We start from the raw sequence: 279,441 nt of genomic DNA on the forward strand, positions 1-279,441 counted from the left end.
AGTCCCTAACTTATCTATTACCTCCTTTATTCCTAAGTAACTATACCTTATATTAAAGGGTAATAATCTCGCGTATTATATCCTAAGGTAATATAGTAGCTTTAGAGTTAGTTAATCTAGTTTACTATATAGGTATATTAATAGTTACGATATTACTTAGAGTAACGCGGTATTATACTAAATAAGAGCTTTTAACGTATAACGATTAGTATTATTCTTAAGGGATAAACCTATTAAGGGGTTTATATTAATAGATATAATAAGGCGTGGTCTAAGTAATAATAAGTATATTACGTTAGTAATAAGTTAAAGGTTATAGACTATAGACTATAACTAAGTAATTAAAATTAAATATAGAATCGTAATAAAGATCTATATTAAAAGCTAGAGAGCTACCTATTTAAAGGAGTAAAAGTAGGTAGCTATATATACTTATAGAGACTATCCTTAGATTATAGTCCTAGCCGTAATCCCTTTCGTAGCTTACTATAGCTTACTTATAAGCTATGCTCTTAAGTAGTAATCTATCTATATAAGGCTTACTTAGCTTATATACGCTCTAGGTAAGCTAAGCCTAAGTAACTTCTCGTCCTAATTATTATTCCGAGCCGCCTTATTATATAAACGTACCTAGCTCTCCTATAGTCCGCTAACTATAGTCGTAATAATAAAACGATTTACTACCTTAAATATTATAAATAGAGCTAACTTCTATAAATAGATATTAAAGCTCCGCTAAAAAGTAAAAGTAGTACTATACTTAGAAGAGTACTATACTATACTAGTCTATTAATAACTAAACGTATTACTATAAGAATTATTCCGCCGACCTCTTAGTTTAGAATTATTTAATACTTAGATTAATAACTATAAGTAACTTATCCTATAGTTAGAAACTAAGCTAATAATTAGGTCGTAGGGGAAGATAAGTAATATAGTAAAAGAACGCGTATAAAGCGGGTTACGTAAAACTAAGAACGAGACTATAGTAAACTCTACCCTATCTATAGCTAAACTAACTAGCTAGAAACTAATAAGGAAAATTCTAATAGAAAGGAAATATAATAACTATATTAGGATAAAATAATCTATACTAAGTAGATATAAGCTTAGTACTAAACTAGTTAACTAGTCCTTAAACTAAACTATAGCCTTAGGATTTAAAACTAAAGGAAGGCTCTTAGGAAAACCTAATCGTTATTAACCTCGCTTATTAGCTTTAAGCGGCACTAACCGATACCTAAGGCGGGATCTATCTTTCCTAAGAAATATAAAACTAGATCCTATTTACCTAGGATAAAGGGCTAGAAGATAGTAATACTACTGCTAATATAAAAGAAGAAACTATAGAAATAGAAAATAAGATCCTATTTATTCCTAATATAATAAAAGTAGAACTTATAGGACCGAGCCGTTTGCTTAGAATACTAAGGAACTAGCTAACTATAAGAGCGGCGCTATAAACTAAAATATCGGATCTATTAAAGCCGTCCCGGTTTATATACGCCTAGATATTTATCTTTAAAACTAAAGGCCTAAACTAGCTATTAAACGTATATATAGACTTTAGTATAGCCCGCTTTATAATTAAGGAAGACTAGCTTAACTACTTTAATAACGTAACCCTTAATATAACCTAATAGGTCCTACTATCTAGTATAAGGAAAAGCTAAACTAAGGGTTAAGCGACCTTAATAATAAATATCCTAGGGAAATAAGGAATAGGATTTAAGGTTAAATAATTTACTATTAGCGCTTAAGTAGTCTAGACCCTATCTATAGGATTATTACTTAGATAAGATTTCTTAGTACTAAATAAAGTCGATATCTTAAATTCTAAGGGAATAATATTTATTAGCTTATATAGTAACCTTATAATTATAGCTTACTTAACTTAATAGGGCTATATAATCTATTATTAAGTTATATACTAAGCTAACGTCGATATCCTTATATATAGGATAAAACGCTTACTAGTATAGATTAAGGACGTACTAAGGGATTATAACCTAGTATTCTTTCTAAGAGACCTATTATTAGCCTATAACTTAATCTAAGGTATAACTCTAGTTATAGCGGTTAATACTACCGCTCGCTATATTAGATTTAAGAAAGGATAGTACTTAGGAATACTAATAGACCTTAGCGATAAAGTATAGTTTTTATAGATCTACCTACTTAAGGAAACCCTAGCTAGGGTAACTCTAACTAAAGAGCTAGCTATATAGAAAACTATAGAATATAGCGACCTATACTAAGTTACTTACTTATTAGTAGAAACCCTAGAAGAAAGGAGCCTTAAGTCCGTTAAAGGAGAACTCCCTTTATAGATATATAAATAGACTCCGAACTATAAGATTAGGAATTTATAAGACTATAGCCTCTTAGAAATAACTACTTTAAAGGACGTTAAAATCTATAATTAAGACCCTATATTTATAGAAAAGATCTAATATACGGTCGCTTCCTTCTTAACCTTATAAAAGGACTAGGGTACTATTAAGGTTTACCTAGACTACTATATATATATTCCGCTAATAGAAAATTAGTACTTATATAAACTAGCGTTTAGGGCTTACCCGCTTAGCTAAAAGGATAAGGTATTAATTAACTAGACCTACGAGGACCTATACTAAAAGGGGCGTATAGAATAAGCTATAGAGGTAACCCTATTCGCTTACCCTATATTTATAGTCTAGAAAACTATATATAGCAACGAAAAGGGCTAAATAGTAGTAGACTTATACGCTCTTAATAGTATAGCTATCCTAGACGCTTACTTAATACTACTTTAAGGAGATATAATTTAAAAGCTATAAAGGAAACGCTTCATTTCCGCTATAGACGCTCGGTCTTTCTTTTATTAGTTCCTTATTTATAAAAAGTATTAAGAAAGGTTTATAGTAATTAGCTATAAAGGCTTAAAACGACTAACGGTAGCCCTAATAAGATATAAAAACTTACCTATATATATTTAAAGATTTATAAACTAAATCCTATAGGAATATATAGAATATTCCTTTAAGTATATTAATAATATCGTAATATACTTAGATATAAAAGATAACTATATTTATTACTTTTAAGCTATCTTTTAACTCTTTATAGATTATAACCTAGCCTTAGCTAAAACGAAATTATTCCTAAGCTACTTATTTATAGAACTATTAAGATTTAAGTTAATAGTATCGGCCTAATAAATACTAAAGAATAAGTATAGGTATTATAAGATATAGAGTTTTTAAATACCCTATAAGTACTAAAAAAGTAGCTTAGCTTAGTTAACTAGCTATAGTACTTAGTAGCTTACTTTTCTTAGAAGGTAGAGGCGCTCTAGGTTTAGAAAACAGCGATACTTAAGAAAGTATAGGATAGTTAAGCACTACTTAAAGGATCGGTAAGGGATAGATATACCTTTAAGGCAACGTACTAACCTTCCTTAGTAAAGGAATAAGTCTTCTAAGATATTACGAACGCTCTTATAAAACTAACGCGGCTATACTATTTCGACCTATAACGGCTATTATTCCTATAAATTAATACTAGCCGCGAGCTAAGCTTTATAGTAGTAGCCTTCTACCTTATACTAAGGGTAGACTAGAACCTAGGAAAGACCCTACCTTAGATAAGTATCTAGCTAATCCTTTACCTTAGTAAATACTTAACTAATAAAGAACCTAGATACTAGCCTACTAAACTTAAAGTTACTTATCTTTCTAAGGTATATTAAAAGCTTTAGTTATATATTATCTCTACCTTACTACTAAAGGTTATTATATTAACTAACTACGCCGCTATAAGCGTAATCTTAAAGTAAATATCGCTATTTACTACTAGTATAAAAACTAATAATCGGCTTATACTTACTTTATAGTACCTTAGCTAGTTTCTTTTAAAGGTCTATTATATTCTTAGAACTATAAATATCCTTACTAATATACTATCTTAACTACTATCTATAATACCTAGAAAATATAAACCTAGGGAATTAGACCCCGTTTAAGAAGATAAAGCGCTAGTTAAATATATATATATAGTTATAGAATCCTTTATCTAACCTAACCTATACTAAAAGATCTAAGGAGTATATATAGAAGAACCTAAGTAGGCTAGTATACTAAAGTAGCTTAGAAATAATAAGTCTTAGGTCGGTCTCTTATTTATTTAGTAGAATAGGTTACTCTACTTAGTTAAGTTTAAAGGTTATTATTAGCTTTATATCCCTACTATCTACGCTAAGGAAATTATCGCTAATAACTATATATATAAATTTTACCTTAAATAGCGAAGGATATAAGAGGAGTTATCTTTTATATTTACTATTACTAGCCTTAAGAAACTTATCGATAGCTTTATTAATAAGTACGATACTTACTATAAGAAGTAAACTAACTAGTTAAAGGCCTTTAGCGAGTTAGTTCTAATTACGTTCCTAGCCTTACCTTTTTATATAATCGCTATAGATTTTATTATAAGACTCTTAAACGTCCTTATAAACTAAACTCTATAAATATTACCTATTAAGGTCTACTATAATATACTATTAACGGTAACTAATAAGTTCTTAAAAATAAAGCTCTTTATCTTAAGCTATAACTAGTTTACCGCGAAAGACTAAGCTAAGGTACTACTTACTAAGTTAATATACTATAATTAAGGGATTCCTACTTAGATTATCTCTAACTAAGACCTTAAGTTCTTTTCGGCGTTCTAGAAAGGACTATAGATAGCGTATAAGTCTAAGTTATTAATATCTATAGCTTAGTATCCCTAGACTAACGGCTTATTAAAACGATATAACTAAGTAGTTAAAACCGCGCTTTAGTTCTTTACGACTAACTTCTTATCCTATTAATAGGTCGACGTATTACTACTACTTTAATTTACCTTTAATAACTCTTACTCCTTAGTAATTAATACCTCTCTAAGTAAGCTACTAACTAAGATATTATAATAACTAGTATTATTCCTAAGGGATAAACCTATCGAGGGGTTTATATTAATAGATATAATAGGGCGTAGTTTAAGTAATAATAAGTATATTACGTTAGTAATAAGTCGGAGGTTATAAACTATAGACTATAACTAAGTAATTAAAATTAAAGATAGAATCGTAATAAAGATCTATATTAAAAGCTAGAGAGCTACCTATTTAAAGGAGTAAAAGTAGGTAGCTATATATACCTATAGAGACTATCCTTAGATTATAGGCCTAGCTATAATCCCTAACGTTAGATCGTATAAAGCGTAGTAATCCTATTAATCTTAGATTACTTAGATCTCTACGATCCCCTCGATCCTATATCTATTAAATAGTCGTGCTAACTATTTATCTATTAGACTATATTATATACTTAATACGGTCGACTATTAGCGGCCTAGTAGCCGTGGTCGTAATATAATATCTCCCTTCCTTTTAGTCTTATTTATAAGACCTATTATAGCTACCTTAGCCGCTATATATAAATATACCTTTATCGCGTTATACGTAAGTATATCGTTCCTTAGTTTTTTATCTTTTTAGGATATACTACTAATAGTATATTTAGTTATATACTAAAAAATCGTTCCTAAAAAGCCTTTAAGCGCGCTACTCTTACCGAATATATCGACTTAAGTAAAGATCCTATTAATATACCGTGCACTTAATACTTTAAGGCAAAGAAGATAAATTAATAGATAGCTAAAAATTCTTTACACTATAATAATTATATTACTAGTAGTCGTCCCTATTATAATAGTGTTTTAATAGCCTCTTCTTATAAGTGTCTTTTAATTCTTTCTATATATAGTAGCTAACGTATTTCTTTTAGTAACTAAATTATTAGCGGAGTAGCATAGGCTATATTCTAAAGAGGAGGAAGCTAGGGAAGCCTTATTAAAGCTTTAAGCATAGCTTACGAACCTTTAGTCGTAAATATCTATCGCCGTTAATCGTTTAGCTTATATCTAAAAGATTTAGAATTATATAAAGGAAAAGAGTTCTAAGTTATTTCGTTATAGTATCTAAGAAGTAAATACTAAGGATAGCGTTTTGCCTATACTTAATATATATAAGTATTAGGTAGTAAATAATTTATAATCGTTAGGCGTTCTTAATAAGGCAAATTAGTCTTTATTTAGTATTAGTAAAGAGTTTATAGATCTTAGTCCTTTAATCCCTCTTAAACCTTCTAGTAAAATTATCGAAGTAGAGAGCCATAGTAGGTTAAGTGCTTAAGTAGTTCCTAAGTATTTTCCTTTAGTCTATATCCCTTCTACTTAATAAGGTATTCTTATTACTAACCTTATTTTCTTATATTTAGTATTTATTCTACTTTATATTCTTAATCGTCGTCGACTTTAATTTTTTCCTATAGTTTAGCGTTTTATAGCGCTAGTTCTAATAATAAGATATAAAATATTAGGTATATCTATATTATTATTAGTAGCGAAAGTTTATAGTTAACTTTTAAAATAGCTTTCTTAACCTTAAATAGTTTAAGTTTCTTAAAATCTAATTTATTACTTAGTTATTTTATTTTAATATTTCGTTATATAAGGTAAACTATATCTCCCTCTTAAAAGATTAGTCCTTATAATCTTTTCCGATTATAGTAAGTAAATATTCGTTCTCTAATAAATTAAAGTTCTTATTATATTTCTTTATAGAATTTTTATAGCTAATCTATTTATAGTATTACTCGTTTTACTTATAGTCCTTATTAAGTAATATTAAATACTTCTAGGTTATATCCGTAATTAGCGTATACTAGTAAGAGCTTAGTTATTTCTATAACTAAGCTATTATAAGCTAGTTACGCTATTAATAGCTATTTAACTTAATCGTTTTATTCGTAGTTAATATAGTATCGTAAATATTATTTAAGCGTTTAGTTAAGTCGTTCTATTTATCTATTTATTTATAGGTAATAAGCTATACTAAGCTTATATTTCGTCCTTAATTATACTATAAGAGCTTACTAAAACTTAGCTATAAATATACTTCCTTTATTAGAGATAATCTTATTTAGTAGTCTATAATTACTAATAATAGTTTATAGGAATATATATACTAGCTCTTCTATATTACTTACTTCTTTATATAGTAAGAAGTATCTATACTTTATTAATCTATTAGTAATAACGAATATACTATTATAATTAATATTAGTTATAGGTTCTTTTAACGGTAGTAGCTTTATAATATAGTCGAAAGCTATTAAATCCTATAGTTTCTCTAGTACTAGTAGCGGTTATAATTCTCTATATAGTTTATATCGTTTAGCTTTACTTTATATATAAAGTTTATATTCTTTAATAACTTATTATATTACTTCTTTAAGCTATAAGAAGTTATATTATCGTTTAATCTATTTTATTATTTTTTAGATTCCTTAGTATCTATATATTAGATATTTATATATATTTTATATAACTTTATCTTATAATTCTAGTAGTATCTAGATTTTATTCTTATATATTAAAACTTCTAAATATTCTATATTATATCTATTTAGTGCTTTATATTCTTTTATTTATTTTAGGATCTTTTAGTAAGTCGAGTTATTAGGTTATACTTTAAATATTATATTTAGCTATCGTTGCTAGTAGTTCCTATTTTCGTTGATTTCTAGGAGCTATCCTTTCGCTATAAGTACTCCTATATTATAGTTACTTCGTCGACTAAGGGTATTAGCTTAACTATTTTCTATTCCTTTTTTATAGATTATTTTATAGTCGAATTCTAATAAGTATTTAGCTTATCGGATCTATTATCCGTTTAACTATTACGTCGTTATAAAATATAAGATATTCTTATAATCTATATAAACCTTAACTTTATATTTACTTTTAAGAAAGTAGTATTAAAATTCCTTAAAAGCTTAAATAATTATATAGAATTCTTTATCGTAGATAAGGTAATTAAGTTCTATACTATATAGCTTTTTTAAGTAGAATATGATTAGTTATAGTCTTTCTTTATTATCTTTCTATCTAATTTATACTCTTAGAGTAAAGTCTAATATATTAGTTTTAAGTTCGATTTATTATTTTAGATTAAAGGTAGTTAAGACTAGTTCTTATATAATTATAGTTTTAATATATTCGAAAGCTTTATTAGCTTTATCGTCCTATATAAATTCTTTTTCCTTCTTTATTAAGTCGTATAGTAATACTACGATCTTTCTAAAATCTTTAATAAATCGTTAGTAGTAATTTATAAATCCTAGGAAACTTTATATATCCTTAACGTTCTTTAGCGTTAGCTATTCTTTAACTATATTAATTTTATCTTATTATATTTATATCTCTCTTAGTAAGATTATATATCTAAGGAAGTCTACTTCTTATATATAGAACTTACTTTTCTTTAGTTTAACTAGTAACTTTATATTCTAAAGTACGTAGAGTACCTTATAGACGTATTCCTTATATTCTTCTTAGGTATCTAAGAAGATTAAGATATTATCTAGGTATACTACTATAAAGATATTTAAGTATTTATATAGGATATTATTAATTATCTATTAAAAGGTAGCTAGTATATTTATAAGTTTAAATAGTATTACTAGATATTTAAATAGTCCGAATTTCGTTTTAAAGGCTATTATTTATTTATATCCCTTTTTTATATATATTAAGTTATAGGCGCCTTTAAGGTTAAGGGCTATAAACTATTTTTTACTATATAGTTGATCTTATAGTTTTAATATAAGCGGTAATAGTATTTAGTCCTTTATTATAATATCGTTTAAGCGTTTATAGTTAATAACTAGTTATAGCTTACCGTTTTTTTTTAAAATAAATATAACTAGATAGCTTACTTTAGATATTAATATTCGTATATATCCTTTTTATAGATTCTTATTAAGGTAGTCGCGTAGCGTTTATAGTTACTTTTCGTTTAAGTTATAGATTTTATAGAACGTTAGCGTTATTCTATCCTTAAGATAAATTTTATAGTCTTATTAGCTATATTTAAGTAACCCTATCTTAAGTTCTTCTTTAAAGAGTTTATTATATTTCTAGTATTCCTAGGGGATATTCTTTATTCTATCTTATAAGCTTTATTCTTTCTCTTAAGAGCTAGTTTCTCTTAACTTAAGCTCTTTATTAATTTATTTAAGGTCTTTCCTTAAAGTAGTAATAACTCTTTAGACCTTTATATTATATCCTTTATTTTATTTATATTAGATGCTAGATTATATAGCTATATTAGTTAGTATATAGGCCTTATTAGTCGATTTTATTATATCCGCTAGTTCGGTTACTATTTTTATTTATATCGCTAAAGCCTATAATAATTTACTTAAACGGTTATCCCTTTTATCTTCTTTAATAGCTAGATTATTATAAAATTTTACTTTCTCCTAAATCTACTAGTCCTAGAAACTTATATCTTCGTTCTAATATAGCTAGCTAGTTTTCTAGTTAATTAATAGGTTGCTCTCCTATAGCTATAGAAGTCTTAATATAAGGTTATATTCTTTAATATCTATAATATCGAAGTTAACTTATTCGTTATAGCCTTAGATATTAATATTAAGGTAATTAATCTCTATATTAATAATTCTATTATTATAGTTAAAAGCCTCTCCTTCGATATTTATAAGTTTATATAGATCTATCTTATATCTTTATATAAGTCGGTAACGATTAATAACTTTAAGTAAAACGTAATTACTTATCGCGCTATAGTTTAAAAGTATATATATATAATATCCCGCGATTTAAATATCTAATACTATTTAGTCGCTATAGCTTACTATTACTATATATAAGGTCCTTAGATCTTATTATATCGTGCTAGTTTATAGCCCTTTTATAGATAGTATACCTTATTTTTTACTTAGTCCTTATTTATTTTATTTAGGTATTCTTCTTTAATTTATTATTAGTATTATTTCTTTATATTTTTATCGCGTAGTATTATATTAAGGCTTAATAGACTAATTTCTTATAGCTAATTAAAGATTTCTTATTTCTTAATACTATATTATTTATATTACGCTACTTTATAGTTAATTACGTACTATACTTTATAATTTTATTTATTTTCGTACTAAAGGTTAAGTTTTCGTTTAGCGTCTTTCTCTTTTTTATATAGTATTTCTATATTAATTTTTCCTTAGTCGAATATAGCTTATAGCCTTTATACGTATTACTAATAATCTTTTAGTATACCGTTATATTATTTATACTATACTTATACTTTTTTATATTTATAAACTCTATAGTTTAAGTATACGTATTTATTATAATCTTCTTTATTATATTTAATTTATTATATAAGTCTTTAAAAGATTAATAGTTTAGATACCTTAAAGTAAGTAGCGTTATATTATTCTTTTATTTTAGCGTATTTATAGATTTTATATATCTTTAAAAGATATCTCGTTAATAAACTATAATTATCGCGGTATTTAAGTAGCGTGCTATAATTAGGTTCTAATAATATAACTTAGTTATTTAGGTAGCGTTAATCGATTTTCTAGTAGTTTAGTTTTATACTTAAGTAGGGTTTCGAAAGTACTTATCCTTTAAACTTAACTAAGAAAGCGTTATATTATACTTTTATCTAAAAGTATATTATATAATTTAGGTAGACGTATAATATCTATAAAATATATTTATAGTACTTATAAGTAAGTAGTATTTATAGATTATCTTTAAATTCTCCTTATAGTTACTATTCTTATTATAGAGCTATAAAGGTATCGACTATAGTAATAGCTATAGCGTAGTCTCCTCCGCGTAGTACTAGTTAATATCGAATTAATATAGCTTATTAGTTTTCTATAAGAATTTAAGGTACTTATTAGGTTCTAATTTTAAGTATTTCTTTAAATTCTTTAAAATATAAAGCGTGTTCTCTAATCGTAGTATTCTCCCTTAGTAGCGAGGGTAGTAGTATAAGTTCGTTCTTATCTTCTATTTCTCTAGGTATTTCTTATTCTTTAAAGCTTATATCGTCGATACTTTATTATTCCTCTTTAAGTAGTTATCTAAGTTTTATAAGTATAAGGGCTATATCTATATCTTCTTTATTATATTACTTATAGACTACCTATTATTATTATTAATCTTTATTTTATATATCTTCCTAGAATTATTTACCGTTCTTCTTAATTTAGTCTTAGGAGACTGTTTTAAGATAAGGGTATTTTAGTCCTATAAATTTAACTTATTTCTATATTTTAAGATCCCTTTATTATATTATTATAAGGGTCTTTTTTAGTAGCTTTAGGAACTATCTAGTACTATTCTTATCGCTTAAGTATACTATATATTCGTCGTTATAGTATATAGTTTAACTAAGGAGTTTATACTTTAGTTCCTATTTATTAGTAGCGTTTAAGTATTTCTTACCTTTTAGGGCTAGTACTTAATAGGTTTTCTTCTCCTTCTAAGGTTATCTATATTCTTTAAAGTAATATCTAAGTTTCCTATAATTAAAATACTTTCCTTTGCTTTTCTATATTATATCTAGATCTATCCTACTTAGGTTAGTTATATAGTTATAGGTAATAGGAGTTTCGCGCTTCTTTTTATAGTTAGTATATCGGTTAAAGTTATTCTTATAAGAAGGGTTTTAGTTTCCTCTTCCTTATTTCTTTTCTTAGCGTCGCGCGTACTATCTATCGTCGATTTATATTACTATAGAAATATAGTCTAAGAGGTTATTAAGTCGATTTTCCTTATAAAGTTCGTCCTTAACTTCTTCTTTAAGCCTATTATAAAATCGTAATATAAGAGGTTCGTTATCTTAATTAAGCTTTAAGGTAACTTATTAGAACTTTATAGTATAATCTAATACTAAGATCCTTTATCGGAGTTCTTAAAGTTTTTATTTAGCTTCTTATTCCTTATTTGTTATTCTAAATACCTTTATAATAGCTTCTTTAAATCCTTAGAAACTAGTAAAGACTTTATCTATCTTATTATCTTATTACGCTAGTTAGTTATTAAGAAAGTCCCTTATAATAGGTCTAAACTAAGTAAGTACTATTCTAGATAAATAATTTCCTACGTAGAGTACCTTTTCGACTAGGTCTAAGAGTTTAGTAAGGTAAAACTAGTAGTAGGCCTTAAGTTAGGTAAGAAAGTCTTAAAGCGTGCTATAAGTACCGTTAAATAGTCCTAGCTATTTTAGTTTAACTACTTTTCTAAGGTCCCTAACTTATCTATTACCTCCTTTATTCCTAAGTAACTATACCTTATATCGAAGGGTAATAATCTCGCGTATTATATCCTAAGGCGATATAGTAGCTCTAAAGTTAGTTAATCTAGTTTACTATATAGGTATATTAATAGTTATAATATTACTTAAAGTAATATAGTATTATATTAAATAAGAGCTTTTAATATATAACGACCGGTATTATTCTTAAAGGATAAACCTATTAAGGGGTTTATATTAGTAGATATAATAGGGCGTAGTCTAAGTAATAATAAGTATATTATATTAGTAATAAGTCGGAGGTTATAGACTATAGACTATAACTAAGTAATTAGAATTAGAGATAAAATCGTAATAAAGATCTATATTAAAAGCTAGAGAGCTATCTATTTAAAAGAGTAAAAGTAAGTAGCTATATATACCTATAGAGACTATTCTTAGATTATAGGCCTAGCTATAATCCCTAACGTTAGATTATATAGAGCGTAGTAATCCTATTAATCCTAGATTACTTAGATCTTTGTAATCCCCTCGATCCTATATCTATTAGATAGTTGTACTAACTATTTATCCGTTAGACTATATTACGTGCTTAACGCGGTCGACCGTTAGCGGCCTAGTAGCCGTGGTCGTAATAGATATAGGTAGACGATAGTAGGCGATACCTTAAAGAAGGCCCCTTATAAATAGATAAAGAGATACTTTAAGACTAGGCTAGGATCTTAATTACTCTAGCTTAAGTAGAAATAAAAAAGTAGTATAATATAAAGTACTAAGTACTAGAGTTTAAGCCTAGAGACTAAGTATAGCTTTAGCTAAGGAAAGGATATAGCGTAGCTAATAAATAGGTAGTAAAGTTAAAGGAACGCTATATAAGACCGTTTAAAGTCCTTAAGTAGATCGGCTATCTAGCTTACTACCTTAACCTAGCTAGATCCTTAAATATCTATAACGTTATTTCTATCGCGTAGCTATAGCTAGCTAAATAACTAGACGCCCGACCTAGCCTAGAACCTAATACTAACTACTAAGAAGTTAAAAGAATCCTTAACTTTAAAACTTATAGATATAGCTAAGGGACCGCTTATATAAAATACCTTATTAGCTAGAAAGGCTAGCTAAGTAGCTATAATTCCTAGGTAGCCGCTAAGGATATTATCGCCGAAGACCTTATTAAAGAATTTACTATATAGTAAGGAGTATTATAAGGTTATATTACCTATACTTAGAAGCTCCGCGCGCGCGCTATATAATAGTACGAGCTACTATAGCTAAGGGAGAAATAATAGTATATAGTACGCGCCGTTACTATTTATTCTCTTAGAAGTCTAAGGCTAAGTTAACTAGCTAATAAGTATTAATAGGCTGCCCGCGGCGAATAGTAACCTAATTCTATGTTTTAGTACCTATATTTATTTTTATTTTAGGAACCCGATTTCCCTATCTTTTTACGCTCCCTTTTCTATATTAAACCGCGCCCCTTTTATACCTATATTTACGGTTCCCGCTATCTAAGGCTATAAGTATTATAGTAAGGGCCTAGTATTTCGCTAGTATTTATCTAACTAAATCTACCGCCGACCGCCGCGCCTAAGCCTTAAGGGATTCCGCTAAGTAGTCTAATTATATAGGAATAAGGTAGAGCTCCTTTATAACCTTAAGTCTAATACGGCCGTATTTACTAAGTAGAAATAGGATAATTATAATACGTATACTAACTACTACGACCTCCTTACTAAAGAAGGGTATAATCTCGATATAGGCTTAGTAGAAAACGGTATATACTACGCCCTTTTATTTCTTTTCCTAGCTAAAGCCTATAATCTATATAAATATAACTAGCTATACTTTTCTATACTTTATAGTATTGCTACTTATTATATTACTATTATAACTCTTATAACTACTTAAACTAATAGAAACGCGATATTAACTATCTAACTATAGTAGGTTAACGCTTTCTATCGCTTTATTCCTAGTACTTTATTATGCGTTTACTTTAATAACTATACCCTATTACTATTAAGCTTTAGTAATTTATTTAGCGACTCGCTGCCCTTAGTTTTAGGTATTATAGGGAAAACCCCTAGTACCCCCTAAAACGCTTATAGGTAGTTTACCTTATCGTTTAATAAGGACGAGCTTCTTCCCTTATCGCTACGCGACCTAAATAGAGCTATCTTCCTTAATAAAACTAAGATAATAACTAGCGCCCTTAGAACTATATAGATCGCTACTATCTTAGCTAACGTCGTTAATAAGCTCTTATCTAGATAGGTAGTATCTATAAACGCTAAGATACTTAAGATCGTCGCTACTATTACTAGTATAAAGTGCCTCCTTACTTATTTAAAGATATTTAAGGCCGCCGCTATAAAAGAGTATAAGGCCTTTAGTATACTAAGAACTTATAAGTTTAGAGAGACCCTTAAGTATACCCTAGCTAGGACTAAAGGATTTAGTATAGTAGACCTTATATTCGACGAGCTATTAAGGAACCCGTTTACTAAACGCTTACTTACTACTACCGCGGCCCTACCTTTTACTCCCTTTAAGCGGGCTAACCTATTCGCTAAGGAATAGGCCCTAATACTAGTCTAATAAAAGCTTAACCTCTTTTAGTTCCTAAGCTATAGAAAGCCTAGACTATTCCCTATTATACCTTTTATAGTATACTATAATAACCTAGGTAATATAAACGGCTATATAGGTATTATTTACTCTAGGTTAGAAGCGCTAGTTTATAGAGCCCTAAATATAGCCGTAATCTAAGTAAATCTATTTACCGCTATCTATAAGAAGGCCGACGCTAACCTCTTAGTTAGCTAGTACGCCGCCCTTACTAGAGTGCTTACTAGCTTTATTTATTAGTTCGCTTTCGCCGCTTACCTCTTAAACGACTTACTTAAGCTCGCTATAGTATATTAAAGAGCCGCCCGCGTTAGCCCCTTATATACGCTAGCTACGGCCCGCCCTTATATTGCTAATATAATAGCTTATTTTAACTTATTAAACTAGAAGTTTACCGATATATACTTAGGCGGATTCTAGAACCTAGGCCTAACTATATAGGTATTAGTAATAGTAATCTATAACTAAATTCTAGCCTCTTATAATAAACTAGCTATAATACTCTTAGTAAAACTAGCTTTAAATAACGCTTATAGCGTGCCTATTTATAGAGCCTCCGATATATAGGATACCCCGGCCGACGTACTAGTAGGCCCTAAGGAACTAATAGAGGACGAAGCTAAGGAGGAGATCCCCCGCCTTACCCTTACCCCCGCGGTATAAGATAGTCGGTTACTAGGTTAGCTTTATAGTATCCCTAGCCCTATTCGTTTTATTACTAGCTTAGCTATAGAGCGCCCCCGGTTATAATTAGTTTTCCCTAGCTTAGCTATACTATGCCCTTAGCCTTACTCGTTTATTACCTTAGTTTAGCTACTTAGTGCCCCTAGTCTTAGTAGTATTTTACTCTTAGCTTAGCCGCCTCGCGCCCTTAGTATTAGTTATACTAGGTTATATTCTAGATAAGAGATAAGTTATTCTTTATACTAACCTTAGAAATCTATATAACTTTACTATAATCCCTTATTAGCGCGACTCCTACTTAAATACCGTGGGAAACTAATAAGGACGTTAGTTAATTCTTTTACCCTAGGTATTTATTATAGGATACCCTATAGTCGATAATCTAGGTACCTAGAACGATATCTACTTCTTTTAAGGAAGTTACCCTTAACTCCTTAAGGCTCCCCGCGAAAGAAAGAACCTAGAAGCTACTAAGTAAACTCTAGGAAATTACCTAGAAATCCTAGAAATAATAACTAAGCGGATTATATAGATATTTTACGGAGATTTCCCTTAAGGATATATTATATAAGGAATATACTATAATTTCCTAAGTATTAATAGCTCCTTAGGGACTATATTAATATTTCCTTAAGAAGTTACTATAAGAATATAGCGGGGAAATTATAAAGAAATACCTATACCTACTTAGGGAAAATACTAGGAAATACCGTAAATATACTATACTACTATTATATAATTATAAGGTTAAGATATTACTTAGTTAAGGCCCTAAGTAAGGTCTTACGCTCGCTATAGTATATATAAAGGATAGAGAACCTATTAGATCTTAGGCGGGTAGAGAAGAATATAGATAGTTATTACTACTCTTACTTTAACTTATAAACTAGTAGCTAGTCCGTATTTAACGCGCGTAATAACGTATAGTAGCTAGTTTATATAATACGTTTAATTATATACGGTAGCTAGTCTATTTAATTACCTATTAAACCTATACTAAATCTAGGTAGATAGTAAGGTTAATATACTAGCCCTATACTAAGGGACTAGTGCTTAATACTTAGTATAGAGCTATACTTATCTAAAACTATAAAAGGTATAAGATAGTACTTAAGGCGCTTATTTAGTAAGGCCTAAGAGGTTTTAAGAGTACTAAATAGTAGAGGTAAGGCCTTAAGCTAAGGGAGGGGTAGAGGCTATACTAGCTAAAAGGCTAGTAAAGAGGTAGGGAGCTATAACTATAGCCCTAAAGAAAAAGAAAGAGAGGGAGGAGAGGCTAGGGCGGCTATTTAAGCTTAAGAAAGCTAGGGCCGCTCTAAGGTAGAAATAACTTAAGATATATTCCCTTAAGGAAATCCGTTAATAAGCTTAAGCGATAATAACTAGCGCCTTTAGCCTAGCTAAAAAAGAAGATATTTAAAAGGACTACTAGCACGCTTAACTTAATCTCTAACTAGCTTATATTTATAGCTAAATAGGTAGGTATTAATAGTCTAAGTTAAAGTTTAAGGATATAGTAAGATACTATACTATTTAGTAAGATAATCTACCTTATTAGTTATTAAGTACTAAGTTAAATATAAACTTAAAGAGGAAGAATAATAAGCGGTTAGTTTTTACTTAAGTAGAATAAGCTATAGTTTCTAGCTACTAAGAATAAGTAGCTTTCTTCGATACCTTTAATAGGTCCCTTAGTATAAATTAATAATAATAATACTATACTTATAAGGGCCTTTACCTTATATAGGTTTAAACTAAGGTTTAAGCTAAGCTTATATATAAGCGGCCTTTATACTTATATAGGCTAAGCTTATACTTCTCTTTCTTTTCCCTTTTATAGATTATTAGCCTTCTTCTTATAAATTATATTTATACTTATACCCTTACTTACTTTATAATTATATAATCTACTTTTTATTTAATCCTTTTTATATCGCTATATATAGAATAGCTACTATAGCTATACTTAAAGCTAACGTTTAATTATATAGTCTAATTAAGCCGCTCCTATACTTATATAAATATCGTAGATAACGTTTACTAGAGCTAGCGTTATAAAGCCCTTAGCTATATAGAGACTAACCTTAGTAACCCTCGCCGCCTCCCTTATAGGCCCGTTATACCCGCGCCTATATAAATAGCGTAGATAACGTTTACTAGAGCCGGCGTTATAAAGCCCTAAGCTATATAGAGACTAACCTTAGTAATACTTACTACTTTCCTTATAAGCCCGTTATATATATATTTTTTATCTTCTCCTATAGCTTAAAAAGAGGATATCTTTATCTCTACCTTAAGGACTAAGGATAGGAAGAGGTAGCGGTAGGAGGGCCGCTATATAGGCTATAGTAGTAAATCCTATTAGTTTTTAAAGTACCCGCACTAAAGGGCGTAGGTAAATATACTCTAAGTAGTAAAGGGGTATACGCGCTAAGATAGAAAGGAGGTTAAGTTTAATAATAGCGACTTTAGTAATAAGTAATCTTAGTAATACCTCTATAAGCTCTATAAGCGGTCCCTTATATATAGTAGTAGCTATATAGATAAAACGTATACTTATAGTAACTAAAAGGGCGGCTAAGATATAAAAAGGCCGCTAATATAATATAACTATAGCGAAAGAGAGTATTTATATAGCCCTATATAAAAGGGAGCGGAGCTTTATATACTAAAGTACTATCCTTTATATTATAGTACTAAGAGCTACTACTATATACTAATATAAGGGGGGTAGGATACTATAACCTACTAAAGCTAGCTATATACTATTTTATATACCTTTACTCCTTAACTATAAGTACTTAAGTCTAGCTCTTAGGGCGCGGTCCCTACTAATAATATAGTCTATCTAAGAAGCTTACGTAGGAGGGTATTATATATTATTTACTAATATCTTTTTCTACGACTAAGCGTATATAGTTTATAAAAGGGTTCTATCCCTATAGGTATAGTATTAAGTATTATTTAAAGTCGCGCCTCTTTAAAGCTAGGTAGGGGTATAATATAAGGGCTTTTGCCTTATATAGGCCTAGACTAAGGTCTAGGCTAAGCTTATACTTCTCTTCCTTTTCCCCTTTATAGGTTATTAACCTTTTTCTTATAAACTATATTTATGCCTATACCTCTACTTACTCTATAATAATACTAAGGCTAAGAGGTATATAAATATAAAGCTAGCTTTTAATATACTAAGCTTAATTAAAGTATATAATATAAAGAGATACTACTTAAATTTATATACTTTAATAAAGTAAGCTAATAAACCTAAAGTAGTAATATAATACTTACTTAAGCCCTAAGTAACTTTATAGAAAAAGTAGCTTATAATAAACTTATAAGCTTTATCCTAAGTATATAGTTTAGTAAGATATAAGTAGTAGTTAAATAGCTATTTAAGGTAAAGAGTTATACTTATAGCGCGTTATTAGTAGTACTTTATATAAATAAAAGCTTTAAAATAATAATCTAAGATATAATTAAAGATCTATTTATTAAGATAAGAGAGAGGCTTATATAGGTATAGTAACTATAAATAGCTAGCTAAAAGAGGGCATTAAGATATTCCTATACCTAAGTTAGGCCTATATTATATCTTTAGGCTAGGGGAGTTATATTAGTTAGGCAGGCTCCCTAATATATAACTATTAGGTCTATAGGGCACTGTTCTAGTCTCTTAAGCCTACTCTCCTTAATAGTATTTTACTTTTGCTTGCATGGCGCGATGGTCTTTACGATAGAATCCTAAAGCTTCCTCCACCCGAATTATCAGCGGTATTAATATTCCGAGATAGCTAGACTTGTTATAAAGATTCCTGCGCAAATTGGAGCCATTCTTTGTCTTGTCCCAGGCGCTTAATAACATCCTTCTCAAGGGCTATCAGCAGCTCTAGATCATCTCCCTTTTTTTGAGGCAACACATTGACCCAGCCATCCTTGACTGGCGCGTACGCAAAGCGTATAGCCTTCACCTTCCCCAGCCGACATCCCCAGTCAAGTTCGAGAACATCTCCAATCGTCGCGGTGTTGCTGACCTCCAGATCTGGGCCTTGAAAGTTATCCATGTCGGGCTCTATTTTGCTGATCATTGCACTAGACTCAATTGCTCCAATCAGCTCCCAAATCCGCTCCGACGTCCACCACTCGATTGCATGGGTGATTTGTCTTGCCAACATGTACAGCGTTCCAGGCTCTGCCGACACCACATCAGAGACTGCTGCAGAAGTCTTGGCGTGCACGAGTGCGTTGCCTGCATATTCCAGCGGAAGCGGGGGGTCCATTCGCCTCCTGACATTGACAGTGCTGATGAAGGAATTTGTCGTGATGCCCAAAGAGGATAACTGTCGCGCTCGGGATATATGACGCCACAGCGCCGCGCATAATATTGCGTGGTTTGTCAAGACGGTCGAGCCTTCTGTTTCATGTAGCGGCGATGCAGCCTCTCTCAATGCGAGCAGCGACTTGCCCGAGACAACCCAATGTGAAAGTTGGAGTTTCTGTAGCAGCTGGAGTTGCTCGTCCCGAGCGACAATAGCCTCAAGTAGCGAGTTCTCTCGAGCGAATCGGTAATTTTCGCTCACTCGATAGTTCGGAATATCGCAGAGCTGTTTACGTCCGCCACCTCTAAAGATGTTTGATCGGTCAAGTGCTTCCTCCGGAAATACATCCTCTGACGAAACGAAACGGCCTTCCGACAAGGCCGCAAGATGCTTTGCAAAGGTCTTGATAAAAGGTTTCATTCCAGTACCGTCAGTCACAGAGTGGTGATTGTTCAACGCCAGCAGCAGTCCGCCGGTGATGAATGTCGCTAGCACGGTGAGGACAGGAGTTCGTTGCGAGCGGTGAAGCCGTGGCTCTGGTACCACCGATGATAGGAACGGAAATGCCGAACATGGAAATCTTCGGCGCTCGAGTGCGTGATAATCGATTTCTGGCAGTTCCTGGGAGTGGAACCATACTCCGGCGCCGTCCGAGATTTCCAGTTGAATTGATCCCTGCTCCTCGCAGTCTGGCACAACGTCTGCCGCCAAAAACGACAATTCCCCAATCGTGTTCGCAAGACTGGTTTTCAAGTCTCGCAATAGCGGCTGCCGAAGAGCAGGCAAGGGCATTTGGAAGATCAGCACCGCGGGGATTATGACCCGATTCTCGACTTGGTCCAGAGCAGGCAGCTTCACCCATTCGGGGGTTAATGGGACGCTCGGGGTAACAAAGGTACTTTGGCAGTTCTTAGACAAAAGAGTCGGTGAGAGCAAGTCCGTGGGATACATGCAGTCGTCCTTGCGGTCATAAAGTGGCATGCCGTCCCCATTGGCAGCCGCATGCTGAGAAGGTTGGACAAGCATTGTAGTCGGTTGAGGGTCGTGCGTTTGGGCGGCCATGTAGGGAAGTGTAAAGACACTCGACTACCTTTCGTTGCTAGACTTAGATCTTGGGAGGCCAGTGGAGGATAGGTTCAGGTAATCGGAAGAGGTTACCGCAGACAAACTAAAGATTAATTCAGCCAAACCTGGACAGAAAGCCTATATATAACTGTGATCTTATTCTTTTGCCCGGCGTGATATGCGACTTCACTGCCGGCACGAAGTTTCAAGGCAAGAGCTTACGCGATACATTAGGGAAAACACGTTGATACGTGGTCGATAAGTAAGGGAGGGTAAATGATGATTTACATTTGGCCGAGACAGGAATCTGACCTGTTGGCCGAGACATGACACATTAATCAACGGAACCACACCCTCCTTTGCCCTAATTTCTCTCCTTGCGCTAGACCAGGATATGCATCACTAATTTCACCGATTTGAGCCACCTGTTTCTTCCAGCCATGGAGACGCGGCCGGCCGTGGAGACCGCCTATTTCTTCCACCGCGCTCTTGAGCCAATGCTTGAGACATAGACTGGGCCACTTGCATCAGGCACTGGTCTCAACACCATGTTCGGAGGTGACCTCCTGCACTTTGGGCCGCTGGTACGGAGGCATGCTTCAATGTCTGGCTTGATAACTTTAGCGCCCTTTTTATAGTCAGTCTCTTTATCTAGGGCTCAATAGCGTTAAGATTAAGTGAATTCTCGCATTAAAGGAGACGCCGGACTTGATAGGTATCATAACGTTATAATTCACGCCCGGGTCGCGATATCAAGGTTTTTATTTCGTATAGTTATTATATAAAAGGAGAGGAATACCGAGGTAAGATATAGTAGAAACTTATATACGGAGTACGGGGTTACTATCCCAGCTTTGCCCTTTTCTTTTTCCTAATAGGGGTCGGCTTTAGCGTGGGCAAAGATTTTTGAAGACTGCTTCCGATTAACTAGCACTCGTCTAATTTGGGTGAAGGCATCCGAAAGATGAAAACTCAAGTCGCCAAAAGTCACCAGCTGAACGCAAATAGAGTTCAGCGTCTCGCCTTCTTCCGTCCGCTATTTAAGTTGCACCTCCGCCAGCCTTCGTATACGTGGTCGATCATAACCTGATCAACTCTCCAATTGAGGTTTGTGAAGTACCATTCCCATCTTTTTCGTCCGCCACATTAGCAAATCGGGTCTCCTTGCCCGCGTCACCGGTCATCGCTCGTGCACGAACCGCCTGTCATCGGTCGGACTTGACAATAGGCAGGCATTCCCTTTCCTGCCGTCCATCATGGCCGCCTCAGATGGAACCGGCCAAATGCCTATAGCCGTTGTGGGAATGTCATGCCGTCTCTCAGGCATTGCCACCAGCCCGGAAGGCTTGTGGCAGATGCTATCAAGGGGCCTGACAGGCTGGTCACGTAATGGGGGCAACCGCTTTCACATGGACGCTTTCTGGCACCCGCAGGCTGAATCCAATGGCTCGGTGAGCAACCAACCCGTCGGCTATGGTTCTTCGTCCTCCCAATGTACTGACAAGGGTAATGCTTAGTTCAACACTCGTGGGTTCCATTTGATCAAAGAAGATCCCGCATTATTCGACACACTGTTCTTTGGGGTCAGCCATGTGGAGGCATCCGCGATCGATCCACAGCAAAGAATGCTGCTTGAAGTTGCGTACGAGGCGTTTGAAAACGCGGGAATGGCTTTGAAGAGGCTTGACGGCTCAGACACAGGTGTATACTGCGGAATCTCAAATTCCGACTACGACAAGATCTTGGGCATGGATCCCGAGTTATCCCCAATGTGAGATGCCAGTCGGTTGGATGGTTCCTTGAAGTCGCTAACGATATGTAAGCTACCGGTTCACCGGCACCGGAAATGCACTCGTTTCCAATCGTATTTCGTACATCTTTAATTTGCATGGGCCTAGCATCACTCTCGACACCGCTTGCTCCAGTGGACTCGTCGGGATCAATGAAGCTTGCAAAGCCATCCAGGCTGGAGAGGTGACGCAGGCATTAGTTGGTGGCACCAACTTGATCCTTGATCCAGACAAGGTCACAGTCATGTCTTCTATGCAGCAAGTACTCTCGAACAAATTGAAGAAACACAGCTGACCATTTAACCTCGCGACAGATTCCTTTCCCCCCACGGTCGCTGCTATGCTTTCGACTCTCGTGCCAATGGTTTCGGGAGAGGTGAAGGCGTGGCTGCCGTTGTGCTGAAGAGATTAGACATGGCTCTGGCTGACGGTGATCCGATACGAGCCGTCATCCGTGGCAGCAACGTGTGCTCGGACGGTCGCACACCTGGCGTGACGATGCCATCATGTGATATTCAGACGAGGATGGTTCAGAGGGCTTACGAGCTGGCAGGCCTCAGCCCCAATGACACAATTTACGTGGAAGCGCATGGTATGTTTCCGGTCACGGCGACTCGATGCAGAGGGCGCTCACACCTGGAACAGGAACCGGGACCATCGTGGGAGACAGGATAGAAGCCACCGCTTTACACGACTCCCTCTGCAAGGGAAGGCAGAGGGCCAAAAGATTGTTTATTGGGAGCGTCAAGGCGAACGTGGGGCACACCGAGAGCGCGGCCGGATTGGTCGGCCTAATCAAAATCGTCTTGATGCTCGAGAAGAAGATGATACCCCCAAATGCCATGCTTGCAAAACCGAGCAACAACATTCCGCTCGAAGACTGGGGCATGGAGGTGCGTTTTCTAGATTATTGTGGAAGCTGAGACTGACGCGTGTCGTGTAGGTGCCCCGAAGGATGCTCAGGTGGCCTGAAGATGCTCTTCGCCGCGCGTCGGTAAACAGCTTTGGATATGGAGGCACAAACGCTCACGTCATCCTGGAGGCGGCAGATGATTATCTCGACATTGCGAAACCTGCACACCCACCGGATCCTCGAGCGAGCATGGGTGAGCACTTGACCCTCGGACCTTCATCAACGGCTAACGTTGCGAAACAACGTCTTTTTCCGTTCTCGCACCATCATGATGGGGGGGTCGGGGCACTGGCGGCCAACATCAAACGTTTCATTGCCGACACCCTGGATGATACCAACGACGCTCTGGACAGCCTTGCTTACACGCTCTCAACTAGGCGATCTTCCCTCAAGGTCCGTTTTTGTGTGGCCGCTTCCACTTGTGATGAGCTTGTGGACGGGCTTACGAACATTACCACGGGCTCGGAGCGGGCGACGAATCACGCCGAAGACCTGAAACTATGCTTCATCTTCACAGGTATGTCAGTCCCGAAGACAGGCAACATAATGTGCATGATGGGCTTATCAGAATTCAGGTCAGGGTGCCCAATGGGCAGGCATGGGCCGCGAATTGTTGGGCACGTACCCCGTCTTCGCCGACTCATTGAAGCGATCTGAGGATTATCTTGTCAACCTCGGGAGCGGTTGGCGTCTTATCACCGAGCTGGAAAGGTCCGGTGATACTTCTCGTATCCACGAAGCCATCTTGTCCCAGCCTTGCTGCACAGCTATCCAGATTGCACTCATCGACCTGCTCAAGTCTTGGGGCATTCGGCCGACCGTGGCGTGCGGGCACTCGAGCGGAGAAATTGCCGCGGCAAACGCAGCGGGTATTCTCTCAGCCGAAGATTGCTTGAAAGTCGCATATTTTCGCGGACGCTCCATGAAGTTGTTCAAAGAGCAGAATCCAAATCTTCGCGGGTGCATGCTCGCCGTCGGACTTTCGGCACGCGAAGCCCGAGAATACATCGACGAGGATTCCACCTCCGGCAGAGTCGTGATAGCTTGTGTCAACAGTCCGCACAGCGTCACTCTGTCAGGAGACGCGCTGGCGTTGGACAACCTTCAGGAAAGACTAGCTGCTGGAGAAGTCTTCCATCGCAAGCTGGCTGTTGACGTGGCTTATCACTCTCACCACATGGAAATGGTTCTTGAAGAATACCTTGGCGCCATACAAGACATAAAACCCTCTCCATGCGAGCAGCATATCCAGATGGTCTCCTCCGTCACAGGGGAGACTGTTCGAGGCGAAGAGCTGGATGCGGCCTACTGGGGTACGAATCTGACGTCTCCCGTCCTCTTCAGCGATGCTTTTGCAGAAGTCCTTCGCACACTGCGAACGGATCAAAAGCAAAGCAGTCCACTCGCCGTCGTCGAGATTGGTCCTCACGCTGCGCTTTCAGGTCCGGTGAAGCAGATTTTCAAAACATCCAAACTCTCGGGATCAACCACCTATCACTCTATGCTTTCTCGAAATCAAGACGCCACTAGGACCGCGATACTTCTAGCACGCGACCTCTTTGTCAAGGGAGCTTCCATAGATTTCAGTCAGGTAAACGATCCGCACGGCAATGCGAAGAGGGACGTCTTGACAAATTTGCCACCGTACAATTGGCACCACATCACAGCTCACTGGTGCGAGTCCCGCCGCAGCGCTCAATATCGACATCGGAAATTCCCTAAGCATGATCTCTTCGGGGTAGCCAGCATGGACAGTATCCCGACTGAACCCACCTGGCGTAACTATCTCCGTCTTGCAGAACTGCCTTGGCTCAGGGGACACTGCATTGGAGGTCAAGTCGTGTTCCCAGGTGCTGGTTTTGTTGCCATGGTCTTGGAAGCTTTGAAGCAACAGATCCTCAGTGAAGGTAATGCCTGGAAAAACATGCGTATCAAATTTCGGCAAGTCTTTTTCAGTCGAGCCCTGGTTGTTCCCGATAACGCTGTCGGCGTGGAGACGTTGATGACTATCCGACCTTACACGTACACAGCACGAGAATCATCGACTTCGTGGAAAGAGTTCCGAATTTTCTCGCTGTCCGCCACTGGAGAATCAACAGAGCATAGCAGGGGTCTAGTAACTGCTATCAGTCATTCGGCTAATGGGCAGCACCTGGAGCTGACGGATTCTGAATCTCTCGAGTTCGTCGAGGAAGCTGTGAAGAACAGCCGCGTTCGGCTCACTGCAAAAGAGCTATACAAGGAGCTTAGTGGCATCGGGATGGAGTACACCGGTCCGTTCGAAGGCCAAGAAGACATGCGAGCATCCGAATCTTCATCGATCCGTCCAATCAAGATCCCAGACGTTCAGGCCATTATGCCTTCGAATCACCAGCAACCCCATTGTGTCCATCCGGCAACATTGGACCTCTGCTTCCAAGCGTCCTTCGCCTCCATGAAAGTCAGAGACAAACTTCGGGGTACCTTCGTCCTCACTGGAATTGATAACCTTGAAATCTCGAATGAGGTTCCGTCCCAACCCGGGGAGGGAATGTCAGTCGCGACGTGTCTCAGGAATCGTGGCGTCTCCAATTACGCAACAGATCAAATCGTCTCAAGCCCCGAGGGCGCGACAGCGGAGGTTTTCATGAAGATGCAGGGGGTCAACTTCGCTAGGACAAGTCGATTGTCTCAGCAGAATCCGGTCGGAGAATTGCGGTGCCATCGTTTGGAATGGTCCATTGATTTGACTTGCGCCGAGCCTCGGAGAATTATCGAGCGTTGCGTTCCCGACTCTCCGAACGCGTTGGAAGCAGGAAAACTGGCCCTATACGACCAATTTGCCAGGGCTGTCATTCAACGGGCACTGGAAGAAGCCTCTCCTGACGAAGCAAATATCACGGGCCCGGCTTCTCATCTGCATCAATGGATGAAGTTGATGAGCGCTGGTAGCCACGAGCCACTTCAGGTCGACGATGCGCTTCAAGACAAGATCAAGTCTTTGGGAATCTATGGCGAGGTTTTGGTTGACATAGCCCCTCAGCTGCCAGGTGTCCTCCGCGGACAAGTTGATCCTTTGGCACTTTTTCTTGAGAAGGATCGTCTGAGCCGACTTTACAAGAACGAAAACACCGACAGATGTCACGAGCGGTTGGCCAAGTATGTCAAACTTCTGCAATTTAAGAACCCGAATTTCCGGATCCTTGAGATCGGGGCTGGAACGGCAGCCACTTCGATGGCTGTTCTGGAAACTCTTCATGACGACAAGGTTGCTTCAGGAAAGGCCAGGTTGGAGTCTTACACTTTCACTGACATATCGACGGGGTTCTTCAACAGTGCAGCACAGAAACTGAATAGGTTTCAAGAGTCTTTAGAGTTTAGGAGGCTTGACATCGAAGTATCGCCAGAACAGCAGGGGTTTGAACCTGGTTCGTATGACTTGGTCATTGCCTCGAATGTTTTGCATGCGACTCATGAGCTCGACAACACGCTGAAAAACGTGAAGAGCTTACTCAAGCCCGATGGTCAGCTTGCTCTTATGGAGATTACCGTGCCAAAAGCCCACCTCGGAATCATATTTGGCATGCTCCCTGGATGGTGGCATGGTGTCAATGATGGTCGGGTAAACTCACCCCTTCTCGATCCATCTGGCTGGCGTCATAGGCTCAGCCGCTGCGGCTTCTCCGGAATCGATCTCGAGCTGCCCGACTATGACTCTGCCGAGGACCACTATCTAAGTGTCATGATTTCTACAGCAACCGGCCACCTAGAGCCGTTTTCTCCGGCTGCACTGACCATGACGAGAAGCAAGTCGAGTGCTTCGGAACCTTTTGATTCAGAGTCCGCTTCTGTCGAACTTGAGTCACTCCCAACAACCCCGGAGGACCCGGGAAGAGGCCCTCTGCGGACTGTATCGGTGATTAGTGGCAGCGAGGGGCACAGCGTTGCAGACCACGTCGTCGACCTATTGACCTCGGCCCAATTCGGCATAAACGCCAAGAGGACCCGGCTCGCTGACGCGGAAGTTCTTGATGGACAGCTTGTCGTGGTACTGCTAGAGGCAGTAAACCCATTCCTGGCGACATGCTCCAAGAGTGAGTGGGACAAGGTTCAGCATATACTGTCCAATGCTGGTGGCGCCTTATGGGTCAGCTGTGGGGGTGCTGTCGAGGCCAGGAATCCTCTGCACTCGCTCATCACTGGCCTGACGCGCTGCCTGCGAACGGAAAACCAGGCCAGCAGCGTCGTTACGCTGGATCTCGAGCCAAATCATGCATCAGGGAACGATGCTGCTGAGCAAGTTGTCCGAGTGTTCGACCATACGTTCGGTCTATACGCACCGCGAACGTCTGCACTGCTGGAATTCGAATACGCAGTCCGAGATGGCGAGATCTTGATTCCTCGCTTGATGGGCGACAGTCAAACGGATGAGTACGTCATGGACAGCGTGTCGACCTACCATCCTCGGAACGAAAGGGCGATCAAAGCAGGCCGTGCTCTGAGCCTCCAGATTCACGAACCTGGACTTCTCGACACGTTCTACTGGGCGGACTCGCAGCGGCACTCGCGACGGGTTGAAGCAGATGAGGTTCGGGTAGAGCTCCAATATGTCTCGCTCAACTTCAAGGACATCATGATAGCCATGGGCGAGCTCGAGGGGCACACGGCCTTGCTGCTAGAAGGCAGCGGAAAGGTTGTTGAGGTTGGTGAGCAACTTCGCCATCAGTACGCTGTTGGTGATTTGGTCCATGTCTCGGATAGAGATGGCCTCGCAACCACCAGTGTCGTCGACCAGTGGAATCTCAATCACATACCCAAGAAGATATCGATGGAAGTCGCCACGGCCGTTCCCCTGGTCTACGCCACAGCTTTGTATTCACTGAGGAATGCTGCCAATCTCCAAGAGGGCGAGTCCATCTTGATTCATTGCGGAGCTGGAGCGGTTGGTCAAGCTGCCATTTCCCTGTCGCAGTATCTCAAGGCCGGCGCGATTTACGTCACGGTAGGCAGCGAGGAGAAAAGAGCACTCGTGAGAGAGAAATTCCAGATTCCGGACGAGAACATATTCTCCAGTCGCCGTCTCGATTTCAGCCGTCATATTCTTCGCAAGACCAACGGACACGGCGTCGATGTTGTTCTCAACTCACTCAGCGGTGAGGCTTTGCAAAAGAGTTGCTCTCTCCTTGCGCCATTCGGACGGTTTGTTGAGATTGGTAAGAAGGATTTGATCTCCAATGCGAGGCTCGAAATGAGTTCTTTGGAAAAGAACATCACTTTTACCGCCGTTGACTTGGCGTTGCTTGCCAAGGCAAAGCCGGCCGTCTATCAACAACTCGTCCACACCGTCTTCAGTCTCATAAGTCAAGATAAGATCAAGGTTCTGAGTCCTATATCGGTCAATCCTGTCTCAGAGCTGGAGGGCTCTTTCAGGCTGGTGCAGGCTGGGAAACACGTCGGTAAATTGCTGCTCAAGTTGGACCACGGGATGACCATTCTTGTACGAACCAGTTTGTTACCCAAGGTCGTGAAATCTCTCACTGACTCTGGCTTGCAGGTCCAACCCCAACAGTCACCGGCTCCTAAGCTGCGAGAAGATTGCTCCTATTTGCTGGTGGGGGGAGCTGGCGGCCTAGGTAGGGCTGCTATCAAACATTTTGCGAGTCTCGGAGCAAAGCACATCATCACCCTGTCTCGATCTGGCCCCGATAGTCAGGCTATGAGAGAACTGGTGGAAGAGATGCGGATAGCCGGAGTTAGCGTCGTTGTCTGGAAGGGCAGTGTTACGGACTCTGCCACTATTGAGTCGATCAAAGACTATGCCAAGGGATTACCAATCAGAGGTGTCGTCCAAGGAGCAATGGTGCTCCAGGTATGTCACAACCGTGCTCGAAAACAAGAATAGATTCTAACGGAAACAGGATTCTCGTGTGGACAGCATGAGCTACGAGCAGTGGCGGGCCGCAATGGAACCGAAGGTTATAGGAACGATGTGTTTGCATCAAGCGTTCGGAGACTCTGTAGATTTCTTCATCCTTCTTTCGAGCATTGCTGGAATCTTTGGCTCCTATGCCCAAGGCAATTACTCTGCCGGGAGCACCTTCCAAGATTCTCTCGCGCGCCATCGAGCCTCGCTTGGCCTGCCTGCGCGGTCCATCGATGTTGGCTCTGTGGAGGGAGAAGGTTACACAGCAGAGAACCCGACTGCCGAGGATTTTGTCGCTCGCCAAGGACAGCGCAAATACCAGGTCAAGGAGTTTTTGGCCACCATCAACGAGGCGATACGAAATCCCTTTGCATCCGACCACTCGGCGGCGCAGCTGATCTGCGGCATTACCAGAGACCATCCTAATTCCCAAGCTCGAGAAGCATCGTTGCAGCGTCCAGATCTCAAGTTCTCTCACATGTGGACGATGCCGGATCAACAACCAACTGCAAGGGCTGAATCGAAACAGCTGGACATCCAAGCAATGCTACGATCGGCAACGACTGCGGTTGAGGCTGAGGAAGCAACGCAATCAGCGACCCTGATGAAGCTGTCCTGTCTGCTAGCTTTGCCTGAGGACGAGATCCGCACAGATCGGTCCATGGCGAGCTATGGAATGGATTCCCTCATCGCGGTAGAACTTCGCAATTGGATCTTGAGACAACTGGAGTCCCACATCCAGATGTTTGAGTTGATGAGTTCGATGAAGTTCGCCGAACTATCGCGCATAATTGCTAGGAGGTCTCGACTGGTAGCGACCGGTCTTTTCAACGATGATAAATAGGCCATGGTAATTTTGGAGATCAACCACCATCGTTTCGAGCCCAGTCTCTTTTGCCGTATGAGTGTCGAAGTGTTTGAGCCAGCGTAGGCTGTGATGGTCGTTCGAGTACCCTGTGTTACGGGGTCAGCACTGTTGGCACAGGTGCTGGGCGTAATTGATGTAAATTGAGCTACTAGTGTAAAAGGGAGACGTGTCCGTGGCGCTCGCACGTGACTAGTCTGGCTATGCCATAACGTCAGCCACCTAGCTTACAGCATACCCCCCTTCCAGCACATCCCTACCACCCTCGCGCCGACGTTAATATTATATCGCAACCGCGTTTTCTCGTGCACTATCCATCTAATAATTATAAATGATATGCTATTGGAATTATAATACCTCGAGCTTTTAAATATACCGAAGATTAGCTCTAGGAAGTACTTTTTAATATTAGAAATAGGATACTATAGATATATACTAGTCGCAAGTAGGGTATTCTAAGAGGCACGCTTTAAACGCGTCTTAAGGGCGCCCTACTAATAAGAGAGGTATAAGAGTTATATTAGCAGCTTAGTTAAGAGTAAGGGGAATACCTTAAGGACTAGATTCTTACTTAAGCTGCTCTTAGGCTACCCCTTATTCTCGTAAAGAAAGATATAAGAAGTATATATAAAATATATATAGGTAAAAGTAAAAGTAAGGGGTCGGATAGGTAGGGTAAAGTTATTTAATTCTTACGGGGGTATTAATTACGGTAAGGGAGTAACTATTATATTACTTTAATTATCTTTCTTTCTTCTATTTAACGCCCCTCTTTATATCCCTTTAGCATCCTAATTAATAAAGAAGATCCTACTTAAAGAAGCTATTAATATCCTTTTAACTACCGAACTTTTTACTAGTTTTTCCTCTTTATTCTAGCCGTTACTAGTATATCTATCTTATCTCTTACTACCTCTATAAGAAGCTATCGCTACTTTTACTTCCCCTCTTACCCTTACCTATAAGGGCTTTTGCCTTATATAGGATTAGACTAGGGTCTAAGCTATATCTATATATAAGCGGCCTCTATGCTTATATAGGCTACGCCTATACTTCTCTTCCTTTTCCTCCTTATAGATTATTAACCTTCTTTTAATAGACCGCACCTAAGCCTATACCTCTACCTACTCTATAATAGTATAATCTATCCTTTATTTTACCCTCTCTATATCCCTATATATAGAATAGCTGTTTTTAGCTACCTTTAAAGCTAACGTTTAATTACCTAGTTTAGTTAAACCGCCCGCGCTAGTATATACGCACGTAAAAATATCTATACTCCTATAGTTATAAAATTAAAGTAAATATAATACTTAGTTCGCCTAGGTAATTATTACGACTATAGTTACTTAGCCGCTAACGGTCGTCTACGTTAAGTATATAATATAGTCTAATAGATAAATAGTCGCTATAACTATCTAATAGATATAAGATCGAAGGGATCGTAGAGATCTAAGTAATCTAGGAATAACGAGATTACTACGCTTTATATAATCTAACGTTAGGGATTATAGCTAGGCCTATAATCTAAGGATAGTCTTTATAGGTATATAGAGCTACCTACTTTTACTCCTTTAAATAGATAGCTCTTTAGCTTTTAATATTAATCCTTATTATAATTCTATCTTTAATTTTAATTACTTAGTTATAGTCTATAGTCTACGACCTCTAACTTATTACTAACGTAATATACTTATTATTACTTAGACTATGCCTTATTATATCTACTAATATAAACCCCTTAATAGGTTTATCCCTTAAGAATAATACTAGTCGTTATATATTAAAAGCTCTTATTTAGTATAATACTATATTAAGCTAAGTAATATTATAACTCTTAATATACTTATATAGTAAGCTAGATTAACTAACTCTAAAGCTACTATATTACCTTAGGATATAATACGCGAGATTATTACCCTTTAATATAAGGTATAGTTACTTAAGAATAAAGGAGGTAATAGATAAGTTAAGGTCTCGCGAAGAGAGATACGAGAAGTATATAAAAATATACGAAGGTGAAATTAGAAGTAAGGGGTCGGATAGGTAGGGCAGAGAGATTTAATTCTTATAGGAGCAGTAATTACGGTAAGGGAGTAATTATTATATTGCCTTAATTATCCTTCTTTCCTCTATCTAACGCCCCTCTTTATACCTATCTAGCATTATAATTAATAAAGAAGATCTTACTTAAAGAAGCTATTAATGTCCTTTTAACTACTAAGCTTTTTACCGGTTTTTTCCCCTCCTTTCTAGCCGTTGCCGGCATATCCGTCTTATCTCTCGCTACCTCTATAGGAAGCTATCGCTACTTCTGCTTCCCCTCTTACCCCTACCCTCCTCTCTGCACCTCCTTTTAGCTCCTTCCTTAAAACCTGTTTTTAGCTTCCTAGGTCCCTCGTGCTAAGGGATATCTCCGAGAACTACGAAATCAGGCTTAGCTATAGACGTCTCCTTCCTCCTACGTGCTATTAGCTCCTCTCGTAGATTCTTAAGGCGGGCTTCTAAGGATAGCTTCTCTCGAACGTCTTCTAGCCTAATTTACTATAAAAAGATAGTTAGCTTCTACTTCGGTAGGGGCTTCGTAAGACTATCGGCTTTTATCGATGCCGTTAGAACCTAACGAACGGAAATAAGTCCCCTTTAGACCTCTTAGCGTAACTAATACTAGTAGATATCGATATACCGTAGCCGGGTTAATAGCTTACTATTTTCCTCTATAAGAATTCGTATAGTCTATGTGTTATTGCATTCTATAGCTAACGGGGTCGGAATTTATAGTTATAGAGATATTAGTAGCCGGCTAAGGAAAATCGCTTCTTTTAACGCTTCTAAGAGAGCTAGTAGCTCTGCCTCCGTACTAAAAGTTATAACGGTAGCTTGCTTCGAAGCTCTCTAAGTAATAGTTCCTCTAAAAAGGGATATAATATACCCTTATAAGCTCTTTCTATCTAAGGAATTGTCCGTAAAGGACGAATCGCTCGAATAAAGGAAGATTTCGGCAGCTTATTTCCTTCCCTGCCCTCCTAGGCGTAGACTATATAATCTCGTTAAATAAAAAAAGCAGGGAGCCTACCTTTTATTAATATTAGTGTTTCTCTTACTCCCTAGCTTAAAAGAACGGATTAGGTAAAAGCTCTTCGTTTAATATAGGCGTAGAGGGAAGCTTCTTATCGAGGGAATTAAGGAGGAATTTATACGCGACCTTATCGATATAGGCGTCTTAAGTAAGCTAGATAGTCCGTTAGGACCTATTCTAAAGGATTCGTATCCCTAGGAACTACTTTAGCTCCCTAAGCCTAGTTATCTTATACCTTTATTATAGGCCTCGTATAGCCTCCCTAGTAGTAGCTTCTTCCTCTTTTAGGTAGGCCTAGATAATATCGTTAACGTAGAAGAAGACCGTGATTTTACCCTTTTATATTATATACGGTTCCTAAGGGACTTTTATAAAGCCTAGGGCTTTAAGGGAACCTATTAAATGCTATTACTAAAGAAGGGGTAATCTTCGTAGTCCGTATAGAGCTTTCCTAAGCCGTAGAACCTTTCTTAGTTATTAGAAACTAAGAGGAAGTCGTATATAGATAACTTCTTCTTCCTTAAGAGGGCAGTTAACGAAGGCGTTAACTATATCTATCTAATCGAGCTCGAGGTCGAATTCTACTACTATAGCTATAAGGGTCCGAAAAGACATCCCTACTAGGGTGGTTGCCTTAGTAGGTAGATCCCCCTTTTCCTATTAATTCCTATAGATAACTAGCTAGGCTTTATACTTTTAAAGGAAGCTGTGTTTATTAGTCTTATAGATAAAGACCTACTTATAGCTAAGGACCTATTTTCCTCTTACTTTTTCCTTAAGGACCTCTTCGAAAGACCCTATCTCTTTATATAAGGATAGGTAGTCTTTCTAGGCCTAGAAAAACTAGTCTTTAATAGGGTGTTTTTCTAGCTACTTTTAGTTTGCTAGTAGGTCTAGGAGGTCTCTTTTATATACCTTCCTTGCTAATAGCTATAGCTTAAAGAGCCGGCCTGCTATAAATGCTCCGTAGGAACCGTCTTCTATAGGCGTTAGATAGAAGTCGGAAAAACAATCGAAATAGGGGAGAGGATAGTCTTCTTTAATATCGGGCCCTATACCTTCCTTTGCTTCTCGAAGCAGGGATAAAAAGGCAGCCGGGTAATCCTTTAAGAGAGGTGCCTTTCCTACCCCCTTAAGGGTCGAGACGGGAAGACTAACTAAAAAAGCTGCTTCTAGATCTTCTTCTTATATAGGAGGAGGCGTAGGTAGGTAGGCGTATTCTAGCTCTACCGCTTTCTTATAGTCTCCTTCTTTGTCTAGATTATCTAATCTAGCAGCTTCCTCTTCGAAGTCGGCGTTATCCTCGACTACTTCGACGTCGGTTTCTTCTTCCGTTTCTTTATCTAGGACCTCTTCTTAAGACTATTAGGAAGGGGGGATTTAAATCTTCTAAATTAGCTAACGTTAAGAGAGTAAGAGGGGCTATTAATCCCTCTTTCCGTCGAAGAAGCTAGATTTATCGAAAATTATATCCCTAGTCGAGATAACCTTCTATAGAAGAGGAATCTAGATCTAGAAGATATTCGTAGAATTATAACTAACGAGGTAACTAATAAAGGCTCTCGGATTAAGCTTTCTTTTCTTCTTCCTTTTTAGCTATATATCGGCAGTTATTACGTATGCCTTATAGCTATAGGCACGAAGGTAGGCTAGCGAGGCCCTCTTCTTCGTAAAGAGCTTAAGGGGGGATTTCTAGTCTATTCCTTAGGTAGTCCCTCTAGGGGTCCGGTTCTAAAGGTAATAGGCAGTCTTAACGACTTCCCTTTAAAGGTCGTATAGAAGCCTTATAGTAAGTCTTATCGTACGGGCCCTTTCTATTATAGCACCCCTTAATCTTTCTGCCCCTCCGTTCTAGGCCTAGGTATTCGGTGCTAATAGGAGGGGTAGAATGCCCCTTTTTCGAAGCTAATTTAAGATATCCTTTATAAATAGCTCTCCGTTAGACCGTATCTTCTTTACCTCGTAGCTAAAGTAGGATTTTATTTAGTTAATAATATCCTAGAGGGCAAACTAGTTATACTTACTTAGGTAGGTTTATAAGAAATAGGGGAAAACTATCCCTAAAAAGGCGTCTATAAAAAATATTACTCTAATAAAGCTTTCCTAATCCTTAGAGACGTTAGTCTAGTCGACCTAAATTTCCTTATACGGCTAGTCCGGCCGTAAAGGCGTTCGTCTAGAAATTCGTCTCTTAGTCTTCCCTTAGCCGTAGTATTTATATTCGACGGTTTTTAGGCCCCTTATTCGTACGCCCTATTATTATCCTAGCTTATATAAAGCTAGGGGGCCCGGGTAACTAAGTCGTGCGTGCTAAAGAAGACCGTCTCCTTAGGCTGCTAGAAGAGGGTCCTTTAAACCTACCCTCCTTCGAGTAGGGAAAGCTAACTTCTTAAGAGATTCCTTTTTAAGGATAGGTCGGAATTCGAGAATAAATTAACCGAATTTTTCCTCGATAAGCCTAATAGTCTAATTCTTCTAGACTAGCCTCGTAGGCTTATACGTCGTATCCTAGAAGATCCCTTCCTTTCGAAGAAAGCGGAAGGAAATTAGGCTCGTTAAAAATTAAGGGTAAAAAGCTACCCTTTTTCGTCGAAGAATTTATATAGACCCGTTAGGTAATTTCATCGTGAAATTTACCCTTCTATACCCCTCTATCTATATAGTTAATTCCCCGGCAATAAGGTATTCCCTCCGTGCCTTCTTAAAGGACCGGAATTATAAGAGTATATTATAGATATCGAGGGAAGCACCGGAGTTAAGGATAGCTAATCTTTATAGGGGATAGTTAGAGGGTCTTAACGGTTAGTCTTACTAATCTATAGGGAAGACGAATGCCGGATTTACTATACTAACGATTTTTCCTCGAATTTACGGCTTAAATAAGGGCAGCGGCGTTAGTTACTATTTCTTAGTAACCCGAATCTCGTCTATCTTCTTCTATAGCGAGGGGTCCTCCTTAAGAGACTATTATATCGTTTCTTATAGCCTCTTTAAAGGGTTAAATCCTTTAGGTCGGTTTTCCTTAAAGACCTATTAGTATTATAATAATCGATAGCCTAGGGATTTATAAGCTAGGCAGCTGTTTCGCTTAGTCTTTTATTTCTTTAAGGAATCCTTGTCCCGATTTAGAAGGTTTACTTAAAAACCTCCTCTTTTTACCCCTTATTGCTAATTTTAACGAAGAGGTTCGATTTCGACTAGTTCCCTAATTTTTCGACTAACGGACTAAAAAGTCTATTAGGGGACTAGTCGGGCCGGTCTAACTAACGGGACCGGGGCCGGGCCTAGAGTAAGAGGCGGAGCCGGGACCGGGGCAGCCGTTAAAGACGGGGTTAAGGCTCTCGAGGGAGGAGGAGCCGAAGGAGTAACAGCCGTAGCAGCAGTAGCGGGAGCCGTAGCAATAGGGGCTGCAGCAGCTATAGGGGCAGCAGGTCGAGCCGTCTAGGTCGAGTGCTAGCTACGAAGGAATAAGACTGCTTACTATTATACTCTAGCAGCCTCTTTATCTAGTTCCTAGCTAGCTTCTCGAAAGATAGTCGAGTAACCGTTACTAATAGGCTTTATTAGTAGAGATATATCCTATAGCTACTAGCCGGAAAGAGCTTTTATAAGGAAGTATTAGTTAGCTTCCTTAAGGATTTCTTCCTACTTAGCTAGCTACGAAGAGGCTAGTAGGTTCCTAGTAGAAAAAGCTCCTAGGTAGGCCGTATAGGTCTTCCTAATATAGTTAGTTATATAGCCCCTCGAGGGAGCTATTAAGGTCTCGAGCTTTAAAAGCTACTGCCTAGGAGTCTTTTCCTCTTAAAGAGATATTAGCTTTATAGTACTAACGGATTCCGTTATTGCCGTACGTATAGTAGTTAGTAGCTTTATCTCGTAAAGGTATTCCTTACGGTAACTCTCGTAGTTACCTAAGGCAGTAGAAAAAGCTCTTTATTATACGGAGGTTAGCTCGGAGAAGAGAGAAGCTCCTTCTATAAATTCCGTTGCCCTAGGACGAAGAGGGGGCTCGAGAGGGTCCTACTTATTAGAGAAGACTAAATTATAGATAGTTCTATCTATACGAGCCCGTAGCTCCTTTACCTACTTATCTTAATCTTAGGGCTCTATAAGAATCGTCCTATAGACCGTAGGGGCGGTAGAGGAGTCGTTTTTCGATATTATTATAGGGAAGGGTAGAAAAGTCGGTTAAAAATCGGCTTTTTTTTCTAGTAAGAGGGGTAATAGGAAGCTACGAGGGATATAAGAATAGTGCCTTTTATAGCAGCTAGAAGGTATAGGAATTCTATTCCTCCTAGGCTTATAACTCTTATAAAGAGAGATACGAGAAGTATATAAAAATGCACGAAGGTAAAATTAAAAGTAAGGGGTCGGATAGGTAGTATAGAGAGATTTAATTCTTACGGGAGCAGTAATTATGGTAGGGGAGTAATTATTATATTGCCTTAATTATCCTTCTTTCCTCTATCTAACGCCCCTCTTTATACCTATCTAGCATTTTAATTAATAAAGAAGATCCTACTTAAAGAAGCTACTAATATCCTTTCGACTACCGAGCTTTTTACCGGTTTTTTCCCCTCCTTTCTAGCCGTTGCCGGCATATCCGTCTTATCTCTCGCTACCTCTATAGGAAGCTATCGCTACTTTTACTTCCCCTCTTACCCCTACCCTCCTCTCTATACCTCCTTTTAGCTCCTTCCTTAAAACCTATTTTTTAGCTTCCTAGGTCCCTTATACCTAGGGAAATCTCTAAGAACTATAAAATTAAGCTATACTTTACGATATAAGGACCTTAGAAAAGTAATTAAACTAAAATAGCTAGGACTATTTAATAGTACTTATAGCACGCTTTAAGACTTTCTTACTTAACTTAAGGCCTACTACCGGTTTTACCTTACTAAACTCTTAGACCTAGTTAAAAAGGTACTTTATATAGGAAATTATTTATTTAAAATAATACTTACTTAGTTTAAACGTATTATAAGGGACTTTCTTTATAATTAACTAGCGTAATAAGATAATAAGATAAATAAAGTCTTTATTAGTTTTTAAGGATTTAAAGAAGCTATTATAAAGGTATTTAAAATAACTAATAAGGAATAAAAAGCTAAATAAAAGCTTTAATAACTTTAATAAAGGATCTTAGTATTAGATTATACTATAAAGTTCTATTAAGCTACCTTAAAGCTTAATTAAGATAATAAACCTTTTATATTACGATTTTACAATAAGCTTAAAAAAGTAGTCAAGGATAAGCTTTATAAGGAAAATTAACTTAATAACCTCTTAAACTATATTACTATAGTAGTATAAATCGACGATAAATTATATATATAATACTAAGAAAAGAAATAAGGAAGAGGAAACTAAAACCCTTCTTATAAGAATAACTTTAACTAATACGTTAACTATAAAAAGAAGCGTAAAACTCTTATTACCTATACCTATATAACTAATTTAATAGGGATAAGAGTATATATGTAAAGTATATATAGTACGCGGCTAAGGATTAATAGAGTAATTAACTATATAATTATCTAATTATCGGTCTTATATACTCTCGTAAAGAGAAATATAAGAAGTATATATAAAATATATAAAGGTAAAAGTAAAAGTAAAAGGCCGGATAGGTAGGGCAGAGATATTTAAATCTTATAAGGGCAGTAACTATAGTAAGGGAGTAATTATTATATTACCTTAATCCTCTTTCTTTCCTCTTTCTAATGCCCCTCTTTATACCTGTTTAGTATCTTAATTAATAAAGAAGATCCTACTTAAAGAAGCTACTAATATCCTTTTAACTACTAAGCTTTTTACCGGTTTTTACCCTCCTTTCTAGCCGTTGCCGGTATATCTATCTTATCTTTCGCTACCTCTATAGGAAGCTATCGCTACTTATACTTCCCCTTATACCCCTACCCTCCTTTCTATACCTCTTTTTAGCTCCTTCTTTAAAACCTGTTTTTTAGCTTCCTAGGTCCCTCGTACTAAGGGATATCTCCGAGAACTATAAAATTAAGCTACGCTTCGCGATATACCCCCTTAGCTATAGCCTGCCCTTTAAGGGCATAGCTAATATAGCTTTAGGCTAGTAAGCGTATAAAGGAGGTTCTTAGCTCTATACTTCTCCCTTTACTTAAGGAAAGTAGGGGCCCTTTTAGGTCCCTAGGCTCTTTTAGACCTACTTAAGGAATAGGGGCCTAAAGAGGGGAAAGTCCTATAAGAAAGGGGGCCTTCTTAGAAGGGAAAAACCTAATTAAATAGGGGGCCCTTTAAAGGGAAAAACCTCTTCCTTTTCTTTAGCTATAGACGTTACCTTTTTATACGGGCTATTAGCTCCTCTTATAGACTCTTAAGGCGGGCCTTTAAGGATAGCTTTTCTCGAACGTCTTTTAGCCTAATTTACTATAAAAAAATAGCTAGCTTCTACTTTAGTAAGGGCTTTATAAGACTATTAGCTTTTATCGATACTATTAAAACCTAACGGATAGAAATAAGTCCCCTTTAGACCTCTTAGTATAACTAATACTAATAGATATCGATATACTATAGCTAGGTTAATAGCTTACTATTTTCCTTTATAAGAATTTATATAGTCTATATATTATTATATTCTATAGCTAATAGGGACGGAATTTATAGTTATAAAGATATAAGTAGCTAGCTAAGGAAAATCGCTTCTTTTAACGCTTTTAAAAGAGCTAGTAGCTCTACCTTTATACTTAAAGTTATAATAGTAGCTTACTTCGAAGCTCTCTAAGTAATAGTTCCTTTAAAAAGGGATATAATATACCCCTATAAGCTCTTTCTATTTAATAAATTATCTATAAAAGATAAATCGCTTAAATAAAAGAAGATTTCGGTAGCTAATTTCTTTCTTTCCTACCTTCTTAAGTATAGACTATATAATCTTATTAAATAGAGATAAAGGATAGCTCTATCTACTACTTCTTAATACTTAGGGCTAGGATTCTAGTTATTCCTAGCTAGCTAAGAGACCGTAAAAGAGATATCCGGTCTAGTAGAAATAGCTAAAAAAAGTAAGGAGCCTACCTTTTATTAATATTAGTATTTCTCTTACTCCCTAGCTTAAACGGATGGATTAGGTAAGAGCTCTTTATTTAATATAGGCGTAAAGGGAAGCTTCTTATCGAGGGATTTAGGAAGGAATTTATAAGCGACCTTATTAATATAGGCGTCCTAGGTAAGCTAGATAGTCTATTAGGACTTATTCTAAAGGATTTATATCCCTAGGAACTACTTTAGCTCCCTTAGCTTAGTTATCTTATACTTTTATTATAGGCCTCGTATAGCCTCCTTAGTAATAGCCTCTTCCTCTTTTAGGTAGGCCTAGATAATATCGTCGATATAGAAAAAGACCGTGGTTTTACTATTCTATATTATATACGGTTCTTTAAGGGACTTTCTTAAAGCCTAGAGCTTTAAGGGAACTAGTTAAATACTATTACTAAAGAAAGGGTAATCTTTATAGTTTATATAAAGCTTTCCTAAGCTATAGAACCTTTCCTAGCTATTAGAAGCTTAGTAAAAGGCGTATATAAATAACTTCTTCTTCCTTAAGTAGGTAGTTAATAAAAGCGTTAACTATATCTATCTAATTAAGCTCGAGGTTAAATTTTACTACTATAGCTATAAGGGTCTAAAAAGATATCCCTACTAAGGTAGTTACCTTAGTAGGTAAATCCCCTTTTTCCTATTAATTCCTATAGATAACTAGCTAGGCTTTATACTTTTAAAGGAAGCTATATTTATTAGTCTTATAGATAAAGACCTACTTATAGCTAATGACCTAATTTCCTCTTACCTTTTCCTTAAGGACCTTTTTAAAAGACCTTATCTTCTTATATAAGGCTAGGTAGTCTTTCTAGGCCTAGAAAAACTAGTCTTTAAAGGGGTGTTTTTCTAGCTACTTTTAGTTTACTAGTAGGTCTAGGAGGTCTCTTTTATATACCTTTCTTACTAATAGCTATAGCTTAAAGAGCTAGCTTACTATAAATACTCCGTAGGAACCGTCTTTTATAAGCGTTAGATTAAAGTTAGAAAAACAATTAAAATAAAGGAGTAGTTAGTCTTCTTTTATATTAGGCCCTATACCTTCCTTTACTTTTAGAAGTAAGGATAAAAAGGCAGCTAGGTAATCTTTTAAGAGAGGTGCCTTTCCTACCCCCTTAAGGGTTAAGACTATTAAAAAATAATATTATATCTTCTTAGCTAACTTTTTAAAACTAAGCTTAAAATATAGAAAAAGTATACGCCTAGAACTATCGCGAATAGCATATTACGCCCCCCTAAGTATAGCCTTATATAGATATTAGCGGGTGCGTAATATACTACTAAAGATTACGAATTAAGCGAGGTTCTCCTTTATATAGGTAGAAAACTCTTCCCCGCCCTCGCTAACTAAGGGTATATGCCCCCCCCCGCTAACGGGACTAAGCCTAGACCTAACTTAGGACCCCGGCCTAGATATAAGGAGGGCCCCTTTAACCTTAACCCCCCCCCCCCTTAACTTAAGGGTTAAAATAAGTACCTTAGAAGCTAGGGCCTACTTAGAAGAAGCTTTAGAAGGCTAACGCTTTCTAAGGACCCTAAAAGAAAGGCCTAGGACCTAAGACTAAGACCTAAAGGATATTAAGATAAAAGATAATACCTAGCCTATACTAAAGACTAGCCTTTTTTAGGCTTAGCCTAGCCCTACCTTAGGCTAGCTACTTTTAGCCTAACTAGCCCTTAAAGTAGGTAAAAGGGCAAAAGAGAGCTATACTTAGTAGCCCTATTAGCCTTACGCCTATCTAACCTACGCTTTAACGCTCGTAGTAGACCTAGCCCTAGCCCTAGCACCCCTTTCTTAGGGACCGGGCCTAGGGCTTCCTTTAGTAGGCCCTCTAGGCCCTTAAGGAAGCCTAAAAAATCGAACCCTTCTATAAGACCCTTATAAAAGGACTTAAGAAGGCAGCTATAAGGACCCTAGACCGCTAATAGCCCCCGTAACAGCCCTTATATTAGCCTAAGGCCGCTTAGTAGCCTAGGGATACCTAAGGAAACCTTAAAGTAAGCTCGTAGGCTAAGGTTACTATAAAGAAGGCGCCTAAGGCCTTAGCTAAGGCCCCGGCTAAGGCTCCGGTAAAAGCCCTAGCTAAAACCCTAGCTAAGGCCTTAGCTAAGAAGAACGTAAAAGAGGACTTTTAACTTATCCTAAAGCTAAAAAAGGAATAGCTAACGCTAACTATTAACCCTATTACGCTTTATAATAAGCTTAATAAGGCTATAGGGGAACTAGCTATATTAGCTCTATCGACCTTAAATAGAGGTAATATAGTTATAACGATAAAGGCCCTATATATAGTAAAAAAGCTTTTAGAGTAGCGGGAGAAGTAGTCCTTATACCTTAAGGAGCTACCTATCGAATCGGCCGACCTTCCTACTAGCTAGACTAAGCTAGTAGCCCGGAGCGTCCCTAACCTCCTAGAAACCCCTATCCTCGATATCTTCGCTATAAAAGCTAAAACCTTTAGCGGGATCGATATCCTAGGGCAGCCTAGGTAGCTAGGCACCCTAGGCCTAATATAGAAGGTAGGATCGGTTGTCTTCGTAGTCCCTTTAAAGGCTATAAGGGCCGAATACCGAAAAAAAAGCCTTTATATAGTAGGGCTATAGATTTAAGTTAAGGTATATAAGGAATATACTATATATACGTAGTGCTATAGGTGCCTTTCCTTTAGTTATAACCCTTAGACCTACTAGTAACCTATTAAGTATGCCTTTTACCTAGAAAAGTACCTAACTAAGGACTATAACTACCCTAGCTATAAGGCTAGCTAAGGCTACTCTTACTTTAAGGTCTAATATTATAACTATAAGGGAGAGTACTTTACGACTAATAAAGTATAATATAGAGTCTATAAGAGAATAACTAATACTTAATAGCCTTAGCCCCTTTTTACTATTAGGGCCCTTAAAGCCCCCTAGGCCTCCTAGGCCTAACTATAACCCTATTAATATTATATAGTATAATACTAATAAGTAGGAAATAGCTAACCTATCGATCTTAAAGTAGGCCCTAAAAATAAGAGCGGACCTTATCTTATTATAAGAGCCTTACCTTTATAAGATCGATAATAGCTATATCCTTATATAGTATCCGGCCTATAACGTTATAACCCCTATCTCTTCTACCGACTTTCCTAAGCTCGCTAGAAGGCCTAGGGTTATAGCTTATAAGAGGAAGGAAGCTTAGATAGAAGCTAGCCCTAGCTTTAACCTCTTTTACGATCCTAATATATAGGCTATAAGGGTAGAAGGCGCCGAGCTATTTACCTTTATTAACCTATATAACGAAAAAGAAGTTAAAGGGGCCCTAGCTAGCTAAGGCTAGTAAGGGCCCTTTATAATAAAAAGGCTGCTACTAATAGCCTAGCTCCTATAGTAGCCCTTCCTATTAGTAAGGGACTTTAACTTATACTACTTTTATTAGAACCCTTCTACGGAACCCTTTAAGGCCTATAAGGTAGAAGCCTTTATTAGCTAGCTCGACTACTATAAGGCTTCCTTACTAACGGATCTTAAGGTAGCTATAAAGGGCACCTATTAAAGGAAAGGCTTAAAAGGGGCCTTAGTTATAGACCTTACTTTCTATAGCCCTTTTAAATAGCTAACCTAGGCTAACTTCCGCTTCTTAAAGGCTATAGGCTTAGATTATAGGCCTATAGCCTTTAAAGCTAGCTTAGGGGGCCTTAATAGGCTACTACTAGCTAGGCCTACTACCTATAATTATAGGAAAGTAAACTAAAAGGTATTCTTAGAATACCTAGCTAAGAAGGAATAGGACCTCCTTATAGCTATAGAGAGGGCTATAAAAAGAGATAACTTAGAAGGGATAGCTTCCCTTTTAATAAGAACCCTTATAGAGGCCTCGAACGTAGTAATACCGAAAAAGAGGCCCTATAAGGGATCTAAGCCCTAGTAGACCGACGAGCTAATATACCTTTAAAAAGCCCTAAGCTAAGCCTAATAAGCTTATAGGCTAGCCTAGGATAAAGAGAGCTAAAAGAGCTTTATAAAGGCCCGAAATAGCTTTAAGTATACTATTAAGGCTATTAAAAAGCAATACTAAGAGAGCTTCTTAATAAAAGTAATAAGAAAGGACGTCTTTATAGCCTTTTCCTATACTAAGGCTAAAGCTAACCCTACCCTTCTTAGTATCTCGTATATAAAAAAAGGGATAGAGGTAAAAGCTAATATCTTTATAGAAAAATATAAGGCCTTCCTAATAACCCTTTTTCTAACCCTAGACCCTAGCCCTAGCCCTCCCCTTAGCCCCCCTTAGAACCTAGAAAAAGAAGAGCCCCTAGGCTATATAGGTAGTAAGGGTATAGTTAAGTAAGACTAGCTAAAGCTAAAGGACCCTAAGATTAAAAGGGCTATTTTTAGCTCTTTTAATAAGAAAGCCCTTAGCCCGGACTCCCTTAGCTTCCTCCCTATCTAATATATATATAAGGCTATCCCTATAGTCTTTAATAGGGCCTATAAAGCCTTATTTAACTAAGGATACTACCTTAAGGCGTAGAAGGAAGCTATAAGAATTATACTCTCTAAGTAAAATAAGTAAGACTATACTATCCCTAAGTCCTATAGGGTTATAAGTCTACTTAACTACTTAGGAAAAGTCCTTAAAAAGCTATACGCTACCTAGCTAAGCTATCTAGCTAATATAGCTAGGCTTCTAAACCCTATATAGCTAAGGGGATAAAAGCAATAGTTAGCTATAAATATAGCCCTCCTCCTCCTATACTATATCTAAAAGAAGCGGGAGTCTAATAAGAAGGCTATTACTAGTACCCTCTTATTAGATATAAAGGGCGCCTTTAATTTTATATCGAAGGAATAGCTTATAAGGGTCCTAAAGAAATTAAACCTCCCTAAGGCCCTTATAAGCTAGGTAAACTACTTCCTTACTAAAAGGAAGATCTAGCTAGCCTTCGAGGGGTAAGTTTAGCCTTTTATAGACCTAGTAATAGGAGTGCCCTAAGGGTCCCCTATTAGCCTTATTTTATTCCTCTTATACGTAAGGGGGATACTAGCGGCTAAGGGATACTAGCTATCTTATATAGATAACTTTAGTATCTTTATAATATCGACCTCGGCTAAGAAAAACGTTCGGTAGCTAAAAGTAATAGCTACTAACCTATTTAAATAAGCTAAAGACTAAGGGGTCTACTTTAACCCTTTAAAGATAGAACTTATCTACTTTAATAGGCAACGATAGCCTATTTTAGAGGGTATAATAGTAGGAGGCTTATTTTTCGAGGTAAAGCCCTTAGTACGCTAGCTAGGGGTCTTCTTTAATTCTAGGCTCCTATTTAAATAATATATTAAGAAGAAGGTGGCATCCGTATAAGCTGCCTTTAAAGGACTATCTTACTTAACCTCTATATAAAAAGGCCTATTATTTAAAACCTATAAGAATATACCCTTATATTCCTATTTTACTATTATAAAGAAATAATAGGCATAGGGAGGCTTTATAGAATAAGCTAGTAAAAAGAGGCTCTATAATATAGTCTAAGGGAATAACCCTTAAAAGACAAAGACCTCTACTAGATAACTATACCTTCCTCTAGGAAAAGCGGGTTAGGATAAGCCTATCCCTATAAATAGAAATATATATAAAATGCATAAGTCAATTACGAGTAGAACGGATACCCTATTGCCTATTTTGGCTTAGCGGTTCCGAAGATATCCGCGATACGAGAATAGGTAGGGCATAGAATATTCTAGTTAAATCTACTACTTATGCTAGAACCTATAGTCTTACGTTAACCATTACGCTATAATTAGACCACCTACTAAGTTAGGAAGATATACTATAGATAGAACTTTTTAAGCACTATAGAATATACTAGAAAGCTAACTAATTAGTCTACTAGTAGGCGAGCAATGGTCTATAAAGGACGAAGGATTTCCCTAGGAGTAGTAGATAGAAGTAGTAAGTTCGTAAGTATCTTTTACAACGCTATTCTTTTAATATATTATTTAGCCCCTTATATACTCGTTATAAATTCCGGACCAAATCCTACCCTATACTCCTTCGACCGATCTTTCCGCTTACGTTATTAATTACCCGATTCTGCGCTTATTGCTTATACCTTCTTATAGGTTATAAGCCCGGCTTCTTTATAAGTCGGGTAATAACTTCGAAAAGTCTTCGAAATTCTAATACTAACTATACGACCTCGAATTATCTAAAATAGGCTCTAAGGATAAGTTCGAATTTACTAAACTTAAGGGTCGTTCTAACTATACCTTCTAGGCTATTTAAATATAGGCTCTTTTAGTTAGAGAGAAGCTTTCTACTACTATATAGCAAGAAAATTACTTAAAAATAGAAGAAGCACTTACTTTGATTTTTCTTCGTATTAAAGATAGTCCTTTAACCTAAATAAAGTATATAACAAATGCTAAAGAGGCGTAGGATAGGTTAAAAAACCTATATAACCCTATTTCCTTTACCTCGAATTACCTACTTATAAAGGAGCTTTTTAATACTTCGGTAGGGGATTTCGAATCTAGCTATATAACTAATATAACGTAAGCTCTTCGAAATAACTTAGAAGCTTTTAATCTAGAGTCTCTCTCTAGTAGTCTTATAGACGAATTTAAGAGGACTAAGTTTCTAGAAAATCCTCCTAAGTAGGCTTTCTTTACTAAGATGCCCTAGAAAAAGATAAAAATTATATTATAATGCACTTACTATAAGAAGAAAGGGTATCTAGTTAAAGATTACTACTATCTTTACCTAGAAAAGGCCCTTAAAGGCTTTTCTAAAAATTTAAAAAATTAAAAGAAAGGAATACCTTCTAAGAGGCCTAGAAAACCTTCTATAGAAGGAAATCCTATCGAATTAGACTCTTACGTCGATAAGAAGACGAAAAACCCTCTTCTCTATATATATCGGAAGTAGAAAAAATAGAAATCGATAATTAAACGGATAAAGAACCGGAAATCGATTTTTCTATTCCTCCTCCTACCCCTAGAGGCTATAAAAGCTCCGAAGAAGAAGCAGAGGTATATATCTCTTCGAATATCCTAAAAAAAGCCGTATTTAATGATAGGTAAATAGGACCTTTAAATTCTTCTCGAATTAAAGACCTTATATATAAGGTAAAAGAGAAGGAAATCCCTTATAAAACCTTAGAGAATAGAAATTTCTATAATTTTATATATAATACCGGTGCTACTAGGTATATAGTATCAGAAAAGAAATTCCTTATTAATTTTCGAACTATCTCTACTAAGGTTAATTAGGGAAAGGCATCCTATATAATTATTAAAGGCTACGGAGATCTCCTTTTTAGATTTCCGAAAAATAAAAGGCTATTTATCTTAAGAAACTACCTTTTTATACCTAAATTAGGGGTAAATATTATAAGCCAATCGTATTTTAAAAATACTTATGCCTTTATTAATAGCAAGGAAATTTTCCTACTAAATAACTAGGCTAATATTATATCTAAAGGAAAACAGTAAGATAACCTTTATATCTTCTCTTTAGAAATTCCTTTCTTAAAGAAGAAGACATTCCTATATAATATTAATAATATAAGGAATAATATAAAGGACCTTAACTTTTATTTATAGCATTTAAGGCTAGGATATATAAGTCTTAAAGCCTTACTAGAAACCTTTAAAAGATATAATAAAGATATAACTATCCCTAAGAAGGATATTATAAAAATTAAAGAATGCGAGGCTTATATTAAAGTAAAGGCAACTAATAAGAGGAATAAATCCCTATCTAATAAGGTATATAATTACCTTAATAGAGTTACTATTAATATTTAAGGACCTATAAAGACCCTTACTTATAATAAATATACCTCCTTTATATCCTTTTTAGATATAGGGATAAGATATTTAGAAATATCTTTAATAAAATCTAAGGTAGAAGCCCTAGATAAATTCTTAGAATATAAAGCCTTAGTTAAAAATAACTAGGATAATATTACTATAAAGGAAGTCTTTTTAGATAACGTAAAAGAATTCCTATATAAAATAAAACCCTACTACTTAGGAAAGGGAATAAAATATTATACTAGCCCTCCTAGGACTCCCGAATTAAACAGAGCAATAGAGAGGATTAATAGGACTATTTTAAATAAAGTCTAAGCTATTTTATTTACGGCAAAACTGCCTAAATATCTATAGGGAGAAGCTATTCTAATAGCAGCCTATTTATATAATAGGACCCCTTACTTACGAATAGGCTTCTAAACTCCTATAAAGAAGAAGGAAAATAAATCTCTAGCCTTAGAAGACTTAGAGAAAATTAAGACCTTTAGAAGTACTATTTATTATAAAAATAAAGACCCCTTAGATAAGCTAGAGATAAGAGCTTATAAGGGTATTATTATAGGCTATACTAAAAATGCTTATAAAATATATAACTTTTCGAAAAGAAAGGTAATAATTTCTAGAGATATTATTATCCTAGAAAATAAATTTATAGAAAATTAAAAGTAAGAAGCCCTTAGGACTTTAACTTTAATACCTTACCTTCTATAAATAAGGTCCCGGATAATTATTTATAAAGGGAACCTATATATAAAGAAGGCAATAACTCTTCTTTAAAAGAAGAGAAAAATAACCCTCCTATAGAGAAGGAAGATAACCCTCCTATAGAGAAGGAAGATAAACCTCCTATAGAGAAGGAAGATAACCCTCCTATAAAGAAGGAAGATAACCCTTTTATAAAAAAGGGAAATAATCCTCTTTTAAAAAAGGGATTAAATAAGGATCTAAAAATCCGTATTAATATACCTAAGAAGCTAAACGGATTTTATAAAGACTATATCGTATACCCCGAAATAAATACTATATTAAATAGTAAAAGTAAAGAGATTATTCTATCTTTACTAGAAAATAAGGATCCTATAGAGCCTAAAACATTTAAATAGGCTATAAATAGCTTAGAAGCTATAGAATAGAAAAGGGCTATATTTCTAGAAATAGAAGAGCTCTTAAACTAAAATACCTAGGAATTAAAGCCTCTTCCTAGCGATAGGGAGGCCCTAAGCGGCCGTTAGGTCTATAAAATAAAGCGGGATATTAATAATAATATTATTAAATATAAAGCCCGCTATATAGTATAAGGATTTAATTAGGTCTATAGCCTAGATTATTTAGAAACCTTTTCTACGATAGTAAGACCCGAATCTATTAGAATACTACTTATAATAGCTATTTCTAATAATTATACTTTACTATAATACGATATAAAAAATGCCTTTATATATACTAAAATAGATATAGATATTTATATAAAAATCCTTATAGGCTACGAAGAGCTAATACTTAAAGACTAGTTTAATAAAACTAGTATAAGTATAATATTAGCTATTTATAGTTTCTAGAGCTATATAAAAGAAAAAGCTAGTAGTAAAATTAAAGAAAGCATTATACGGCCTTAAATAAAGCCTAAAGTTTAGTATAACTATCTTAGCTCTATATTAGCTAAGATAGGATTTTCAGCCTTCCTATAGATAAAGGGTATTTATAAATACGCAATATAAAATTACGATAGTAATCTACGTAGATAACCTCCTAATAATAGGCCTAATAAAGGTATAATAAATAGTCTACTTAAAAAGTAGTAGATTATATAAAGGTTTAGCCTCTAGGCGAACTAAAAGACTTCTTAGGAATATATATAATTATAAACTAGAGTAGAAAGGAGATATTTATATCCTAGAAAAATATACTGTAATAAAATACGAGAATATAATAAAGAAGACTTAGGGACTTTTAATACGCTTACTATAGTAGGAGTAAAGCTTAAAAAGGCTACTATAACGCCTTCGTAAAAAGAAATCCTTATTTACTAAAGGGAAATAGGGGCTCTATTATATCTAGCTATAATAAGCAGGCTAGACATTTTATATGCTATTATTTCCTACGCTAGATTTGCTTCTAAACTAGATAATACGCATTTTAAAGCGTTAAATACTATCTAGAAATATTTAAATAAATATCCTAACCTAGGGATAATTTATTATTATAATATCCCTTATACTTATAATTTTATAAAAGGTTATTCTAACGCTAGCTAGGCGTCTAACCTTATAGATAGAAAATCCGTTTCCGGATACTATTTCTATATTTATAAAAATATTATAAGTTAGGCCTACTAGAAGTAAAAATCTATAGCCCTATTAACCTACGAAGCTAAATTTATTGCCCTTAGGGAGGCTAATAAAAAAGCTTTATATCTAAATCAGCTATTTTATACGATAAATAATAGCTTATCTATTAGAATTCCTAATACTATACCTCCTATCTTAATAGATAACGAGGCAGCTATTAAATTAGCTGAAAATCCGGAATTCTATAAAAAGACAAAGTATATAGATATTGCTTACTTCTATACCTAAGAAAATATTAGGGAAAAGAAGATTCGGATTTTCTATATTAAATCCGAAGATAATATTGCCGATATATTTACTAAGGAACTAAGAAGAGAAAAATTCTTTAAGTTCTAAGAGCTTCTTCCCTTAGGGAATTAAAAGAGCCTTAAAAAGAAAAGCTTATATCCCCTTAATAGAGGTTTTTTAGCTATCTTTTACTTTCTTAGCTTTTCCTCTATATATAACTAATAGGTTTTTTCCTTTAAAAAGGTTTCCTATTAGTAAAAAACAACTTATAAAAATAGGGTTTTTCCTTATTAAAAGGTTTCCTATAATAATAACTCTATAAGGCTTTTCCCTTATAAAGGTTTGCTTAAAAAGAGGAGAAATAATTATAACTAGGATTTTTCCTACCTAAGGTTTTTCCTAGAAAGGGTTTTAAAATTTTTCCCTTATATTCCTATTATATACCTTATTCTTAATAAGGATAATTCTACTATAAAAGAAATAACTAGTAAAGAGTACTATTTACTTAGTACTCTTTAAGGGAGGCTATAAGAATATACCCTTATATTCCTATTTTACTATTATAAAGAAATAATAGGCATAGGGAGGCTTTATAGAATAAGCTAGTAAAAGAGGCTCTATAATACAGTCTAAGGGAATAACCCTTAAAAGACAAAGACCTCTACTAGATAACTATACCTTCCTCTAGGAAAAGCGGGTTAGGATAAGCCTATCCCTATAAATAAAAATATATATAAAATGCATAAGTTAATTATAAGTAGAACGGATACCCTATTGCCTATTTTAGCCTAGCGGTTCCGAAGATATCCGCGATATAAGAATAGGTAGGGCATAGAACATTCTAGTTAAATCTACTACTTATACTAGAACCTATAGTCTTACGTTAACTATTACGCTATAATTAGACCACCTACTAAGTTAGGAAGATATACTATAGATAGAGCTTTTTAAGCACTATAGAATATACTAGAAAGCTAACTAATTAGTCTACTAGTAGGCGAGCAATAGTCTATAAAGGACGAAGGATTTCCCTAGGAGTAGTAGATAGAAGTAGTAAGTTCGTAAGTATCTTTTATAACGCTATTCTTTTAATATATTATTTAGCTCCTTATATACTCGTTATAAATTCCGGACGAAATCCTACCTTATACTCCTTCGACCGATCTTTCCGCTTACGTTATCGATTACCCGATTCTACGCTTATTACTTATACCTTCTTATAGAACCTCTAAATAGCTCTACTAGGCCTACGTAACCTCTATAGTAGACTATAGGGCCTAACTTTAGTATAGGGGGCCTAAGACCCCTAAGAACCTTATAAAGCCTTTTTAAAGGCTATAAAACTAAGCTTTTCTAAAGGTCTTAAGGGCCTTTAAAGGATCCCTTATTGGGGCCTTAAAAGCTAAAGCGGCCCTACCGCTACTAGAGGTACGATTTAAAAGGGTATACCTCTCCTATACCCTCCGGACCCTATACTTCTTACCTAGTTACCTTATAAGGTAAGCTTATAACCTAGCTATATAGGATAACCTCGCTAACTTAAGCTTTAACCTAGGGGCCTTAAGCTATATTAGGCTATATATATAGCTCTTCCGCCTCCTTAAAGGCCTAGTAGCCCTTATAGGACCTAACTATAACTTAGAAAGAAGGAAAGCTAGCTAGGAGCCCTTCTAGGCCCTAGAGCTTAAGGCCTTTATTATAATAATAAAGGCCCTTAAGCCCTTAGCTAAGAAGTAATACTAACGCCTCTTAGCTAGCCTAGCTAGCTTAGAAGACTTTAGGTTATAGCCCCTAGCCTTTTATACTAACGGCTTTAAGGGGTACCTTAAGGGGTCCCTTATAGAGACTAACGCTTACTCCTTCTACGAAATAAGCTTAGAGAATAGGCCTATTAAGGCGTACTATAAGAACCTAGGGCCCTTAATCGAAGTAGCTAACGTAGAGCTATTCGCGATACTAAGGGTCTTAAAAGACCTAGCTAAGAGGCCTCGGCCCTTAAAGCTTAGCCCTCCTAACCCCCTTATAAATACCTATATCTTTATAAATAGCTAAGCCGCTATAAAGAAGGTTATAGGTTTCTTAGACCTAGCTATATATATTAAAAGGCTCTTATTTAACTTAGAAGCCTTTTATAATATATAGCTATACTAGTGCCCTAGCTACCTAAGGATCTTTAGTAACGAGCTAGCTAACTAACTAGCTAAAAGAGGCTTAGGGGCCCCTACCTAAGGGACCCCCTTAGTCTTTATTAGCTACCTATAAAGAAAGGTCCGGTAAGCTACTAAGGACTATTAAAAGGGACTCTAGGCTATTAAGGCAGCTAAAGGCCCTAGGGCTAAGGGCCTAGGTAAGTACTATATATTTATTCGAAAGACCCCCTGCCTAGCCCTTAGCTTAGAAAAGGACCTTATAGGGAGGCCTAGGCCGACCCTCTTAGCCTTTTACTAGCTCTTCTTTAAGGCCGGCTTTTTATTTTCCTTCTTAAAAAGGACTAATAAAGTAGACTAAGATAACTACCGCTATAGCTAAGGAAGGTATACGGCTAGGCACCTTATCCTAAGGTGCCCGAACTATAAGAGGGAAAGAGAGGTCCTTTATTAGACCTCTAAGAGACGGAAGGGGGCCCTTAGCCTACCTATTCTCTATAGCTCTAAGGAAGGAAGGGAAGCCCTTTTAACCTTCTTAGCTAAAATAGAGATAGGGATAGCTAAGTAGCTCGAAAAGGAGTAACCTAGGGGCCCTAGGGCTTATAAGGGGGAAAATTACCGCGTAGGAGGAACTAAACTAACCTTTCCTTTATTATTACTTTTATAGCTACCCTTTCCTTAATTAGTTATAAGCCCCTAGGCTCTATAGCTAGCTAGGACTACTAATAAGGGCCTAGGCCCTTACTAGGCTCGCTATAGCCTTAGAGGCTATATATAAGTAATAATATAAAAAAAAAAAGGGTCGAGATAAGAAGACTAACTAAAAAAGCTACTTTTAGATCTTCTTCTTATTTTATAAGAGGAGGCGTAAGAAGGTAGGCGTATTCTAGCTCTACCCCTTTCCTATAGTCTCCTTCTTCGTTTAGATTATTTAATCTAGTAGCTTCCTCTTTTCCTTTAAAGTTAGCGTTATCCTTAACTACTTTAACGTTAGTTTCTTCTTTTATTTCCTTATCTAGGACCTCTTTTTAAGACTATTAAGAAGGGGGGATTTAAATCTTCTAAATTAGCTAACGTTATAAGAGTAAGAGGGGCTATTAATCCCTCTTTCCGTCGAAGAAGCTAGATTCGTCGAAAATTATATCCCTAGTTAAAATAATCTTTTATAGAAGAGGAATCTAAACTTAGAAGATATTTATAAAATTATAACTAATAAGGTAATTAATAAAGGCTCTAAGATTAAGCTTTCTTTTCTTCTTCCGTTTATAAGAGTCTTTAACTATTATAGGTAATAGGCTTAGGCCGCGGCCTAAGCTATATAGTTACGTATAGAGGGCCGGATCCTATAAGTATAGGGGCGGGCTAGCCGCGTATAGAAGAGCTCTATATAGCTTATTAATATTATCCTATAGACGGCACCTATATATACGCCTCTACCTACTCCGTAATAGTATAAGCTATTAACTAATAGATTTAATAGATATCTCCCCGGAAAGGGTGCCGCTTCCCTAAGGGAGCACCCCGCTACCCCCTAGGCGGATAGGAAGTATTATAGCTATCCTAGAAGCGATTAAAAGCGCGACGGCTAGCGAGAAGAACGAGGTTCTCGCTATACTAAGGGAGCCGTCTACGAGACTAGCGTTAACCCCTACGACCTTAGTAATACCGGTTATAGCGGCGGCACTATTAATATAGAAGCCGCTTCCTTAGCCGACTTAGGACGGTAAGCCTAAGTCCTTCTACTTCTTCCTTAGCCGGCTATAGATAAAGTTTATAATAGACGAGAAATAGGGCCTAAATAGCTATCATAATATAGCGTGGTATTCGCTCTTCTATACGCTACTAGAGCCTTAGATATAGCGGATCTCTAGATTCTAAGATAAGGGCGGCCCTAGAGGCAGACGCGACCTATAGGACTTCTTCTAATACCTTATATATATATTTAGCAACGTATAAGAGCGGGAGAAGGCGTAGGATAGGCTATAGACCCTTAAGTAGAGGGATAGGTAGACCTTTAGCGAATTCCTCCCTAACTTCGAAGAGACGCTCTTACGAGTAGCGGGAACTATAGTATAGGAAGATAGCGCGAAGCTTATATAGTTACGGAACTCGATTACGCTGGCCCTATAAGAGCTACTTATCCCCGTAATTATACCTACTAACTACGGCGAGTATATAAGCCGGTTAATAAAGGTAGTATAGGGCTATAAGTAGACGCTGCGTTTCTAAAAGCTTTATAAGCGCACGCCGTATAGTAGTAACGGGATTACCGCCCCTTTATAAGAGGAATAGCCGACTATTAATACTAACGGAGATACCTTAATATCGGCTACCTATATAGACCGAGCTAAACGCGGTAGGAAGTCGTCTTTAAATATCCCCTATACTATCCCGCTCTCTAAGTAGCGGGCAAAGTAGGTAATAAGCGAGGAAATCGGGAAAAGGAAGGCTAATAGCCGCTACCTACGTTATAGCGCGTCTACATACTTTATATTAAAATGCCCCTTCTTTTTAGCTAAGCGGCCTATAGTAGTTCGAGTAGCGAAGATAGAACCGCTCTTTACCTTAGACGACGAAGAGGACTCCGCTCCCTTAGGCCTAGAGGAAAAAGAGTAGCTCTAAAGTAAAGACGGGCTCTAGAGCCTTAATTACTAGCACTAGTAAAGGAGAAGGAGGAATTATCCGCTTATATAGAAGAGGAGCCTACTTTAATATAGGTTATAGTTAATAACTCCTTACCCGTCGCCGCCCTTATAGATAAGGGCTACTAGTACTACGCTATAGTTAATAAGGCGCTTATACGAGAGATATAAGTGCTAGTAGAAAAGATCGCCTTAAGGCGAGTAAAGGGCGCCTTAGGCGCGATAAAGGGTATAGTAATTAGGGGTATTATATAGCTAGCTATAGAGGTCGACGGTTGCTATAAGCTTATCGTAGCCTATATAATCCCCTAACTAAAGTTTCCCTTAATCCTTAGGAAACCCTAGTTATTATATACGGAGTTATACTTAGTTCTATACTAAAAGAAGCTATAGTTTAGGCCTACGTAATAGTAGGTCCGCTATAACGATAGTTCTATAGGCATAGAACTAAGCGTATAAGCTTTATGCTCGGTATAAGAAGTCCTTGCTTTTATCTTTATAGGAACTATATAATAGTTAGAGCGGGAGGAAGGCTAGGTAGCGGCTAATATAGCGGTCTACGTAGTTAGCTTAGCGGATATCGATAAGGCCCTTTAAGCGAAGAAGCTAAAGTCGCCCTTTAAGCTACGGTAGTAGATACCGGAGCGCTTTTACGACCTCCTACCGCTATTTAAGTCCTAGGAAGCGGATAAGCTTAACTTATATAAGCCGGGGGTAGACTATAAGATCGTACTCTATACCGATAAGAAGGGGTAGGAACTACCCGCACCGTTCGGACCGCTATATAGTATATTATACGCGGAACTACTAGTACTAAAGAAGACGCTAAGGGACCTCCTAAATAAGGGTTTTATTTAAGTAAGTAGCTCCGAAGTAGGAGCGCTAGTCCTATTTATACGTAAACTAAGGGGCGGGATACGGTTCTATTACGACTATAGGGCTCTAAACGTAATTATAAGGCTAGACCGCTACCCCTTGCCCTTAATCTTAGATACGCTCCGTAACCTTTCGAAGGCGAAGTAGTTTACGAAGCTAGATATAAAATAGGCGTTCTATAAGGTATAGATCTCGGAGGGTAATAAGTAGAAGACGGCGTTCTATATACGCTATAGCTTATTTAAGTAGCTTATAACGCCCTTCGGCCTCTTAGGAGCGCCCGCTACCTTCTAGCGTTATATTAATAATATACTTTAGGACTTCCTTAATAAGTTCGCCTCTATATATATAGATAATATCCTTATCTATACGAGCGGCTCTTATAAGGACTATATATAGAAAGTATAGAGGGTCTTAGAGCGCCTCTAACTTTATAGGCTTTACCTCGACCTAGATAAGTATAAATTTAGGGTTAAAAGGGTTAAGTACCTAGGCTTTATTATCTACGCCGGTATAGGTATATAGGCGGATCCTATAAAGATCTAGGCGATTCGGGACTAGGCTGCCCTAACTACGTAGATAGGCGTATAGAGCTTCCTTAGGTTCGCGAACTATTATAGGATATTTATTAGGGGCTTCTCCTATACTATAATGCCCTTAAATAAGATTACCGGGAAGCGGACCGCCTTTTACTAGGGGCCCGTATAAGAAGGAGCGTTCTATACGCTTAAGGACCTATTCTCTTAAGCCCCGGTACTACTCTAGTAGGACTTCGACCGGTCTATATTAGTTAAAGTAGACTATAGCGGCTAGGCACTTAAAGGAACGCTCTCCTAGGAGGTAAATAGGCGGAAGTAACCGGTAGCGTTTTACTCCTATAAGCTAACCCTAGTAGAGCGGAATTACGCTATTTATAATAAAGAGATATTAGCGATTATTAGCTACCTTAAGTAATAGTAAGTAGAGCTCTAGAGCTATAAGAGCTTTAAGGTTCTTATAGACTATAGGAACCTCGAGTACTTTATAACTCGCTAGTACCTCTCGGAGCGGTAAGCCCGCTAAGCGGAGTATCTCTTATACTTTAACTTCTTAATTAAGTACTAGCTAAGGCGGGACTCCGTAGTCCTAGATATACTTTCTTAGAGGGATTAGGACCGGCCGACGGGAGCGGATATCGAGGCCTAGGATCTATAGCTTATCCTATAAGAAGCGCTATAGACTTATATAGGAGCTTCCCTAGTAAAGGAAGGCATAGCGCTAACGGATAAGCCTTCCCTTATACCTTTACCTCGGCCCGGCGAGGAGGGATAGACCGGCCTAGGGGCGCGTGCGGCGCGGGTATTCTAAGATAAGGTCCTTTAGCGCTTATAGGATAGGATATCGTCTCTAGACCGTACCTACGAGAGTATACGCCGCGCCGTTAAGTCTAGCGCTCGACGCCTCGATCTAAAGCTAAAGCTAAAGGTATAAGTAGCCGACTATTATATCGACCTATAGGGGCACCTACGTTAGTAGGGGAGACTATAGGTGCCGGGCGCACTATATACTATAGAAGCTAGGGAGAAGGATAGACCGCCGGAGCTAAATAAATAGAACGAGCTTTAAGGGAAGCTAGTTTAGCTCGTCTATAACTCTAGTATCGTAGGCTACCTAAGTAAGTAGGGCATAGTAGTAGGCCTCGCGAGGGATTTCTACTAGCCCCTCCTATAGTACTATATTCGCCGCTTCCTTTATAACTATAATATCTATAGCTATACTAAGATTTAGAGGGCGTAGCTTAAGAGGCTACTTAAGTAGCTTTTAGTACCTAACCGGTTCTATATATATATATAAATAGACTTTATAACGGACCTCTTACTTATAAAGGGCGGTAACCGCTATATATAGGTAATTAAGGACCGACTTAATAAGTCTATAGTATTAAAGCTAATACTATTTATAGATATAGAGTCTTATATAGAGCGCTTCCTATAGTACTAGGCCCGCTTATATAGCTAGCTAGCCTCTATTATAAGCGATAGGGGATCGAATTAAACTAGCCGCTTTTAGTAGTACCTATACTAGCTACTTTAGATTATATAGCTACTTAGTATAGTATATTACTTATAGACCGACGGAGGGCCTAAGAGGGTTAATTAAGAGGTATAGGCTTACCTACGGGCCGTCGTAGCTTATAACTAAGTAGACTAAGACTATTAGCTCCCCGGGGCCTAACTTATATTAAATAGTAGACTATATACCTCTATTAAGATAGCCCCTTTCTTTATAACGTATAGCTTCGAACTACCTTTATTAGTTCCCTTTACCGTAGATATAGTAGCGGAGTAGTATAGTAATTTATTACTAGAGGGCCACGCTTTTATATTCGTACGAAAGCTATAAGAGACTATAAATTATTATTAATCCGCGATAGCCGCCGCGGCATAAGATTAAGAGCAGCACGCTAATAAGACTAGGGCCCTAGTAGATAGGTTTACGGTAGGAGATAAGGTATAGCTAGACCTCCGTAACTATAGGTCGGTATAGCTAAAGAAGAAGCTTAACTAACTATACGCGAAGTTTATAGTATAAAGGGTTATTAGCCTATAGGTTATAGAGCTCGATAGTCTCTTAATAGGGGTCTATAATAAGATTAACGTAGACCTCCTTTATAAAGCCTCCTCTAACCCGCTGCCTAGATAAGAAGTAGCGGACGCTTAACCGCCTATAATTAAGGTAGAGAGAGAGGATAAGTTTAAGGTTAAAGAGATATAGGCCGCGCGCTAGAAAAAGGTTAGTAAAGGGAAACGCTAAGAGGTCCTCGTTAAGTAGCGCGGGTATCTTAACCCTATATAAGAACCTATATATAAGTTTATAGGAACTATAGCCCTTAATAAGTTTAAAGCCTTATTTAGAACGGTAGATAAGAACGATAGATTAATAGACTACTAATAGTAGCCTAGGCTAGAACTACGAAGTAAGTATAGTAGAGGGGGTAGTTATAGTAATATAAGTAATATAAGTATAATAGTATAAGCGGAGATAAAAATAGCGTTTATTATAAGGTAGAGCCCTTAGACTACTTAGGCCTATTCTTTATCGTTATTATTATTATTATCTTCGTTATCGTCGTCCTCGTCGGCCTCCTTCTTTTTATTAGCGGCGGCGGCGGTCTTTAGGGCGCTAAGGCGGCCCTCTAAGCCCGTAAGCTAGTTAGCGGCGGCGGCGGCTCCGGGGGTAGAGGGGCGGCGGCTAGCGGCGGCGGTAGGGGCAGCGGCGGCTAGCGGCGGCGGTAGGGGCAGCGGCGGTAGCGGAGGCAGGCACGGCTAAGGGGACCGCCGATAGGGCAACAGAGGTAGTATCCTTAGCGCCGGGTACGTTAGAGGCGGAAATAAGGGAGCGGAGGAGTAGGACTTACTTAAGTATAAGGCCCTATCGCTTAAGGGCGCGGAGGTTATAGTAGGCGGCGGCGGCGGCGGTAAGGCGCTTCTTAGTAGCCCCCCGCGCTTACCCGTATAAGCCGGCCTTCTAAGCTAACGCCGTAGCGAGTAAGATAGGAGGCGCCGCCTTATAGGCGCGGCCGGCTTACGCGCACTAATAGTAGCTACCGCCGCGGCGGCGCCTAGCCTAGTCGGAGCAGTCGAGCTCCTACGACGTATAATATATATAGGGGGCCGAGCGGGCGGCGCCGGCCTATACTTAGCGCTTATACTATAGGAGGTTAGTAGATAATATCTATTACGCTTGCCTAATTACGGACTTATAGGGGTAGCAGAGATAGAGGCGGGGGCCGAGGGGCCGGGCGTTATAGGTAGCGGCGGGGACGGCGTCGTTACCCTAAGGGGCGATATAAGAGCGAATAGCGTAGTAGAGGCGGCGGCGGCGGCGGTAGGAGCGGTAGTAGCGGCGCGGGCAGGAGCGGCGGCAGCGGCGGAGTCGTCGTCGGCCGCGGCTAGCACGGCGTCGACGAACGACTCCGTATACTCTAAGAAAGAGAAGGTAGGAGAGGGAGAGGCTGATATATCTATCGCGGAAGTTAGTATAATAGAATATAGCCTCCCGCTCTATAAGGCGCGGAACTTACTAGTTAGAGTTATTATTATTATTAGGGCTATTATTACTACTACCGCTACTACTATAAGTATACGTTAATAGAGCGGCCTATATAGCTAAGAATAGACTAACGCCTTAGGTAGAGCGGAACTTACCTATTAATACTACTACTATAGTTAAAGAAGGGAGAGAAGGAAAGAAAAAGGGAAGGGGGGGATGCCGCTTTATATACCCCTTAGTAGAGGATACTGCCTAAGGTAGAGGGGACGGGTAACCTAAGGCTTACGTAGGTCTAGACTAGCCGCCGGCTACCTAAGGGCGTATATAATAGGTTACGCCTTTATTTAAACGGCTAGCCGGCCGATGAGTATAGAGCTAGGTCCCGGCTGCTTAGGCTAACGGGCGCGGGGATAATAAGGCTAGTAAGGCTAGCCCTATTAACGGGAAAGGGTAGGGAAGAGCCCGCGGTATAGGCTTAATTATATAGGAGCCGTTAATAGGGCAGCGCTATACCGCGCTTAAGGGAGGGTATTATATAAGAGTCTTTAACTATTATAGGTAATAGGCTTAGGCCGCGGCTTAAGCTATATAGTTACGTATAAAGGGCCGGATCCTATAAGTATAGGGGCGGGCTAGCCGCGTATAGAAGAGCTCTATATAGCTTATTAATATTATCCTATAGATAGCACCTATATATACGCCTCTACCTACTCCGTAATACCGTTTTAGCTATATATTAGTAGTTATTATATATACCTTATAGCTATAAGTATAAAGGTAGGCTAGTAAGGCCCTCTTCTTTATAAAGAGCTTAAGGGGTAATTTCTAGTTTATTCCTTAGGTCTTAATAAGGGTCTCTAGGTCCTTATAGTCCCTTAGGCCCCTAAGGTCCCTTAGGGTCTAGTTCTAAAAGTAATAAGCGGTCTTAACGACTTCCCTTTAAAGGTTATATAGAAGCTTTATAGTAAGTCTTATTATATAGGCCCTTTTTATTATAGTACCCCTTAATCTTTCTACCCCTCCGTTCTAGGCCTAGGTATTCGGTGCTAATAAGAGGGGTAAAATACCCCTTTTTTAAAGCTACTTTAAGATATCCTTTATAAATAGCTCTCTATTAAACCGTATCTTCTTTACCTTATAGCTAAAGTAGGATTTTATTTAGTTAATAAAGTCTTAGAGGGTAAACTAGTTATACTTACTTAGGTAGGTCTATAAGAAATAAGGGAAAACTATCCCTAAAAAAGCGTTTATAAAAAACATTACCCTAACGAAGCTTTCCTAGTCCTTAGAGACGTTAGTTTAGTCGACTTAAATTTCCTTATATAGCTAGTCTAGCTATAAAAGCATTCGTTTAAAAATTCGTCTCTTAGTCTTTCCTTAGCCGTAGTATTTATATTTAACGGTCTTTAGGCCCTTTATTCGTACGACTTATTATTAGCCTAGCTTATATAAAGCTAGGGGGCCTAGGTAACTAAGTCGTGCGTACTAAAGAAGGCCGTCTCCTTAGGCTACTAAACGAGGATCCTTTATAGTAGACCTATTCCTCTTAGTAGGGAAAGCTAACTTCTTAAGTAATTCCTTCTTAAGGATAGGTCGGAATTTAAGAATAAATTAACTAAATTTTTCCTTAATAAGCCTAATAGTCTAATTCTTCTAAACTAGCCTTATAGGCTTAGATATTATATCCTAGAAGTATTACGAAAAAGATATAGCCGCCTATTAAATATAAGTAATAGCGTTAATTAATATATATAGTATACGCAATATACCTATTTAGGGATACTAGGTTAATTTATCTTAGGATACCTAAATATCCTAGACTATAGAGGGAATTTTTATATAGGTAGGCCCTATATTAAAACCGCGCTTAATTACGCTAGCGGGACTTAAACTATAGGCCTTTAAGTAATACGCGCTAAGCTAGCTAAAAGAAGTATATATATAGTTACTAAGAAGTTCTTAAAGGGGTAACCCCTCCGCCTAGGCTTATAACTATTACGAAAAAGATATAGCCGCCTATTAAATATAAGCGATAGCGTTAATTAACGTATATAATACCATGCCCCACCCCCCTTTCGGTAACACCCACCTTTCGGTAGCGCATTAGAAAATATCCCCACCAAAAACCATCAATTTCACTTACACCGATTCCAGCCAGCTTTGAAGATATTCACAAGCCGTCACTTGGAGTAGATAGAGGATTGATTGAATTCTACTTTTCGATGGTTGAATGTTTGTACAGGGTTCAGGCCTGTGCGTGCCTTGCACGCGAAATTACCATCCAACCCCCTAATCTCCTTCCGCCTCCTGACGATGATTCTTCTCGTTATTCCTCCACCACATGACCAAAATGACCTTAAAGCGGCCTCGGAGTATTTATACGGAGGATATTATGGCTAATGCGATAATTGATGTCACAAAAAACGGCTTGTCGCAGTACCGCGCCGCCCAAAAGTATGACATACCTCAGCAGTCTATTTCCGACAGACTCAAAGGCCAGGTAGCCCTGGCTGATCAGATCCAGCCTCGTCAACTCTTGAGTAAGTCTCAGGAAGCTCGCTTGGTTTCTTGGATCCTCCGCCAAGAGTCTCTCGGCTATGCTCCCTCCCACAGTCAGATCCGCGCATGTGTGGAGGCTCTTATGAAGCAACTGAACAACGAGCGGACAGTGGGGCGCAACTGGGTCTCTAAATTCATCAATCGCCATCCGGACATCAAGAACAAGCGTGGGAGACGTCAGGAAGCAAACCGATTTAATGCTTTTACGCCTCGGGCGGTTCACTGGTTCTTCGATATCAGGGAAAGGAGTATGGATGGATTAAACCAGAAAATACCGTGAATGTTGACGAAGGCGGTATTATGTCTGGCTTTGGTGAGTATTTGGCTTGTCTTTCATTACTTTTACTAACCAGACTCTTTTTGCCAGGTTTGGATAGTCTTGTGGTTGGGAGTGCAGACCCAAAACGGAAGGCCCTTCTGAAAGGGCCACAGTCCCGCAACTGGACCTCATTTATTGAAGCTATCACCGCGAACGGCCATGTCCTTACCCCTGGCATTATCTTTAAGGGCAAAGAGCTTCAGAAACAGTGGTTCTTGACGGAATTCGGCAAAATAGCCGACTGGCATTACATAACGTCGCCCAACGGATGGACGGACAACCATGTCGCTATTGAGTGGCTTGAGAGGGTCTATTTGCCCCAGACGCGACCAGCCGATGCCTCAGATGCTAGACTGATCATATTAGATGGACATGGAAGTCATGCAACGGTGCGTTTCTTTATCCACCTCTGTAGGAATTACTGTTAACCGGGACCAGGATGCATGGATGGCCACATGCTTTTTGAACAACGTTTATTGCTGTTACCTTCCTGCCCACTGCTGTCATGGCCTCCAGCCGTTAGATAACGGTGTATTCAATGCCCCCAAGGCAGCTTACCGGAAAGAACTTCAGAAATTGACCTGTTTGACCGATTCTGCGCCTGTTCATAAGGTCAATTTTATACGGGCATATGCTAAAGCGCGCGAGGTTGGAATGACGGCAAAGAATATATTGTCCGGCTGGAGGGTCACTGGGAATTGGCCGATCTCACGATCCAAGGCATTGCGGCATCCAGAAATTCACGCAGACATTGTAGAGACGTCTCCAAAGTCCGCGCCATTTTTGGGTTCTGATGATACACCAAGAAACAGCCGCCAGATTCGCGATTTCGGAAAGAACAAGACTCCTGGGACCCGGAGACGATACGCCGTGATAGCTAGAGGCTTTGAAGCCCAAGAACAGACGCTTGCCGAGCACAGCAACAGAATCGCGAAGCTAGAGGAAGAAGTGGCCCGGCTGCAGAGAGGCAAGAAGAGGAGAGCAATTCCGAACCCGAACAGACGGTTCATGACTCTCAGTGAAGCTTTGGTGGCTGAGGAAGCCATTCCCAAATTAAAAGCCAAGAGATAGCCGTTGTGCTGAATTCTGACACAGAGGAGGAGGCGGTCTCAGAGGTGGAGACAGCTTCAGTGATCGAAGTCAAGGTGGCACCTGAAGCCCTTCCAGTCACCACCAGATCCGGGCGAATGGTAAAAAGCGCCGGTACATATAAGAGCGTCCATTTCTCTACGGAATGATATATTTTTTGTGTTTATAATGTTAAGTTCTGATCATATTTCATGTAGTTCAAATGGTAGACTTTTGGTGGAGAATTTCTCAATTGCGCTACCGAAAGGTGGGTGTTACCGAAAGGGGGGTGGGGCATGGTATACGCGATAAGAAAATTCCTTCCTTTTAAAGAAAGCGGAAGGAAATTAGGCTTATTAAAAATTAAGGGTAAAAAGCTACTCTTTTTCGTCGAAGAATTTATATAGACCTATTAGGTAATTTTATCGTAAAATTTACCCTTCTATATCCCTTTATCCGTATAGTTAATTCCCTAGTAATAAGGTATTCCCTTTATACCTTTTTAAAGGACTAGAATTATAAGAGTATATTATAGATATTAAGGGAAGTACTAAAGTTAAGGATAGCTAATTTTTATAAGGGATAGTTAGAGGGTCCTAATAGTTAGTCTTAGCCTTATTAATCTATAAGGAAGATAAATACTAGATTTACTATACTAACGATTTTTCCTTAAATCTATAGCTTAAATAAAGGTAGTAGCGTTAGTTACTATTTCTTAGTAACCTAAATCTTATTTATCTTCTTTTATAATAAGGGGTCCTCCTTAAGAGACTATTATACTATTTCTTATAGCCTCTTTAAAGGGTTAATTCCTTTAGGTCGGTTTTCCTTAAAGACCTACTAGTAGTCTTTTAGCTAATAAGGCTTTTTATATACTTAGTAGGTAGGTCGATTCCTCCTTATACGTTATTTCTTTAAGGAATCCTTATTCTTTTTTAGAAGGTCTACTTAAAAACCCCCCCTTTTTACCCCTTATTATTAATTTTAATAAAGAAGTTCGATTTCGACTAGTTCCTTAATTTTTTAACTAATAGACTAAAAGGTCTATTAAGGGACTAGTTAGGCTGGTCTAACTAATAGGACTAGGGCCGGACCTAGAATAAGATATATAGCTAGGGCTAGGCCTAGGGCAGCCGTTAAAGACGGTGTTAATACTCTTAAGGGAGGTAGAGCTAAAGGAGCAATAGCTATAGTAGTAGTAGCGGGGGCCGTAGTAATAAGGGCTATAGTAGCTATAGGGGTAGTAGGTCGAGCTATCTAGGTCGAGTACTAGCTATAAAGGAATAAGACTACTTACTATTATACTTTAGTAGCCTCTTTATTTAGTTCCTAGCTAGATTCTCGAAAGATAGTTAAGTAACTATTACTAATAGGCTTTATTAGTAGAGATATATCTTATAGCTACTAGCTAGAAAGAGCTTTTATAAGGAAGTATTAGTTAGCTTCCTTAAGGATTTCTTCCTACTTAGCTAGCTATAAAGAAGCTAGTAAGTTCCTAGTAAAAAAAGCTCTTAGGTATACTATATAGGTCTTCTTAATATAGTTAGTTATATAGCCCTTTAAGGAAGCTATCGAGGTCTTAAGCTTTAAAAGCTACTACCTAGGAGTCTCTTCCTCTTAAAGAGAGATTAGCTTTATAGTACTAACGGATTCCGTTATTACTATATATATAGTAGTTAGTAGCTTTATCTTATAAAGGTACTTCTTATAGTAACTCTCGTAGTTACCTAAGGTAGTAGAAACGGCTCTCTATTATACGGAGGTTAGCTTAGAGAAGAGGGAAGCTCCCTTTATAAATTCCGTTGCCCTAGGATAAACTAAGGGCTCGAGAGGGTCCTACTTACTATAGAAGACTAGATTATAGATAGTTCTATCTATACGAGCCTATAGCTCCTTTACCTACTTATCTTAATCTTAGGGCTTTACTAGAATCGTTTAATAGACTATAGGGATAGTAAAAAAGTCGGTTTTCGTTATTATTATAGGGAAGGGTAGAAAAGTTAAGTAAAAATCAGCTTTTTTAATAAGAGGGGTAAAAGGAAGCTATAAGGGATATAAAAAAGGTGCCTTTTATAGTAGCTAGAAAGTATAGGAATACTATTCCTCCTAGGCTTATAACTCTTATAAAGAGAGATATAAGAAGTATATATAAAATATATAAAGGTAAAAGTAAAAGTAAGGGGCTAGATAGGTAGGGCAGAGATATTTAAATCTTATAGGGGTAGTAATTATAGTAAGGGAGTAATTATTATATTGCCTTAATCCTCCTTCTTTCCTCTATCTAACGCCCCTCTTTATACCTATTTAGTATCTTAATTAATAAAGAAGATCCTACTTAAAGAAGCTACTAATATCCTTTTAACTACCGAGCTTTTTACCGGTTTTTCCCCTCCTTTCTAGCTATTACCGGTATATCCGTTTTATCTTTTACTACCTCTATAAGAAGCTATCGCTACTTTTACTTCCCTTTATACCCCTACCTTCCTTTTTATACCTCTTTTTAGCTTATAAGAATATACCCTTATATTCTTATTTTACTATTATAAAGAGATAATAGGTATAGGGAGGCCTTATAGAATAAGCTAGTAAAAAGAGGCTCTATAATATAGTTTAAGGGAATAGCCCTTAAAGATAAAGACCTCTATTAAATATCTATACCTTCCTTTAGGAAAAGTAAGTTTAGATAAGCCTATCCTAATAAAATAAAATATATATAAGATATATAAGTTAATTACGAGTAGAATAAATACCCTATTACCTATTTTAGCTTAGTAGTTCCGAAGATATCCGCGATATAAGAATAGGTAGAGCATAGAATATTCTAGTTAAATCTACTACTTATACTAAAACCTATAGTCTTATATTAACTATTACGCTATAATTAGACTACCTATTAAGTTAGGAAGATATACCATAGATAGAGCTTTTTAAGTACTATAGAATATACTAGAAAGCTAACTAATTAGTCTATTAGTAGGCGAGCAATAGTCTATAAAAGACAAAGGATTTCCCTAGGAATAGTAGATAGAATAAGTAAGTTTAAAAGCATCCTTTATAACGCTATTCTTTTAATATATTATTTAGCCCCTTATATACTCGTTATAAATTCTAGACGAAATCCTACCCTATACTCCTTCGACTAATATTTCCGCTTACGTTATCGATTACCTAATTCTACGCTTATTACTTATACCTTCTTATATAGCTCCTTCTTTAAAACCTATTTTTTAGCTTCCTAGGTCCCTTATACTAAGGGATATCTCTAAGAACTACGAAATTAAGCTATACTTTATAATATATATAGCTCTAAGGGTCTTAGGTTATTAATATAAGTCTTAGAGATTTCTTTACTTTATACCTTTTTATCTTTACTAAAGTCGCGTAACTAACGGCTTTTACTTTAAAAGGGGAAAAATAAAAATTAAATTAACTATAATTAAGGAAGATACCTTATTAGATAAATAAGGTCTTTATAAAGCCTTTAAGTATACTTAGAAGTAAGTTAGATAAGGAGTACTAAGGGTCTTATCCCTTTAATAAGCTAATATTTATAAGGGTATAATCTTACTTATTAAACTCCTCCTTAGCGACTTTTTAACCTAAAATACTAATAGAAAGAGCGTAATAATAATAGGTAAGGCTCTCTTTTTAAGTATATAAGTAAGTAAATAAACTATTAATAGAACTTTTCTTCTTTACTATAATCCCTTCCCTTTATATTATTTATTCCTCCCTTTACCTATAAGCTACTTATTTAGCTCTTTCCTATCTTTACTCGCGTACTTCCTTTTTTAGATAATTATCTACTACCCCTTATATATACTCCTAAGTATTTACGCTTATTATTCCTAGGGGCGTTAGGAAAATAAAGTAGTTAGTATCTTTACTAGTCTATAGCTTTAAGTATAGCTAGATTAAATAAGCTATAGAGTCTTATAAACTAGTTATTATTATATTATTAGTAGTCCTATATAAATATATAGAGTTATAGTTATTAATATCTTAGTAGTAGTTTTAATATATTCCTAGGTTTTTAACTCCTTTAACTTAAGAGGGTTTAAAGCTTAGTATAAACCTTATAGGGACTATAGCTAGAAAGGCTATTACTATACTTTATTTCTAAGGAGTAATAAAGCGCGCTATAAGCGTTACTAAAGTATTTAGCCTTAAGGTAATTAACTAAGCGCTTAGTAATTTTAGAGTCCTAAGGTAAGTTAGTAGCCGCGCTATCTACCTTTCTTCCTTACTAGCTTCTTATTAAGCTATTAGTAGGGGTATAGTTATAAGTCTTTTACTCCTCTATATATTTAATAGGGTCGTTAGTAATAGGTAAGGAGTAAGCTTAATTAGCTATATATTTAAAGGGGAAAATAAAAGCGTTATTTTTATATAGATAAAAGGACTAGTAAGGGCGCTTAGCTCTTTCTTTTATAGATTCTAAGATAGGGATCCTATCTTAAGGTTACTTAAGGAAAGGCTACTTAGTTTAGATAAAGAGCTTAATTTAGTTAATACTTAAGGTAATAAAGGTCTAGGCTTATTCTTAATTCTTATTAGCGCGATTAAATAGTTAGGGGTCTTTTTAAGGAGGAGTTTTATAAAGAAACCGCGTATAGCTTAAGCGATTAAGTTAGGTTACTTTATAAAGGTAGCTAGTATAGTTAGCTCTTTTCTCGCTCTCTTTACTATATAAGTTAGTTCTATATCTCTTTAAAGCGGTAGTTTCTATCTATTAAGCCTATCTTAAAAGTTAACTACTTCTAAGACTTCTTAAAGGTCTTATTCTTTTTAATCTCCTAGAATAATATAGTTATATTAGTAAATCTATTTATACCTAGGAATCCTTATAAGAAAGACTCTATTAAAAGTTATAAACCCTTAATTAAATAGTATCCTTTATAGTTATCTAACCCTACTATTAAACTACTAGGAAACTCTACTACCTTATAATATCGCTTATATATAATTAAGTTTATTTACTATAATAGCTTAGATTCTATATATTAGCCTATTAATATAGCTTTTTATACTTATCCTTTTATCTAGCTTAAAAAAATACTAGTCTTAGTATAAGATTTTATTTATTTATAGGGCTTCTTATATTACCCTATACCTTTACTTTAAAATTACTTTAACCTTTAAGTATCGTTACTTAATTATCTTAAAGTATAGCTTAACTATATATTTAACTTAGTATTAAATTATTATTAAAGCTAAGTAGCTATATTCCTACCTTTCTTACTAAGCGGTATAAGGGACTAGTATATAAGTAAAGTTATAAGGAACTTAAAGGATATAAGGAAACTACCGCTATACTTATAAGAATATATAAAGTCTAGTATACTATCTTTCTTTCTAAGTATTAAAAATAACTAAGTTTCCTTCCTTATAGTCTTAAAGGAATACTCCTTAGTAGAGTCCCCTTTTATTTAATCTTACTAAAAAGTTAATAACTTTAGTTATATACCTTTATTTATATATAAAGTAACTAAGGTTAAAGGTAGGAGTAGTAAACTTAATTAAATACTCCCTATCGTTTAGGTATTTATAGTACTTTATATATCTATCTTTTATATCTTTAATAGGTTCCCTTTAATAGTTAGTATAAACTAATAGTAGGTAAAGTAAAGGGTATACTATATTCTTAATACCTTTTATTAAGATCTTAATTATTACGCTAAGGCTAAAGCTTATAGCCTATTATTTATCGATAGCTTTATAAAGAAAGTTATATATATTAACGATATACTCTTCTTAGCGGGCCTTATTCTTAGTAAATCTATTTATCTTTTTAACGCCCTTATATATTATCTAAGCGTCTTTAAGGGTAATATCCTATTATTTAATAGGGCCTATTAATATTAAGTACTAACGATCTTTATAAATATATTAAAGAGGTTACCTTTACTTATAAACGTCTTATTAGTCTTAGTTTATAAACTTTTCCTTATCTTTAATATAAAAGCACCCTTTACTACCTTTTACTTTAACTTTACTATAGTAAGTAAGTAAAATAAAGCTCTTACTCCTAAATAGTAATACGCTAAAAAAGATAGTAGTATTCTTAAGGAGGTCTATAGCTAGGCCTAAGATACTATTTAAGTTCGCTGCTATATCTTAGGAAAGGGTAGAGTAAGTAAAAGAAAGGGAATAAATAAGATTAAATAGTTAAGGTAAGTAGTTTTAAGTTATAACGCTAAGAGACTAAGAGGGTTATATATATATATATATAAGAGTTATATTAGTAAAGGGGATCGTTATAAGTAGGGAAGCGTATAAAGTATATATATATATATATATATAGAAGGAGGAAGAAGGAAGGAAGAAAGAGGGTATAGTAAGAGGAATAAATAGTTATTAAAGCGCGTAGTTATTACGGAGTAAGTAAAGGTATAGGCTTAGGTATAGTCCGTTAAAAGAAGGTTAATAATCTATAAGAGGGAAAAGGAAGAGAAGTATAAGCCTAGCCTATATAAGCGTAGAGGCCGCTTATATATAGACTTAGCCTAGACCCTAGTCTAGGCCTATATAGGGCAAAAGCCCTTATATTATACCCCTACTTAGCTTTTAAAGAGGCGCGCCTTTAAATAATACCTAATACCGCGCTTAGGGGGATAGAACCCTCGCGCGGACTACGTACGCCTAGTCGCGGAAAAAACGTTAGTAAATAACGTATAATACCCTTCTAAGTAAGCTTCTCGGATAGACTATATTATTAGTAGGGGCCGCGCCCTAAGAGTCGGGCTTTAGTACTTCTAGCTAAGGAGTAGAGGCACGTAAAACGGCGCGTAGCTAGCTTCGGTAAGCTTATAGTATCCCGCCCCCCCTATATCGGCGTATAGTAATAGCTCCTAGTACCGTAATATAAGGGACGGTACTCTAGTATATAAGGCTCCGCTCCCTCTTATATAGGGCTATATAGGCACTCCCTTTCGCTATAGTTATATTATATTAGCGGCCTTCCTATATCTTAGCCGCCCTTTTAGTCGCTATAGGCATACGTCCCGTCTATATAGTAGCTACTGCCGTACGCGAGGGGACGCCGATAAAGCCCGTAGAGGCGTTACTAAGATTACTTATTGCTAGAGTCGCTATCGTCGAACCTAACCTCCTTTCCGTCTTAGCGCGTGCGCCCCTCTACTACTTAAAGTGCGTTTACCCGCGCCTCCTAGCGCGGGCACTTTAAAAACTAATAGGATTTACTACCGTAGCCTATATAGCGACCCTCCTATCGCTACCTCTTTCTATCCTCGGTCCTCGAGGCAGAGATAGAGATATCTATAGTATTACTAGCGTTATCCTCTTCTTATATTATAAAAGAAGACGAAAAAAGAAACTTATTGCTACTAAGCTCGCGAAGAAGGTAGACGAGATCGGTATATATATCTAATAGTATAGACCTTTTACTTAAATAGGTACGCTAATTTAAATTTAAGCTTATAACGAGGTAATTATACTTTACTACGTTAGGCTAGCTATATACGTTTGCTTAATAAAGCACCTCTTCGAACTATATAAGGTAGGCCGGAATAGCTTTACTCCGCTTTTAATAGAGCGTTATAAGCTCTTAGCCTACTAACTTAGCTATATTAGGTTCGCCGTAATTAGTATAGAGCTTCGCGAGGAGGTCGGCTAGTCCGTTTATACTAGTACGCGTAAACGGTAAGAGATACCTTTATAGGTATAAGGATAGGCTCGCGTAAAGATAGTTAAATTAAGCGCGGATATCCCTTATTATAGCGCTATCGGTATAGAGCTTCGCTTTTATATAAAGTAGCTATAGCTTAAGCTTTATAGAGGAGCCGTCGAACTTACTAAGGTATAGTAGTACCGCTCTTAGTCGTGCGGAGCCCTACTATTATAAGAGGCTCTTAATTACCTAGGCAAACTAAGTATTACGTTTACTTTAATTTTACGACTATAGGAGTATAGATATTTCGCGTATATATATACTAGCGCGGGCGGTTTAACTAAACTAGGTAATTAAACGTTAGCTTTAAAGGCAGCTAAAAATAGCTATTCTATATATAGGGATATAGAGAGGGTAAAATAAAGGGTAGATTATATTATTATAGAGTAGGTAGAGGCGTAGGCTTAGGTACGGTCTATTAAAAGAAGGTTAATAATCTACGAGGGGGAAAAGGAAGAAAAGTATAGGCCTAGCCTATATAAGCGTAGAGGCCGCTTATATATAAACTTAGCCTAGACCCTAGTCTAGGCCTATATAAGGTAAAAGCCCTTATAGTAGTTATTAGTTACTTTAGCTAGCCTTTATAGTAGTAAGGTCTTAGGTATATTTAAGGGTTACGCTTAAATAGCTTCTTTTACTAGTTATTAATTAAGGAGCTATTTAATCTCTACTCTTTTCTTTCCTTCTTTACTCTTTTTATTCCTTTTCTTCTTATTTTCTTTTCTATCTTTTTTATTTTTCTAGACCGTTACCTCTTATCTTTTCTTTTTATAACTACCTCTTCTTCCTTATTATATCTTATAAGACCGCTAAACCTAAAACTAAAGAGCTATTAAATATCGTTAACCTTTTTTTAACTACTTTTTTATAACCTTCTTTTATTACTACTACTTTTCTTACTTAAAATTATTATACTAAGGTCTTTCCTTTTTATATAAAGTACTTTTAAGTAATAACTATTTAACTTATTTAATCTTACTTAGCTCGTTTTAACCGTTTTCTTTTATAGATCTATAGTTACTTTAAGACCTAGGTTTATAATAGAAATAATATTAGTTACTAAAGGTTTTTAATTTATATAGAAATTGCTTTTTAGTTATAGGTTTTATTAAAAGCTCTTAATATTATTAAGATTAAAGTATATAGTCGCTCTCTTTTCTCTTACTTTCTTAAGAGTATACTAGGTCGGTATAATTAAATTGTTTTTTATACCCTTTATTATAGACGTTAGCTAATAACCTATATCTTTATAGAAATCGCTTATTTATATAGATACCTCTTTTCTTAGCTTAGTTTAAAGCGGTAAGAATACTCTTAAGTAGTTTTAATTACCTTTTATAGAACTTATAACCCTTACCTTTATTAAAGGTATATTTAAACTTATTAAATAACTATAACTTCCGCTTATAAGTATATTATATTTCCTTTTTATAATTATATCTCTCTTTTAAGTACTACTAACGGCTCTTATACTAACTATATTTAGGATTTAACTAAGGCGCTTATTTATAAATAGTAGTACTTCCTTAAATACTATAAGGCTACTTATAACCTTAATAGATTTACTAACTATATATATAGTTATAATTTCTATACTAACCTTAAGACTAATAAATTTTATAATAAGTATATTAATAACGAGACCGCCTTTTATTTTCTTTATAATATCCTTAATCCTTTTAATCTTACTAGGGATTTAAAAGAAAAGAAGGAAATTAACCTTATATCTATATAAGGGAATATATATTATAGTACGATTAGTTAGGTAGTAAAGATAGCTAGAGGTACTACGCTATATATATTATATTCTCCTTATCGCAAGACTAAAGCTTATAAGAAGAGGGATTTTTCCTCTTTAGTCGGAGTAGTAAGAGGTCTATAATATATAAGCGGGGTAGGTATAATTCCCTACTAATACCCTACTAATATATTAGTACTACGTACCTAAGTACTTTATTAGCCTATACCTCTTAGTAGCGCTCTTATAATTATCTCCCTTCCTATATAGACGTCTTAGCTATATCTTTAATATATATTACTTTCGCTATACTATATATATTCGGTTAAAAAGAGAGGTAGTTTCGGTTATATATTACGCGTATATACCTATATAAGTATACGTTAGTCTATGCTTTATAACGTTAATAGTTATTATACTAGTAGTAGCCGCTAAGTAACTATTACGGTATCGCTTATATATCGGCCGCGTAACTATAATATAAAGAGCGTATATATATATCTCTTACTTCTTTTATTTTCTTTTCTTCTTTAACTCTTCTACTTATAATTACTATAAAGTTTTACGCCCTTTTTTATTAATCCCTTATACCTTTTTATATTACTTTTTATCGACGATTTATTAACGATAATACTTTTTACGCTAAAGAAGATAAAGAACTATAACGCTGATTTCCTACGCTATATATAAGAGTAGGTAGCGGCGGGTTTACCCTTAAAGTATAAGCGATCGGCTTAGAAGTCTTATAGTAATACTAGTTCCCTTTTAGCGAAGAAAGCTAAGAAAGGTATAAGGGAATCTTAGTCTTAGGAGACTTTTAGTCCGGGACCTAACGTTAGTAAGGGTCGTGCCCCTATTACCTCGCTAAATACCCTAACTCCGACTACCGATAAGCTTACCTCTATAAGCTAGGAAACTTATAAGTTTATTACCCCTATTAGCGATATTAATACTAGCGAGGAGATTATACCTAAGCGCTCCTAGGTAAGTACTAATAACCTAGCTACTCCGTTTTAATAGGGCGGCTCTAGCTAATAAGAGGTCGTCGCCTAAGCCGCTCCTTAAAATAAGTAGGCCGATATTAATAACGAGGCCTAGCTAAACGAGGGCTAAAACGATCCCGATACCTAGCTAAATAAGGGCTAAGATAATAATAACGGTAATAATAAAGACGGCCGCGATTTAACTCCTCTTACTAATAAACCTAAGAATAGCGGTGCTAAAGATAAGGGCACCTAAGCGGCGGTATAAAGCGGTCGCGTTCCTATAAAAAAGCGTACCCGATCTAAGGCTAAAGCCCGCCCGGTTAAAGCCTATAGGGTTATCCCTTATAAGCTCTAGTATATATATTATTTTAGGACGGTTATTAAAGAGTATAGTATAACTAAGCCTAAACTTATTAAGGTGCTCTCGATTAGCTATATTTTCTTAAAGGTTTCCTCGATACGCTATAAGTAGTACTATAGATATACCGCGACCTATAACTAAGTAAGTTTCCCCTTAACTTTAAATATTACGATTAATAAGCTAATCTTTCTTAAGGCCGCTACTCTTATATTTAGTAACCGGGCCGATATAGTCGCTATCGTTAAGTACCTATATAAGCTTAATAAGCTAAAGACCGGTAATAAGAATACCGAGGATAATAGCTTAGATATAGGCGTGCTTATTTTTAAGGAGGCTAATTAGCGCTATCTTACTATTATAGTATAGTATTTAGCTAAGGCTTTCGACGCCGCTAAGATAGCTTATCGTAAGTCCTTTAGGACTATAGGTATATAGAAGTCTACTATTATAAGTTTTATCCGACCTTTTTATTAGCGACCGCCTAACGATATACTAGGTCGAGCATACTAACTACTATACGCTAATTAATAAGCGCCGCGAGCTTATTATTCGCCTTAACCCCGCGCCTTTATTTAATATTACCTATATAAGCCTAAAGTACTAGGCCTAGGAATCCTAGTTAAAACTCTACTTTATTAACGGCGATATAGGCTATACTTTATAGTAATACGCCTTACTATTTACTAAGGCCGAGGTAAGTGCTATACTAATAGAGATAGGTCTCGACGTAGAAGATAAGGAAGGAGCGGAGGATAAGGTAGTTTTAGTATTTCTAAAGGTATTTAGTATAGTAAAGGGGGCGCCTTAGTTAGTTCCTACTATACTAGTAAAGAAGAGGGGTAGTTAAAAGTAATAAATAGGTCTTATCTTTCTTTTATTTAGCTATAACTATCCTTCTCTCCTTTATTATTAAGGCTTTAATAAAGTTATAGTTTAGTTTTATTTTCCTTAATAATACTTAATAGGTAGTATAGATAGTTTTCCTTATTCTCTTATTTTACTATTTTATATATAGTTATAAGACGTTTAGGTATACCGATACGTTAATAAGTTAATAGCGATTTAGTAGGGATTTATTACTAATTTAGTAGCGTCTCCTTACGCTAGTAGGTTTCTCTACCTTACTTAGTCTTACGCCTCTTTTTCCCGGTTAAGTAAGTAGTATATTCTTTAATAAGGTCTTAGCTATTCGCTATATCTTTAGTATCGACCTATTAATTATACTTAGCTAGCTATCCTTTCTATTTAATAAGGAAAAAGGTATTACCTTTAGATCTCTTTTAGTCTTTAATCTCTTAAACTTCCTATTTACCTTTATCGTCCTTTAAGTTTAGTATTAGTAGGGTTTCGCTATCTTTACGGGTGCCTTTACGCTCCTTCTAAGGCTCTAAGAGACTAATATAGAAAACGTTATAAAGGTATAAGTACTTCTTAGGGAGTATAAGATAATATACTTACTTTTTAATAGCTTATAGGACCTAAAACGGTTTAATATACTTAGGTAAAAGTTTTCTTTTTTTATCTTTAAGGCGTAAATTCTTTATCGATAATACTATAAGGTCTTTTACTTTTAGTATAAGCGGTTAGTACCTTAAATTATAGTATTTTACTTACGATTTAATAGCTTTTCTTTAGTATTCCTTAAGCCTCTTTTATAGCTTTTATAGCCTAGTAACTCTTACTCTTACTTTAGGTACCCCCCTTTAAATAATATCGTCCTTGGTATTAATATAAAAGTTTAGTTAGTAACCTATTAATACTTCGTTAGGTAATAACCTAGTTATCGCGTTCTTTATATTATTATATATAAATTAAGTAATACGTAAGAGTAACGCTTAGTTAGTTTATTTTAAGTTAGTAAAGTATCTTAAGTAGTACTATATAGCTTAGTTTATTCGTTCCGTTTACTTATTAGTTTATAAGTAAAATACTATTAATAGCCTATATTTTACTTATAAGATAAAATAGAGATCTAACTAAAACTTACTTATAAATAAGGACCCTCTATCTAAGATAATACCTTTTAGAGGTCTATATACTAATTTAACTTAGTAATAGAATAATTCTACTAGCTCTAGGGCTATTATTATCTTAAAGATAGGAAAGAAAAGGTAATACTTAGTATATCGGTCTACGATTACTAAGATTATATTAATATCTTATTTATTATACTATACTTTAGGTAGACCTATAATAAAGTCTATTAATAATTCTTCTTATAGTTATATAGGATATAGTAATAATTATATAGTACTATAAGGGCGATACCTCCTAGATATTATACTTTAATATATTAGGTATAACTAGACGTATTTATTTATATCTTTTATTATTTTATCTTAGTAGAAGTTCCTTATTAGTAGTTCGCTAGTATATTAAGAGCTAAAGTATCTTACTAATAAATTATTATAAAAGAGCTATATTAGCTCTTACCGTAAAGCTGCCTTTAAAGGCACTATAATATAACCTTTTTATAGTAGTAGTCTATCTAAGCGCACTAACTAGAAACCCTTCCCTTTTAAGAAGTCTTTAGTTTCCTTTAGCCTACTAATCGCTACGTTAACCGACTAAGTACGTTTTAATAACTCTAGTAACGGTTCTAGAACTTTTACTATATAAACCTTTATATAGTAGGCCGCTTCTTTAGCGGTCTTCCTTATAAGTAACTATTTATAACTAGCTCTCTCTTTAGCTTAATCGGCTAATCGTTTAGGTCTTACGCTTAAATTATTATAGTTTCGCTGTAGATAAGCTTATATATTTTCCTTATATAAAAGCACTTTACTACGCTTATATTAACTTAAGGTTAAGTATCTCCTTACTTATAAAAATGCCTTATTATTTCTTTATATAGATACGGTATTAATAGTAGCTAGTTTCGCTTATAGCTTTAGTAATAGTTTTATAGATAAGGGCTTCTCGCCCTTATATCTAGGTATTCTCGATAGCGCGTCTACTAGGTTAGATTTACCTATATAATACTTAATCGTAAAGTTAAATAGTACTAAATATATATACTATTTTACTTACCTCTTATTTAAGGGGGTCTAGTATATAAACGTCTAGAGGTTATAGTAGTCTAATAATACCTTTACTTTATACGCTACCCCTTTAACGTAATATTACTAGTATTTAAATAACTTAACGATAGCGAAGAGTTCTTAGTCTAGAATACTATAATTAAGTTTAGCTCTAGTAAACTTCCTTAACTAAAATACGATCGGATAGTAACGCCCTTTATTATTAAGTTAAGAGATAATCCTTACTATCGCGAATTATAATATATCTATTTCGATATAAATACGTCTTTCTAAATCGTAATATTAAAGAAGTAGGGCTCCTTAAAAAGTATCTTTAAGAGCCTAAAACGCTGCCCTTTTAGTAAGGTTTAGCTCTATACTCCCTAGCTTCTTTTTATTCTTACTCCCCTTTAGTAATATAGTTAAGGGCGCTATAACTCCTAAGTACTTATATATAAATTATTAGTAAAAATTATAGAACCTAAGGAAAACCTAAATATTATAGTAGGTTATAAGTTTAGGCTATTAAGCTATTACCTTTACCTGTCGAAGGTCTATCGATACCCTATCGATAGATAATATAAACCTAAGGAACTCGACTAACTATTAATAGAAGATATACTTTAATAGTTTTATATAAAGCTCTATAGCCCTTAGCCTTTTTATTACTTATCCTAAGTATTTAGTATATTCTTCTTTTATTTTAAAGTATATAAGGATATCGTTAAGGTAGACTATATAGATTATATCTATAAGCCCCTTAAGCGCTTAATAGATATAGCTCTAAAATATAGCTAGTATATTAGTAAGTCTAAAGGGTATTACTAGGTATTTGAAATATCTATAATATATTTAGAAAGCAGTCTTTTATTTATCTCCTTCTTAAATTTAAATATATTAGTATATATTCTATATATTAATCTTAGAAAAATACTTAGCTCTTTAATAGCAGTTAATAATCTCCGAAATAAGAGGTAAAGGGTACCGATTCTTTTATATAACCTAGTTAAGTCCTTAGTAGTCTATATATAGCTATAAGGTACTATTCTTTTTTAGAATAAAAAGGATAAGCGCCCTAGCTAGGCTCTTTAACTCTTAGATTATTTTCCTTTTTATCGCGTCTTAGATCTAGTCGCGTAATACTTAGAGTTCCCTTTATAATAGAGGGTAAATTAGTTTATAAGGAGGTTCTATATTAAGGATTAAATTAATTAAGTAATCCGTTCCTTTTCTAGCTAGTAATAAATCGGATTTATTAGCTAAGAAGGTATCTTTAAACTAATAGAGAGTTAGTAGGATTTCGGCCTATTCTTCTTATAAAATCCCTTTATCCTTATCTTTATCTAATAGCGGGATTAGCTTAAGATTAAGCGCTATTATATATACCCTTACCTCGTTCCTATATTCTTAAAGGAATCTATAGGGATTTTATAAGGTTTCGCTACTTAGTTAATACTTAAACTACTACTATTATTTCTATAAGATAATATAGATATATTTATCCTCTAAGGTAGTAACTAATAAAAGGATTAGTACTTAATCGTTTAGCGTTAACTTATTAGTACTAATATAGAAATAAGTAATTATCTTTTCGGTGCCCCTTATATCTATTATTTAGAGCGGTATTAACTATACTCTATACTCCCTTACCCTACTATTATTAAGCCCTAATAACTTAGGGTATAATAGCGCTACTTATAGTAATCCCTATTATTAGGTAAAGTATATGTTTATAAGGTTAACGGCACCGTAAGTATCTAGGTATATAGGGACTTTAATAAGGTTTCGCCTTAATATCGTTATAAGAGTTTTAAGTAACTATCCTATAAGTATTAAGTTTACTAAGGGAGAGGCGTTTACCTTAATATCTTACCTTTTCCTTATTTTACGGTATTAAGTCTAAGAGTCTTTACTAGGGTTTCTACCTTTAAAGAATTAGTATATTTTATAAATAGGTGTCCCGGCTTATTATATTAGAAATATATAATTCCCGATTAAGTAGAAGATCCTCTTCCTTAATAACGTCCCTTAGTTCGGCTCTTAGTAGGTATATCGCTAGCTTATTAGTTATCGGTCGAATTAATAGTATTTCCTTAACGATTTAGCCTAGCTTATCGACCTCTTTAATTCCTTCCCCTATATATACTACCTTAGGGTATAGTACTATTTCTATTCCCGGTTCCTTTAAGGGTAGAAGTAGTATTAGTACGTCGCCTCTTATTAATAGTAGTATCTTAATATCGTTAGGCGACTTATATAAGCTCTTCCTATTAGTAGGTATAAATAGGTATCGAATAGAGGTTAATTTAGTCTTAAAGTTATAGCTCTAGCTTAGCGAAAAACGTAAGAGCACGCGCCTTTTCCGATAAGCGTTCGAAATACCTCTTTAAGGAGTTAAGGTATAAGCTAAACTCTAAAGGGGACTAGCCTTCTTATTAGCGAGCCTCCTTTAATTATATCGCTAATAGTATCTCCTTATTTATAGTATCCTTAATTAAGATAAATATCTATTCTTTAAAGTATACCTAATCTATACTATATTTAGTTCGGTTAATTAATATCTATTCTTTAAGGTATCGGCGCTATCTTACTTTATAGTCGCTATATATATAATCTACTATATAAAGGATCTTTATTTTATTATAATAAAAGCGTCTAAGCGCTACCTTAAAGGCGTCCTTTAGATTATAAGTCTAGTCTAGACGTTTCTATATATTAGTAGGTTAAGATAATTAAGCGATATTTTTAATCTTAACCTCGCTACTACGACTATTATCTAATTTAAGGGAGTAGGACCGTCGACGCTTTTATAAACGGATAGCGATAGCGCCGGTATATTTAGTAATTTCCTCCTTTAATTATATAACGCGGTCTTATAAGCGTTTCGTCTCCTTTAGCTCCTTAATACGCGCTTATAAGGCCGTAAGCTTTTCTTTATAAGTCGACGGTCTTACGCTTATAGGTAGCGATATCTTCGATATAGTTAGAATATCGTCTATAATAGGGGTCTATTCTAAAGATATATCTTCCGGTTCTTTATCTCCTAAGTAAATACTTAATATATATAATAAAGAGGCCTCGACTAGTTAATTAATACGTCGCGCTATAGGAGCGTTATATAGTCTTCTCTAAGTAGCTATCTTTACTAGGTAACTAAAAAGGAAGCTTTCGAAATTATAAGGGAATATATATTACGGTACGATTAGTTAGGTAGTAGAGATAGCTAGAGGTACTACGCTATATATATTATATTCTCCTTATTATAAGACTAAAGCTTATAGGAAGAGGGACTTTTCCTCTTTAGTCGGAGTAGCGAGAGGTCTATAATATATAAGCGGGGTAGGTATAATTCCCTACTAATACCCTACCGATATATTAATACTATATACCTAAGTACTTTATTAGCCTATACCTCTTAGTAGCGTTCTTATAAAAGACTATTACGCTATATAAGTAAAAGTAAAACGCGCGCTTTAATAGGTACGCTATAATTAATATATATAACTAATAACCGCGTTTTTTAATTTACCCTTTTAAGGATCGCGGCTCTACTAGGATTCCTAGACCTTAGTAGCCTATAACGTAGGAGTTAAATACTAAGTACCGCGCCTATTACCTAGGGAAATCTAAGAGAAGGAGGGGTATATAGCTATCTATAGGTATTACCCTATAATTTATAAGAATTTAAGGTATTTATTAAGTTTTAATTTTAAGTATTTCTTTAAATTCTTTAAAGTATAAAGCGTGTTCTTTAATTATAGTATTTTCCTTTAATAGTAAAGGTAGTAGTATAAGTTTATTCTTATCTTCTATTTCTCTAAGTATTTCTTATTCTTTAAAGCTTATATCGTTAATACTTTATTATTCCTCCTTAAGTTATTATCTAAGTTTTATAAGTATAAGGGTTATATCTATATCTTCTTTATTATATTATTTATAGACTACCTATTATTATTATCGATTTTTATTTTATATATCTTCCTAGAATTATTTACTATTCTTCCTAATTTAGTCTTAAAAGACTTTTTTAAGATAAAGGTATTTTAGTTCTATAAATTTAACTTATTTCTATATTTTAAGATCCCTTTATTATATTATTATAAAGGTCTTCTTTAATAGCTTTAAGAACTATCTAATATTATTCTTATCGCTTAAGTATACTATATATTTATTATTATAGTATATAGTTTAACTAAGGAGTTTATACTTTAGTTCCTATCTATTAATAGCGTTTAGGTATTTCTTACCTTTTAGGGCTAGTACCTAGTAGGTTTTCTTCTCCTTATAAGGTTATCTATATTCTTTAAAGTAATATCTAGGTTTCCTATAATTAAAATACTTTCCTTTACTTTTCTATATTATATCTAGATCTATCTTACTTAGGTTAGTTATATAAGTATAGGTAATAGGAGTTTCGCGCTTCTTCTTATAGTTAGCGCGTTAGTTAAAGTTATTTTTATAGGAAGGGTTTTAGTTTCCTTTTCCTTATTTCTTTTCTTAGCGTTATATATACTATCTATCGTCGATTCGTATTATTATAGTAATATAGTCCGAGAGGTTATTAAGTCGATTTTCCTTATAGAGCTCGTCCTTAATTTCTTTTCTAAGCCTATTATAAAATCGTAATATAAGGGGTTCGTTGTCTTACTTAAGCTTTAAGGTAATTTAATAGAACTTTATAGTATAATTTAATACTAAGATCTTTTATTAAAGTTCTTAGAGTTTTTATTTAGCTTCTCGTTCCTTATTAGTTATTCTAAATACCTTTATAATAGCTTCTTTAAATCCTTAGAAACTAATAAAGACTTTATCTATCTTATTATCTTATCGCGCTAGTTAGTTATCGAGAAAGTCCCTTATAATAGGTCTAAACTAAGCGAGTACCGTTTTAGATAAATAATTTCCTATATAGAATACCTTTTTAACTAGGTCTAAGAGTTTAATAAAGTAAAACTAATAATAGGCCTTAAGTTAAGTAAGAAAGTCTTAAAGTATACTATAAGTACCGTTAAATAGTCTTAGCTATTTTAGTTTAACTACTTCTCTAAAGTCCCTAGCTTATCTATTACCTACTTTATTCCTAAGTAACTATACCTTATATTAAAGGGTAATAATCTCGCGTATTATATCCTAAGGCGATATAATAGCTTTAAAGTTAATTAATTTAGTTTACTATATAGGTATATTAATAGTTATAATATTACTTAAAGTAACGCGGTATTATACTAAATAAAAGCTTTTAACGTATAACGACTAATATTATTCTTAAGGGATAAACCTATTAAGGGGTTTATATTAATAGATATAATAGGGCGTAGTCTAAGTAATAATATATATATTATATTAGTAATAAGTTAAAGGTTATAGACTATAAACTATAACTAAGTAATTAAGTAATCGGAATTAAAAATAAGATTATAATAAAGATTATAATAATTATAATATTAAAAGCTATCGAGCTATCTATTTAAAGGAGTATTCCGTTCCTTCCTTATATATCTCGAGAGCTTCCCTAGATCGCCGAGAGCGCTAGGTAATCCCGTTATCTAGGAGCGCTAGAGCGCTAGAGCGATCCTACGATCCTAGCTATAGAGCGTTAGAGCGCTAGAGTAACCCGTTGCTCTAAACTTAATTAGCCTATCGGTCTGTCTAATATTCCTTGCTCCCTACGTTACGTGACCTCGTGATATATATTAGTCCCCGCGGTTTGCTAGACCGTAGTCGTAATAGTTAGATAGAGGAAAGAAGGATAATTAAGGCAATATAATAATTACTCCCTTACTATAATTACTGCCCCCGTAAGAATTAAATATCTTTGCCTAGCTTATTTAACCCCTTACTTTTAATTTTACCTTTATATATTTTATATATACTTCTCGTATCTCTCTTCGCGAGAACTAATCTAATAGCTTATATCTAGATCTATTAAGTAAATTCCTTAGTATCCTTAAGGTTAACTATATATTTAATGCCTCTAGATATAATAATAATATCGTCTCCGCTTATAAGGATAAGGGGCGCGCCTATTAATATATATAGGCGTAAGCTTAACCTTTAATAGCTATATATTAGTCTATAGCTTACTAGGACCCTTATTAGGTCTTTAAGACCCTTATTAGGTTATAATAGTAGGTAAGGTAAGCAGGGTTTAATTCGACGAAATACCGTATATTTAAGCCTCGAGCCTAAATGTATAGAAATTACGTAAGTAGCCTACGCTTGCCTCGGTGCTCGTAGGTGCGAATAGCTTTACTTTACGATATATGCGATATGCGATAAAGAGTCTGCTAGGTAGGTGCGGGGAATATACGCACCTAATTATACGGTATTAGCGCTGCGCCTTAACTAGGATTACTAGCCCACTACTTTTTGATTGCTAGTTAGCCAAATATGATTGCTGGTTAACATAGGCCTTTATAAACAGGTAGATTCGCCCCTCGAATGGCTGGCAAGGTCGTTTCGAGAAAATAGCGACGAAGTCACATTCATTTCGAGAAAGGAAGAGCATAATCATTATATGAGGAATTTCCCTCAGCCCTCGATGAGCAGATTCAATTCGCCTCATTCCACGGAGGCAGGACAGTTAACCCCCATGTCTGGCTCGACGACCTGAAGGCCATCAATGCTCATGTCTGTCGAACGCAGCGGAAACGTTGGAAAGTTACTAAACCGATCCGGGTAGCAATCCTGGATACGGGGTACAACCGCGCCATGTCGTACTTCCAGGACTCTGAAAAGCTCAGCCGCGTAACGCTTTGGAAAGACTTCACCGACCACCCAGAATCTGAAGTCGATTCTTACGGTCACGGTACCTTTATGACGATCCTTGTCATAGAAGCCACGCCTGTCGCCGAGGTGCATGTAGCAAGAGTTGCAGAGGACAACCACCACCTTATGCAGAGCCAAAGCAATGTCGCGGAGGTACGCTGCCTCCCCCCCGACTATGGGCTTGTTCGAACACTGATTTCGGCCACGCTATCCGCTGGGCAGGCATCGAATGCGAAGCCGATGTAATCTCCATGTCATTCGGATTTCCAAAGGACGACGAGGGCATATCTCAAGCAATTCAGGCAGTCTAACTGCAGCGAAAAGGCTGGGTCATCTTCCTCGCTAGCGCTGGCAACTTCGGCACCTATCAGGACGAGACTTTTCCTGCACGCCACAGGGGAGTCATCTCCATCCGGGCAACTGATTGTATAGGAAACTTCGCCTCGACCAACCCCACTCACCAGCGAGATGGACCCCAAAATTAGGGCGAGTCTTTGGCTGGACTGGTTTGCCGAGACCAATCTCGAGAAGTAATATTGCCAAAGAGAGAATTCGAGGGTATCGATAGATAAGGGACAACGCGGTAGAGTGCTCTTCGAGCTCATAATCCGTCCTCTCGAGGTGAAATGAAATATAAGCCTTGCAAGGCAGCCGCTCGTCTCCGTCATCGGTGTCTTCGGGCATGAACCAGATATTGTTGCTAGTCCACTTCGCAAGCATCAGCTCCGAGTCGTAAAACTGCCAACATGCTCGAGCAATCCTCTGCGAGAGCGTGATTTTCTCTTTCACACTGAGATTGTAATCCAGCAGGACGTGTGCAAGTGCTATCCCACGTCCGGGTGAGGTGCGGTGTTTTAATTCTTTACCGTCAGGGAGCCGGAAAATCCGTCCATCGTCCAACTCCAGCCAGGGATATGCGAGCAAAGCTCCTCTCGCTCAAGATATTGCAGAAGTAAGGCAGCTCCGATCTCTGGTGAGATGGATTATCGTCAATTGCGTTCTCGTCCGCGAATGTTACTTGCCGGCCACCGGATTGTCTGGAGATGTGTTAGTTTTGTGTGAGATTGGGACGGCCGACTCATACAAGGGAACACCGAGACCTAAATCCTGCCAAAAATAGCCCGGTGTGGAAGAAACGATGACGTCAAAGACCGCAAGATTATCCCGAGTCTCCAATGTGCTCTTCAGATACAGCCTCGTTGGGTGCCAAGAGCTCCGTCCATTGGCTCTTGTCTCATCAGGACACAACAAACAAGTAGCATGTCGTCGAAGTGCCGGGAAAAGTTTCTTGTTAAGATGTTCCGGGGAATCGTCTTGGCCCACAGTCAGGGCATGACTCTCAGAGTCGCCACTCTGAAGCTTGCTCAGAAGTTTTTCACATTTTCCACTCAAGGATGCGGTAACGAAGTCAGGCTCCTTCAAATACGCCACGAGGCCTCGGCGTGCGACGTCCCTCTTCCGCCATAGCAGAGTATGTAGACTTTGTCTGGCTTGATGTTCTGACTTCCGCCTTAGTAAATTGAAGCTGGCTGACCACTGGACGTTATACGTTCTGAGCTTCGTTATCTGTGAGCACGGCTAGAGGTAACGCCTTCCGTACAAATCCTCTCCGAGTCGATGAGGAGATCTCGCGACTGCTGCTGAATATCAGAGTCAAATATGGCGTCTGGGTTGGAATCGAGGCATGTTGGCATCAGGCAAAGCCTCGTCCTGATGTCCATACCGGATCAGCGCCCAACCTCGGCTGCACCTGTAGCACCCACGGCGAATTCCATCATGAGTCCACCAACGACCAAAGCGGATGACGCCAGATACGTGACAGAATCCTCGTCTTCCATGGATGGGTTGTTGATGGCATATGTCTTCAACATGCCGGGATTTACTCTCAAGTGGCGCTGAAATGGGGTAAAATCATGGGTGATCAAACACGGGTGATTAACGCCTCCAGCACGTGATCCTTCCCGTGACCACCGCGCATTAGATCTGTCGGGTTCATCTCGTCATCACGTCACCGGCATTGTGCGCGTCGGCGGGCGCAGAGCCAAAACCAGACTACCGAAACGCTGCGGGAGCCCCGCGTCTGCTCTGCTGGTGGCGCAGAAGAGGACAGATGGGCTTCTTCTGGTGAAGCTGCAAACATTGGAACCGGGGCGCAAGCAGCAGTGCATCAGATGCATAGTCGTGGCCAGGTACATAAGGCAAAGGCGGCGATCCAGATCAGCGGGCTCGCGTGATTCGGTGCAGATGACGGAGCCGCCTGTGCCTGGCATAGCGATTGGCCTCTGGCAATGCATCGCCATAAGCTTCACTCTTCATGCAATGGCGGTCGTGATGGATTTCTGCGGGCCAAACAAGCAAGCCTGAGGCGGCGGGACAGCCCACTGTAGCCCACTGTAGCCCACCGTAGCCCACTGTAGCCCACCGTAGCCCACTGTAGCGCCGAGGCTGCTAGCGTTCTTGACACCTGTAAACATTGCCCAGGGGGGTGTTTGATGCCTGACAGCCTCAGGGAAACGGCCCGCGTCCTGATTGGCCCACAATTGCTGCAACGGCACCCGCAGCCGCAGTGCACACAGCACACAACATCTCAACACACAAGCTCCCGCCGAGTCGGACACCGAGGCCCTCTACGAATACCCGTCGCGTCGCTCACAGAGCCCCCCCTTTCAGCATCTCGCACCTTGTCCATCAGCCGAGGCCCGCGTCGCCGCCCCTCGGGAGCTCCCTCCTCGCCGGCGTGGCCTCTCCATGACCTCGTCCCCAGCGATCGAGGCGCGCCGCGATGGGCCCAAATGCTGCCAGCGGCATGGGGGGCATGGACATGGGCATGGGCATGGGCGTCCACGGTAACGGCACCAACCAGCCCCAGGCCACCGAGTACACCCTCCAGGGCGTCATGCGCTTTCTGCAGACGGAATGGCACCGCCACGAGCGCGACCGAAACGCCTGGGAGATTGAGCGCCAGGAGATGAGGGGGAGGATAGCAAGCCTCGAGGGCCAGGCCCGAAGGGCCGACGCCACCCAAAAGGCCCTCAAGAAATACGTCTCCATCCTGGAGCGCAAGGTCAAGGACCAGGCCGCCCACCTCAAGGGCGCCCCGACACCAGACGGCGCCAAGGATGACCGCGCCGCCAGGATTCACGAGAGGCTCCAAAGTCAGCTGGCCCTCCATCACCATGCCCGCCGCCGAGATGCTGACTTGGCGTCCCCAGTGTCCTCGGACAAGCCAGGCAAGCCCGCCGACGACGACGCCCAGCGCAACGAGCTCAAGTCTTTTCTCGACCAGTGCCAGGCCGAGTTCACCTATCTCATGGTGACGCCCGCCAACCCGCAGCCGCCGCGCGACTCTCCGCCGCTACCCATGATGGAGGACCTGCGCGACGTCGAGGCCTTTGGCATGCCCGGCCCGCAGCACATGGATCGGCAGTATCAACACCAGCGAGCGGCGCCCACCCACGCCGCCGACATCAAGTCCATCAACGCCAGGCAACACCAGGCCTCCAACGCCGGCCCGCCGATGCAGCCACCGCCTTCGGCCTTTTCCCAAGCCCCGCCTGACTTTCACTCACAGCCCATGGTCCGCTCGGCCGGCGAGCCCCAGCCTCCCGTCTATGCAAGCTCCAACGACTGGTCGGGGCCGGTGGCGGTCACGACGCGCGCCGTCGATGAGGGCATGCCGGGGCCCAACCACGCGGCCGAGTCCCTGGCGGGCGTGGAACAGACGGCTGAGATGCGGGACCGGCCGCCTGCAGGCCCGGAGCCCGACGGCTGGGAGTTCCCAGAAGGCGCATTCGCCGACCACGGGCCGTCTCAACAGCACCCGCTGGCCTCGGCACCCAACCGGCCGGACACGGACGTGTTTCCAAACGCCGAGTACCTGCCCAAGTCGCCGAATAGTCGGGTGCCCAGCGGCCACCGGAGGAAGAGCTCCATGTCGAGGCGGCGTAGCGGGGAACATGAGCTAGCGATGAGTGCCAACCAGAGGGTCGAGGGCGGCCACTTTAAGCTTCGGTTCGGTCTGCGGGGCCATCTCGACACGGTGCGCACAGTCATCTTCTCCGGAGGCGGCAGCCCGGGAGAGCCCGAGATTTGCACGGCGGGCGACGACGGCATGATCAAGCGCTTCCACATTCCCCGGCTCGACAGCCATGCAGGGTCTCTGGGCAATGCGGCCTCGGACCTCGACGTCATTGCCAACTTTACTCATCGCGGCCACTCGGGCTCCGTCCTGTCGCTGACATCGTGGTCGCCGTCTCCCAGCTTTTCCACGGGCGGGCGGGCGCAGGGCGATGGCTGGATCTTCTCGGGCGGCCAGGACGCGACAATACAGGTGTGGGAACGCGGGCGGGTTGACCCCAAGGCCACGCTAGAGGGCCACACGGACGCTGTCTGGGCTCTCTGCGTCCTCCCCACGACTCTGGGGGCCGTGTTTGGCAGCTCCAGCCCCTACGGCAGCACGGATCGGATCCTGCTGGTGTCGGGCGCTGCCGACGGCACCGTGCGGCTCTGGTCCGTCAGCGCCCCGCCTCAGATGAGCTCGCCGCAGCCCGGGACCAACCGGAACATGACGGGCCGCGGCGGGCGGGTTCGCGGCAACTCGATGAGCTCCGGAAGCGGCTTCTCCAACTCCCCTCAGCCGACCATTGCGTCTAGCTCTCCCTTCCACCACACGCTGGTGCACGTCATTTCGCGCGCGGACGGCTCCAAGGCTAGCCCGACGTGCATCACGTCCCTGGGGGGGCTAGGCGAGTCCTACGTGGTCGCTTACTCGGACGCGGCCGTGGTCGTCTACGACACGAGAAGCGGAGAGCCGGTCGGGCAGATGGACAGCATGGAGACGTACGACGGGTCCATGAAGACGAGCGTCAACGCCGTCGTGGCCACGACGAGTGGCCTGGACCAGGGCGGGCAGCATCACGGCAACAGCAGCATGGGCGGGGAGGACGAGGCGAGCGGCGGGGGACCGACCGGGGGCCGGTCGATGGCAGGGTCGGGCGTCGAAGGGACCATCATCTCGGGGCACGAGGATCGGTTTGTGCGATTCTTCGACGCCAACAGCGGTAAGTCGAGGGCCTGAGTCTTTTCCCCTTGGTTGGCCGTCATCTAACTCGGAAGGCGCGTGGCAGGGCAATGTACGTACAACATGCTGGCCCACCCCGACGCCATCTCGAGCCTGTCGCTCAGCCCGGACGGGCGCGAGCTCTTGAGCGCGGGCCACGACGCGTCGCTCCGGTTCTGGAGCCTGGAGAAGCGTTCTTGCACGCAGGAGATTACCAGCCATCGGGTCATGCGGGGCGAGGGCGTGTGCTCGTGCGTCTGGAGCCAGGACGGCAAGTGGGTGGTGAGCGGCGGGGGGGACGGGTTGGTCAAGGTGTTTGCACGATGACGCACCGATGGCGGGAAGGGATGAGGGGAAGGGGCTTGCTGGTTGCTTGGCGAGGTAATGATCCGGGCTGTATGACCAGCAGCTGTGTGATAGTATGTGTCGAGGCCGGTCTGCCGCGCTGCTACGTCGATACCCGGCGCAAATGTTGTTGACTTGACGGACGTGTGCTGTGACGCGACTCTAGATGTGTCTGTTGTTGTACGACGGTGCAGTGCGACTGGAGGACTGAGGTTTCCGGGCCATGGGGCGGACCCTCAACCAAGTATGGGTCGCCGGGTTTCAACGAGTTGGTTAGGATACGACCATGGAAGAACCGGCGGCACTTCACTCAAGGGTATATATACATGAATAGGGCACCGCTTCTGTAAGTTGAGCTACGATGACTGTTAACAGTCATACATCTTCCGTAGTATAGTGGTCAGTATGCAAGCTTGTCACGCTTGAGACCCGGGTTCAATTCCCGGCGGGAGAGATCCGCCACCCGGATACATTTTTGCCATTTGCCCTTATTTATGAACGTGCTCCGGTGCTCATTGATGTGTCCGTTCAGAATACTCTTTGCCGCCCCTTGGTGGCTCAAGCTCCCTTTGTACGGAGGACCGGCGAAGATGGTGTCTTGGACCCTCGGTGATGTGCGTAGATAGACACGCGACACGTAGCCAATAACGGATGGAACCATTAGTATTGTGCTCAGATGCACATTCGCAGCTTCGTCGGATCAAGCTTTGCGGCCGCCTGTTGGCCCACGAGCAGGGCCGAAGGTGCTGGGGCGCCGTGTTGCCGTGCTTGCAAGCCACACCGGCAGTCCGGCGCCGCGGGTGCCGTCTCATCCGAACAGATGAGGTGAACCGGCACTCTTTTTGTTTTATAAAAAGGTGCGCATAGACTACTGGACCCGCCCCCCCGCCTCCTCCCCCTTTCCCACACACAGTACGGGAGCGCGGAAGCTGACGTGTGTCAATCATTGTCCCTGGTCCCGGTATCTATCTACCTATCTACAGTACATGCTCTAATTATGTACAGTACGGTACTGCACAATACCTCGAGCGACGGGGGAGCTATGCCGGAAGAGGAGAGGAGCTGCGTATGCGCGTTGCGCGGCGGCATTGTGCGAGACGCGACTGCGGGTTTGACTCTTGGCGATCAGGTGCCCAAAGGGGGCGGCGCGGGAACCATTTCCGTTCCATAGCCGTTGACAGCTGGGGGTTATTGTCGATGCTCATTGTGCCACGAGGGGCCGCGGGTTCGCACCACTGCGGAGTTTCCATGTTGCACGGGGTATGTAGAGTGACGATTGTTCCAAGGGGGGAGGGAGGCGAGTCGATACAGTCAGGTTGCGGGTAACAGGCTCCTCCATGACCATGTGTGAGTAAGTAGTACAGTAGGTGGAAAGCGCATAGGGCCGCCCTCCTCCCGTATCGGCAAACTCGACCATGAGGTGGCTGGTGCTAATAAGGTGCGAGGCAGCCGGAGCAGAGCAGAGGGTGGCTGGCCGGCGGCGGTGAGTGGCGGGTGAGTAGGGCCGAGGAGAGACTTGCATGTGCGCGGACAAGAGGAGAAGCGCGCGCGTATCGCCAGCTGTGTTGGTAGTGGCCGCGGGGGTTTGGGGGGGGGGAAGAGCTGTCTCTCTCTACTAGAACGTACCTACCTTGGTAGGTAGGAGGTACTGTATCTTAGTCAGTCTCTACAGTGCAATGTATATGCAGTACAGTGCAGTACACAAGTACTCGGTGGGAGCGGAGTGTGGTGCTTTTTACAGTACCTAGTGCATGTTGCTTGGCACGGTAGACCACGGCGGTGTGGACGTGTGAATCAGGGAATGGAAGAAGGCGAATGGATGAATGGATGAAATGAATGGAGGGAGGAGGATGCAGCGAAAACGGACCGGCCGGCTTGGCAGGCGTGTTGGGTTTCAATTCGGCTCTGCACCAACTACTCTGTACTGTACCGGACTGTACCACGGCCGTACAGTGCACAGGCCGCACTGTGGCCGCATCTGCACCCCATCATGACAATACAGATGCAAGATTGCTTCCAGGTATCATCGGATAGGCACCTGCCGCCTCGATGACGACACGAGGTGCCGGGATAGGCGAGAGGTCGCATGTCCAGCGCGCATGTCCGGCGCGCCATTGGCCGCCACAGCCGGGTGGCAACAGGGCGCCGTCCCGCACTATTGTCCCCCCCCGGCGTCTTGGCAAGCAACAGCTGGCGCATCGGGCACTAACTCCCAAGACAAGCCAAGAAACGACTCCGCTGCCCAGCTTGTCTTCCCCGGCCGCCGATCTTGCTTGACACCCGCGAACGACACCGACCAGCCCGGCCGGAGCCGCACTCAGGAATCCGCATCCGTAGCCTGGGTATTCCGTAGCCTGGGTATTATTTATTATACGCACGCACGCAACGCACAAGTCCCATTTCGCACCAACAATCGCCCCCCCAAAAAAAAGGAGCATACGGTGCATACCTAATACCTACCTGGCTTAACCTCCTCCTCCTGCCCCCTCAGTCAAGCCCTTTCTTTTCTCAGGCGTGCGCACTACCGCCGCGCTCCGTTTTCTTTTCCGGCCTGCATGTGTGCGTTCGTGCATGCATGCATGCATACCTCGTGGGCTCCATCTCCTTTGCTCGGCTTTCTTTTTCCCCCTTGCCCTCTTTTTTTAGCTTCCTTTCCCCTTGGTTCTGTGGCAATCGGCTCATTCACCTACAGTACTGTACCATAGGGAAAGGGAGGGGGGGGGGCCGTCACACAGAGAAGAGGGCCAGGGTTCGTGCCGCAGACTGCCCACGTCTTGGAAGATTGGGCGTGCAAGTAGTTTTTTTTTTCCTCCTCCCTCCCTGGCTGATTTCCCCTGTTTGTCGCCCACGCTACCTCTGTGCATGAGACTTTGTGAAGAAGACGCAGAAGAAAATAACACGACGACGAGGGCCCGGCATTCCTCACCACCCGGCCCCTTGCGGTCCATGATTCACCCCCCCAACGCGCCTCGATATCCTCTCGGCACTGGCGTCAGGAAGCCAGAAAAGCCAATTAAGGGGCAAGGACGCGTAGAGGAGGCTAAAAGAGGGAAAAGAAAACGCACGAGCCACGCCTCCCCCCTCTCCTCCTCCACCCCAGCGCTACTTCTTGCGGCTTGCTTGCTTGCTTGCTTGCTTGCTTGGCATGACGACAGTCTCAGCTCTCGCTCTCCCCCTTTCCTTTTACCCCCCCCCCCCCCGACTTGTTAGTTAACTTGGCTGCTCCATTCAAAGATGCCGCGCCCGTGCTTTTGTTTGCTCCTCCTGCTCCTCCTGCTCCTCCTCCAACATCGTGCTTGACCTCGGCCTCTCCCCCTCTCTCTCTCTCTCGTGTCTCCTCCTGCTATACTGCTCTGCTCGTGCCTCTTCTTCCTCCTCCTCCATGTATGTGCCGTTGCCGGGCCATTGAGCCGCCGCCGCCTTGATTCACACACACACACTTTCCATCTGTGCATTCCTTTTGCATGTCATAGCTTCCTCCTTGCACCAACAACGGGCCTCTGCTCTCTCTCGCCCGGTCTTGGTAACGCCTGCCATTGTTCCTCTCGCCACGCTCAACGCCTACACCCCTTGACACCTGCTGCTCGCCCGCCCCCTGCTCGGGTCCCCGGCGGCCCTTCGGCAGCTCGCGATGCCTTCTCTCAGAACCCTGCTCGTGGCCGGGCTGGCCGCCATGACCGCCGCCGCCGCACCCGGCCGAGCCGCCGCCGCCGCCCTCGACGACAAGCCGTCGCTGGCCCCGCGAAGCCCGTACGACGCCGACGCAAGCGGCAGCGGCAGCGGCAGCGGCAGCACCGTCGTCGCCAGAGACGAGCCCGGGCACACGCCCCTGACGCCAAAGTACTTCCACGAGCCCGGCGGCAGCCTGTCGCGCGGCCACTACGACCAGCGCTACTTCCAGCGCGAGGTCGAGTATGCCGAGCACCGCGTCGTCCTGCGCGACCTCGTCCGCAGCTACCTCGCCACCATGCACGCCCACGGCGTCGAGACGTGGCTCGCCCACGGCACCCTGCTCGGCTGGTGGTGGAACGGCCGCGTCATGCCGTGGGACTACGACCTCGACGTCCAGGTCTCCAACGACACCCTGCAGTGGCTGGCCGACCACCTCAACCGCACCGAGCACCCCTATCGCGCCGACGCCCACGCCCCGGCCAAGACGTATCTGCTCGACGTCAACCCGCACCACGTCGACGTCACCCGCGGCGACGGCATGAACATCATCGACGCCCGCTGGATCGACATGGCAAACGGCATGTTCATCGACATCACCGGCCTCCGCGAGCGCGACCCCGCCCTCCCCGGCTACTGGAGCTGCAAGAACGCCCACCGCTATGCCAGCCAGGACCTGTGGCCCATGCGCCTCACCGACTTCGAGGGCGCCCGCGCCCGCATCCCCTACAGCTTCGAGAAGATCCTGTCGGTCGAGTACGGGCCAAAGAGCCTCGTCACCGAGGAGCACGCCGGGTGAGTCGCCGTCGAGACATGAAACTGAGTCGCGGGATGCTGACGCGTCTGTTGCAGCCACCGCTGGGACCGCGCCACCAAGGAATGGGTCATCATGACCCCCGAGGAGAAGGAGAAGCGCCAGAGCGAGGCGAGGGAGCGCAAAAGGCTGCAGATGGTTCGCGACGGCCGCCTGCCCGCTCCCTGACGATCCACTCTTGTCGCCATGCTCCATCTCCTAACGCCCTCACGACCACATCTCTCGGAATCCTCAGCATCGAGTACCAAACAGCATAGCCTGGCGTTGTTTTCCGTCTCTCGAGACCCTCCCGTCTCCCGAGGCGTGTTTTTATATATAAGGTTGCATTTTCGGCCTCAGTCGCAGAAACAGGGCCTCGCGGCCTATCAGCTGATTCCCAGCCCATGCCATCACCCTTGCTTGGGTCGAGTTGGCAAGCTGGAATCGGAATAATTCATCCAATTCCTCGTGGAGCGACGACGTACCCATGCCCTTCTGCAGTCGCTTCATGTCTTGAGTCTTCTGGTTTACCTCTCTTGGTGTACATATGGCACGGCATGACGGGTAGACTTAACAAGTGACAACATCATCTCGGCTTGGATGAGCTGCAGATCTCATCAGCCTGTGTGCAAAATGTATCAAACTAGGCATCACTCGCGTGATATCTCATTACCTACCCATCATGGGCCGGCCGGCCGAGTCGCCAAGCGCATGCAGTGACAGGAACTCGCCTCTCAGCCATCGTCCTCCATCCATCTCTTCCACCCCTGTACTCCAACCGACGGCCCGTCGCGCCAGATGCGCCCGGCTCCCGACCCCAAATCGGCAAGTGGCACCATGCTGGGCCGCCCGTGCGCGCACTGAAACGGGAACGCGCAGCGGGACAGTCTTAGCACCAGTCGTGCGCACTCGTCCCGCGATAGCTCGTCGTTGAACATGATGGCGCCTGTGCGAGGGGAGAATAGTCGTCAGCGGATTCAGCATAGATGAGGCCATCCTCGAAACGGCATGCTTACTGCGACATGATCGGGAGTAGAGGAGCTTGAGGATGCCAGACGGGCAGCCGCGGAACCTCGACGTCCACGACTTGTCCGTGCCGTGGCACACACCTCGCGGCCGAGAGACGACCTTGTCATCGGCGAGCGCCCACGCCTCCTTGCGCACAAGGTCGATGAGCACACGGGGCTCACTGCGGCACCTCTCGAGGATGCTGGGCGGGAGGCCAGTGACCTGGACTTGACAGGCCGAGCCTATCCGCGGTCCTCTTTGGACCTTGTACATGACCCCCCAGGCCTCAAAGTGCTCTCCGTATTGTTGGAGCAGCTCCCCCTCTCGTCCAGACGCCTCAAACACCACGGGCCGGTCCAGAGCCTCGACGACGGGTTGGACACGACCCGTGTTATGCTGATCTTCAAAGTAGTCTTCCAGCAATTCCTCTAACCGGCATCGCTCGTCGGCGGCATGCTGGTCTATCATGACCAGGCCCGCAGACGAGAGGCCCTGGTCCGTCTTCAAGGCAGACTCCAATGGCAGCCTGACGAGAATGAATTTGCGATCGACCTGTGCGATGACTTGGGCATCACCCAGCGCCGATCTAGATAGGCGTCCGGCAAGGCTCATCGACCCCGTATCGAATCTGACATGTCCCTTTCCGCGGCATGCATGAGCAGCATCCGCGGTGGGTCCGGTTTCGTAAAGACTGGGAATGGCCTTCTGTGCCGCCTCAAACACGGGGTTCTCCCAGGATTGTAGAACTCCCTGGAGCCACTTGCTGGGCTGGGGTTTGGTCCTGTTTTCAAGGGCCCGAACTTTTTTGCGCTGCCGCCTTGTGGTGGAGTCGTCCGGAAGCTGGCCGTTCGTGTTTGAGAAGAGTTGGGAGCTCTCCTCCTCTGCCTCGCTCATAGGACCAGGCCGGGGTACGTCATTCTGCTTTGCCTCTCTTTCGAGCGTCGCGGTATCCTGGAAAGGCATGCTAAGCAGTTTTCCGCCCTCGCCAATCAGGCGGCGTTTGTCCGTCTGAAGCTCCACCAGTCGGCGCTTCTGGCCCCCTGCGACGCCTCGCTCCTTTGATCGCGGCGCTGCCCATCCAACCTTTACGCGATTCCAATCGTTAAAGGGACTCCCAGATCGAGTTTCCGAATTGGTGAGCGGACTTTGCGCAGTGGGCCTGACTACCTTGGGCTCCGTTGAGAAGTGAGAGCGCCTCATGGACGATTCCGCGTGGCCTACCGGCGGCCTTGATGCCGAGAGTCCCGCCACTTCTGTCGACCTGACGATCGCGCGGGGGCGCAGACTTTGTTTCTTCAGGAACTCGTAGCTCACTGCTCTTAGCAGGTCTAAGATATTTCCCAAGGTTTTGTGAGAGTCGTTGAGAATGTCGTCGACGGCAATCATGTCGGCGCTGGGCAGTGTAATCTGCAGGTAGAACATGGGCCACCGCTCGAGGCCTTTCCGTGGCTTGGCACTGAACCCTGAGTGTCTTGGAGCATCCACCCCGTCATCCTCGACGACGCCGAAACTCGAGGTTCTAAAGACGTCGTTGACTGCTTCGTAGAGGGCATTGTTGTCTTGGTTGTTCAAGATGGGTTGGATCCCGAGACTCATCGTCTGCGAGCGGCGTGTCGCTGCCGGGGTCGTTGAAATACAGCCCTTGATGCGAATGTGGCGGGCTGAAGCCGAAACTGATCTCCAGGAGTTGGCATCGTCCGAGTCGGCCAAAGACGCCTGGGTAAAGAGTCTCGAGGTGCGTAGGAGAATGTCGATGTTTGCCGTGGACTTTAGGCGCAGTTCTAGGCGAGCCGCGGTTTCGGTCAGGGAGACGGACACCTCTGATGGCCAAGCGAGAAGCAAGGCGACCATCTCCCGGGCAAGAAGTCCCCATTGCTTGTCGACGCCGGAGCGTCCAGAGAAGACAGTAGCTTGATGCTTGACTCTGACGGGCATGGAGCCGAACAAGGCATGGACAGATACGCGGGTGCCATGGCTAAAGGTCTCCAGCCTCTGCTCAGGAGATGCAGGCAGCTGTCTGGTGAGTACTTTGGAGTTGTGTATCGAGAGGAAGCTCTGAGACAGGTGGCGGTGGTGGTGAGAAGTGACCGAGAGCAACGACAGGTTTGCTACGGACACGAGAAAGTCACCGCGGCAGCCATGGAAACGCGGGCTTGGGGGACACCTGGACGTATCTGAGGCTCTAGTCAGCTCGACGCCCTCGAGTTCAGATGCTGGAGCCTGCTAACGGTGACATTTCCCCAGGCCCCCATCGGGTCTGAACTCGCGTGGCTCTATCCCCAGCCCATCGTCTTCAACGATGCAGTTGCCCCGGGCGTAGTCGAGGCGGACGTGGATCTTGTTGGCGCCGGCGTCGAGCGAATTCTTCAGCAAGCCCGAGACAACGTGGTTCAGCGAGGTGATGGCGGCCGAGGACCTGATCTTCGCGGCCACGTCCTCTGGGAGCTGCCTGATGGACATGACAAGCGCCGGCTCATCGTGTGCGGCAATTGTTGGGCGTGGCTGGCGGCGGGGACGACGTTGGCGGTGATGACGTACCCTTCGGGGTCTAGCAAGCGCCGACCCGAGGAGGCCCGCAGGGCTGTTGGGGCGGCACCCACAGTGGGCAGGTGCTGGAGCCAATGGGTGCCCGCCATCCAACAGGCGGGCTAGTTGGGCCTTTGATACCATGCAGTCGAATCGGATCACGGCGTGCCAAAACCAAATCCCGTCCGCATCCCAGGCAAACTCGTTCCGTCGACCATGGCACTTCTCCTCCGCAGCTTCCGACTCTTTCCTGCCGCGTCGGCGACCGGGTGAGGCGCGGGTGTTGTAGGTGCATCACGTGATACTGTTCAGGGAGTCCAGATCAGCATCAGCCCGTCCGTTGCCGCCAATCCAACTGCCAAACCACCACCACCACCAACCTGTGCCATCCGAGAGCCTGAACGCCTGGCTGCCTTGTCCGCTCCTTTCCCGACCCCGCTTCCCCAGTCTCCATTGCACTCTTTCTTTTTCAGCCATCCTCGCGGCGAAGCACCTACTCTGCCAGCACGCCCGTCCTCCATCATTCCAAGCTGCGATAGCTGTCCTCATGACGACAACAGACACCGTCCAGGAGCCGCCGCTTGGTGAGTTCCACGTTCCTCCAAAACCTTGCTGCACGCGGTGCCTGAGCACTACGCAGCCCTTGCTGCGAGCACTTCCGCACATGACGGCATGGAAGCTAACTCCCGTCCAGACCGGCAGGCGCATCGACGAAGGCCATTTTCGACATGGGTCAAGAGGCTCACCAACTTTAAATCTTCTTCAGACGGGGAGCGCCCGAAACGACACATCAAGATGAGGAGGGGGTCCAAGCTGAACAACCCGTATCCCCAGTCAGGCCACGTCAGCGCCAATCATGCCAATCATGGCAACACGACAAACGGCAACGGCCGCAGCAATGTCGACGGCGCAAGCTCCGCCTCCTTCGCTACGGCGCCATCCGCCAGCAACGTCTCGACAGACGCCACGCGGTACTCAGCCGACGGGCGTGCGCCACCGACGGCCGGGGGGAGGAGCATGGCCGGCACCGTGTCGACGGAGAATGAGGGGCAGCGGTCCATTATTGCGCCCAGCCACGGGGCCAGCTCTCTCGCGGGCACGAGCCGTACTGTTGGCGGAGGCATGGAATCGAGGAGAGGCGGCGACAGCACATTTTCGAGCCCGGCGCCGTCGGTCCGGTCGCTGACGACGACGCTGACGACAATTCAGTCAATGGCTCCGCACGCAAACCACATGCCTGCGCCGTCGCAAGCTAACACGCAGTCGATTCACTTTAGCCAACCGTTCCCGACGACGTCTCCCGCGTCTGCGATCCCGGCTCACCTTGCGCCCACGGGCCACCCGACGACGTATACCGCGGCGACCGCCAACAACATCCTGACGGACAATGCCTCCATCCTGACGCTCGCCTCGTCGAGCAAGCGGCGTCGTCGCCGTTCCATGGACACGGACGCTTCGGTCCGCGCACTGGCGCCGTCGTCTCTATGGGGCGGTAGCCGCGAAAGCCTCCCTCTCAGCGTCCTGAGTGGCAACATCGAGTCACCGGGCAACCCCGCGACGCCCGGGATCCACGGCGCCGGCTCGCGCCTCGGTGCTGAGCGCAACAGCATCTACTCGACGGCAGGCGTGGCGCCGACCCTGGCTAGCGAGCGTAACAGCCTCTATGCTAAGCAGGGCGACGGGGCAAGCGTCCGGAGCGGCCTGCTGGGCCAGGGGAGGCCCGACAGCGTCAGCGGGAGCAACGCGGTAGCCATGAGCCCCCTGGCCAGCCCTAGAGAGGTGCCCGGCGAGAAGGCTGCGGCCGAGGACAAGGAGGCGAGCCGGGCGGCGGCCCAGAGAGAGGAATAGCGCCGGGGCGGCTCACGAGTAACGAAATTGTCATGAAGAATCCCTACCGAGGTATCCAGCGTCGATGAGAATTGCTTTTTGTAAGTTGGACTAGCAGATGGGAGTGGGAGGAATAATGAAGCGGTGTACGAGATACCCTTAGGCCGACGCTATGGTAAACATAGGTTCGATTATTTCTTTGACCTTTCTGCTTGTCATGTGTTTGCGCGCCGCCATGCTTACTCTGCTTTGCAGTCGCAGCGGACGATGGAGCCCATCTTCGAGTCAGATGGGCAAGAAGTTTGTGGGCTTGAAGATGACGGAGGCGGGACTGTTTACTCCAGTCAAATTTCTTGCTACCATGTCCCTCGAAACAAAGAATCACATACTACGTCTCTACGATCAAAAGGCGCCATTGAAATATTAGGCAGTCTAAGGCAAAACAAGGTCACTGGGAAAACTTGTTGTTGTTGTTGTTGTGTATTTTGCGTCCAGCGGCTCAGGCCGCTCAGGTCTCCGCGAGGGAGCACAGGACGTGCTGAGCTAGTTACAGAGAAGTGTCCCGAATGAGTTCCCTCGAAAAAACCACTGTCCATCTAAATGCACCCAGCGCTCGTAGTTCGCTACCCGTGAACAACCCCTTCTGTCCCTATCCAGCATTTCATCGGCTCGATGGCGCTCGTGTCAAGCCTCGTACCCGTCAGCGGGATGTCAAGGCAAAGTGTCGGGTGGTCGCAGCCACAAAGAATTGGTCAACCCTTGGTTTTGTCCGGTCAGAATTCTCTCGCTCGCAGCCAAAACTGCTGCCGCAGTCCACGCTCCAGTAACCAAGCCGTGGAAATGACTGGGGAGCGGCGGCAGGGAAAAACTCTTGGAGGGGATCAGAGGCTGGCTTTGCAGCTTGCCCTCAGGGAGAAAAACCTCCGCAACCGGCCACCGTTGTTTAGAAGGGCGGGCCTTCCAATACCCATAGCTCCTTGGTTCCGAAGAGAGCCATGAGGTCCGAGTGGACATGTTGTCGAGACCGGCTTCGCAGAGGAATATGAACTCTCCTAAGGTCTTCCTCTGTGCTGTTAGGGTCACGATGGACCCCGCAGCAAAAGCGCGGTCGGGTGGCCTGTAGATCCTGTCCCGGCTAACGAGCCACTAACAGCTCCGCGGGGTGAAGAATTTTTACAGGGGAGAGTTCAGGTCACTGGGAAAACTCGCTACAAACTCCCTGGGTATAGGGTAGGTCGTGGATCATGGCTCGGCCCTGGACTGTCCCAACTGTAGTCTTGAATTTCGTCATTTCATTTTCCACTACTTTTTGATCCTCCCTCCCTCGAAAGGACGCGTTCCGGCTAAATCGAAACAGAAAACATGGGTATCGGTGCAGCTGTCGATTACAGTTGACGGCCCCTCGCCGGAGCCCGCCACTGGCCATTCCCTTCAACCATCCGCTCAATGTCGGGTCATACGGCACCGCTCCGGGGCGCGTTTCTCGTGCAAGCCACTGGCCGCCCAGCCGTCCGCTGCGCCCAATCCGTGGCCTCTGTTGCGCAAACGCTGCGCTGTCGTAAGAAATTCGTATCTGCTTCATGGCACGTTGATCAATCCCGCCTACACAACAACGCCGGTGCGAGCCTCTTCCGCTTGACGCTGAGAAGCCCCGACTCGTCGTCGGTCCCCTCCTCGAAGCTTCCGTTAAAAACCTCGGATAGGGCCCCGCGCTTCCGTTTGCCGTTCTTGTGAGCCTCCTTTTCCGCTTCGTCGTCGTACCAGGTTTCCATAATGGTCGGGTCAAAGGGGCCGACAATGTCCTCGCCGAGCGCCTTGCCTAGCCGCTCTCGCAGGCCCAGAATGGGCCATATTGGTATCCTCGTGTACTCTATCTTGAGGCCGGGAACGCTGCCGTCGTCGTCGAGGGGAGCCTTGAATGGGTCGTGGAACCTTTCGAGGAACTTGGCCGTCACGTGCCCCGTGTACAGTATAAAGTCGGCAGTGTCGGTTTCGTGTGTCAGTATCCTCAATTTCATGTCGTGAAAGTCGGGGCGCGGCGGAGGACCCTCTGCAGTCCACCATCGGGTGTCTCTCTGAACTGCGGGCCCGGGTGGCTTGTAAAAGTGCCGCTGCGCCATGGCGAGGAATATGGCCATGAATTGAGCATCGTGGTCCGAATTCGCTGGCAAGAGAGCCTTTGATCTGGCTTGCTGTAGGCGGCGAACAGATTCGTTGCTAGTCTGGCCAGGACCCGGCACGACTCGGAAGATGTTTTGCCGCATGTGGAGGAGCGAATCCCGGTTGATGTAGCACATCATGGGCAGATTGGCGGGGTTGTGGCCAGCGGGGGTCGAGGAGCCAGTTGATACCGAGCCAACAGAGCTGTGAATTGATGGAGAGTTGCTCGCTGGATAGCTCCACATGACGTGCGCTCGGGCGGCGTCGCGATACACTCGATCTCCGAAGAACATGGGCAGCTCGGGTGACCTGTAGGACTTGCCGGAGAAGGCGGCGGGCCACAAGGTCGACATGAGGTCCGTGACTGCCTCCGCGTTCACGGGAAACATGGAAACCGGAAGCAGCATCTCACTAAGAGAATGGCTCAACGTTTTGATGGCGGGTGACGGCCGCACGTGTCCTCTTGAAGGCGGTGATCCAGGCACGTTATTCGGGAGGGGGGTGTCGCAACGAGGCAGCTCGCAGAACCGTGCGCCGAGGAGCGTGGTGTGTTGGTCAGTCCAGAGAAAAGGCCGCACAAAGAGCGAGGTGCCGGGGTGCTGATGAAGAATGTCGTAGATGGAGTCCTTGGAGGGACGTATGATGGGCGCCACCGAGCGACGCCTGCGACAGAGCGGCGGAGAGATGCTCGTTTTAGGGAAAAGCTGCGTTGAGATTTCTTCCGGAATCTGGGTGGGGGGGATGTCGTCGATGGGAAACTCATTTCGGCGAGGCGGCGGCCCCGAAGAGAAGCTTTGGCTAACCATGGCGCGACGGCGTTGGTTCAGGTCGCTGCAGGGAATGATGCCTCTGGCCACGATGGTGCTTAGCTGAAGAGTTGGTGGGGAAGCCGAAGCAGAACGAGATAGAAAAGTGAAGAGAAAAAGGGCAAAAAGGGCGCGAGGGAGATGGCTAAAGAGGACAAAAATAAGATGGACCAACTGTAGCGCTAGCATTGAGAGAGAACAGGCACCGAGCCCTGCTGGGACGGACTGAACGATAGCGGTCGTCTTTGTGTGAATCGTCGTCGACGACCCCACGATGACGCGCACGGATCGCGACCAAGCTTTGCCGCGAACAGACGACTCCAGAACAAAGGGCAACGTGAAAAAAGGGAGAACAAGGACAGAACAAGGGCGAGGATGGGCGTGAAAGAAATTGCCATGAGACGCGTGCGGTTTGCTCACAAAGACGGAAGACGGGTGGTGGTGTGTCCCCTTTTCACGAGACTGCGCCGTCCTCCCTGTCCAGGCGCTGTGCTGTAACTTGGCGCACATAAGGTATTATCCGAGGTCGTACTCAGTAGGTAAATTAATTAGCGCCACAGGGAGGAGGCGCGCAGGGGCCTGGTTGGGCCGCCGCCTGGTTGGCCGCCGCCTGTCACGCGGGTCGCGCTCGCGTCTTGTGTGTTGGCAAAGCCCGCTTTCGGCAGGCGCGTTTGTTGAGCGAACTCACGTGACTTAGGCAGCAAAGTGAGCCTCCGAGGCTTTTGCCACCGAGGCTTTTGCCACCGAGGCTTTTTGCCACTGGTGGCGGTGGCGGTGCACGGTGCCAGTCCATGCTGCAGCCTCCGCCCGTCGGCGCAGGAGCTCCGATTCTCCGCGACAAGCTCGCGACGTGACGACGACGCCTTGCTGCCCCACCCCATTGACGCAGCTTCCAGCATCTCGCCGACCATAGCAGCTCCGTCGCGCGGCTCGCCATCCGCCGCTCAACATGCCGGTATGTGTCCCGGATCCGATCCAGCCTCCAGATGGCATGCCCTCGTCTTGTGCCCAGCTCCCCTCGGCGCTTGCTCCCCGAACACGTCGACCCCTCACTGCCCCTCATCACGAGCATCATGCGCTGACTTCTGCCCACAGGCCTACAACTCCGTCTTCAACGACGACCCGAATCCTCCACGCCTCATCGGAAACTTCCCCCTCCTCCCCCTCCGGACAAAGACGCGCGGCCCGGCCTACACCCTGCCGTTCCCCTCGCCGCCGCTACCGCTCAACGACTCCCCCGACCCAGACAGCGAGAGCTACGACATTCTCGACGAGGTTCTTGCCCTCTTCCGCGCCAACACCTTTTTCCGCAACTTCGAGATCCAGGGCCCCGCCGACCGCCTCCTCGTCTACGGCATCTGGTTCCTTAGTGACTGCCTGCAAAAGATCAAACCTCACGCTACCGCCCGCGACGCCCAAAAGGATGTCACGAACCTCGCCCTCGACCTCAACTTTGCCATTCCCGGCGACCCCGGCTTCCCCTTGAACCAGGTGAGTTGCCGTCGACGTTCGACTCCGTGTCGCCTTGGCAGCGTTGTCAAGCTAACGCTTGACGTCCCAGATGTACGAGCCGGCCCGGGACCGGCAGGATGCGGAGCAATTGAGGCAATACATGGCGCAAGTCCGCCAAGAGCTCGCGACCCGTCTACTAGCGAGGGTGTACGCAGACGACGAGACTAAGCCGAGCAAGTGGTGGCTGAGCTTCACCAAGAGAAAGTTCATGGGCAAGGCACTGTAGACACAGTCGGCCTTGACGAGCGAAATGCATGCCTCCGTGGCATCTTTAAGCAACCTTCAGAAAAAGAGACCGACCGACCCATGAAACGTCAACGCGTCTGCATTTGTGCGCAAATCAGGGAGCTGGCGCGGTTTTGTCTGTACAGGGGTATATTCGGCGATTCACAATGCTTCATATCTTCATCCTAGACCTTGACATGTTCACGCCTTCTTTCAAACGCCCTTTGCCTGCAAGCCAAGATGCAGCAGCTGGTCTCATGCTCTCCTCTTTTGGAATCTGCCCCTCGCAGATATCCTCCCCTCGGCGGGTATCGCCCTCCAACCCGTAAACACGTAGCCCTCCGGACCGCCCCGTGCCGTCATGAACGGGTGCGTCCTCCCCGGCAAAACCTGCCACCTCGTGGCCCTGCTTGTGTGGATCGTTGCGCCTAGAACTAACGTCGGGTTGATTGGAAACTCGGGGGTACCCTCCCACCTGTCCAGCTCCGCCACCGTCTTGCCCTCGGCCTCGGGGGGCGGGGACGACACCCAGGCCGTGCGGCGAGCAATGGCGAAGCAGTCGGCCAGCTGCGCGAGGGGCTCGATGTTGGGGGAGTAGATGGCGATGGGGCTGCCGCCCGCGAGGAGAGGGAGGGCATGGCGGAGGACCGAGACGGGGTCCATGGCGCTGGCCACGGCGAGGCCAGAAAATCCTCCCGCACGGGTACTGTCGACGATCTGGCGGGTGCGCGCCCACCGCCGGCGCTTGCGGTGGTAGTTGCCCCGGCGGTTCGTCTTCCACGCCGCCAGCTCCTCGGGAGACGCGTCGGCCGGCTTGTCGGCGTAGACGGGGTCCTCTGCCGGGCTGACGAGCTGGAGCCACGAGATGGGCAGCAGGTTGGTGAAGAGCGGGTGGTAGGGGAACGGCGGGTTCGGGTCGCTGGCGTCGTAGTCAAAGTAGCGCAGCAGGGACAGATTGGGCTGCGTGTTGGAGTGGATGACGGTGATGGTGTTGGTGAGGGCATAGTGGTCGTCAAAGTCGTCCCTACGAGGTCTCTTGCGAGAGTTCCGCTGTGTCTTGGGGGACGATGTTTGCTTGTCCTCGGTAGCCTCGCCCGTGCCCTCGCCATTCCTTGAATCGAGACCGTCGAGTTTTGGGTAATTTTCCTCCTCCGCATCTCGGTAGAGAATGCCCATCCGCTCCGCCATGACGGCAACCAGCAGGCCGCCCGTGTCGTCGACGGCCAGCCACCTGCCGCCGTGCGGCTCTGAAGCGCCTGGAGCGGGCAGGCCTCCAAAATGCACGTCAGCCCAGCAGCCCAGCAGCCCAATCATCTCCTGCCGCATGTCGAGGATCCGTCCGGCGTCGCGGTCCTCGAGAATCCATTGCGCCAGCAGCGTCACGTCAACGGGCAGGACGGTGAATCGGCGGAGGTACTTTTTCTCCTTGAGCAGCTTGTACTTGGCCAGCGAAAAGGCCGTCTTCTGGTCGATGCCCGTGTGCGAGAGCATGAGCTTGGCGATGAGCTCCTTGCCCGCGGAAGCGCCTTTGTGCTTGAGCTCCTCGATCTCGGCCGTCGTGAGCGTCTGCCGCGCCGAGTCGTCAATGATTTCGCGGTTGGAGCGCGCCACCACCTTGCCGCTCTCGTCCACCAGCGCCAGCTCCTCGCCGTCGGCCGGGGCAATCACATCATCGCCGTCGGCCGCGTCGACGCTCGTCTCGGCCAGCTGGTCGGCGTTGAGCTCCGTGCCTGAGACGACGCGAAGCCGCGAAAAGTTTTCCCCCTCGCGCTTCTCCTGGACCTCGTACGTCAGGTGAAAGGGCCGCTCGAGCAAGAGGTTGCTGGGAAAGGAGCCATATTTGCCCAGCGATATCGTCCTGCGCGGTGTCAGTCGAGCGGGCGGGCGAGGCGCAGCGAGTCGGCGCAGGTGTCAGAGGAGAGGCCACCGACGTGTTTGGTGTCACCTGGAGGAGTCGCAGGAGTTCGTTTGGGAGCTTCACTGCCACCCAGCCATTCGGCTGGACGGTATCCCTGGACAACATGACCGTCCCGGCGTCCCAGCGAGAAAACCGAAGAAATACCGTTGGTGAAGAAAACAAAAAGTGAGAATCGTGGAGTAGCAAAAAACTACAGTTGAGCCAGCCGCCCTATTCACCGCGGTAAGCCCCACCTCCCCGGGTGGAGACCCCACTTTCGCTGACCGAGCTCACCGAGACCATTACCCGATGCGGAGCAAGGACCAAAGGAGGCACTCAGGAGAAGCAATGACCCATCCCGTTTCAGGACAATGCACAACGACGTTTCTTGATGCTTGAACTACTAGCCTACGGCTGAATCTATCGCGACCGCCCTCCTGTACACCGCTTTGTCCTGCAACATAAACCTACTCGAATCTCGACTTGCGCTTCTGGGCGACCGGCATCTCCAAGGCCGACGCAAGCAGGCCCAAGATGCCGTACCACACATACAGTGCCAGGCTCATCGTGCCGAAGACGATGAAGGGAAGGATTGTGTAGGTCAAAAGGTCTGTCAAGAGCAGTTAATATGTCTCACCAGCCACTCGTCCCATGTCACACTTACAGATGCAGCCGCCAGACCGCTTGACGACGCCGTACAGCTCTCCCCGCATGATTTGCTCGGCGCCAGCCTCCCACTTCCACGGGCCCACGAGCCGGAACTTGGGGTTGAAGTTGGACCCCATGGCCCACGTGAAGAAGAGCCTCCAGCCCTTGCTCGCCACGTACGAGGCGGTGGGCGCGGATCCCATGTCGAGGGCGAGCTGGTACGCGTACGCTTCATGGTCGACCCCCCGCTTGGTCGTGAAGAAGTCGTATCCGCACAGAGGCTGGAGCTTATAGTCCATCTCATAGGGCGCGAGGGCACCTGGGCCGGGCCCTTGGGGGACTTGGCTGGGGAACTGGTCCTGGAGGAGACGGAAGACCCAGAGCTGCGCCTGCAGCTCCGCAAGCGGGGGAATCGCGCCGATGGACGGGCGCACAAAGCCGATGAAGCCCACCGACACCTCTCCGCTCTTGTACACCCCGCGGACGTCGGTATGACCCAGACGAGGGTAGTCGGCGTCCAGGAAGCCAAAATCGGTCGAGTAGCCGGTGGCCAAGACCACAACGTCTGGCTTCATGCGCCTGATTGGTCCCGAGCCGTCATTTTCGTCTTCCGCCATGCTCATGAAGCCGTCTTGGTCGACTCCGGACGGCCATCTGAGCACGTCGATCCGCCTTCCATTGGTGTCCTTGATGGGTACGTTGAGGATCCCGCTACGCAGGCGGTTCCACCACGATTCGGAGCGGTGGCCTTCGGAGATGTACGGCAAGGCACGATCCGATTTGCAGAGGAAGACTGTGGCTGTGAGCAAAAGACCTGTCCAGACGGTTGGTCAAGGACTCACGTGAAGCCAGATTCTTGCGGTCCTCGCCGACCTGTCCCTTCCACTGGTCGGGGCCCTCTTCGGTGCCCGAAATGAGCCAGTGCATCTTCTTGACCCATTGGTCATAGGCAAACCACAGCAGCTGGCTATGCTGCAGTACGGGATGGGCATAGGCCGTGTCGAACAAGCTTGCCACGGATGTGTCGACGGGCTTGTTGGGCCGAGTCGGGGCCTTTTGGTTGGGGCCTCGTGGGCTCGGGATAATCTGTCGCCGACATGAGTTCCCTGACTAACAAGAACTCGCCGACGGTTCCGCATACCTTGGGCGCACAAAAGAAGCCGTCTCGATGGCAGAGGGTGACGGACGCCGTTGGAGAAGTCACTGCAAGATGCGCAAGATCCATGCCGGTTTCTCCCGCACCGCACACGACGACGTTCGTGCCCGTGCCGAACTGCTCCCGGCGCTTGAGTTGCGATGAATGAAGCACCGTCGGAACCCTCTCAATGCCCGGAATCGCCGGGATATTGGGCACGACATGGAGCCCAGAGCAAACGGCCACGGCGTCGCATGCCCAGCTGAATTGACGGCCGTCCGGTTTGCTGATGAGCAGGACGTGGCCGAGGCCTCGCGGGCCTCGACTCACACGCTCGACTTTGGCCTGGCACTCGATGGAGCCGCCAATCTTGAACGCCTCGACATATGCATGGAGATACCTGACATACGCCTGCGGTGTCACAAAGTCAGGAGCGTCTTGTGGCAGGCGAAAGTCGGAGAAGGCCGTCAGATATTTGGACGACACGAGCTGTGCCAGGTCCACCGAGCACGTCAGCATGGCCTTTCCAAAAGGGCACGACCTCGAGGCAAGGGTTGCGCACCTCGGCATCTTCATAGACTCGGTGGACAAAAGTGCCACCGATCTGATCCTCTGCCTCGAACAAACGAGCCTCAATGGCTGCTATGGGAAAGAACTGATGTGCCGTGGATAGGAACTTGAGCGTGGCGAGGCCACCTGGGCCGCCGCCGATGACGGCAACCTTCATGGCTGTGTGAGGACGACGATGTTGATGACGGGGATGATGCCGATGAGGGTGAGATGGGGAAGATGGCGATGAGGGGAGTGGTGGCAAGGGGAAGAGGGATGCCAAGTGGGAGGTCGATGTGAGTGATGCAGGAGTCGAGGACTGGGGTCATGGACGGGGGCGATGAAAGATGGGATTTAAAGAAATCCCAAGCATCGTTCTTGTTGCAGTGAAATACCGAGACCTAGGAGGCCCCACAGCTTCCGTCCGAGCCCAGAGGTGAAGAGGGTGTGCGCGATATTCACGGCTCTCGGTCTTAGTCGCGGCTGAACGACTACTCGAGCACAAACCGAAGACACCGACCGGCCTTGTCTTGTGAATATCGCGCGCGCAATTGGGCTCAGGGATATCCGGCTACCAACCCCCCTTGGGCTCTGGTGCACCGATCTGCCGGAGACGCAACAGAGCATTGGACACAGCCTGGGCCGGCCACAGAGAAGGCTCGCGTGCTTCCCTCCCACAGAGGCGGAACCGAGTGGGGGACGCCCCCCTTCCCGTGTCGGACTGCTGACCGGAATTCATAGATGCTACTTGTTGCTGGCCACGTGAAGCGTTGGCCGGCACTGAATCCTACATGGGAGACGGCGCTCCGTGCAAACCGGGCATCGCACGCCGCGGTGCTTTCACAGACACACCCCCGGAGACCAGTGAGCCGCACATGAAACTATCTGGCCAGGACAGTTCCACGTGCTTGTTCTCTCTCATACAGCGTGGGGGAAAAAAGAAAACGATATGGTGCTTTGCATCCGCGACCAGAGAGAGAGAGAGAGAGAGAGAGAGAGAGAGAGAGAGAGAGTAGGGGGGATGGGGGCGATGTGCTCTGAGACAAATCTGCAGTTGGGACCCAACGCTACACAGCAAACAGATATGCCCTCGATACGATGATACGACCATGAGTTCATGGCCATCTGTGCGGCACCATGTCTGTGGGGCCGGAAGACCACACATGGACTCGTCAAAGTCTGTCAAGCACCCACAGACGACGGCATGAGCCGGCCCGCCACGGAACTGCCGTCGACTCGACACAGCTAGCCAGGGTACCCTTTGCGGACGTCCGGCTTCCATGCCGCATCGGCAAACTGTGGTGCCAGAGAATCGACATTTGCCGAGGCGGAAGGCTTGTAGAACGGGGATACCGTGGGACAGACATCTTGATGGACCGTCGACCAACGACCAAGCACGAATAGCACCACGGCGATTGGTTTGCAAAACGCGTTCGACGCCCCGTGTTTGCTCCTCACTGCGGCCCTTCTACGCTCTCACGGACGGGGAAGCCGGGACGAGGGTGCGGAGGGGGAGGAGAGGCCATGACAGAGCCAAGGCCCGCAATGTGACGCACATGCGTGACACAGACTCGCGGCGGCCATGTTACAATGGCAGCTCGGTGTTTCACATGCCACGGCGGCGAGATGCTGCTGCCACCGTCGCTGTCTGCCTGCCAGGCCGTGGAACGTAAGTCGGCGCAACGAGAGGTGCTGAAAGAATTCTGCATGTTCTGGAAAGGCCGGGCCAAGACGCCGCCGCCGTTCATGGAAAATCCCGGGAACTGGGAAGATCTTGGGCACCACCTCTTGCGCCTGGGGAGCACTTGCAGCCGAAGCCAGGCGCCCTCCAATATGATCGGTCTCGCTTCGCACATGCGCCCGCACTACCCAGGACGTCTTGTGGTGGTGAATATTCCCACACCTGAGACGGACATGGCACCCCACTGCCGCAGCCGTTGCGGTCATCCGGCGGTGCGGGGGATCGCGGGAGACCCTTACTTCTGTCTTGGAAGCTGGAGATTTGCCCATGCCTGCCTCTCTGACTGAATCGGATGTGCAGCGTCCGGTTCTCGTTTGAGAGGGCTGGTCAGAGCGCAGCAACTGGAAGTCAATGGCATCTTTTAGAGACCAAAGATTCGAAAGATTCGAAAGGATTCTAGGCTACTGAACAGCTATACTGTACCGACCTGCCAGCTCCAAGTCTTGGTCATTGCCAAGACTTTGACCGTGGACCCCCGAACGGCAAATCTGACAGAACAAAGGAAAACCCTGGAGCCGCTACTCTGCTGCAGACACCTTAAAGTTACTGGCCCGTCCTTCGACACGCAGCACATCCGGTCCGTGCCCCCCTTTGTTCGGGGACGGAGAGTCAGTGCCATCAGCCTGGGATGACAGAACAGGGACGTCGCTTGACTGCTGTGCGGTGGCGGCAGCATGCAACACGCAAACCACGAATGGCCTTGGCAACGGGGTTTTCGACAACAAGACGACGACATGTATACCCTGATGGTTGGTTCGCTTTAGACCCCGGGCCTAGGCGGCTGAACAAGCATCTACAAGGCTTTGCGATCGACTCCCTTCCTCACCCACCTCCATCCAACCTTGCCCACGTCACTTACTGGACGTTCAGACGACAAAAGCAACGACGTGCATACATTCAACGCGGTGTTGCCCTCTAGTTGCCAAGGGGCATGTGGCAGGTGGGTCGTCGGCTCGGCGGAGAGCGAGCTTACTGACGTGGATGCACTCGACCAACATTCCCCTGACCTTACTCGGTAGCGAGGGATGCCCCCTGCGTGGCTTATATATAGGGTTGTCGATCGCTCGTGGCATACGTAATGAATGTCGACAAGCGAGGACAAAGCCCGAGAGCTGAGGTTGGGTCGAGATCGTTGCTGAGAAAGTGCGAGCTTCTCATGGCTTGGGCCGCGAGGGCACCCGCTCGTAATGACGGAGCAACGTTGCGTCCATGTGCTGCATCACCAAATACGCGCAGGCTGCAAGGTACTATGCATGCCGAGATATATGCGGGCTCGGCGAAGGGCATCTTCCGCAACCCGGCGCCAAGGCACAGATCAGAGCACGAGGCTTGCGATACCAGCCTCAGCAAAGGTCGGCCATGTGCGAGCGGCCGGTGTCACTGATCAGTTGCGCAACGCCGATGCGACGCACGTCACTCTCATATTCATCTTGACTTGGTGGGAATTCTCTCGCTGATCATCGTTGGGAAACAAAAGGTCTCGATCCCTCGTCCTGTATGCTCCGTCCCGTCTGCCCCCGTCATCAGCACAACCCATGGTTATTGCTGCCGTCGGCACCGAGTGCCCATCTAAAGGTATTTACTGGAATGAATCATCAACGCAGGCAGCGAATGTCCAGCCATGTCTCGCTTTGCGCAGCGGTCCCGCAATTAAAAGGAAATATCATCAAACGTTGCGGCTTGCTCCTCACCAGTGAGGAGAGTAGGTGATGAAGCCCATGAGGATGCCCGATATCAGCCCGGCAGCAGGGACGGTGATGAACCAGCCGAGGTAGATCCACGCCACCATGCGCCAGTTGATGGCACGCCAGTCGCCGTTGCAGAGGCCGACGCCGACAATGGAGCCCGTGATGCATTGGGTGGTGGAGACGGGGAGCTCTGTGCGTGCGAGTGAGATTAGCCCGAGCTGGCGGACGGGTCACGGCGAGAAAGAAGGGATGTGCTTACCAAGTCGGGTGGCCATGATGACGGTGATGACGGAGCCCAGCTCCATGGAGAAGCCTCGGGCAGGGGACATGAGGGTGACGCGGTTGCCGAGGTTGCGCATGATGTGGTAGCCATACGTCCAGAGGCCGAGGACGATGCCGGTGCCGCCAAAGGCAAGGATCCAAAGGGGCACGTTGGACTGTTTGCCGGGGATCTCGGCGGTGCGCCAGATCTGGTAGATGGAGGCATAGGGGCCGACGGCGTTGGCGACGTCGTTGGCGCCGTGGGTGAAGGAGGCGGCGGCGGCCGTCATGACCTGAAGGAAAGTGTACAGGAACTCGGCGCGGTTGTCGAAGTGGCTGGCGTGCGCGTGGATCTCCTCGACGTCGCCGGCCAGCACCGACTTTTCGCTCTGGGAGCTGACGACGTCCTGGTCGACGCCGCGGAGGACGAGCCACTTTAGGAACCACCAGACATGAGCGCCCGAGTACCAGGGGCCGTCGGGCTTGGGGCCGATGAGCGACTTGTGCGGCCGCGGGGCGTCGGTGGCGGCGGCCGTGTCGGCGGGGTCGACGCTCCGGGCCGAAGCACCGGAGCCGGCAGCGACCTTGTCCTCCTTGGTGGCGGCGGCGTGGCCCTGGCCCTGGCCCTCGAGGTCGTCGGCGGCGGCATACCGGGCTCGGCGAGCGTCGAGCTCGTCGCGGGTCAAGTGGCCCTCGTAAAAGTTGCGGACGATGCCCTGGAAGTCGGCCGGGGGCGGCGGGACGGGGCCGCGACGGAGCAAAAAGGGCCCCTGGAAGATGTGCCAGGCGCGGAGCTGCCAGTCCTCCTTGACGACGACGCGGTAGAGCCAGGGAACGAGGAAGAGGGCCATGAGGAGGCCCCAGCCGGCGCCAGCGGCGATGATGACGCCGGGGATCTGGCCGTCGCGCAGGTTGACCGAGTAGTCGCCGCCCTTCCAGATGAGGAGCATGACGATGAGCGAGGCCGTGACCCAGAAGTAGATGGGGACGAGGACGAGGCCCCTGGCCGTCGGGTTGGAGCGCAGCAGGACGCCGTACTTTGTGGCGAGGAAGATGATGGCGCCAAAGGCGCCCGACAACACGGGGGCGATGATCCACGCGAGAAAGACCTATGCTGGCGTTAGCGACAAGCTCGTTAGGAGCAGCCGGCTCAGGGGCTCGACAGGCTGGAGAGGGGAAACGGCTCACCTGCACTACGCCCCCCCTGATGTCGACGGAGCCGTCCGGGTGGTAGCCGACCCAGGTGACGGCGTTGGGTCCGAGAGCGCCGACGCCCATGCCGAGGACGCCGCCGAGGATGGAGTGGGTTGTGGAGACGGGCATGCCGAGGCGGGTGGCCATGGTGAGGTAGCAGCTGGAGGCGATGACGGCGCAGACCATGCCGAGCATCAGGAGGGCGGGCTGGCCGTCGAAGGCGTGGATGTCGACGACCTTTGTGCGGATGGTGTCGGCGACGCGGCCGCCGACGCCGAGGGCGCCGCTGAACTCCATGACGGAGGCGCCCAGCATGGCCTGCAGGTAGGAGACGGAGCGCGAGGAGACGGAGCTGGCCCACGAGTTTGCGACATCGTTGGCGCCGATGTTCCAGGCGTCGAGGAAGGCAAAGATGGTGCCGACGGCGAAGAGGAAGTCGTACTGGTGGAGGGTGGCCATGGCGACGGAGTGAGAGGCGCGGCGCGAGGGGAAGGGGAAAGGGGGTGTCTGGGCCTGCGTGCGCGCGCGCCGTGGGAGCGGGAGGGCGGTAGAGCACCCGAGCGAAGCCCGGAGGTCGGCGGCAGGGAGAAGAAGGGTTTGATGATGGAGGCTTGCTGGGGGAAAGGAGAGAGGCAGCGCCAAGGGGGGGAGGAGGCAGCCCGTTGGGATATATAGGCACCACGGGAGAACAGCGTCGAGCGGAGCGAGAGAGAGAGAGAGAGAGAGTCAGAGCACGCGGTGAGGGCTACGCCGGGGCCCAGGAGCGTGGTGTATCTGGCGGTATCAAGTTCCTAGGTGGCTGTTTGAACGAGGCACGAAGCGTGCGTGTCCGTCGGGGGGCCACATGGGCTGGACTCGAGTGGCGCCCGTCTTCCACCCCTGCCCTTCAAGTTCCCATCTACCGGCGTCCATCTCTGCGTGTGTGATATCTCGGTCGACGGTTTTGTGTGGATGGGGAGCGGACGGGATGTGCGTATGACGAGAGAGATTGGCAAGCCGTGCCGCGAGGCGGGAAGCTCATTGGACCGGCGCGGCCCAACACAGACGTTCGCTTGCCCCCGTTTTGTGTTTTTTCTTCTCCTCTTCTCCAGCCTGCCGGCATGGACCCGGGTCTCTAGCGAGTGATGGAGTGCATTGCGGCGACGTGGGGACGGTGACAGGGGAGGAAGCTGTCTCGTCCGGTAGCGAGGACGCACGGGGGCCCGTCATTCTGGATGTTCGGCTGCTTGGCTCCGGTGAACCTGGAAGCGCATGCATACCGCATACAGCACGTGGTTCTTGGCCAGAATCCTACCTTTATGTCGAGCGAGCCTCGTGGGAGGTTTCAAGCCATCTACACGTGTGACATGGCTCCGTTTAGGCCAACCTCGGAAGCTGCACAGTACAGAGCCCGTCACGGAACCAGGCCTGCCTGCTCTACGGAATGTGTTTGTAGTTGGGTTGGTCGTTGCATATATTGCTTGCTTTTTCCCCATCCAGCGCGCCACTCCCGCCTGGGCCAGCTCCAGACGCAGGCCCCGGAATCAGCCGGGGAGAGCAAAAGGGAATAAAACAAGAAAGCATGGACTAGCTGGACCTCGAGGGAAAGCACACACACAGTTCTGTCAAGACGACTTGTCCAGATCTGGACGCGGCATAAGAACACTTGGAGAATGTCGTCAGTCTCGGAGACTAAAGAGAGCATGAAGAGGCCCAGTTAGCCGCCCACGGCGTGATCTCGGGGTTCGGATTATAGACGGTAGATGTTTTCTTATTACCAGTTGCCTGGAAAGGGACCAATCAAGGCAGGGTCCGCCTCCACGTGCAGAATATCAGATCTTGGCGCTCCACCCATGGGGGTTTGCGGATTTGCTCTTCTTGACCGTGTTGGACTTATGTGGGGTGGTTGGAGCCGTGTGCTTTCAGAGCGGCTGTAGCTGGACGCGTTTCTGCTTGTCCATCTGTCCTTGGCTATACGTCCTCGGACCCGTTCGGTCCTGCTCCTCGACTGATGGCGTCGAGAATGAACGACATGGCACTTCAAGTCGTCAGCATTCGGGACGAGGCCGAGGACATCTCATCCGTCGCCATGTCATCACGCGGAAACTAAGAGCAATAAAACTTCGCCCTCTTCGCGGCGCCATCAGTCGGCAAAAGAACAGAACTGGACGAAAAGGGCGGCGGCCTGACTCGCAACCCTTATCCTCCACGACACCGTTCTCCGCCTTCAAACTCCACAGCCCTCGCCAAGACCCCGACAGAGCCTTATCTGCTTCTCCGCCTTCTCCTGGTGCCGCCAGCCAGAGCCAGCGGTCGAGGCACGTTGGTGGGCCAAGCCTGTTGTTGTTCTGCCAAGCCTTCGCTTGTCTCGACACGAAGATGCGCTATTCTTTTCCTTTGACACACACACACGACGCCGCTTCTTTCTCAGCTTTGCGGTCGATCATGCTAATCTAGCTGTAATTACAAACGGGGGTGGGCGGGCATCCAATTGCGTCCCCTCGTGCCCGTCTCTTCCCAACACGAGGGCATTGATGCCATGTCCGGGCCCCCTCTTACATGCTCCATACTGCGAACATGGGACACAACAGCTCCGCGGTCGGCCTTTCTCGCCATCGACGCCTTCCCCATGGCCGGCGGAACATGGCCTTTTATGTCGGCATCTCGCCCTCTCTCTTGCGGGTCATGATCAACCTCAAGCATCCCGCAGATGGGCGTCTCTGACGGCCAACCGGAGGGGTGGCGCCGAGGATGCGTTATGAGACCCTGAGTGTGAGGAACCAGTCTGGCTAGGAATGTCTCGCTCGGAATGTGCGCCGAGCCTCCTTTCTTGTAGAAGGATGGGGAGAACACAGCTCTCTCAACCGATGGTCCCTTGATCGAAGAAGGATGCATGTCCCCGGAGTCGAAAAAGATTGTATCTTTAGCATGAGCCGGAGCAGCCAAGAATGCAAAGTGCTTCGAGGAACTGGGGCTGCCGCATTCGGAACTCGACCTGTTTCCCCTTCGAGGCCGCCCGCGTACGAACGAGGATGGAGCCAATAATTCAAGGTTTTCCGGCGGCGGAGAGGGATCCAGGGAAAAGGGGGGGGAAGTGGCGCGAGATTCTATGGGCACCTGCTATATGCGCCATCCCGGTGCATCCATAACATGTTGAGTGGAATAATCCTCTCGCCGCTTACGTCTTTTCGCCTCTGATCCTCTGGTGTTTGAGAGAGATGCTAACCAGAACCCGCGTCGCTGCATTCCTCCCCAGACGACAGGCAGCAAGCAGCGACGAGGAATCGGCCTCGGTTGATGCAATGGAACGTGTGTGCAAACTTTGACAGTCGCATCCGCCGCTGTCTTGCGCTCTCCATGGAAGCCTATTTTCGTTATTTCTCCTTGACCAAGGTTCGACCAACAGGTTGCACCGGCTGCCGGCGGTTTTGAGAAGAATTGGCCGAGAGGCCGGGCATCAATATGGATAGAACGCAGACGACTGGTCGAGTGCTGCATACGTCGCACTCTGAATGGAGCTCATCATCCCATGAGGGAAAGGGTCGCGATGCAATTTATTTATAATCATCTTTGTGTCTTTCCATTCTTCTGCCCGGCTGCAGGACGAGGGTGGCCGGCTTGATGCAGCACTTGTTGGTGAGCAGTGCGACAGGGGGGCCGCCACCAAAGAGCCCCCGTCGAGGGCTGGCTGCGCGCGGGAGTGGGAGCCGCATGCGACTGACACGCGCTGGCGCATACAGCGATGGATGCCGGGGCGCAAGAACAGTCGAGGCTCGATGCGGGCTGAGCCTGCCAAGGCCGGTCGCCAACGAAGACATGCGGGAGACAGCCCGGGCGAGGAAGGGCTTGGAGCTGGGGGCCTCGGCTGGACGAGTTGCAGCCCGGGGATGCGCATACACGAAGACGTGCGTGCGTCTTGTCCGTCCATACAGGCGTTGTTGGCGTTCCGAGGTGCTGTGAGGTGCCGTGTGGTTTCTACGGGATATATATGTATGTGCGTCCACGGCCACACGTAGCACCCATAGATGAACGGAGTATTATCGTACGTGAATCTAGCCAAGAGCCGATCCAGCTGGACAAGATGGCTGGGCGGCCACTTTGCCTCGTCAGTCCACCCGGACACAGCAAACTCTGGCCCGCCGAGGGCAACCCTCGCGGCCCGCTCCGTGCTGCTGTCCCACCGCCATGCACGGCCGTGAACCGGGATGTAGATACGGCCATGGAGTTACCAGGAGGGAAATGCACCGAGCAGCGGCCCCCGATGCTGTGCCGTTGGATCGGCCGTCATCCCTCCATCCCCCGTGATCCAGCCGCAGGGGTTTGTTTTTACCGGGCAGCTACGGCATGTTGCAGCTACAGCGTGTTCACCGAGATTGGGGGAGGGGGGGAGGGAAGGGGTCCATCGTTCTGTCGGGCTTGAGTAGAGTTTTCCCCGGCACAGGCGGCGTTGTAACCGTTGCAGCTTGTGAGGAGACGGGACGTTGGGGTGCAGGATGTCTCCGTTAGGATTTACACGACATGAGCAGAGGAGCAGAAGAAAAAGAAGCTCTCGGGGGGGAAGTAAGCATCTAAATATATACCGGGGATCAAGGGAGGAGAGGAAGATGCTTTCCATGTACTCTCGACTCCAACCAGAACAAGACGTCGCTCTCTCCCGCCTCATTCCTTCAACGCCGACCCCAGGATATATGCATACTGCCATACATGCACCAGGGGCGGGGGTGTTTGTTGTTCGGGCGGCCCCCGAGGATGCCGTCTGCCGGTCGGGGATGGCCGTTTTGGGCGGCCGCATCATCGAGACCCAGTCGCCAGAGATGAACGATGGACTATTACACGCGGGCTTCCATGCTGCTCCCTCTCTCCACCCAGTCTAGCGTCACCTTTGTTCCCTCTGTCCGTCCGTCCTGTCGCCGATGACACGATCAGGGGGAGAGAACCGCTGCCAAGCTTCACTCAGTCCTCCTCCTCCTCATCGTCCCTCTCCAAAGCCGAAACCTTAACCGCCTTTTCCCTCCCCCCCGTCATCGCAATCTCGCTGCGCTTCTTTCGTCGTCCATCCCGCTTCTCGTCGTCGTGCTTCACCCGGCCGCGCGCATCCTCGGGCCCATTTTATTAGCCCGGGTCGCCGCCGCCGTCGTCTTTCCTTGCCTCACTCGTCTTTTTTTTTCCCCGGTGTCTCAGCCACTGGTTCCGCTGTCGTGTTCGGCACATGCTGTCTCTGCTTGTCTCAGATCTCGGACATTCGCCTCCTCCACAGGGCTGATATACACGCGCGCCGACGCACCAGCGAGGGATCAAATCTGATTTTTTTTTTATTTGGCTCCCGGCGCTGTTCGATACGCCCAGGCGCCTTCGAGGAGACCGATACTTGTTAAACAAGAACAAGGGAGCGAAGCCGGCGACGGTACGCGCTGGAGAGGGCGCGAGTGAGCGGGAGACTGGCAGATAGGGGAGAGACAGGAGAGGGCCAGACAGAGGGCCAGACAAGAGAGAGACAAATCAGCGGCGCAGACGGAGCCATGGGCGCCCGAGCCTTCTTCCGCAGCCGCTCCCTCAAGGCCGACGACGTCCGCCGCACCGCCGCCGCCGAGCTGACGCTGCGCCAGTCCCTGCTGCCCATCGCCCTCGTCACCGTCCTCTTCTTCCTCTGGGGCTTCAGCTACGGCCTGCTCGACACCCTCAACAAGCACTTCCAGACGGTCCTCGACGTCGACCGCGCCCGCTCCTCGGGGCTGCAGGCCGCGTACTTTGGGTGCGCCTCTCCTCCCCCCTCCCCCCTTTTTTCCCCCTCTTCGGCTTGACCTCGTCCATATTCTTCGTCTTTTCCCTCGACTGACCCTCGGGCCGCCCAGCGCATACCCCCTCGCCTCCATCGGCCACGCCGCCTGGATCCTCCGCCATTATGGCTACCGCGCCGTCTTCATCTGGGGCCTGTGCCTCTACGCCCTCGGCGCCCTGCTCGCCATCCCCGCCCTCAAGGCCCGCAGCTTCGGCGGCTTCTGCGCGTGCATCTTCATCATCGGCAACGGCCTCGGCTCCCTCGAGACGGCCGCCAACCCCTTTATAACCGGTAGGCCCTTGTCCCCCCCCCTTTTCTCTGTCCCCTTTCTGCCTGCTCCATGCTCACTTCTTCTCTCCGGACAGTCTGCGGCCCGCCCCGATACGCGGAGATCCGGCTCAACATCTCACAGGCCTTCAATGGCATCGGCACCGTCATCGCCCCGGTCCTCGGCTCCTACGTCTTCTTCAACTTCAGCGATGACGACGCCCTCGACCACGTCCAATGGGTCTACCTCGCCATCGCCATCTTTGTGCTCCTCCTCGCCGCTGCCTTTTTCTTTGCGCGCATCCCTGAAATCACCGATGCAGGTAAGCTTCGCCCGCCTCTAATACGCTGAAACGGGTCAATGGAGAGGAGAGACGAGGGGACTGACGGACATGTGTCCTCGCAGACATGGCCTTTCAAGTCCAAGAGACGCACGCGTCGGCCACCGACAGCGCCGCCGTCGACACGCCCTTCCACAAGCAGTACCGCCTCTTCCACGCCGCCTTTGCGCAGTTCTGCTACACGGGCGCCCAGGTCGGCATCGCCAGCTTCTTCATCAACTACGCCAGCGCCACGCGGCCCGACACCGACTCGGCGCTGGCGGCCAAGTTCTTCGCCGGCGCCCAGGCCGCCTTTGCCATCGGCCGCTTCGCCGGCGTCGGCCTGATGCGCGTCGTCCGCCCGCGCTACGTCCTGCTGGCCTTTCTCTCCTGCTGCATCGTCTTCATCGGCCCGGCCGTCACCCAGCGCGGCAACGTCGGCGTCTCCATGCTCTACCTCGTGCTCTTCTTCGAGTCCATCTGCTTCCCGACCATTGTCGCCCTGGGCATGCGCGGCCTGGGGCGTCACACCAAGCGCGGCAGCGGATACATCATCGGCGGCGTCGTCGGCGGCGCCTGCGTGCCGCCGCTCACCGGCTATGTCGGCGACCGACACGGCGACGGCATCGCCATGGTCGTGCCTCTGGTCTTCTTCGTCGCCGCGTGGTCCTACGCCGTCTGCGTCAACGTCGTCCCGTCGTACTACACCGTCCTCGACTCCTACGCCGATGCCAACGTCGGCCTGCGCTCCAGTCCGGTCGACGACATCGAGGGTCCCGGCTCCGCGTCTACCGAAAAGGTCGGGCCGACCGAGGCCTCTCCGCGATGAGACGAGGGGACGATTTACACGGCGCTGCGATCTCACGTGGAAGGCCTTCTTCTTTCTGTATATTGCTTCGTTACGATACGCCTCCTTTCCGCTCCGAAAGAGAAAAGGGGGAAGAACTGTGTATGCAGACACGAACCTGCAAATATCTGCAATTCACCATAGCGCATGCCCGGCGCCGGCACGCAGAGCCTTGCGTCCAGTTCGTGCCCGCTGATATATACCATGAGCACGCCCGGGCTCAAACACCCTCCCGAGACGGCTCGCCTCCAGCCACAAACAGCGAGTGCAATGCTGGAGCGAAGGGGTACCGGAGAGGGGAAGGGGAAGAAAAAGAAACACAGGTGGAGGAAAGGGAACATGACCTTGGATCAGGGGACTGATTTCATGTATTGTACAAGACGGAAATGCCACTCAGCGGGCGAGTGAGTGGGACAGAAGACGGGAAGCCCTTCTCACCGGCTTACATGGCTTCGGGGAATCATAGCTTGGGCGGATATATTTCAGTCAAAGGCAACGACCCCAACCAACGTCTCTCGTAGCAGCCGCAGCAGCTGCATTTCCATTCCCATCATCACCCCCAATTCCCCCGCCGCCCACCGCGCGAGCTCCTCTCCACATGGCCCCTCAAGACCTTCCTCGCCTCCACCAGGCTCCTCTTCTGCTTGCTCTTCGCCTTGCCCAGCGTCATCAAAAAGTTCTTGTTGCGCTGCTTCTCGCGGTTGCTCGTGCTCTTGCCCTCCGCCGCCTTCTTCGACCTGCGGATCGCCTGCGTGCTCTTGTGCTCCTCCCGCTCCGGCTTGCCCTCCTTGGCCAACGCCACCTTTTCCTCCTTGGTCAGCTTGCGCAGCCTGGCCGGCGCCTCGATGTTCTCCGCCGTCAGCCCGTCGTCGGCGTGCAGGGCCCCGCTGCCCTGCGCCTTCTTGCGCACGCCCATGGCCCGCTCAACCGACGCCGCCGTGCGCAGTTCCTGGAGCTTGGCCAGGTCCGCCGGCGTGAGGATTGTCGTCGTCGCCAGCTTCGACATGCGCTCCAGCTCTGCTTCTCGTTCCTCCCGGCCCTCCTCGTCTTCCTCCTCCTTGTCCCCGCTCTGTTCCTTCTTCTTATGCTTCTTGGGCGCCGGCTCCTCGTCTTCCGAGTCGCTGACGTTGATCCACTCGCCCGAGCTGCTGCTGCCATCCGAGTCGACCTCCCAGTCGCTCGACTGGAAGCCGTCGTCCTTTTCGTCCTCTTCGTCGCTTCCAGCAGTTGCCGAGAGACCCTTTTCCAGCCGTTTCCTCCTCCTCTCCTCCTCCTTCCACTTGGCCAGGAGATCGAGGCCTTCGATGCCGCCAGCCTCCTCCTCGCCAAACTTTCGCTGCTGCTGCAGGCTTGCCTTGAGCCCCATGGTGGCCTCTTTGCCGCGGTCCCTCTTCTTCAGTAGCTCGGCACCGACCTCTCTGTACAGCGACAGCAGTCCCTTGGCAGCCATCATGACCCCCTTGTCCTTGCTCTTGCGGTACTGGACCAGGTCCTGCAACAGGGTATCCGTCATGGCGAGCGGTTGCCTGGCGCAAATCTCGCGGATGGCGTTGAGGCCGGCGGCGGCAACCTCCGAGGCCGACGCCTCTGAAACGAACTCGTTTGCAATCTTTTGAATCAGCGGCTCCAGCACGTCCGGCGGCACGAGATTGTGGGTGCCCTGCGCCAGCGAGGCCAAAAAGGACGTGACGGATTGCTGCCGGGGCGTGAGGAACTTGATGAACCAGGAGTAGAGGGGGACGACGGTCAGCTTGTGCAAGCCGATCAGGCGCGTGACGAGCTGCAACACGAGGATCTTGCTGTCGAGCGAGAGCTTGGCCTTTGTGTTCTGCAGGTGCTTGGAGAAGAGCTGCTCGGCAAAGTCCTGCGGGTCGTGCAGCAGGTGCAGCGCGGAAAAATTGAGTGGATGGGGCTTGCTCTTCTTGCGCTCGCCCCTCTTGACCTTGCTGACGGCCTTTTTGTACGCCTCCTTTTGCTTCTTGGACTTTTTGTTGATGCCGATCTGGTGCCGGACCTTGCCCAGGTCCACCTCGTCGTCGCTGCTCTCGTCCTCGAGCTCCTCGCGCTCCTTGTCGCCGCCGAGGAAGAAGCGCACCGCCCCAATCGCCACCTTTTCGTTGTCGGCCAGGCAGGCCTCCTTCATGACATCGACGGGCTTGGAATCGGTCCACATCTGACGCTTCCACAACTCGCGCGTTAGCTTGATGGCCCAGATGGCCCGGGGCGAGGACCGGTCGGCCGTGACGAGGTTGTAGAGGACCGTCTGGATGGTGCGGTTGAGCGGGTGATTGATGGCCTTTGAGTTTGAGTTTCGCATGTCGCTCAGGATCTTGCTGAAGAGTAGCTCGCGCAGGGACTTGCTTGGCGACGACACGAGGATGGGGAAGAGGGTCGTCAGGACGCTAGCCGAGTCAATGACTTCCTTGCGCCGCAGCAGCACGAGGCTGCCGACGACCTTTTCCCGCAGCTCTGGATGGATTGTGGCATGGTGTTGCGTCAGGATGGCCTTTAAGTCGTCGGGGAACGAGCGCGTTTCTTGGGGGTAGCAGTCGGCGACGTGGGCGATGAGATCGATCATGTTGTGGAAGGACTCGACCGAGTCGGCGGCGGCCGTCGTCGGGGACATGAGAAAGATCTCGCGCTGGGACTCATACTGCTCCCACTGCTTCAAGAAGTCGTCCTTGTACGATCTGGTCGCACAGGGTCAGCGCCGCTCTGCATTTTCTGCCTCGTGCGTCTCTTACTTTGGATCGCGCCGGATCTTGTACTGCAGGCTTGCGCTGCGACGGGTGAGCTTGGGTCGGCCAAGGCGAGGGAGCGCACCGCAACCTACAAGTCTGCATCGATCTTCTCAAGCGCTGCGACCTTTCTCTTCCCCATGGTGGGCGAGGTTCTGCAAGGTTCCGAGCGTGGGCGTGGTTGACCAAGCGAAGTCTGCCCGCGGGCCTTGGCCGAAGAAATTTTGGGACCCTGAGCACCGATAAGATAAGCTTGCTTTGCCGGCCGGAAAATCACATGCCACACGTACTTTTCCTGGACCGCAAGTCGACAATGTTGGATTGCCATTGAGTAGGATTTACTGATAAACACGTTACAAGCGTGCCATGACGGCGCACGACAGTGACCTGGTCCAGGCATGCGCCAGTCCCTCTTCCATCCTAGAATCCCGTCTATTCGAAACATGGACGTCGTCTATTATACAGCCCTCTTGGTGGAATCGCTGGCCTGCCCACCCCATGCTCTCTAGTCTAGGCAAACAGGAGACGAAATCACAGCTCAAGCCCCCCAAAGATGCCCCCCTCGGCACCCACGATTAGTGCGGCATCCCTCCTTTTCCCCATCGTCTCTAACAAACATGCCGTGCAGTCCGAGTCTCTGGCCAAAAGGGCTGAACGACGCATCACCCAGCCAACCGGGCAAGCCCAGCTCTTGGGCAGTGCCGCGGCGCTTGGCTCGGACAACACCTCGGCCCTTGACCCGTTTCCTGGTTCATCCCCCCCATCTCTCCGTCTCACCCTCGCAGACTTCGAGGCACCGACTTATTTGGCAATCTCGACTCCGCCCGTGGCGCCCAGCGCCTTCTTGACATCGCCTGTAGACTTTGAGTTAGCCATGTGCAATTCCACAACCGGTGGAGTAATACTCACCGTAGATGGCGAACTGGCCGGCGGTCAGAGTGCCGACCATGAAGAGACGAGCACCGATGCCGCTGTAGGAGCCGCGGAAGCCGAGGTCCTTGGCAATCTTGACGAGGCGCGAAGCGGTGCCTTCACCGGGGAGACCCTTGGTCTTGTTGATGACGGAGAGCATGGTGTCGGCGGGCTGGGAGACGATGGCGGCGGCGAAACCGGCAATCAGACCAGAGCCCAGGTTGACGGCGGTTTGCATGCCGTCGGACATGTCCTTCTTGGGCATCTGGCGGTAGACGGCCTCGGCCACCTTTTCGTAGACGACAAACTTGGCCATGGTGTAGGGGATCCTGGGTGGCGCGGGTGAGCCGGGTGTGCGTCTCGGTGTCGAGGGGGACTCACTGCTTGAAGAGAATGGGGCCGAAGCCGGCGTAGAAGGCGCCGACGCCCTCGTTCTTGAGCATCTTGCCGAAGCCGCCGATGAGGCCATTGGCGTAGGTGGGCTCGGAGACAAGACGGATGCGGGTGGCCTCGAGGGGGCAGAGGGCAATGTCGGCGAAGAACTCGGCGGCGGCGGACGAGGCGAGGTAGACGGCGGTGCGGTTGTTGGAGGCGTTCTCGTAGCCAAAGGTGTTGATGCACTGCTGCTTGAAGAACTCGTAGCCGCCAAACTTGAAGGCGCCCTGCAGGAAGTAGCCGGCAAAGGTGGGGCCGACGCCGGTGAGGAGAGCGCCGGCGCCCTCGTTCTGGATGACCTGGCGGAAGCCGCCGATCAAGCCGCGGTTGTACGTCTTGGGGTCGAGCTGGATACGAGTCTTGACGCTGGAGCAGGGTGTCAGCCGGGCTTGGTGGAGAATTGAGCGTCAAGGCAGAGAGACGCACACATCAACGGGCGTCAGGGCGCCGTGGGTGACGGAGCAGCAGATGGCACCGGCAAGGGCGAAGCGCGAGTAGAGGGCAGCGCCCGAGAGCTTTGCGGGCTCGGCGGCCTTGACATTCTGGACGACGGCATCGACCTTTGTCGAGCCGGTGCTTTGGGCGCCGCTGGCCATGTTGCGTGCGATGGAGGAATGAGGCTGGAGAGTGGGGAGTGGGGAGTGTGCGATGAGGCTCGACGATGCGACGTGGAGGAGATGGGAGGTGTTTTTTTTTCTCTCTGGCTGGCGCAAAGGGAGAGAACTTTTTCCCCTGCCGGTGATCGGGATTATTCGGGCCATCCTTCCCCCTGTGCGTGCACGAGCCTCTGAGGCACGGGTACCTGAAGCTGCCTGTAGCAAGCAAGTCATCAAGTGTAGGTAGGTACAGTACAGGTACAGTACAGAGTACAGGAGGTGCCCGTACCCGCTAACTCCGGGCGTCCCGAGCATGCACTGAAGGCCACGTCCCTGCTTGTTGTCTTTCTCGTCCCCTCGACTTCTCGTCTCCCAAATAAAGACAGCAAGCCGAGCGGTAACCGACCCCGGTACAGTACACCTTGATCGAGCCTCTCTTCCGTCCTCGTCGGCCATTGGATCTCGAGCACCACTGCCGTCCAATGTCTCGCTCGCACAAGCGATGCCCGTACCTGTGTTCGCTGGTAGTCAGTCGTGCAGTACACCCACACACATGCCTTGCACCCCACGACACAGCCCTACGCAGCATCTCACCACGGCAACCAGCATCATCAAGTAGTTTGATGGAAACCATCTTCATCAAAGCCGGTTCTCAATCGACTCAAACAGACATGAGCGTGTACAAATAACCTCAACAATCCTCGGGTCGAAGCTGGGAACCACCAGCCTCCTTCTGCTCGCGGCTACCCTGCACCCACCCGAGTCGAACAATTTTCCCCACGGGATATCCAAGCAATGTCAGCATCCCAACCATCACACCCGCACCCCGAGCAGTGCCGATCCGCAACGTCGACAGCTTCACGCCTCAAACCGGGCTCGGTCCGTCGGGCGCCCGAGGCGCGTCACGGGGCATTCCGACAGCTCCTCGCCAACCGTGCCCGAGCAGGTCAACAGGCCATCTTGGACGACGATGATGTTCTCTGTATAGGTCGTGTCCGGCCGGATCTTGTCAGCTCTCACAATCAAACTCGTCTGCACCCAGTAAGCCTTACCTAGTTCGACAGACGTGTAGTTGATCGACAGGTTCAGCCGCTTGCACTGGCAGTACAGCTTCCACCCCTCGCCGTCGACGTGGCAGCTGGCACACGTCCCCTTGAAGCCTGGCGACTTGTTGCCACTGTTGCGCCGTCGTTAGATGGACGAATCCTCGGAGAAAGGGGTGATGGGCGTCTGCTTCCCGCGCTCGACGTACTCAGTTGGAGGCCGCAGCTCCCCGTCGTGGTTGGACAGGCAATGCTCCAGGTTTAGCTGCGAGCATACCTCGACGGGATCCCCCGAGCTGCGAGAACACTTGGCCGTGTACGCCATGGGATGCGACTCGGAGGCGTCCGCGAAGCCGACAAAGCTGCATTGCACCCTCAGCTGGGCGGCGGCGGCGGCGGCGAGATCGAGAACCGCGAGCAAGGCCCAACCAGGAAGAGGCATGGCGGCACGTTTTCTTTCTCTGTGTAGAGAGAGGGTCGAGAAAGACCTGTTGCTGCTCTGTGCCTGACGAATCTAGTTGGAACGCCGCGAGTCCCAAGCCCGTGTTGAGCGAGCCGCCGCGTTTATCTAACCCTCCTGCTGGCAGCACGAGCAGGGCGTTTGCTACCCTCTCTTCCGCATCCCGTTCTGATTCCTCGTTGCCGCCAGCCCTCATAATCAGAACGTCGGAGAAAAAAAAGAGCAAAGGGACGGTGATGCGATTGATAAGCCCAACCAGCGAGTCCCGCGAGCAAACATGGCCGACGTTGGGCAGCCGCCCACATCAGACGGCGTCGAGCGCATCACGGGCTGGGTCGTGGACTGTCAAGGGCAGCGTCATGGGTCACCTTCGGGCTGTCGCACCCAGCAATAGATGATTGTCTTGCACGCAGGCCAGCGGACGAAGCTGCTGCCTGTTGCGGTGAGTGAATGACGGCCCGTGTGTGTGGGTGTGTGTGGAAGAGGGAAAGAAGGAAATGCCTGTTCAAGTTCCACGGCAGCCTTGTCGACACCGATAGGGGAGGCAAAGGTGTGTGTGCCGTCGGGAGTATCAGGCCGCTCGTGGCACTGCCCTTGTGCGGTGATGGTGACGAAATAGCCCGAATCTGCCGCGAATCACGCCATGCAGTAGGAGGAACAGGCCTCGGGTTCATAATACAGCCAAGGCCAAGTTCCGGCAACCCGAACGACGCCGCCGAGCGTCCCGCTGGCCCCGGCGACGCGGTTGGCGGCCGGCTCCGGCTCTATATCGGCCATCTTGCACTCGCATGGTCACTCGACTGCTGCCCATGTCCGCAAACTCCGAAGCTAGAAGCGCAGCATCCTGACCATGGCCATTATCCGTCTACCGCTAAATGTGGCCGGGATGGATGGCAGGACTGCCGAGGCTGTATCCACAGAGGCCCCGGCCAACGATTGGATGCCGAGGCTCCGCAGCGGGGCCGGCTCCGTGAGTGCCGGTCCATCGTCGCCGGCTCATGCACATGCTGAAAGCTTTACAAGCAGGAAGACGACGAAAGAATGGGTCTAGAATAAACCGAGGCATGCAGCCGTCGTCGCCGGGCATGCCGTCTCCCCCATCGTCATAGTGCCCAAGCAATATTGCCCGATGTTACTGTCGGCACCCTTGCCGACGACATTTACCCAAGAGAACTCACGACGTGAGCCCTCATGTCCGGGGTTCCGGGAGCCTTTATTGCATATGCATGCCTCCCTTGGACTTTTCATCACATTCGAGCCATGTGCAGTCCCGGAGTGCGCACTGACGCCGACAGGGCAGTACGGCCTCGGCCACGAAGCTGACAAGACGCATGGAGAAAAACCACGCCATCAACGGAGAACTGCGGATCCTTGGCATTCACACCGGCCCTGGCAAGGTTTCATCAGGCGCGTGCCTGGCATGGCCGGGAAGTGGAGAGGTTGCGTGGCTGGAGTTTACGGTGTTAATGGCCATGGGCTTTGCCGACGCAACAGACAATGTTGTCTGGCAAGCCCTCTACTCCATTCAAACAATGGACGCCCAACATCTGAATACAACTGGTATATATATCTCGATGCCAACGCAATGTTGGATAGGAACTCGTTGGTCCGGACGCTGATGCCATACACACACGGACACAGACTAGACAACACCTAGTCTACTAGTCGACAAAGTAGTCCCATCTCGATATCGCTTCTTGCCTATTCGCATGCGTCACATTCCTAAAGTCAATTGTTGAGAGAGTGTCCGCCTTATACAAGCAGCCGGCCTGCGCGCCAACACACGACGGCCAGCGTGAGAGTGAAGCCAACAGAGAGAGCATAGACAACGCTCATCCACACACACACACACCAGCCAGACACAATGGTGACTACCGAATACAAGTTCGAGGGATGGATGGGCCTCGACCCGTCCTCGGTCGAGGGCAACATGGTCTGGAGGGAGTTCGAGCCCAAGCCGTGGGAGGAGACGGACGTGGATATCAAGATCACTCACTCGGGCATCTGCGGCTCCGACCTCTCGACGCTGCGATCCGGCTGGGTACGTGGGGCAACCTCGTCTCGTCAGGCACGACACACACAGCTAACAGGGGCTCTTGCAGCGCGAGGCCCCCTACCCCGTCGTTGTTGGCCATGAAATCGTCGGCGTGGCCGTGCGCGTGGGCTCCAAGGCCGAGGGCGGCATCAAGGTCGGCGACATGGTCGGCGTCGGCGCCCAGTCAGACTCGTGCCTGGGCCGCGACGGCCCATGCGAAGCGTGCGGCAACGAGTGCGAAAACTACTGCTCGCAGGTCGTCATGACGTACGCGTCCAAGCACCGCAACGGCGCGCCCACGCTCGGCGGCTACGGCCGCTACCATCGCTGCCCATCGCACTTCGTCATCAAGATCCCCGACGGCGTGGCCCCCGAGCACGCGGCCCCGATGCTGTGCGCCGGCGTCACCGTCTACTCGCCCCTCAAGCACTTTGGCGTCGGGCCGGGCAAGCGCATCGCCGTCATCGGCATCGGCGGCTTGGGACACTTTGCCGTGCTCTTTGCAAAGGCGCTCGGCGCGGATGAGGTTGTGGGCATCTCGCGCAAACAGAACAAGAGGAAGGACGCGATTGACCTTGGCTGCGACGACTATATTGCCCTGGACGACGAAGAGGGCTGGGCCACCAAGCACAAGAACCGCTTCGACCTCATCCTTAGCACCGTGTCGTCAACCAAGGTACGTTGAGAAAACAGAAGAAAGATTCAACTTGCTAACAGGTTTCCGCATCAGATGCCCCTTGGAGACTATATCCGCCTCCTCAAGTTCGAGGGCACCTTCGTCCAAGTCGGCCTTCCCGAGGGTCCCGTCAGCCTGGCCCTGGGGTCCGTCATGGGCGGCCGCCGCACGCTGACCGGCTCGGCCATAGGCAGCCCCAGGGAGATTTACGAAATGTTCAAGCTGGCGGCCGAGAAGAACGTCCAGCCGTGGATCGAGAAGCGGCCCATGCAGGACGCCAACCAGGCCATCGTCGACATGGATGCTGGCAAGCCTCGCTTCCGGTACGTGCTGGTCAACAACTGAGGCACTGGACGAGACGGGCAAACACGGGTGAAAAATGAGGGCATTGTTGTAAAACTGGAATAATAAGCGATATCAATTTCCTCTTCTTCACAAGTCATTTCTTACTACCCGAAAGGCACTTCGTCACGAGGTTGGGTCATGATGCGGGCCCGACTCGATAGATGCGCCGATGCCCCGAACCTGGCGCTGGATACGAGGAGTTTCCTTGCATGCAGGTGGGATGATGGGGGGCCGGTGTTGCTTTCGTGAATTGATATGGAATAGCGACGAGATGGATCAAGGACCACTGCGGCCGGACTGACCGCTTGAATCCTCCCGTCACCAACCCATTTGCCCGACCCCCTTTTCCACTTGTTCGTTGCCAAGTCAAGGCCCTGCTGCGTGGAGGGATCGTGCAGCAGCTGGGTTCCATGGCAAAGGAACAACTTGTGATGACATACAGTAGCCTCATTACCGCGTCCACCAATGGCTGCCGCTGAACCGGCCCATGCCAAGCGGTGAGGTGGTGTCGGCTTTGCCAGAGGGTCCCCTCGTATATGTACGAAGCCAGCGAGGGGATGGGATGAACAGGTGGGTGGCCGAGTGACGGTGGAAGAAAATGGGAGGGCTTTGAACAGGATATGGACTGGAATGAGAAGGAAGAAGAAGAGAAAGGAGGAGGAACACGACAGCGCATGTCCAACCTCAACCTCGCCAAAGCTGTTATTCCTTTTCCTTGCCCCCAAATTAAAGGGGAACTGCAGTAGCAGGTTTGAGGATGGGTTACTTTTGCTTTCTTTTTTCTTCAATCATGTCCACCTGCTGCTGCTGCTGGGGCGCAACGTGGACCTTGAGCCTTGACGCAAGGGACGGAGAGACGTTGTGCAACCTCACCTTCACCTCTCGGACCCTAACCTTTTGCTTTTGGAAAGGAAGAAGAACAATCATGGTGCAAACAGTTCCAGTGATGCGTGGACTGTGTGTTGCCGGCCTCCCCCTTATGCAGAGCTTGCACAAAAATGAAAATAGCTCCGCACCTCCCGGACAGCTTGTGCCCTGTGCGATGACGGCGGCTCTCTCCACCCAGGAGAGCACACACATAATACTGTACAGTATACACATATTTCGCGGGAATTTTTCCGAGCGTCTAAAAAAAGGGCCTCGCGAGGTTGCCAAGCACCATGCATGGCTCTTTTTGGCCCGTGTTGTCCACCTGTACCCAAGTCGGATGACGCAAAACGCACTCGTACGGCGGCAACTGTTGGGATGGATGGCTTACGGAGTACCTCCATGGAGTGAAGAGAACACACGATCGGTGACAGGAGGGGAAGCCCCGGACCGGGCGGACCTCTGAGCACGCATCAGCCTCCGTTCGGGCCGAGCATCGTGTCGCCCGCCGAGAGTGGGGAGGAGGCGTTGCGGCGGCGGCGGCGGCAAGGGGGGCGGCGCCAGGACGACGGCGAGGAAGAAGGAAGCAGACAGGACGGGGGACTCAAGAAACAAGCAGTTGACGACAATATCGGTGCACGCCGAGTGGCGAAAAAGCAACCCCAAACAGAAAAAACAGGGGCGTCCTTGTCCCACGCTGCCACAGAAAGGCACCAACGAAGCCGGCATCGTGATCCAGCCCTGCTGTTTTTGCTTCTCCCCCCTCTTTTCTTTTCGGATGACTGAACCCTTTCCGTCCCACGCTTCTCGCCCGAAAGGCCGTCGACCGTGTCACGGCCTGTGCGTACGAGGAATCCGGTTCCCCGATGACGTCTCCTCGGGCCTGACCCCTGCTCGCGAGGCATCCGTCGGGTGGTGAAGCGGTGATGTGGCAGGCCGGCCGAGCGATGGCTGCAGCCCACGTAGCCACCAGTTTGTTGATCTCCCTACCTTCGGATGCTGTGCGCTGTGTCTTGTTGCTTCTCGGCGCCACTCCACAGGCTCAAGCACCTTTGCTAGCTTCTCGACGTGGCTCTCCGAACAGGGTAAGTTGCTTTGCTGCTCGCTTGCCGCGGCTCAAGGATCAGACCTCTGGATCAGACAGACTATTCCCGTATTTCCTTTTCTCTGGTCCGCGTGAGCAGATACCGGAGATGCCCTGATGGCTTCCGAGCCACCGGACCAGAGAACAACTGTCAGCAGATGATGTCGTGGCTGTTGTTGTCCGACAATGTTTTGTTATCTCGAGAGTCCGAGGTAGCCTAGTTTATTACGTGAACAAACTGCTGCTTTAGTGAGACGCGTGCATGACGCCGTGGGCGCCTCGGTCCACGTCCATACTCGGCCGATACGAGATGGAGCCATGATATCAGCGCCGACCACATCGCGATCCCGTTCGTTGCCAACGGCCGTGAGACCGTCTCGCCATGCGCACCTGCACCGGACCATGCCGTATGGTACAGTCTGAATACAGTATACGCACTCCGGAGTCCGTTCGTCCTCGATCCGTCTGCCCGTCCCGCCCCTGCCGGCCTTGCAGGCAGGCCCACGGATGAGTGTTGCGCAGCATCGCCTCGCCGCCATTCGTCCAACAGGCCACCGCCAAGAGATCGACAAGGCAAAAGGAAAGGAAAAAGAGAGGAGCGAGGGCCCTGGTTGCTGCGTGCGTGCGCGTATGTACAACATTGGCCTTCACGTCTCGGTGGCAACGTTTACCCACACGGTGGTCGTCTAATGGCAGTTTCCGGCGAGGTACTGTACGAAGCAACTTTGATATGTCCTGTCAGCTTCAATGCGCAGTATCTCACTGTATGTATTGTGCAGATGGCTTGGGCTTAGACAGGTGCGTGGCACAGCATCTCCTTACATAGCCGCTGCAGGTACAGAGAGAGGATTATGTTTTCCCGCGCGCTTGGAGACAGCTCGATGTTGCACGAACAAGCAGAATAATCATCCCGTGCCTATCACTTGCAGCCAATCTGCACGCGCAGCACTGTCGGATACAAGCATGCTCAGTGGCCCTCTAGTCGCTGACCATGGATGTGTAATATGTACTGTGCAGTGTAAGAGTAGAGCCGATGCCAGCAGGAAGAACCCCTGGTGCCTGTTTGCCGGATGCAGGCCATGCTGCATCCTCGAGTGACACGGGCTGCCGCCGTTCGCCCCCCCCTGAACCCCCGTCGTCACCTTTCAGACCGACGCTGTGCTCTTTATTCGCAACTTGGCGCCGGGCGCCCGATCCTGTCTAATCTACGCCGGCCGCCGGACATGAAGCCATGCAGGCTCCATCTCACGGCAGGTGTTCCTACATCTAATACAGACTGTACCGTACAGCCCCTGCAGGGAGATCAAGTGGCCTGATGTTTGTCTGGACGATGCTGTCGGCCGCGGGTTGACTGTCGTTGGTCCTACAAACACACACGTCCACGTGCGGGCCAGAGTCCAGGAACACGCCTGTTCCCAGTCGAACACTTGGCGTACACATATTGATCCGAGCAGCTTAGAGTTTGTATCTCTTTGGCATCCAACGTGGGTAATCTGCGTGAGCCAAGCACAGGCTAAGTTCCCTCGATTCCAGAATCGTGGTTGGGCGCCTCAGGAGAAGGAAGAAAACGCTTGCTTGCCTGCCTGGCCTGGGTGTGTTCCGTGATTTCCCACCGTATCCCTCCTTGGCTTGCTTGTTGGCCCTGATAGCCAACGGGGCAGGCGGGCTGTGCGAGGACCACCCCCTTGATCTATCGTCATTGATTGTCTTTATTGTTTCTCACCCGCAAAATATCCGCATCCTCGTGGCAGACGGGACTGGAGATCTCCCCCACCCCCTTTCCTGAGTCTAGACCAACAACGCCGCCAGGCACCACCATCTTCGTCCCCTCCAAGAAAGTCAATTGAGAGAAAAGCAAACGAGATTAGAGCAGGCAGCCAATCACACGAGCAAGCCGTCTTGTCCCAGCCACACAAAAACAACAAGGAAAACACAAGGCATAGAACAGGCAGGCACCGACATCGAAGCTAGCTTAATAGGCTCCCGCCCCAGATGCCAGTCTGCAATGGGTTGAAACGAGTAAAAAGAAAAACCAACGGCCAGCACCGGATGAAACCCGCAAAAAGAAACACGGCCCTAGAATCGAGAGACCGGGCCCCCGCCTCTCTGGAAAAGCCGCGCGCGTCCAGCTTGGTTCATTCTACCACTAACCACGCCTCTTCCCCCCCACGCCGTTATTGACCTGCCCATTCTTCCAACTCTTCTCCACCCTCGTAGCTCCTGGAGCGTGCGTCTGTGGAAACTGGCCCATGTACTTCATAGTCAGGGGTAGTGGTGTTGGGGGGGCAGTGTTGGCCTGGAAGCCTCTCGATGCTACCTAACAGCACCGCCAACTCCAATCGAGCCCTCGATACCTCGTGTAGTGATGGAAGAAAATGTCACCGATGAGTTGTTGCCGCTCTCATGACGGGCACTACGTGGACCTTCTCGTCAAGTGTTACTCGTATTCTCTCGCCATGAAGAGGAGGTCTGGTGGCTGGGCATCAAATCGCTTCTCCAACCCCGGTCCTCGGACCTCGACAAAAGGTCCGACAGAAACGACTGGTCGGATGGCTTCTAAGTCCGCCAGTCGGCAGAACAAACGGTCAGATGTAAAAATATAAAAAATAAACGAGGGGGAAAAACAAATAACCGGGCTTTTCGGTTCGCCTCCTGGACGCAGCATGTAAGTTAGGGGAAAGAACAAAAAGATTGGAGGGGTCTTCGCCTGCAAGCATGGCCTCAGTCGGCTCGAGAGAACCCCCCTGCCCATTCGCCAGCGTCACCATGAAAACAGACGAGGGATCATCGTCAATGATCGCCAATGGGTCTCTCCACCCACCCCCCGGTGCCCCGGCGGCTCTGGCCAGGACGACAAACACGCGACCCCTGCATCCCCCAATCAAGTGCTCCGGGAACCGCCCGGCGGCCAGCGCCGGCCACGATGCACATCTATTAACAGCAACTCGTATTATCCGCCTCCCAGTCCCCGAAGCCTTGGTCACCATGGCGCCCCCTCGCCCTTCTTCTTCCCCCGTGTACACTCCGTACACGCATGTACATGCTGGGGGGAGATGTTATGTACAGTACGGGCCAAACAGGTAGGGAGAAGCACCCCTCGAGCCCCAGGCAAGGGCTCCGTGCACATGTGTGTATGTACAGCGCGGATACACGGTCCGTACAGACACAGGCATGGCTTCCTCCATGCATGTACAGTACGAGGGGGGCTGTTGTGCATGGCTGGCTGGCCGGGCCTGTTGTGGTCGACGATGGGTGGCGGCGGCAGGTCAACAGCCAACTCGATCTACAGGAGACGTGAACGGAGAGATGCCCCCCCTTGGTCGTCCTGGCCGGTCCTTAAGAGAGCCTCGCTCCCGCCCCTTCATCTTGGGTCTCTCTCTTGTCCATCCCTCGTCCAGTCAACTCGCTCTTGTCAGTCTTTATTCCTGGTGTTTGCTGAGCCCCTGACTCTCGCTACCTCTTGTTTTCCCCCTCGGGTCATCGAAACCTCCTTCGTTAATATAAGAGTCACACAAAGAGCCGCCCACCATGAAAGGCGTGTACGTCTTCGGCGCCGTGGCCGCCAGCGTGGTTCACGCGAACAAGTTCCCCGACTGCGAGGCGGACAACTGCTACCGCAACTTGGTCGACAAGCACTTCAAGGACGTGGCCCCCAAGTTCTGCCTCGAGTATCTCGCCGGCAATAAAAAATACGCCGGTTCCATCCCGGCAAAGTTTGGGAACTGCCGCTCCGCCAGGGAGGTCAGTTCTGCCTGCTCCTGCATCGCCTACACGGCCACGCATAAGCCTGGTGGCCCGTCATCTTCCCCCGCCCCCCCCGTCGAGAATCCTGGATACCCTGTGCCTGGTTATCCCGCCCCGTCGAAGCCCAACGACTCACCTGCCTATCCCACGCCATCAGCCCCCGGAAATGAGCCCGGCTACCCCGTACCGTCTGGTCCCGATACCAAGCCCGAGGAGCCGGGTTACCCCGTTCCATCTGGTCCCGATACCAAGCCCGAGGAGCCGGGTTACCCCGTTCCATCTGGTCCCGAGACCAAGCCCGAGGAGCCGGCCCCATCAGGTCCGGTTGAGGAACCCGGGTATCCTGTTCCATCTGGTCCCGAGACCAAGCCCGAGGAACCGGCCCCGTCAGGCCCGGGTGAGGAGCCAGAGTATCCTGTGCCGTCTGGCCCGGTAAACAACCCAGAGTACCCCGTGCCGACGGGCCCGGGCGAGCAGCCCGAGTATCCTGTGCCGTCTGGCCCGGTAAACAACCCAGAGTACCCCGTGCCGACGGGCCCGGGCGAGCAGCCCGAGTATCCTGTGCCGTCTGGCCCGGTAAACAACCCAGAGTACCCCGTGCCGACGGGCCCGGGCGAGCAGCCCGAGTATCCTGTGCCGTCTGGCCCGGTAAACAACCCGGAGTACCCCGTGCCTTCAGGCCCTGGCGAGAAGCCCGAGAAGCCCACTCCCTCAGGCCCGGATACTCCCGAGTATCCCACCCCATCTACCCCCGTCGAGTCACCTGAGTATCCCATCCCCTCTAGCTCTGGCTCCTCCGAAGCGCCAACGGGCCCGGGCTCTTCTCCCTACCCCACGCCTTCGGCACCTGGTTCTTCTCCCTACCCCACGCCTTCGGCACCTGGCTCATCCGAAGCGCCAACGGGCCCGGGCTCCTCTCCCTACCCCACGCCTTCGGCCCCTGACTCTACTCCCGGCTACTCTTCCACCTCTGTCCAGCCTGGCACCGAGTCTTCGAGCCAGCCCGACACCACCAGCTGGACTACCTCGACCATCTGCGAGACCAAGACGCACACCATCACTCAGTGTCCCCCTGAGGTGACCAGCTGCCCCGGGAAGGGCCACACCACAATTGTCACCGAGACCATTCCCATCTCCACCACCGTCTGCCCCGTCACCTCCACCGAGCACACTCCTGAGAAGCCTTCCAAGACTCCCTCGTACCCGAACCCCCCCGGCTACAGCTCCACCTCCGTGAAGCCTGATCACCCAAGCTCCACCGAGGCTGAGACGACCAGCTGGACCACCTCGACCATCTACACCACCAACACGCACACCATCACTCAGTGCCCCCCTGAGGTGACCAGCTGCCCCGGCAAGGGCCACACGACCGTCGTCACCGAGACCATCCCCGTCTCCACCACTGTGTGCCCCGTAACCTCGACCAAGCCCGCAGAGCACCCTACCTACCCGGAGAAGCCTACGTACTCGGTCCCGGATTCGTCGTCTACCCAGCCCGGCGTCGGCCCCACGAGCAAGCCCCAACCCGACACCACGAGCTGGACCACGTCGACCATCCACACGACCAAGACGCGCACCATCACCCACTGCCCTCCTGAGGTTCCCAACTGTCCCGGTGGCCACACCACGGTCATTACCGAGACTCTCCCCGTCTCCACCACTATCTGCCCTGTCACGTCAGTTGCGCCCCCGGCCACCAAGCCCGAGCCTGTCAGCAGCGAGGCCCCGACCAAGTACACCACGCAGACCTACGCCGTTCCTTCATGTTCGCCCGGCGCTCCTGAGTGCCCCACGGAGAGCGTCCCTGCTCCCTCTGTGGTGCCGACGGTCATTCTGCCTCTCCCGGAGCACCCGACTGAGAAGCCTCCTACCGAGCAGCCCCCGTATCAGTCTCCTCCTGCCGAGCAGCCTACTCAGCAGCCTACTCCGGAGCAGCCCACTTACCAGTCTCCTCCGGCCGAGCAGCCTACTCAGCAGCCCACTCCGAAGCAGCCCACTTACCAGTCTCCCCCGGCTGAGCAGCCCTCCAAGCAGCCTACTCCGGAGCAGCCTCCCTACCAGTCTCCTCCCGCTGGAAAGCCTGCTCCTCAGAACCCCTCTGTCCAGCCCCCTACCCCTACCGAGGTCGTTCCCCCGTCGGCCACGACCGGCCCTGTTCTGGTCACCGGCGCTGCCGGCCACGCTTCCAGCAGCGTCACTTTGGTTGTCGCCGTCGCCGGTCTGCTTGCCCTTTTCTAAATGCTGTCGCGCAAACGAGGCATATTTGCAAGTAACTTTTAACTTTCCGGATGTAAATAAAATATTCCCCCGTTTTCCTTTTTATTTTTATTTTTTAGAATGAATGAACTTGCCCTCCGAGGAGCCGGTTGCCTATTGGCGGCGGCTCGGGATGATATCAAAGATTGGTTTGGATATAACTCGAGAAGACAATTGTTGGCAGATATCTCTTAATGTCAAATTTGAGCCTCAATTGCCGAGAGCCAGGATTCCGAGTGAACGTTTACTGTCAGATTGGAAGACTTGAATGTAGCTACTTCAAAGTTGCTAAAATCCAGCGAGTTTCACCATACCTCTAGATTTCTCTGTAGGAGACGAAGCCATAAGTGCAGTGTTACCAGAGAGGCGAAGCCACCCGGATGCCGTCATTCACAGGGCTGGGCTGAGGCGTGCTTGAACAGCTAATGAAATAGACCAACGCAAGCGGCCGAGGGGAACGATCCAGTTGCCCTGCCATTGGGAAGATGGAGGGTCGATTGATCCGTGGCCTTGACGAATCGCTGGCCAACGCGGACGCTGTCCTGCCTTTGATGGCCGGCGGCACGAAACTGCGGACACGGAGCGAGACCCATTGACAGCAATTTCCTCGACTGGATGGGGCGCCTATGTGCAGACTGCAGCAACGAGGTCGTTGGTCGACCACCAATAGCCCGATACCGCTCGCGTATGGCGATCGATGCTTGGGGTGCGCCTGCAAACGAACCCGTCAGCTGCTGTGCTCTCGAGTGCGATCCGTCCAGCGTGGCGCAATGCAAAGGTCGTCGGCCGGGGTCTCGGACAGATTAACAGCGCCATGCTCATGTACTGAAGTGTGTGATCTGTGCTACTCGGGAGGTTCGCTATCAAGATGAGCAGCCCAACAGCAGCATGGGTGTGTGCACAGCCTTCAGCCCGCCGACTGCAGCTGCAGACGGCGCCGCACGATGATGACATGGCATCGGATCTTGCCGGTTGCGACCCGTCTTCCACCAGTGGAGACTGACGAGCTGGCGCTGCAGTCGATGAAGTTCCAGGGCGAGTTGCGAGACGAGTAGCCGTCGCTCCATATTGAAGGCAAATGTTGAGTAATAATTTAACTTCAGACTTTAACAATGGACGCACGTGATTTGGACAACAGAGCAGCCACAGGCCCTCCGCCCCCCTCTGCGGGAGTCGAGATTCTGGGGCGCAGCCAGGCAGTTTGGCCTTTCTAGGCTGCCATCCGCACCGCCACACCACCACGACCCGCTCATCGCCAACCTTGCCCAGGGTACCTCCAACCCTCGCTTCCACGCCGTCATCGGGACCTTTTCTCGCCCAGTGCATTGGGCCGCAAAGCTCTACGGCCAGTGCTTGAACACTTGCCCACAGCACGTCATGGCGGCACCGACCGCAGCCGCACGCTCGACCGCGCCCTCTTGGCCGTGCTCGCGGGCCAACCTTCTTCTATGCTCAACGTCCCGAACATCTTCCATCCCTTGATGGGTGGAGAGGATCGAAGGATCAAAGCCAGCTTCGCTTTTTCGCTACTGCAGCGGCCGCTTCCCCGGCCAGGCGTATTCAATTGGGTCCCGTGCGTGCCTTAAAAGCTCGCAGTACCTCTTGGCCCCAACCTGTCTACAAGCCATTGCCGCCTGCGAGGTGCTCGCCTCGCTCCGTCGGGCCAGCTATAGACTCACCAACTCTCGAGGCTCAACACGAGCACCAGTGAAACGCCATGAAGCAGCCGTCGCCGCCCTGGCTAGCCATCCCCGCCTCGTCCGCGTCCGTATCCGGCGACAGCCTAGTCACCTTGATCGGTCGTCCTCCCAAGTGGACATCATCGGCGCAGCGCAAGATGGCCCGCCTCTATGTCTACACCACTCTTCCCTTGGAAAAAATCGTCAAGGTCATTCATTCCAGTTTGCCCGAGTCGACTCCGGGGTAAGTAGCCCTCGCCTCTTGCGAAGCCCGAGTCTCTAATGCTCATGTACGTAGTCTCGACTCGGCGAACAAGAAGCTCAGGTCGCTGCTGGACAAAGAGCCGCGATGGCTTCATCCGCGCACCGAGTCCGACATGGGCCGTCGTGTGGCCCAGCTCTCCTACTCGCCAACCAGGTTGACATTTGCAGAAAACGCCGCGGGGGACGGCCCACGCCCTCCCCATGATGAAACTTTAGCCGTCTCCTCAAGCCCATTTGACGTTAAAAGGGAAACCACGGCAAGCCTGCTGCCGCCCGAGATTCCCTTCTTCGGCCCCGATTCAGCTGCCACCCCCCTGCAGGGACTCGTCCGAGGGCCACAACTTCATTCGAGCAGCCACCCTACGGCCGACAGGTTCCCCGCACATGGATGCAACCCCGTCCAATCCGAAGGTCTAGGAGATGACGACGTCTTCTCTCCCTTTCTTCGGCGGACTACTTGCCTCTCTACGTCCACCGACTGCACGACCGGGTCGTTTCGGCAGTTGCTTCCCGGCTACTCTGAGCCGTACATTCAGACCGTCAAGAGGCTAGTCAAGAGGTTCACGGTCCCAATCAACACTCCTTGCAGCCTGTCCCCAATGCCCCAAGGACCGCCCTTGCCGCGAGGCTGGCTGGACAATCGGGACGGGCCACGGGCGTTCCACGACGAACCGCATCCCTTGCCGGGCGACTTTCTGAGCTGCGACGCGTTCGCCACGGAGCGTGGTTGCCGCGCTCTGCCAGAAGCCCACCAGCATGGGCGGTGTTTGTGCTTTGACCACGGCAGCAGTTACCCTTCGCCGTGGGTCACCACGGGCGGCATAACCGCGGCCGGCCGGTGCTTGCTGGCGACAGGGCCTACGCCTTCCAACGTGTTTGAGCTCGATTGCTTCGGCAACACAGTGTTGCATTTTCTGGCCGCTCGTGCCCCGGCCGAGATGCTCGTGCAGGTACTTCAGACAAAATTGTGCGACACCATCATCAACAGGAGGAACACAGGTGGTCAGACCTTTTTGCATGTCACTAAGAGAATCGAGGGGCGGAAACCCGAACAGCTGCTTCGGCTTCTGCACATGGCAATTCGCAGGGGCTTCGACATGTGCGCCCAAGACGTCTATGGGCGCAACGTGCTTCATATCCTACGCTCGACGGGCCTAACTTTGGACGCGGTGCAGCGCACATGTCCCGTCCCCGAGAGATGGCGGTACATCAAGCGCGACGCTTTTGGCCTCGTGCCGACCCAGCAGACACTACCCGGTGACCGTGACGAGCCGATGTGCCTGGATTCGAGCCCTTCCGATGCCCTCTCGATGACGAGCCCAGCACCGAGCATAGATCCTGCGATTGCGAAAGAGGCTGGGCTGCTAGAGAAGATCCGGCTGGCGTCTGAGAACCCGTTGCTGGAAGATGTAGACGGAGGCAACGGCCTGCACTGCCTCGCCATAGCGACGTTGAGCCCTGACAGTATCGTGGACAAGTATTGCTTGGACCCGGGCACGCAAGATGGTTCGGTCGGCAAAGGAAAGCTCCTGGACTCGAGCAGCGCGAGGCTGGAATTCCGCCGATCCCTTGCCGCGGGACTGCTCGACGCCGGCGTCGACCCAAACCATTACGACTGCCGCGGGAACACGCCCCTCATGACGTTTTCTGCCGAGCTTCCCGAGGACAGTGACTACAAAACGGGGCCCAAGATTCTCGACTTGCTGGTCGAGAAGGGAGCCAATGTGCATGCGAGGAACCGTGCAGGCGAAACGGCGCTGCACGTGGCGGTGCGCTGCGGCCGGAAGCTGGCCATGAGGACGTTGGTGAGGCACGGCGCCAGCGTCCACGCCCGTGACGCCGAGGGCCGAAGCGTGCTGGACGTGGCGGATGCCAAGATGATGAGCTCGAGAGCCGAGGATCCGCGCGAGTACGCGCGCCACGAGGCCTGCCGGGCGTGGCTGAGCAGCAACAAGGGGCTTGCCGTACAAAGGCCGACGGTTTTGGACGAGTGGGGGCGGGCGTGAAGGAAGACTGATACCGGGTTGTTTCCCAGTCTTTGAGTGGTTCTACATGGCGTTTATGGCGTTGCTCCTTGGCGGTGGGCCAGGATGAGTCGTGGATACCCTTGCTGTCACGTTGCGAATTACACAGGAGAGCTGGGGGGCTAGCCGAGCAACAAGAGGGGAAGCGCGTCTAGAGGTGCATCGGGATGAATGGTGACGATGCCGGGCAAGAAATGATGGGCCGGGCGCTTTTGAACGGCACGGGGGAACAGGGGTCTCAGTCTGGCGCTTGCACTGAACGGCCCACTTTGCGCCAGCTAAAATTTCATCATTTGCATTCAGACACAGCACTGCAGCGCGGTCCAATGGGCGGCGCGATTCTCGTCTGCTGCTTCTTTCCATCTCCTCGTTTGCGCCGGCCAGCGGACCATTGAGCTCCGTCTCTGACCCGACGAAGCCGCGCCTACTCTTTGCCCCCTGTCCCTCCCTTATTTCCTCTCTATTTCCTCCCAAAGGGAACGGGTCGGGAGAACGGCTATGGCGGCGGCGGCAACGGCGGCGGCGGCCGAGAGCTGCCTGATGCGGCAGCTGGTGATGGGTTGCCGCGGCGAGCTCGTGAGGCCGCGGTGGAACCGCCGTGGGCTGTCCCTGCTAAGCCGAAGCAATGCGACGGCCGACGGGCGAAGCAGCTGCAATGGCTGGCCGCAGCGACGGAACTTGGCGACGACGACGCTTCTTCACCCGAAAGGTGTGTTTTGGCAGAAGCCGCGGTACGTACCTACTTTACGGCGTCCCGTTTGCTCCACGCCCGTTTGCTCCTCGTGCAGCGACCCCGCCTTCGTCCACCACCATGAGGGGCAGCGTCCCCGCCATGTCCTGAGCTTCCATCCGTCCATTGCCTGCTTCTCAGAACAAAAGCCCCTGCTGAGCTGACGGCACAACTCCAGCCTCCTCTTGCGAATCCCCTCTCGATTCTGCTCAGCTCGTGCCCGAGCAAGCAACCCGCGCAACATGGCCGACCGTGACATCCTCCCCGACCTCGTCAAGCCAGCCCACTACCATGTCTCCCTCAAGGACCTCGAGTTCACAGAGTGGACCTACAAGGGCACCGTCGTGTAAGCTCTCCCGTTTCGCCCTCCTGGGACACGTCGGTTGGCTGATGAAGCAACAGAATCGACGCCGAAATCGTCAAGCCCACCAAGCAAGTCGTCCTCAACACCCTCCACATCAAGCTGCTCCGGACAAAGGTCACCCTCGACCAGGCCAAGTCTTCCGAGACGTTCGAGTCGACCAGCTTCAGCTACGACGAGAAGACGCAGCGCGCCACCATTGCCTTTGACCGCGAGATCCCCGCGGCCAAGCGGGCATCCGTCGCCATCGACTTCGAGGGCATCATGAACAACGAAATGGCCGGCTTCTACCGCTCCAAGTACAAGCCCACCGGGACCCCCGCAAAGTCGGTCCCGCGCGACGACGAGTGGCACTACATGTTCAGCACCCAGTTCGAGTCCTGCGACGCCCGCCGCGCCTTCCCCTGCTTCGACGAGCCCAACCTCAAGGCCACCTTTGACTTTGACATCGAGGTGCCCACCGACCAGGTCGCCCTCAGCAACATGCCCGTCAAGGCCAAGAAGCCCACCAAGGACGGATGGAACGTCGTCTCCTTCGAAACAACGCCCGTCATGAGCACCTACCTGCTGGCCTGGGCCGTCGGCGACTTTGAATACGTCGAGGCCCACACGGAGCGCCGCTACAACGGCAAGCAGCTGCCCGTCCGCGTCTACACCACCCGCGGCCTCAAGGAACAGGGGCGCCTGGCCCTCTGGCACGCGCCCAAGATCATCGACTACTTCTCCGAGATCTTCGACATCGACTACCCGCTCCCCAAGGCGGACCTGCTTGCCGTCCACGAGTTCACCCACGGCGCCATGGAGAACTGGGGCCTCGTCACCTACCGCACCACGCAGGTCCTCTTCGACGAGAAGACGTCCGACGCCCGCTTCCGCAACGCCGTCGCCTACGTTGTCGCTCACGAGCTCGGACATCACTGGTTTGGCAACTATGTGACCATGGACTGGTGGGACGAGCTTTGGCTGAACGAGGGCTTTGCAACGTATGTCGGCTGGCTCGCCATCGACCACCTGCACCCCGAGTGGCAGGTGTGGGCGCAGTTTGTCAACGAGGGCATGGAGGCGGCGTTCCGGCTCGACGGCATCCGCGCCAGCCACCCCATCCACGTGCCCGTGCGCGACGCGCTCGACGTCAACCAGATCTTCGACTCCATCAGCTACCTCAAGGGCTGCTCGGCCATCCGCATGCTGGCCAACCACCTCGGCGTCAAGACGTTCCTCAAGGGCGTATCCAACTACCTCAAGGCGCACGCCTACGGCAACGCCACGACGCAGGCCCTGTGGGACGCGCTCAGCCAGGCCTCGGGCCAGGACGTCAACGCCCTCATGGGCCCCTGGATCTCGTGCGTCGGCCATCCCGTGCTGACCGTGGCCGAGGAACCCGGGCAGATCTCCATCAAGCAGTCGCGCTTCCTGTCGACGGGCGACGTCCAGGCCGACGACGACACCGCCGTCTGGTGGGTGCCGCTCGGCCTCGACGGCAAGAAGGGCCAGGTGGGTGCTGTCGCCGACCTGTCCCTGACGACCAAGACGGCGACGATCCGCGACATAGACGACGACTTTTACAAGCTCAACAGCGGAGCCATCGGCTTCTACCGCGTCAACTACCCCCCGGCGCGGCTGGCCAAGCTGAGTGCCCAGCTGGACAGGCTCGGCACCGAGGACAAGATCGCCATCATCGGCTCCACCGCCGACCTCGCCTTCTCGGGCAACGGGACGACGGCGGCGCTCCTCACCTTCCTCGAGGGCTTTGGCAAGGAGCAGCACCCGCTGGTCTGGACCCAGGTGCTCGACTCCATGTCGTCGGTCAAGTCGGTCTTTGCTGAGGACACAGAGTTGAAGAAGGGCCTGGATCGGTTCGCCCTCAAGCTCATCAGCGAAAAGGTCAAGGAGGTGGGGTGGAACTTTGCCGACGACGAGGGCTACCTCACGGGGCTCTTGCGCAAGCAGCTCATTGGCGTCGCCGTCGCCAGCGGCCATACCGAGTACGTCGCAGAGTTCTCATCCGGAGAAAGTGCGAGGACGTGTGTTTGCTGACGTGGACGCGCCGTACAGAGCTGCTGACGAAGCCCTCAAGCGCTTCAACGCTTGGGCCAAGGACCCCGAAGGCAGCCCGATCCACCCGTCGCTGCGGGCACCGGTGTGGCGGGCGGCGGTGCGCAAGGACGGGGCCCGGGCCGTCGACATAGTCAAGAAGGAGTGGTTCAACACCAAGTCGATTGACGGGAAGCTCCTCTGCCTGCAGGCGCTCTCGGCCACGGAGGACAAGGAAATTCTGGGCAAGTCCATCATCCCCTTCAACTTCAACACGTCGCCGCCGAGCGATTCGGTGCCGGCGGCCGACATGCACGTGCTGGGCATCGGGCTGGCCAACAACCCCGCGGGGCGGACGCTGCTGTGGGAGTACATGAAGAAGAACTGGGAGACGTGCCGAGCCAAGCTGGGCAACCCGATTGTCATGGACCAATTCGTGCGGGTGATGCTGGGCGGGTTCACGGACGCGGGGGCCATTGAGGACATTGACCAGTTCTTCCAGGACAAGGACACGAGCAGCTTCAACCGGACCCTGGGCACGGTCAAGGACAAGATCAGGGGCCGGGCGGCTTACAAGAAGCGGGACTCTGCGGCGCTCAAGGAGTGGCTGAAGGCCAACGGCTATTTGTGAGGGCTTCTGAGCCAGCAATGTGGGGGGAATGTTTATCGAAAGAGAGGGCAATTGTCAGAAGGCGATGGCGCCGGGAGAGATGAGCTCACCACGTGCGCCAGGTGGGAGTGCTAGCGGGCGCCACGGCATCAGGTAGCATCAATCGTCACGACGTTTAGCTGATGGACGGGGCCTATGCGGGTTTCGAGACCCTACTCAGGAGAGACTGACACGAAGTGGGTAGCGTCCATGGTGAGCTGACACAGAGTTGGATAGTCCACGCCTGGCGACACGGGGCTTGGGATCGAGTCCCCTGACGCCCGGAGCAGCGCCTACGCTTTAGCTTCTCGCTGTTGACGAGCCAAGCCATGTGGGCTTTGGAGCCAAAAGCCTATCTGGAGGCTCCTTTGAGCCGTACGCGCACGGCAATGGCCGAGGGCTAGAAGACGCCGTTTAGCTGCCGTGCCAGGGATCTGAAATCCCGGCGCTTCGTCGACTAAGACATCTGGAAAGGCCGAGGGAGCTACAGAAGATGACATGGCCCCTTCCTACAGTGGACGCGTCGTCGTGGCCCTAGACGCTGTATAGAAGCGTGCGACTGTGGCCTAGACGGTCCACCGAAGCGTGCGTCTGTGCGCGCAGTAGAAGAAGTCATCCCTTTCGACTATGCTTTGCACTACCGAGCATCACTGGCTGACAACCATTAGTCAGGGCGCAGATGCCGGACCGCAAGTGGGACCGGTAACGAGAGCCGGGAGGGTCGAGAACAACTCCCCTATTTTGAAACGAGCGAGCCGTCGCATGGCAAGGGCGCGCCCGGATTTCTCCAGCTGGGCGCATCCCACATCCAAACAGTTCCCCACGTCCCAGGCCTGATGATTGGAAATCGACCGAGAAGATCGCTGTGCGGGAGAGAGGGAGAGCCGAGCAGTGGAGCGAGGGAGGGGGAAGTGGATGCGGCAAGTTTTTTTTGGCATATCGTGTTTTGCGTCCGTCTCGCCAAAGTCAGTGGCTCTCTGAACACGTCGGTGTGTAGGGTTTGCTCGTGGGGCTTGCTGCTCTTCGCTGGGAGATTCATCATGGTTGGTCTGATCCCGCAGGCTTATTAGGGAGGGCGGATCGAGTCGCGGAGTATTTCTCGCTTGGGCAGATACCCACCTCGCCTTTCTCTTACACGACGCCGACGACGGGGACGACTGGGGAGCAAGCTGTGCATGGATATATAATCCATACACCTCACACCCCAGTCTCGTGTCATTCCTGTTTACTACTTCCATCTTTACATGTCCCTCGTTTGGTCGGGAAGCCTTCTTGCAGCACAGCAGCATCTCGATTCCTCTTTTACTTGGGCCCGACTTACCAGGAGTCCAGGACCATGTCGACCATGGCTGCCATCGAGCCCGCAGGAATCGTCGCAGGACCAAAGCCTCACACCCGCCCACGCATCAGAGAAGCGAGAGAAGCGGGCGCCACCATGGCCATGGTACAGAAACACGCCGTCCTCGCGCCGACACCTTCCCCGGAGGAGACGCAGCAGCCCGAGGTCGAGCGCGCAACCGCCGGCGACGCACCGGCCCTCGCGTCCGTCTTCAGGGACGCCTTTGCCGCCACCGACGACGCCCTGGTGCGCATGTTCCCCCCGGGCGTCGGCGACGAGTACCAGCGCCGGGCGTGGGCGCGGTTCGTGCGCTGGGGGGAGCCGCCGCGCCCTGCAGGGACCACAGCCGGGAGCCAAGATGGGTGTGAAGCGGACGATGGGGTGGTCAACGTGGACGGGCTGGAGTCGGACGAGAAGCTGCAGCTGCTGCAGCAGCACGGGGACCGGAGCATCAAGGCAGACGAGTGCAACGTCTTTGTGATCCGGGACGACGCCGGTACGCTTTCTTTTCCGCGTGTGCACTGCCCCCGAAACATTGACTGACACGCACAATGCGCCGCAGCAGGACAAGGCGGCGTGCAATCGGCCGCCCTGGTGTGGGTCATCGGCCCCGGCGACGGCGGCGTCCGGCCGTGGCGCCAGCGCTGGCCGCCCGCCGCGCCGGGCATGGCCGCCGCCGAGTGGGTCTCGTTCCAGCGGGGCATGGCGGCACAGCACGACGCGGCCATGGGGTCCGAGCCGCACGTCTGTACGTTCCCCCCCTGTTTCCTTGTCTTTCAAGCCCGGCCCGAGAGGGAGAGAGCCCCTGGCTGACGACAAGGATTGATGTAACCAAAGACCTCGAAATCATCATGACGCACTCGTCGGCCCGGCGCCGCGGCCACGCCTCGGCCCTCCTCCGCGCCGCCTGCGCCGCCGCCGACCGCCGCCGCTGCCCGCTGTACCTCGACGCCCAGCCCGCCGCCATGGGCCTCTACGCGCGCCACGGCTTCGCGCCGCGCGACGACCTGCGCGGTGCCGGAGCCGCCGACCAGGCCACGCCGACATGCCCCATGGTCCGCCCGCCGCCTCGGCGCTCCTTCGTCTGACGCGCGTAGGCGTGCGAGCTGGGGACTGGGGCGTCGCGAAGGGAGTGAGAGGGAGTAATGAACATGATGACGCACATTACAATGTAACGAAGCAATTCGATCAAAGATTACGAGCACAAGGGTGGCCTGAGGCGGGGGAACGGGACGATTATGATAACGGGTACGTGGAACGAGGCAGCTCTAGTCAATTACAATTTATATAGTCAGAAACGAGCTCAAAGGGCTTACACAGACACCGCCCCCGACTAGAGCCCGAGGAAGAACGAGCCATCAGTCGTGTTTCATCATGCCACTGCAAGTTTGCCGTGCTCAAATATGCAACAGGTGGGCATTCTTGTCCAGCCAAGCCCCGGCGCCGCTCCGAAAGTCGTCCTTGATGTAGTCGTTGGACCACGCCCACTTGAACCACAACAGCTCCTGCTTCTCCTTCCACTGCGGCCACTTGGCATAGCTGCCCACGCCAATGTTGGGGTCCAGGTTGTAGACAAAGTTAAAGTAGTACGTCCGGGTGCTTCGCATCGCGTGGTTGGGCCACACCCCGAAGAAGACCTGCAGCACTTCGGAGCCGTGAAAGGTGCCCAGGAACGGGGTCCCAAAGTCGTACGACGATAGGTACGACCAAACCGGCATCTGCGGCTTGACCCGCGACAGTTGCTTTAGCAGCACCCGGCGCGAGAGCGTAAATACCATGTCGCCGAGGATGGCCGCCACGCGCTTGAAGCCGGGGTACAGCTCGTTGAGGAATCCCGTGCGGAACGGACTGCCCTGTAGGATGGCGGGATTGTATAGGTCCACGTATTCCTTGAGCTTGTCCCGCGGCGTGGTCTGGAAGAGGTGGTCGGATAAGTAGTCGGCCATGTCGTCGGCCGTCGTCACGTTCCACTGGAAGATGGCGAGCAGGGTGCCCTCGTCTTCTTGGTTGCCGATGATCATGGGCACCGCGTGGATCCGGCCGCTCTCGACGAGCCGCTCGGGGCTATCGGGGAGCACCACGCCGTCGGGGCGCGGCACGTACGAGAGCGCGACCGAGGTGTAAGATAGGAAAGCGGGCACCGAGTTGGCGGCCTTGTGAAAGGTAGCGTAGTCGAGCTGGCGCAGGCAGTCGAGGCTGTCCGGGGAGCCTTCGCAGCCGGCCTCGCGCACCACCGTGTCGTACACTGCCTGTCCCTTGGGGCAGTCCATGGGGTCGGCGGGAGCGACGCCGCCCGAGTTGATGATGGCCCCGCGGAACAGGGGCTTGTCCTTGTAAGTGGCATTGCCTCCGTAAAGGAGCATCTGGTCAAAGACGGAGATGCCGCCCGACGAGAGGCCCCAGAGCGTCACCTTGTCCGGGTCTCCGCCAAAGGCCTCGATGTTGTCCGCAACCCACTCGAGAGCCATGCGCTGGTCGAGCAGGCCGATGTTGGCGCTGCCGTCCGCTAGCACCTCCTTGCCAGGCATGAAGCCGAAGCCGGCGACGCGGTGGTTGATGGCGACAAAGACAAAGGGCTGGTCCTGGTAAGCGGCCGAGGCGAGCAGGCTGGTGGCGTCGTACAAGTTGCTGCCTCCCAGCTGAAAGGCGCCGCCAAAGATCCAGAAGAGGACGGGAAGCTTGTCGCCGGCCTTTGTGCCGGCAGGCCGCTGCACGTTGAGCGTCAGGCAGTCCTCCTGGCCCTGCAGCACCTTGAGAAAGGGCAGGTCGAGGACCTTTCCAGCGATATTGCTGACAAAGTCCCCGGACTTGGACGAGATGAGCATCTGCGGACAGGCCGGGGCAATGCCCGTGCCGTCGTGGGTGCCAAGATCTCCGGAGAACCTCTTGGGCGGCTTCAGGCGCAACGGGCCGACGGGAGGGTCGGCGTAGGGGATGGCGTTGAAGGATTCTGTGTTGAGAAGGGAGCGCCCAGTGATGGAGCCTACAGAAGGTATGTCGACAGAGACCGTTTTCCAACGCTCCTCGAGGACTTGCGCAGCGGCATCAGGGCCCGGCTGCGGCTCGAGGGCCGGCTGCGGCTCGACAGCTGGGGCAGCCGGGGCAGCCAGGGTGCCGGAGATGAAAATGCCAGCCAAGGCCGACTGGATCTTGAGGAGCTTCATGATGGCCGTAGTGGAAAAGACAGTTCAGGGACGAAGAATGAGTGGCCCGCGGTTGGTGACTGCTGCGGCCGGGTGGCGGCAGCCAAACAAGCAGTGTCTAGCTCGCGTTGCCGACCAGCAGGGAGCAGCTGCCCCGAAAGAAGGAATGGAAGAAGCCCAGAAGGCTCCGGTCGTGAAAGGAGAGAAACAAGTTGGTCACGAAGTCCCTGCGCACAGAGAAAGTCCGAGAGAAGGGGAGGGTAGGGGCTTAATATAGCCTCATCGGACCATGAGGCTCTGACACTCGGCCGAACATGCGGTTGCCTCTCTGAGTCGCCATGCGTCTATTCCATGTTCCTCGGCACCGTACAGGTGATGAATATCCAGACCTTGCAGGTATCCCCTGCAGGCGCGTCGAAGCCGACACACACAAAGACGCCGAACACGGCGACATGCCACGAGCCGCACGCAACAGAGTGACAGTGAGGAGGAACGGCAGAGTCCAATCGACACCCCGGAGAGGTGAAATGAGCCGGCTCGGGCACGAAGACAACTGCCAGATCAAGCCAAGGGCGGTTCTTTTGCCGCCTGAAAGCCGAGGGCCGCTCGCTCCGTGGAAATATGTACGTGAACTGGCGGCGGGTCGGGCTGCAGGGCGACGCGGATCATCAAGTCCGGAGCCCCGGAATCTCCACACGGGGCGGGCGGGCATGGCTGCGTCGAGGTACGACTGGGCATGAAGTTTCGTCGTGCAAGTCCAAGGGATATCGCCGTCTCCTGATCTTGTAGTCGTCTGCTCGCCTTCGCCAGCCGAGGTGGGCAGACTCTGCGGAGATGAGCGCAGAGAGCAGAGAGTAGGGACCGCTCCTCACACGTTCGGCAGTGGTGTGAGCACACCGGCGAGGGAGAAACCGCAGCGGCCGAGTCACCACCGCTGAGGCTGAAACTAGGCGAGGGACGTGATAAGAAAAGGGGATCGGGGTGGTAGCGAGTGCCTCGGAGTAAACACGACAACGTGGGAAGGAACCCAATGCCGTCATACTCGGGATGTTCCTGCCAGGTACGGGCGGATACTCTCCATGCATGATCTCCGGCGCCCCGTATCGGTAATCTCCGCCTTCCCCGGACCGGAGCACGTCCCGTTTCGGCAGCAACGGCCCGTCCGGGACGATCCGCCCACGATCCGGACCGCCGATGCTGTTGTCGGCAGGCCATTCAACGATGCAAGAATGGCAGCCATAAACCGCTGCTGGCCCGGTTGGCCGGCAAAGACAAGATCTGCCATTCATTCAATGCCAAGAGAACCCGTGCTCGCTTGCCTGTGCCATTTCGTCATGCGTCAAGCCTACCTGCGTCTACATACACACTGCATGCTGCACCCCGAGATGAACCATTCCGGCAAAGCTTCTTTCCCCCCATGCATTTCCGTTTGTCAATACTGCAACGGCGGATGGTCACTTCCCGGCCCGTAATCTCGCTTTCGGCAAGCTTGCGGTTCATGAGCACAGGGGGAGAAGAAGACGCGGCGGCATCCGTAGTCGCTGTCACGGGAGGCATAGACGCCAGTGGTATGATGCCAGTCTCTGGCCAGGCACGGGTCGGGTTGCCCGATGTGCCATCCTGACGTTGTACTCTGCCATATCGCAGCCGCCAAGTCCCCATTTCACATGCTACAGTCGCGCCGGCCGCAGTAGTAGATGCTTTCGAACCTCTTCCTTCTACCATCAGAAACATCGGGCCTCCGACCCAGGACCTGAAGCTCCGGACTGGCCTGTGCTGCTGTAAGGAGTGGCATCTCCACGTCGTATCGGTCAACTTCACGTCGTCTACGTAAAAGCCCCGGAGCCCTTGATACCCTGCCCCATCTGCCAAGCAAGGGGGTGTACGGGCCACTATAGATGAGTTTCGAGAGTCATCCTAACTAAAGAATTGAAATTGTGTTTCCGTAGCAAAGAATTTACATAATATATATTCCAAGTAATATTCTCTCTCTCTCTCTGACACATGTATCTATATATATATATATTACATATTATGGAACATACTCCTAAATTAAGATTCTCTCTATAATGGTAGGAGATTCTCATACTTGTCTCATACTGCTAGAGCAGAGAAAGGATTTATAATACGCGCTAATAACACCTCCACTAGGGGTGCCCCTATTTTGCCTGGTGTCCAGGGATGAGCAGAGGGATGTGCCGCAGCCGATAACTCCCACCAACGCCCCAGGAGCTAGAGAAGCGCTCCTCCGATAGGCCCCACGCTTCCAGGGCCTCTTTGGACAAAACAGCTGCTCACGGTGGTTGAGAGCGCCTGGCTAGGGCGTGGAAGCAGTCGATGGGGTCGCCACTCCGCCCCTCATGCACGAGTTGCACTGGCTGTTGCATCGATACCCCCGTACCAGGGGTCGGGCCTGCGCACAAGACCCGCCGGCACGGGCTGCCCAACTCTCGATAAGCTGATGCCTCCCACCGCTCAAAATCCATAAGTGGGTAGACCAAGTCATGATAGATCCAGGTTCGAAAGAAGCCGTGTCGGCCAGCTTCCAGCAGTCGGAAACCACTTCAGCATAAGCGAAGAGGGGTCCTAGCCTGGTCACACGCATAAAATATCCGTTGCGTTCCAGGTCCCACGCTGCGTCATTAACGTCACTTATAGTGCGCGACATGGCGTATCCCGTCACCATGGCTTCGACATCGGGACGGAAGACCCAACGGTGCCGGAGTCAAAGTACTGGACGACTAAGTTAGCTCAGTGTCGCTGTTGGTAATGAAATAACGTTATCCAGTAAGCGGTATTGAAGCGGACAGCGCCTCGAGTGCTGATTTGTATTTTAGGTAGGTTGCTGTCAGAGTAGCAATCGAAGCGAACCCTCTGAAGGAGGTGTCGACAGCACAAGCTGCCAGGGCATTGCCAATCTCCCTGACAAAATCTCGACCATCATATCCGTGCGTCTCAACAGTCACCTGGTCGATCTTGTACTCCAGGTAGAAGGTGCAATCACACAAGGCTAAAAGACCAACGAGGTCCTCGTGAACTGGGGTCGCCAACTGGGTAATCAGGCCCGCCCCGTCGCGGAAGGGAGCAGCTGCCTCTGCGAAGTCATTGCTAGGGCGCGGGAATGGTTTTCACTGCGCTGGCAACGCGATGCCCCGGCGCTGCGGCGTGAACTTGTCCCGGCAGAGCTCTGATATTTCCGGGAGTCCTCCCACCACTGAGGGTACTCTCAGGCTAGGGAGTAGATCGCTCCGCAAGGCAGACGCGGCAACATATGCTATGAGGTCGAACTTGCCCAGGCGAGCCAGAGCCAGCTGCGTCGAGGCTGTTGCTCGAATCTCGTCGACCACGCGCAAGGTAGATGCGATGGGTTTAAAGTAAGACATTGACTGGGCGCCATTTGCACATCTAGAGAGGGCGCTCTGCGCCAGACCGCAACACGTCTCACGCCACTCTACAGGTTCGGACAGAACACGCAGTAGGAGTCCCGGGCACGCATTGTCTTTCATCAGTCGATTGGCAGCGATAGCTTCCTATAGAGGTAGCAAGAGATACGACGGGTTTCCCGGCAACGGCCAGAAACAAAAGGGTAAAAAGCTTAGAAGAGGATTTTCTTTATTAATTAGGATGCTAGAAGGATATAAAGGGGAGCATTGGATGAATAAAAGGAAGGAGAACATAGGCATATAACAATTAACTTTCTGTCGTCATTATTGCCCTTTAAAGAATCAAACAACTTTGCCCTGCCTGTCCAACCCCTTACTGCCAATTTCCCCTTGGTGCATTCATATGCACTCTCTGTATCTCTCTTCGCGAGAGAAATGCTTCCTCTATTAAAGGATGGACCGCCCTTTTCGGAGGGCATTTTGCGAAGCGCCGGAGGGGGACGTTTTCCCCCACCATATATGAGCCCTCAAGGCAGCATGATTTCTTAATACGAGCATCAAAAGTGTACTCCGTGTAATTACAGTGGCTCTTCTATATCCTTGCTGCCGTAATTTCTCGTACAACGTACAATCATCGACTTTCCTCAGACCTCCTAGTAACATTATCCCGTGTCTGTGTACAGTACATGTCGGTCAGCACGCCCCCTGTCGGGCGCCGGCGAGTGAGAAGACGAGGCTTTCATTAGACCCAAAACACTGCCTTGATGTCTGCGGGGATGGAGTGAGGCTGAGTGAGGCGGCAACTTCTATCCGGACTGTTAATTCTCTCTCGAGTCTTCACGCCAGTCACGCTACGGTGGTGAGCGCTGAGGTGGTGATATCGGCCTCTTCGGCAGACGCTCAAGGCTCGGCATCATCGCAGTCGTCGAGGGCTACAGTACATGCGGCATCGACCATAACAGACAGGCAGTCTCGTGGAGAGCCGCCGGCTACCCGCCATGGCTACGCAAACAGCCACCAGACTCCATAGCCACAATTCCTACACCGTTGGCTGGATATGCGCGCTACCAAAGGAGCAAACTGCTGCGACCGTCATGCTAGACCACGTACACCCAGAACTCCCCAATCCACCGAACGACGCCAACATATACACCCTGGGATCCATCGGCGCCCACGATGTCGTTATAGCCTGTCTCCCAAAGGGCAAGTACGGCACCATCTCGGCCGCCACGGTCGCCACCCGGATGGTCGACACGTTTCCGTCCATCAGGTTCGGCCTCATGGTTGGCATCGGCGGCGGAGTTCCGCCCAAGGTTCGCCTCGGCGATGTCGTCGTCAGCTGCCCGGTCGATCAGTATCCCGGGGTGATTCAGTGGGACCTAGGGAAAGCCGAAGAGGGTGGGAGGTTCAAGAGGACCGGCGCGCTAAATAATCCGCCACTCGCTCTGCTGACAGCATTGACCAAGCTGGAGACGAAGCATGAGTTGCAGGGATCTCGAATACCAGAGTATCTCGACGACCTGAGGGACAACTGGCCCTCCCTCGTGCCCAAGTACATTGGGTCTGCTTCATTACGGGATCCGGAGGATTTCCATGGCATGTATAACACGTATGTGCTCAAGATGTTATGGAACGCCATCTTGTTTATTCTAGGGTTCATCTTCGGCCAGCCAGACATTAGAACGAGACCCACGACCAAGGAGAGCACTGCAGTCCACCGTGGCCCGCAGGTTCATTATGGACTCATCGCCTCGGGTAACCAAGTCATCAAAGACGCCAGGCTACGCGACGTCCTAGATAACAGCCTCGGCGGCAACGTCTTATGCGTCGAGATGGAGGCGGCGGGTCTTATGGACAACTTCCCCTGCATTGTCATCCGAGGCATTTGCGACTACGCCGACTCGCATAAGAACAAGGATTGGCAAGAGCATGCGGCAGCCGTGGCCGCAGCGTTTGCAAAGGAGCTTCTCTCAATGGTGCCAACGCAGGAAGTCGAGCGGATGCCTGCTATTGAACGTATGTAAGGGACATGTGGCTTTTAACCTGGACCGTCGCCGCTTTCTTCATCACATCGTGCACTTGGCGTGGGAAATACGAGAGGGAAACCGACCTCGACTGTCACTTGTGCACATCACTAACACGCGACAGTATTATCGGGAATTGATAAGAAACTCGACACTGTTTCCAACGTCGTTGGAAAGATTTGTTCTCGGCAGCATGATAAAGAGCATCAAGCTATTCTCGACTGGCTCACTCCGACTGATTACGCCCCCCAGCAGAGCGACAATCTCGGGAGAAGAAAGCCTGGAACTGGGCAATGGCTTCTCGATTCAAAAGTGTTCCACAACTGGCTCAACAGCCGGGGCCAGACGCTCTTCTGTCCGGGCATTCCAGGTGCTGGAAAAACGATTATCACATCAGCCGTCGTCGACAAGCTGCAGTCCCTATACCAGGAAGATGACAACGTCGGCGTTGCATACGTTTATTGCAACTTTCGGCACCAAGAGGTGCAGACGGCCATGGACTTTGTTGCAAGCTTGCTAAAGCAGCTGACTCAAGGCCAAGCCGTTTTCCCTGACGTTGTGGAATCGCTCCACGCAAAATGCAAGGAGAGGCGGTCACGGCCATCGTTTGAAGACATTTCAAGCGCCCTCCAGTCCGTGACCGCACTTTACTCGAGAGTCTTTATACTTGTCGATGCTCTTGACGAATCTCATGCGACAAACGGCACGCGTGCGAAACTTTTCCACGAGCTCAGTCAACTTAAAGCCAAGTCTGCGACCAACATCTTTGCGACCTCGAGATTTATTCCGGAAATAAGCAACGAGTTTACCGAAAGCATTGTTCAGGAGATCCGGGCTACGGAAGAAGATGTACGCATATATCTTCAGGACGACCTGGTACGGTTGCCGACTTTCGTTCGTAACTCCCCCAGTCTCCAAGAGAGAATCAAGCGAGAAATAGTGTCATCTGTCCAGGGAATGTAAGCGGACTCTCTCTTATGATGACCAGGGCGCTCACGTGTCTAGGTTCCTTCTCGCCAATCTACATCTCGACTCTCTTACCGACAAGACGTCGGTCAAGGCTGTCCGCTCGGCCCTCGCAGCGCTGCCCAAGGGATCGGGGGCGTACGACGAGGCGTACGAGGAGGCCATGAAGCGAGTCGAGACGCAGCCGTCAGGCTATCGAGCTCTCGCCAAACAGGTTCTAGCATGGATCGTCTGTGCAAAGCGGCCGCTGACGACGGTGGAGCTTCGGCACGCTCTCGCCGTGGAACTTGATCAGACGAGGCTCGACCTAGACGCGTTTCCGGACATTGAAATCATGGTTTCGGTGTGCGCCGGGCTCGTCACCGTCGATGAACAAAGCAACATTTTCCGGTTGGTCCACTATACAACACAACAATACTTTGAGAAGATCAGCACGCGTCAAACTTGGCTCCCAAACGCGGAGCGGAACATTACAGCTACTTGCCTCACATATCTCTTGTTCGATGAGTTCGAGAGCGGGCCTTGCCGGTCGTACGCTGAGTTTGCGAGTCGACTCACGTCACATGCTCTCTACGACTACGTGGCCCAAAGATGGGGAGACCATGCCCGTGAGGCCGGGACTCTGCCCAAGAAGGTCATGCAATTCTTGCGGCACCACTCCAAGATGGGCGCTGCATGTCAAGCACTAATCATCGGCAATGAAGGCTTGTGGCGACTGAGGGATCTTGACGAAGTTTATGGACTGCCCCCCTTGCAGTTGTCAGCTTTTTTCGGAATCAACGAAGCCGCAGACACTCTTGTTGATTCCGGGGAGGGAATTGACTCGACCGACACGTGCGGTCGGACGCCGCTCTTCTATGCCGCAGCCGGAGGACACGCCCGCACAGTCGAACTGTTGGTGGAAAGAGGTGCGCGCGTCAACTTGGAGGATCAGCGTGGCATGACGCCTCTTTCCGAGGCGGCACTCAACGGCCACGTAAGCATTGCCAAGTGCTTGCTCGACAGAGGTGCTCAGCTCGAGGCGCAAGATGAAGAGAAACGGACGCCACTGTGGTTCGCATTATCACACGGGGCGGTGGCACAGCTGCTACTCGACCACGGTGCCAACATAAACTCGGAAGACCGTTGTGGGCAGACACCCTTGTTTTGGGCCTTGAAAAAGGGAGACTTGTCCACGGTTAGGCTACTTGTCAGGAATGGCGCCGATCTCGAGCTCCAGGATCCCCTCGCCCATCGAACCCCGCTGGCCATGGCAGCTGAGAATGGGTGGACGGCCATTGTCGACATCTTGCTCACGCACTATGCGGGCCTTGTCATGGCCGCCAGGGATCAAGCTGAGCGTACTGGAGCAGCTCAGACTACATATACGAGCATCATGTCTCGGAAACAAAATGGCCACAATTTACTGACCTCGGCCGCAAAGAATGGGCAAGACTCGATGGTTCGTCTGCTGCTGGAACGCGGTGCCGACATCGAGTCGACCTGTCAAGAGGGCTACACTGCCACCGAGCTCGCTGCTTACCGAGGACACCAATCAACGGCAGAGCTGCTGCTTGACCACGCCGAGCCGCAGAAGCATGACCGCAAGAACATACGGCTCTATTGCGCCGTTCGGTTCGGCCAATGCGACGTGGCCAAACGGCTCCTCTCGGAAGGTGGCGTCGACGCACATTACCGGGACGAGGACGGTCGAACACTGTTATCTTGGGCCGTAGAGAATGATCTCGGACAAGTCGTAAGCTTGCTTCTTGCCAAGAGCAAAATGACGCTGAATCTAGGGGATCGACATGGCCGATCGCCGTTTTGGTTTGCTGCCCGGAATGGTCACAAGGAACTAAAGCTGCTGCTGGCATCGCAGGGGGGAACTCTGTAAGTCGATATATGCGAAGCACCAATCCACGCTGCAGCCATCAACTCCTCTTAGACCCTAAGTGAGATAATTTCGTGTCCGTATATATGTCGGTCAGCATAGCCCCCATCGTGCGGCGGTCCTCTCCAAAGTAACCTCACAGCCGTATATGCCTGCGACACACGGCGCCGCGGCCACTCGCCTAGATGATTCATACATATAAGTACCCTCTTTATATTCTTATGGTAGAATGGAATCTTCTAAATCCTCCGGTCTAAGTCTAAAAAAGTTAAGTTCACGTAAATTCGCGTCGTCGTAGACTTTTTATTCGTCGTCCTAGCTAAAAGCTCTCTATAGTTAAAGTTCGAAATATAGGGGGAAATATCCGGCGAATTCCCAGTCTATAATTCCAATAATCTAAAAAGTATTAGGGCAGATAAAGATATTCTGAGGTCTAAGGTCGTTATGGCAAAGTACGAAATAGTCGGTTTCCGACGTTATTCGTTCCCAAGACCGTCTATCGCGATATTATACACGCTGCGGGGGGGATACCGGAAGACTTAGGTCGACGCTTCCAATGTAATTTCGACGAAGCAGACGAAGCTACGGAAGTATGAAGCTTTCCATCTAGTCATCAATGGCAGCGACCGCGGCTGGCCGAGAGACTGCATCTACTTCCTCGAGGAGTACCCCGGTCGTGATCCGTTTCGTCTCGAGGTAGACAAGCCCATCCATCGTGTAGAGCCGGCATGTCGGCACCGGTATGGTGGTGTTTTCGCGAAGGAACTGAATCGATGCGGCTTCGTTTAGCAATCGCTCCTTCGCCCAGAACGGCCGAAGAATGTCGCCATTTGGGCGACGAAGTAGCTCTTCATCACCAAGCTTCCTCTTGACAACTTTGTCGTCGTACATGGTAACGCAGCGCTCCCAAGTCTTCCATGTTTTCGACGGGACGGTGTCTGCATATCCGTTCTCCCTCTTCTCCCCTGCGCGTTGACGGAGCTTGGGATGCTAGGAAGCGGCTGGGATTTGAAACTGGAGTTGGCTGCAATGAGGAGAAGCAAGGTGTCGGGGCCAATTAGGCGGCAATCTGGTGGGCTGCGTAGGCAAAGTACTTTCTTGGCTGCTTATGTGTATAGGCTCATCGACTTATTGAATTACCAGAATCAAGTACTTGATGACGGCAAGCAACAACACCATGATGGATGCCTTGCGTACACACACTGTCAATCATGCCGGCGCAGGTCATTGTGTGTTGGGGTGGGGGGATAGCTGCATCAGTCTCGGTGGCTAATTACTGTACATACAGACAACCTCAAGGATAGGAAGAGGGCGCCATACCCGGTCGGGAATGTCACCAAACCCCGGGGTTTGGCACGGCATCCGCTGGTTGGCTTTGCCGGCATCTCCAGTAGGTGCCTCGCAGCATGCTTCGCATTGAAATATATCAGATGACGGGCCCTCTTGCTCACTGCGACATGGAAATCAGACAACGTCGTCTTCTGACCCTCAAGGTCTGCACGGCGCAAGACGCCACCGAGGTGGACAACGAACGGGCAGTTTCACAGCATCTCAGATCCATCGATGCTGAGCACCCCGGCCTGGAGATGCTACGGCTTGTTGAAGATGATTTTCAGCTATCCGGGCCCCATGGGATGCATCGGTGTTTGCTCCTGCGGCCATTGGGCCTGACATACACCAAGTTTCGCAACATGTTTCCAGACAAAGCACTGAGCAAAGAGATATTACAGCAGACTTTGCAGTTGGTCCTCTTGGGGCTGGATTTCCTGCACCAGGCGAGGGTGGTGCATACAGGTTTGTCCCGTTAAGCCGCCGGGCAAGCTTGCAACCTAATGGTGTTCTAGACATATCGCCCAACAACATCCTCTTAGGTGCCACGGATCCCGCAGTTTTCTCGAGCATTGAGCAAGCCGAGTTTGAACGCCCATCTCCTCGAAAGATACTACCGGATCGCGTTATCCACACTTCGCGAGCGATGCCAATCACCTTCGGCTCGCCCGTCATCTGTGATTTCGGCGCCGCCCGCATAGGAGAGAATCACCGCGGGGATGTCATGCCCGGCGTTTACAGAGCGCCCGAGGTAATTATGGACATGGAATGGAACTCGAAAATCGACATTTGGTCCGTTGGAGTCATGGTGCGTTACGAGGCATTCCTGCTGCATCTCTTTGTCCTGACATGGCACAGATTTGGGATCTGTTCGAAGGGGGCCGTCTTTTTCGTGCTGAAAAAAAGGGCCTTCTCAATGACGGGCAGCATCTGGCCGAGATGGTTTCTCTTATGGGACCACCGCCGAGAAGTTTCTTGGAACAGAGCCCGAGGTGCAGGCAATGCTGGGATGGTGAAGGTCCTATTCCACAACTGGCTGTGTACTGTCTGCGCTGTAAGCTGACAAAAGCCAGGTGATTGGGTCGCTTCAACTCCGATCCCCAACCAGTCACTTGAGACTCGCGAGAGGCGTCTCAAGGGTAAGGACCAAGAGTTGCTTCTCTGCCTCGTTCGAAGGATTCTGCGATGGCTCCCAGAAGATAGGCCCTGCGCAGAGGACCTGTTCGAGGATGACTTTCTAGTGCAGCATCGACTCGAAGACGCGCTGCCGTGAACACACGAGGGGGTATTCGTACATGAAATGCACATGTTTTCTTCCCGGATACCCATCTACCACGGCGCAATCTAACATGGGACGGCGTGGAATCCAGGCAGCGTTTTGCGAGCCGGCCACTCTCGGATACGACTCCCTGTGGGCTTGAGGAATCAGAATTCTTTCCGCCCCTTCTCTGGACGGCAATCCTATAGGACCGACAAAGACAGAGTATTCTGGCAAGAGCTGCCTGGCGTAGCTGCGTATCAACTCGTCTCCGAGGGCGACGCCCAGACCTCTCCTGCATTGCCTTTTCACGGCCCCATGGCGCATGGAGGAATAGCCGGGCACGCCATGGCGCGCAAAAGCTAGACGGCGCCTCTTCGCTCGCCACAGGGGCTTATTTTACACCTTGCCTACCTATTTCTGCGCCTCCTCTGCGCAGAACTTTGAGTCTCCTTTCTCCGGTCTCCTTCTCCTCTTGCTCTATTTAGCCATGGCTTCCCCGTCTCCTTTCTCCGGCTGCACGCCACGATAAATCAACTACAGGATAAACCCCGACTTCTGTCTTGCTGTCCTTGCTGTACCCAGCTCCAACGTTCGCCATCATCGCCAAAGGCAGCCTTTGTTGGACACGTGAGAAGCCGACGGAGACGCACACTTACACGCACATTTACACGCACAAACAAACACCTGCACATGCGCCCGTTGTTCACGGCCGCCTGGGCCTGCCTGCTCGCCCGGGCAAGCTGCTCCTGGGTCTTCGCGTCGGGCCTGGAAGACGGCGACTACACGGTGACGCTCCCCTGGGACAGCTCGGCCTCGGCAGCAGCCGTGGTGACGAAGCGAGGCAGCCTCCCCCCTCCGCCCGGAGACATAGACATGTTCACCGACCCCGAGCCCCCGCTGCCGCCCCTCCGCAACTCGTCATACCCCGACCATATCCCCCTCCCCAAGAGCAAGTACTTTTGCCGCTACGACACGTTCCCCTTTGCGCCGCGGGCGTACCTCGAGGCGCGCCAGCACTTCCAGGCCTACTGCGAGATGTACTTGGTCCCGGACCGCACCATCCACATCTCGGTCGCGCGCAACGGCTCCCTCGGCATCTTCGCCTGCAACCTCGCCGAGAACCCGCAGCCGTGCTCGGAGCGCGAGTACAAGTGGGCCGAGGACAAGATTCTCGACCCGCACTGCGGCGACCTCGTCTCGGGCCAGGTCGAGATGCAGCGCTGGCTGAAGTGGTATGGCCGCGCCTATCCCGGCGACATGCTCTGTCCGCCGCAGATTAAACAGCCCTTGGTTCACCTCAAGAAGCAGGTCTGGGAGGGCATGCCAAAGTTCATCCCCAGGCCTCCCGTCGTTCACGATAAGCCTGTCGTGGAAAACCCTGTCGTTGACAAGCCTGCCGGCGATGGACCTGCCGACGGCGACTTTCCCAGCGACGACTTTCCCAGCGATGACTTTCCCGACGACCATGGGCCCGGGCCTTAGTGGGAAGGAGAGCATGTCCACTCGAGCCCAGATCTCACTCAACGTGCGCCCACTGCGTGCCACCTTCGCCGTCAGGTTGTCTGCAGCCTTAGCAGGGGCTTGTCGACTGCCTCTGGCAAGCCCGTGGAAGGGGTGGATGAGGCTTGGCCGGCAGCAGCCGTCGCGGACAACGGAGGGGAGTGGTGATTCGGGGTTGCTGAACAATTCTGTGTCTCCGGGCCGTGGGCGTGTCCTGCCTCGCTTCATCACCACGACTGAGTGTCACTTGTGGCCTGTCTGTAGCCACACCGTGAGCGGCACTCAGTCCAACCACCATCACCCTCAAATGGAGCCTGCCGACGCGCTGGAGTCTTGGTCTTACCGTAGTAAACCGCTTGGCCTACGAAGTATGTATAAAGATATGGAGCAAAGCTATAACTAAGCCTGCGTCTGGAGGACACAGCAGGTGTGCGAGTAGCAGCTTCAGCTTTCGTCTACAATAGGAGGACAGGGGGCGGGAATCCTGTCCGGCAATCGACCAGAATAGAAATATGCGCGAGTGAATCCAGACACGATATGGCGTCATACTCCGCAATGCGTAGGCTAGAGGCAACGCCAAGGGCAAGATATGACGCCGCAAGAGGCAAAGGCAGAGGCAGAGGCGGAGGCAGCGATCTATCCCTTGGGATGCCGCTTTAGTCGGCGGCACCCCGACGGCTTGTGGTTTGGAATAAGAACGCGATTACGATATAACCTACGAGTGAGTAGGCAGAGGCAGCAACTCAAGTATCCAGTCGACTAGCCCGTTGAGCAGTCGGTCGAGCAGTCGGTCGAGCAGTCGGTCAAGTCGATTCTACGGCGCCCAACGCAGGTCCAGCGCAGCCAGCCACCGTCTTGCATTCTCATTCACCACCGAGCTTCCATGCGCTGCTCGTAAGTGCTGCGCATCCAGCGCTCAACAATAGCAAGGCCCCTGTCGGCCGCCTCCAGAGACGCGACCCTTCCCCCGTCATACCATGACGGTTTATGCCCCCTGAAGAAAAGCCGCGTATGCTCCCTTTATCTTGCCAATCCCCAACGCCGCGCGCCCGAAAGAAACGATAAAACAAAGAGCTGCCTCGCATTCTCGACCGAGGGCCCATACCATGACTTGCAAATCCCACCTCAACCGACCCTGTTGTCCAGTTCATCACTACGCGCTCGCTCAACAGCCCCCCCTTTCGACACAAAAGCTCACGACTGCTGCGCCGGAGGCTCCAGCTCCTCCTGCTGCACTTTTGTCGCGACCGCGTCCCACCAGGGGCTGTGCGCCGCCCTGTCCACCGCGCCCACCTTGTCGAGGAGGTCCGACATGTGCCTGACCTTTTCCACAAACTCGGACAGGCCCAGGCTGGCCAGCTTCTCGCCCGCCGTGTTGGCCGCCTTGACCTTTTCGCTGGCCGACCCGGGCGCCAGCCGCGCCAAGATGTTGCCGCGCAGTCGCGTCAGGAGCAGCCGCAGCACGGGCTCGCGCGGCTCCGCCGACTGCTGCGACATGTCCTGGCCGGCGCTCAGCACCTTGGTCACGAGGGCGCGCAGGTGCGTCTTGGTGGCGGCGGGCATCGATCGCCCTGCCTCGAGGGCCGCCATGGTCCCGTCGACGGTGGCGCCGAGCGAGGCGTGGTTGGCCTCGAGCACCGCCATGATGCGCGATGCCTCCGTCTTCCACTGCGTCCTGACATCCCGTTTGAGCAGGTTCTTGCACTGCAGCAGGACGGCGCCCACCGTGATGATGCGCTGCGCCATCGTCGAGACGTCGTTGATGCGGCCCAGGTCAAGGCGCAGCATCGCCGGCACCTGCTCGGCTGCGATGGGCGTCGGCTGCGTAAAGACGTCGACCAGCATCTGCGCGTAGAACCGCGCCGCAGTCGGCTGCGACTTGGCGTGGCCGATGCCCTCCGGGTCCCGCCTCTGGACCTCGGCCATGACCTTGGACCTGGCAGACCTCCAGGCCGCCTCGGCAGTGGCCAGACTCATGCCCGCGTCGGCAATGTCCGACGCGAACCTCTTGGCCTCGTACTGGGCGGCCGACTCAATTAGTTGCGGCGCCGCAATCCGGAGCAGGTAGTTGATGTAGTCGCAGAGCATCACGTCAATGAATCCGTTGAGCGCCTCGACCCGGTCGATCAAGTCTCCGTCGCCGAGGCGGTTCTGCACCAGGTCGTTGACCTCTTCGTCCCGGAATGGAGCGCACAGCTTGGGCAGGAGGGAGCCCATGGCGGCGAAGAACCTTTCGTACGAGAAGCTCCCCAGCGCAAACTGCCGCTCCGCCATTTCCGGGTCGAGAATCTCCCCAATGAGGTTGTACATGGAGTTGCCCGGCTTGAGCAGCCGCTGCAGCTTGTCCCTGATGTTGCCGGCCATGAGCATGAAGAAGCGAAAGTTGGCCTCGCCGTCTTCCTCGGCCACGGCAGCTCGCATCTGCGCGTACAGGGGTCGCGCCAGGACAGCCTGCTGCTCGACGTACTCCTCCCACGGGATCTGATACTCCTTGTTGATTGCCAGCTCGTGCACGACGACGCGGTTGTCGGGAAGCAGGCCGTTGAGCCCCGACTTGATGACAGTCGGCCTGGCCTCGCTCCTGCTCGCCGGCGTCGCCGGGGGGGTCAGCGTCTGCGATTCGGCCGCGACGAGACTGCTGGCCGTCGCCGTGGCCTCTCCCGAGGCGTTTTCGGTGACGCGGGGCTTCGTGTCCCCCGTCTGCTTCTTGGCCCCGCGAGTCTTGCGGGCCTCGCTGACGGCCTTGAAGATCATCTTCTTGCCCCTCTCCGCACCGGCCAGCTTCTTGATACGCACAATCAGCATGAGCTGGCTGTCTTGGATGCTTTGGCGGTACAGCGCCGTGGCTGCATCGTCGGTCGTGTCCTTGACCGTCTGGAAGATGGCGTCGAGCTCGACAAACTGCATGAGCATCACCTCGATGAGCGCATTGGAGTCGCGCGACTTCCACGCAATAAAGGCGTTGTAGAAGACGGCGTAGGCCTCGGGGAGCGTCTTCTTCAGGGTCGGGGGCATCGTGTACCGGTTCCAAGACGTCAAGCGCAGCAGCATGTTCTCAAACGCAATGAGCAGGTCCTTGGCCTTGCGGATCAGATCCTGCAGCTGGGGGTTGGCGAGATCCGTCGACGGCAGCCGGTGCGCCGCGAGAGCGTCGTCGTCGTCGGCGTCACCCCCGCCATCATTCTTGTTGATGAGGACCTGATTCGGATGACCGAGGATGAGGTAGGCACTCAGAAAGGTGCGGACGGCAGCCAGCTCTTCGACCGAGCCGGGCGCTCCCTCCTGGAGGCCGCATATCCGGAGGAGGCGGGCAGTGATGAGAAGGACCTTTTCCTGCGCCAGCAGCTCCACCACGGCATCGAACGAGGTGTCGCGGATGCCGTCGACGGACAGACCGAGAGCATTGAACTCGTGAATGACTTGCTTCTTTGTGCGCCCGCGCCACCAGCTCTGGATGCGAGCGACGGCGGCGTCGTCATCCATCGGAGGCTTGTCGTTTTCCTTTACCTGCGGCAGGACCTCGACGCCGACGGGCTTGCGAGCAACGAGGCTCGGGCCGCGGGTGCGCATGGTTGCGGTTTTGCTCAGAATCTCCTCGCGCCGCCTCTCGGCCTCGGCCAGGCGCTCCTCCATCTTTGTTCTCATGGTAACCATCTCCTGCTCGCGCTTCTCCTTGGTCAGCTCAGCCACCTGCTTGGCCTTTCTCACCTCCTCGGCGCAGTTGGCGACAATCTCGGCCAGGTTGCGCTCCCTTGCCTGCTGTGCAGCGAGGGCCCGTTCCTCGGACGACGACTGGCCGCGTGGGGCCGCCTTGGCTAGGGCAGCCCGCAGGCGGACCTTTTCGGCATGGGCAGCCCTGTCGGCCAAGCGAGCGCGACGGTCCTCGAGGAAAGACGCGCGGCGCAGGTGCTGGGCGACATACTTGCTCTGGTCCGCCTCGCGGGAGGCCGGGTGATGGATGGACGAGCATCGAGAGTGGGCGGACGAAATGGAGTTGCGGCGCGAGGAAGCAGCCGAGCCCTTACGGCGCGCCTGTGAGGGACGATAGAAGCGGGCGGCAATGTGAGGGGGCGGCGTGTAGACGCGGTCTTCTTGTTCCCGGGCGTCGTCGTCTGCGGGAGGCATGGCCAGGTCGAGGTCGAGATCCATAGTCTCGTCCGAGTCAGGGCCGTTTGACTCTTGAAGATTGCGCGAGAGCTCGGACAGGTCGGGCGACGGACGGCGCATCGTGTCGTTGTCGGCTTGAGAGAGGGGGTGCCCGCTAGAACAAGAAGGGTGGACGCGGGCCACGACGAGGGCGGGCCCGGGTTGTAAGCTATTGGAGCAGCTTGGAAGAGCAGAGCGGCCGACCACCGGGGTCACGACTGGGCTCGGCAGGTTGTGCTGCGGATCGGCGGGCCTGGCGAAAGGCGCGAGTCGGGTCGGCGGTGGCGGATGACGCGGCGTCTGCGAAGGCGGCGCAACGAGAGCTGCGAGCGTACCAGATGACAAGGCGGAATGTCAATGTCAGCGTCAGCGGCAGCTGGGAAAACGGAGGCGAGGGCTTGGTTGCAGCAGGCACCGGAAGAGGAGTGTGTCGGAGAGAGGGGGGGCAGGCTTAAGAGAGGGCGAAGCAGAAGACAAGAGAAGGCCCAAGAAGCGGAAAACTGGTCAAGCACGGAGAAGAAGAGGCGGGCGAAAGATGCTCCCACGGAAAAGAGGGCGAAAACGAGAGGCGGCAGAAGAGAGGCGGCAGAAGAGACCCGAAGACGCGGGAGGCATTCGTACCCAAGCTCTGCTTGCGGTGCGATGATGCGATGTTTTGGACGAATGAGGGTCGTTTTGGCCGCGAGGAGGCTGGAAATGGATGACCCGCCGCAAACATTGTACTGTACATACGTGCAAAGTACTGCGCACATGACGCAGGTACCTTACCTAAGGTAGGTAGGTACCTTGCCTTTCTCTCGCGCGCGCGCAATGTACCTTGGTACATGTACAGTATCTCTCAGACTTCTTCACCAGCCTCTCCTTTTCTCCCTGCTCCTACCAAGTAGGTAGCTGATACAAGGCCGTACACGCAACCGCAGAGCCTCTTCTTCCCTTCAACGGTTCCCCATCTCCCGCCTCAAGCATCCGCTCCTGGGCCTGCCCTCAGGTACCCGGTGGGCCTGATTAGTCATGGCGCTACTTCTGCCACTCCACGCGCCCCAAGAGCCTCTCACCGGGGGCCCTGTAGCTAGCGCCGTCCGCCTGCTGACTCCGGGGGAGCAAGCATCATATGATAGGGCCTCGGGCGCTAGAAAATGCCCTGAATCAGCAGAACAATGTCGTCATGCGTCACTTTCGCCTTCAATAGATCAAAGACAATGCAGAAACGGGCTTGCATCGTACCATGCATGTCTGTATTACGGTATTCATGTATTCCTACTGAAGCTGCTGCTGCAACCCCGCCGAGACAGTCAATTTTCCGAGGCACAGCGCTCAACTCACCCAAGCACGTCATCTCACTCTCACAGACCTTTGCTTGCTTACCGTCAACTCTTGACAACCCACGTTTGCATGCGAACAGACGCCGTCTGCCAATAATGGCCTGTGTCTGTATGTACTCAATTCTCCTCGTTGTTCTCTCTTTTTGGCTTGCCTGTTTTGCGTCTCTGAAACTGTATTACAGCCACATTCGTCCACAGCCGCCTCCCTGGCGCAGACCCAATAGACCAACAGTGCCGGCCTTGGCAGGGCTGCTTCGTAGAGAACTGCAGGCCGCAACGGTAACCGGTTCTTCTTATCCCTTAGCGCCTAACCGTCCCCTTTCTGCGTGTGCACTCCTGGTTCCATGTCATGCGTGTTACCGGTTCCTCGCCCGTTTACTCCATCGCCCGTAAGTTTCTCATTCATCGTATCGTCCTGCTTCCGTGTTCGCACGCTTCCGTGTTCGCACCCGTCTCCCGAGCACCTCCGTGGTACCGTCAACAGTCGCGCCGCGCCTGCTGCAGACTGCCACTTCGCCGCCTGCCCCCAATCGTGTTGACCGCTCTGTCGTGCGTCCGGTTGACCCATTCCAGTATCGTCTCATAGCACAGCACGTACTGCCGTAGGCTCTGGACCATGCTGAGTCTCTGCTCCCGAAAGTCCTCCACCGTCTTTTGCACGAGATCGGCCGTGTCCTGCTCCGGCCAGTGCGGATCGGACCCCGGAGGCGCCGGCGCATTCGAGGCTGCCAGGGCAGGCGCAAGGTCGAAGAAGCCGGGGGCATCCGCCACCCTGACGGTGCGTGGGGAGAGCTCCTCGTCGCGGTCCACCATGGCCGTGTCAACCTGCGAGCCTTTCGCCCGTACAGCCGCAAGCCTAACCTGCCGCTGCCGCTTCAGCATGTCTATGACGCTGTCAACGGCGCAAAACGTTCCGGTCCGGCCGCACCCAGCGGAACAGTGCACCAGCATCGGTCGAGCCAGGACGTCGACCTCGGGCTCGTCGTGCCACGTGACCCCACCGCCCTCGGGCGGCGACACCCTCGACCCGACGATCGAGGCCGTCTCGAGGGGAAGCGCCGCCCGCTGCATCAGGTTGGCGAGCTCGACCAGCGCGAGGAGGTGTGACGGCTGGGCGGGCGTCCCGAAGTCGGGCCATGCCGGAAAATACAGATGCGTAATCTCGCGTATCGGGGCAAACGGGTAGGCCGAGTGAGACAGCGCAAACTTGCGGATCAGGACATAGGGGGCTTCCGCCTGGCTCTTGGCATTCTGGGGGTTGGTAGGCGTCGAGGTCTCGAGCGTCGTCGTCGTGTTGGCCCGCTTCCTGCCCCAGTCGGCTGCCGCCTGCGTAGGGTACGCGGCGCCCGATTCGGATCTGTGCTTGTCAATGTCGAGGGAAACCTTCTTCTCCGAGAGCAGCCTGAGCCTGATGGCGCCAAACTCTTTGCCCTGCCAGTATGGGTGGCACTTGAGCTGCCCGCCCTCCGACTCGGCCGTCAGCATAACGATGACGCGGACGTCCTGCTCCCAGATGACCGACCAAAAGTCCTGTGACTCGCGTTAGTTTCTCTTTCCACCAGGGCGCACGGCGGTGGCAGGCTCGACTTACGTCAAACGTGGCAGGCAGCGGCCCTTGCGTGGCAATGTATCGCTTGTGGCTCCTCGAAGCCGAGAGGTGGCTGGCGTTGACGTAGTCGCACGCGCCGGCCGGTCTGTTCTGTAGGCGGACTCGGGCGTGGTCAAAGGGCAGGATGTCCTTGTAGCGATTCTTGCCGCCCTTTTCGACGCCCGAGAGCTGAAATTTGCATATTTGGTCCTTGTCGAGCTTGAAGGCCGCGTACGCGTTGCGCATGCGAGCCTGCTCGTCCTGCTCGATGCGCAAAAACTTGTCCGACACTCTCTTGCCGTGGTCGCTCTTAGACGCAGCTTCGCGCAACCACTGCGGCAGTAGTGGAGACTCGAGGTCGGGGGGGCGTGCCACCTCGAACTGGCCCACGCCGTCGGCCAAGTCTATGTTCTGCCGAATGTTGGCGAAGAAGGGATCGAGTTCGCCAGTGGCTTGCGGGAGACTGACGCCGCCGATGACGGGGGCGAGACCTCCATTGATGCGACCCTTGCACTCGCCCTGGCCAGCCGGGGACGCGGCCGATCCCTCGTCGATGAGCTCTGAGAAGGACTTTTGGAGCATGCCAAAGCCGCCGCGCAGGATGGCCGTGTGTCCGGTGAAGCCCTCGTTTGTAAACTTCTTGATCATGTTCTGTGCCGTCACGGCGTCGCGCTTGTCAGAGGCGTGGGCATCGTACACGACGATCCAGTCCATCTTTCGCCACTCGGCAAACTTGCCCGAGCCCGAGCCGCCCTGGAATGTCTGCTGCAGCTTTTGGATGTTAAAGGTGGGCCGCTTGAGCAGCGTGGTGGGAATGCAGAGGTTGAGGGCACCCTTGACGCGGGACTGGGCGAAGCTCTGCGACGACCGTATGTCCAAAAGCAGCAGGCGGCCGTCGTCGACCGTGCCCAGCAGCTCCTTGAGGTTGGCGCCCGAGATCATGGGTGGGGCTGCGGCGTCCAGGCGGGACGGGAGGGTAACCGCGCGGGTGCCCATGGCCGCCCCGACGGGGGATGTCGGCTCGGCTCTGTTTTCCACCAGCGACATTCGCGGATCTCGAGCGTCGGGCGGCGCCAGGACCAAGGGCCGTCGCGGAGAATCCATGGGTCGGGGAGACTCGTAGGTTGGCATGGCCATGATTTGCGCGGGGACCAAGGACGCCTCGGAGTTGCGCTTGGAATCGGCAGAGACGTAGGCCGAGTCGTAGAGGCTGTCCTGGTCGATGTCCATCCTGCTCGTGGGGCGCTCCTTGGTCGAGAAGACGGATCGGGCCATGGACGAGGGCTCGGAGCCGGCGTCGCTGGTGTGGGTGTGCCACCTCGGCGGGCGCGGACGGACGGGGGCGGGATGTGACGTCGGCTGGACATGATGGGGCGTGGGCAAGGAGAAGGACTTGCCCTTGTTGATATCGACCTGGCGGCGAAAAGCCTCAAAGTCGGCATTGGGCTCGAGGGATACTTGCTTGGGAAGGGCGGCGGCAAAGGACCTGACCGAAGCCGAGGCCGGGCTCCAGTTGTCTCTGACGAGGCCCGACGACTCGCGCGGATCGCTGTTTGATTCGACGACGAGGCCGAAGTAGTTTGGGCTGGGAGCCCGGACGTCGTGGTGGCGGCCGGGAGATCGCACGGGAGGCGAGTTTTGGCCGACCGAGTAGGGCGGGCGAGGCGAGGCGAGGGGTGTCGTCGTCGTCTTGCTCGACTTGGAGGCGCGCGGAGGGTGGGTGGCGGTATGGCAGTAGGAGCTGGTGCCGGCGGCAGGGGAATGCCTCGAGTGAGCCTTCATGGTGTAGTGGTGGACAGGCGTCCGGTCTGGCGGTCGGGAGTCGTGCATGGCCTGAAGGAGCGGACGAGGAGAGAGCATCTAACGGCGCCCTGTTGGCCGAGACTCAAAGAGCCATGGTTGATATCGAGGGGAGAGGAGGATGAAAGGAGGATGTCGAGGTCGAGGGCGAGGGCGAGAGCGAGGTCGAGGTCGAGGTCAATAGAAAACAGGTCTAGCCGGGAACACGGGCAGCCGCTAGGGGTCTCTCGACAGAAGGCTCTTTGGGGGAGGTGTGGGAGGCGGCGGCGGGGGAGTCCGAATACGGTGGTGTGCGCCTTGTGGGAAGGGATACGTCAGGTGGCGCAGAAAAGGCGAATTGGGGGGTGGGAAGACCCTGAGCCCGGGGCAGGTCCAAAGTGGCAACGGGATCCGGATCCACGGGTCGCTATGTTCCGGCTCGGTGCTCTTCGTCCTCTTTTCGCTCGCAACGACAAAGACACTCGGTTGTCGACTCCTGTCAGCTGTGAAGAAGACGGATTGGCACCGAAAGAAAAGAAGAAAAAAAGAGAGCCAAATTACTGAGAGGGGGGAAGACAAAAAGTCAACAGCCGTGACGGATTATTATGTAAGGCAAGGCAAGGTAGGGGAGTAGGGGAGGGAAGCAGAAAGAACGGAGCCCCAGCGCTAGGCGGCGAGGGAGAAGGAAAACACACGGCGGTCAAGGCCCGGGGGGGTTACAGTAGGGGTCTGACTGTCTGAGACGACAAGCTGGGAAGGGATCTTCTTTTGCACGGCAGGCTCGCGTCGCAAGAGCAGCATAAGCAGTGGCCCGAACCGCACGCCTCTCGTTGGATATGCGGCCCTGTCGTCGGCGCTGTCAGGTCTACTGTAGGGGGGAAACGGGGGGCTACAGGGCGGGGCCACAGGGCAGACGGCAGACGCGAGACAGTGAGGAGGCCGTGACTGGCACGGTGTGCACAAAGCGTCGCTCGTCGCGTCGACAAGAGCCTCGCAGCGGGTGGGTGACAGGGAGGAGCATCTGCGAGAATGGCCACGAGAGGGAAGCCGTCAAAGCCAATCACCACGCTTGCGGCACTCGGGCAGCCCATGCGCTGCTCATTCTGCCGGCGGGAAAGGGGGCGAAACGGGATGGACACTGAGGATTCAGGTCGCCTAGGGGCCCCGGCAGGCATCGGCACTCTCCTTCCTACCTTGCTACCCTACAGCCGAGCATGACAGGACGAAACACAGCCTTCGGGAGCCGTTTTGGGTCCTATCACAACTCTGCACTGTGCCCACGGCCCGACTCGGTACAGGCAAGCACCGTGCGAGGGCACGTATCCGCCGATGGCGCACGGTCGTCGTCATTGGGTAGCTGCGCGGCCAGAAAAAGGGGGGCTCTCGGCAAGCTCCTGGGGCCAATCAGGGGCCGGGTCCGACGTCACAGGACCTTGGCGTATCTGGTCCAGAACCTCCAAGGGCCGCAATAAAATTATGGGATGGATTGTCTCTCGTTTTCCTTCTTTATCTACCGGTAATACTCCGTACTCCGCATGTCACTCTCGCGACGCCTTCGAGGTGGGAACCGGAAATCCCTGCGCATGACTTGTTGTCCTTGGCCACGCGCAACATGGCTTTTGCCGAGAAATATGGCATTTCTTTATCGTCGAGCGCATGCTACTGCTATTTTTAGCCATCCAAAAGAAGTCGTCTGCCCTTTGGTTTTGGCTTGATCCGAAGTCGCCGCCGCCGCCGCCGCCGCCGCCGCATGACGTCAGCCCTGCCAAGCCTTTTTTTGACGCAACAGCGCCCACGGACGCCCGCTCACGTCATCTCCTCTCTAACGCTTCTGCCACTTGCACGAGTCTTGAGGCTGCCTTTCAAACCCTTTCCCCCCCGTCTCTGGCTCACCACTGTCGATGAGAGCACACGCACTGTACATTTATAAAGTTATATCCGCGTCAATGATCGACCGTCTCGCGGCATTGACACACCACTCTACACGAGCGTCCCCTCTTGCATGCCTACCCGACACAAAAAGGAGTGCAGACATATCTTACAACGTCCATCGTCGTTGCAATGCCAGAGACACAAATGTCACGGTCCAGCGGAGTTTCTACTCCCTGCCTGCTTCCTATCCGCATCAGATGCTTCACCTGCATGGAAATCCCGAGGCGTGGTCTCAGATAGCGTTTCCGGATAAGCGGCCATGGTGAAACACGACTGCTGCTTGGTAGCCGTGCATGATGGAATCGTCCCTTCAGCCCGCAGCCTCAAGCAACGTGGCGAGTCACCCGCGCTCGCACACACAGGCTCCACGAATCACGGCCCAAGAACATCAGCCCATTCTGCCGTCACGCGTACCTGACCATGGCTCCACGGCCCGTTCTAGAGCTTCTGTCCCACCCCGACTCGGCCTCCCCCGCGAGTCGGAGACTCATGTTCACATCCCACCGGCATGTCAAGGCCGGCTGGACCCTGAGTGCATGCGGCCGCTCGTATTGGCAAAGTCTTGCGCATGAATATCGCCATCTTCTTGCACGTGCGGCACATGCATGTGCTGCGTGCTGCCGATGCAAACAAGTCCGATATTGCCTATTATTCCCGATGTGTCTTTGCATGACCGGTGGCGTCAGACCGTCACTAAGGCTAGTCACTGACAAGTGGCAGCACTGTATCCATTGATGACGCTGCCGAGGCCAGGGGCACTGCTTGCCATCCATCATCAGACGGCGTCTTGTGGAAGTCGACGGACATGCCCTTTCCTGCTCGTGTAGCTGTGAGTATGACTCTTGATGTATTATGAAAGACACGCTCCCTTGACTCGACCACGGGACGAACATCCAGCAAGAGACGGATCATGCAGAGCTCAGGCCTACCACCAGCTGCATGCGGCCAAGTCTCGGACCCTTTGACCTCTACCGGTGCCGAGGGCTCTGGCCAAGCTTCCTAGACGAGCTTGGTGATCGACATTCCCCCCACGATGGCTCCTGCAGCCAACCTGTGGGTTGCAAGGGTTCAGGCTTGGACTCAGCCAGACCCTCCTTGGGTAGCCGGACCATGCTCCCCGGCCTCCCTTTGGTCCACAGGCCTCCTCCATTATCGTGGCTCGAGGTGCAGGTTTGGCCGGGTAGCAAAAGCACAGCACGAGTTGGGCAATCCGGCCCTGTGTGGGTGCATGGCGAGAGGAGCGGGAGGTTGAGGGCAAAGCCCTTTTTGTCTGCCTCCCATTCGCCCGTAGCCTTCACCCCCCAGCATGTGTGCAACGTCGTACGGCTCCTTGTTGTCCAACGAGCCCTTTGCTTTGGCTGACAAGGACACCGGCACACACACAGGCTCTCTCCCACACACACACGCACACACACACACGCACGCACACAACATATTTGTTACCGGTCAGCAAGCCCACAGCAGATCTTACACAAGAAGAGAAAAGGAGGGGAAAAAAGGGCTTCTAGACCGGCGTGTCTGGCGGGGAGCAGCACCGGGGACTTGGCGCCCTGCCGCCGCTATTGTTGATCGACCAACAACTTACATGGCGCACGCCCGTGCGTTTGCGTGCGCCAAGGTTGTCAGTTTCGGGGGATTTACATGTGCGGTACTCTCTGTACGTGCTCTTGAATTACCCGGCGGGCAGGGTCATGGAACGCAACGGGGGTTCTGTTTCCTCCTGACATTGGGCTTGCAATTCATATGGTGGCACATGGGCGCTTTCTCTGCCGAGTCGTGTATAATCGCCGTCAAAGTCGACTTTGCACGCAGGAGACGCATGATTGAGATCCAACGCGGAGACGGTGGCACCGAGTTTTGCACATGATAGCAATAGAAGCAAGGACAAAGCATTGCATGATTGGAATGGCCATCAATCAAAGCAACGGCGTCGCCAAGACGCATGATCCTTGACTTGAGAGAAACAGAAAGCCTCCAAGAGCCGATGTCCCCCGCTTCCCCGGCCCCCCGCAGCCCCCGGGTCCACCGCCGTGGAGGGCTTTCCCGACGCCCGCATCTCGGCCCGGAGTCCACCGTAGAGTCATGGCTCTTGTCAGTGTCCTCCACCCCGTTCCGGCCCCTGGAAACAAACGGCGAGTGAAATGCCGCACAGAATAATAATAGAGTTATCCGGATCTTATTTGACCAAGCCATCCACAAATCTCGCACCCGGCCATCTTTAAAGACCACCGACCGCAGCCTGTCTGTCCCCCGATAACCAGCCCGTCCACACCTGCAACACCCACCACCTGGGAATAGCCTCAAATCAGACGCCCAACATGGCCCAGCCCCCACAGCACGCAGAGACAATGGAAGAGCGGCTCAAGGCCCGCGACAACGTCCCCCCGCCCGTGCCGGCCTATCTGCCCAAGGCCGGGTCCCCGCTGGCTGTCGACAAGGAGGCCTACGAGGCCATCCAGAGCGCACCCCGCGTCCTCGCCGAAGAGTTCACGCTGCCCATTCGCTCCGGCAGGGCGTGGGAGGCGCCGGCCGGGTCCATTGTGCGCATCAGCACGCCCGAGGGGCCGCAAGTAGGTAAGCAGGCAGGCCATTAGTCGCCGTCTGCCGCTGGAGATGGACAAGATTGAGATGAAAGGCTGATGAATGAATGTAGGAGACCTGAACATCTGGAACCGCCACAACCCGCGCGAGCGCTTCTGGGCCAGCCGCACCCGCCAACTGCACGCGTCACACGTCACGACGCACGACCGCCTCTGGTCCACGCTGCCCTACATGCGCCCGCTTGCCACCCTGCTGCACGACAGCCTGGCCTGGTACGGCGTCGACGCCCGCGGCGGCCGCGTCCACGACCTGCTCGGCACCCGCTGCGACCCCTACGTCAACGCCGTCCTCGACCCGGGCGCCCGCTACGACTTCCACTGCCACTCCAACCTCGCCCGCGCCGTCCTGCCCTGGGGCCTGGCCGAGGCCGACGTCCACGATGTGCTCAACGTCTTCCAGGTCACGGGGCTGGACGAGAGGGGCCGGTACTTTATGAGCCCTTGTCCTGCGCGCGCGGGGGACTGTGTCGAGTTCCTGGCCGAGCAGGATCTGCTCATGGCGTTGAGTGCGTTTGCCCCCCTTCCTTCTCTTCCTTGGGTGCGTGTGCAAGCTGGAAGGGAGTGTGCGCAAGATGAGAGAAAAGGAGAGGGAATGCGAGGCTGCTGTCCGTCGGCTAACTGAGAGACCCCTGCGTCTAGGCACCTGTCCTGGCGGCGACCTCTCAGCCTGGGGCTTCGGCGACGACAGCCAAAAGGATATGGTCAAGTGCTGCCGCCCGCTCCACGTCCAGGTCTTCCGCGTCGAGGACCCTGAGCTGCTCGCCAGTCTCGGCTGGAAGCCCGCCCAGTCCTCGAGCTACGCCGGCATGCACGGCATCGTCTCTCCCATCGGCGAGGTTGAAGCCCGCGGCAACTAGGCAGACGGGCCTGCATCCCCGCCTCTCGAGGGTGATTCGCGTGTCCGGGGATCGGGACATGGTGGATGGCCGTGTCCGTGCATCTCCGGTGTTGGATTGACTGCATGTGGCGACATGTGTTGCGAGCCGTGATTCTGCTCCCTTGTCTGAGTCAAGTAAGGTAGGCTTCTCAGTCAGACGCTCAAAATGGATTTAAATCGAAAAAGTTGCGCCGTACGCGCGTGAGCAAGGTCAGTGACACACATCTCAAGGCAGGCAGAATCACAGGCCGCGTGGCAGGGCATCCCGCGTTGGAGTATTGGTACAGTAAATATCCGTACAGCCTCCGCTCCGCTCTCCGCCTGTGCTTCCATCGCAACCGATGTATATACCGCTCCGTGGCACCTGCCAAGCCCCATTGCCGATCCCAACTACTTCCACAGCTTGCCGAGCGACACCTCCTTGTCGTCGTGCTTGTTGAGAATCTTGGCCGTGGCCAGCTCAAAGTCCTCTTGCGTGACGTGCACTCTCCGCTCGCGCAGGGCATACATGCCTGACTCGGTGCAGACGCCCTTGAGCTCGGCGCCCGAGCAGCCGTTCATCTTCTCGGCAATCTTTGTCAGGTTGATGCCGCGCGTCAGATTCATCTTGCGGCTGTGGATGCGCAGAATGTCGGCGCGGGCCTCGACGCTTGGCGGGGGGAACTCGATCTTGCGGTCGATGCGCCCCGGCCGCAGCAGGGCCGGGTCGAGAATGTCGAGGCGGTTGGTGGCCATGATGACCTTGATGTTCTTGGTGGGCTCGAAGCCGTCGAGCTGGTTGAGCAGCTCCAGCATGGTTCGCTGGACTTCCGAGTCGCCGCCCGATGAGCCCTCGACGCGCGACGAGCCAATGCTGTCAATCTCGTCCATAAAGATGATGGACGGCGCGTGCTCGCGCGCCATGATGAAGAGCTCCCGGACCATCCGGCTGCCCTCGCCAATGTACTTTTGCACCAGCTCCGAGCCCGAGACTCTGATAAACTTGCAGGCCGTGTGGTGGGCGACGGCTCGCGCCAGCAGCGTCTTTCCCGTGCCGGGCGGGCCGTAGAGCAGCACGCCCTTGGGCTGGGCGATGCCGAGGGACTCGAACAGCTCGGGATGCTTGAGACCGAGCTCGATGACTTCCTTGATTTCCTTGATCTGCTGATCCAGGCCACCAATCATGTCGTATGTGCTGTCGGGGACCTTTTCGACCATCATGAGGGAGACGAGGGGGTCGACGGACGAAGGTAGCAGCTTCTCGAGCTTGTAGCTGTCGGAGAGGAGGGTGACTCGCTTGCCGGGGGTGAGCTTGGCGACGTCAACGCTGTCGGACACATCGACGACTGTTGGGGTGTGAGCATTAGAATCGAGGCGCCGCGTGCATGCAGGGCCAACGAACCGTATTTGCCTTCGGGGTGCACCTTGACGAGGATCTTCTTGGTGCTCATAACCTTGACGACCTCGCCGACGTAGGAGCCCGGCTGCTGCAGCAGACCCAGCTCCTCTCGAAGTAACCGGACACGGGAGTTGTAGTCGTTGCGCTGGGCCTCGAGGCGGCGCAGAGCTGCTTGACCCTTGAGGATCTCGAGCTTCATGGCCTCGATTTTGTTGTGGTAGTACTCGTCCAGCGCCATCGTGGGCGGTGGTCAGATGCGCTCGAGACTGGATGGGAGGGGATAAGGAGACTGCTGCTGGACACGGGGAATGGCTGGTGCTGCTGCGAGAGGGACTGCGGCGTGGATTGTATGCTGGCGTTGGAGGTTGGAAGTCGACTGGCCTCAGGCTGGCAAGGCTGCCGGATGTTCTCGTAAGCTTGTTTGCAGATAGGTACTCGAGACGGCAGGGAACGTGGGAGAAGGGCCGCGCGCGGCAGTACTAGGTACAGTGTGTGGCTTTCGCTCCCTGGCTCTGTGGCACCTGCTCCAGAGGGTCGGCAAGCCGGCGCATGACGGAGCGGAACAACACTCTGCCGTAACAGACCAAGCCACACGGACGTCGGAGCTCCATCAGCCGCCTTGGTCCGGTCGGTGCGGAGGCCAAGGCCGCGCGCATGCCGGTGGGGGAGGCACAACGGAGGCACAACTTATCCACATAGTGCCGAGTGCTACATGCATACATGCGTTATCACAGGCCACTGGTGAGTGTCGACCGTCATTGGTCCATTGTCTCTACTCGCGCATGGCCACCAACACCTGGTGCCAAGACCTCTCGTCCAAGGCTACGGCGACGGCTTATCGAGCGAGGCTTCCAATGGTGCTTGGCCGTGGCCATCCATCACTCGCATGCCCAGCCGTGCAGGGAAAAGTCCTCGCCTTGGGCTGCAAGTCCACCACCATGGCAGCAGGTATGGTAGGTTCTCGGGCTTCGTCGGAGAGGGGGGGCCAGATGCCAAGCCTCGTGATCCGTGCTGCCGTCCATCGAGGGCACCGCCGTTGATTGTTGTTGTGGTAGTGCCTTTGGATGATTGTCCGTCTAGTCCACGTGCGTCTGCGTCTTATATGCCGGTGGATCTCTTCAAGTTGAACAAGGGGGCATTTTTTGCTTTCTTTTTTTCCTCGATTCATGGCCGCTTGTTTACATGTCTGGGAGGGAGGCTAAGCATCTTTTGGACAGCTTTCATGGAGCACGGGGTCGATGCGGTGCATCACCAGATTCGACAAGGCGAGTCTGGTGCCCCCTCGGGATTTCGCCCTTGGCCAGCCCCCCGATTTACAGCACCTTGAGCGAGTAATCAAGAAATGATTTCCCCTTGGCCGCCCTTGAGTGAGAAGCAAGGTAGGTGGTATCCGTAGTGTTGGGTGGTACAGACGGAGGGAGCGTCATTCATGGATGCAAAAGGGAGCGAGTGGGAGCGGTTCGCGAGGCACGCGACAAGGCATAAAGACGGCAATCTTGGCCCGTTTATTTAGGTGCCGCTCTCGCGCGTCTTGCTGGTCCACCAGCTCCGGCTTGGCTCGGCCCCAACGGTCCAACCGCAGCAGAATATTGCTTGGCTGTGTTTCTTGACCACCCTTTACCCTTCCTTGGCTATAAACTCGGGCCTCCTGCCTGCTACACGTGCCCGGTGCGCTTGCCGCTCAAGCACAGCGCCACCAACTCGTTTTGGCCGCCGACTCGTGGCCCGACGCTGCCGCCTTTGCTGACCCGCACATGCCCTGTGCCTCCAGGCTCTACCTCGCTACCACCGAGGGGCGAATCCACTCCAGACTTCATCACTCCCCCACCCAACGTCAACGACGTGTCCCCGACGTCTGTCTCTCCCGCGCCGCTTGATACACACACCTTGGGTCGCGTCTAGACCGTGTATCCCACCTCGCCGTTGACGAGCAACTCCGCGCCAACGCAGCTGCCGACGGCCCGTCCTGGCCCGCAGCGCTTCCACATCTCTTGTCCTCGCCTTCACCTCCATATTCCACGGCCACCACCAAGCATGGATCGAGAGGGCACGCCCGCACGGCGTCGCCCGCCACCCCCTTCGCCCGGTGCCGCCTCGCCCACAGATGTCCGCAATCCCGCTGTGAGAGTCGAACTCGTCGACGACTTGTCGGCAAGCTTCCAGTCCAACGAGACGGTGCGACACCGCCCAGACGGCCCTGGATATGGTGAGCATCGAGCTCGTCTCCTCCCAGTGCTCCCTCCTCCGTCATTGTTGCTGACGCGGCTCCTCCCAACCAGGATCCATGCAGTCTTCGGCCACCGCCACGGCCAGCAGCAGCAGAAGCCCCGTAGAGCCAACGCTCGACCGATCGCAGCAGAGGGCCTCTGTCCAGCAGTCCCGCCCCAGCCTTGCCGCCCCTGATCGCATCAAGTCCATGTCTCGTCTGCCCCGCAAGCCTCCCCTGTCGCGCCGCATATCGTCCAACACGCCTCACCGAGGAGACCTCTTCTCCGCAGACGACGACACCCACGAGGTCGAGGCCGATGCCGTCCACCGCCACCGTGACCTGCCCCCCGGTTACGCTTCGAAGCGCCGGCCACCACCACCACCACCACCACCACCACCGCCACCACAACCTCCGGGCTCGGCGCGATTGCCCTCGCTTCACACCGGTGACGACGGCCCCGAACCCGAAGATCGTGGTGTCCCGCCGACGACGGCCGAGGAGGAAGAGGACGAGGACGACGGCTCGGAGCCAGAGCAAGAATCACCCCTCGACGAGCAGTCCGACTGCAATTCCGATGGCGACATTAGCGACGCCGAGAGCTTTACCCTCAAGGACCGCCAGCAGGCAATCAACCAGACGCATCCCTTTGGTATCCGAGTCTGGAAGCCCGCCCTCTACAAAAAGGACCGCTCCATCCAGAAAACCGCCCAGGCCGATATCCACTCGACTCCCGGTGGCCGGGTGAGCCATTGGCTCCTCCTCTTCAACCTCCTCTGGACCCTGTGTTTCGGATGGTGGATGGCCACTCTCGCGGCCTTTGGCGCCGTCGTCTGTCTGCTCTTCGCTGCGACACGGAGCGGCGGCGAGTACGGGAGAGTGCTTTGGGGTCTGGCCGGCTACCTCTTTTACCCGTTTGGAAAGTTCGTTCGGCTCGAAAAAGATGAGGCATACCTGCACGAGGATGCCGACGAGGGCCGGAGCATCTCCGAGTACGAGCAGTGGCAGAGCGGCGATCTCGAGTACGGCCGACTCTTCTTCGGGCCCGACCGCAACCGATCCATTGTTGGGCGTTCGAGGAGGAGCATCGACTCGGAGCCGAGCGAAACGGAAAGCCTGCTGGGGCGCGGACGACGCGGCGAGCACGGCGGCAGCTCCAACAACAAGACGCGGCGGCGAAGGCTCTTTGGCCGCGGCCAGTGGAACATTGGCCGCGTCATCTTCTTCCTCTTCTTCTACTGCCTCATTTCTCCGTGCCTCATCCTCGTCTCCGCCATCTGCTGGTTCCTCGTCTTCTGGATCCCCATGGGCAAGGTCTCCATCCTCCTCTTCGACCACCTCCGCCGACACCCGCTGGCCGTCTCCTTCGAATCGCACGTCAAGTACTCGCGCGACGAGGACGCGCCCGACTCGTCCATCTTGCTGTGCACCTACAGGGCCGTGGGCTCCAAGTACTGGAAGTACACGGTCGACGGCACAAACATCTTCCTCATCAACCTCATGGCCGTCGTCATCTTTGTCATCTTTGACTGGATGGTGCTGGACCGCGTCTTGCACGTGCAGAACCAGATCACGTCCCCGGCTTTTCTCTTTTGCGCGGCCTTGCTGTCGATTATCCCGCTGGCGTATTTCATCGGCCAGGCCGTGGCGTCCATCTCGGCGCAGTCGTCAATGGGCCTGGGCGCCGCCATCAACGCCCTCTTTGCAACCGTGGTCGAGGTCTTTCTCTACTGCGTTGCTCTCAGCCAGGGCAAGGGCCAGCTGGTCGAAGGAAGCATCGTCGGGAGCATCTTTGCCGGCATCCTGTTTCTGCCGGGCATCTCCATGTGCTTTGGCGCCATCAAGCGCAAGACGCAGCGCTTCAACGCAAAGTCTGCCGGGGTCACGTCGACGATGCTGCTCTTTGCAGTCGTCGGCGCCTTTGGCCCGACGCTCTTTTACCAGATCTACGGCACCCACGAGCTCAACTGCCTGGACTGCGAGGACTGGAACACTGGCCGCACCGACGGCCCGAAGCAGACGCGAGACTGCCATCGCTGCTACTTTTCGCAGTCGCCCGCACTGGATGACCGGTTCTATCTCGAGGCCGTGCGGCCATACTGCTACCTCGCGGCGGCCATGCTGTTTTTCTCGTACCTGATTGGCCTGTGGTTCACTCTGCGAACGCACGCGGCCGTCATCTGGAACGCCGAGGTGGAGGAGAAGAAGCACGAGGACCATATCCAGGCGTCTGTGATTAAAAGCCTGCAGCCGTCGGGAGCTGAAGCTTCGGGAGCCGACATTCGCGACTCGCACCTGTACAAGCGCATCCTCGGACAGTCGCTGAAGCAGGTTGGCCTACAGCCGGGTCTCGGCGCCGAGGACTCGCACCGGCAGGCATCGACGGCGACCCAGGATGCGGCGCCAAACGGCACGACCAACACGGTGCACGTCGTCCCTCCCAAGGGTCACGAGGCTGCCCGCTCGACTGTCCATGTTCCCGGCCTCAGCCAGGCCGAAAACACGGCCCTGGCTCGCGAAGTTGCCGAGATTGCCGCCACCGCCGCCACGATTGCGTCCCGCGACCGCTTCTCACGCAAGATGTCTGGCGTGCCCAGTGTATCGACTGTCACGTCCAAAACCCATCCGCCTCCTCGACCCGGTGCCGTCATTGACATGGGGGAGGGGCCGGCCACTGCTGGCGCGGAGACGGCGACGGTTCACGGCGGGGGCCACGACGGGCACGACGCGCCGAACTGGAGCCGCACCAAGAGCTCCGTCATCCTCCTCGGGGCGACGATATTGTACGCAATCATTGCCGAGATCCTCGTTAACACCGTGGACGTCGTTTTGGAAAGCTTCTCGATCGACCAAAAGTTTCTTGGCATCACCTTGTTTGCCCTGGTTCCCAACACGACCGAGTTTCTGGTAAGTGGTGTCCGAGGAGGACGAAGGCTATGTGCCCCTGCTGACGTGGATCCATGACAGAACGCCATCTCGTTCGCCATGAACGGAAACATTGCCCTGTCCATGGAGATTGGCTCGGCCTACGCCCTGCAGGTGTGCCTGCTCCAGATCCCCTGCCTGGTGCTGTACTCGGCGTGGTTCCCCGCAACCTCGAAAGGGGCCGACGCCGGCTCGTACACGTTTGCGCTGCTGTTTCCGCAGTGGGACATGGTGACAGTCATCCTGTGCGTGTTTCTGCTGAGCTACGTGTACGGCGAGGGGAAGAGCAACTACTTCAAGGGCAGCATCCTGCTCCTGACGTACATGGTTGTTGTGACCGGGTACTTTTTCAGCGGCTACACGTCGGACGTGATGGGGGCGGCGAGATTCGACGTGATGGGGGCAAACGGAAATTACGAGAGCTACAAGACGATTGGCCGATCGAGGGGCGGGCCAGCTTTCGCGGCTTGAGGGAGGCGGGGGAGTCGGCTCTCCCCGAGTGTCTCGGACACCCACACGCTTTGGTCATTTGCACCCGAGTGCCATTGATACCCGCCATACACGAGGCTGGCCGGCGGCCGGCGTGGCCCACACACGGCTGTTGACCCAAGCAGGCGACTGTCTGCTGCTCGCGTCGAGGCTTGTGCTTTTCCTTTTTTTGACACGCATATTTACATATACAACCTTGTAGTGGCTCGGTTTGCGCGCTCTGGGCGCCAGGATATACCATTGGGGACAGTCGGAAGCATTGCTAGAGGGTGTGCCGTGGTCATCATGGCAGGGAGTCTGTAACAAGAGGCCCAATGGAATACTTGCCAAGGTTCATGAGACGCTGGTGGAGCGCCCTTTTGGCTGCTTGCCCGATTGGGCGGGGGACGAGGAGCTTATTGGCGGTCGGTTTGGGGGCGGTGCCACTGTTAACAAACTAATGGACTGACCGAGATCAAGAAGTGGGAAAAAGAAAGGCGTCTGTCGTCGATGCTGATTCGTCTCTGAGGGAAACGGCTTGACCAGGGTGGTTTTCCATATATGGAAAGGTGTGCAATCCATACTGGAGTATCGCCCCACATTTATTGCAAGTATTGCAATACACCTTTCCATTCTTGGTCCGTGCGCATCCCGCAACAGCTCACCTATATGGTCTCGGCAAAACGTGCCAAACACGACATGAATCAATGAAAAATCAAGGAACAGTTAACGTGAACGTAATGACAGACGACCGGTTAAGGGGATGCCAAGCAGAAATTTGCTCCTTTTGCAGGAAACAGGCGTAGAAGTTGAGCCAGGATTTTACCCAAAATCTGGGGACCCGCCACCACCCTCGGCCCCTTGCAAGATATCGTTCTTGAGCCAATGCTTTAAGCATTCTCCCTTTTCGACTTGTTTCGCGTCCAATTGGGCTCTTTCCCATGAGATTGTGCGACGCGCCCTGAGAACACCCGCTCAGGTTCATCACTCATCGCCGGCATTGATAGGATGTCTATGGCCATTTGTGATAGCTTGTGCCATCGTTTTCTGTTGCTCTTGAAGCCACCATGACAAGGCCGTCGTCGGCGTAATGTCGTACGGATCACATGAAATGTAATCTTCGTACTCGTCCTGGCTTGACGGTCGAGTGCAATTCTGCAGGTTCCTTGAAATGCGATCAAACGCGTCAAGGTCCTCGTCATCATCGTCATCTAGTAAATGTTGCGAGAGGGCGCCATCCACAGTGTCTCGGTATGTGAGCCAAAGGTCTTTGACCTGTTTGAACGCAGGTTTTTGCCACTTCTTCTTCCAATTTGCCTGGATGTATGTTGTGCGATAGCTGGGATGAAGGATCAAGGCAGCTGCATAATAGGGCGATGTAACGGGCAAGCCGCTTTAACGGCGGCTGCGCCGCCTAGCTTCTAGAACCTTCCATTGGCTCGAAGCTATAAAATGCTATTGTGCTCTCATGTAGTAGATTCTCTTTCTTTCTTTCTTTCTTCTCTATCTTGATAGTAAACAGCATAGGGACTAGTTAGTTGTATCAACTCACTAGAGGCCTTTCACAGGCGATGCTTCTGTCTTGCTATAATATTTGTCAAAGACTTCCCACCCTCGTTTGATCCTAAAGGACAGCTCGGTGTCTGATTTGTACGAGACCTATTGCACCATCTCAGCGCTTGCACAAGGAGATCAGAGGAATGGAAGGCATGGTACCAGGGCTTCATCAAAGCATCGGATCAAGACGTCCATCGTGAAGAGCACTTTGTCCAGGGTCGCATGATCCCTTGTGTTGCTAATGTCGCTCGGGCGAACGGTTGAAGGATCTTCTCAATTATTCGGAGCCGGGCCCAATCTTCCGGCAATAGAAAATCTGCAGAAAGATCTTCGAAATGATTCTTGGTGTAGGTGTCCAGAGCGCTGGCAGTTTCCTGCTGAGTGGCAACATGCAGCATTTGATACCAGCTATTCCACCTCGTACGATTGTCAAGTGGAATGCCCTCTCAGCGAGTTCCATAAACTCTCCACTGCGTCCTGATGAACTCCGGATGTTGACAACCAGGTTGTGGAGCTTACCAAGTGGTCCAAGGCGGCGAAATTCGGTGCGCTGCCTTTGAACTTTTGCCAGGTCATCTGCGTCTTCGCATATTTCGCCCTCTTTCAAGTCAATAGAATTCTGGAACAGGAAAGCTTGAACTGCCAAGTTGATAACGTGGCCTAGGCATCGGAGGCGGTGAACTTCAGGATCCCATTTGACGCCCTCTTCCTTGAGATACGTGCTCACTGCCCGGCAGAGGTGTCATTCGTGCTCGAATTATCCCCAACGATGCTTCCAAGGCGTCGCAGAATACCAAAGTCCCGCAAGATGGGAAGAAGTGTAACGAATTGCTCCTCCCGGAATGGTTCGCCACAGGCCGAAGTGCAAGGAGAGCTTTCCGTCGTGCTTCTTGTGCGTGGTCAACAAAGTGGGAGCAAACTCCGAGAAGAAGGAGCCGATTGGGGACGTCCAAATGTCAAGCGAGAGGTGAACCTTGATTTTGCTGACTGGAGCTTCATTCGCACGATATCCTTGGCCGACTGGAAATGATTGTCGATAATTCGTGGAATAGTCGAGTGGGCGGAAGGAGATAGTCCTTCGCGACCGGGTTCAAGGTCGAAATGAAGAGGTGAAATTCGCGGGATTCGACAATTCGATAAGGAAGGTTTCGTGCGACGATCAGCAAAGCTAAGGCTTTGTTTATCTTGTCTTGGTCCAGGTAGCGTTTGAAGACCTCCGACTCAATCTCCGTTGTGCGGCCCAAGTCCCGTGCTTGCTGGTAGAGTTGCTCAAACCCTCAAAGATGGACGATTGAAGAGGAGTCAAATCTTCCACGACTCGAATATCGTGCTTTCCTCCAGATGTTTTCGAAAGTTAGTGGTAACTGAAGTTCTGTACGGGTTTGTCTGGGGACAATGACTGCAATAGAGAAGGCGATTTCGGCCCTTAAACTCTTCCTCCCCCTCTGCTGCAACGCGAGCATGCTTCCACGTTGCGATAGCCGCTTTGCCTCTTGTATTGCGAGATCTTGATGTCGTAGAGTCCGACAAAATAGATTCAGCATCGAAGAAGGATAACGTACTTGCAGTATCCATAGTTCGACAACTGACTCGTCCGACGCGTTGGTGCAAAATGGTGGGAAAGCGATTTGTGTTTGTGTGGGAATTAGCGGTGTTCAAGGCCCTCAGACCCTGGACGATGGCGCTGTAGGGGTCCCGGTCAGTGGCGCAATTTGGCCAATTATCGACTGAGTATTGAAATACTATGGATCCATATCCATACCCTGTCCATGCCATAGTATGGAAAGGGTATTTCCATACTTGGGTATGGAAAACCACCCTGGGCTTGACTGTTGGAATAAGCCGGTTTGGTCTTTTGGAGACTGTCAGATGGGGGCTTCTGCCGGCTGGCTTGGTCGGCGAGAGTGGATGGACTGGAAGCATATCTTGATAGTGAGAGAGAAACATGGGCTCTGGAGAAAAGCGATGGGCATGTTTTATTTGTTCTCTTCATATTTCTCTTGCTACTGCCGCTGCTGCTCAGATGCTTGCCGTCAGGCTGATTAAAGGCCGCCCTGTATTGGTATTTCCTTGGGCGCCGCCGACGAAAATGATAGGAGGACGAGCGCTGAAAGTACAGGCGACTGTTCGCCGAGTTAAAACTTGGCCCCGCGGCAACAGCACCTGATGCTTAGTGCCCGCCTTCTTCCTCTCGTCACCCTCAATTTCTTCTTTCCCCTTTCACCCAACCTTTTCTATTCTCGCCCTCTCTTTTTTCCCCCTACCTCATTCTTCCCCATTTATTTTTCATCATCATCATCAGAAAATCTTTGACTTCTTCCGAGCCTCGACTCCCGCCGCGATTCGTAGACGCTCGTTCACCTCCTCGGTCGTCGACTATCCATCATCCATCAACAAAAGTCTCGCATGGTATTTTTGCACCGTGGACATTCTTCCGGTGCCTGAAGCTGGAAGCCAAACCGCCAAGCATCCGTCTCGCCCTGACTGCGAGCTCAACAAGTCCCTAGACGCCTCCGCCTCCTCGTCTCTTTCTTCCGCCCTCGTCGCTCGTCGTCATCGCTTGGAGCCCGAAAACTTGTCGATGCATCTTACGCGCAACCACCATGGCGACGCCCTTCAAGTTTCACCTGCCCGCTGAGTGTCGGTCATTCACCCTGTTTCCCCGTCTCCCCATCGAAGTCCGCCACAAGATATGGGAGGCCTACCTTTCCGACCCGGGCATCAACTTTGTCAAGCTGCAAATTTGTGATCGCGGTTGGAGGTCGCAGCGAGTTCCCCTGCGGTCTATTTCTCTGGGCACCGTCACCGCCAGGAGCCAAGAGCCCGTCGACGATGATTCTGGCAGCGGCTTGGATGCAGTCGATTTGATGGTGATTCAAAAGGACTTTAACCCACGCCCCTTTATTCACGCCAAGCTGGCTGCCCAGAACCCACACTGGAGGGGCGACGCCTCGCGCTACGAGGTGCTGTATCGCCAGCTCGCCGTCCTCTCCATGACGTGCGTAGAGTCGGCGAATCTGGTCAAGAACCTCGTCTCGAGGCCCGGGGTCCTGCGAATGGAAAACGGCAACATTCTTACCCTGGATAACTCTCCCGACTTGGTCTTCTTGGATTACCTCCCCAACAATGTTTATCAGTTCAACTTCACCCTCGACATCAGACTCTTCTGCCCGGGTCTCGACCTCGTACGGCGCGTCGCCGTACGCTTCTCCCACACCTGGAAGTCCGAAAGGGACACGCATTGCCACTCGTGCACAATCCCCAACCATCACGCCGGTACGCGAACCTACCCCATCCATCTGTACCAGTTTCTGGCCAGATGCCTGCCGAACCTTGAGGAGTTTTACTTTGTAGACTACTTCGTGGTCCCACGCGACAAGCAGCAGGGCCGGAACCTCGTTAACCTCGCCAGCAACGGCAACGGTAAGTGATGGCTGTGGTCCAAACGATATATTCGGTGACTGATGAAAACAGGTTTGAGGCCTCTGCAGGTATTTCGAGCAAAGGATCGATGGTTCTGTGAAATCATGGACGGCGAAGCCAGTGCCTCGAAGTGGAAGGTTGAGCCCGAAGTCTTCAACATCCGAGACTGGCTCCGAGATCGCTTCGTGCGCTACGCCAAAGCAAGCCATACGAGCCGACACAAGGCGCCTGAGAGGGTTTACTTTGGCGTCCTTGCATGCGACTGGAACGTTGGGCGACCGGTCACGCGCAGGGGGCCCTCGACTACGCCGTTTGGCCATCTCCGAGCCAAGCCGACATCCAGCAAACCGACACCCGGCGAGATTGCGTCCGGCAAGACGAAACTGTACGTTGGCCATCGACCCACGAGATGCGAGCCGAGCGTGACGCAAAACCAGACCCCCATGTTCTCCATTGACCTGAACATGCCACCCCTGAATAGCTCGGAATCGCGCAACAAGCCCCTCAAGCTGGCATCGAAACAGACGGGGGAGAACAGCGAGACGGGGAAGCCTAGCTTGGATGGTTCGGTTTTTCAATTTGGGGCGGGCCGTGGAAACGCCTTCAATTTCACCTTCAAGCAAACATACGGGTCTCTGGCACGATGGGCGGGCCTGTAGGCGGGCCTGTCGGAGCAAGCGAGGAGGAGCAACTAGGCACTAGCGGTCCGAGAACGCATTGTTTGGCAGAATCTGGACATGGCACCGTCGTAGCCACGGGGACTCGGACAAGGGGAGACAGTGAGCCCTAGAGCAGAATCAAGTAATAGAGACTTGTCACGGTGAAGAGAGCGTCAGGCTTGTCATGTGTTTTGTTACGGCCACGTGTATGGCTTGGGGAGGCGACGCTTCACCTACACGGGAGAATTTGTTTACAAAAAGTGGCTGATGGATTGCCAAAAGGCTTGGGGATCCTCACACATTGGGAGGTGGCCGGTGTTTGGCACAAGTTTGAGCTCGGCCCCGTGGTCGCCGAGCATACCCTTGAAGCCTTGCATGGCCTTTGCGACAGCCCCCTTTGCGTCTGCCTCTCCTACGACAAACAGGCCAGGCACAGCACAAGCCGGCATATCGGGCCTCAAATCATAGTCCCAGAGGGCGGTGCAGGAATGCTTGAAGCCGTCGACGTCGTTGGCGGCAGCCATGTCGGCTAGCCACTGCTTGAGATGGGCCTTTTCCAAGCTGGCGGGGTGGAGCCAGCGGGTGATGGTCTGGTCGGCGAGGTTGCGGATGCCGCTTTCGGAGGCGGAGTCGAAGTTGGCCTCGGCCAAGGACACGCGGTCTTGCCAGGCCTGGGTGTTTGCGGGGGTGGAGGCGCTGTTGAAGTCGCAGGCGATGAACTTGCGCAGGCGGGTCGGGTGGTTGATGGCGAAGCTGAGGGCCGTGGCGCCGCCGACGGAGACGCCGACCAGGGCGTAGAGCCGAGGAATGTGCAGGGAGTCGAGGAGCTGTAAAAGATCTGCTGTGAGGGTTGCAAAAGTCGCGGCGTGGGGGGGCTGGGGGATGGGGTGGCGGCCGCGGGTGTCGTAGCGGAGGATGCGCAGGTCGGGGCGCTTTTGCTTGAGGAGGTCGACGAGGGGATCCCACATGTGGAGGGATGTTAGGAGGGAGTTGCTGAATGCGACTACTGGGGCGTCGGGAGCTGGGTTTCCTTGTAGACGGTACGGGATGGTGAGAGAGTCTTTGGTGGTGATGTAGGAGCTGATGACGGGGCTGGGGCTACGGACCGTTGATGTCCGTCCGTCTGGGGAGGTGAAGGCGGCCGGGTCCGGGTTGAGGGAGACGGCTCCGAGGTCGCGCGGGGCTGGGCCGAAGACGTAAAAGAGGGACCAGGTGCGTCGGTTCTCAGCCAGGACGTCTATTCTCCGGGCCATGTCTGTAGAGGGCGTGTCCCCCTTATGCTTGGCATAGTCGTGGAGGCCGAGGTAGACGACCGTTTCCTGCTGCCCGAGACTTGACGTCTTGAAGAGGCGGGAGCGCAGCCATCCAGCGCCCTGGGCGAGCGTCGGGACGTGCTCGTCGACGAACCAGGCGCGGTAGTCGTCGCCTTCTGACGGGGTGACCTGCTCTGCGACGGTGACGATGGCGTGTGCTTCATCGTCTGCGAGCTTCTCGAGCGGCACGAAAAAGGACACCTGGCTGGTCCAGACGAGGTCGAAGAGGTCGCGGCGCAAATCGTCGACGTCGGCGGCGATGATCTCTGCCTCGCGCGGGGAGCGGCGGGCGCGGAGGGAGGTGTAGGCGGGCTCGGCGAGGCGATGCATGAGCGGGACGTCGTAGAGGGCCATGAAGAGGTCCGTCGAGTCTTTCTCATCGTCGGACAACGACAGGGAGCGATAGCGCAGGCCGTTGGCGAAAATGTCGGGCAGGCGCAGGCGGTCCGGTCCGTGCTCGTTGTTGTACCAGTCGCGGAAGCGGGCGCGGCTGGCGGGTGAAGCATGAGGGCGCATGGTTACGAGGAGGAGTCCGGGTGACGAAGACGTGGAGTGGGAGTCCATGGTGGCTTGGGATGGTTCAAGCTGGCGGAGGCACGCCGGTGTGTTTTGGATGAGAGGGCATCTTTGGATTTATATATTGAACAGAGAGTATGAAACGGCAGTGTTTGCAAGGCCAATAGGAATGTGGTCATCCTGTTTTGTGGGCTCCCGTGACGGTTGATGCCTCACCGAGGAGCTCACCGCAGCCGTCACCGAAGACGCCGCTGAAGATGTTTCGGCAGGGCCCTGAGACCCCGCACCGCTCGCACCGTGGTGGGCCTCCCGCAGCGGGCACGAGAACCAGGGGGTCGTATTTATGGGAACGGGACTCCCGGGTCGGGCCCGACGTCTATATAAGCGGTGCTCCCTCGGGTGATGCGTTGCGTTCTATCATCCATCATTATTCATGCCATCCCGATTGTCCCTCGAGCGGTGCAGAGAGAGCATTTTTTATTGCGGAGTAACCATTGATTGGTTGGAGGTTGACCTGGACTTAAACTCTCGCACTGTGGCAGACAGTACGAATAACCTCACCACACTCCAAGCTCGACGGCAAAGAATTTCGCTGCATCTTCACCGACTCCGTTGACCGCCCTGTTTGCGCCTCCGCCAGCCAGACAGTCTCGCACGCATCTGCCGGCCTGGGCCATCCATCATGGGCTCTTGAATTGCCTCTGACCAACTCCACCATCCGCCATGGAAGTCTTTCTCAGAAACGTCCCCGTCGACCTGACCGAGGACAGCCTCAAAAAGGAGCTGAAGCCCTGGACCAACGCCCTCGGCATCCTCGACTGGGCCTGCGAAAAGGCAAGGAGAAAGGACTTTGCCTCTATCACCTTTCTCAACGTCTCCGACGGCGCAAAGTTCCTGGCCAAGCACGAAAAGGTGATCCAACAGCAGCAGCATGACCAGGGGCCTCATACCAAGCGCCGTCGCGAAATTGCTCGCCTGCACATCCTCCAGACGCCCGTCTTTGTCACAAAGAGCAAGCGCACTGTCGACAAGTTTGCCCTCAGCCACCTCAAGACGGAGCGCGAGGACCGCAAGAAGAGGCCCGACCGCGGATCCCACTCCCACGCCGTCCGGTGCAGGCTCAGGGGCATCGCCTGCGGCAAAAACGTATTTGCCCAGCCCTCGACTACCCTGACATTTGCCCAGCAGCTCAGCACCGGCGTGCTCGGCCACGCCAAGTTTGGCCAGCGCTGGCTCTCGGCCACCTTCAACGACTCGGCCCGCATGGACGTGCCTTACGACATCATTGAGAGCCTTGTTGCCGACCACACCAGCCCTGCCTTGACCCTCGTCCTGACTGAGCCCCCCCGCTTCTTCGCCCGTCAGTCGCCCTCGACCTATTCCATGGTCAGGTGGGAGCGGAGGTCCAGTCTTCCCAAGTGGCCTCACCATGAAAAGTACGCCGCTCACTGCCTCGTCTATCAGCTCTGGATAGGCGTCGGCGACTCCCACGTCTTCCGCGCCTTGAGAGAAAATGAACTAGTCCCGTTTTCCCTCCAGGGCCTCGCCCTCGACCAGCACCCGGCCCCCCATATCCACGACTACTCAACCTGCATCAGGACCTTTGAGGGAGCCATCAACGACGCCGGATCCGCCAGGCGCGTCCCCTTTCCCATCCTCTTCCAGATCCAGGGCCTCGTCTGGAACAACTATCTGCACCCGGCCGCCGGCATGCGAGCCCTCACCATCATCGAGGACATCGCCAAAGACCCCAAATGGGACCGAGGCGCCCTCCCCTTTACCACAGACTCGATGAAGCAGCTGCTGCCAAAGATTCCCTACCCATGCCCTGGCACGGATCCCACCCACCTCGACCCGGACCGCCTCATGGAACTCGCCATGCGCATCGAGCTCGACCTCCGCAAGCAGGATCCCTTTCGGTTCGGCATCTACGGTCTCGGTCTCCCTGATCATCAGACCTGGGTCTTCAAGGCCATGGTTACTCCGACCCGCGTCATCCTCCAGGGCCCGGACGCCGAGAGTAAGAACAGGGTCCTGCGCATGTTCCCCGACCACGGCGACCACTTCTTGCGCGTTTGCTTTTGCGACGAGGACGGCCAGGACCTACATTTCAACCCCAGGGTCTCAAACGATGTCGTGTTCGAGCGCTATCGCAAGGTGTTGCAAGCCGGGATCCAGGTTGCCGGCCGGTGCTTTGCCTTTCTCGGCTTCTCGCACTCGTCGCTGCGATCCCACTCGACCTGGTTCCTCGCCCCCTTCATCGACCAAAACATGCAGCGCCACGACTACGACACCATCCTCAGGACCCTGGGCGACTTTAGCGAGATCCGCATCGCTGCCAAGTGCGCAGCGCGCATTGGCCAGGCCTTTTCGGAGACGCCCTACGCCGTCGACCTCGTCAGGACCAACATTATGAGCCGTTCGATCCCGGATGTCAAGTCGGCAGACGGGACGCGCGTCTTCAGCGACGGCGTCGGCACCATTTCACGCGAGGCCATGGAGGAGGTGTGGAATGCCCTGCCCATGCGCTCGGCGGCCCCGACCTGCCTCCAGATCCGCTGGGGAGGCGTCAAGGGCATGCTGTCACTCGACTCGCGGCTGCGAGGCAAGGTCATCTGCGTGCGCGAGGAGTCGATGATGAAGTTCCCCAGCCGCGACCAGCGCGAGCTCGGCATCTGCGACGTCGCGTCCAAGCCCCTGCGCCTGGTCCTCAACCGCCAGCTCATCAAGATTCTCGAGGACATGGGCACCGACAACGACTGGTTCAAGAAGCTGCAGAACAAGGCGCTCAAGATGCTGCGCGGCGTCACCCACACGGCCGCCAACACGAGCACCTTTCTGCAGTACCAGGACATTGGCAGCGCCCTCGGCTTCCCCTCCTTCATCGGCCAGCTCGACAAGATGGGCATCGACTACCGGCGGGATGAGTTCCTGCGCTCCGTCGTCGAGCACGTGGTGCTCCGCGAGCTACGCCTGCTCAAGCACAAGGCCCGCATCCCCGTCAACAAGGGCGTCACGCTGTTTGGCGTCATGGACGAGACGGGCTTCCTCGACGAGGGCGAGGTCTACATTGCCTACGACAAGACGCACGCAAAGAGCGGCTACCGCATGGACGCGTCCCTCGTCGACGGCCACATCATCGTCACTCGGTGTCCCGCCCTGCACCCCGGAGACGTCCAGTGGGTCAAGATGCGGACGCCGCCGGCGGGACACACGCTTCGGGACCTCAACAACTGCATCGTCTTCAGCCAGCGCGGCCGGCGCGACCTGCCGAGCCAGCTGAGCGGAGGCGACCTGGACGGAGACCTGTATAATGTCATCTGGGACCCCCTGGCGCGCCCCAAGCGAGTCTTTCCCCCGGCTGACTACCCGCGTACGCGCCCGCCCGAGCTCGGCCGGCCCGTCAGGCGCGACGACATTGCCGATTTCTTCATCCAGTTTATGAAGACGGATATCCTGGGCCTCATTGCGAACCGTCATCAGATCCTCGCCGACGTCAGTCCTGAGGGGACCTGCGACGCGGGATGCATCGCGCTGGCGGGGATGCACTCGACGGCCGTCGACTTTTCCAAGACGGGCATCCCGGTCAAGTTAAACGAGATGCCAAAAGCGCCGCGGACGCGCCCTGATTTGTGAGCCCCCCTCTCATATTGTCTTACATTGGTTGAATTTGTTGCCCGATATGCTGACTGGAACCTGCTGCAGCCTGTCACCGGCGCCACCGGTGAAGCTATATGATCTCGGCCAAATCGACTTCATCGAGGAAAGGCGCATGGACGATGACGATGACGACGACGGCATGGGGGGAGCGCGACACAAGTACCACAAGTCAGAGAAGATTCTCGGCCAGCTCTACCGCGGGGTGGACGAGAAGAAGATTTGGAGCGAAGACATTCACCGAACCGTCAACATGAACGGGCCCTCGGTGTGGGACCAGCTCCTGGGACGGATGCAGGCCGAGTTAGACGCGTACGGGATCGACACCGAGTACAAGCGTCACTCGGAAGACGCGTGGAAGTTGCGAAACCTGTGAGTCACGCTTCGCAACAGAAGTAAAGACGCAGACCTCAGGGCTAACCTTGTGATTCAGTTACGAGGACTCCGTCTACGATAGCATGTGGCACTTTTCGGACAACCCGAGAACGGGCATCACGGAAGTCGAGGTCTTTTGCGGCTCCGTTCTTAACAAAAGGGGCTCGCAGACGCGGCAGCAGCGCGACCTATCGATCCGCCTCAAGGAAGAGACGGACCGGGTGCTGACGTGGATGGTCGACCTGATCCGCAAGCGCAGCACCGTCGACGGCTTACACAACGGCAGCAGCTACGACGACACGGACCTGTACTCTGTGACGAGCCGCGATGAGTCCGTCGCCGCCGCCGAGACCAGGGACCGGGAAGAGGTGATTCAGCTGTGCTGGGCTTGCATGGTGGTTGGGTGCGTGACGGACGCGAGCACGGCACCCGAGGCGTACCACGGCGACGGCGACCTGCGCAGCTTCCGCGTCGTGGCGGCGGCATGCCTGCTCAAGGAGATGGGCGCGATGCGCGCGCATGTGAGCGCGGCGATGGCGGGCGGGGGATACCTGGGGGTTGCGGCGGGACGTCAGGCACCGCAGCAGAGGGGGCCCCCGCGCGCGAAGAAGGCGGCGGCGGCGGCTGCGGGCGACGAAGGACGTGCGCCAGAAGCCGGGGGCGCGGCGGCACGGGCTGCGGTGCCACAGCTAGGCGGGGGGGTGAGGCTTACTGGGCAGTTCGAGAAGCTTGGGTTGAGCTGAGGGTGGTGATGTGTGGGGATTTGGCAAGCGTCGAGATGGGTGATGAATGATGGATCATGAATAACGGCCAAGGATTGCGCTGCGGGCAGAAAAGCAGGACGATGCCTGCGCTTTGTTTGCCTATGCTTGTCGGGGATATTGGTTCATGGAGTGAGGGGCGCTGGGCTTATACGGCGACGTCATCTACTACACCCTTGGTTCATGGACTTGGCATCATGATGGTGCAGAGGCGGCGCTTCGATGACTGCTTAAGAGCAGGTCTACTTCTGGAGATGCGCACTTGGGCTCAACAGCCGTCTGTTGGCGCCCACAAGCTGCCTTGGAGGAGTACGGCCATAGATTACTACTTGGTCTGCCTTGTCGGCGAAACCTCCATCCAGGACGACGAGAGGAAAGGGAGCCAGAGAGGATAGTATAGGCGAAAGGGAAAGGGAAAGGGAAAGGGAGAGGGAAAGTCTCGCAACGGCTGCCTTGGAGCCTATGCGATTCCCGGTATGGAAACCCACGCTACGGAAACAACCTACGCTATGGAAACCCACTTTGTTCCCATCCCCTACCCGTCGAGGCGGGTTCCAAAAGGGGCTCGCCAAGATCAACGGCTGCTTTGAGGCCACGGAGCTTGCGCAAACATTCGCCACCGCCGCGCAGCTACGCTCAAAGAAGGACCAAGACCAGGAAGACCAGGGTGAGCAAGCGCAGCCGGGTTCAGCGATTTGGCGTCGCCGGCCACGAGAATCACGCGGCGAGGCGGCGTCTGTCAGGCGCATGCCGGCATCTTTCCCGCGGAGCGGTGTATCATCGCGGTGTATCATCAAGCTCCTCGTCACGGCGTGCTTGCTATTTATGAGGTGAGCGTATGCCACGGTTTCATGTGCACGCGAAGCAGACCTCCCCAGGGCCCAGGTATGTGACGGCGTCGACCGCGAGCACACCCCCCCTTTCTCAAGCGGCCTTTTGCTCGTCTTTCCGCGTTCATGCAAGCTCCATTCCCCCGCTCGCCATCCCAGAGTCTTTTTTCCTTCTTCCCTCCCCCTCGAGTAGCACAACGGGCAGGAAGCACGGCAAATCGAGAGAGCTACCACTTACACCTGCTCTCCCAGAAGCCTGCCGCCCGAGCGCTCCGAGACGTCTTGCCCGAAACGGCCACGGCCACGGCTCCATGCCAGGCAAACCTAGCGTCGAATCCGGTGTAAGCTTTCCGGGTTTCCCTGCCGCAGCTGGACTTTGCCGTCTTGTTGGTTGATTTGGCTTTCTTCTTTTTTCTTGGTTATATGGTGGTGGGACTTGTTGAGCGGGTTGGGCTCGTGCCCTTTTGCGCCGCAACTGGCGTCTGGAAGGCAGCGGTGGACGTGGGAGGATGGACGAGGAGGTGTTGTTGGCGCTGAGGGTTGGCGTTGCTGCGAGACAACGTCTCACCGGCCACGAGTCGCGAACCCCATAGCCTCGAGTTTTCGCGCACGTCCGACGCGCACACATGTCGATGCAAGAAGAGGCGCCAGGTAGAGAGCATCCTCGCCACCGAAACCACCAACTACCGAGGGACAACCCCGGGGAGACAAAGCTCCCAGCCAAGCAGCGGCCCAATCGACGGAAGCAACCCCTGGACGTTCTCAACTCCCGCGTATAGTCACCAGCAACCTCCACTTGGGTGCTCGCCGCCCCGGGGCTCCGGAGCAAGGTCTCTGCCCTACCGGCGATCATGATGCCACCACCGTGGCGGACAGCGGGAGGCGCGGAAAGAGGTTTAGCGCGCGAGGCGCTTCGCTCTCCATGCGGGGATCCTATCGTCGGTCTCAAGGTATAAAGCGGCTGGCCACTTATACCGGCCGCGGCGATTGAGAAGGGGGGGGGGGGACAAGTTAAGCTCGGAGCGAGTTTGGATCGATCCCCTAGGCCCCCTTCCCCAAATCTCTCTCCCTCTTTCTCTTTCCTTTTCCCTTCATCCCCTGGCCGACCTCACGACTGTCTTCCCATCCATCTACAACCCCTAATTCAACCGACAAGGGACCGCCCAGCAGCAAAAGACAAAAGCAGGAGGAAGATATAACAACGACCCATCCCCCCCCCACCTCGACCCAAGGATCGCAAGCAACAACCCCGAAGCCAAACAAGACAAGCAAAGCCACCTGTCATGAACGGAGACGACGGCCGGGCAGCGCCCAAGGAGGAGCGGCAGTGGGCCAACGCCGAGGCCGACGTCGAGGCCGACGGCGACAGCGACGACCGCAGCGGGGCGCTGAAGCAGTTCCGCACCGCCACGAGCGTCTCCATGAGCCCCGAGCTGTTTGAGAAGCTGTACCTGTCGCCCAAGAACAACATCAAGGGCAATCTCAGGGCCACCTTTGGCAACCCCAGTCCCATGTGCGTGTCTTTCCGGGCTGCTCGTGCTGCTCCCCCATGGACGGCCTGCTGACTTTGGTCGCGTAGTGGCATGGCTGGCTTCCTGCTGTGCCTGACTCCCCTGTCCATGGACCTCATGGGCTGGAGCGGCGCCACCGGCAAGGGCGTTGCAAACGTGTAAGTCCCCTCGTCGTCGTCGATCCTATTCATCCCCTCCATGGTGGCCACGACTCCCCGCCCTCCTCGTGGATCCAGCCAACTGACCAGCCCCCCAGCGGCGCCTACCTCTTCCAGGGCGGCATCCTCATGAACCTCGGCTGCGTCCTCGAGTGGATCCTGGGAAACACCTTCCCCGCCGTCGTCTTCGGCGTCTACGGCACCTTTTGGCTCGCCTTTGCCGCCACCCTGAGCCCGTCCTACGGCGCCTACGCCTTTTATGCGCCCCTCGACGCAAAGACGCCCCTGGCCGGCCTCAAGGCCCCCGGCTTCAACGCAGGTCTCGGTACGTCATGATGCGCCCCCACCCCCTCTGGTCTGCCTGCGGTCAGTTTCGAGAAAGGGATTGCGGACCGGGGGGCTGACTTTCTGTCTCCGTTGGGTGTATTTCACCATATAGGCTTCTGGTTCCTCTTCATGGGCTTCATCAGCCTCATCTTCTTCATCTGCTCCCTGCGGACAAACGTTTGCTTCTGCGTCATCTTCTTCAGCCTCGTCATCTCCTTTGGACTGCAGACAGGAGGATCCCTCCTTTCCGCCGCCGACTTCGCCGCCAACGCCCACCACGTCCATCAAATGCGCGTGGTACGCTCCCCCTCCCTTCTGCTTCCCCCCATCCCTTTGCACTGAGCGAGTGCATTGCGTTGGCGTTGCTAACGTCCGTCGCAATATAGGCCGCCGGCGCCATGACCTTCGTAGCCTGTTGGTCCGGCTGGTACATCCTCTTCGCCAGTCTTCTCGCCTCGGTCGACTTCCCCATCCAGCTGCGTGTCGGCGACCTGAGCACCGTCATCAAGGGCAGGCAGGAGCGGACGGGGCGACACATCAGGCGCGATTGATGTCGAGGGTCCGAGTCGTGGCGGCCGCATGGATTGACGGCAAGGACCACGTCGAAACACACGGGACGTGAGCGTTTCCCAGATTCGCTTACGGGTCGATGCTTGTTGCCAATACTCAGATCTCGCCCGGAAACTCGTCATTGGGAGGCGACGGCTGATGGCTGTCAGCCAGCCAGAGCAGAACAAATTGAGGCCTAGGTGGCTCGTGAGCTTCGCCAAGTTCGATCGTTGGACAATTTCATTAGGTTCAAAACTTTTATTTAGCATATATTCTCTTCAAGACAGATGCTCTATATCATTTCCTCACCTCGATGCCCCTGTCTTTGGCGGATGCTGGGCCCTTTGGCCAGATCGTGTGGCTTATACAGATTGATGATGTCTGCCTGCTTGACAAAAAGAATCTTCGCGACCAAGTCTGGACATTGGGACAAAACGGAACAGAATTGCCCAAATCAAACTCACCGTCCGACTACCGCGGGCTTTTCGCACTGCAAAGTCAATAGGCTTGCTCATGATTCCGTCACTCGCAAACACTGTGTGCGTGTTGGGCGACCTCCTCAGCACCAACCTACCTACCCTACAGCATATGCCTCACGACCATGACACAGAGCAAGGCGGGCATGACCTGCCCGCGATGGAATAAGCCGGCAAAGGAAGGGCCATCAAGAATACGGCACCTCATCCGGCGGATGGACAAGTCGCTCAACACGGCCATGCGAGCCATCCTCCCGGTCTGGAAGACGACGCCGCTCAGCGCCAGGCACCGGGAGGCGGGCATACCGCCAGTTTCGCACCTGCTCCAGGCGTGTCGAACGCGCTTCGCAGCCCGTCTCAAGTCCTCGACGAAGCGCACCCGCTTGCGGTGCGAACGAAGCGATCCGGGCCCCTGTCATCAACAGGGCCATTAAGTTAAAATACCAGCGTCCACGACAACCTTTCCGGACCAGACTGCGTCGCACTGACGAGCTGCTCCCAAGGTGCGCCAGGCCAGACCTTCTCGCACGTAGGTTCGCCAGCGACCAGCGTGGACCCTTGCAAACTGCGCCGAAAGAAGAATCGGCGGCAAACTTCGGCGAGTGGCTCCAATCAGTTGCTCCACGGACAGCAATCGTCTACTCGGACGGATCCCTCTCCCGGAGGAGCCGCGGGGTACGGCTATGCGGTACATCAGGATGGACTCACCGTCCTCAGCGGTAACGGCCGTCTTGGGCTTGCTGAGGTCTTTGATGCCGAGGCGAGAGGCTCCTAGAGGGTCTGCGTGCTGCGTTGAGCCTCCCGGCTGCAGACCAGATTGTCGTATGCCTCGATAACCTCGCGGTCGCGACGTGTCTTCAAGGCATGCCGTCAGATTCCTCCCAGAAGGAGTTCCTGGAATTCCAGGCCTTGGCCGCAGAACATGGTGCCACTGAGATCCGCTGGATCCCCGGCCACACCAACATCCCAGGTAACGAGCAGGCAGACGCCTTAGCAAAGGCAGGAACCTCTCAACCCGAGCCTGCAGACGCTCTCCCGACGCTGGCATATCTGCGCAAGGTCGCTAGGCAGCGACCAAAAGACGCATTCAAAGCCTGGTGGGAAGTTTCTGCACCCCAACAGTACAGGGTCCTCGACCTCGATGCCACGACTGGCTGCCCGCCAGAACTTACCATTCCACGACCTCTGCTCCACCATCTGCTCGCAGCAAGAACCCACCACGGGGACTTCGCTGATTACCACGAAAGGTTGAACCACGACGATGCGCGACTGACGTGCTCATGTGGTCGACGAAAGAACCAAAGCATCTCTTCTATTGCCGGAAGATCGCGCCGCGACATCGGATGAGGTTGGCACCCTCACCGAGCGCGGCGGTCAACCGAGCAATAGGCAGAGACTTCGACCAGTTCGTCAAGGTGGCGAAGGCAAGCTCGTTCTTTGGAACGATCTGCCCTCGCCACTAGGCGGCAGCAACCGCTTTCCCTCCTTCCCTTCCCCTTTGTTTGCACACACACCCATTTTCTCTTACCCGACTCGGCCGGGCGGAGGGTGCTCTCCGGAACCGGCCCTGTGAGGCCAAAACGAAAGACATGGCTGTCGCGCCTGAACGTCCCGCTGACGGGCAGCAGGCTGAGCAAAGAAGCGCCTTTGAGCCGATGAAATGCTGAATGGTGGATTGTTTACGTTCTGTGGAAGGGGCAGAAGACGCGGATTGGTACTCGTTTCGTTTCGCGTATTGTGGGCCTACTCCGCGATAGTAGACTTCCAGCAGCTCAGCACGTCCTGTGCCCCGTCTCGGGGACCTGAGCGACCTAAAGGTCGCTGGACGGAAAATACAATAATAATAATAAGACACAGAGCAAGGCGTAGGTGAAGGCCTCCTTTCTGCCAAGCTCGGTCAGATGTCTGAGACCTCCGTCAAGACCCCAAGCATCACCACTTCATAAGCTGAGCCACCCCCATTCCTTCTTGGAGCTGACAGCCGCCGCCCAATTTCACCACCCCAATCCTCACATGTCGCCGCTGTTCAATGACGCCGTGACTCCCGCGTCAAAAGCTGTCAAAGCTCACCAGGTCGTGGAGGTCCAGCAGCTCATCTGCGCGACTTGGCCTCACCACTCGTGTCTCACCTTGCCACGAAATCCAAAGAATCATCTCAGCCCGCAGACGCCGGGCTGACCGCAGCACAGCCACCCCGTCTTCTCGATGCCTATCTAAGAAGACCCGCCCCCAACGCTGAAAGAATACGACGACTCCTTGTTCCGCTGCCATGTACCGCAAGGTCTGTGTCCGAAACAAAAAGGCAAATCTGAAAAGTGCGGTGCAGGCCCCCCCGCGGCAGCCTGCATCGCCGTGTCGCCGGTATGAGAAGCCGGTACGTACGACACGTGAACCGGACCCTCATTCCATCAGTAGATGTGGCTGCGTCCGCCTGGTCTGGGGAGCCGCCACGCGTAACACGGCGCGGCCGGGGGAGCAGTCCCGGAGCTTGGTGAAAGAGCCAAGGTCCTGATCCCGGCCTGCATGCAAGTGTGGGTTCCCTGCCGGTAGCCACCAACGAGCGTGGCTTCTGCTGTGTGACGACGGGCAGGGTGCGAGACGAGGGCCCTGGTAGGAAGCCCCCGTCAACTTGATAGGGTCTCCATGACGGGCGACCAGGAACGCCTGTGCACATTCCGCACGGTCGCCTCGTCACTTCCAAGAGGACAATGAATGTGCATTCGTAGAGACCCTCAAAGTGCCTGTCCAGAAGAAATGCGGCTCGCCTAGCTGAACAGGCGTCGGTCCAACTCCTGTCTGCCTCGGCAGCTGCAAGTACTTGGCCCGCCCAGCTCGTCGATATGCCTTGAGTTCGGCAAGCACATCCTTCATTCCAGCCAACTCGGCCCGTGCGGGAGGCTTCAACTCGCGAGGCATCACCGCCGCGCACCATGCAACATGGAAGACGTACGACTTGTCAGGTGCGCCAGCCAGGACCTGGCTCGGCGTGGCGGGCCCGACACCATCTCGGAGGCGGCCGTCGACGACCAACCGCCGATATTCCTGCAGCACCTCGTTAGATCCCGGCACCTGGAGTCCGACCCAGACTGGCGCCGAGTAGGGTTTTCCATTCCACTCGCCGTCATATGTCACAGTTTCTTGTTTGTCTCGGTCGGCCTCAGAGGGGTAGCATCGGGACGCCATGGTGTTGGAATGGAGACTGGCTTCGGAGCAAGGCTGCGAAGCCGTCTTGATGAACTGCCGGTCTTCGACCCGCTCGCCAGCAAAGAAGCCGAACCCTTGTTCGCCATCGTCTATCAATTCCTCCGCGGCGGAATCCTCGGGCGCGGTGAAGCCATCTTCCATTGGGTCCGGATCAAACTCCAAAAATAGGCGTCTCAGACCCTGCAGCAGGCTGGGGGTGCGCCACGACGGCGAGCATGACGCCGCGGCTGCAGCCTCATCCTGCATCGCGCGCTCCTGCACTGACAGCAGCTTGATGAAGTTGATGAGCTTGGCAACCAGCGGGCCGGATGAGCGGCGGGGGATGCAAGTCAGGGTCAAGCAAGCGAGTCGCGGGTTCATGTTCGGTACGAAGGCTTGGCGGTACGCCTCCTCGACTCGCTCGAGAACCGAGGTCTCGGCCAAGTATATACGCGCCAGGGTAGAGAGGCCGGCAGCTTCCAGCGTGGGCACATGGGTCACGAGAGAATGGTGGATCCTCAGGACGCGGAGGTTGGAAGAGAATACGGGCCGGAACAGGTGAGCTGCGCCAAGGATTCCATGTAGGGTGGCAGAAGCTGGCCAATGCTTGACGCCCGGGCTGGATCTCGGGAGCAACGGCACTGAGCCGCAATCCAGGTCCTCCAGATGACCAGGTGAGGTGCGCAGCAGCTTTTGCACACCGAGAGAGGAGACTTGATTGCAAGACAGACGCAAGTGAGTAAGGCTGCGGGAGCGACAGAAGTCTACTACTTCTAACTCAAACTCTTCTCGAGAAAGAAGACGGGCCGAGATGCCGGGCAAGTCGCTCTGGATCGGAGAAGCACCGTCGGAGCGGAGCATCTCGTGGAGATCGAGAGCTTCGGCGTCGGCCACATAACCCGGGGCATCAGCAAAGTGTCTCTCCGGGTGGGAAAAGGTGCCACTCCACTGTGATTCCTCGATGGAGAAGAACTGTCCATGCTCTGTGGTGCCGTGGGGCAAGGGAACGAGGCCGCCCTCGACGGCGAAACGAGCACTGGAGCGAAGCGACGAGGCTGGCATGCACCAGTCTCTCAGCGTGTCAAGGGAAACGTCGGTAACATTGTTGTGGCTCACGTCTAGGCTCCATAGGCGGTGCGTGAAAGCCGTGGCCAAGGTCTGCAGTAGGGCGTCATCAATCTCTCGCGCGCGGACTTTCAAGATACGAAGGCTGGGCAACAATGTGGGGTGAAGAAGTCGCAAGATGGAGCCCGGGACGCCAGAGGCATCCAGGTAGACGAGAGCCTGGAGGGAGGGTAAGGCAAAAAAGGTGGCTGGCAAGTGATTGGGGCAGCCTGCGATGCTGAGAAGGCGCAGGCGGGCTTGCGGAAGCGAGGACAAGCAAGCAAAGAGGTCCAGATCAGCATGGCCATCGATGAGGATGGAGTGGGCGTGGGGGAACAGGTGCAAGGCTCGCTTGAAGCTTTGGGCGAGAAGACTGCCATCTCGGTCTGAGGCGAAATGGTAGGCATCCTTGGCAAAGGCTCGGGCGTCGAGGACGCGGACAAGGGCACGGGTAGCAGGGGCGACGCGGGTGAGTTTGCGGAAGACAAAGTCAAACCACCAGGATAGGTCTCTCAACAGCGTCAGCGGTTGACGGCCAGGGCAGTTTAGGCACTCACCGTCTCCGGGATCCAGACCTGAGCGACGGACAGTGTTGAGGATATCTGTCCAGAGGCGTGGGGCGAAGAGGGACCAGGAGCGATGGCAGACTCGGCAAAGAGAAGGATAGTCGACAAAGTGCACGTAGGGCGCGGCGACGGCCAGCCAGTCGGGACGAGTGGTGGCCTCTCGATACGACGGCAGCGAGGCCATGATGCTGCGACTTGGAGAGGCGAGGCACAGCAGCCCACGGAGGCGGAGAGAGAAGTTGGTCTGGTGAAGCGTCGCCCTTTTCCTTTCGTTGCTTCTTTTCTAGCGCCAAGGCCAAGCAAGGTGAGACGACGGCGAACACAAGGCGAAAGAGGAGACAGGAGGGCGGTGTGTGTGCGGCTGATGATGGTGACGATGAGGCTTCGGCCGTGGAGTGGATGCCGACGACGGATTTAACGCCGGGGGAAGTCGATGCGGAGGGAAGGGAGATGCGAGACGAGTCGAGTCGAGACGAGTCGAGTCGAGACGAGACGAGGCCAGACGAGACCGAGGGTCAAGCCTGGCTCACCCCCTTCCGGAGACGACAACGGGGCGGTGACGGGGTTTGGCTCGGGGCTGGTGGGCGGTAGCGGACGGCTAGGGCTGATATTTGAAGATTTTGAAGTCGAATCGGCCTCGGGACCCTTGAATTGAATGAAGCCGAATCGGGTAAGGTCTTCAAATTCGACGAATCAAAAATCAGGAGTCTTCATTCAATTCATTCATAAAAATTGTGAATGAATGGCGATATGGTCGAAACGTAAGGCGAAAAAAAATTATCACCCCGCTTCGCGGCCAAGGGACATACAGGAGGAAAGGGTCAATACCCGAAGCCACCCACCAAGGGCCTCTTCCTGTTCTTCCTCGGCAGGCTCACATACACATCAATAAACAAGCTGCTTTGACCCCATCATTAAGGTTTGCCCGCGCGGACACGGTAACTTCGAGTTCGGCCGCGCTTGTGATGACGCTCTGCGTATTTAAAAGTCTGTTGTGCGTGTTTCAGTTGGATTCCACCGTCCACACTCCACTGGCAAAATCCTAGTCCCGCGCCGCCCGCGTCTGGCGGGGCGTCGCTGGGAAATCGAGGCGAAGGACGGCAGTTAGGGCGTCCATATATTGTGGTATAACGACCTAACAGTGCCTGATACGCCACCGTTTCAGCAATCTTGCCACCCTATACGGAGTATTAAAAAACACCATGAAGCTCATGAACAGTGCCATTTTATAATGCACATGATTTAAATGTAGTGCCGCTCGAATGTTCTGGATTTTCTCGTTCGGATGATATAACCCTCGATAGTTACATGTCGTTAACATTTGCTCAAGAAATGCCACATCATCTTGAAGGCAATCAATGGATAGCCCATTTTTTGGTTGGAATACTACATTTCAAGCACATATTAAGCTCGGCAACCCATATTCTGGATATATAATATAATAATTATACCGCTGTACAGCCCCAGCAAGCTGATTCGAAAACGCGTTCAGATCCTCAACATCTCAATACTGCGCGAACAATTGAAGTGACACGAATCGAGTCAGCTCGCGATTTGGAGGCTGTTAGGGACTTATCTACTCCTCGAGCCCAATATGACTGCTACTTGTTTGTCCATACAAATTAGCCGATCAGGAAGTACCCGAAAATCTGCATGATAAGGATATATTGTGCCAACTAGCCGCGTTCAGACGCGTTATTTCCGCTCAGTTGACCACCTGTTAATTCTACTGCTGTCGGAAAGACAGGGTCGTCAGCCCATCCACCTTTGCCTGCGTGGCGCAACGGTCTTCGCGACAACTGCCACGACATTATTTTACCACGACCTCGCCTAATTCCTGCTTCGATATTCCGACAGCGGCTTCGGATCAGCCCCCGAATCAACGCCCTGACCGACGACCTATCCTACCCGTTCAACCCCGACTCCTTGACACTTTATTGTGGTTTATTTGGTGTCGTTCCGACTACCTGTGTCGCGTCCATTCTCGAGCCTTTCAGCCAAGATCAGGTAAAACTTCATTACTCTCCAATCTACCTCCTTATTTAATTACCTTACGAGTGGATAGCTAATTATAACATGATACGTAGTATGGCCCCTGCTGAAACAAAAACATCTGCCGCAGCGAATTTCTTTGCTCCAAGGACCCGGCGTAAATTGCCAACGCAGAATTATGCCCGCATCGAACGTCCTCAATTCAACCTCGAATCCGCGCGCGCGCGCTGATTCTAGCGCAACTCCGGCTCCTTCCTCTCCTCTTCCAACTGGCGAAGATACAATTGTCTGCGCGCCCCCGGGTCATCCTGACTGTGAGTCAGATGATGACATGCCCGACGCGGATACACCAGAGCCGCCATTGAACAGTAGTCATATGACGCTCGCAGAGAAAGCCGGACTTATCAAGAAGTGGGCCGACAACAAACAAAAGCATGTTCGCAAGAAGAGAGACAAGAACAGCCACGTCTATTGGTATATGCAGAGGAAGCTATAGACAGAAGCTTTTACTCAGAGGATAAGGATGGGCCGAAGATCTTCCAAGAGTTCCGGTGGACTTGTATAGAGTGCCTTCAAAATCCCAATACTCTTCGGAAGAGATTCCAGGTCCTCGAATCGAACCGCCGAGGGGTTACCTCTGGCATGGGAGACCATTTAAAAATCCACGGTATTACGAAGGAATCTCACCACGCTCGAATTAATGGATACGGCCGCGCCATTGGTGGAGGAGATTATACAGAGGCAGACGCATGGAGCGGTCGACCTAGGCAGAGAGCAAGACTCACGGCAAAGGAGTCTATCCGCCGGTGGTTTGTAAAACACCGACAACCCTTCTCTGTTGTCGAGACTCCTGCTTTTCAAGAGATGTTCTTGGCTCACAACACAACATGTGTGTACAGGAGTCGTATAACGTTACGCAATCATATATATACAGACTTTGTCGAACGCAGGAGAAGCTGAAGATTGAGCTTGAGTACAATTGTGCCACCATCTCGTTCACCCTTGATATCTGGACAGCACCGAATCGGTGCCCATTTTCGCCATTATTGCGCACTGGATTACACCGGAGTTTGAGGAGAGAGAGAAGTTATTGAGTTTATTGAGCTCAAAAGATCTCACACTGGCAAACAATTAGCTGAGATAGTTGAGAGGACGCTTGAGGAGCTCAGGCTCAAGCCTAAGCTTCTCGCCATTACGGGAGACAACGCCGGCAATAACGGCACGCTCTGTCAGTCTTTGTACGATTCTCTCAAGACCAAATTCGACGACAAGGTGAGCCCAATAGGGAGGCCCCGCATGCGCTTTCACGGCAGGAAGAGTTGGATCCGCTGTCTAGCTCATATTACCTCGCTCATTTGTGAGGGCGTCTTGCAAGATCTCAAAGCAGGCACAGCGAAGGAAGCCAAGAAGATGCTTGACAAGTGGGACGAAGAGAATAAAGCAACAACTACACCATTCCGGGAGACTCTAGTCGAAGTGGGATTGCCAAAATCCGCCTCCTCAATCTCTGGATGTTGAGATCCGGGTCTAGGGAGCAAGACTTCAAAAGCATGCCGCGCACGCACTACCGGAAGCCAACCTACGATGTCGACACTCGCTGGAATTCGGCCTACGACATGATTGACCAATTCCTCGAGCTTGAGGCAGAGTATACTGAGTTCGTTGATACTCACCCGCAAGTCAAGTGCCTCCTGCCCTTATCAGAAGAGATTGTCGCTCTCTATCAACTGCGGAAGGTTCTGAAGCCGTTTAAAGACCACACTCTGAAAGTCTCCGAAGTTATGCCGCCGATCTCACAAAGTCTCGATATCTATTGGGATTTGGAAGCTCTCCTTGATGATGTAGTCGAAGGAGTTGGCGACTTTACAGACCTTGATATGTCCATTCGAGACGCCTTCTCGAAGGGCAAAGCAAAACACGTTACTTATATGAAGAAGCTTGACGATCAAATGATGCTATTCGCAGCTCACATCCTGGATCCGCGTTATAAAACTCACCAATTGGAAATGATGATACCGGATCAATACTCTGAGATTATGGCTAAAGTCAAGAAGTATTTCAAAACGGAGTGGCCGGAGCTAGCAGCATTGAATGCCACAAACTCAACTATGAGCCAATCCAGACCAGCTGAGCGTCTCAAGGAGTCTCCATTGCGCAATGGAGAGCCATCCAAATGAAGAAGGCGAGGAGGCGGAGACGGGCGCGGCGATCCCTATTTCGGAGCTTGAACGGTGGCTTGCAGCTCCTCGAATAGAGTTCGACGAGTCTATTGCAAAGTCTCCAGACTTCCTACTGAAGTGGTGGAAAGAACACAAGGTCGAGTGGCCACTTTTGGCTGCGGCGGCGCGTGATCTTCTCTCTGTCTCTGGCTCTGAAGTTGACGTGGAACGCCTCTTCAGCGGTTGTAGAGACGAATTCGGTATCCGCCGTCACGCCTTGAAGGCAGATACGGTGCGAGTACTAACACTTTTACGGAGTGCTTATACTCAGGAAGATAAGATCGATCAGGCGTTGATCAAGGCGGCCATGGAGTATGACATCCTGCCCTTTGCCAATAGTATTATTTGGAGACCAGACCACATTCCGGGCAAGCTGGAAGATGGTATGTATGGATATACCCTCATTATATATGTAGGTATATGCTCCCTGCATCCCAAGCCGATAAGTCTGCGATATCAACCCCCTGTCTAGATACAATGGAGGCTTCGGAGGATTGGGGCTCTAAGAGTGTAGCCGTGTACAGTGGCGGATTCGAACGCGTTGTACCGACGTATTTTGAGGATTCGGCAGAGCTTTGAAAGTGCTTATTTTCAGTCGATTTGCCTAGGACAGGCGGATCAGTATTTATGTAAGTTAATTTTTGTAGTATTCGGGATTATCGACTTCTTAGAAGGCTATAACTTAAAACTATATACTACTTATTGGCGTTTTGAGGCATCTTTGCAATCGCTCAGGTACACACCAAATTCACTTCGTTTAGGGATCCTTCAAACCATTCATGAATGGCCTGAATTGGCCCAAACCCAACTTGAATCGCGAAAATTGGAGCTTGAAGATTTTGAATCAAGATCCAAAAAATTCAATTCATTTGATTCATCCTTCATTCAAAATCTTCAAAATCTTCACCTTCGTCTATCACCCCTACGGACGGCCGAGGAGCGCGACGGGTCGTGAGGCGAGGCTGGCGTCGGCGAGCGGCAAAGTGTCGATCATCAACCAGAGGCGGGCAGGCGGGCGGGCGAGTGGGTGGTTGGTTGGAATTCATTGTCCAAACTCCAAAGGCCATTGATTAATTATCACAGCCATGCTTGGGACGCCGCGCTTAGTAAGCAGGCAGCCCCCGAGATGGCCTAAAGCAGGCCCCCGAGATGGCCTACTGCAGGCCTTGGTAGCGGCTTCCTTGCGACGGCGGCCTCGGCCTTTCCAGGGATTGGTGAGTTAGTTAGGTGGTGTACCCAAGTTACTCCGTACCTACCTACTCCGTATTACCGCGTGTCCAGTCGTCGTCCCCCCGGCTCACCCACTGTCCCGGGGGCCTGCATCGCCCAAGCCCAGCGCTCCTCCACCGCCGCAGGCACTAGCGACCCCCGCTGTCTGCCCCGAAACCCCCCACCACGGGCCGCCGCTACGGAGTCGACCGTCCTCAGCCCCGTCTCCTTCCGCCGCCTCTGCCGCCGCCTCTGCCGCCTGTGGCGTGTTTTTCTTTTCCCTTGTGTCCCGTAGCTTCACATCGTCATTCTCTTTGTCGTGCATGGCAGCCCCCAGAACCAACTCTTCCGGTTCCGGCTCACACCTCCCCCGGACAAGAAGACGATATTAAGACATGGTTCCTTCACAGCTGCCCCGATCCGATTCCGATCTCCCGATTCGGCCGCCCAGATCCCTGAGGCTCTCTCCGACTGCTCACATCCTCTGCCAACTGTGCCTCGGCAACGAACAAGCAAATCTATCTATATCCTGTACCTCGCCTACCCAACCGTCCATGCAACATCGTGCGTGCGTACATACATGTAAAGTAGGTACAAGCACCAACATCGAGGAGCCACACCATCATCACGACATACTAAACCTCGTTGCCGAACCCCTGGCCCGTTTCCTCTTCTCTCATCTTGCCGCAGGCCCCCAACGTGCTGCAAAAAAAGGTCACGAGAAGAGTCGTAGTAATGGCAAAATCCACAGCCGCAACCACCACCCCGGCTCCGAGCGGCGCAGCATCTCCCTCGGTCCCAAGCTCCGATCTCAACGCCCCGTCTCAGAGGAAAAAATAAAGATACAACGATGCAACAGGCCAAGGCCAGACATGAAATAACGAGTGACATCCGGAAAAAGGAAACCGTGGAAAGAGTCGTCCGAGGGGGTCCGGGGTGGTGATGCAATGTTAGTCGGGAGGGCCGGGCTTTGCATCGCTTCTTCTCGTCCCCTTTATTTGTTTTTTGTTCTCGCTTCCCCAGGCCGCCTCCCCAACACGACGAGATCCAAGCGTGCATGCACCTCGTCCGAATACGGCCTTTGCAGCGGCCGTGTCCTCGAAGCCACGCCGCGAGACCATCCGTCGGTCCATACACATCACATTGCGTCCGGACCTACATGCATTGCAATTCCCTTTGTACAGTAGTCTTCGTCCCTCCCATCATGATTCATCTCCGCAGGCGCCTTTGACGATCCTTTCCAGGCACCACACAGCCCACTGTCTGTGGTGATGCAGGACTGTGCTTCTAGGCCTCGGGGCCTTGCATCTGTTCTCATCAGTAATCAGAATTCGCGGCTTCGTGTTTGGGGGCTGTAGACTCTGTTATTCCCTTCCAAAACATCAACCTTAACCGGCCTCGGCGGCCGTCGACACGGAGTCCATATCTTCGCTTACCTGATAATCCTGATAGCCAACGCTTCGTTCTGTCCTTCCTCTCACTCATCTATCCATCTACTCTACTCACACGTGTCCTCTCCTGTCAGATATCCCCCCATCTTACCCTTCGTCCATGCTCAAGCTGTACATGCAAGTAAGCACCATCCCAACGGTCAAAGCAGACAGCAGGAGCACATGTGCGGACGGCTGGAAAAGGAAAACAGTCCAAAAAGGCGGAATAGATGTGGTGATTGCTGCAAAAGAGAGAGGAAAAAGAAAAGGATAAGAGACGACGAGGTGAAAAAGAAGGAAAACCACCATGGAGACCACATGCACGCACGCACAGTCTGTAGATCCCCCGCCGTGGCGTCCGTCCAGCCAGCCTCTCTGCTCGTCATTTGCATCTCAAAACCCCACGCTCTTGGCCGAAAGCCGAAGCAGCCAGGCCTCGACACCCAAGCCCGAGCAAAGTGCCACGGCTGGAAGAGGGTGTGTGAGGTCTGAATCATAGCCCTGGCCCTCACTCGCTCATCAAATCACACACACACACACACTCGTCCTCCACCTCGGCCGCCTTTCTTTCGCGCCTTTGTACATGTATATGTATGATGTAGCCAAGACCCTCCCGGGGTTGAGCACTGACGGACAGACAGGCCGGATCTAAGACAGCGCCCCAGCCCCATGGCCTGAGCTCTGGGTACTGCATGAGACACGTAAAAGTGACTAGGAACCGAGCAGTTGTAATAGTGTACTTCGTACTCGCTGAATTGGGGTGAACACGCAATGGCGCCGAGAAGACCTGGCCGAATCGCCTTGTGACTGCTCGCGCCACGGCATTCCCCAGCCAGAATCAACCCCCCCTCCCTGGCCGCGAAAGAGTCTCGGGATTGTCACGTCCGGCCTTTGCCACAACAGTAGGAAGCCAAGTGTCTTGTTTCCCACAGCTAGATTACAGAGTAGTATACTACAGTACAGTACGTTGGTACTCTCTCAAATACACTTGGACAGCTTCCGATAACCCATTATCTTCTTTGCATATACCATCGTTCCACCGTTAAGCATGTTGTCAATCATGTAAGCTCGGTCTTTCCGAGGCCCATCGTTGTGTAAGGGAAACATGAGTGTTGCCATAGACCGCCGCTCGTCTTCTCCTGGGGATATCAAAAATTGGCCCACCTAGCCCGAGGTTGGGTCGTCTTCCTCCTCATGGCAGCAAATAAAAAGAGCCTCTCCGGATAACTCAAGACCATGTACGCCAGGACGTGATGAGACAAATAAGCCCTAGTAACAAAGATCTACTAGTAGAAGGAAGAAGAAAGGAAAAAGAGGTGGTTTCCGTTCCGGGAGTAGGCCGGTGGTGTCAACACCACCGTGGCCATGCCACGTCCAACCGCGGTGCCACGCCGTCGGTGCGCCGTAGACGAGTCCACTAATGCAGCACACAGAGGACCCGGACCCTGAGTTGGGCGGAGGCCTTGCTCCTGTGCCTGGCTCTCAGATGGGAGATCTGCGCATGTGCGTGAAAGCACAGGTGTGGATGCGGGTGTGGCCGGCCTTTTTTTTTGTTCGTTGATGTGAATTATCACCTCCCACGAGAGAGGGGGCTGTGAGTCTCGGGTCAGGTGCCACCGTCGACACCCGATCCGAGGGCATGCATCTCGTCATCTCTCATCAGAGCTCGCAAAAGCAAGCCGTCGGGGCAGGGAATCAGTAATCGTCGCCTCGCTTCTCCGCCATCTTGGACTTGGGTGGAGCCCGGCGCTTGCGACTTCGCTCCTCCTGCTCAATGACGGGCACGGCGGCAGGGATGAACTCGACGCCGCGGTTCCGGCTGTTGGGACGGGCGTGCAGCTTGCGGTGGTTGTTGAGGTTGTCCTGGCGGTTGAACTGGTCCTTGCCGCAGAACTCGCACGAGAAGCGATTGGGGCCTTCGCCATGGAATCTGTCAAGGGCGGCATGGTTAGTTTGGGTACATGGGTGGGGTGGCAGAGGAAATAACTACTCACGTTTGCTTGTGACGCTTGAGGTGCTCGTTGCGTCGAAAGGCCTTGTGGCAGCCGGGATAGTCACACTTGCACATGGCTCTGCGCACCACGTCGACAGCGGTGCCGTCGCCCTGGCCAGCCACTTTTCTTGACGCCCGGATCTGGGCTCGTTGCAGCTCCGTGGTCTTGCGCTGGATCTCGTGAACCATCATCTTGCGGTGAGCGCGGAGGCGGCCGGGCGTGGGAGGTCCGTTGAGGTGGAAGCGGTCGAGGGGCGACTGCGAGTGACGCTCCATGTCGAGGGCCTCGAGCTCGTGAGGTGCCATGGCCTTTTGCTGCTGAGGGAAGAAGGAGATGGGGCTGTCGTTGGCACAGGACCAGGTTGAGGACGAGTCGGCCATGTCGGAGCCCGAGAGGCTGTGGGTGGGCGTCATCATGAAGGGGCCGGGAGGCATGGCGGTGTGTGGCGAGATGGCGTACATGGGATACGGGCCCGAAGGGGTGACGGAGCCCATGTGCTGAGAGGCCAGGTTCATGTCCAGCATGTGGTCGTAGTCGGGCGTGGCCATGCCGTCCATCTTCCTCAAGGGCGTGCTGGGCAGGCTGTTGGGAAAGGGCATCTGCTCGGGCTCGGCCTTGACGGAGCCAAACATGTACTTGGACATGTTGGGGTTGTTGCTGCCGTTATTGGAGGCGGGCGTCATCTCGCCCGGGTGAGCCGTGGCAAACGAGTTGCAGGCCGTGTTGTCAAAGTCGAGAGTGAGTTCGTTGGGAGTCGAGCGTCTCGAGGTGGGTGTAAAGGGATCGTAGGCCGACGAGGCCGACGAGAAGCTGGTGCCGGTCGAGGGGCACGACATGGCCTGGCTGCACATGCTGAAGCTGTCGTCCATGTCGAACCGGAAGTCCGACTCGAACTGCATGATGGGCGGTTTGTGGACTGGGATGGAATGGAAGGAAATGAAATGGAGAGCAGAGAGCGGGAGGGAGAGATGGCAGATAGATAAATGGAGGCAAAGATTTGAAGGAGAGGAATTGGGACGAGAACAAGGGATAGAAATCTGTCCAACTCTAATGACCAAGCAACAGGAGCTTGGGGGTAAGAGAGAGGCAGGAGTGGTCCTGGTCGGGAATGCTCTCTACTCGCGAGGGACGCCCCTGAAGATATAGCAGAGAAGAGGAATGAGGTGTGGAGGAGGATGCCGACGGGCCTGAGACATGCAAGGTGCAGATCGACCCCAGGCGATCTTGAGACGTCGAGGTGGTGAGAGAGGGTTGGAATGAACAAAGAGGTATTAGTCGGGCGAGGCAATAGATCTCGATGGTCAGGTCGATCAAGGAGGGCGGGTGGGCATTGGGACTCCACCGAGACTATCGAAGGTATAGATTGATGTTTTGGATATCTGGTGCCTGTTTCTGAGCGCCCTTGGGGAGACGGTCAGCTCATGGGACGAGGTGTGGCCAAGCCAAGGGAGCAGCAAGGAGAGCTAGTTATAGAAGTGTCGAGGACAACACCCACACCCTCGGCGCGAAGGATCCATCGACGGGGCGCGGGACAGGGGAGGCTAGAGCCAACTGCACAGGAGAGGTAACAGCGAGGAAGAGGGTAAAAATAAATAATGATAAAACCGAGGGCGAGGCAAAAAATCAAATAAAAAAGTAACAACAAAGACGACCGAGAGCTGCCGCTGCTCGCCATAGTGCAGAGAGGCTCATGCACGCGTGGGGAGAGTTAGAGGCCCCCGCCCACGGCTGGCAGGTAGGTATAGGTGCTGTACACCTGTCTAGGTACCTACCATGCCTGCCTAGTACTACGCCTACCTACTACGCCTACCTACTACGCCTACCTACTACGCCTACCTCCCTGCCCTGTGTGCATACATACGGTACCTACCTAGGTAGGTACGTACGTAGCGGGGGGGGGGGGGGGGGGTGCGCGTGGAAGGCACGGGTAATGAGCGGGGTGGGCGGAAGACCCTCAGAGACTAGTGCCATGTAGGTACGGAGCAACCGCGCCTTCCTCTTGCCATGCTCTGCCCATCCAGAGGCGGTGGGCACCTGGAAGGAAGGAGGAAGGAGGAAGGGGCGTGGGCGTGAGCGTGGGGGGCGGAACGGCGGACGACGAGGCAGGCGCAGACTACCTGACTACCTACTACCGGTAGGTACGGTACGATACAGTAGCCAAGAAAAGGCAGGCACTACCAACCGTGCTCCGAACCGCGCTCTCATGATCCGATACGTAACTCATAACTGCCGGTGGCAGAAAGGCCCGAGGACCGTGTCGCCGAGAACCAACAGGCCGAGGAAGACATTGTGCCGCATCGCACGTATATACACGTATGAGTGAGGCCGACCGACGCCGTCCCAAGCAACGCCGACGCAGTATCGGGGAGTGGGGAGAACAAGGCGACAGAGGGGGGCGTGTGTCTGATATCTAGGAGAGCTAGAGAGAGAGAGAGAGAAACAGACAGACAGATAGACAGACAGACAGACAGAGAGGGAGAGACAGAGAGGAGTGTGAGAGTAGTCAAGGGGAGAGAGAGAGAGGGTGAGTGTGTGGGGAAAAAGGAGGGGGTTGTAATAATAATCACAAAACACTTACACGAGAGACGGGCTTCTTTCTTTTTCCCCTCGCCCCCCTCTCTTAAACATGTAGGCCCACGCTATTGGGGACAGGCGACGATCGCGACGTTTCGCGGTCATGTCGTCGCATGGGATTCTGGGGTGGATAGATGGCTGGGTTCCAAAGCCAAAGTGCGTGCTGGATATCCACCAAGAACAGCTAGCTGGTCCACCGGGCCAAGGGTCGAGGGCTGCTGGGCCCACGCCCCTCGCGAAGAGAGAGAGAGAGAGAGAGAGAGAGAGAGAGAGAGGTTTGCCAGGTACGGTCCTCATCCGCCGGACCGCCATGCAGGCCCGTACATACATGGGACTGCCGGCAGCCGCAGCGACCCGAGATGGCCCCATGCAGTCAGTCCCGTAATGGCGACAGATCGGGTGGGGGACCCTAGCCATGGCCGCCCCCCCTGGTCTATTATCACGTATGCTTCCACGATAGTTCGTACGATGTGTGCCTCCAGGCTGAATGTCTTCGCACTGGCGCCAGTAGAGAAGCCCAGCTGGATGCGTGTCCCATTGTTCCGACTAACCACGGGCACATCAGACAAGAGGCAAGAGAAGCATGGGCAAGTGTCGTTCGTACACACAATGTCATTTGCAACCGAAACCCAAGGGACCACGCCGACAAGGATCATCACTCAAGGGCTTCCCTCCCCCCCTCCCTCGCCCGCTCTCCCTCGCTTTCCAGGCACAGGAACAGGAACCGACCGGCCGGCCGGCCCATCCATCAATCACGAACAAGAGCTTAACCCCCATTCATGCATGCAAGCACTCAGCACCTCCCCCCCCTCTCACTTTTCGGCAACACAAGCCCCGGCCGTTTCTCGGATGGAGCGCCGTCTGGGTCTCGCAGCCAACGTACGGTGCATACGGCAATTCAGTTCAATAAGTCCGCCTTGCAGTTCCAGACACGCGGCCTGGAGCCCCTGCCCCTGCCCATCTCGTCTCCCTGATGCTGTCTATAGTAGAGGCTGGCCATGTAGGAACGGACGTAGATGCGAACTGTATGCACCTACAGTGCATGCATGCAGTCTTTGTCGACGTCCCACGTTTTTTTATTTTTCGTCGCCACCGGCTGCCTGCCTCATATCTTGACTTTGATGATGCCGGCCCTTGAGACGTAGGGCGAGCGCTGAGTGCCTATATCTACTCTTGCTATGCCTGGGGCCTAGGATAAGAAGTTTGAACCGGCCGGAGTGGCCGGGCGCTAAAAATAGCCAGCGTTGTTCGATATCTGTCCTTGGGCAGCTGCTCATGCTGCTGTTTCTCTGAGACGAAACAAGCCGGCAGTGCTCGCTACGTCTGTATAGGCGGCGCGCCCTACAACAGGCAAGCGGCGGCGCCTTGCAATTAGATATCCGACAACACTTGCAACTGCTGTACTATCTATTGCCCGGCGAGGCATACTTGAAGGATTCTGGAGATTTGTCGCCCGAGCTACTGCAGCGGCTAAACTCGCGTTACTAACCTCGTTCACAAGAGCTGCGTATACAGCCAGTGTATATAGTTGCCTTGCAGTCGTCGTCCATTACAGGCGAAGGAAGGAAGCATGACGCCCATGATTGGGCGCACGAGTATAGGCTGAGCCGTCTGCTATAGCTAATCTGAGCGTTCCCTCCTCGATTAGTCAAAACAGGATGCGCCTGGGCCCGGGATCTGGGAGGAAGCAGGGTGGTGGCCTCCCCTGCGAGCGGCAGTTACAGCATGTAGATGGGCATCCATGGCCGTCGTGACGGGAATGTCTGCTGCCCTGGAATGAGGCGTCATGGCCAATTTGCCTCCCAAACATGTGACTTGGCGGGTGAGACAGCCATTTCTCGCCGACGAGACAGAGTACATACTATACTTGCTCTGCTCTCTCTGCCTTTTGATGATGCTCCGTACCAGCCCCGGGCCGGCACCTTTAAACGACGGCGGGCTAGCGCTTGTCCCGGCCGCACGCACCTTGTCCGGGACACGGGACAGGAGGCTCGTCTAAAAGAGTCGGGATAGCTGACTGATAACTGAGAGAGCCAAAGAGTGACGGGAGGGGGGGAGGAAGGAAAAAAGGACCGCACCACAGTGACGTGTCAGACGAACTACACGGGCGTGTGGAAAGCGCAGCGGCACAAGGTCCTCTCCGGACCGACCCCCCCTGCCCCCGAATTCCCACCTGCTCTCTCCCTCTGGGGCGCCGGCTCCATGGGACAACGGGGGCCCGAGGCATCCTAGTCCCAAAGGGCATACCCTCGCGCTCTTGCTTTGGTAAAAGGGCCGGGGAGGCTGCGGTGAGACGAATGCACGATGACACGTTTTGAAATTGACACATTATGTACGTGCGTGAGCTTCGAGTCCGCCCTAAGCTTTTGCCGTCGGCCTTGTTTATTTCTCTTAGCCGATGCATTATGGTGCATCCGCAATACGGCAGGGAACGTGGGCCGTCGAAGCGGCCACCTATAAGTGATATCTTCCTTTCTATACATGTAGGAGCATACACAGCCGCACGATAGGGGAGCAGGTGGAATAACTTGGGTGCGTGCCCTGCGTAAGCCCGGTATTCGATATCCCAGGTCGCTTTTGAGTTTGTCTCGGGTGGACCAGCAGCGAGAGAGAACCTGCGTGTCTGCCAATCAGCAGAGCTGCAACCGGGCCTGCGCCATGCCCGGGTATGGGGAACGCCGGTCTCCAGCGCGCAAACCATTGATTTTTCTGGCCCTGGGACAAGGGACAGGTAGACAGGCCTCGTGGAGCACGTCACCGGCCGAGAAGTTTATTCTTCCACCTCTCTGTGCCCACATGGGCGCCCCTGTTCTACAGAGTGGCCAGCAGAAGGACTCTGTGTCCTTTCTTTCCCTTGCTCTCTCCGTCTCTTTTCCCTCTCTCTCTACTAGGCACGAATACACAGTTTCGCACTGCGCTCGGATCTGCCGGTGGGATGGCGGTGACCCCTTTTTCTTTCTTTTTCCTGTTCCCCGTCTTTCATCACCATCATATATTTTCAACCTCGGGCCCGTCTGTGCCGCCGCCCAGCGTCCCAACAAGGCAAAGGAGGGGAAAGTGCGGCGTCCTGGGTCGAAAAAAGAGCCCCAAGACGGCAAGCAGCAAAGAGGAAACGGATGCGAAAGAAGGAAGAAAAATGGCCAAACTTGGGGGCTTCTGCAAGTCTCACACACAGCCTGGGGACGTGCCCACGCTGTGCATGCGAACCGGGACGCACGGTAAGATGGGCATATATGGCTGGGATATACAGCCTCGGGTGCGACGCTGCGGGACGAGACGGTAGCAGCTGGATACAGTAGCTGCATACACGTGGAAAGCATGTGTAGAAGAAGCGAGAGAGTGGGAGAGGCTGGGCGCAAAGCATGTTCTGTCCGGTCAGCTTTTAGGCGGCCGGCCACCCTATCACGGCCTCCATTTTTCGTATTTTGCTCTGGATGGCTGAAACGGTCCATGATGGAGTGAATGAGCTTATTGAATAGCCTTTGGGGGCGTGTCGGTCTTGTTCTTTGTTGCCGTCCTTGGCAGGCCGCCGAGACTCACCCCGTCCAGACGGCTGGCTGTGTTTCGTCTTGGTCTGATGCAGTCGTTGGTACCTGCGGATACGTCAAAGACAAGACCGGATGCAAGGTACGGCGAGGGCATTCCTGCGCGGCCGCATGTACGCGCGTGGACGTGCGTGTATGTGCGTAGGAGCAAGGCACCGGCGAACCGTACGATATCCCAGGCACATACAATCACACATATCTCGGTCCATGTACGAGTCGTCCCTACATGTCGTACCGGACGTGCATCCGGAGTCCAGTCCCCTAGATGCGGTGCGACCTTGGCCGTGCCTCGGCGGGACTGGCCCGGCCGGCGGGACGATACAAGCCACCCAGCGATGGCGGCTGTACACCCAGACGTTGGGACGCCCATGCCTGACAGCTCTGACAGGCGGCCCGGGTCCAGCCTCCCACCGGCGCGCTTGCGTGATGTCATTCCATCAGCTCCGGGGCGTGCCCGAGCGCCGCGTCTCTGCCCACAGCCCGCCACGGCACCAGTGGCTGAAAGATGACGCTCTCAGGCCACAGGACAGTGCTGAGTGCGATTCCTAAAGGGTCCAAGCAGCTCTCTGGTTGTCTTGCCCGCCGCCGCGGTGGCTCGAGGCATCCGTGCCTATAGCACATGCCTCGGGCACGCGGCTATTATTGCCAAGAATACATGTACTCATGGGTTCACGAGCTCCCAGCCCCCCCTCGCCTCCCCCGGGAAATCCAGGTCATCGTCCACGGCGACGAAAAGGCGGTGGATGGCTTCAGGGCAGCCAACCTATCTTCATCGACTCTCTTCATGCATCGACACTTTGACGACTGCCTGGTCAAGGTTGATGGTAATGACTGTCTGTATGCGCATGTAATGTATGTTTTCATGTGTGTCTGGATAGATGGATGGGTGGGTGTACCAGCTTTCTTCTGCAACATGTGTGTGTGTGTGTGTGCGTGCGCGCGTCCCAAGCAAAACTCACATGAGTCCCATATCCCCTGGGCAAGATTCCCTATTCGGGACGCGCAACCCCTCTCTCGATGATGACTCCAGAGGAACAGTCTCTTGTTCTCTCCCTCCTTTTCCTTTTGGGCTGGGGAGACAATGAACCGGTCGCTTCCACTCTCGTCATCACCTTTGAGGTCATCGGCGCTGACCTGTCGTTTCGCCCGGCGTGTGTTTCTTGAGTGCCCGACTTACACGGCGCAGAAAGTATCAAATGTCACAATGTCCTTTGCACATGCCCCAAGGACCCTGGTCCGGGAAAAGGCCTCTTCCAGCTGTCCAGGGGAGGCTCACTTGAGCATGGGCCCCCTCTCCCCCGGCCGGCATACGTGCATATGTGAGTGTGAGTGTGTGAGCCAGGGTCGTATTTGGAGATAGCCGACCGAACAAGCAAGCAACAGGAAAATGAGGAGGGGACTCAGCGTGAGTGGGCGAGGGTTGTGGAGCAGCTTTCCCACCACAATGGGCCGTTGCGCTCGGCCCTCGTCCCCAATGCTGGTACTATAGCTTGCGACTGCCATAGTAGAGAAGGTCAGCAGTCATTGTCAAGTCGCCAAGAGCCGCCCACCTGTCAGGCGGACGAGGAGCGGAGGCGAGGGCCAGCCAAAAGGGAGCTCCCGCACCCTACGACGCTAAGGCGCGCCTCTTGGCCTCTTGCCCTGCCCCTTGTACCACATTAACTTCCCGTCGGTTTCTCCTTCTTGCTGGGCTGAGTGTCCAAGCGTCTGTGCCACATGTACGGTACTCTGTACATACATACGTTGTGTGGTAGGCGGACGAGGACGAGGAGGAGGAGCAGGACGAAGACGAGGACAGGAGAGGGGGCCAAATTAGACATGGGACTTACACGCTCGCACACACGTCCCTGCAACCACATGTCGCCGTGGGAACGGCACCTCGTCCAAATCGTCGCCGCCATCAGGAACAAGGCCAAGGGGGGAGCCGCCCCAGGGCACAATGCCGTTCAGAAAGACGTCATCTGCAGAAAATCTGTCAGATTGTAAAGGCTTGGGGCCTCGCGCCGGGCCCCCGGCTCCACCACCTACCCTACCCGCCCTGCCCCATCTTTCGGGCCCTCTTTTAACCATGGTGTCGACCGACGACAGACGGGCGCTCGGTTGGACCAGAGTCCGTGCCGCCGGGACGGGACACAGCTTTTCCCATGTCTGCGGCGCGAGACACCGGAGCCTGAGGAGCATAAGCACCGCCGTGCTTCCCCCCTCCCTCCTCCGGTCCGGCGGGTTGGGAGCGAGACCCAAAGCCAGGATGACCAGGGGAAAAGGGCCAAGCAGGCCAACGACAGAGTCTCTTGAAGCGCACGGGCTCTCTGTAGGTAGACTCGCCGCCGGTACAAGCACAAACACCCCACTGTTCGTGCCTCCTCCCCCACACGCCTGCCGAGCTCGGTGCCACCGCCACCGCCCAGCAGCCAGGCCCGGAGCCTCTGCGGCACAAGCCGCTGGACCGCGACGCCTTGTGGCTTCGGATTTTCTGGTTCAATGGATTGGATGGATGATAGACCGGGCAGGGGGGCCCAAGACCACTACGCTGGGTATAGTCAAGAGTTCAAAGGGGGGAGCTCAAAGATGGGAATTTGTAAACCAGGCACACCGGAAAACGAGGAAGTGGTGGATGGGCTAATAGACGAACCGTTTGGCCAAAAGAAAAGCAGATGTAAGAAGGAAAATAAAAAAAGAGGCGGCCCTTTTTTTTGCCGAGGCCTCAGATCTCGATCGGATGCAGAAGGGATAATCCCCAGGAAAGGCGTCGTTTCTTTTTGCTTGCTCTTTATTTAGTCGCCTGTTTAATCAGCCATTTTTCTGGCGGTAGCATCGCTTGTGCTGTCAAACATGGCCAAAGTAGCTCGGGAAATGGCATATTGTCCTCTGGTTGCCGGCTTTCCCATATGTCGGTGTCATGGCAAAGACATTGTCCATGCACACTTCACGCACACATATACGCCCGCACGCACAGGCACGTCTACATGTATTGCCTAGCTGGAGGAGAGGGTTCGTGTCCATGTACGGCCAGTTACTTGGCAAATTGCTTGGATTTCTTGATCTCGGTCAAAGCAGACTGTCCATCGTGGCATGGCCTGGACACGCCATCACGGGCCGCAAGTCTGCGGGGCCGTCATCGGCCACATCCGACCCATCGAGCTCTCGAGATCTCGAGAGGAACCCTCGGCTTCACTTGATGGCAGGCGATCAGTCATATCCGAGCACACGTCAATCGAGCCCACGCCCCTCCTCCCCCCCCCTTCACCACGGGCTTAATCAAACAGAGGCCACTCGTCGCCGACTTGACGCCGCCACGGCGAGTCCCTTGTTTCTTTTTTGGCCTGTTGCTTCCTTTTCCCCCTCTCTCCTTTGGGCAGAGCTTGAGAGGTCTCCTGCTGTTCTGCTCGGTCCGTCTCCACCACCAGAGGACTCAGTGTACCATCTTGACAAGCAAGGTGAGACGCAAAGGACGCACTCCCCACCCCCTTCTTCTCGCCTACTCTCTTCGGCGCCCTTCTGCTTCCTCTTCAAGCTGCCTCTGCGGCATCGACTTGTCTCGCGCCCGAGGCATCCTGTTGGGAAAGACGGTAATTTCCCCGTCCGAGTTTCTGCCCCCCTCCAGCATCGTCTTTCGGGAACAATGGCATCTCTCCCTTGGGGTTTCGAGTCATCAGAGCACCCCTGTCCACCTGTCAACCATCTCCCTCACCCCGTCTTTGTTCCCCTTCTCACTCTATTTCACTCACTCTTACTACATCTCACCTCTTGACACATACGCACTCCCCCTCCCCCCGGTTCTTCCGCCTGCCCACCCCCCACCCCCCTTCCCCGCTGTCCACCAACATGACCTACATTGGCGGAACAATTGGCCAAGGCCCCACCGTCTGAGACCCGTTGGCCAAAGTTGCCTGTGCCCCTGAATCCGATAAGCTGCTGCCCTTGATATTGGCCTCGACTTGTTCAGAGGCCTGAGTAGAGACCAACTTCTGCATCTTCTCTCCTCCCGATCACCAGCTTTGCAACGATCTTCATGTCCGCATCGTCCGTCCCTTGGCAGACGAGACAAGTTTCGACGTTGGTCAAGGTCACAGAGTGCAGTTCGTCGACATGCCCACCTTGGGCCTTGGCTTGCGTCCAGGTGTCTCTGTTATTTCCCTCTCCCGGCTATATCCGCACATGACTTGACTTGGCAGTGGTACAGCCACGCGTACTTGCAGGCATGCAGCATTGTACATACGCACAAACGGCATCTCGGTTGAAACGACAATCTCGATAGCCGGCATTGGCCTTGGGTTACACGGTCGGGATTCGGGCACGGCGGAAGATTAACCTTCCGTCGAGAGCAAACTGTGCCACCCCCATGTCATCCCGCCCGAGCTCCGATTGCCTGCCGCTTGGCCTCCGCCCCCGAATAGCGCCTCTCCGTCCAACCCGGGAATCCAACTGTACCGGTCGGCAAGGCTCCAGACGACAGCCGATGCCGCCGGGCCCAGAAGGCAAATGCCGCGCCTTGTGGTAGGAGGCAACAAACGCACGGAGCCTTCTCCCATTGCATCTTGATATGTGCCGTGCTATTTAAACGTGGCCCCCCTGGCCTTAACGTTGACGAGATATATGTCGCCTCCTCGGCACGAGTGCATGCCCCAACTCGGCTAACCTACCGCCACCAGGTCGATTCCGAGCCCAGATGCCCTAGGAAAGGATGCAGCGGCAATCGGGTCCCTCAGATGCCGCAGGGTAGCATTTCAGGCCGAGTCGATCGATGGGCGCGGCGTATCTCAAGGTCTTGACATCGTACACATGCACCGCTTGACTCTTCTTAGTCCCTCGTGCAAAGTCATTCAGCCAGCGGTTAAAGGCGGAAAGTTCCAGTACCAAGACCAGATGGAGCACCTCCCATGCTCTACTAGCCACTTGCCTCGCCTCCAAGGAGCTACGCTGTTAGTCACAGAATGCCAGATCCCCCGGGCCTCACTGGTATGGTATCTTATTGGCAGGTCAGATTGAGTGTAGCTCATGGTCCGGTAGTACAGGACATGCATCAGCCTACAGGACATGCATCAGCCGGCCATGATCGGTATCAAACTCAGCCCGAACAGCCGAGCAGTCGGCCACAGGCACTGCCTCTCTGCTTGTCCCTCTTGGGTCCCATCCTGCGACTTCCAGTATCTAGATGCATGCTCGGCCACTCGACTGCCGCTGCTTCTCCCCGTTGCGCGCTTGCCGTGCGTCAATTTTGGAACAAATGGACGCCGTCGGCTTGGCCTATGGCCATCTCAGTTCATACAGACCGGACATGGGACTGGCCCCTTGCCGGAAGACGAACAAGGGACACAAAATATGATACGGCTCGAGGTCTTTCGGCCATTACCATTACCCACCGCGGGCGGGGTAGCAGCAATTCTTGCCCAGCTCGTCACCGGGGGCACCGGATCCCCTACTCCCGCGATATGGCGGACTTGCGGCGAACATGTTGATACTCGCCAAGAGAATGCGATGTGGCAGAGTCAACAGGTGGGGGAGGGGGGGGGAGGGGGTGCCGGCAAGGCTGGCCATCGTGGAGTTTATTCTACTTTGGCATGTTTTGTCTTCGGTGTTTTGCTTCCCCTTACACTACGCTCCCTGGCATAGCGCCATGGAAATGGCGGCAGGGTATGAGAAACGGTCGGGCAGGGATTATTAGAAGCTTACTCTGTATAACCAACTCGGACGACAAGAGAGCTTCGGCCAATGACAGCAAGACTTGCAGACGGCCAGAATAGAGCCGACTCATGCATGCAGTCAAGAGGCACGTGTGCTGTTAAACTGCATGACTGCAGTATACAGTATGGCGTTGGCGAGACAGAAGAGGGCTCCAGCTCTGTGCTTTACTTTCTTGGTTGATCAATCCATCGTACCCTTGGTATCAGGAATCGCCCGCGTGCAACTCTATAAACAGTTCGATCGCGTGGCCATGGTTTCACCAAGCACCGTTGCGGAGCCGTCCATACCTGCCTTTCTGATACTCCCTCTCTCTGTCTTTTTGTCCCTCGCCTCCGTGATACACGCATGCAGTGCATGCTTCCCCAGCGACCATGCGCAGTCCAAAGTATAGCAGGCGAGCGAGCTGCTTTGGGGAACCGCCGGTCATTGGGTCCATGCTGCACTCGCACGACTCGTATAGCGGCATGTACAGCCACGGTGTCCGTGCGAAGCAAAGATCAATTATGGCAGAGTGCCGTCTGTGTGTCCTGGGAGCAAAGGCCTCGGCTGAGGGAATTTTGCCTCCAGCGGACAAGACCAAGGAATAGATAATTGGTTTAAAAAATACATGCATATGCGTTCGACCCATGCCCCGGCCTATGCAGGATGGCTTTAGCAGTGAAAATCCTTTCAAGAACTTGTCCCACCAGACGGCGATCCCGAAGTATAGCTGCCCCGTTGTGCGTTATATGCCCTCCTCAGCCGGAACCCTGGACCTGGGCGCCTCGTGGCTTCTCGGGCCAAGTATCGACGCATACCCTATACATGCTTTTTGTGCGGCACCAAGAGTCAACCACAACTCTCCCCTGTAAAAATTCTTCACCCCGCGGAGCTGTTAGTGGCTCGTTAGCCGGGACAGGATCTACAGGCCACCCGACCGCGCTTTTGCTGCGGGGTCCATCGTGACCCTAACAGCACAGAGGAAGACCTTAGGAGAGTTCATATTCCTCTGCGAAGCCGGTCTCGACAACATGTCCACTCGGACCTCATGGCTCTCTTCGGAACCAAGGAGCTATGGGTATTGGAAGGCCCGCCCTTCTAAACAACGGTGGCCGGTTGCGGAGGTTTTCTCCCTGAGGGCAAGCTGCAAAGCCAGCCTCTGATCCCCTCCAAGAGTTTTTCCCTGCCGCCGCTCCCCAGTCATTTCCACGGCTTGGTTACTGGAGCGTGGACTGCGGCAGCAGTTTTGGCTGCGAGCGAGAGAATTCTGACCGGACAAAACCAAGGGTTGACCAATTCTTTGTGGCTGCGACCACCCGACACTTTGCCTTGACATCCCGCTGACGGGTACGAGGCTTGACACGAGCGCCATCGAGCCGATGAAATGCTGGATAGGGACAGAAGGGGTTGTTCACGGGTAGCGAACTACGAGCGCTGGGTGCATTTAGATGGACAGTGGTTTTTTTCGAGGGAACTCATTCGGGACACTTCTCTGTAACTAGCTCAGCACGTCCTGTGCTCCCTCGCGGAGACCTGAGCGGCCTGAGCCGCTGGACGCAAAATACACAACAACAACAACAACAACAACCAAGAGTCAACCAGAGCGCTGGGTGCATTTAGATGGACAGTGGTTTTTTCGAGGGAACTCATTCGGGACACTTCTCTGTAACTAGCTCAGCACGTCCTGTGCTCCCTCGCGGAGACCTGAGCGGCCTGAGCCGCTGGACGCAAAATACACAACAACAACAACAACAACAAGAGTCAACCACCACCACCGTCACGCAACTTTAAAGACGGAAAAGACAAATTTGGAATCCATAGTATTGTTTCATGTGAACTATGATATCCTCCAAGCGCTCCCGTTGCCCTCTCGGAAAGCACCATTCTGCACAAAGCTTCCGCGCTCACGGGTCCATCTGAGGAAACATGTCCGTTCGTATGCCTCTATATGTACGCCTATCGCTCCGCCTGGTCGGATTGCTGCGACCGGGCTGCAGAGACCCGGGGGGTTAATAGGGTTCACGAGTTTGACAGATGACAGCCGGCGGGCATGTTGCTTCCGCCGTGCAGGGCGGAGTCCCAGCCCGTAGGACCGCGCTCTCTTCTGGGGCCCCCTGCCCATACCTACATACCCGTCGAACGAAGCACCGTCATGCGCTCATTCCAAAGAGCTCAGCACGCACTACTGTGTATCACCCGAGAGAGAGGGGCCAAGGCCCGAGAGCATACCCGACAGCTCAAGCAAAAGCGAGCACTAAAGATGGCGAGGAACAATACCACATCTTCGTATAGCATCAGGGGAGACACTTCCGGCATTAATAATATCGCGCGGTTCCCCTCCCCCTCCCCCTTGTCGCTAAACGCGAGCTTGATAGCCCTGTCCCTGCCACCCCCTTCCTCTCCACTCGAGGTATAGCAGACAGGGTGCTGCCCGAACTTGAGCAAGAACAGAGAGCGCCTGGGTGCATGTGGGATGGAAAAAACATGATCGGCCACCTTCGGCTGTCGGCCTCTCAAGCGCCCGGCCGAGATCGAGTTTCCCAACCGCAGTATGGAGGCGATTCGTAGACGGTGCTGATAGAGTTGCCATGGCCTATCCACTCGTCAACTACCCACAGTATCATGCACTCTAGGCACGAGCATGCAAGGCATCCGTCAAAGGCCTTGGCTGGACATGGGATTTGGCTTTCCCATGCCCATGTCACATCCCGTGTCATCCTGGCGCTGGCATACATACTCGTATGTACTCTGTAGGAAGCGCACGAAGCAAGGGAGACCTGGACTTGGTAGGCACGAATCTACTCTGAATCCCTTTGTCCACTTCCTCCCTCAACATTGCCCCCCCTCGAGGGGGAATTGGCGGTGTCAAACCATCGTATAAGCATATATCCACGCCACTCTGTATCCGACTATCGATGGATGGATGTCAAGGGAAGACGGCGTCGATACGATGCAGCAGGGGGGGAAAGCGACGGCTCGAAGCTCGTACGATGGCGCCGCTGGCTCCTTGGCCCTGCTTCTACAATGCTTTACAGTTACACGCATACGTACGTACGTGTGCAACGCTCCGGCATAGCATCTCCCACGCGCGCACACAGGCAAAATGCCGCCTTTGATTTAGCCGAGCCCGGGCACGCACGCCCGGCCGGTGGGTTTCTGGGCCGGCGCTCCAACGAATGGCTGGCTGGCCTGCGTCAGTCAACCTTACCATGAAGCAGCAGTGCGCCCCTCCTCGGCACCCAGCCATGGCTCCAGGCACCTAAGCTTTTTGCCAGGTAGACAGACGGCCACGTTACATGCGGCGGGCGCCTGCACGCACAATGCCGGGCCGCCGGCCGTGCGCCGAGCTCAAGCCCCGGCCGGCAATCACAGTTGCATGGGTTATTAAGTTATTAACCAAGCGAATAATGTACCGACTGTGATTCCGTACATGCCAACGTCAGTTAAGCAATCCTTTCTTCCACGTCCTATTTTGCAAATATCCACGCCCCCATTGGCCGGCATCTCGGCCCCCACGGCCCAGCCTGTCGGCTCCTCGTCGTGAACCCCAAGGCCTGAGGAGCGCCATCTCTTGCGTCGTGTGCCGCCTCTGATTGCCCGGAGGCCCATGGCCTCCTCCGTCGCCATAACTTCCTTGTTCTGGCGGGTCGCCGTTGGCCGCCCACCCTCGTCGCGGAATTTCTGTCAGTTATCTGTCTTCCGGAGCCACGAGGAAAACACCTGCGTGGAACACACGAGTCAAGAGGCTTCCAAACCATGGTACGCTTTCCACGGGCCAATATATCGAACCGTTGCGAAAAATGTGACAGCCGGGTGGCCTGACTGACGGGTTGACAAAAGTCCTCGCTCGCGGCATACACATAAGTAACACCAAAACAACGACCCGAGTCACCGCGCTCGAAGAGTTTTTCTTCCCGCGGCCGGACAGATGAGCGTTCGGCTGGCCCCTCTGGTCGTGCAGTAGTAATTTTAGATGAAAGACTATCCTGCCTCGAAAGGACGCACGTCCCTTCGCGACATGCATCCACGTACAAGCCATCTGCCTGGCTGCATATGCACACATGGTAGTGGGATCAACGCTCTGCCTTCCCAGGCGAGCCTGTTGTTGCAGGCGAGATGCACACCCCGTTGAAGCAGTGCCTGAAGTCCCGGTGGCACACTGTACTCAAGGCACATGGCGAACAGACCGCCGTCGCTCACGGCTGATCGGGAAAACGAGGTCATCGGCCCTCCCAGCAGGCGGCAGACTGGGAAGCCATCGACTGGCATCGGCTAGGATGCGACGCAATATTCAGCTCACAAGACTGCGCCCCAAATCTCAACCATAACGGCGGCCAGACCAGGGGCCAGCCACGTTGCCCAGGTGCTTGAAAGAACTGTCTCTGTTGTTGCCGGCCTTGATTCAGCTGCGCCCAGAGGACGTCTCAATTTGTCTTGGGCAGGCTAGCTAGAGGGCGACTGTTGCCTCTAGGGTAACTGCGGCAACCTCCTCATCCACCTCATGCAGCACCTCTTCCATCTCGGCCTCGGTGGCCTCTAGACCCTCTGAGCTCATGAGCTTGTTGTCCTTGTCCTCGGCTGCAACCGAAATGTTAGCTACCGTGCCGCTGGACAGGACTGTGGATCGTCTGCCGGGCCGAAAAATAGGGGAAACGGGGAGCGAGGAAGTGGGACGTCACTCACTCCGTGGTTCAACCAGCAGGTTTTCTTGCACCTCGCAGTCCGTCAGGACGGATCCGTCGCCGATGACGCATCGTTTACCCAGGATGCATTTGCTGAGCTTGCAGCCTTTTCCCACGACGACCCCTTCCATCAAAAGGCACTGGGAGAGTTTGGCGCCTTCTTTGATCTGGCAACTTGCCCCCACTATTGTCTCTTTGATGGATGTTTTTTCTTCCACCGTGACGTTTTCCGCGATGAGGCTGTCCTGCTTGGTGATTGTCGTGCGCGACTTCACTCCTTCAGGGTAGGCGATTTTCCTCGCGTGGGCAAAGGGCGAGGCCGCCTCGCCGGCCTCCTCAACAGACGGAAGCTTGGCAAGCTGGAGGGACGTTGCCAACAGCAGCTGTGCTGTATCGACTCGTCGGATCAAAGGTGGGTTTGCCTGGTTCTCGGTGGTGTGGATGTAAGCAAGAATGGGAGGCACCTCGATTTCCGCCGCACCCGTCGAGTGGCCATCCTTGGCTTGAGTCTGCTGGGCTTCGGCAATGGCAGGTGCCACCAGAGTATGCCCCTTGAACGTGAAGCGACCAACAGGGCTCCCATCTCGCGGCGAGGATCGGCTCTCCGTGGATGAACCGTCTTGGTCCTTGGAAGGCCTGCCATGACACAATGTGTCGATGTGAAGCTTCTCGGCCAAGCCACGTTGCCATCCTGCCTTGGCTAGCCAACCAACGACGTCTTCACCGATGCTATCCAGGCGGTCATTCGCCTCGATGAAGTCCAGAATCCAGCGCGGGAAGATGTATATATGAGCGTCTCTGTGAGCTGTGTACATGCGCACCCGAGGATTGCTCTTCAGAAGACTGTGCCGAATCGGCAGTGCCTTTCGCTCCTCGACGATGTCATTCAGAGAGTCTGTTGGAATCGAATACACCAGCTTGGACAGGTTCTGAAAGACGGAGCCTTTTGGCGACGCGGCCGGCGACCAGGATAGAGGCGCCGTGGCTATGAAGTCGGTCTCCTCACCCTGCACCGCCGCCGTCGACGTCGCTTTTGTGTTGTACCAAACCCCCAGCCCCCCGCTGTGCCGAGATTGCCAGCCGTTGGAGAAGTTTGAGGAGTCGAGAAGGTCAGTCAGGCTTGCCGCCTTGACCATCCAAGCTTGGATGAGCTTCTCGCCGGCGAGCTCACAGACAAGGTCGCAGGGTAGAATGATGAAATCTGTCTTGACTAGCTCCCGGACCTCTGGCAAGCGCAGGATCTCGGCAGTGCCGGTGTTTTGATCAAGACCAGCCGGGGCCAAGATGTCCGGCCGTGGCAAAGGCAGGCCGGTGAGGAATGGGTTTGTGTTGAAGGCAGTGGTGAGCGCCTCCGATGCAGAGGGGGGACATATCAGCGTGATGCCTGAAAATCGTCAGTAAGCATGAATGAATCCAGCTCATATGGCATTCAAGGTCCGCGACAGGCATCTCGGATGACGGCTCTTGTCAAGCTGGCCGTCTTGAGAGAAGAAAAAGGACCCATGAAGCCAAAGAGGAAAGGCCAGCTCACTTGTCGTGCCCATGCGAAGGCAAAAGTCGATGGGATACCACACCATCGGCCTGTTGGCGATTGGTAAGAGCGCCTTGGGACACTCATCGGGATTGGACGTAAAGGTCGGAAAGGATGATCCAGGCCCGCAGAGAATGAGAGCTTGAAGCCCGGTTGCGGGCATCGACACGGCGTGGGGCATGGCGACGAGAGAGAGATTGAGGGCCTGGTCGGAACCGAGGCCTAGCTTGAGAAGAACCACAATACTTGTTGACCACGTGCAACACAAGGTGCTGGGTGAAGCCTCGCTGCGTTGGTCAACCGTGTGTCGGCGCGGAGTCACAGCCTCGCAAAAGACTTGTCGTCGTCTCCCGCCAATTGCTCGTGTGGGGCTTGGACTGGGCCTGTGGCTGAGGCTCCCGCCAAGCCACACCCGCAGCCCAAGGCCTCAATTCACTTGGGTCCCCAGCCCCTCGGCACGGATCTTCAATGCCGCCGCTCTCTGGTTCCCTGCCTGGGCATAACGAGCGACGTTGCTGGGCTCGAGGCTCGGCTATCAGGCGCTCCACCCTTGCTGATGTTGACGACAACGTCCGGACCTTGGCATATCGCTCGGTGCTCGCCCACCTCAGAATTCTGCTAGCCTCCTCGCTCTGCATTCCCCCTCGATATCGAGCTCGGCGACGCTGTCCAAGACGGTGATTAATTTCTGCGCGACTGCCCCTAGACCTCTGGCGTGTGCTTTCGCTGCCGAGCTTACTCGCCCCGTCTAGCGATGCGACATCACCTCTCCGCGTAAATGTCGCCGCCCTACGACAGATACGACCGCGGGTCCTCGCGGCGAGGCGTGTGGACGCACTGGGTGCCGCTTGCCGTGACGCTCACCGTCGCCACCGCCGGCCTCGCTGCCTGGGCATGGAGGCAATCCCGCGACGATGAAAACGACCACGTCGAACCCGGCCTGGACTACGAGAATGCCGACTACGGCGACAACCCACCTTATGGCGCCTCGAGCCGGGACGCTCCTTCAGGGAAGCCGCCTCTACAAGACGACCAAAGCCGCAGAGAAGCGCCCGCCCCGAGCGACGTGTCTGGATCGGGCTGGGGAGCCCGCATGTCGGGGGCGCTGCGGCGCACGCCGAGCCCTCAGCAGTTTTTTGATTCTACAGGCAAGACGGTCGCGGCTGGCGTCGCTGCGGCTGGCGCCGTAGTCGGCAAGGCCTTGGCCTCCATCCGCGAGGAGGACAGGGCCTATTCCGAGAACCCTTGGTCCGAAGAGGCGGACGCCAAGCAGGATCGCGCGCCCCCAGCGTGGGAGAAGAGGCGAAGGGCAGTCGCAGTCGTCGTCTCTGCCGACACCCAGATCCCCCAACAAAGCGTGGGCGGATCCCATGAGGTGGCGGTACGTTCTCCGTGCCCGCACATGCCGCCTTGTGCCACTTGCTGACAGGCGGGACAGTCGATCTTATCGCACATCCCGCGCCACAATGACCTGTCTGCGATCAAGCTATACATCTTGATCTACGCCCCAGAGCTGAAGGAAACTGCGCTGGATACTATTACCAGTAACCTTCCGCCTGCTTCGCTGAGTTCGTCATTCTCTAACATTGGACACGATCAAGTGCAGAGTCCCGGTGGGGGCTCCAAGAGTCCGCTGTAAGGACACGTCCCGACATGCCTGCCACTGGCGCCTCGCTAACCTTGACCAGCGCGAGCTCGTCCAGCGGCAACGCGGCGTTCGGCGCCATCTACTCGCAGGCACTCGGCCTGGTGGATAAGGAGGCCATGATTCTCCCATTCACCACCCCCACCGGACACAGCCACATTCTCCGCCACATCCAACCAGAGATCATCTATCTGCAAGAGTCTCTCAGCGGCGAGAATGGCAGCGTCGTCGCGAACCTGCAGACCTGGCTGCGACACGACGTCGTCTTGGTCGTCGGCGCCGAGAGCGGCTCTGGAGGCCTCGCCGACAGCGAATCCGAGGCGGAGAAGAGCGGCAAGGCTGACAAGTGGTGGCAGAAGCCTGAAAAAGTGGGTCGCGGGCGTGGCGTGGTGGTGGTGGACGGGATGCGCGTGCACGACGACTGGGTTCGTCGAGTCCAGGGGCGAGAATGAAGAAGCCTTTTTATTGTGGATATGGGGAGGAAGTCTAGATACCACGGCCATACGGATCATACACGTGCGAGTTGTACATATCTCGGTGTGCAGGCGAGGAATAATGCCTGGCGTATGCTCTGCCTGCCTACCTTGCGTCGCCTCGAGAGATGTCGGATGTGTCCAGCATCGTTTCTGGTTGACGGCCTGCAACGGCCGATCGTTGGGGCGAGGAGGCCGCCGAAGCCACAATGGCAACACATGAAGACAGGCCGACAAGCTTCAACATCAGCAGTCATGGCTAATACTAGTCGGCTTTGAATGCGACTTGCAAAGGGTACCCAGTGATGCGTCACGTGACCGCACCGCCTGGTCGGTGGTAGCCGTGGGCGGCTGTCCTGGCGCATCTGCAGGGCCGACTGATGCCCGCCCTTGCCTCAGACAAACCTTCCACGAGGGCAAGAAAAACAGCCCAACTCCTCAGCGCCCAAACAACAGGAAGCTGCATTGCATTCGTCGCCAAATGGAGTGCTTCTAGCTGTTCCGCCATCCGCCGTCACGCTTGTCGGCCCAAGGCAGGTACTCGCTCCCGCTGCACTCGGACGTCTCCGCAGCCCACTAGCGCGTTGCTGCCGCGGCCCTTTCAACCTCGCATCACCCGATCCCGCCCAAACGCCCAGTCATTGCCGCGGCTCGACATCCATGACCGCGTCCCGGGCCGCACTCACACGCCCTGATCCAGCGGTACCAGCGGCGGGACACGAGCAGCGACCCTAGCGACACACGATGGCGCCCAGCAGCCCTGTCGTCCAGCAGAATGGCGCCACAAAGGCCAAGCGCCCCGTCCCGCCGGGCATCCAGACAAACGGCGCCATGCCGTCGACGTCGTCGCCGTCTCCGTCCATGTCCGCCAAGAAGCCGCCCCCCAGCGCAAAGCACACGCCCACCTCGGCCGGCGACCGCACCATCACCGCCTCGACCGTCCGTCCCGTCAACAGAGCCCGTCGCGAGGCCTCTTCCCAGGCGCAAGGCAGAATCTCGAGAAACAGCGCCGGTATCCGTGCCGCCTCCTTCTCCGCAGACATCCCCCCCCAGTACTCGGAGCCTCTACCATACGGTACATTCTATACTCTTGACCCCTTCTACCTTGTCCCGGGGCGTCGGGCATCGTGGGACCTCGCGACGTCAGGACTAACATGAGCTTCAGTTGTCCCCGACGCATATATCCTGAAAAAGTATGCCGGTCGCCCCCCGTCGCTGGTCCTCCACCTGCACCCGACCCATTTTCGCTTCGACGGCCAAGACGGCATGTTTCCCTACAAGTCCCCGATGCGTGTATTTCTCGAACACTTGCGAGCGCGCACCGTTCCCCACGACCTCTTGGACCACTTCAACCAGGCCGGCGTGCAATTCTACGACGGTCGCCTGATTGTCCAAGTCCTTGACCACAAGTCGCTGGTCCAGACCAAGGATGTCGCAAAATCCTCCCCAGCTTCAACGAGCACCGTTTTGCCGTCGTCGGTCCACAACTACAACCAGTGCCTCACGCCGTCGCCTTTCGTCCCCTTCCCAAAGGAAGACCACAGCGCCGTCGATGGAACCCCCCGAAAGGAGCCTGGCGCAAAAGAAAAGGAGGAGTGTCAAAAGGACCGGGGAAACGTGCCCGCTTCGGCGCCCACCGAACCCGGTTCCAAGCCCAAGGTCGCCTCGAGACCGAAGATAACCACGGTAGTATTGCATCCCACTCAAGAAAGCCTGCAAGCAGACTTGCGCATCAAGGCCGCGACGCCGAGAGGATTCGGCGATGGGCGTTTCGATGCAGCGGCCGCGGCGCAACCGTCGACACCCATGTCCCTGGTACCTCCGACACCAACGGCGTCGAATATGCCCCCCCCCGCAAAACGCCCTAAGAAAGAGAGGATGGAACTGGACGCGAGCAACATCTACGCCGCCGAGGGGCAGATTCTACTGGCCACGGCGCCGCCGCTCATGCTAGAGCCAACGAGAAACGCAGAGGAGACCATTGCTCTGCTCGAAGCCATGGTCCATCCCAAGCATTCCGAGCCGCCGCCGCAACCAAAGACTAGAAAGAGAACGGTTGCCGAGATGGCCGCCGACGAAGCTGCCGCCGCCGACCAGGAGCGTTATATGCTCGTCCTGGACGAGAGGTTGTATTCGAGCGCGACGGGCACCCAGGGCTCAGGCGGCACAGACGGGGATGCCCAAACAGGCGCGGCCACCTTTGAGCCCAGATTCGAGCGGTTCAAGGTCATCGAGGACATCAAAAGAGAGCAGGCAGAGAAGAAGGAACAGGAGAGGATCAAGCAGCAGGAGAACGACCGCAGAATGCAGCTCCAGAGACAGCAGGAGATGGTTCAGAGGCAGCAGGCCGAGGCAGAAAAGGCTCGGCGCGAGGCTGCTGCCGCCCGAGAGAACCAGCTACGGCAAGCAGAGGCACAACGGCAGTCCATGGCAGCTCGTGCGACGTCGAACAATGCAGCGGCACAGAACAACGGGGGACAAAACGTGGGCCAGCCGCAGCATGCGCATCCCACTCAGAGTGGAGCAGTCCCGAGCGGGCCGCCCAACGGCGTCACCGGTGCCGGGCAAAACGCGATGCCAAACGGGATGCAAGGCCAAGCGCAGCCGCGATTCCAGGCTCAAATGTCTCAACCTCCGGCCTCGTCCCCTGTTATCCGGCAAGCAACACCGCAGCAGCAGCAGCCGAACATGTCTTCCCCCATGGTCGCCAGTGTTCCCATGCAGCAGACCAACTCGAGCATGGCAGCCAGCCCCCCTCGGCCCTCGTCCGTCGTCCAAAACGTACAAATGTCTGTCCCCATGGCGCACAACATGTCCGCAAGGGGCAGCCAGCAAAGTCATCCGTCCAACACTCCCCGTATGCCCCACTCGACACCAAACATGGCTCACGGAACACCCATCAATAGACCGGCCATGGTTGCGACTCCGCGCATGAGCCAGGCAAGCCCGCCTCCCAACATGATGGCTCAAAACTCGCAAATGGGCCAGGCCATGATGATGAACAACCAAGGGATAAATCCCCACAACAACCAGGTCTTTGCCCATATGGCAGCGCAGCAGCGCGCGATTGCGCAGCAGCAACATCAGCAGCAGCAGCAGCAGCAGCAGCAACAGATGGCTGCGATGCAAAATGGTGGCGCAAACCCCGCGATGAACGGCCAGGGAATGTCGCCGCAGCAGCAGCAGCAGATGATGCAGATGATGCAGCGCCAGATGATGTTGCAGCAGCAGCAGCAACATCATCAGCAGCAGCAGCAGCCGCAGCCGCAGCCGCAGCAAGGTGGCATGATGACGCCCCAGCAGCAACAGCAATTTGCTCAGTACGCACAGCAACTTCAAAACATGCAAGGAAATCAGCTGCGGCAAATGAGTCCTCAGATGCAGGCGCAGTTGCAGCAGATGGCGCGGATGGGTCAAATGGGCAACCCAATGCAGAGGCAGGTCAGCGGGCAGATGATGAACGGTGGCAATGCCAACATGCAGGCTTTTTCGGCGATGCAAATGCAGCAGCAGCAGCAGCAGCATCAACAGCTTCAGCAGCAACAGCAGCATCAGCAACAGCAGCAGCACCAGCAACAACAGCATCAACAACAGCCGCAGCCGGGCCAGCCTCCTCAAATGGGCGCAAACCCGATCCAAGTTCAAATGCAAAATAATGCTCGGCAGATATACTCGAGGCTCATGCAAGGCGCTGTTGCAAAGTTTGGCGCGCCCGACCGTGTTCCCCAGGAGGCCATTGAGAAGATGAAGCAGACGTCTTATGCGCAAGCCCAGCAGCTTCTTCAGCAAACCATGGCGCAAAGGCGAGCACAGCAGCAAATGATGTTGCAGCAACAGGCGCAGCAGCAGCAGCAGCAGCAACAACAACAACAACAAGCTGCTGCCATGCAAGGTATGGGCGGCATGATGGGGCATCAGGGGTTGTAGGCTGATGGATCGGGCGTACTGCGCACCTCGAATTCTCTTTTTTTTCCTTTGCTTTGCTTCCTCTCCTCGGCTTCATGATACTGACAACCAACGGAAGAGACGAGCTTGCAGCGCGTTGGGGGCAGCAAAAAGGGCGGATTGGCAGCGGTTCTTAATCATGGGAGTTCAGGAGGCATCCGCCGTGGTTAACAACGGCTTCACGCGATGGTCACAGTGTTTGATTATACCCCGGGGATCGGTTGGAAGCAGTTGGGTTTTGGTTGATAGGCAGCTCCATGGTCAAGCGTTTGGATGGCCAGGAGGACAAGGAGTTGGCCGGCATGAGGTTGAGCCGACGATGATGTGGCGTGTGTACGAAGTATATATTATGCAGTGGTCTGTAGGAAAAGACGCACAATGTACAAAGGGCGGAACAGACGCTGAATTCTCGAGGTGATGAAGCCATGACTGGCTCAGATAGAGGGAGCTGTGCGACGTAGGATTGTAAATAGAAGTCAAGTCGCGGCTGGGAACCGAGAGAGGCCGGCCGGCGTACTTGGTACTGTGCTGTGTCAGTGACCGTACCCGGACAACTTGGACAAGAATGTCACGTGCCAACTCCCCACCACCCCGTGCTACGCACTGAGACGAGGTGCAGAGGCCGTCACAAGTCGCAGCTGATGAGAAAAATATGTCCCCGACAAGGAGCCCAGCGTGATCAGTCCCGTCCCGTGGCCTTTTGCCGGCGTATCACCGCCTTTTTCTTCCCCTTTGACGCCAGCCCTTTCCGCCGCCGCCTCGCTGGAACGAACCGCGTGTGCCTCAGCTCAACTCCCTCCTGCCGACCCCCGGGCCCATCCGCTCGATCCAAGCTCTACCATGTATCCGCCACAATTATCAGCACTCGCCCTCATGGCCGTCGTCGCGCCGCTGCGGAGCGTGGCGATGCTGCGATGCGACAACGTCCGGGTCGACGGCCACAGTTTCGATCTCTCGCAGCTCGGCGGGCCCCACTCGGTCGTCACGTCCCGCTATGAATCCATCCCCGACACGCATCACAACTTCACCTACACCCTCGACATCTGCAAGCCCCTCAAGAAGAGCGGCAAGGTCAAGAAGACGGAGGAATGCCCCAACGGAACGAGAGGCGAGTTCCACCAGCCTGGAACCGAGGGCCCCCTCGGTCGCGGGCCAGGCTAACCGTTGCACAGTGTGCGCCATCGGCCGTTTTCTCCAAGGAGAGACGAATGCAGTGGAGGAGGTCGTGGCCATCGCAGGATCCTTGGAAAACGTCGGCGGATCACAGTTTGAATACGACGCCACCAGACTCAAGACGAGCGATTCCAACAGCGACTCCCAGAAGGAAGGCTTGAGGCTCGTGCTCAAGGGTGGTAAGCACCCCCTGGACGGCCCTGTTCAGGAGCGCCGCGAACAGAGGGCCGTCGTCGAGTTTCTCTGTGACCCGGACAAAAAGGGTGACGAAGGCGAGTGGGATGCCGAGGACAAGTACGAAAAGGATGGAGGGGCGCAACGCCGAGCCGACGACAAGAAGGGCGACGACAAGAAGGGCGACGACAAGAAGGGCGACGACAAGAAGGGCGACGACAACAAGGGCGACGACAACAAGGGCGATGACAACAAGGGCGACAAGGAGAAATCCGCCATCGAGCATCAGCTCAAGAAGGAAGGAGCCGCTCTCATCTGGGAAAGCTACGAGAAAGAAAAGGACGCCGACGTGCTGCGCTTGTCGTGGCACACCAAGTTTGCGTGCGAGAAGCGAGATGGAAACGACGGCAAAGACAAGGACGGCAAGGACGGCAACGGCAACTCGAGCAACCACTGGGGATTCTTCACCTGGTTCGTCATCATGTAAGTCGGACTGGCCCGGGCAAAGATGGGCATTCTGCTGACGAGGCACCCAGCGTCTTCCTGGGCATCGCTGCCTATCTCATCTTCGGATCGTGGCTCAACTACAACCGGTACGGAGCTAGAGGCTGGGACCTGGTTCCCCACGGCGACGCCATCCGAGACGTCCCCTATCTGCTGAAGGACTGGACGAGGCGAGTCCTCAACACCGTGCAGGGCACGGGCAGTAGGGGGGGATACAGTGCAGTCTAGGTGCCTGCGCCGAGTCGAGCACGTGGAGATGGCGCGGCCCAAGAAGACGGCCAGCGGGCAGCGCGCCCTTGGGGCTCATGATTCCGAGGCCGGCTGACGGCGTTTGGTTGCATACTAAGATTCGTCTCTGAATGTGCGGCAGAGGTTTTCTTGCTTCTGTTTGATCTTGTCTTTTCAGATGGGCCCTCTATTGGTTTCTGCCAACGGCTCGCGCAGCCTCTTTGTGTCTTAGCCATGAATTTGTACAGCGATGCGCAAAGTTGGGGAGGATGATTAGCGGCGGCTGCACGGAATACGAGGTGCGGCTGACGAGCGACACCGGAGATGGTATCGATAAAGGACCCAACAAAATTGTGACTGGCCTCGAGTCAAAGGCCCCACCTCCGCTCGACGGTGCTGTTGATTGCTTACGCCGTCGACACCCTCATTCCTTTCATTGCACCGCCGGGATTCTGGAGTAATGGCCTTCAAGCTCTCCCTTCGACGCCAATCGACGGCACTGGCCTGTTCTTGGGCAGCCCGAGTCCCCGGGGTCTCGCGCCGGTCCTTTGCTTCGGCCTCGTCCAGTTTAGCCGAGGGCGTTCAACAGACGATCCAGGTGAGTCAGATATCTCTTGCCATGGAGCACTGCTGACGAGACTAGAGGGATGCTTCGCTGCCCAACCCCGATCCCAAGGCGGATTCGCCGAGCGCGGCTCTCGTAGACGATCATGCGCCTTTTATGGTAGCGACGTACGCTCGGCCGCCCCCCGTCTTCGTCCAAGGCGAGGGCTCGTGGCTCTGGGACATTGAGAACCGTAAATACCTTGACTTCACCGCCGGCATTGCCGTCACGGCCCTGGGACACTGCGATGCTGGCTTCACTAGGATTCTGGCGGACCAGGTATGCGATGGCGGCGTTGGCTCAGGCTGGAGCCGCCGTGGCTGACAGCAACTTTGTTACAGGCAAAAACCCTCGTGCACGCTTCCAACTTGTACTACAACCCGTGGACGGGCGCCCTGTCGAAGCTACTGATTGAGAAGACACTCGAGTCGGGCTGCATGCGCGACGCAAACGCCGTCTTCGTATGCAACTCTGGCTCCGAAGCCAACGAGGCCGCCATCAAGTTTGCGAGAAAGGTCGGCAAGGTCGTCGACCCGTCGGGTGACAAGCACGACTTTGTGTCTTTCAACAACGCCTTCCACGGCCGTACCATGGGCAGCCTCTCGGCCACGCATAACCCCAAGTACCAGAAGCCCTTTTCGCCTATGGTGCCGGGCTTCCGCCAGGCTAAATACAACGACATCGAGTCCATCCCCGCGGCCGTCACGGAAAAGACGTGCGGCGTCATCGTCGAGCCCATCCAAGGCGAGGGGGGTGTGCAGACGGCGAGCCCCGAGTTTCTCGTCGCCCTCGCCAAGAGGTGCCGAGAGGTCGGTGCCGTCCTGATATATGACGAGATTCAGTGTGGCCTCTCCCGGACCGGCACCTTCTGGGCTCACGGGAACCTGCCCGAGGAGGCGCACCCGGATATCCTCACCACGGCAAAGGCCTTGGGTAACGGCTACCCTGTTGGCGCCGTGCTGGTGAACACGCATGTCAGCGAAAAGATCAAGGTGGGCGACCACGGGACGACATTTGGCGGCAACCCCCTGGCGTGCCGGCTCGCGCACTACATGGTTTCTCGGCTTTCGGAGCCCCAGCTCCAGAAGGACGTGCTGGCCAAGTCCAACCTCTTCCGGGACCGTTTTCAGCGGCTGCAGGCTCGGTTCCCCGAGCTCGTCGGTGAAATACGCGGAAGAGGCCTGATCTTGGGCCTGCAGCTGACAGAGGACCCGAGCCCCATCGTGCAGGCTGCGCGGGAGCGAGGACTGCTGGTCATTACCGCGGGGACCAACACGCTGCGGTTTGTCCCAAGCCTGACCGTTACGAATGAGGAGATCGATGCTGGCCTCGATATGCTCGAGGACGCCATTGCCGCCACTCGAGCTTAGCAGGGTGGTGCTTGTGGCGGGACTTGCGTGGCGTTTTCCTTTGGAGCGGCATTTCTTTCGGGTTCAAGCGACGACTTGTGTCGAGTTCGTGTCGTTTCTTCATCATGTAGGAACATGGTCGACGACCTCATTAAGCTGGCTTCGTTTTCTCGAGGGCGTGCGTTCATCAGAGAGGCGATTATCATTCTGCCTAAGTTTGGAAAGGGGCGGGCACTGAATATTGCTTCCTGCGCGCGTGGCAACTTGAGTTTAAATTTGCACACCAAAAGTGGCTGAAGCAAGCAGGCAACAGCGAGACTACTATGACGGGAATGCGAAAAGTCTATTCTCTTGAAATATCTTGTCTATTCCTGACACTTTTGGCCTTTTCTCGTCGAGTTCCTTCTTGCATCCCATAACCCCTTGCAGACGCCAGGCGAGGATTGATGAGGAACCAAGTCCACATCTAGCCTCGCAACTCGCGGTGCCCTCGACACGATGAAGCTCCTCGCTGCCGTGGCCATGGGGCTCTGGGCCCTGGCTGCTGCCGAGTTTGACGGCTTCCACATCGACCCGTCGCTCCCTGACGGGCACTACAGCATCCACCTCAAAGAGGATGGCAACCACCACGTCAGGCGCTGGACTTCGCACAAGAAGCGATGGCAACGGCTGCAGAAGCGACAGGGAACACACGAGTACACGTGGCTCGTCGACGACGAGACCAACAAGGTTGAGGGCCTCGCGCTGGACTCCTTTGCCAAGCAACGAGTGCCGGTGCCACCGATGCGCGTGTCGTGCATCCACCTCCGCGAATACAACACGCTCAACTACCCGCTGCCGGCGGACGACTACCGGGCGTCGAAGCAGGCACTGTTCAACTACTGCAACATCTTCAACTTCATCGAGGGCCACATCGCCATGGCTCTCAACGGGACCGTGGCCGTGTACGTGTGCCAACGCAAGGTGACAATCATTCATGAGAATGTGTGCGCCGAGGCCGAGTACAAGGCGGTCGAGGCGCGGCTCAACCAGTCGTGCGGCGACGCCTCGGCCTACGGCTTCATCGGCGACTGGAACAAGGAGTACGGGCGCAACTGGAGGGGCGAGAAGGTGTGCCGCCGATGGGGCAAGAAAGTATACAACAGCCCTGCCAACTTCAACTTTGAGAACCTTCCCGGCAACGGGGCCCTGACGTCTGAGCCCTTTGGGGACCGGCCGGAGAAGTCCAAGGAGCAGTTTCTAAAGGAGACGGTCTTCGAGCCGCTCAAGGGCGACGACTACGACGACGGCGTGCGCGATAATTATGGCTCCATGTACGGGCAGTATGCCGACGGGTGGGCCAACAACCATAACTGGCGTGAGCCGAGGGTGGGTGAGCCCGAGTCGCCTTGAGCGTCGCTTTATCTGCACGAAAATATTGCGTGGCCGGGGATGGGATTCAGTGGTTGCTGGGCGCGCCGAGGAGACTCTGGTCAGCGGAGAGACAATATTCAGATGGTTCAACCAAGTGCCTTTAAAAATTTTTTTGGTCTATAACATGTCCTGCCTAGCACGTAGCATGCGTCTTGCCCGTCTTGCCCTGCAGCGAGTGTTGCTCGTCCTAGTAAACGGAGCGTGTCAGCGCCAACTCGCAACACCCCACGACAGGGTCCACCAAGGCCACGGGGAAAGAATGAACGAGAGCAAACTACCTTGTAAGCATGGGCCTTGTGCTTGGAGTGCTTGGAGCGCCCGGAGGCCGTCATGTGCGTCCGGATGTACTCGTCCTGGCGCTTGATGGTCTCCTGGTCCGTCTCGTCGAGCATGCCGAGGCACAGCTTGATGTCGTCGAGGAGCATGTCGCACAGGGAGCGGGAAAAGTCCTCGCGCACGACGACGCGCAGCATCTTGAGCCGGTTCGTGTGCGGGGCCATGGTGTAGGCGGGGACGACCCAGCCGCGCGAGCGGAGGGCGTGGGCGAGGGCGAACTCGTCGTAGTGGCGGCCGGCGCCGGCTCCGGGCCCGGCTCCGGTGTTGGGTCCGAAGCGGAACGCCACGAGGGGCAGGCCGTGGCCCGAGCGCTCCGACATGATGACGAAGCCGAGGGCCTGCAGGGCATCGGCCAGGAAGTCGGCCGTGCGCGTCAGGTTGAGCATGATGGCGCGGTAGCCGCGGCGGCCGAGGCGGATGAGCTGGTAGTACTGGCCGATGACCTGGGAGGCGCCCTTTGAGAAGTTGAGGGTGAAGGACGACTGCTGGGCGCCCAGGTAGTCGATGTTGAAGACGAGGTCCTGCGGCAGGTACTCAGGGGCGCGCCAGAGGACCCAGCCGACGCCGGGGTAGACGAGGCCGTACTGTACGCGCATGAGTATATCGATGGGCCATGGAGGACGAGGAGAGGGGGAGAGGAGGGGGGCGACTTGCCTTGTGTCCCGAGACGTTGATGGAGACGACCTTTTCGCAGCGGAAATCCCACTCGAGATCCGGCATGACAAAGGGGGCCACGAACCCCCCCGAGGCAGCATCGACGTGCAGCGAGACGTCGAGCTTGCGCTCAACGAGCAAGTCGTTGACGGCCTTGACGTCCTCGTAGTGACCGGTGTAAGTAGTTCCCAGCAGCAACACGCAGCAGATGGTATTCTCATCACACAAATCCACCATCTCGCGCGGGTCAATGACGAAGCGCTCCGGCGTGCAATAGACATAGCGCTCGTCAATCTCAAAGTACCGCGCCGCCTTCTCCCAGCACACCTGGACGGCCGACGACATGACGATGTTGGGGCGGCAGCCGTCGGGCAGCTTGCCGCCGGCCTCGCGGCGCTGGCGCCAGCGACGCTTCATGGCCAGCACGGCGAGCATGATGGCCTCGGAGGAGCCGACGGTCGAGGTGCCGACGGCGCTGCCCGAGGGCGCGTGGAAGAGGTCGCCAATCATGTTGGTGCAGCGCGCCTGGATGTCGGCCGAGCGCGGGTATTCTTCGTAGTCGATGAAGTTCTTGGACATGGATTCCGTCATGAGCTTCTCGGCTTCGTCCTCCTGTTGGTGCCGCGCGCCGGGGCCTTTGGTCAGTCTCGGTGGTCTTGGGATCAGAAGTGAGGGCGGGAGTGAGGGTGAGGAAAGGGGGGAGGGGAGTGTTGACGAACCATGTAGGTGGTGACAAAGGAGGCCAGACTGTTGTCATGCCGCCACGAGACGAAGAGAAACGCGGCAGCGAAAATCAGCCTTGGAGCTCTCATCTGTACTCTTGCAGCCCCTTCCAGCACGCTTTCTCTTTACTCGCCCCATATCCCATTTGGCTTCCTCGTTGCAAGACGAACGAGGAGCCCCCTTCGAGTCTGCTCCGACAAGAAAAACAACGAGGGCCAGAGAGGAGACAAGTCAACGGATCAGCTTACTTGAGCCTGGGGTTATTGTCGAGGCTGAGGTCGTCCTTGATCATGCGGTAGGCGACGTCGCGCGGCATCTGGTCCTCGGGCATCTTGTTGCGCGGCAGTTCCTCGCAGGCGAAGCGCGAGCCGCAGACGCTCGTCGAGAACTCGTCGGCCGCGTCGCGCGGCAGGGCCAGCAGGCTCTGCGCCTTGTCGGCCAGCTTCCACGAGATGTTGCCGGTCCCGGGCCCGGGCTCCGAGGAGGACGAGGCGGGGTCGTGGTCGTGGTTGATGGCGCTGAGGTGGACCATGGTGCGTGTGTGTGCGCGTGCGTGTGTGCGTGTGTGTTTGTCTTGGGATGAACAGTGGGTTTCGATTCTGGTTTAAAGGGGGGCGGATGTTTGGTGGGCGAGAGCGTGGGAGACGGAGCTGGAGGCAAAGGAGAGGAGGGGGGGAGCTTTAAAAGCTAGCAATGTAGCTGGTCTATGATGGCGCGCTCTACGGATATCCTGGGAAGAGTGCGTATCCGCACCCTGTACACCGTAAGCCACAAACATGTACGGAGTATAACTTACATACATACCCATGGCTCAGGGTCCGAGACCCGAGAAACAAGACGACTGGAGGACGGAGGGGGGTGAAGTCCTCAGCTGCTCCCCTCCCCCCCTCCCTCTCCTCCCACGCAGCCCGTATCCCGCCCCCATGCAGAAGACTCAAGTAAAAAGCCATAGCAGGCCAAGGCAAAAAGGAAACATCCGGCAATGGGCGCGCCGAGTGGCAGCAAGCTACCTCGCAAGGCCGCGTCTGGGTCGGATCAGTCGGCTTCTTCCTCCTCCCCCACCTTGTCCCCCCCCGGCCCCCGCAGGACCCAATTGGGCTCCAAAGGATCAAGGTTTGTTTTACAGTGCCGTACTGTACTGGCGTAGATTCAGGCAATGGGATAAGGGGGTTGTGTGCATCGTACAAAGACTGACAACAGGGAAATACCAGGTAAAAATTGCCCGAGCTGCTTCATCAATCCCTGCTGCCCGCCCCGCCCCCTCTTGTTAGTCCAGTTCGGCACGACCCCTGTCTTCCGATCGGTGCCCCACCCGCCCGCTCACGGCCCCGCTCGGCCGTCCGGGCTGTCTGCCCGGAGAGGGGGAGCGTGATATTAACTACCGCATGGCCGGGAGGTGAATGGATATCGTGCAAACATACTCCGTAGTGCCAGACGAGAAATGCCAAACTTGGTGTCTTCAAATATCGTCGTCTTCTCCATTGTACATCCCTGTCAAGATCATCAACGGATTAGGCGTCAAGGCATCACAGCCATGACGGCCCCCAGCCATGACGACATCTAACAGAATGTACCGCACGTTAGGTTTGAAAGACAGGGAAATTAGCCGTCTCCTTGCCCAATGCCAAGCTAGTGACGCGCCCCACGATGCTGCAGCAGAGCCGGCCAACTTGATTGCATCAGATCCTGTTTCGCGTCCCGGTCATCCACCTCAGTGCCATAATGCTCCCTTGGTTCGTTCCGCTATTCGTGACATGGTATTAGTACGCGAGTGTCATTGTCCCTCCAAGCCTTGGTACCCCAAGCACAATCTGCCAGCCCGCCTCCTAGTCCTCCTCGCCCTGCCCCGTCAGTCCACTCGCCAGCCCCTGCATTCTGCGGCCCAGCAAATCGTCTGTACTCTTCAGCTTCACCAAGCTCTTGTTCTTGCTCAGCACCCTCTTGCCGTTCTTCTTGCCGTTGCGCTCCCCCTCGCCACCCGGCCGCAGTCCCGGCCCGGGCTCCGGCCCGTCTCCCTTGCTGCCCTGCTGTGACTGCGTCGAGCTGCGCCCGCGCGTCGCCCGCGTCATGCTCATCTCCAGTGGTTTGTCCTCCTCGCCGCTCGACTCACCCATCTGGTGCTGTCGCGCCTGTCCGTTGGCCCGCCCGCCCGCCGCTGCAGAGTCCGGCTTGAGGCGTCGGTTGCGTGCGTTGTCGGCTTCGGCGAAGAGGTGCTCGAACCAGACGGCGCTGCGGTCAAAGTGCTTCCATGCCGGCGGGTAGATGCCCGGAAACTGCATGAACCCGTGTGATATGCCGGGCAGCAGTAGCAGCTCGGCAGCATCCGACTCGTCTACCCCACCGTCGGCACCGAGCCTTTCTCTCGCGGCCGCCTCCTTGGCCCGCCTCAGCCTCCCAGCGAAAACCACCGTATCGTCCACCAACGGATCGCGCTCTCCCGTCATAAAGTACGTCTTGGGAAACTTGGCAAGCAGCGAGTCGGGCGCCAGCACGGGACTCAGCAAATAGTCTTTTGAAAAGTCGGGTCGGTTATGGGCGCCAATATAAAGGATGATCATGGCGCGCATCATCTCGGGTGTCAACACCCTGTCGTTGGTGTACGAAATCATTGACGACGTCGCCAGCCGCGTCTTCATGGGCTCCGCGTGATGCGACATGCCGGCCGTGCCCCTTGCCGCCGACGGCTCCGAAGAGCCGAGCTTCTGCGGTCCCGAGTGCGAGTACTCGGGCTGGCACTCGTTGGGGCTCTTGCTGGGCGGCACCTCGGCCGACGGGCTATCGTCGTCGTCGTCGGAGTGGTGGGGCGTCCCGACCAGCTGATTGTACTGCATGCTCTTGCGGTGCACAATCGAGCGGTTCGTCTTTCGCATCTTGCGGTCCTGGATGAGGGACATTTGCTCGTCCGACATCCAGTTGCCAATGTTCATGTCAAGGGCCGGGTAGAAGCAGACGAGGCCGTCGGGAGCGGGCAGGCCGGCTCGACCAGATGATCGGCGAAAGGGCGCGCTGCTCGTCTCGAGGATCATCAGGGTCGCGGCCACGGCGAGGTTGCCGCCCGCGCTGTCGCCGGCAATGATGACGCGGGGCATCTCGCGACCCGACATGCCGAGGCAGCGGCCCTGGGTGCCGATGATGGTGGCGTAGACGTCGAAGCACTCGTTGAGGGCGTATGGATACGGGAACTCGGGGGCCTTTTTGTAGTCGAGGCTGAGGATGGGCAGGCCCGACTTGGAGGCCCAAGCAAAGAGCTTGTCATCGTTGCAGCGGGGGTCCATGGCCACGAAGCCGCCGCCGGGGACGTCGACGATGACGCGGCTGTGGTGCTCGAGGTCGGCGACGGGCCCGTCATAGTAGAGCCAGGCGGCGACGGGCTCCTTGTAGTCGCTGTCGGCGGGACGGGGGATGCGGATCTGGCGCGGGGGCCAGCGGGTGAAGCGCGGGCGCAGGAGGCGCTGGATGGAGCCGAGGTAGGGCGTGGTGCCCTTGTTCCACGAGACGCGCATGTGCTCGACGGTTATGGCGCACCTGACCTTGCGCACCTTCTCGTCGGCCCTCTCGGCGGCGACGAGGTAGAAGAGGGAGAAGGTGATGCTGGCGAGGTCGCGCAGCCACTTTGTGCGGATCTTCATGGCGGTCCAGAAGCCGGCGTCGAGGGCCGTCAGGACCCAGGTGGCCCTGAAGTAGGTGGCGTCGTACATGTTGGCCAGGGGCTCGGGGCTGGTGAGGCCGACGAGGGCGCTGAAGTTGCGAGCGGCGTAGAGGTACATGAGGGTCGCGAGGCAGGCCTGCCATGGCGTGAGGCGCTTGGAGAGGATGCGCGAGAGCAGCCGGGGCCCGGGGGGTCCATGCTTATCGCCTCTGTTTCTCTGGTCAGGACGGAAATGCACACATGCGAGGGGAGAGATGTACTTGTAGAGGTAAAACGACCAGAAGGACAAGACGGCGAGGACCTGCAGGCGGCGCGACTTGGTCGAGGGCCGGCCGAGGACGTGGTCGATCATGGCTGGGATTCAAGGCCCGAGGGGCGAGATTCGGAGCCGGTCCCGAGAGTCTGGGTCGCTACATGCGGAGCGCACATCGATAAGAGGCCGGATGGATATCCAGGGGCGGAGATCCGCTGGAATCGTCGTCGGAGGGCAGAGCAGAGCCAAGCAGAGGAGGGAGAGAGAGGTCATGGGTTACGGCGGAACGGAGAGGCGGAACGGAGAGGCGGAATGGAGAGGCGGAATGGAGAGGCGGATGGAAGGAAGGTGGAGTGGCTGTTGCTCCAGGACGAAACCGCTGACATGTGAAAGAGCCCGTTGCCTATGCCGGCGCGGCATGTCCGGGGGCAGATACTGCAGAGGTTACTCGTCGTGAAACATGTGCAGAGAGAGTACTTGGCTAGTAACTCCCGGACTTGGACGCAGCGTCTCGTTTTCTCCAGGCCCGGTCATGTCAGGTGGTGGGTTGCCCATGCGGCGGCACATGTCTGGGCCACGAGCATTACCTAAGCGAGAGCCCAGCCACATGGCCCATGACGTCGTGCGGGTCTGTATCCGTGCCTTGTACTTTGTACAGGTCTACAGGATGTCCGTGGGTTACACCAGCCAGCAGCATCGCCAACATGAATCTCTTGGCAAGAAGCAGTCTGGTCGACGACTTCGTTGTCAGCCCAGGGCCTCTAGCACCCAACCCATAGGTAAGTCTAGTTTCCGGATCAAACAGGATGTATAACCCATCTCGTCGATGAGCTAGAAAGAGATGCAGTTGACGATATAAGGCACTTGAGCTACAGCACCATGCTCACATCTCTAGGCTCCTAACCACAATTTTCGACGAAGAGATTGCTCAAGTTACGCCAGAGCTCCTTGGGCTCCAAGGCGAGATCCTATCGCCTCAGGTTTAAGCTATATTCGATGACAACTTTCTTAGCACGCCTCATAACAAGCCCGAGTTTCACCAACACTCGGAATCGTAGTTAGCACGTAGTGCCACCTAGGCGGAAAAGGGCGGATATATTGATAGGGTAGGGTGTTAATGATCGAGAAGCCGATTACATCAAGTCCTACTGCGGTCAAACATTGCGACGTCGCATCCGTATTGCAATAGAGCACGCCGGAGAGATTCGCAACGGAAACCTAGACTTGCTCCGCTACTTCGTCCTTGCTTGTTGCCATAGCCATCGAGAATCTCCCGCTCCAGATGCGTCGGAGCTCGTCAAGGTCCGAGAAGCTCAGATTGCCGCCAGGAGAAACTCCCGCCACCGCTCTGCCACCCTATATAAGGGAGACTACCTGCAATTCGTTAAGCACTTAACGGCAAGTGTCGAGCTAGACCCTAATTATCTCCTTTGCGCTCTTCGCCGAGCCATCAGCAGTCCATGGCACGGCGTTATCAACGTTAAGACGGAACTTCAAGTGCTCGAGGCAACGGTGGCGGGTCAAACTGCCTCGGGGAGCAAAACCATTGATGGCACTAAGAAGAGATCCACAGACCAAATTCGGGGTAATGATCGACTCTCAGTGTCAATTGGCATTAGGTCGGACGAACACAGAGTACACTGACCCTGTTGATATTCGACTGCATGCCTGTGCCCGGCAACCTCGATACAGCATAGCGGCATCTGATCTTTGGCCAAGGGTTCAGTTTTTTATTTTTCCAAATTGTCAGCGGACGGTCTGAGTCGAAAAAAAGAAAGGAAAAGGCAGGGTGCTGTCGGATGATGCAATGGCTGTCGGGAAGCGGTTGTCAGACATATGTGTCAATTGCAGCGCACCTGTAGGAGCGCGCGTTCCACTTTTGCCTGCGTGGCGCAATGGTCTTCGCGACAATGGCAGGTAGCAAAACATGAAAACAGGGTCCTCGGCCGAGCGTGGATGAATGGGAGCATGTAGCCAGTACCGACTCTCTGCGTCGAGCTGCTCCCTCTCCCTTGTCTCTTGGACTTGCGATGCGGAGACGGGGAGATGGCATCTGCATCCCCGTGTGTGAAATAGACCGAGTCGTCATGAACAGCATGCTCACACTCTTTCTGTGCCCAGACACGTATAAATCAGGCCACGATTCTGGTCGTCACAGACACCGCCCCCGGATCCGTGCACGTGGGAATCTGCCCTGTCGTCATGTTCTCCGGCTCCGTCAGTGATGGGAATACTCCGCCAAGAAACATAAACTGCCATGAGCATGGTCATGTTGCGTGGGACAGCACAAGACTCGTAACAACTGCCGGGGTAATAATTTAATAAACCTCCAACCGACCCCACCTCGAGCGCGCGTGGCTGATCATCGATCGACAAAGCGCCTGGTTCAAATGGCTGGGAAGCGGAGCTTACATAAAAGAAACATCACACCATTTCCTCTCTCTTCATACCTGTCCCCCCCCTCTCTCGGTGCTAGACTCTTCCACCCACCGGCCGTCCGACAAGGAACGACCCCGGCCCCATTCCTTCGGGCCTCGTCTCTAATTCATCAGCATCGCCAATGTCGGCGAGCCCTACCGCAGCGGCGGTCCTGGGCAGCAACGCCGCCGCCGCCGAAAACGACGACGACGCCTCTGCTTCTGCAACCCCTCCGACGCCGCCGCCGGTCGCCACCTCTGCTGCTAGCGTCGCGCCCTCGCGCGAGTCCGCCTCCGAGTCGAGCGACGAGGGACTCCGGATGAGCCCGGCCGCCGCGAGGCGCTTTGCCCGTCGGAACCTGCGGCGAACCTCGGCTACCCCCGATCTCGTCACGAGCCTCGTCCGGCCCCCCTCCCCCGATGCCGTCTACATCGCCCCCGGCCTCCACGCTCGTCTGCGCCCCGGCGGCCTCCCCTCGAGGTCCACCACCATGTCGGCAGACCTGCCCATGCATCGAACCTCCGCCTCCGCCTCCGATCGGCGCTCCGGCCCCCTGGCGGCGCCCCATCCCTCCTCTCTCGACATTCCTAAGCGCTACGGAGGCGGCTCCGTCTTCGACTTGTATGCCCTCGTTTACGTCTCCGATCCCGACTCGAGCCTGCTGTGCCCCATTTGCCACGACCCCCTCGTCGATCCCGTCACGACTCCGTGCGACCACACCTTTTGCTACCGATGCCTGCGACGCAGCATAGCCTCCAGCCCCTCGGGCACCACCTGCCCCATCGATCGGGACTTTCTCTCCTGGCTCGACTGCTTCAGCGCCGCCAGGCTGATCCACAACCAGCTCAACGGCCTCGTTGTCAGGTGCCCGTACCATGGCCGGGGCTGCAGCCGGGAGCTCAGGCGCGAGGCTGTTGAGAGCCACGCCATGACCGAGTGCCGATACAAGGACTATTCGTGCCCCGACACCGACTGCGACAAGAAGATGTCCTACAAACCCAGGGACGATGTGTGTCCCCACAAGGAAAAGAAGAGCTGCCCCCACTGCGACGTGAGGACAGTAGAGGCCGAGCTCGACGCACATTTCCTCTCATGCCCAGGCGCCAAGACCCGTTGTCTGGGCTGCTGGCAGCTCATGCGCCGGTCGCAGATGGACGCCCATCGGGAGCTCGAGTGCGATGGGATCGAGGTTCCCTGCCCCCACCAGGACGTGGGCTGCTCCGTGCGGACCATGCGCGGAGAGATGAGCTCTCACTCTCGCATGTGTGCCTTTCACCCCGACACTCCCTCGGGAATTGTCATCAGGGCGCAGCGAGACCTCATCCAGTCCTACGGCGACCTGGGAAGCCAGCTGCGAGAGGTCAAGGCCCGACAAGCTGAGAGCGACCGCCGTATCGACGAGTTGGCCGTGACCCGCCGTCACCTGGGCACCGACTCCATCGCCAACGACAACCGCACCATGCAAGACCTGGACGCCGGGTTCGAGGAGGTGCACCAGAACCTGACGCAGCTCGAGGCGCGGCAGAGCATGTGGACGCTGAACCAGGTGATGCCGATCCGCGAGGAGGTGACAGAGCTCCGCAACAACATTAACATGATACGCATGCACGTCAACTGGCTGCTCAACAGGAGCCGCGAGGAGGGCCGCACCAGGGCCGCCAACAATACGGGTTCCTCGGCCAGCATCCGGCGTGTCGACAGCACTGGCGAGGCGGCCCCCGTGCTGCCGGAGAGGAGGCGGTCGTCGGGGACCGAGATGGATTTGCCGCGACTGTAATGTGGAAGAGAGGGCAAGGCATGTTTGACCTGAACATTTGGTACGGCGTTGGGCGCTGGGCATGAGATACCCTCATCCCATACAAAAAAGACTGTAATGGAAGCATACAATGGATGGTGTAAAAGGTGAATTCTTAGGGAAATACCGTTGGATTGTGCCAATAAAGAACGTCCTCCATATCCGGCTTGGCAAGCCCAAATGCCAATGATGGAAGCGTGCGGATGTCCGGTGAGACGGTGCGGCGGACTTTGGCAGCTGGGACCTCTTGGCCGCGGAGTTTGTGTAGAAATGGGGCCGCCGTGCAGTCCAAGCCCTTATATGTCGTACTCCGTGCCTCCTTATCGTCGGGCGCCCAAAACCGCACTCGTCCGCGCCTTGACTCTTTTCAACCAAAGGTCTGCAGTGCAGTGCCCCGGCGTTTGTCATCGTTGAGCCCGATGGTGCTGCTCCCCTTCTAGGCGCTCTCAGTTGTCCAGGCCCGCGAGGCGTTCAGTGTGCGCCATCTGCTGTGGCGGCTGGTGTCTTCAGCGATTCCTCCCGCAGAATCCGCCAAGTCACGGCGGGGGCGTCCAATCCTAGCGCACGGGGCTCCGAAATATAGAGGTCACACACCCACCGCCGTGGGGCTCAACCTTGACAACCTCCATCCACACCCGTCAGCCTCGCCCATCGTGCCATCGTCCACCCGCCTTGTCCTCTCCAGCCTCAAGCACCCCCTCTCGCTGACGGATGCGGGAGACGGTTCGATATGGATCCCAACCAACAGCCGTCCTGGCCTGGCGGCGACGCCCCGGACAAGGAGAAGATGGACCAGGCAAGTCGTTTGGAGCCGTCGCCCGCACGCACGACGACTGACCGCTGCGCCGCGCAGATCCGGGCACGGCGCCTGGCAAAGCTGGGGTCGTCGGCACCCAAGCAGAGCGAGGGCAACGACTCGGATAGCGCCTCTGCGCCCCCCTCGACGGCGCCAACTCCGAAACCGCAGAGCAGCGACGCCTCGACCCCGAAAGCTCACATCAACATCACTCCCGCCTCCAACCCCTTCACCCAGCTCGGCGTCCATGCCATGGAGCCTCAAGGCACGTCCGGCTCTACAGGTAGCTCCCGCTCTCACCGCAAGAGGTCCGCCGCTGAGGTTGACGACGACACCCTAGCGACGCCTCCCGCGCGCAGGCCGAACCCCAAGCAAGCCGAGCCCGACGACGACTACGCACACAGGCTCTTGACGCAGATCTTCCGTGTCACCGTGGATCCTCATCATCTCTCCATCACTCAGGCCCAGAGGCTCGTCTTCCTGCCCAACCTGAACCAGGAGCTCAATGACGCCGGCGAACCTCTCAAGATCTCCACCGCCAACCTAGACCAGGCCATCATAGAGGCCTGCGGCAACTGGCCGCTGGACAAGCCCCTCATGGACTATCTGCTCCCTTGCTGGAAGCGGGCTGTCAGGGCTGCCAGCACCGCCAAGAACGCCACCGGCGCCCGCCTGGACGTATATGAAGAGGCCAAGCGTCTGTGCATGAGCAACTGCCTCTTCTCCCTGACGATGCCAGTGCTTTACGGGTACGTGTCTCGAAGCCCCTGCCCGTCGTAATTCTAACACATGCTAGCCGAGATGTCAACCCCGACCATGACACCCTTGTTCCATACCTGCTGCGCGGCATCTCGGACGAAGGCGGGCTCGACTTGGACTTTATCCGGCTAGCAATCGGCCGTTTTGACGACGACGACGCCTTCCCTGCGCTCTTCGACAACGCCATGGTCGACGTCAGCAATAGACTTTCCAAGTTGTCTCTCGGAGACGACTACAAGCCTCACGTTCAGGTACGCCGTCCAGGGCCCAACACAAAACTCTGACAGTCCACATTGACCAAACGTCCATATAGGCTCTCTTGGCATACACACACTTTCCTGTCCTCATCTCTAACCTCGCGCAACACCCGTGCTTTAACATGGCTCAGTCGGCGCCCGGCATCGAAAAATTCACCGTGCTCGGTCCCTTCTTTCGGATATCTCCTCTGCAACCAGAGGCCATCAAGAGCTATTTCCCGGGCCCACGATCTCTCGACAAGACACGAATCGAAAACGCCCAGGACTCGCTACGGATTGTGCTCAGGGCTCACCAGGACGACCTCTTTGTCATTGCAAATGCTTTCATACGAGCGGGCCCTGACACGAGAAGCCGCACGCTCAACTGGTTTGCCTACATCATGAACATGAACCACAAGCGGAGAGCAATCCAGGTGGACCCGAGGGAGGTGGCCTCAGATGGGTTCATGCTCAACGTCACCAGCGTCATGGACCGGTTTTGCGAGCCTTTTATGGATAACGACTTTAGCAAGGTGGACAAGATCGACGTCAAGTACTTCAGGAGGCAGCCTCGGGTCGACATCAAGGACGAGACCAAGCTCAACGCCGACCAGGCGACGGCCGACAAGTTCTACGCGGAAAAGGAGTCGGGCGAATCCAACTTCATCTCCGAGGCCTTTTTTCTCGCGCTGGCGGCGCATCACTATGGCAGCGAGGCTCTGAACTCGCAGCTCAAGAACCTGGAACGGGAAATTCGGTACCTGCAGAAAAGCATACAGGCCATGGAGGCGGAGCGGCCCAAGGTTGCCAACACGCCGCATCAACTGAGGTTGTTCGAGGAAACCCTGAAACGACACACCAATGTGCTGGAGAAGACGATTGCGCTAAAGTATGCGATTGAGGGCGCCCTCCTCGACGAGAGGATGCAGAGCACCTCGCTCAGGTTCATGCGCTATGTCGCGGTATGGTTGCTCCGGCTCGTCACGGAATCGGACTACAAGCCTGGCAGAGAATTGCAGATGGTCAAGTATGTTAGGGCTCCACTCCCCATATATTGCGTCGGTGCTAACGGCTGCCAGGTTGCCACTCTCCATGAAGAACCAGGATGCGTTTGCTTGTCTTCCCGAGTACACGCTGCAGAACATTGTTGACAACTTCAAGTTCATCTTCAGGTAAGCATAGAGAAGTAGACTTGACGACAACTGGATGCGGCTGACAATACATTCAGATGGCTGCCCAAGATTCTGCCGAGTGCCGTGGGCGAAGAGATGATTGCACTCTGCATCACCTTTCTCCGCTCGTCAGAGTACATCAAAAACCCCTACCTGAAATCCTCACTCGTGTCTCTCCTCTTTTCTAGCACATGGCCGTTTATGCACTTCAAGAGAGGCGTGCTGGGGGATCAGCTCGTCTCTCTCCCGTTTGCCAATGAATTTCTTCTCCACGCCCTGATGAAGTTCTACATCGAGTGCGAGTCGACGGGCGCCAACACGGCTTTCTACGACAAGTTTAACATTCGCTTCGAGATCTTCCAGGTTATCAAATGCGTATGGGGCAACGACGTGTACAAGCAGCAGCTGACCAATGAGAGCACGTAAGTTGTGTTCTCGTCTTCCCTTTCAGATGCGAGCTCTAACGCGATGCTCTTTCCTTTCCAGAGCCAACCGCAGCTTCTTCGTACAATTTGTCAACATGCTGCTCAACGACGCAACCTACGTCCTGGACGAAGCGTTTACCAAGTTTCCCAAGATGCGTATCCTGGAGAGAGAGCTGGAGGACCCCTCCTTGTCTGCCGAGGACAAGCAGAAAAAGGAAGAGGAGCTGCAAACCCTAGGCAACCAGGCAACGTCGTACATGCAACTCGCCAACGAGACGCTGGCGATGATGAAGCTATTTACGCAGGCGCTGAGCGAGTCCTTTACCATGCCAGAGATTGTGTCCCGCCTGGCGAGCATGCTCAACTACAACCTGGAGACGCTGGCGGGAAAGAAGGCGGCGGCCGAGCTGAGCGTCTCGAACAAGGACAAGTATCACTTCCGCCCGATCCAGCTGATCTCGGACTTTGTCGACATTTACCTGCATCTCGGGTACTCGCCCATTTTTGTGGATGCGGTGGCTGCCGACGGCCGCTCGTACAAGCCCGAGGTGCTGGATCGGGTGACACGGATTTTGAACTCAAAGCAGCACAAGGACGCGAGCGAGATTGGAAAGTGGGAGAGGATAAAGCTCAAATTTCTCGAGGCGAAGCAACGACTCGACCAAGCCGAGATTGACCTGGGGGATATTCCACCCGAATTCGAGGATCCTATCATGGGCGAGCTGATGAAGGATCCCGTCCTACTCCCCAGCAATCACATTGTCGACCGGTCGACGATTATGCAGCACCTGCTCAGCGATCCCAAGGACCCTTTTACTCGCCAGCCCATGACTGTTGACGACGCGATCCCGCAGACGGAGCTCAAGGGGAGGATCGAGAAATGGCGCGAGGAAAAGGTTGCGGCGGCCAAGGCTCGGCTCGCCCAGGACGCCATGGACACGTCAGAGGGTTGACCGTGGACGAGGATTGGCCTTTTTTACATTTGATTTTTAAACGCCTTCACTTGGGGACATGGCATTGCGGCTGCTTTGGAGCGGCGGGTGTCTTTGATAGATTCTTTTGCCCTGTTCAAGGTTGAGCTCCGGGCGCCTGCCTTTATAGGGAAATATATACGACCTGGCACTATCATTAGATGACTAACAGTCTACTGGCCGAAGTCTGGAAAAACTGTTTTATGTCCCCTTTCCTAAAACAGGTGAAAGGATCGCCGACTCCCTCTTGTGAAGACTAGCTTATGGCTGATAAGGAAACAACTGCTTTGGCTATTATCTAGAGATTTAGTCGGCGAGATAAGTAGAAGCCCCGAAACTTAAAGGAATTAGATGTTAACAAGGAACTATTTTAGACTTTAATCGCTAAATTTAAAGACAGGCTAACAATTAACACGTATAATAATTATATAACTGTTACGGGCTGGGCCACACTGTGCGCCCGGGCAACCGACCATTGATAGGCGTGGTCAATTAACTAGCTAGGCGGCTTAGTTAATTCGTCTTCTTTTGCCCTCTGCCGCCGTTGTAACTATTACTAGTTGTTAGGTCTTTGCATTGACGAAAGAGGGTGTAGATTGCACTATTCTGCCTAAAAGAGGGAGTCTATAGGTGTGACTTTAAGAAAGGCCCTGACTAAGTTAGCACACCTAACTTCCGGCACCCCCTACTTCCGGCACCCTTCGCAGTACTAAGGCAGGCATATTCTAACCGTAATTAAAGCCGCATTTTAATATCACGATAATTAAATTTAGTATTTCTAGCTACTCTAGCTACTAGCTATTATAAAGAGCTTTAAATCCTACGTTCTAATTAGCTATAGTAGCGGTAGCTAGCTTAAGTATACTATTATAGAGTAAGTAAATATAAGAGTCTTTAACTATTATAAGTTATAGGCTTAGGCTATAGCCTAAGCTATATAGTTATATATAGAGGGCTAGATCCTATATATATATATATAGGCTAGCCGCGTATAAAAGAGCTTTATATAGCTTATTAATATTATCCTATAAATAGTACCTAGATATATACCTCTACTTACTCTATAATAATATAAGCTATTAACTAATAGATTTAATAGATATCTCCCTAAAAAGGGTACTACTTCTTTAAGGGAGCACCCCGCTACCCCTTAAGTAGATAGGAAGTATTATAGCTATCCTAGAAGTAATTAAAAGCGCGATAGCTAGCTAGAAGAATAAGGTTCTTACTATACTAAGGGAGCCTCTATAAGACTAGCGTTAACCCCTATAACCTCCGTAACGCTAGCTATAGTAGCGGCACTACTAACGTAGAAGCCGCTCTCTTAGCCGACTTAAGATAGTAAGCCTAAGTCCTTTTACTTCTTCCTTAGCTAGCTATAAATAAAGTTTATAATAGATAAGAAATAAGGCTTAAATAGCTATTATAATATAGCGTAGTATTTCTTTATATACTATTAAAGCCCTAGATATAGCGGATCTTTAGATTCTAAGATAAGGGCGGCCTTAGGGGTAAACGCGACCTATAGGACTTCTTTTAATACCTTATATATATATTTAGTAATATATAAGAGTAAGAGAAAGTATAGGATAAGCTATAGACTCTTAGGTAAAGGGATAGGTAAACCTTTAGTAAATTCCTTTTTAATAAAAAAGAGACGCTCTTATAAGTAGTAGGAACTATAGTATAGGAAGATAATATAAAGCTTATATAGTTATAGAACTTAATTAAACTAGCTTTATAAGAGCTACTTATCTTTATAATTATATATTATAACTACGGTTAGCGGGCTATAGGAGAGCCGGCTACGTTTACGTAATAAGGCGGCTCGGAATAATAGTTAGGACGAGAAGTTACTTAGGCTTAGCTTACCTAGAGTATATATAAGCTAAGTAAGCCTTATATAGATAGATTACTACTTAGGAGTATAGCTTATAAGTAAGCTATAGTAAGCTATAAAGGGGATTATAGCTAGGACCGTGATCTAAGGATAGTCTTTATAGGTATATATAGCTACCTACTTTTACTCCTTTAGATAGATAGCTCTCTAGCTTTTAATATAGATCTTTATTATAATTCTATCTCTAATTTTAATTACCTAGTTATAGTCTATAGTCTATAACCTCTAACTTATTACTAACGTAATATACTAATTATTACTTAGACTACGCCCTATTATATCTATTAATATAAACCCCTTAATAGGTTTATCCCTTAGGAATAATACTAGTTATTATATATTAAAAGCTCTTATTTAATATAATACTATATTACTTTAAGTAATATCGTAACTATTAATATACCTATATAGTAAGCTAGATTAACTAACTCTAGAGCTATTATATCGCCTTAGGATATAATATATAAGATTATAACCCTTTAATATAAGGTATAGTTACTTAGGAATAAAGGAGGTAATAAATAAGTTAGGGACCTTAGAGAAGTAATTAAACTAAAATAGCTAGGACTATTCGATAGTACTTATAGTATGCTTTAAGACTTTCTTACTTAACTTAAGGCCTACTACCGGTTTTACCTTATTAAACTCTTAGACTTAGTCGAAAAGGTACTTTATATAGGAAATTATTTATTTAGAATAGTACTTACTTAGTTTAAACTTATTATAAGGGATTTTCTCGATAACTAACTAGCGTAATAAGATAATAAGATAGATAAAGTCTTTACTAGTTTCTAAGGATTTAAAGAAGCTATTATAAAGGTATTTAGAATAACTAATAAGGAATAAGAAGCTAAATAAAAACTTTAAGAACTCTAATAAAGGATCTTAGTATTAGATTATACTATAAAGTTCTATTAAGTTACCTTAAAGCTTAATTAAGATAACGAACCTTTTATATTACGATTCTACGATAGGCTTAAAGAAGAAGTTAAGGACGAGCTTTATAAGGAAAATCGACCTAATAACCTCTTAGACTATATTACTATAGTAGTATAAATCGATAATAGATAGTATATATAATACTAAGAAAAGAAATAAGGAAGAGGAAACTAAAACCCTTCCTATAAGAATAACTTTAACTAACGCGCTAACTATAAAAAGAAGCGCGAAACTCCTATTACCTACGCTTATATAACTAACTTAAGTAGGATAGATCTTATAAGAAGGTATAAGTAATAAGCATAGAATCGGGTAATTAATAATATAAGCGGAAAGATCGGTCGAAGGAGTATAGGGTAGGATTTCGTCCGGAATTTATAATGAGTATATAAGGGGTTAAATAATATATTAAAAGAATAGCGTTGTAAAAGATACTTGCGAACTTACTTATTTAATCTACTACTCCTAGGGAAATCCTTCGTCTTTTATAGACCATATCTCGCCTACTAGTAGACTAATTAGTTAGCTTTCTAGCATATTCTATAGTGCTTAAAAAGCTCTATCTATAGTATATCTTCCTAACTTAGTAGGTGGTCTGATTGTGGCGTAATGGTTGACGTAAGACTATAGGTTCTAGCATAAGTAGTGGATTTAACTAGAATGTTCTATGCCCTACCTATTCTCGTATCGCGGATATCTTCGGAACCGCTAGGCTAAAATAGGCAATAGGGTATCCGTTCTGCTCGTAATTGACTTATGCATTTTATATATATTTTTGTTTGTAAGGATAGGCTTATCCTGACCCGCTTTTCCTAGAGGAAGGTATAGATGTCTAGTAGAGGTCTTTATCTTTTAAGGGTTATTCCCTTAGACTATATTATAGAGCCTCTTTTTACTAGTTTATTCTATAAAGCCTCCGTATACCTATTATTTCTTTATAATAGTAAAATAGGAATATAAGGGTATATTCTTATAGATCTAGATATAATATAGAAAAGTAAAAGAAAGTATTTTAATTATAGGAAACTTAGATATTACTTTAAAGAATATAAATAATCTTATAAGGAGAAGAAAACCTATTAAGTACTAGCCCTAGAAGGTAAGAAATACTTAAACGCTATTAATAGATAGGAACTAAAGTATAAACTCCTTAGTTAAACTATATACTACAACGATAAATATATAGTATACTTAAGTAATAAGAATAGTACTAGATAGTTCCTAAAGCTATTAAAGAAGACCTTTATAATAATATAATAAAGGGATCTTAAAATATAGAAATAAGTTAAATTTATAGAACTAAAATACCCTTATCTTAAAGGAGTCTCCTAAGACTAGATTAAGAAGAACGGTAAATAATTCTAGGAATATATATAAAATAAAAATCGATAATAACGATAAGTAGTCTATAAATAATATAATAAAGAAGATATAGATATAGCCCTTATACTTACGAAACTTAGATAATAACTTAAAGAGGAATAACGAAGTATTAACGATATAAGCTCTAAAGAATAAGAAATACCTAGAAAAATAAAAGATAAGAACGAACTTATATTACTACCCTCGCTACTAAGGGAAAATACTACGATTAGAAAATACGCTTTATACTTTAAAGAATTTAAAGAAATACTTAAAATTAGAACCTAATAAATACCTTAAATTCTTATAGAAAACTAATAAGCTATATTAATTCGATATTAACTAGTACTATATAAAAGAGACTATACTATAGCTATCGTTATAGTTACTACCTTTATAGCTTTATAATAAGAATAGTAACTATAAGGAGAATTTAAAGATAATCTATAAATACTACTTACTTATAAGTACTATAAGTATATTTTATAGATATTATACGTTTACTTAGACTATATAATATACTTTTAGATAAAGGTATAATATAACGCCTTCCCGGTTAAGTTTAAAAGATAAGTACTTTTAAAACCCTACTTAAGTATAAAACTAAACTACTAGAAAATCGATTAACGCTACCTAAACGACTAAGTTATATTATTAGAACCCGATTATAGTACGCTACTTAAATACCGCGATAATTATAGTTTATTAACGAGATATCTTTTAAAGATATATAAAATCTATAAATATACTAAAATAAAGGAATAGTATAATACTACTTACTTTAAGGTATCTAAACTATTAATCTTTTAAAGACTTATATAATAAATTAAATATAATAAAGAAGATTATAATAAATATATATACTTAAACTATAAAGTTTATAAATACGAAAAAGTATAAGTATAGTATAAATAATATAATAGTATACTAAAAGATTATTAGTAATATATATAAAGGCTATAAGCTATATTTAACGAAGTAAAAATTAATATAAAGATACTATATATAAAATAGAAAGACGCTAAATAAAAACTTAACCTTTAATATAAAAACAAATAAAATTATAAAGTATAGTATATAATTAACTATAAAGTAGTATAATATAAACGATATAGCGTTAAGAAATAAGAAATCTTTAATTAGCTATAAGAAATTAGTCTCTTAAGCCCTAATATAATACTATATAACGAAAATATAAAGAAACGATATTAATAATAAATTAAAGAAGAATACTTAAATAAAATAAATAAGGACTAAGTAAAAAATAAGGTATACTATTTATAAAAGGGCTATAGACTAGTATAATATAATAAGATCTAAGGACCCTATATATAGTAATAGTAAGCTATAGCGACTAAATAGTATTAGATATCTAAATTATAGGATATTATATATATATACTTTTAGACTATAGCGCGATAAGTAATTACGTTTTACTTAAAGTTATTAATCGTTATTAACTTATATAGAGATATAAGATAGATCTATATAAACTTATAAATATTAAAGGAGAGGCCTTTAACTATAATAATAGAATTATTAATATAGAGATTAATTACCTTAATATTAATATCTAGGGCTATAATAAATAAGTTAACTTTAATATTATAGATATTAAAGAATACGACCTTATATTAAGGCTTTTATAGCTATAAGAGAGCAACCTATTAATTAACTAGAAAACTAGCTAGCTATATTAGAACGAAGATATAAATTTCTAGGACTAGTAGATTTAAAAGAAAGTAAAAATTTATAATAATTTAGCTACTAAATAGGATAAAAAGGATAACCGTTTAAGTAAATTATTATAGGCTTTAGCAATATAAATAAAAATAGTAACTAAACTAATAGATATAATAAAATCGACTAATAAGACCTATATATTAACTAATATAGCTATATAACCTAGCATCCGATATAAATAAAATAAAGGATATAATATAAAGATCTAAAGAGTTATTACTACTTTAAGGAAAGACCTTAAATAAATTAATAAAGAGCTTAAGTTAAGAGAAACTAGCTCTTAAAAGAAAGAATAAAGCCTATAAGATAGAATAAAGAATATCCCCTAAGAATACCGGAAATATAATAAACTCTTTAAGGAAGAACTTAAGATAAGGTTACTTAAATATAGCTAATAAGACTACGAAATTTATCTTAAGGATAGAATAACGCTAACGTTCTATAAGATCTATAACTTAAATAAAAAGCAACTATAAACGCTATAGGACTACCTCGATAAGAATCTATAAAAGGGATATATATAAACGTTAATATCTAAAGTAAGCTACCTAGTTATATTTATTTTAAAGAAAAATAGTAAGCTATAACTAGTTATTAATTATAAACGCTTAAACGATATTATAATAAAGGACTAAATACTATTACCGCTTATATTAAAACTATAAGATTAACTATATAGTAAAAAATAGTTTATAACCCTTAACCTTAAAGGCGCTTATAACTTAATATATATAAAAAAGGGATATAAATAGATAATAGCCTTTAAAACGAAATTCGGATTATTTAAATATCTAGTAATACTATTTAGACTTATAAATATACTAGCTACCTTTTAACGGATAATTAATAATATCCTATATAAATACTTAGATATCTTTATAGTAGTATACCTAGATAATATCCTAATCTTCTTAGATACCTTAAAAGAATATAAGGAATATACTTATAAGGTACTCCGCGTACTTTAAAATATAAAGTTACTAGTTAAACTAAAGAAAAGTAAGTTCTATATATAAGAAGTAGACTTCCTTAAATATATAATCTTACTAAGAGAGATATAAATATAATAAGATAAGATTAACTTAGTTAAAGAGTAACTAACGCTAAAGAACGTTAAAGATATATAAAGTTTCCTAGGATTTATAAATTACTATTAACGATTTATTAAAGATTTTAGAAAGATTATAGTACTACTATATAACTTAATAAAAAAGGAAAAAGAATTTATATAGGACGATAAAGCTAATAAAGCTTTTAAATATATTAAGACTATAATTATATAAGAATAAGTCTTAACTACCTTTAATCTAAAATAATAAATCGAACTTAAAACCGATATATTAAACTTTACTTTAAAAGTATAAATTAAATAAAAGGATAATAAAGGAAGACTATAACTAATTATATTTTACTTAAAAAAGCTATATAGCGTAGAACTTAATTACCCTATCTATAATAAAGAATTCCTTATAATTATTTAAGCTTTTAAGGAATTTCGATACTACCTTCTTAGAAGTAAATATAAAGTTAAGGTCTATATAAATTATAAGAATATCTTATACTTTATAATAATATAATAGTTAAACGGATAATAGATCTAATAAGCTAAATACTTATTAGAATTCGACTATAAAATAATTTATAGAAAAGGAATAAAAAACGGTCGAGCTAATACCCTTAGTTAATAAAGCAACTATAATATAAGGGTACTTATAGCGAAAGGATAGCTCTTAGAAATTAACGAAAACGGGAACTACTAGTAATAATAGCTAAATATAATATTTAAAGTATAACCTAATAACTTAATATACTAAAAGATCCTAAGATAGATAAAAGAATATAAAGTACTAAATAGATATAATATAAAATATTTAGAAGTTCTAATATATAAAAATAAAATCTAGATACTATTAAAATTATAAGATAAAGTTATATAAGATATATATAAATATCTAATATATAGATACTAAGGAATCTAAAGAATAATAAAATAGATTAAACGATAATATAACTTTTTATAGCTTAAAAAAGTAGTATAATAAGTTATTAAAAATATAAACTTTATATATAAAGTAAAACTAAATAATATAAACTATATAAAGAATTATAACCGCTACTAGTACTAAAGAAACTATAGGATTTAATAGCTTTTAACTATATTATAAAGCTACTACTATTAAAAGAACCTATAACTAACGTTAAATATAATAGTATATTCGTTATTACTAATAAACTAATAAAGTATAAATACTTTTTACTATATAAAGAAGTAAGTAATATAAAAGAGCTAGTATATATATTCCTACGAATAATTATTAGTAATTATAGACTATTAAACGAGATTATCTTTAATAAAGGAAGTATATTTATAGCTAAGTTTTAGTAAGCTCTTATAGTATAATTAAGGACGAAATATAAGCTTAGTATAGCTTATTACCTATAAATAGATAGATAAATAAAACGACTTAACTAAACGCTTAAATAATATTTACGATACTATATTAACTATAAATAAAACAATTAAGTTAAATAGCTACTAATAGCGTAACTAGCTTATAATAGCTTAGTTATAGAAATAACTAAGCTCTTATTAGTATACGCTAATTATAGATATAACCTAGAAGTATTTAAGGTTACTCGATAAGGACTATAAGTAGAACGAGTAATACTATAAGTAGATTAGCTATAAAATTATATAAAGAAATATAATAAGAACTTTAATTTATTAAAGAATAAATATCTACTTACTATAATCGGAAAAGATTATAAGGACTAATCTTTTAAGAGGGAGATATAGTTTACCTTATATAACGAAATATTAAAATAAAACGACTAAGTAATAAATTAGATTTTAAGAAACTTAGACCGTTTAAGGTTAAGAAAACTATTTTAAAAGTTAACTATAAACTTTCGTTACTAGTAATAATATAGATATACCTAATATTTTATATCTTATTATTAAAACTACTACTATAAAACGCTAAACTATAAGAAAAAATTAAAGTTAATAACGATTAAGAATATAAAGTAGAATAAATACTAAATATAAGAAAATAAGGTTAGTAATAAGAATACCTTATTAAATAGAAAGGATATAGACTAGAAGAAAATACCTAGGAACTATTTAAGTACTTAACCTACTATAGTTCTCTACTTTAATAGTTCTATTAGTAAAATCTACCTTAGGTATCGTAAAATCGCCTAACGAACTAATAGCATTCTAATTAATTATATTAAATCTACCTATAGACTAAATATTAACTACCGCTTTAGATTCTTAGCGCTTAGCCTTATTAAGGTTATCTAAGAAATAAAGGCCTTAATAGACTATCTTAATACCTTTTATTTTTAGTTAGCGCTTTTAATAGTAAAGCCGCGCTAAACGAGCTAAGGCTTTATTTAAGTCGGCTTAAGCTTTTAATATTCGCTCCTTAGTAATTTCTTCTTCTTTATTTAATCGATCGGACTTTATATACCTAGGAAGCCTACTAGCTATAACGCTAGAGTCGGTTCGAATCTAGCTAAGGGCACGATTAATTTTTAGTTAGACTAGTAAACTATACTAACCTACTTATTAATTAGCTAATTAGCGCTTCTAGAAGCGCTTATAAATATACTAGCAGTCTAGCCCCGCTATAAGTAGGCCGGCCCGGACCTCGCCTACCTAGACCTAGCGACGAATTTATTAGGACCTCCCCCTAACCCCGGTCCGGGCCCCCCGACTAGGAAAATAAAAACCTAGGGCCGATACTAGTAACTTAATAAGTATAGCGCGAAGCCGGTGCGATAACCCGACTACCGGCCCGGCTAAAAGCTAGTATTAATAAAAAATAGCCCGCTAAGCCTTATAGCGGAAAAATAAGGTAGAGCCTAGGAAGATATTATTATAGGATAAGGTCGGAGATAATTATATAATTAACTATTAACCGTTAACTAAAAAAAAACGCTCGTACTACCGATTAACGCTATATACCCCGCGTATATAAAGGAGTTACTTTCTAAGGTTACTTTATAGCGGGGCTAATACGATTCCGACTAACTATAACGATACCTAAGATAGCCGGCGTAAGATTCCTATATATCGTAACCGCGACCCGGTATAAGGGCGGACTAGCTATAAAAGAGGGGAGGGTTTTCCTCTAAGCAGTTTAGTTTTTCCCTCTTATTTAACATCGAAGTTCTAGATACCTTTAGATAGGTTACTAGTATAATCTTAATAATAATAATCGATTAGACTCTAGATTTATTTAGGATACTAGGAAATATATTAGCTATAAATAATAAGTAGGATAATAAAGTTACCTATAAGAGCTAATCGCTATGCCTAACGTATTATAGGAACGACCCTACTATATATATTTAGTATACTTAAAAGATTTCTTTAGTATTTTATAGCGGAAGCTATATAATAAATAAAAAGAATATAGTATAACGTTAAAACTAAGACGATTAATAGACTTAGCTAACCGAATACGCTTAAGGGTCTTATAAGAACGATCCTTCGATACGTAACTAGATATACTATTAGTAGTATATCCTAAGGGATAGAAAGGATAAAACGGGGAGTATATATACGCGCGATAAGGGTATATTTATATATAGCGGCTAAGGCAGTAATAGGTCTTATAGATAAGACTAAAAGGAGGGGAGATATTATATTACGACTATAGTTAGCGGGCTATAAGAGAGCCGGCTACGTTTATATAATAAGGCGGCTTAGAATAATAGTTAGGATAAGAAGTTACTTAGGCTTAGCTTACCTAGAGTATACGTAAGCTAAGTAAGCCTTATATAGATAGATTACTACTTAGGAGTATAGCTTATAAGTAAGCTATAGTAAGCTATAAAGGGGATTATAGCTAGGACTATAATTTAAGGATAGTCTCTATAGGTATATATAGCTACCTACTTTTACTCCTTTAGATAGATAGCTCTTTAGCTTTTAATATAGATCTTTATTATAATTCTATCTTTAATTTTAATCACCTAGTTATAGTCTATAGTCTACGACCTTTAACTTATTATTAACGTAATATACTTATTATTACTTAGACTACGCCCTATTATATCTATTAATATAAACCCCTTAATAGGTTTATCCCTTAGGAATAATACTAGTCGTTATATCTTTATAATTATACTTATTAACTATAATAACTATATAAGCTAGTTAATAAAGGTAGTATAAAGCTATAAGTAAACGCTATATTTTTAAAAGCTTTATAAGTATTATAAGAATATACCCTTATATTCCTATTTTACTATTATAAAGAAATAATAAGCATAGGGAGGCTTTATAAAATAAGCTAGTAAAAAGAGGCTCTATAATATAGTCTAAGGGAATAACCCTTAAAAGACAAAGACCTCTACTAGATATCTATACCTTCCTCTAGGAAACGCGGGTTAGGATAAGCCTATCCTTATAAACAAAAATATATATAAAATGCATAAGTTAATTATAAGTAGAACGGATACCCTATTGCCTATTTTAGCCTAGCGGTTCCGAAGATATCCGCGATACGAGAATAGGTAGGGCATAGAACATTCTAGTTAAATCTACTACTTACGCTAGAACCTATAGTCTTACGTTAACTATCACGCTATAATTAGACTACTTGCTAAGTTAGGAAGATATACTATAGATAGAGCTTTTTAAGCACTATAGAATATGCTAGAAAGCTAACTAATTAGTCTACTAGTAGGCGAGCAATGGTCTATAAAAGACGAAGGATTTCCCTAGGAGTAGTAGGAAATAACTAGTAAAGAGCACTATTTACCTAGTACTCTTTAAGGGAGGCTATAAGAATATACCCTTATATTCCTATTTTACTATTATAAAGAAATAATAGGCATAGGGAGGCTTTATAGAATAAGCTAGTAAAAAGAGGCTCTATAATACGGTCTAAGGGAATAACCCTTAAAAGACAAAGACCTCTACTAGACAACTATACCTTCCTCTAGGAAAGGCGGGTTAGGATAAGCCTATCCTTACAAACATAAATATACATAAAATGCATATGTTAATTACGAGCAGAACGGATACCCTATTGCCTATTTTGGCCTAGCGGTTCCGAAGATATCCGCGATACGAGAATAGGTAGGGCATAGAACATTCTAGTTAAATCCACTACTTATGCTAGAACCCATAGTCTTACGTTAACCATCACGCTACAATCAGACCACCTACTAAGTTAGGAAGATATACTATAGATAGAGGTTTTTAAGCACTATAGAATATGCTAGAAAGCTGACTAATTGGTCTACTAGTAGGCGAGCAATAGTCTATAAAAGACGAAGGATTTCCCTAGGAGTAGTAGATAGAATAAGTAAGTTCGTATATATCTTTTGCAACGCTATTCTTTTAATATATTATTCAGCCCCTTATATGCTCGTTATAAATTCCGGATAAAATCCTACCCTATACTCCTTTAACGGATCCTTCCGCTTACGTTATTAATTACCCGATTCTACGCTTAATGCTTATACCTTTTTATAGGTTATAAGCCCGGCTTCTCTATAAGTCCGGTAATAACTTCGAAAAATCTTCGAAATTCTAATACAACCTCGAATTCTCTAAAATAGGCTCTAGGGATAAGTTCGAATTTGCTAAACTTAAGGGTAGTTCTAACTATACCTTCTAGGCTATTCGAATATAGGCTCTTTTAGTTAGAGAGAAGCTTTCTACTACTATATAGTAAGAAAATTACTCGAAAATAAAAGAAGCACTTACTTTGATTTTTCTTCGTATTAAAGATAGTCCTTTAACCTAAATAAAGCATATAATAAATACTAAAGAGGCGTAGGATAGGTTAAAAAACCTATATAACCTTATTTCCTTTACCTCGAATTACCTACTTATAAAGGAGCTTTTTAATACTTCGGTAGGGGATTTCGAATCCCTAGAAGGCTACCTAAATAAGGTAAAAGAGGTATTTAAAGAGCTAAAAGCACGGAATATTATAATTCCGGAAGTAGTTATTATAGCTTGGATTTTAAATAGCCTTTCGGGCTCGTTTTCTAGCTATATAACTAATATAACGTAAGCTCTTCGAAATAACTCGGAAGCTTTTAATCTAGAGTCTCTCTCTAGTAGTCTTATAAACGAATTTAAGAGGACTAAGTCTCTAGAAAATCCTCCCGAGCAGGCTTTCTTTACTAAGAAGCCCTAGAAAAAGATAAAAATTGCATTATAATGCACTTACTATAAGAAGAAAGGGCATCTAGTTAAAGATTGCTACTATCTTTACCCGGAAAAGGCCCCTAAAGGCTTTTCTAAAAATTCAAAAAATTAAAAGAAAGGAATACCTTCTAAGAGGCCTAGAAAACCTTCTATAGAAGGAAATCCTATCGAATTAGACTCTCACGTCGATAAGAAGACGAAAAAACCCTCTTCTCTATATATATCGGAAGCAGAAAAAATAGAAATCGATAATTAAACGGACGAAGAACCGGAAATCGATTTTTCTATTCCTCCTCCTACCCCTAGAGGCTATAAAAGCTCCGAAGAAGAAGCAGAGGTATATATCTCTTCGAATATCCTTAAAAAAGCCGTATTTAATAATAGGTAAATAGGACCTTTAAATTCCTCTCGAATTAAAGACCTTATATATAAGGTAAAAGAGAAGGAAATCCCTTATAAAACCTTAGAGAATAGAAATTTCTATAATTTTATATACGATACTAATACTACTAGGTATATAGTATCGGAAAAGAAATTCCTTATTAATTTTCGAACTATCTCTACTAAGGTTAATTAGGGAAAGGCATCCTATATAATTATTAAAGGCTACGGAGATCTTCTTTTTAGATTTCTAAAAAATAAAAGGCTATTTATCTTAAGAAACTGCCTTTTTATACCCGAATTAAGGGTAAATATTATAAGCTAATCGTATTTTAAAAATACTTATGCCTTTATTAATAGCAAGGAAATTTTCCTGCTAGATAACTAGGCTAATATTATATCTAAAGGAAAACAGTAAGATATCCTTTATATCTTCTCTTTAGAAATTCCTTCCTTAAAGAAGAAGACATTCCTATATAATATTAATAGTATAAGGAATAATATAAAGGACCTTAACTTTTATTTATAGCATTTAAGGCTAGGATATATAAGTCTTAAAGCCTTACTAGAAACCTTTAAAAGATATAATAAAGATATAACTATCCCTAAGAAGGATATTATAAAAATTAAAGAATACAGGCTTATATTAAAGCAAAGGCAACTAATAAGAGGAAAAATCCTACTAATAAGGTATATAATTACCTTAATAGAGTTGCTATTAATATTTAGGGACCTATAAAGACCCCTACTTATAATAAATACACCTCCTTTATATCCTTTTTAGATATAAGGATAAGATATTTAGAAATATCTTTAATAAAATCTAAGGTAGAAGCCCTAGATAAATTCTTAGAATATAAAGCCTTAGTTAAAAATAACCGGGATAATATTACTATAAAGGAAGTCTTTTCGGATAACGTAAAAGAATTCCTATATAAATAAAACCCTACTACTTAAGAAAGGGAATAAAATATTATACTAGCCTCCTAGGACTCCTAAATTAAACGGAGTAATAGAGAGGATTAATAGGACTATTTTAAATAAAGTCCGAGCTATTTTATTTACGGCAAAACTGCCTAAATATCTATAGGGAGAAGCTGTTCTAATAGCAGCCTATTTATATAATAGGACCCCTTACTTACGAATAGGCTTCTAAACTCCTATAAAGAAGAAGGAAAATAAATCTCTAGCTTTAAAAGACTTAAAGTAAATTAAGACCTTTAAAAGTACTATTTATTATAAAAATAAAGACCCCTTAGATTAGCTAGAGATAAGAGCTTATAAGGGTATTATTATAGGCTATACCGAAAATGCTTATAAAATATATAACTTTTCGAAAAGAAAGGTAATAATTTCTAGAGATATTATTATCCTAGAAAATAAATTTATAGAAAATTAAAAGGAAGAAGACCTTAAGGACTTCGACTTTAATACCTTCTATAAATAAGGTCCCGGATAATTATTTATAAAGGGAACCTATATATAAAGAAGACAATAACTCTTCTTTAAAGAGAGAGGAAAAAAAAGGGAAATAATCCTCTTTTAGAAAAGGGATTAAATATGGATCTAAAAATCCGTATTAATATACCTAAGAAGCTAAACGGATTTTATAAAGACTATATCGTATACCCCGAAATAAACACTATATTAAATAGTAAAAGTAAAGAGATTATTCTATCTTTACTAGAAAATAAGGATCCTATAGAGCCTAAAACATTTAAATAAGCTATAAATAGCTTAGAAGCTATAGAATAGAAAAGAGCTATGTTTTTAGAAATAGAAGAGCTCTTAAACTAAAATACCTAGGAATTAAAGCCTCTTCCTAGCGATAGGGAGGCCCTAGGCGGCCGTTAGGTTTATAAAATAAAGCGGGATAATAATAATAATAATAATAAATATAAAGCCCGCTACGTAGTATAAGGATTTAATTAGGTCTATAGCCTAGATTATTTAGAAACCTTTTCTACGATAGTAAGACCTAAATCTATTAGAATACTACTTATAATAGCTATTTCTAATAATTATACTCTACTATAATACGATATAAAAAATGCCTTTATATATACCGAAATAGATACGGATATTTATATAAAAATCTATAGGCTACGAAGAGCTAATACTTAAAGACTAGTTTAATAAAAACTAGTATAAGTATAATATTAGCTATTCGTAGTTTCTAAACTATATAAAAGAAAAGGCTAGTAGCAAAATTAAAGAAAGTATTATACGGCCTTAAATAAAGCCTAAAGCTCTAGTATAACTATCTTAGCTCTATATTAGCTAAGATAGGATTTACGGCCCTTCCTATAGATAAAGGGGTATTTATAAACACGCAATATAAAATTACAATAGCAATCTACGTAGATAACCTCCTAATAATAGGGCCTAATAGAGGTATAATAAATAGTCTGCTTAAAAAATATAAGAAGGTATAAGCAATAAGCGTAGAATCGGGTAATCGATAACGTAAGCGGAAAGATCGGTCGAAGGAGTATAGGGTAGGATTTCGTCCGGAATTTATAACGAGCATATAAGGGGCTGAATAATATATTGAAAGAATAGCGTTGTAAAAGATGCTTGCGAACTTACTTATTTTATCTACTACTCCTAGGGAAATCCTTCGTCTTTTATAGACTATTGCTCGCCTACTAGTAGACCAATTAGTCAGCTTTCTAGCATATTCTATAGTGCTTAAAAAGCTCTATCTATAGTATATCTTCCTAACTTAGTAGGTGGTCTGATTGTAGCGTGATGGTTGACGTAAGACTATGGGTTCTAGCATAAGTAGTGGATTTAACTAGAATGTTCTATGCCCTACCTATTCTCGTATCGCGGATATCTTCGGAACCGCTAGGCCAAAATAGGCAATAGGGTATCCGTTCTGCTCGTAATTGACATATGCATTTTATGTATATTTATGTTTGTAAGGATAGGCTTATCCTAACCCGCCTTTCCTAGAGGAAGGTATAGTTGTCTAGTAGAGGTCTTTGTCTTTTAAGGGTTATTCCCTTAGACCGTATTATAGAGCCTCTTTTTACTAGCTTATTCTATAAAGCCTCCCTATGCCTATTATTTCTTTATAATAGTAAAATAGGAATATAAGGGTATATTCTTATAGCCTCCCTTAAAGAGTACTAGGTAAATAGTGCTCTTTACTAGTTATTTCTTTTATAGTAGAATTATCCTTATTAAGAATAAGGTATATAATAGGAATATAAGGGAAAAATTTTAAAACCCTTTCTAGGAAAAACCTTAGTAGGAAAAATCCTAGTTATAGTTATAATTATTTCTCTTCTTTTTAGGCAAACCTTTATAAGGAAAAAAGCCTTATAGAGTTATTATTATAGGAAACCTTTTAATAAGGAAAACCCCTATTTTTATAAGTTGTTTTTTACTAATAGGAAACCTTTTTAAAGGAAAAACCTATTAGTTATATATAGAGGAAAAGCTAAGAAAGCAAAAGACAGCTAAAAAACCTCTATTAAGGGGATATAAGCTTTTCTTTTTAAGGCTCTTTTAATTCCCTAAGGGAAAGAAGCTCTTAGAACTTAAAGAATTTTTCTCTTCTTAGTTCCTTAGTAAATATATCGGCAATATTATCTTCGGATTTAATATAGAAAATCCGAATCTTCTTTTCCCTAATAATTTCTTAGGTATAGAAGTAGGCAATGTCTATATGCTTTGTCTTTTTATAAAATTCCGGATTTTCAGCTAATTTAATAGCTGCCTCGTTATCCGTTAAGATAGGAGGTATAGTATTAAGAATTCTAATAGATAAGCTATTATTTATCGTATAAAATAGCCGATTTAGATATAAAGCTTCTTTATTAGCCTCCTAAGGGCAATAAATTCAGCTTCATGAGTTAATAGGGCTATAGATTTTTGCTTCTAGCAGGCCTAACTTATAATATTTTTATAAATATAGAAATAGTATCCGGAAACGGATTTTCTGTCTATAAGGTTAGTCGCCTAGCTAGCGTCGGAATAACCTTTTATAAAATTATAAGTATAAGGGATATTGCAATAATAAATTATCCCTAGGTTAGGATATTTATTTAAATATTTCTAGAAAGTATTTAACGCTTTAAAATGCGTATTATCTAGTTTAGAAGCAAATCTAGCGTAGGAAATAACAGCATATAAAATGTCTGGCCTGCTTATTATAGCTAGATATAATAGAGCCCCTATTTCCCTTTAGTAAATAAGGATTTCTTTTTACGAAGGCGTTATAGTAGCCTTTTTAAGCTTTACTCTTACTATAGTAGGCGTATTAGAAGTCCCTAAGTCTTCTTTATTATATTCTCGTATTTTATTACAGTATATTTTCCTAGGATATAAATATCTCCTTTCTGCTCTAGTTTATAATTATATATATTCCTAAGAAGTCTTTTAGTTCGCCTAGAGGCTAAACCTTTATATAATCTACTACTTTTTTAAGCAGACTATTTATTATACCTCTATTAGGCCCTATTATTAAGAGGTTATCTACGTAGATTGCTATCGCAATTTTATATTGCGTATTTATAAATACCCCTTCGTCTATAGGAAGGGCCGAAAATCCTATCTTAGCTAATATAGAGCTAAGATAACTAGTTATACTAGAGCTTTAGGCTTTATTTAAGGCCGTATAATACTTTCTTTAATTTTGCTACTAGCCTTTTCTTTTTATATAGCTCTAGAAACTGTAAATAGCTAATATTATACTTATACTAGTTTTTATTAAACTAGTCTTTAAGTATTAGCTCTTCGTAGCCTATAGGGATTTTTATATAAATATCCGTATCTATTTCGGTATATACGAAGGCATTTTTTATATCGTATTATAGTAGAGTATAATTATTAGAAATAGCTATTATAAGTAGCATTCTAATAGATTCGGGTCTTACTATCGTAGAAAAGGTTTCTAAATAATCTATCCATAGACCTAATTAAATCCTTATACTACGTAGCGGGCTTTATATTTAATAATATTATTATTATTATCCCGCTTTATTTTATAGACCTAACGGCCGCCTAGGGCCTCCCTATCGCTAGGAAGAGGCTTTAATTCCTAGGTATTTTAGTTTAAGAGCTCTTCTATTTCTAGAAACATAGCTCTTTTCTATTCTATAGCTTCTAAGCTATTTATAGCCTATTTAAATGTTTTAGGCTCTATAGGATCCTTGTTTTCTAGTAAAGATAGAATAATCTCTTTACTTTTACTATTTAATATAGTGTTTATTTCGGGGTATACGATATAGTCTTTATAAAATCCGTTTGGCTTCTTAGGTATATTAATACGGATTTTTAGATCCTTATTTAATCCCTTTTCTAAAAGAGGGTTATTTCCCTTTTTTATAAAAATGTTATCTTCCTTCTCTATAGGAGGGTTATCTTCCTTCTCTATAGGAGGGTTATCTTCCTTCTCTATAGGAGGGTTATTTTCCTCTTCTTTTAAAGAAGAGTTATTGTCTTCTTTATATATAGGTTCCCTTTATAAATAATTATCCGGGACCTTATTTATAGAAGGTAAGGTATTAAAGTCGAAGTCCTTAAGGTCTTCTTCCTTTTGATTTTCTATAAATTTATTTTCTAGGATAATAATATCTCTAGAAATTATTACCTTTCTTTTCGAAAAGTCATATATTTTATAAGCATTTTCGGTATAGCCTATAATAATACCCTTATAAGCTCTTATCTCTAGCTTATCTAAGGGTCTTTATTTTATAATAAATAGTACTTCCGAAGGTCTTAATTTTCTCTAAGTCTTCTAAGGCTAGAGATTTATTTTCCTTCTTCTCTATAAGAGTTTAGAAGCCTATTCGTAAGTAAGGGGTCCTATTATATAAATAGGCTGCTATTAGAATAGCTTCTCCCTATAGATATTTAGGCAGTTTTGCCGTAAATAAAATAGCTCGGACTTTATTTAAAATAGTCCTATTAATCCTCTCTATTGCTCCGTTTAATTCGGGAGTCCTAGGAGGGCTAGTATAATATTTTATTCCCTTTCTTAAGCAGTAGGGTTTTATTTTATATAGGAATTCTTTTGCGTTATCCGAAAAGACTTCCTTTATAGTAATATTATCCCAGTTATTTTTAACTAAGGCTTTATATTCTAAGAATTTATCTAGGGCTTCTGCCTTAGATTTTATTAAAGATATTTCTAAATATCTTATCTATATATCTAAAAAGGATATAAAGGAGGTGTATTTATTATAAGTAGGGGTCTTTATAGGTCCCTAAATATTAATAGCAACTCTATTAAGGTAATTATATACCTTATTAAATAAGGATTTATTCCTCTTATTAGTTGCCTTTACTTTAATATAAGCCTCGCATTCTTTAATTTTTATAATATCCTTCTTAAGGATAGTTATATCTTTATTATATCTTTTAAAGGTTTTTAGTAAGGCTTTAAGACTTATCTATCCTAGCCTTAAATGCTATAAATAAAAGTTAAGGTCCTTTATATTATTCCTTATATTATTAATATTATATAGGAATGTCTTCTTCTTTAAGAAAGGAATTTCTAAAGAGAAGATATAAAGGTTATCTTACTGTTTTCCTTTAGATATAATATTAGCCTAGTTATCTACTAGGAAAATTTCCTTACTATTAATAAAGGCATAAGTATTTTTAAAATACGATTGGCTTATAATATTTACCCTTAATTCGGGTATAAAAAGGCAGTTTCTTAAGATAAATAGCCTTTTATTTTTCGGAAATCTAAAAAGAAGATCTCCGTAGCCTTTAATAATTATATAGGATGCCTTTCCCTAATTAACCTTAGTAGAGATAGTTCGAAAATTAATAAGGAATTTCTTTTCCGATACTATATACCTAGTAGCACCGGTATCGTATATAAAATTATAGAAATTTCCATTCTCTAAGGTTTTATAAGGGATTTCCTTCTCTTTTACCTTATATATAAGGTCTTTAATTCGAGAGGAATTTAAAGGTCCTATTTGCCTATTATTAAATACGGCTTTTTTAAGGATATTCGAAGAGATATATACCTCTGCTTCTTCTTCGGAGCTTTTATAGCCTCTAGGGGTAGAAGGAGGAATAGAAAAATCGATTTCCGGTTCTTCGTCCGTTTAATTATCGATTTCTATTTTTTCTGCTTCCGATATATATAGAGAAGAGGGTTTTTTCGTCTTCTTATCGACGTGAGAGTCTAATTCGATAGGATTTCCTTCTATAGAAGGTTTTCTAGGCCTCTTAGAAGGTATTCCTTTCTTTTGATTTTTTAAATTTTTAGAAAAGCCTTTAGGGGCCTTTTCCGGGTAAAGATAGTAGTAATCTTTAACTAGATGCCCTTTCTTCTTATAGTAAGTGCATTGTAATGCAATTTTTATCTTTTTCTAGGGCTTCTTAGTAAAGCTTAGGAGGATTTTCTAGAGACTTAGTCCTCTTAAATTCGTCTATAAGACTACTAGAGAGACTCTAGATTAAAAGCTTCTAAGTTATTTCGAGAGCTTGCGTTATATTAGTTATATAGCTAGAAAACGAGCCCGAAAGGCTGTTTAAAATCAAGCTATAATAACCACTTCCGGAATTATAATATTCCGTGCTTTTAGCTCTTCGAATACCTCTTTTACCTTATTTAGGTAGCCTTCTAGGGATTCGAAATCCCTTACCGAAGTATTAAAAAGCTCCTTTATAAGTAGGTAATTCGAGGTAAAGGAAATAGGGTTATATAGGTTTTTTAACCTATCCTACGCCTCTTTAGCATTTGTTATATGCTTTATTTAGGTTAAAGGACCATCTTTAATACGAAGAAAAATCAAAGCAAGTGCTTCTTCTGTTTTCGAGTAATTTTCTTACTATATAGTAGTAGAAAGCTTCTCTCTAACTAAAAGAGCCTGCATTTAAATAGCCTAGAAGGTATAGTTAGAACTACCCTTAAGTTTAGCAAATTCGAACTTGTCCCTAGAGCCCATTTTAGATAATTCGAGGTCGTATAGTTAGTATTGGAATTTCGAAGAATTTTCGAAGTTGTTACCCGACTTATAGAGAAGCCGGGCTTATAACCTATAAGAAGGTATAAGCAATAAGCGCAGAATCTGGTAATCGATGATATAAGCGGAAAGATAGGTCGAAGGAGTATAGGGTAGGATTTCGTCCGGAATTTATAACGAGCATATAAGGGACTGAATAATATATTAAAAGAATAGCGTTGTAAAAGATGCT

At 49.9% G+C, this 279,441-nt stretch overlaps 47 protein-coding genes and 1 non-coding gene across 48 annotated transcripts; 29 read left to right on the top strand and 19 right to left on the bottom strand.

Moving 5' to 3' along the window:
- Positions 1-19,278: 19,278 nt before the first annotated feature.
- HRG_01748 (transferase family domain-containing protein) lies at positions 19,279-20,856 on the bottom strand (the record flags this gene model as incomplete). The annotated part of the gene is made up of 1 exon (XM_044860219.1): positions 19,279-20,856. One exon carries the CDS (start codon positions 20,854-20,856, stop codon positions 19,279-19,281), a length of 1,578 nt encoding a protein of 525 aa, XP_044723852.1.
- A 1,259-nt stretch (positions 20,857-22,115) lies between these two features.
- Positions 22,116-30,308, top strand: HRG_01749 (KR domain-containing protein; the record flags this gene model as incomplete). The annotated part of the gene is made up of 18 exons (XM_044860220.1): positions 22,116-22,310; positions 22,377-22,630; positions 22,683-22,907; positions 22,964-23,241; positions 23,295-23,542; positions 23,593-24,079; positions 24,138-24,522; positions 24,595-24,718; positions 24,806-25,316; positions 25,362-26,182; positions 26,240-26,346; positions 26,389-26,560; positions 26,639-27,138; positions 27,205-27,869; positions 27,918-28,247; positions 28,446-29,038; positions 29,096-29,410; positions 29,460-30,308. 18 exons carry the CDS (start codon positions 22,116-22,118, stop codon positions 30,306-30,308), a joined length of 7,059 nt encoding a protein of 2,352 aa, XP_044723853.1.
- Positions 30,309-63,411: 33,103 nt separating this feature from the next.
- HRG_01750 (DDE superfamily endonuclease domain-containing protein) lies at positions 63,412-63,896 on the top strand (the record flags this gene model as incomplete). The annotated part of the gene is made up of 4 exons (XM_044860221.1): positions 63,412-63,424; positions 63,479-63,738; positions 63,797-63,819; positions 63,869-63,896. The coding sequence occupies 4 exons, from the start codon at positions 63,412-63,414 to the stop codon at positions 63,894-63,896; spliced, it is 324 nt and encodes a 107-aa protein (XP_044723854.1).
- A 23,947-nt stretch (positions 63,897-87,843) lies between these two features.
- On the top strand, positions 87,844-90,447 carry HRG_01751 (striatin family domain-containing protein; the record flags this gene model as incomplete). The annotated part of the gene is made up of 3 exons (XM_044860222.1): positions 87,844-88,216; positions 88,274-90,121; positions 90,188-90,447. 3 exons carry the CDS (start codon positions 87,844-87,846, stop codon positions 90,445-90,447), a joined length of 2,481 nt encoding a protein of 826 aa, XP_044723855.1.
- Positions 90,448-90,847: 400 nt separating this feature from the next.
- On the top strand, positions 90,848-90,919 carry HRG_12053. The gene has a single exon. It is a non-coding gene; the product is annotated as a tRNA-Asp (tRNA).
- Positions 90,920-94,096: 3,177 nt separating this feature from the next.
- HRG_01752 (licD family domain-containing protein) lies at positions 94,097-95,116 on the top strand (the record flags this gene model as incomplete). The annotated part of the gene is made up of 2 exons (XM_044860223.1): positions 94,097-94,929; positions 94,987-95,116. The coding sequence occupies 2 exons, from the start codon at positions 94,097-94,099 to the stop codon at positions 95,114-95,116; spliced, it is 963 nt and encodes a 320-aa protein (XP_044723856.1).
- A 545-nt stretch (positions 95,117-95,661) lies between these two features.
- Positions 95,662-98,395, bottom strand: HRG_01753 (histidine kinase-, DNA gyrase b-, and HSP90-like ATPase domain-containing protein; the record flags this gene model as incomplete). The annotated part of the gene is made up of 5 exons (XM_044860224.1): positions 95,662-95,873; positions 95,944-96,886; positions 96,956-97,108; positions 97,157-98,109; positions 98,164-98,395. 5 exons carry the CDS (start codon positions 98,393-98,395, stop codon positions 95,662-95,664), a joined length of 2,493 nt encoding a protein of 830 aa, XP_044723857.1.
- A 613-nt stretch (positions 98,396-99,008) lies between these two features.
- HRG_01754 (uncharacterized protein) lies at positions 99,009-100,309 on the top strand (the record flags this gene model as incomplete). Its single annotated transcript, XM_044860225.1, has 2 exons — positions 99,009-99,045; positions 99,156-100,309. The coding sequence occupies 2 exons, from the start codon at positions 99,009-99,011 to the stop codon at positions 100,307-100,309; spliced, it is 1,191 nt and encodes a 396-aa protein (XP_044723858.1).
- A 1,571-nt stretch (positions 100,310-101,880) lies between these two features.
- On the bottom strand, positions 101,881-103,254 carry HRG_01755 (uncharacterized protein; the record flags this gene model as incomplete). Its single annotated transcript, XM_044860226.1, has 1 exon — positions 101,881-103,254. The coding sequence occupies one exon, from the start codon at positions 103,252-103,254 to the stop codon at positions 101,881-101,883; it is 1,374 nt and encodes a 457-aa protein (XP_044723859.1).
- A 949-nt stretch (positions 103,255-104,203) lies between these two features.
- HRG_01756 (ARP2/3 complex ARPC3 (21 kDa) subunit domain-containing protein) lies at positions 104,204-104,992 on the top strand (the record flags this gene model as incomplete). Its single annotated transcript, XM_044860227.1, has 3 exons — positions 104,204-104,209; positions 104,350-104,745; positions 104,816-104,992. 3 exons carry the CDS (start codon positions 104,204-104,206, stop codon positions 104,990-104,992), a joined length of 579 nt encoding a protein of 192 aa, XP_044723860.1.
- Positions 104,993-105,246: 254 nt separating this feature from the next.
- HRG_01757 (gcd10p family domain-containing protein) lies at positions 105,247-109,398 on the bottom strand (the record flags this gene model as incomplete). Its single annotated transcript, XM_044860228.1, has 7 exons — positions 105,247-106,849; positions 106,923-107,003; positions 107,360-107,498; positions 107,553-108,335; positions 108,379-108,622; positions 108,678-109,160; positions 109,234-109,398. 7 exons carry the CDS (start codon positions 109,396-109,398, stop codon positions 105,247-105,249), a joined length of 3,498 nt encoding a protein of 1,165 aa, XP_044723861.1.
- A 3,250-nt stretch (positions 109,399-112,648) lies between these two features.
- HRG_01758 (phosphate transporter family domain-containing protein) lies at positions 112,649-114,563 on the bottom strand (the record flags this gene model as incomplete). The annotated part of the gene is made up of 3 exons (XM_044860229.1): positions 112,649-112,839; positions 112,909-114,019; positions 114,099-114,563. The coding sequence occupies 3 exons, from the start codon at positions 114,561-114,563 to the stop codon at positions 112,649-112,651; spliced, it is 1,767 nt and encodes a 588-aa protein (XP_044723862.1).
- Positions 114,564-119,602: 5,039 nt separating this feature from the next.
- Positions 119,603-121,278, top strand: HRG_01759 (major facilitator superfamily domain-containing protein; the record flags this gene model as incomplete). The annotated part of the gene is made up of 4 exons (XM_044860230.1): positions 119,603-119,835; positions 119,936-120,153; positions 120,228-120,452; positions 120,536-121,278. The coding sequence occupies 4 exons, from the start codon at positions 119,603-119,605 to the stop codon at positions 121,276-121,278; spliced, it is 1,419 nt and encodes a 472-aa protein (XP_044723863.1).
- Positions 121,279-121,849: 571 nt separating this feature from the next.
- HRG_01760 (SDA1 domain-containing protein) lies at positions 121,850-124,176 on the bottom strand (the record flags this gene model as incomplete). The annotated part of the gene is made up of 3 exons (XM_044860231.1): positions 121,850-123,986; positions 124,041-124,076; positions 124,130-124,176. The coding sequence occupies 3 exons, from the start codon at positions 124,174-124,176 to the stop codon at positions 121,850-121,852; spliced, it is 2,220 nt and encodes a 739-aa protein (XP_044723864.1).
- Positions 124,177-124,835: 659 nt separating this feature from the next.
- HRG_01761 (mitochondrial carrier protein) lies at positions 124,836-125,977 on the bottom strand (the record flags this gene model as incomplete). Its single annotated transcript, XM_044860232.1, has 4 exons — positions 124,836-124,888; positions 124,944-125,275; positions 125,328-125,747; positions 125,808-125,977. The coding sequence occupies 4 exons, from the start codon at positions 125,975-125,977 to the stop codon at positions 124,836-124,838; spliced, it is 975 nt and encodes a 324-aa protein (XP_044723865.1).
- Positions 125,978-126,835: 858 nt separating this feature from the next.
- HRG_01762 (CVNH domain-containing protein) lies at positions 126,836-127,462 on the bottom strand (the record flags this gene model as incomplete). The annotated part of the gene is made up of 2 exons (XM_044860233.1): positions 126,836-127,154; positions 127,230-127,462. The coding sequence occupies 2 exons, from the start codon at positions 127,460-127,462 to the stop codon at positions 126,836-126,838; spliced, it is 552 nt and encodes a 183-aa protein (XP_044723866.1).
- Positions 127,463-129,344: 1,882 nt separating this feature from the next.
- HRG_01763 (alcohol dehydrogenase groES-like domain-containing protein) lies at positions 129,345-130,536 on the top strand (the record flags this gene model as incomplete). Its single annotated transcript, XM_044860234.1, has 3 exons — positions 129,345-129,521; positions 129,583-130,191; positions 130,246-130,536. 3 exons carry the CDS (start codon positions 129,345-129,347, stop codon positions 130,534-130,536), a joined length of 1,077 nt encoding a protein of 358 aa, XP_044723867.1.
- Positions 130,537-136,015: 5,479 nt separating this feature from the next.
- On the top strand, positions 136,016-138,469 carry HRG_01764 (uncharacterized protein; the record flags this gene model as incomplete). Its single annotated transcript, XM_044860235.1, has 2 exons — positions 136,016-136,628; positions 136,677-138,469. 2 exons carry the CDS (start codon positions 136,016-136,018, stop codon positions 138,467-138,469), a joined length of 2,406 nt encoding a protein of 801 aa, XP_044723868.1.
- A 1,735-nt stretch (positions 138,470-140,204) lies between these two features.
- Positions 140,205-142,436, top strand: HRG_01765 (ankyrin repeats (3 copies) domain-containing protein; the record flags this gene model as incomplete). The annotated part of the gene is made up of 2 exons (XM_044860236.1): positions 140,205-140,410; positions 140,465-142,436. 2 exons carry the CDS (start codon positions 140,205-140,207, stop codon positions 142,434-142,436), a joined length of 2,178 nt encoding a protein of 725 aa, XP_044723869.1.
- A 990-nt stretch (positions 142,437-143,426) lies between these two features.
- On the top strand, positions 143,427-146,210 carry HRG_01766 (peptidase family m1 domain-containing protein; the record flags this gene model as incomplete). The annotated part of the gene is made up of 3 exons (XM_044860237.1): positions 143,427-143,530; positions 143,587-145,530; positions 145,601-146,210. The coding sequence occupies 3 exons, from the start codon at positions 143,427-143,429 to the stop codon at positions 146,208-146,210; spliced, it is 2,658 nt and encodes an 885-aa protein (XP_044723870.1).
- A 1,453-nt stretch (positions 146,211-147,663) lies between these two features.
- HRG_01767 (acetyltransferase (GNAT) domain-containing protein) lies at positions 147,664-148,655 on the top strand (the record flags this gene model as incomplete). The annotated part of the gene is made up of 3 exons (XM_044860238.1): positions 147,664-148,063; positions 148,130-148,315; positions 148,405-148,655. 3 exons carry the CDS (start codon positions 147,664-147,666, stop codon positions 148,653-148,655), a joined length of 837 nt encoding a protein of 278 aa, XP_044723871.1.
- Positions 148,656-148,964: 309 nt separating this feature from the next.
- Positions 148,965-150,731, bottom strand: HRG_01768 (carboxylesterase family domain-containing protein; the record flags this gene model as incomplete). The annotated part of the gene is made up of 1 exon (XM_044860239.1): positions 148,965-150,731. The coding sequence occupies one exon, from the start codon at positions 150,729-150,731 to the stop codon at positions 148,965-148,967; it is 1,767 nt and encodes a 588-aa protein (XP_044723872.1).
- Positions 150,732-155,091: 4,360 nt separating this feature from the next.
- HRG_01769 (ankyrin repeats (3 copies) domain-containing protein) lies at positions 155,092-158,956 on the top strand (the record flags this gene model as incomplete). Its single annotated transcript, XM_044860240.1, has 5 exons — positions 155,092-155,491; positions 155,549-156,109; positions 156,242-157,076; positions 157,123-158,073; positions 158,266-158,956. 5 exons carry the CDS (start codon positions 155,092-155,094, stop codon positions 158,954-158,956), a joined length of 3,438 nt encoding a protein of 1,145 aa, XP_044723873.1.
- Positions 158,957-159,559: 603 nt separating this feature from the next.
- Positions 159,560-159,844, bottom strand: HRG_01770 (uncharacterized protein; the record flags this gene model as incomplete). The annotated part of the gene is made up of 1 exon (XM_044860241.1): positions 159,560-159,844. The coding sequence occupies one exon, from the start codon at positions 159,842-159,844 to the stop codon at positions 159,560-159,562; it is 285 nt and encodes a 94-aa protein (XP_044723874.1).
- A 320-nt stretch (positions 159,845-160,164) lies between these two features.
- On the top strand, positions 160,165-161,555 carry HRG_01771 (kinase; the record flags this gene model as incomplete). Its single annotated transcript, XM_044860242.1, has 6 exons — positions 160,165-160,182; positions 160,258-160,343; positions 160,422-160,747; positions 160,798-161,090; positions 161,141-161,300; positions 161,356-161,555. The coding sequence occupies 6 exons, from the start codon at positions 160,165-160,167 to the stop codon at positions 161,553-161,555; spliced, it is 1,083 nt and encodes a 360-aa protein (XP_044723875.1).
- A 678-nt stretch (positions 161,556-162,233) lies between these two features.
- On the top strand, positions 162,234-163,025 carry HRG_01772 (uncharacterized protein; the record flags this gene model as incomplete). Its single annotated transcript, XM_044860243.1, has 1 exon — positions 162,234-163,025. The coding sequence occupies one exon, from the start codon at positions 162,234-162,236 to the stop codon at positions 163,023-163,025; it is 792 nt and encodes a 263-aa protein (XP_044723876.1).
- Positions 163,026-164,237: 1,212 nt separating this feature from the next.
- HRG_01773 (t-complex protein 11 domain-containing protein) lies at positions 164,238-167,270 on the bottom strand (the record flags this gene model as incomplete). The annotated part of the gene is made up of 1 exon (XM_044860244.1): positions 164,238-167,270. The coding sequence occupies one exon, from the start codon at positions 167,268-167,270 to the stop codon at positions 164,238-164,240; it is 3,033 nt and encodes a 1,010-aa protein (XP_044723877.1).
- A 1,718-nt stretch (positions 167,271-168,988) lies between these two features.
- HRG_01774 (protein-tyrosine phosphatase domain-containing protein) lies at positions 168,989-171,929 on the bottom strand (the record flags this gene model as incomplete). Its single annotated transcript, XM_044860245.1, has 2 exons — positions 168,989-170,041; positions 170,103-171,929. The coding sequence occupies 2 exons, from the start codon at positions 171,927-171,929 to the stop codon at positions 168,989-168,991; spliced, it is 2,880 nt and encodes a 959-aa protein (XP_044723878.1).
- A 4,199-nt stretch (positions 171,930-176,128) lies between these two features.
- Positions 176,129-177,267, top strand: HRG_01775 (meiotic chromosome segregation protein; the record flags this gene model as incomplete). Its single annotated transcript, XM_044860246.1, has 3 exons — positions 176,129-176,384; positions 176,464-176,916; positions 177,050-177,267. The coding sequence occupies 3 exons, from the start codon at positions 176,129-176,131 to the stop codon at positions 177,265-177,267; spliced, it is 927 nt and encodes a 308-aa protein (XP_044723879.1).
- Positions 177,268-177,677: 410 nt separating this feature from the next.
- On the bottom strand, positions 177,678-178,903 carry HRG_01776 (ATPase family associated with various cellular activities (AAA) domain-containing protein; the record flags this gene model as incomplete). Its single annotated transcript, XM_044860247.1, has 2 exons — positions 177,678-178,612; positions 178,669-178,903. The coding sequence occupies 2 exons, from the start codon at positions 178,901-178,903 to the stop codon at positions 177,678-177,680; spliced, it is 1,170 nt and encodes a 389-aa protein (XP_044723880.1).
- A 1,796-nt stretch (positions 178,904-180,699) lies between these two features.
- On the top strand, positions 180,700-184,267 carry HRG_01777 (sodium/calcium exchanger protein; the record flags this gene model as incomplete). The annotated part of the gene is made up of 4 exons (XM_044860248.1): positions 180,700-180,871; positions 180,945-183,202; positions 183,248-183,778; positions 183,839-184,267. 4 exons carry the CDS (start codon positions 180,700-180,702, stop codon positions 184,265-184,267), a joined length of 3,390 nt encoding a protein of 1,129 aa, XP_044723881.1.
- Positions 184,268-188,424: 4,157 nt separating this feature from the next.
- On the top strand, positions 188,425-189,903 carry HRG_01778 (RNAse P Rpr2/Rpp21/SNM1 subunit domain-containing protein; the record flags this gene model as incomplete). Its single annotated transcript, XM_044860249.1, has 2 exons — positions 188,425-189,244; positions 189,296-189,903. The coding sequence occupies 2 exons, from the start codon at positions 188,425-188,427 to the stop codon at positions 189,901-189,903; spliced, it is 1,428 nt and encodes a 475-aa protein (XP_044723882.1).
- Positions 189,904-190,432: 529 nt separating this feature from the next.
- HRG_01779 (alpha/beta hydrolase fold domain-containing protein) lies at positions 190,433-191,780 on the bottom strand (the record flags this gene model as incomplete). Its single annotated transcript, XM_044860250.1, has 2 exons — positions 190,433-190,493; positions 190,558-191,780. The coding sequence occupies 2 exons, from the start codon at positions 191,778-191,780 to the stop codon at positions 190,433-190,435; spliced, it is 1,284 nt and encodes a 427-aa protein (XP_044723883.1).
- Positions 191,781-192,455: 675 nt separating this feature from the next.
- On the top strand, positions 192,456-196,507 carry HRG_01780 (RNA dependent RNA polymerase domain-containing protein; the record flags this gene model as incomplete). The annotated part of the gene is made up of 4 exons (XM_044860251.1): positions 192,456-195,364; positions 195,438-195,761; positions 195,823-196,132; positions 196,199-196,507. 4 exons carry the CDS (start codon positions 192,456-192,458, stop codon positions 196,505-196,507), a joined length of 3,852 nt encoding a protein of 1,283 aa, XP_044723884.1.
- A 2,131-nt stretch (positions 196,508-198,638) lies between these two features.
- Positions 198,639-199,902, top strand: HRG_01781 (uncharacterized protein; the record flags this gene model as incomplete). Its single annotated transcript, XM_044860252.1, has 5 exons — positions 198,639-198,868; positions 198,935-199,024; positions 199,123-199,349; positions 199,464-199,648; positions 199,738-199,902. The coding sequence occupies 5 exons, from the start codon at positions 198,639-198,641 to the stop codon at positions 199,900-199,902; spliced, it is 897 nt and encodes a 298-aa protein (XP_044723885.1).
- A 689-nt stretch (positions 199,903-200,591) lies between these two features.
- Positions 200,592-201,723, top strand: HRG_01782 (RNase H domain-containing protein; the record flags this gene model as incomplete). Its single annotated transcript, XM_044860253.1, has 3 exons — positions 200,592-200,764; positions 200,910-201,064; positions 201,239-201,723. The coding sequence occupies 3 exons, from the start codon at positions 200,592-200,594 to the stop codon at positions 201,721-201,723; spliced, it is 813 nt and encodes a 270-aa protein (XP_044723886.1).
- Positions 201,724-203,067: 1,344 nt separating this feature from the next.
- Positions 203,068-205,413, bottom strand: HRG_01783 (uncharacterized protein; the record flags this gene model as incomplete). The annotated part of the gene is made up of 2 exons (XM_044860254.1): positions 203,068-205,172; positions 205,221-205,413. The coding sequence occupies 2 exons, from the start codon at positions 205,411-205,413 to the stop codon at positions 203,068-203,070; spliced, it is 2,298 nt and encodes a 765-aa protein (XP_044723887.1).
- Positions 205,414-213,774: 8,361 nt separating this feature from the next.
- On the bottom strand, positions 213,775-214,972 carry HRG_01784 (C2H2 type master regulator of conidiophore development brlA; the record flags this gene model as incomplete). The annotated part of the gene is made up of 2 exons (XM_044860255.1): positions 213,775-214,009; positions 214,074-214,972. 2 exons carry the CDS (start codon positions 214,970-214,972, stop codon positions 213,775-213,777), a joined length of 1,134 nt encoding a protein of 377 aa, XP_044723888.1.
- Positions 214,973-230,303: 15,331 nt separating this feature from the next.
- Positions 230,304-232,250, bottom strand: HRG_01785 (eukaryotic translation initiation factor subunit eIF2B-gamma; the record flags this gene model as incomplete). The annotated part of the gene is made up of 4 exons (XM_044860256.1): positions 230,304-230,434; positions 230,540-230,662; positions 230,714-231,922; positions 232,070-232,250. 4 exons carry the CDS (start codon positions 232,248-232,250, stop codon positions 230,304-230,306), a joined length of 1,644 nt encoding a protein of 547 aa, XP_044723889.1.
- A 597-nt stretch (positions 232,251-232,847) lies between these two features.
- On the top strand, positions 232,848-234,166 carry HRG_01786 (peroxin Pex22-like protein; the record flags this gene model as incomplete). Its single annotated transcript, XM_044860257.1, has 4 exons — positions 232,848-233,426; positions 233,499-233,613; positions 233,671-233,704; positions 233,758-234,166. The coding sequence occupies 4 exons, from the start codon at positions 232,848-232,850 to the stop codon at positions 234,164-234,166; spliced, it is 1,137 nt and encodes a 378-aa protein (XP_044723890.1).
- A 765-nt stretch (positions 234,167-234,931) lies between these two features.
- Positions 234,932-238,114, top strand: HRG_01787 (spt20 family domain-containing protein; the record flags this gene model as incomplete). The annotated part of the gene is made up of 4 exons (XM_044860258.1): positions 234,932-235,262; positions 235,353-236,952; positions 237,010-237,628; positions 237,695-238,114. 4 exons carry the CDS (start codon positions 234,932-234,934, stop codon positions 238,112-238,114), a joined length of 2,970 nt encoding a protein of 989 aa, XP_044723891.1.
- Positions 238,115-239,005: 891 nt separating this feature from the next.
- HRG_01788 (autophagy-related protein) lies at positions 239,006-240,211 on the top strand (the record flags this gene model as incomplete). The annotated part of the gene is made up of 4 exons (XM_044860259.1): positions 239,006-239,240; positions 239,305-239,384; positions 239,454-239,962; positions 240,016-240,211. 4 exons carry the CDS (start codon positions 239,006-239,008, stop codon positions 240,209-240,211), a joined length of 1,020 nt encoding a protein of 339 aa, XP_044723892.1.
- Positions 240,212-240,671: 460 nt separating this feature from the next.
- HRG_01789 (aminotransferase class-III domain-containing protein) lies at positions 240,672-242,185 on the top strand (the record flags this gene model as incomplete). The annotated part of the gene is made up of 3 exons (XM_044860260.1): positions 240,672-240,809; positions 240,855-241,094; positions 241,157-242,185. 3 exons carry the CDS (start codon positions 240,672-240,674, stop codon positions 242,183-242,185), a joined length of 1,407 nt encoding a protein of 468 aa, XP_044723893.1.
- A 477-nt stretch (positions 242,186-242,662) lies between these two features.
- On the top strand, positions 242,663-243,556 carry HRG_01790 (uncharacterized protein; the record flags this gene model as incomplete). Its single annotated transcript, XM_044860261.1, has 1 exon — positions 242,663-243,556. One exon carries the CDS (start codon positions 242,663-242,665, stop codon positions 243,554-243,556), a length of 894 nt encoding a protein of 297 aa, XP_044723894.1.
- Positions 243,557-243,710: 154 nt separating this feature from the next.
- HRG_01791 (pyridoxal-dependent decarboxylase conserved domain-containing protein) lies at positions 243,711-245,822 on the bottom strand (the record flags this gene model as incomplete). Its single annotated transcript, XM_044860262.1, has 5 exons — positions 243,711-243,764; positions 243,856-244,497; positions 244,568-245,179; positions 245,287-245,314; positions 245,539-245,822. 5 exons carry the CDS (start codon positions 245,820-245,822, stop codon positions 243,711-243,713), a joined length of 1,620 nt encoding a protein of 539 aa, XP_044723895.1.
- A 1,294-nt stretch (positions 245,823-247,116) lies between these two features.
- On the bottom strand, positions 247,117-249,291 carry HRG_01792 (alpha/beta hydrolase fold domain-containing protein; the record flags this gene model as incomplete). The annotated part of the gene is made up of 2 exons (XM_044860263.1): positions 247,117-249,148; positions 249,200-249,291. The coding sequence occupies 2 exons, from the start codon at positions 249,289-249,291 to the stop codon at positions 247,117-247,119; spliced, it is 2,124 nt and encodes a 707-aa protein (XP_044723896.1).
- Positions 249,292-252,100: 2,809 nt separating this feature from the next.
- Positions 252,101-253,387, top strand: HRG_01793 (TRAF-type zinc finger domain-containing protein; the record flags this gene model as incomplete). Its single annotated transcript, XM_044860264.1, has 1 exon — positions 252,101-253,387. One exon carries the CDS (start codon positions 252,101-252,103, stop codon positions 253,385-253,387), a length of 1,287 nt encoding a protein of 428 aa, XP_044723897.1.
- Positions 253,388-254,135: 748 nt separating this feature from the next.
- Positions 254,136-257,746, top strand: HRG_01794 (ubiquitin elongating factor core domain-containing protein; the record flags this gene model as incomplete). The annotated part of the gene is made up of 8 exons (XM_044860265.1): positions 254,136-254,201; positions 254,259-254,484; positions 254,542-254,950; positions 254,998-255,211; positions 255,274-256,223; positions 256,276-256,368; positions 256,425-256,790; positions 256,855-257,746. The coding sequence occupies 8 exons, from the start codon at positions 254,136-254,138 to the stop codon at positions 257,744-257,746; spliced, it is 3,216 nt and encodes a 1,071-aa protein (XP_044723898.1).
- Positions 257,747-279,441: the final 21,695 nt, after the last annotated feature.

Source organism: Hirsutella rhossiliensis, assembly GCF_020360975.1.
Source record: "Hirsutella rhossiliensis strain HR02 chromosome Unknown scaffold00002, whole genome shotgun sequence".
In the NCBI taxonomy this organism is placed as follows: domain Eukaryota; kingdom Fungi; phylum Ascomycota; class Sordariomycetes; order Hypocreales; family Ophiocordycipitaceae; genus Hirsutella; species Hirsutella rhossiliensis.